Here is a 282,868-nt window from a genome sequence, read left to right as displayed (position 1 = left end):
GACGTCATATGCAATGTAAACAAAGAAACGCTATCATCAGGTAACGTTTTTTCATATCAAGGAATTATTAAAAATGAAATTGGTATTGCGCGTTCCTTCCTATTTTATACTAGACTGATAAAAATATATTTTACTCAAAGTTTCATACAGACGAGACCGGAAAAAGGAAGTATACTGTACATTTCTGCGCAGGTCCGGGATTTCAAAACATGACATAAAAAAAATTGAACGATTTTGAGTTCATTAGTACAATGAAAAATTCGGGAAATTTTCCCGAATTTTTTTTTTATTGAATTTTCTACTGTTATTGGGGACTTCGTCCCCATAATAATAATAATAATAATAATAATAATAATAATAATAATAATAATAATAATAATAATAATAATAATAATAAATTCTTTATTTAAAGAGGGTAACTCAATTAGAACTAGTCTAATTTTTTTTCATTGAGGCCCTCAAACAAAATACATGCATACAGTAAACATTCATACATTCATACATTAAAATACAATATATATATTTAAGAGATAACTGTATTGTATTTGAAGCTTTAAGGACGTCCATCGGTAGTTTTACTGTCGCAAATTTAGTTTACCCTTGGGTTGAGTCCAATATCGTAGCAGCTACGTAGCCGCTACGTAGCAGCTATCAATATCTATGTAACAACTAGTATTTAGCTACACGTTCAATAGTCAAAATCTACATAGCGCTACGTAGCAGCTACGATATTGAACGCATATTACTAGTATGTAGTCTACACAATTCAATCATTCAAATATACAAATGGTAATAAATGGCAATATTTGATATAGTTTTGTTAAAGGAAAACAAATTATTTGAATTGCATATATAATTGTCAAGAAAATGATTATAACAATCATTAATATAGATAATTAGAACTGTCATCACTCAAATACAGTGGCTAACTATTTTAATAACTTTTTTACAACTATAGCTGATAATTTAGTATCAAAATTACCACCAGTCCCAAAAGTGTTTGATATTAAAACAGACATATTTAAAAAAAAACTTTAACATTGTTGTAATGATTTGAATTTTAAATTAAAACCTGTGACTGAAGAATATTTTTATACTGGAATGATAATGTAAGATTTACAAAAAGCCTTTGACACTGTCGACCATCTTATATTGTGTAACAAACTACAAAAAATGGGTGTCAAATGTACTAAATGGTTTCAATCATATTTATGTAATAGACAACAAAAAGTTAGTATTAATGGTACTGAATCTGATTTAAGATATACTACATGTGGAGTACCACAAGGGAGTATTTTAGGACCACTTTTATTTCCATATTATGTTAATGACATGTCTATAAGTATTTTAAAGACTGCAAAATTTCATTATATGCAGATGATAGTACCATATTATACTCTCATAAGAACCCAGAAGTTATATCGGAGAAACTGGGTAAGGAACTTGAATTTTGTAGCAAATGGCTGATTGATAATAAATTATCACTTCATTTGGGGAAAACAGAAACTATTCTGTTTGGGACAAAACGTAAATTATCTAAAATTCGTAACTTTGATGTTACTTGTAATAATCACACAATTTCCTCGCAAAATTGTATGAAATAGGCTTAATATAGATAATTCTCAGCTTTCTGGAGAATTTTTTTAAAATAATATTATTCAAAAGATGAATTCAAGATTGAAGTTCCTATACAGACAGGCAAAATGTTTATCAGAACAATCAAGAAAGACTTTAGTAACAACTTAAATTCAATGTCATTTTGACTATGCCTGTTCTGCATGGTATGCTGGTGTCAGCAAAAAATATAAAGATAAGTTACAAGTATTACAAAACAAATGTGTAGGTGTTGACATGAATATCAATTATGTGGTCATTTTTATAAATTTCCTGTTACAAAAGTTTGAATTATTCGAAAAACTGAGGATTTTCTTATCCCAGGAATAGATTACCTTAGCCGTATTTGGCACAACGTTTTGGAATTTTGGATCCTCAATGCTCTTCAACTTTGTACTTCTTTGGCTTTACAACTATTTTGATCTGAGCGTCACCGATGAGTCTTATGTAGACGAAACGCGCGTCTGGCGTATTAAATTGTAATCCTGGTACCTTTGATAACTAATTAGATTTATAAAAAAAAAAAACACTGGATACAGATCAAAAGTTGACCATAATGTATTGAATAGTATTGGTTATGTTAATATTGAAAATCGTGTTAAACAATTGAGATTAAACCATGTACATAATATTTATTACCACCATTGTCCAAATTATATGTATTCAAATTTTACAAAGGTGAGACATTTACATCATCATTTTACACGAAATAGTGAATATAACTTCTGGGTTCCTCCAGTAAAAAGTCAATAAAAAGACACATTTTATTTTAATAGCTTACAAGATTGGAATATGTTGCCAATTAAGGTTAAAAAAATAAAGAAAATAAAGGATTTCAAAATTAGCGTCAAAGAGTACTTAACCAAAAGTTATAGTGCGGCTTCATCAGACTCCTTTTTATTAATTATATTTTTATATAAATTACTTTTTATATGAATTTTTATGTCATATTGATTTGTGTGTTATCTTTTTTTGTATGCCGAACACTATAAGCCGTTTACATGAAGGGACCCCATTGGAAACAAGCTTTAGAGCTTTCATGGGTTATCCCTGATAAAATATCAGCAAATTGTTTCATACACTTAAGGATACTGCACTCATAAAATGCCAATATATTTTACCATATTATGTGTTAGTATAATAAATATGCTTGATATTTTATTGAATAAAATATTATTATATTATTATTATTATAACAATGTTTCTTGAATAATTTCACATTTCGCCATTTTTTTTATTTCGAGTGGTAAATCATTCCATACGTTGGTTGCAGAATAATGAAGATTTTTTATAAAAACTTGTAATATGGAAGATAAAATAAAATCAGCAAAACACAAATTGGACTATGAAATTACATCTGATGAAGTAGAAGATGCCATCTTTGCACTTGAAATAGGCAAATCACCAGGAGCAGACGACCACTTCCCTGAATTATTTAAATTTTCCGGACCAAATTTCATAGAAGCCATGAGAGTATTGATCAACCTATCATGGAACAATGGAAAACTCCTTACTGAATGGAAAACTGCCAATGCCAAATTCCTTCGCAAACAGGGAAAGACCAACTACTATTCTCTGTCATCTTATAGACCAATCAGCATCACTAGTGTCATGTGTAAAATAACAGAGAGGATAATCCTATATTTAAACGACTTGCAGCCTTTATAGAGGGAATGCAGATTATTGATATAAATCAAGAAGGCTTTAGGAAAAACCACTCTACCTCCAACTGTCTACTGCGATTTATCCAAAACGTCATAGAGACATACAACAAGGGTCAAATAACTTTGGCATGTCTAATTGACCTGGAAAAAGCATATGACTCAATCTGGAGAGAAGGACTAATGGTAAAGCTACATAAACTAGGAATCCAAGGGAAAACATGGAAATAGCTTAAAAACTTTCTGAATAACAAAATGGCAAAATGCATATTTGATCGGTTCATAGGAAATGAATTTGAAACAAATATAGGACTACCACAGGGCTCTGTGCTAGCTCCTACTCTGTTCAACATCTATATAAACGAGTTTCTGAATGACATCAAAGGTGAAAACACAAAATTTGCAGATGACGGTACAATGTGGCAGTCCAGAAAGCCAGAGAAAATCGATGAACTGAAAGAGGAAATGGCACAAGACATCGGAAAAGCAATAGAATGGACCAGAGAATGAAGAGTTAACATCAGCCTTGATAAGGCAGAAGTGTTCATGTTCACCAAAAAGAAAATCAGTAGAGAGGATTAAACCATCAAATTAAATGGAAAAGACCTAAATTATAACCCAAACCCAAAGTTACTCGGAGTAATACTGGACGAGAAAATGACGTTTGGAAAACACCTAGAAACACTAGAAAAAAAGAGCACGTAGAAATCTGACCATACTACGAGAAGTAAGACAAATCAGTAATACGTTACTTTAAATTATTTTTATTGATATATTTTGGACTTTATTAGTTTTAAATTAATTGATTTTATGTAATTGTAGTTGATTTTATTTATTTTCTTTGAAATAAACAAAAATATAGCGATCTTTGTCGTTTGACCTGCGCCAAGAACTTTTGTAGACCTATGTCTAATTCATTTCTTGACGCATTTCCGAATATCTAAATACACGTAAAACATAAGTGTATGTTAAAAAAAAAACTTACCACCATACTTTTATGATAACATAAATTTATGTTAGCGATTCTTTCAATGATATCATCAGATCTTCTCAGTTGGTTTCTATAATTTTACATATATGAAAGAGTCTTCTCCCTTTGTCAATATGGCGACATGAATCGGTACAACTTCCAAGCAAGGACCGAAGCTCATAAACTCGGCAATCATGACTATAAGATGAATACCCAGAAACTGTTACAATTGTACTTTTGTCTGATAAGATCTGTTGTGGAATATAGCTGTCCAGCATGGCAAGTTGCTGAACAAAAAGACCTCCAAAAACTTGACAGGTTACAGAGGAAAGCGCCCACTCTGTGCCTAGATATGCCATCAACATAAGGCAGAGAAGCTTTAGAAATTGAGGCTGAAGTTCTACTCAAGACCAGCCATACGACTACACAGACCTGTCGCTCAAAGTGGATCCATCTTGCTAGCAGAGCTTGTAGCAATTGTAATGGTACTGAATTGTGTATACTGGAAAGACTACACAACACCATCACCACACTTAAGATCTTCTCTGACAGTCAAAGTGCAGTAGGACTCCTCACACTAAATTGGGCACCTAAATCCTATATTGATGTGATTCGAGACATCAGAGAACACATCGAGGACCTAAGAACTAAAGGGATGGAAATTTGCATCCTATGGACACCACGACACGCAAATATTCAAGGGAACGATGAAGCCGACTTATTGGCAAAGCAAGCAGCAGAAGAAGCAACACAACTCCTGCCAAAAAACAACATAATTACCCTTCAAGACGTTAAACAAGGTGCACACAAGAGTGCATGTCATGCTGAAATGGCAAAGACGATGGGAATTAAGCAACACAGGAAGAGACCTTTTTGAGATAACACCATAACATCCCAATCTTTTACTATCCAACCAAAAAATTCTTCAGCATCTTTATACAACTAAGAACTGGCTATACAACCCTTAACTACTATAAACAACGCACAGGGCAAAACACCACCGACTTATGCAGCTGTGAAACTAAGGAAACACAACAACACTACCTCACAGAGTGCCCCAACTACGAGAGTTATAGAGAAGAAATGTACCATCAAATTACAAAGGAAATTGGAATCCGCAAAATTAACACAGGCACCCTGCTAGGAAGACTAGACCAAGAAAACACAGAAGAATATAAACGGAAGTTAGAAATCATTTCGGCCTTTATTTCAAAAACAGGACGTTTCGACTTACCCAAACATCCGCAAACTCAATCGTAACAGCAAAAACAAAATTAAAGTACATGGAAGAAAATACATGAAGGAAGATACACATAGAGCGTAATATGCACCAATGAGAAGAGTTGTGCCATAAGGCCATAAGATTGAGGATTGAGGACTAGGCCATATATTTAAATATACCTTCAAAATTAGTTTATCAATTGTATTTGAAGTTATGATCCATCGACAAACATGGCCGCCATGGCTAAAAATAGAACATATGGGTTAAATGAAGTTTTTGGCTTATATCTTAAAAACTAAAGCATCTGACACGTGGTAAAAAATTAAATGTTCAATAGGTCAAGTTCTATCAGACCAAGGATGTGTATAACCGTATACAAATCCTTGCATGATCAGACGAATCGAACAACCCATTGTTGAGTTGCAGCCACTTTTATTTTATTAGGGCATTTTGCAGTTTTTGGTTATTATTTTGAATATTGTTGAACATAAAGATAAACTGTAAACAGCAAAAATGTTCAGCAAATTTGAAACCACAAAAAATGTACATGACCAAAAGTGCCAATTGACCCCTTAGTAGTTTCAGAGGAGAAGATTTTTAACAAATAAGCAAACATGAATACTTTTTAACTTCAACCGAATTTTCCTTAGGGTAAGTAGTTTATAAATTGTATCCGAAGTTTTGTTCCATTAACAAACATGGCCGCCTTAGCTAAACTTAGAGCAGTTTTCGCTTTTATCTCAAAAACTATTATGAGAAGTAAGGACAAAAGTGACACCGATCAAAATTTATCTGTACACTGAATAACCTGCGTATTCATTTCAATTTACATGGCATAGCTTAGATAATATTAAACAATTTTTAATCTACTATCCGAGTTTACTATACTGATTTTTGTGACAGTTTAATATAAATATACATGAAATGACATGTAATTACTCTTTGCTTTCAAGTCCTAGTTTACTGTTCATCTGCATCGGCCACTGATATCTATCTTTATAGTAGTATTTGTTTTTATCCCAAATACCACACCGTACATTTAACTTGTTCAACAAAATAACCACTACTGTAGATAGAAAACGTGTACTAAGCAATAATGTGAAAGGATGAAACTAAAATGAATAAAACAGTAATGGATCATCTGTTTTGAAAAGTGGCGGAGGTATATAAAAACAAAGGCTTGTCCCCGAACTACCTATGAGCGAGACTAGCCGCGTGGAGATATAGGACACCCGTATTCTTCATACATGCACCAAACTCCATTCGCATCGAGGCACAATCGTTAAATTTAAAGACTAGACTAGTAATATGTATCCTATTCAAAGATCTATAACCGCGAAGACATATCCCATCATCGTTCAACCAAGGATTCGAACATATATATCTCACTATACAAATTTTTGATTCAACTATTTCACGAGTGTGACTATGAGAATTGGACAGTGTTCATTTTGCTTTATATAAGTAGACACACACATCGCGTACAAACCAATTCACAACACGTTGCTGTGACACGTTTACTCCAAAGCCTTCAAGATTTGAATGACCTTCTCTGAAACTTTTTTTTTTGAGAATGCAAAAGATGCAATCATGGCTTTAAAGTACGACAAATCACCGAGGAAAAGAGCACTGAAGAAGTTCAGGCCAATAAATTATATGAATACTTTATTTTAACAATTTGGCTTGGTATTAAACATTCAAAATAATATTTCAGATACAGAACTTAAAACATCCTAGTAATATTGTATCATGGCAGTATACTTCAATTGCTATCTTCAACAATAACGTTGCTTAGTTTTCATTTTTTTGCGGTGAAACAGTATTAAAATTAAAAAATCAAATATAAAAGAGGAAAATTTCTTACCAAAGGGAAATAACTCAGTTTTAATAGTTATCAAAGGCACCAGGATTAAATTTTAATACGCCAGACGCGCGTTTCGTCTACATAAGACTCATCAGTGACGCTCAGATCAAAATAGTTGTTAAGCCAAACAAGTACAAAGTTGAAGAGCATTGAGGACCCAAAATTCCAAAAAGTTGTGCCAAATACGACTAAGGTAATCTATTCCTGGGATAAGAAAATCCTTAGTTTTTCGATTAATTCAAAGTTGTGTAACAGGAAATTTATAAAAATGACCATATAATTGATATTCATGTCAGCACCGAAGTGCTGACTACTGGGCTGGTGATAAACTGCATAATTTAGAAGGTTCAGCGTTTCGAAATTCCAAACCCTTCCAGAATCAATACAGCTGGATTATACCGTTTTAACGTGCATAAGTATTTGATAAAATGCAATTCCTAAATGTCTCACAAGAGCTTAAAAGAGCCCGTGTCGCTCACCATGGTCTATGTGCATATTAAACATAGGACACAGATGGAATTATAACAAAATTGTGTTTTGGTGATGTGTTTGTCGATATTACTTTACTAAACATTCTTGCTGCTTACAATTATCTCTATCTATAATGAACTTGGCCCAGTAGTTACACAGGAAAATATTCAAGATAATAACCAAAAGCAGCAAAATTTCCTTAAAATGACCAATTCAGGGGCAGCAACCAACAACGGGTCATCTGATTCATCTGAAAATATCAGGGCAGATAGATCATGACCTGATCAACATTTTTACACCATGTCAGATTAGCTCTTAATGCTTTGGTTTCAGAGATATGAGTCAAAAACTGCATTTTACCCTATGTACCATTTTTAGCCATGTCGGCCATCTTGGTTCGCAGGCGGGGTCATCAGACACATATTTTAAACAAGATATCCTAATGATAATTGTGGACAAGTTTGGTTAAATTTGTTCCTGTAGTTTCAGAGGAGAAGATTTTTGTAAAAGATTACAAAAATCTACTAAATTTTGTTAAAAATTGACTATAAAGGGCAATAACTCCTTAAGTGGTCAACTGATCATTTTGGTCATGTGGAGTTATTTGTAAATCTTACTTTGCTGAACATAATTGTTGTTTACAGTTTATCTCTATCTATAATAATATTCCAACTATAAATAAACAAAAACAATAAAATCCTTAACATTACCAATTCAGGGGCAGCAACCCAACAAAGGGATGTCCGATTCATCTGAAAATTTCAGGAGAGGTAGATCATAACCTGATCCACAATTTTATTCCATGTCAGATTTGCTCTTAATGCTTTGGTTTCAGAGATATAAGCCAAAATTTACCCCTATGTTATATTTTTAGCCATGGTGGCCATCTTGGTTGGTTGGCCGGGTCACCGGACACATTTTTCAAACTAGATACCCCAATGATGATTGTGGCCAAGTTTGGTTTACTTTGGCCCTGTAGTTTCAGAGGAGAAGATTTTTGTAAAAGTTAACGACGACAGACAACGACGACGGACGACGGACACCAAGTGATGACAAAAGCTCAATTGGCCCATCAGGCCAGGTGAGCTAAAAAGTGACTGTATTTTTTTATTTGTATACATGCATTTAAGTACATGTAGGGCTACATGTGATTTACATTAAATTTTAACAACATGATTAAATATGATTTAAATTTGTCATTTGTGAAAGGACTGCTGTGTATAAATAATTATGATAATAAAAAAATCGTTTTATGATTAATAATCAAAAGAGCATGTGCGTATACATATGAGTATTTTATTTCAGAATTTGCAATTTCGTCTAAGTTCAAAAATACTAACAAATATCTTTATCGATAAAAAAAAAATAAGGAGAAGTAATATGATTACCACAGTTCAAACGACTAAGCAACTATATAAATGTCATCGAGTGATCATCAGAAATGAGTAAAACTGATACTGTGTAATCAGTTATCAAAGATCCTGATATAACCAAGTGTGAAACAATTAAAACCCAACCAAAGGCTTGATTAAGGCAAAATCAAAATCTCGAACACATTTTACGAATGGATAAGAACATGAAAAATGAACAAGTTTCAATCCATTTTATATTTAGAAATTCTGTTTAAAGAGACAAAGCATCTCTATGAAGTCAGTTTCAGTTAGAGCACTTTTCATTTGAAATTTGAGTATTTTAAAAAAAGTACAATTTGTCTCTTTTTAAACAAGATGTTTGTATCTGCTTTGGATATCTATTTTATGAATAATTCTATTGATCTGCATTAGTTTAGAGCAGGGAATACTTTTGTTAAGATAAACATCCAAATATATCTTATGACATTGTAAGAAGATAGGGCCTGATATTGTCCTACCTCTATGATAAATTATTTTGTTAGTGAGTCCTCAGACGAAGCCCTTTCATGAAACTATTGTTGGTTTATCACTTTAAATAATAACACTAACGGTCCAAAACTTACTGCACCTGCTACGCATTTCTACAATAAATGTCTTTTCAGTGATGCTCAAGACCAGCATATTTGAGAGTCCAGTACTTTATACAAACCACCGAGAGCAGATCCAACAAACAAGGATCTAATTTGTAAAATCTTTGTGATAATGGAAAAGGGTGCTGACAAATCATTCGAATTCAAAATGATCACAAAATTTGCAATTGTTGTTTTTTTTTTTTTTTATCAAATATTCTATGAAATTTTATTTTATTAATTGTTAATACAGTATTTATATATATCATTTTTACACAAATATTATTAAAACAATTGGATACACAATCAACTTCAAATATGATATCGGATATGTTCCTTACATCGTAACTACAATCCCCTTCCCTTTCATTAATGTGACCTACCGAATTAGACCATTTACCGGATTTGTTATCACATAAGCAACACGACGGGTGCCGCATGGGGAGCAGGATCTGCTTACCCTTCCGGAGCACCTGAGATCACCCCTAGTTTTTTTGGTGGGGTTCGTGTTGTTTATTCTTTAGTTTTCTATGTTGTGTCGTGTGTGCTGTTGTTTGTTTGCCTTTTTCATTTTTAGCCATGGCGTTGTCAGTTAGTTTTAGATTTATGAGTTTGATTGTCCCTTTGGTATCTTTCGTCCCTCTTTTGGATCAGTTGATTTACACTATGCTATTTGGATATCGTAAAAATTATTAAGGTAACATAAATTTTTTGGTTGTTTAGTCTTTCAAAACACTTAAACATATTTGGTATTGTTTGAGAATGTCATAGGTGAGATTTTTCAACATGCAGCATATCCTACGAGTTTGAATGTCCCTCTGGTACTTTTCGCCCCTCTTCTATAGTACACTACAGATTTCATGCTATGAGTTAATATTTTTTGGTAAAGTGCCTCTGTTATAAACTTTCATGCGTTCCTGGAATGTACCAAGATACTTGAACCAAAATAAGAACAAAACCTCCAGTGTTAAAAAAATGATATTCATATGATTTAAAATGTCAACACAATGAGGGTAATTGTTACGTAAATCTTTGACGTTTTAGGTATTGGTACCAAAAGGAAGAGTTTAGCTCATATATTGTGTTATCTGGAAACACTTTATCAGTAATAATTACCCTTTTTGTATTAATAAAGATAAATGGTATTGTATGGTATATATATATTAATGTGCTAGGGTCGTCGAAATTGAAGATGAAAAATTAATTTCATAATAACATAATAACAACTTAATACACACAAAAAAAATTACACAATAACATAAACGGTTCCAATTTTTTCTGCACCAGATGCGCATTTCGACAATTAATGTCTCTTCAGTGATGCTCGAAGCCCAAATATTTGAAAATCTAAAGCTTATTAAAAATATGAAGCACTTTAAATTAAAATAGATCAAAAAGTAAAGCCAAAGCTGGACAAGGAATCATAGCTTTGCATGAGAGAGATACATTTTGTAATCTTAAATAATTTCCCGACTTACTACAAAACTATGTATGAAATTACTCTTAATCATACTATTTATCAATCATTTTGAGTACTAAGTCACACAATATCTTGTAGTCATCCTTTGTATTGTAAACATTGGCACTTAGTCGACAGTAGACTTTACCGTCCACGAAGGTAATACATGGAACTATACCATAGTTTATGATGATTTCTACAATACGTCTTTCGCCATCATCCTGTAAATATTAAAATGAATAATCCGTTCTTTGAAGAAAATATTGTCATTAAATCATAAAATATACATAGCTTCATATATGGTAATAATTTTTGGGACCGTAAACAATATTCAGGATAAAAGAAACCTTACACTCCATCTATGGAAATGCAGTAACTAAGAGATTGACCGCTGATCTTTATACATCTTCATCTTTTTCCATTTCGTGACGTGAACATGAGTGCGCATGTACTATACAGATATTTAAATGGAAAGTTAATATACCAAAAGTCTTAAATCTGTTTACATGTTTGCACATTGTATTCTCCATTTTGTACTTCTGTTTATCATTGCCTTTGTAGACGTTCAGACGTTTGTTTCCTTGATTACGTTTTGTTTTATTTGACAATGGTAGTTACACTAAATCAAATGCGAACGTTTTCATACAATTTCAAAAAAAGAAAGAAAAAAAATTAAAATATCGTTTTTACATGATTTAAATTTGAATTCTACGTACAATACTATTCATCGATGTTTGCTTTAATTCTGGTAGCCGAACCAATCTCATAAAAGGTGCTTCCATTGATTTTGGTATTTGCAGTTTTTCTGTCTTCCATGAGGAAGAGAGTAATTCTGTAGATGTGTTCAATAAATCATCAGTATAATCTCTTATTTTCTCCTGTAAAACAATCCAGTAATTTAAGGTATGTTGTTCGAATCATACAGTTTCGTATAAAAAAATATCTGTAGGTTCAAAGACTGTCAGTCGTTAAAACATCTCAAACCACAGATTCAGCTTATTGTTTGTTGAAATGTACAAGGCAAGAAATTGGCTCATCAAATTAAATAGAAATATTTTGTGCGCTTTTCTATAGTTTCTCTGTCGAAAAGAAATGGATAATTTTAGAAACTATTTTAAAAAGTAGTAGATCAAAACATTCTAACACAAATCGTTTGGCACGCAATTTGTGATTAAAAAACGTTTAATTGTCATTCGAAATATATTTGTACGATATTATTTAAAAGTATTGTTCTATTTTTTACGGCGGGCCAATTTTGTCAATAGGGATATCGCCAAAAATTTCCTGCCAAACTATCAAATTCAAAAAAATGAATGTGTTTATAAACTGAAGTAAATGATATCAAAGGAATAATCAAAATCGAAAACAAACTGAAAATGCTATTGCAGAAAAAGAAAAAAACCCGATCAAATGATGAACCTCCCGCTGTTATGTATTGTTTGATCTAATATAACATCCTTGATATAACATTAAAACGACAACATTACATGACAGGACTACAATACAAATTAATGGGAGAACATATAGGACAGAGAAACACATGAATAACTAATGACGCTCACATAAAAAAATATATCCTATAAATTTAGATGACCCAAAACTTAAATCTAACACATGGACTGGGTGATAAATTATCTTTACCATAACACACGAATACAATAGAAAAGAATAATATTAACAGCTACAAACTATAAGACATTTGACAAAATCCGGTGAGAATAACACATATAAATGTATTTATAAAGGTTACTCGGGAACACGTGTATGTGTTTACTTTAAGCACGTGTGTTCAAATCAAAACATGTTTATGTTTAATTTGATTGGGCAAATAGTAAGTTATTACCGGTTTAAGTTATATCAATCATGATAACTTCATGCTAGAATCTTATCGTTAAGTTATAGCATTACAGTCTAGAATTGTCATTCGAGGTTCGCCTATCCGACAGTACAGTTTTGTTTCCGACCCACCCTTTTAAGACTTCATAGGAATGTACATAGTATGTTATGTAGTAAATAGTTTATATGATACATGTATAAAATTGAAAAATGAAATTGAGAATGTGTCAAAGCGACAAACAACCCGACCATAGAGTAGACAACATGTATTACTGTAAAGATTTTCAAGTTTTCTCCAACTTATAGAATATTTTTCTATTGTAGATTGTGTTTATATGTGAAGGCAGCGGTCGATGACAGCAATTTGTGTTATCATTTGTAATAAAATTGGCTTTCTGTGCTGTCGGGTCGAGCTGATAACCAAATAACGGTGTTGACTTTTACTTTATAAATGCTTTATGTTCGTTGTATTGAATAAGAACATAGCATCAAAATTAAATACATGAATTTTGGATAGAAAAGTACAGAGACACGTTTTATAACAATACAAATTCACACTCAGCAAAACAGTCACAATAGGGAATAAGTCACTTTCGGTAATTAAAAGATCTGACGACGTACTGACAAATAACTTTCTTGGAGCAGTTTCTGCGTTAGGAGCACACTCCTGTTCATGAAGTCCGTATAGTTTAAACATGCACGAACATAAGGGCATTGAGGTATGTAAACACAATACGAAGGGACAAAGGGTATGTTACTGCTGAGAAATTGGAAATTGATAATTGGGAAGTTGAAATCGTCCCGTTTAATATAGATTTTTGTGTGAAATCGTCCCGTTTAATATAGATTTTTGTGTGAAATCGTCCATATGTGTCAATATTGAGGAAAATATCAAGGTATGAAGCAGTCCTTCTAGTATCAGTAGTATCCTTAATTTCAAGTTCACCCGGTAGGTCAGATTTGAGGATTGTGGTAGCCACAATGGGAACATATCCGTCGTCATCAGCATGACAGATGATCCATTACGGTCAACCAGCTCGTGCTGGCGTTCGAAAATTTCTAAAGAGGGAATTTCAACTTTATCGTTTAAAAATCTTGGTTAAAGCTTCCGTGTACGCAGGAACCTTCTATTAAGGAAATATAAGCACTTGAATATCGTTTCTACTCGGATATGTAAACTCCAAATGAAGGCGCTGCTGGAGTGCATAGAAATGGATAGTTCATAATTGGAGGCCTGAAATCATCTTTTTTTTTGTCTCAACCGACTCTCATAAAAATTGTGCCCATATGCAAGTCAAAATATGAATAAAGCATAAAAATTACCAAACTCCAAGAAAAATTCTAAACGGAAAGTCCCTCAACAGTTAAATGACAAAATCAAAAATTTAAACACACCAACCACATTAAAAGACTAACTTACGTAGCCTCCTAGATCTTTATAAAATTGTATTGCCTCCGGTACAACGCAATATGGACTATCATCACGTGTTCCTTGTTTGAAAAAATCATTTTGAAAAGTGGTTTTATAACCATGAGATGTGACAATTGGCCTAACCCAATCTTGATGTTCCTTCTTCACATACAATATCGCACAACCTCGAGGGGTATATAGCCACTTGTGAAGATTTCCTAAACAAATATAGTATTTTAATATAAAGGAATAGATCTATTTCTCAATGTCTAAGTATAATGTTGTATAATTATATATATATAAATATTAAGCAAATTTAAGTATATATAAATTCAGAGAGAAACTGAAAAGAGACACAACAGATGGCATAAAAGGAGAATTACACATTTATTTATATTTATAGATTTATATATTTAGTTATGGTAAGTTATTTTAGTTACACTATCACTATATTTCATATAATTATGTTTATTGCATTGAACTATTTCGATTATAACTATACCAAACTCTATTTAAGGTTTTAAGCATGACGCAATATTTTTCATGTGACGAAACTAATTGGAGATGTTATCATCTATTTTCAAAGTAAAAATTTGATTAAAATCCGGCTTGGTTGTATTTTAATATTTTCTTAAAGTACAAGGATATAAATTGACCTGAATCTAAATATGACACACATGCAATCTGAACTGATCTTGAATGTATGTCACCTGAAATCAACAAGTTACACTTATTGAAAAGTATTACGGAAATCAATTCTAATATGCCCTTGTACGCGTATCTTCCCACGAAGCGACAAAAAAAATATATATTCAGAACTTACGTGTCTTAATTGGATCAAAGAAAACCAAGTTTCAAAAAAAAAAACCAAGAATTTTTGTATGAAGATAATAATAGTTAGCCATATTTAAACACAACGCATCCTTTATTGCATAACTAGTAAGCTGACGGTAATTGGTAACTTACGGTTACTGATCTTCTCGACAAGTAATGTTTTTAAAGTTGATCATTCCATATTGTTTTTGCTTTGTTTACTTGCTTTGCAAACGCATGTTAATACTTTACCTGAATAAAAATCAGCATCAAGCTCCTTAAGATTAAGGGGAATTTGTCCGGGTGCATGGGCTCCGTCTATTAATGTCATTACTCCATATTCTTTACACAAAGGTATTAACTTTTCTAAAGGCATTCTAATGGCTGATTGACTAGTAATGTGATCTGTAAAAGAAAAAAAGTTTTGTCTGTTGTGAGATGTTTTTGGCGGGAGAAAATCATTAAGAAAGATGAGTTAGAAAGTTAAAGAATTTAATTAAACCTTTCGTGAACTACAAAATGTAAGTTATTTTAAAAAGCACTTTTGGTACATTATATATATTTATTAAGTGTTAATTTCGTTGCTCACTCAAGAAATTTAGTGCAGATCGATATCAATTATAATTATGTTTAATTGTATTCAGATATTCAAGCCAAAATGAATGAATTTGTCTTTGTCTTTCATCTGACCTAAAAAGATGAAGAACGGCATTAAAAGCGCTGCTCCTTTGCTTTCTCTGGTTGGTGTGTGTGTGTGTGTGTGTGTTGTGTGTACTTATTATTTTTTAAATGGATGGGTCCACCATATCCTTTCTTTTCCTATGAAAATGTACAATTTGAAAGAGGTGATGCCCGTTTGAATTTCAGTTGTTTCGATACTTCGACTATTTGCCCTATTACAGTCAGCACTGAATATTTCGAGAATAACCAACAAACCTAGGACAGCTACTTTCACATTAGGCTGCTTTTTAAAATATTCCCTATACATTTCAACTACGTCATCTTCACTATTAATTGGAAACTGTAGTGTTAGTAAGTCTGTGCGAACACCTAAAACAAATTTCAAATAAATCAGAATATATAGTGACAACATTAGTTTATCGATGTTCAAATCTTCTGTTAAAAAAAATGCCAACTCTTTATGTACAGATAAAGTCATACTTGTGATTGAGAAGACTTGTTATCTTTGGTTACATTTTAGTTTAGCTGCGAAAACGTAGCTCTATTGTCCTTTTTTTTTTTTGCCATAGATGGTCCGCAAATATCAAAAATCATCAAAAGGACCGTAAGAGCTACGTTTTCGCAGCTAATTTTAGTTATGAAAATAGGAAACATATTTCTAAATTTTAAATCTTTAGCACTCTCAACAAAGAAAGGATAGCCAAAACAATGCACACAGAAAACAATTGATATTTCCTTATCACGCAAAGTCGTTATAATTCTTGTCTCTCAAAAGAATATCGTCAAATAATTTTGATGTCATGTTGACATAAATATTGTCTGGCTGCATATAAATAAAATATGATGTAAGTAGTTTTTTCAAATTCATAAAACTAAGCTGATGCAATTGTTTGGTTCCGCAAAGTAATGGCCTTTAACGTTATTGAAGAATGTCATTCCAACCCATGTGGTTCACACGGCAATTTCATACCAAACGTGATCATAAGTTAAAATTGCAGTGATACGTAATACAAAATCCATTAATATTTTGTTAAACTATTGACAATAGTTCTGTATGAAACCATCAACCAAAATATTAATTCCATCATAAATGTTTCAGGCAAACTTAGGATATTGGAACTTTCAACAGATAAAACAATATTTGACTATCCTTTATTTCAGTTAATAAATACGTTCTATTTTACCTGCGATACAAGAGAACTGTGCAGTCGCCTCACATGTGTTTATGACAGCACGGTATGTATTGTCATTATACAAAATAATATCTTCTGGTTTCAGTTTCATTGACTTTAATACTGTATTGACACCTAAAACGATTGGTTTCATTTATAAAATTTTTGATATATTAGCTACTACGTGCATTACAGTTTTTCACCCTCAATGAAGTTATTTTAAAGTATTATTTTTTCCGTTCGTATGCGTAGTCTTTGTTTACATTTTATTTATTCATCTTCACAGTTAGGGTTTGTTTTGTGCCAGCATATTAGCAAAAATATTAATATAAACTGATCAAAATTAAACACACAAAGAACTGAATTTATACGAACATTGCTAAAAATCAATGCTCTATAATTTCGAACTTTATTTGGCCGATAAACCCTTCGTTTATTCGAGCGTCACTGATGAGTCTTGTGTAGACGAAACACGTGTCTAAAGCAACACAAAATATCAATCCTAGTATCTATGATGAGTCAATTAATAACCGCTGGGTCGATGCCACTTGTGGTGGAATTTGTATTACCCGATGACATCACCAGCCCAGTAGTCAGCACTTCTGTGTTGACATGAATTCTCATTGGTATGGTCATAATTATCGATTAATTGTTTACAAAAGTTTGAATTTTTGAAATATTTAGGCTTTTCTACCTCAGAAAAATATATTTTTAGCTGTGTTTGACACAATATCAAGACATTTTTGGTTCTCATTGATCTTCAATTTCGTACCTTATTTGGCCTTTGTAATATTGTTTTAGTCGAGCGTCACTGATGAGTCTTTTGTAGACGAAACGCGCGTGTGACGCAAATACAAAATTTCAATCCTGATTTAAAGATGAGTTTATTTACTACAATAAACATATTTGAAAAAACACTAATACTTTCCCTACATATTCGTTTCATTTTGAACCGAGTGATCGTCAGTGTTAGGCATACTCGAACCGGTGTTTCTGTTTCATTAAACATAAAAAGCCACAATAAAAAGAACCTTTGTTTTCTCTTATTTTTTTAATTGTAAACTGACATTGCGATAAGACGTGTCACGGTACTTGTCTATCCCAAATTCTTGTATTTGGTTTTGATGTTATATTTGTTATTCTCGTGGGATTTTGTCTGATGCTTGGTCCGTTTCTGTGTGTGTTACATTGTAGTGTTGTGTCGTTGTTCTCCTCTTATATTTATGCGTTTCCCTCAGTTTGTTACCCCGATTTTGTTTTTTGTCCATGGATTTAGGAGTTTGAACAGCGGTATACTACTGTTGCCTTTATCTAAATAATATGGAATTCTTTACTGAAAAATTAGGTATAATAATTTTCTAATGTAATGTATATGAACCTGATGTTGTGTTTTGGACAAAAACCAAATCGTCTGGGTCAGCCTGAACAAACTCTGCAATACAATGTCTGGCTTCGTCTTGTTTTATTCTTCTATTTCTTCGGAACCACAAATCTGGTGAACTGTCCATTTCATCTATAATTCTAAAACACGCGAAGATTTGAGACCACAAAAGAATACAGATTTTAAGTCATTTCTAATGTGCAAAAATCTTTGAAAAACTTTCATTCAGATGAGAATTTTCCGTTAATAATAACACCTTGCTCTTCGATTTATGTGACAAAACCACATTGTTTTTATTAGAAAGCATTTATTCAATTCAAAACTTGGTGTTTTGATAAATTAATGTTACAGTGTATATTTTATTTTATGCATAGAAATAAATGCGGGAATAAAATTTACATCAAATAGACATTCAAAGAAATAGCATTTTATTTAAAAATTTTGTATTCGTTTTGTAGATAAAATGTAACATCAAATGGAAAGTTTAATCATGAGAAATTAATTTTGCTTCTCAGATGTTTTGGTTATCTGTTTTTTTTCTTCTTCAGATTTTAAATAGAGAAATGTATGGCACAATCACGGTGGTGCGTTGTGGTAGGAACAAAACGTCTTTTCTGATAATTTCAACCTTGCATATATGTAACCATATAGGTTCTAAAATAGCAGTAATGATTTCACAATGAACGTCTAGAGTCCATGCAATTCCGTTTATTATCATCTCTATGTTTTTTTTAAACTATATCCGGATTTAATGTGCCAATGATTTCTAATATAACAATTGTGTTTATAATATGATTGTAATATGTAACTGCTGTCAAGACAACAGATATAAATCACGAGGTAATAAACCCCTTTCATTACATATAGAGACACACTAGGTAATACTTCTGGCTCGAGACTTACAAAAATGACTTGGTATGAAGAGGGGGGAAAATGTCAATATTATCAAGTTCATATTAAAAAAAAATCAAATGTTTAAATTACTTTCTTTGAGCTTCCTTTATCCGTCTGGGAACAACCCCGTAAGATCAATGGTTTATGAATGTTACTCCTTCCGTCAGAGGAAACTCCTTTTCCTTCATCTCCTTTCCAAATAAAGGCATCGCATCCATTTAGTTAAGATAAATCTGCAAATAATCATTCCATTATATTTTGATATACTTTCTTACACTTTACAGTCTCATATATCTTATCGCCTACCATAAATGAGTTTTCATTGCTTTATTACAATAGACTAGAGCACAAATACGTTTAAAATGTGCGTGTTCGACTTCAACATAATGTTTATTCAGCATTTATTGTGAACATTTATTTTTGCGATTATTTAGCAAATGACACAAATACGAGATAAAAAATTGCGATTCCAAGAAATGCTGAATACAAATACTGCTATAAAAATGTTTATTTGATTTTTAAAAAATATTATATAATCGCAAAATGGTTTCAATGTACAGTATACTACAAACTAGTAAATGTGTGAAATGGCCTGTACTCGACTGTACTGAGTTTTACTCGACCAGTCTGAATTGGTCTGACTTTTACTTGACATTTACTCGACCCCAGTTTGAATCATACTCAACTGTACTGAATCGAACTTGACCCTGATCTTTGCCATTGAAAATAGTTTGAACTATTACCCGACTAGTCTAAAACAGTCTTAACCCATTCTCGACCTGTACTCGACCTATTCCTCCAGTCTAAACCATACTTTACTAAAAGTCTGAACAATACTCGACCAGTCTGAACCATACTTTGAGCGTAATGGAGTATGTGTGTATGTATACGAAAATTTTGTTTAACCTTATTTAGAAATATATCTATTATAATAATTTGTGATAATTTTTTTTTTATATCCTACATTATTTATAAAAAGGGATCAGATTAAAGAAATTATAAAATTGTTCTTCTGATAAGTGTCGAAGTTGAAAGTATAACCTCTGATTGGGTCGAACTCATTTATAAGATCACACCTAGTCAGAGATATCTAATTTCAAACAACATTTATTCAAAATTGCAACATCCTGTTTAGCTTAAATAACCAGGCCTTTCGAATATACTAGATAAGTAGTGCACGGATTTAAGAAAATAGGGCTTTCTTTTTACCTGTAAAAACACACATGTACTGATGTAATTTTACCGTATTAAAGTGCTTTTTGTATTCCATCCCTTTAAAAGAAGGACAAAAGATACCAAAGGGACAGTCTAATTTGACAAAAAACTACTTAAATTTAATTGAAATAAAGTTTTACTGTTACTTTGGAACACATTTTCAATTTCAATTTGTACAAAATTCATTTGTTTTAATCATTTCCTAAATTGATAATATTCAGTTGATAGATTCAAAAATAGGTCTAGGTTAGTTAAGACTTGGTCAAGTACTGGTCGAGTACAAGTTCAGACTATTAAGTATGGTTCAGACTACAGTCGAGTATTATCAAATAAATTTCAGACCAATTCAGACTGGTTGAGTAAAACTATGTATAGTCAAGTATAGATATAGGCCAGTGGTAGTAAATAATGTTTGATTAAATAGCATGCTCGGATTTTTCATCTCCTGATTTAAAATGGTTTATTTTATGATAATTTTAGGAGAATTGATGATTAACTGAACAAACATCCTCATATAAGTTAAACCTTTTTACTAGCATTTACCTATTTGCATTTAAAATAAGGAATAGAAAATACCAATGAATAAACATACGCCATCAGTCTACAATAGACAGTATTGCATGGCTAAAAGGAAAAGACGACATGTCAACTATAAATTCGCAAAAATACCAAACAGAACGCATAAAATTAGACAGCATAACTAATGCACAAGTAAAGACAACCACCGACGATCTCTAGGTTCCTGATTTAGAACATGCGCATACACAAACGAGTTGAAGGGTTGAATAAATTTTTGTAGCGTTCATCCTCGCCTCTTCCAATATGTTTTAGCGAAAACAAAGGGATATGCAAGAAGATATTTGTCTAATATTGGCATCTACACAAAAACAGCTACTTCACAGATTCATGCAGGTAACGGAGGGTTGTTTAAAATATGAATTAACCTTAAACAACTTACCTGGCTTCAGATAAAATCTAATAAAGCAAGTGTACAGTTGTTCGACAGTAGATACTTACATTTATGTTATGTAAACAAAGCCCCGTGTGATATCTTACTGATTATACATTCTAACTACTAAAATTATCATTTCACACTATTTTCATTTGAATATTGTTTAAAAGGAGAAAGTAAAAGAGATATTACTTGGCCCCTGAAATTGCCAAATAAAACCCTGATAAAAGTATTCAGGACTGTCAAAACTATGTCAATAAACTCATCAACTAAAGCAGTATTAAAATTTTGTACGCCATGAGCACCAGTTTTGACTAATAATGATCCATCATTGATTCTTGATCGACAATTAAATTTATATTCAGATGTTCTCTCTATAAAACATTATCCCTTGGATCAATTTTTTGATTTACAGTTCAACACGAAGTTTGAAAATATGTGTTGAATAAATAAGTAAGGTTCATGTGAATCCTTTGGCTAAAATGGCTATGTTTTCCACTGAATATTTATAATGAGTACATACACACAAATCTTGTATCTGGAAACGTTTTAGGGCATAGAATGCCCTAGAAAAATAGAATTCAAATTCATTTTGTTTTAGAAACTAAATTGTAAGCCTGACTGTATTTTGCAGTACACCTTTTTTCGTTCCTACAAAAGGGTAGAAAACTAATATTGGAAAGAAGTTTAAAAATTTCTTAAGAGGTTATAATTGCAGTTGACTGTATTGATTGCCATGTTTTCTCGTTTGAATTGTTTTACATTGTCATTTCGGGGCCTTTATAGTTGATTATGCGGTATTGGCTTTGCTTATTGTTGAAGGCTGTACGGTGACCTATAGTTGATAATTTCTGTGTCATTTTGATCTCTTAATTATGGAGAGTTGTCTCATTGCCAATCATACCACATCTTCTTTATATATATGGGCAGAAGATATCTACCAATAATTGGTGATTTAAACTGTGTCACCGATTAAACCATATCAAGTGAAACTCAACTTTTTGTTAATTTTATCATCTTCTGCAGGGACGAAAAAAGTGCATAGCAAAATCTAGTTGGGTTTTTGACTTTGATTTGAATTTTATTAATCAAAAGGTTATGCTATTCCCTAAAAACTTTTCAAGGTACACAAATTTGATAGACAGACAGCCTGCACTCAGAGAAAATTTCCGAGTGAAAAAGCAAACATACTAGCCAAATGATCAATTAATTCTTTCTAATATGATTTCCTTTGATAGGAAAAGGTAGGCATTTCGATTGGTTTCTCAATTAACAAGACTATAATCCACACATATACGGTTGTACCGATTTAAAGTTCGAGGTCAATGACAAATAGTCTTACGAGGATGATCAAGGTAAATATTGCAAAATGTAATAAGAATTCATAATCATTGGCTAGTCGAATCTGGAGCATTACCCCTGATTAGGCGCTCCATAAATCAGCTCCCATAAATATTTACTACTGACAGATGTAAACTACATTATACTCTACTTCACAAATAATCGATCGAAAAGTACATTATGGCTTCCTCGGATGACAAGAAAGGTATGTGTATTATGTTTATATCAAGGTGTAAGCAATTCATGTCATTTAACTACACACATAGGTTATCTTAATTTATAAGACATTCATAATAATTTATAAGTTTAGAATCACCATATATACGTGCAGCAAATAACGAAGTCAAAATGTGATTTTACAAACGTCGTTGTTTACATTATGGTTAACATTGACCAATCCAATTATCATGCATAATTTTGTTTGATTCATTCATTTTAAGCAGGCGAAATCAGAATGCACGGAGTGCACACTGACAGATGGATTATAAGATGCATGGAGACTCATTCCATTAGCGAACACAGTCCATTATGTTTTATGTCTGACCAAACCAATCATCGCATTTAAATCACTATTTGTCTTGACGTTTATAAGACTACGTATTTCTTCAATTCAAATTATCTAGATGCGATCAATAAAGATAGTATAGGCAATAAGTTTTCAAAATTATTTAGTGTAAAGTTATGTTCTTTTCCCTTTCTCCAATTGAATGTTCCCGACAACCTGCATTCTTTTATGTTAACTTTTTATGTGGCTTTCCCAGAGTCTAGATGTATTCATAAGATTATACAGTTTGTGAAATGAACATGATATTATAACTAATAATAATGAAAGCCTGCTATCATAACAAATCTTTAAGGGTCTCCTTTCTTTCGACCTATTGACATTTTTATTTAGTTGCCTAATTTATTCGCTTTTTTTGGTGTTCAAAATTTGAGTAAATATCGTAAATATGTCATCTACACACGTATTTGTAAATAGAATATTTGAAGTAAACGTGTTAAACTGAATCTCTATGATCAATCTATATTTTAGTAAAAACAGAGTCAACTATGTTTAACCATTTTTAGACCTTCACATTTAACAAAGTTATATGTCACTTGTGTAGTAGTTATCCATGTACGACCAACGCTAATTAAGTGTCCGATATTCTGTAAAGAATAGATGTCCCACTTGAAATGAGGACGACGACTTCAGAATCATATTTTTGTATAAAGATATGTGTATCAATTCCAATAATTTTGTTTCATGCGATATATGTCGTGCACATTTTTTTATCACGTATTATTGCATCAGAAACCTTTACACACAATTATATTTGACATCTATTGACAAATTTATCTACATATTTTATATACAAGTATTAAAAGTGTGGCCAGTCTATTGCATCAGAAACCTTTACACACAATTATATTTGACATCTATTGACAAATTTATCTACATATTTTATATGATTTGATATGATTATGTACTTTTGTAAGTAGACAATTTGAAAGCAAAAATAAGAATATGGCATCGTATCTAAACATTTTACCCTTTCAGAGCACCTAATTTCACTCCAGGTTTTTAGTGGAGTTCGTGTTGTTTCTTATTTACATAACTGTTGATGTAAATGTCTTTTGGATTTGTGAGTCTATGTTTACTCCTTGATTTTGATTGTTATTTTCTTTTAACATTTAAATGCATATATTATAAAACTTTTTGATTTATTTAGTTGCAGATTTGTATAAAAACCCTGTAGTCAAATTACCTCATATCAACGAGCTAAAAGATATAGATGCAGAATTGAGATTGAAGTCATCAGACGAGGAAATTGAATTTGTACACGGTATCTGCACATTTCTTTATTTTGTTGTATATCATGGATTATATTTATGTCACCCCTTTGAAAAAGGGGGGGATATATTGTTATTCTACGAATGTTTTCTTCCACACTTTTTGTCCAGCCGAGTTCTCGGAGATGCCTTGACAGACATTTATAAAACTGCACCATAATGACAATCCCCATGTGCAGATGTGCACCTTGGGTTTGGAATTTTCAAGATGGCCGCCGTTACCATGGAAACGACAAAAATGTAAAAAATCGAAAAATGGTCCAAATTAAATGAAACTTTCAGAACTAATAACTCATCGATAGAAGGCGTGACATCCATCTTGAGAACTTTCAAAATCGCTACCGTTGTCATGGAAACGTGAAAAAAACGAAAATAAATCCTTAATTAATTCATAGAAAATAAACCGCTACAGATACGGCTAAAAAACCGAACTAGAAAACAGTAGTATAAACTGTAGAATTCATTGCCGTTGGAATTTTGAAGATAGCTGCTGTTACCATGGAGATAACGCTAAAAGTGCACATTGGACCCATATGGTAAAAAATGTCAAAGTAACATTTTCGTACAAATTTTAAGCTCATTCCCGTTTAGATGCTATTGTATTGTCATCTGTCTTTGAAATTTTCAAAATGGCCGCCGTTGCCATGGAAACAGCCTAAAAAAACAACTAAAAAACTAAAAAACTCGAAAATTTGAGACAAAATTCTGTGATTAAGACTATGTGCAAAACATCTTCTAGAATATGCTAGAAGAAAACTAATACATAATTTAAAGTGCTTCTATTCTATACGAAAATCGTGCTTTAAAGAGAAAACCGCCACTGAGAGAGATGGAGAAAACAGAGAGAGAGTACACATAAGTGACATTTCTGCACTTGCATTAAAGTACACATCCGTAAATCACACACCTGCTTTAATATACACATTAGCTGAAATCAATCGATGAACATGTAATTAAATTGTACACGATAAGATACATGTATTGTGTGTCACACGAGCTCTTGAAGAATAAAATTAACAGTTAGTACGTCGCTCCGTCAATATATACACATGTTGTCTGTCCGAGGTCCCCTCTAAAAAGAATATTAAAGTTAATAGTCCACGATAATATACTTCAATATCACGTGACACCACCTTTCTTCCTCGCGCGTGTGTCTAATTTCAGATTTAAAAGAGTTCCCCAACTATATATAGACATCAATCTTGTTATAAGAGAAGATAAAAAGAGGGGGGGGTGTCAAAGGCATGTATACTAGACGTGCCCTGTGAATTTGGTACATTCAAACTGGTTGCTGCTACTGTGACAATGTCCAGAACAGGGTGACATCCTCCGCTATTGCTTGCAATGGCAAATCTAGTTAGTTTTCTTTTTAACCTCTATTTTATTTGATAAAATAATTTCACGACTGATTGATCTTTGCGTTACCTACGATTTTAACACATGTGTTACAAGTGGAAATTGCTCACTGCGAATCATCGTTAGAGTGGCCATCGAATTGTGATTGATTTTACTGTTTGGAATCAATTCCTTAATCCTATGTAATGAACATGCAAATAGCAGAAAACATTTCATTTTTTTTATTAGATTTCACTATTATTAATTAAATTGCAATGATTTTTTTCTACCGTGATATCAGAATTGTACTTTTTCATATGCAGATTCGTAAATTATTTGAATCTTATGTTACCATACACAATGTACCTTCTTTTGAACGTTCAATTGAAATCTTCACAGCAATCATATATATTACTAAGCTATACATGATCATTGTAGAGCATTTGAAGGATGTGATCAAGGCATACCAGAGGGTAAATGAGTTAATTGAACCACAACTTCCTGTAAAATATCCCCGAACCCCCGGATTTAAAGCAGATGACGATGCATGGTAAGTGTTTTTGCTCCTGAATATTAGGATTGATCTCTCTGACTAACACACTGGATTCAAAACACTATACACCACTTCAATCAACTACAGTTTGGTTGTGTTGTTGCATTTTGATATAACAGTAAATCTTTTATAAGCTGTTCAGATATACAGTGCCTGTGGTACAGGGCTTCAAATATTTCAATCCTTTATGGGTTAATTTAAAATGCAAAAATAAGTAAGCAATGAACGTGGTTGTTAAATTTGGTATATTTTTTTATGCTTCTTTGTTAAATATTTGTTTGTTTTTGTTCTTATTGAGATTGTGACACGGTGATTACTGCTGGACCCATATTTTGACAATTATATGTCTGTTTTGTTCACGCATCGCTGTAAATATAATGGAATTTTATACGACTCTCGTACAAGTATGAGGTTTAGAGCTATAAAACAAGATTTAATCCCCCATTTTCTACATTTGAAAATGCCTGTACCAAGTCAGGAATGTGACAGTTGTTGTCCCTTCGTTTGATGTGTTTTATCATTCGGTTTTGCTATTTGATAAGAGACTGTCCATTTTGAATTTTACTCGGAGTTCATATAAAAAAAGAAGATGTGGTATGATTGCCAATGAGACAACTCTCCACAATTTTTTGTGATTTACTTTTCTCGGCATATTAAAGGTTATCAACTATTATATCATAGAGTTCACAACCAAATATATTACAGTAAGAATCAAATACCAAAAACATATTCAATATTCTTTGCCTGCGAAAAGACTTAAAAACCACGAAAAATATAAAATCATTTTCTTTGTAAAAGGAAGGCTACCTTTTAGACTTCTTATGGATAGTTAGAAGATAGTAAATAATAGAATTTTACAAAGGTATTGGAAATGTGAGGTTAAAGGAGCGTCAACAGGTAAACTGGCAGGTAAGACGATTGGTATCAAAGACAATGTAGCTGTTGCTGGAGTACCAATGATGAATGGATCGAAAATACTAGAAGGATACACACCGGAGTTTGACGCAACCATCATCACCAGAATACTTGATGAAGGTTCGTGGTATGGTATTCTTTATTGGAATAAAAATGTATTAACAAAATATACCTAACTCAAAGGAAATATTAAGAAAGGAATGTCCTTAAATCACTAGGATTTTCTTATCCCAGGCATAGATTACCTTAGCCGTATTTGGCACAATTTTTTGGAATTTTGGATTCTCAATGCTCTTCAACTTTGTACTTTTTTGGCTTTAATAATATTTTGATCTGAGCGTCACTGATGAGTCTTATGTAGACGAAACGCGCGTCTGGCATACTAAATTATAATCCTGGTACCTTTGATAACTACTTAAAAACTGACAAAATCAAACTTAAGACTATATCAAACAACAAAACGAATGGATTTGGTATAGACATTTTCGGAAGAATAGTGTGTTATAAAGTGGTTTTATAGCCAGCTAAATGTCAAAGTTGTTTATAGATTCGTTCTATTAACAAAATAGGGTGAGCAACCAAAACCAGAAATTATTCTTAATTGGGATCCAACAGCCTAAACTATGTAAACATACTTCACAAATAACAAAAAAACACAAGCTACTACAAATTCAAACAAATGAACATACAAGTATAACAAAGACACCAACAATAAAGTATCGTAGTTAGAGGTACATAAAGCATCAAACTTTATATCAGCAGTGTCTATACAAATTTTAAGTGAATTACACAGAAAAAAAATATGTGCTGTCAGCAACATCACATTTCCCCCACTAAAGCTATTTATTTTATAGATCTCAACCACCCAGTATGGGTTACATTCATATCTGACGATTACTTTGTAATTATGATTTTATTTTATATTTCATAATTGTTTTGAATTGTTATATTGGCATGATTACTGACTGCAGAATTTTTTCCTATAATAGATCTTTAAAAACAGAATAGTCATGTGATGTGAAAACTTAAATTATGTTTCCATATCGCGATAATTAGACGTTTCCATGATGCGATTGACGTCTGAATTGTGAAGATGTTTACATTGTCTCCCCACCTGATCTTGCTCTATTTTGATTTCATGAGATTCCTTCCAATTCTATTATTTAAATATATATATATTTCACTTGATTCGCGTATGAGCAATGGAACTGAGAGCAATAAACATTTATTGACTCTTACATGCAGATATAGCTATACGGCAAATGACAATGAGTTTGAAAATACTTTGAACAAACAACATTTAGAAAATGTTATGGTTTTTTCGGTGTTGTCACGATATAACACGTTTGGTTACTAATGTCTTATAAGGCATATCTAATAGAAATAGATAAATAGATAAAAATGTCAGTAGCATCTTTAGAAAGTTTAAACGAAAACAGTGTTGAATAAATGGTTGCAAATCAGCCTCAAAAACTGTAAGAAAGATTTGGATTATGTTGCTTCGGTGTTGAGAAAATTAAGAATTTGTTGACTTGATTGATCTGCTTACCCTGCCTATCAACTCAGATCACTCCTAGTTTCCGTTTGTGTTCTTGTTACTCAGTCTTAAGTTTTCTATGCTGTGTTTTGTCTACTGTTGTTTGAATTTTGGTCATTTTGCTTTTTTGCAATCGTCAGTTTATTTTCGAATTGGGAGTTTGAATGTTCCCTTGGTATCTTTTGCTTCACTTTGTAATAAATTGAGGTTATTGTATAAAGTAAATGCTTGAAAATATGTAAAATTATTTTACTACATTTTTTTTTTATTCTCAGTAAGTTAAACTCTTTACGACTAATTTGACTGAAGTGATCTTAAACTCACTATTTTGTATTTATCAGGTGGAATTATTGCTGGAAAAACAGTCTGTGAAGATATGTGTTTCAGTGGTAATAGTTGGACATCTTCCTCTGGACCTGTTAAAAATCCTTTTAACAACAGACTTTCCGCTGGTGGATCTAGTTCCGGCAGTGCTGCTCTGGTAAATAATTCTTACTTTTTTTCTAGCATACATCTTAAATGTACTAACTATGTTACCATTTACAGTTATCAAATGGCGATAAAGGAGGAATATTGATAATTTTGGAATTGTTTTTATCAGTGATGGACCGATTCCTAACTGTCATGCTTTTTCAGCACAACTTGGTTTATCAATATCTTTGAGTATGGTCATACTATTATAACAAGGATTGATTATAAAATAAATTTACATATATCATCGAGTTAAGCGTTGCCTCTTTATGGTGGAATGTACTTACCGGAGATATTACAAACAAGTTCTTGAATATTAACAAACACTGTAATTGTAACCCAGTAGTCAGTACTTATGTGTTGACTTGAGTTATCACTGATATTATATATATATATATGTTACCTCGATTTTGGTTTCTGTCTATGAATTTATGCGTTTTGAACAGCGGTATACTACTGTTGCCTTTATTTAAATGTTCATAATTATAAATTATCTGTTAACAATACTTTTAATTTTTGAAAAAAAATAAGGCTTTTCTACCTAAGGAATAGATTACCTTAGCTGTATTTAGCAAAACCTTTAGGAATTTTTTGTCCTTAATGCTCTTCAACTTTGTACTTTATTTGGCCTTTTAAACTTTTATTGATTCTAGCGTCACTGATGAGTATTTTGAAGACGAAACGCGCGTCTGGTGTAATTATAAAATTTTGATCCCGGTATCTATGATGAGTTTATTTGCTCAAACATAGCTAACATGTTTATGGATATTATTGTGAAAACTATGTAAATTTCCTTTAATTTCCTCTTTTGTGCATTCCCATATTGAAGTATTATTCATGAAAACCAATGTACTTATTATGTCCATAATAATATGAATGGCAACAGTTGCCTTCTGTACTCCACGGATTTTACTATTTCAGGCATAACCGTTATATGGAGGAAACTTCTAGTAGTATCTCCAATTAAGAACACTTTGTGTGGTGGTCAATCTTTTTGAAGCTATATTTTAATCAGATAGCAATACAACAACCGAAAATCAATTAAATTCCACCCATTTTCGAAATAAGATAACTGGCGTATATACAAAATTTAAATCCAGGTATCTATAATGTGTTTTTTTTTACAACCACTGGGTTGATTACACTACTGGTGGAGTTTTTATTTCGCTGATGGTATTACCAGCCAAATAGTCAGCACTTCTGTGCTGACATGAATGATCATATCGGTCATATTTATAAATCAACTTTTTACAAAACTTGATTTTGTTTTTATCTAAATACTAATGCTTTTCTACCTCAGATTATCTTAGCTGTAAAAGGCAAAACATTTAGGTATTTTGGTCCTCAATGCTCTCCAACTTCGTTCTTTATTTGACCTTTTTAACTTTTTTGAATAAAAACGTCACTGATGAGTCTTTTGTAGACGAATCGCGGGTCTGGCGTAAATACAAAATTTTTATCCTGGTATCTATGATGTGTTTATTTATGCCAATTCAAAATTAAACTGCAAGAGAGAAAAAAAATAATGATAAGGGTACATATGTTAGTTTACAAAATCTAATTGGATAATTTCAGTTATCACAACTGAACAAAATATAGAAATACAAAACCATATGAATGCAAGAAATCAAACAGAGATTCACCATTTGAATAACACTGTGAGTATAAAAGAGTGTGATTAAATGGTGTATTTCATAACGCTACACTCGCAAACTTACAAGGGTCAAAATTGAAAGTCACTGTGAAATCTGTCTAAATATGAGAAAATAAAGGGTGGCAGGTAGGTGAAACTTACATAATAACATTAACGGTATAAATTTTCCTGCACCAGATGCGCATTTCGACAATACATGTCTCTTCAGTGATGCTCGTGGCCAAAATATTTGAAATCCAAAGCTTATATAAAAGATGAAGAGCTATAATCCAAAAGGTCCAAAAAGTATAGCCAAATCCGTGAAAGGAATCAGAGCTTTGCATGAGAGAGATACATTCCTTAATTTATAATAATTTCTAACATTTTGTAACATCAAATTTTAATTACACAAAAAATCCGTATTTTCATGCCAGTACCGAAGTACTGGCTACTGGGCTGGTGATACCCTCGGGGACTAACAGTCCACCAGCAGAGGCATCGACCCAGTGGTATTAATAACATTAACGGTACCAATTTTTACATATATGAAGAGATAAATGAAAAATGAACAGATTGATGCCCGATTTATATAATTCCAAGACCGCTAGTCGGCACCAGAAGCGACGAAGCACTGCATCTATTTTGGGTGGGCAAATATCTACTTTTTGATATGGGACAAGCTCTGACGTCCCACGGCCCCAGCTTGTCTGGCAAAACAGCCGTTGGACGTCAGAGTAATCTCGGACTAGAAGGTAAGTATAGTTTTTTTTATTACTCTTTATACTACAGTTAGCTAGAAAAGAAATTGATTTGGCTATCGGAGGAGATCAAGGAGGATCCATTCGAATACCATCCAGTTGGTGTGGAACTGTTGGATTGAAACCCACTTTTGGGTTAGTACCATATACTGGAATAGCATCAATAGAAACAACAATCGATCATACTGGACCGATGGCAAGAACAGTCAAAGACTGCGCCTTACTTTTGGAGGTATAGTACTGTTTCAAGATCTAAATATGTACAAACATATACCGATGGTTACTTATGGTAATTCACGCAGTAGAGGGTAACTGTAATACTTAAGGTAACGTTTAAGAGGTAGGAATAAAGCACCGACACTTTATGTATCTCTAACAAATGTTAAATTCAAATGAAATTATATATATATATATATATAAATATTTGGTTTTTTTTATGTAATTCCCGACAGGTGTCCACAGGGAAACAAAATCTGATTACCCATTACCGAATCCTGCTTTTAGCCGCGTCGTTGACTCATGTTGCACAATATGTCGTTTTATGACTGTTGTTTTTCTTTTCGTCGTGTTTGTTTTCGTCATCGCGGTTTATTTTTCTATTTTATCAGACTTATGGTTTTTCATTGCCTCCTATGTATTTTCTACGTCTTTCTAGGTTATGAAAGTTTATATAGCACTTCCTTTTCTGTAGAAATCAAAGCATCCATGAAAATATCTATAACAAAAAGAATACATCAAAACAATTACCACTACATCACATGCTTCTTAAGAAAGTGAACATGAATAGTCTTCGGTTTTTATCTCTTATATCTAATTTTTATAGGTGATAGCTGGTTATGATGAAGGTCGTGACCCCAGACAGATACCGAATATTGAAATTCCATCATATTCCAAACTGGTAAGTTACCAATTGTTAACATTCAGTATCTTATTTTAATATGATGTAATTGATTCACATTTGGACTATTGTACACACGATGAACAGTATAATGTACACAGAATAATAAATGGTATATTGTTGAACTGCAAAAGACTAATCATAATTCTGTACATTTGACTATATTAACAGATATCATTCGCCCTAAAACATGTTAACCCTACCACTTTCTATATTTTGTTAGAAATGATACCGGTCATTTTTCATTTAAATTGATTCACATTTTGTCATGTCGGGTTTTTTTTAATAGCTGACTTTATAGTGAGTTTTGTTCAATATTGAAGGCCGTACGTCATAAGACATACATTTGTAAAAGGGATGAAATTAAGATTCCCGTCTTGCAATCTATTAAAAGTTCAGCTGAAAAGATAAATAAATATCAATATTGAAAATAAGAAGAGAAAAGAAAGTCTAACAAATATACCGTCCGAATTCAAAGGTTAATTAAATTACCTAAGAGCTTTTGTCGTTTACATGATATTTTTATTTACAATTGATGCATGAAATAATGCAACCGTAACCCGTTATACCTTTGCTCTAGTTTCAAAGATACAAGTCAAACATTGCATTTTCCCCTATGTTTTATTTTTTAGCCATGTCTGCTATGTTGGTTGGCAATCAGGGTCATCGGACACATTTTTAAAAACTTAATACTCCAATGCTTATTTTTGGCCAATTTTGGTTAAATTTGTCACCGTTGTTTCAGGAAAAGATTTTTGTAAGATTAAATGTAGAAATGATTTACAAAAAATATTAAAAATTTACTGCTGTTTACAAATGATCTCTATCTACAATAATATTCAAAATATTAAGCAAAAACAACAAAATTTCCATAAAATTACTAATTCGGGGGCAGCAAACTTACATCAGTTTGTCTAATTTGTCTGAAAAAAAAAGTAAAATCTCAAAAATACTGAACTCCGAGGAAAATTCAATCGGAAAGCCCCTAATCACATGGCAATATCAAATGACAAAACACATCATAAACGAATGGACAACAACTGTCATATTCCTGACTTGGTACAGACATTTTTAAACGTAGAAAATGGTGAATTGAACCTGGTTTTATAGAGCTAAATGTTTCCCTTGTACGACAGTCTCATCAAATTCCTTTATATTTACAACGATAGGTAAACAAAACAGACATAACAAATAAAATTGCAAAATATGAGTACAGCAGACATCACTGAGTTACAATTTTAAAAGAAATAATTTTACAAAAAAGCACAATAGCATCTATCAAATTAAAAACATTCATTGCTTCGCGTGTCTGACGTCAGAAAATTTATACGCCACATCGGAAGAAATTTTGTCGTTCAATGTTTATACAAAACAATTTTATAATTTCACATGGAAAATGTAGGCATACTGGGTAAAAAAATCAAAAGTATGTCACGCCTCCGGGTGCGGGAGTATCTAGCTGATTTGGAGACTTATTGGTGAACTTCTGCTGTTGTCTGTTCTATAGTCGGGTTGTTGTCTCTTTGACACATTCCCCCATTTCCATTCTCAATTTTATCAGAATTAATTTCAGAAATAAACCGAGATTTAGAATTGTCCAGAAGTTCTTTAGAATTTCTAAGAAACCACAAATGGTTAATACAACTACGCGATTAAAATAAGTTTGTCGTTTGTAGTTCAACGTATTTTCTAATTTATAAAAGAACTATAACATAATGACATATAATAGAACAATAACATAACGAGGGGATCTTTTTAAGTTTTGAGTCACGTTATAAGAACCAAAGAAACACAAAAAGTGGCATATACAAAACACACCAGCAAAAATGAAAGATAATGCATACACATTGACGGGATGTATAAGTACCGAGCCACGTTAAATGGATATAACAGAAAACAATCAAAACAGTAAACGTAATATTAATAATAGAACAAAGACAAATGAAAGAACAATATAACATGTTGTTAAAAATGACAAACAACTTCAGTGCGCACAATGTATACATCAAGACCATCATGTATGATTTGTGAAGTTGAAAATTTCAGGAGAGATAGAATTTGACATGATAAACAATTTTACCCTGATGCCTTATTTGCTCTAAATGCTTTGGTTTCAGAGATATAGCCAAAATCTACATTTTACCCCTATGTTCTTTTTTTTAGCCATGGCGGCCATATTGATTGGTTGGCCGGGTCATCGGACACATTTTTAAAACTAGATACCCCAATTATGATTGTAGCCAAGTTTGTTTGAATTTGGCTAAGTAGTTTCAGGGGAGAAGATTTTTGTAAAAGTTTACGACGAAGACGGACGACGACGATGACGGGCGACGGACGCAATGTGATGAGGAAAGCTCACTTGACACTTTGGCCATGTGAGCTAAAAAGGAGGAATTCGATAGAAATTGCAAAAAACCAATCGTTCGACTATATCAACCAACAGAACGATTAAAACGCAACTGTCATAATTCTGACTTTGCACAGATATTTACATTGTATTTCGCTTATGTTGCTATTATTGAAAATGCCACATATAAGTCCTTTAGTAATTTAAAAATTGTTTTGTTTGTTCCCCTTTTACATTCATATTATCATATTTTTTTTCAACTCATGGGATTCGATTAGTATTTTCTTTCTCTTTTTATCTAGATAAACTGGGAAATGCTGAATGTTTTGCTTCAAACACAATCAACAAATATACATTGCTAATATTTCATGCTTGATTTTTCATTTATTCTTTAAAGGTGGACGATGGAGTCAAAGGCTTAAAAATTGGTTTAGTAAAAGAAGGTTTCTCATTCAAACAAATGGAAGAAGATGTAGCCAAGTTAGTAAGGGAATCTGCAACTAAACTGACCGGGGCTGGTGCGACTGTGGAGGATACATCTATACCTATACACGATGATGGTAGACATAAATATAAATATTATTTATATAACTGTGACTTGGTTGGAGAGTTGTCTCATTGGCACTCACACCACATCTTATATATATTGCAAATCTGAAAATGCGATGTTGCGTTATGTTTAAAAAAATTTGCAAATGAAACTTCCACTATTTTATTATTAAATCCACAAGTTTTGTCCTAGAAGCAACTAAAGTTTTAATGAGTTCATGTATTCATGATAATAACGTGTTTTACATTTGATAATGTATATATTATAAAACGTATTCATAAGGTGCTAATCGAAGTGAAACATACCAAATGTTGATGCGCTACAATCATTTTTTTCTATTAGCGTTATCGGAAAGACTCAAAAACGAACATTTGCAAATAATCGCTTATCATAGGAACAATTTATCAAAAAATATCTCAGCACAATACACAGTAACATTAACATTCCATCAACTTTGCAAGATTTAGTATGGATAATTTTAGTTTTCAATTTGAAGATAAATTAGATTTAGTTTTATTTTATTATCCTACGCCAAAGTAAAATCACAAAAATAATGAACTCCGAGGAAAATTCAAAATGAAAAATCTCAAAAGCTCAAACACATCAAACGAATGGATAACAACTGTGTAAAATGTGCTTAAAACAGTACAGCAGTCGACATTAGAGTGTAGGGCTGAATGGTGTCTATGTATTGGCAAATTACGTACTTTAAGCTAATTTCCAATAACTGCGAGCGATCTTTCATATTGTATTTTTGAGCAATGTTTAATTGTCAGTTTATTTTGCTGTCTGTTGTACTTGTATAAAAAACTGTCTAATTTGGATTTTTCTGGTCCGTTTGTCTTTAAAAACCAATGTCGTCCTTTTCGAAAAGTCGTACAATAAACTCATCAAAGATAAAAAGCTTAACATTTTGAACACCAATCGAGTATTAAGTCTACTGTACAAAAGATTCATCAAGACTTGTTAATCGCGTCCTTCTCCATTCATACGTATGCAAGTTAGTCTACACCTGTCAATCTCCTCTACCTTTACAGTTTTGCTCTACCTTTACAGTTTTGCTCTACCTTTACAGTTTTGCTTTTCACTATGTTTGACGTTTGATTTTAGTAAACATATTTTCCTTCATCCCTGCGTATCTTTTCCTACTCCCTTTCTTTTCTTCTTCTTCTTATTTTTTTTTATCTTGGTTTGATGTGTAAAAACCATTCACACCCATATCACATTGCATAAAACAAAATTAAAAATCAAAGATGATATTCAACAGGTTTAGAAATCTGGACACCAGCAGCCTTTGAAGGAACATACAAGTGTATGGTGCAAGGAAATGGTAGGTATAGGTTTTGGAAAAATCAGGAAAATATATGTATGAAGCGCTTTTTCGATTGAACTTCACCATGAACGTGTCAAATCAAAACTCTTTTAAAAAACCCAAGGATGAATAAATACTTAAATACCTCCTGAGAAGCTACAAAATTAAAAATTATAAACATTATATGACAGTCATTAAGATCAAAGAATATGGGTGAAAGATACAAGAGGAACGGTCAAACACATAGATCGAATATAAACTGACAACGACATGGCACGGCTTGCAAAGACAAACAAATTATAGTAAAGAAGACACAACATAGATAACTTAAAATAAAAACTAAGCAACACGAACCCCACCAAAAAACTGGGGGTGATCTCAGTTCTCAGATAGCTGACGGGATATACTTTCTTGATATACAGAATAGCAATTGAAAATTAACTAAGCAAACAAAAGGTTTGAAAAACCGAAATGCGACTTATAAGAGGGTGTACATGGGGTTAGAATAGCGAATAATTGGCAAAAATGTAAAAAAAAATAAAGAAGCTTGAACCCAAAAAAATCAAGAATAGAGAATAATGGGCAAAAAGTATAATAATTAGAGAAAAATGGCCTTAAAAAGTAAAGAATACAGAAATGAAGGACCCTCCATCCAGACACTCTTCAGAGCCTTTAGGTTAGATGAGGATTCTTGGCACGATGACAATTAATATGCCTTCGCCTAGAAATTACAAAGCTAGACAAAAAAAAAGAAATCACTTTTTAGATTTCATGCATTCGAAGCACTTTTAATGTTTTACCTTCATCCGGAACTCTCAAAGCCGAAAATTTTAAAACCAAAGATGTATAGGAACCGAAGCAGTTGAAGAGCTATATGACCAGAACGAAACTTAAATAATAGCCGAACCTATCTGGCCAACTATTCCATTGGGTGTAGAACTCACCGATCAATTCTTAAGATATATCCAACAATTACGATTAGATTTTTAAACGAAAATAATAGCATGGTATCGTAGAGAATGGCAAATATATCCATACATTAATAAATTTGAGAGTACAAGCAGAAAAGATTTATAGGAAAAAAAGATCTAATGAAAAAAGCATAAAACTATGAAAAACATTAAACATCCAATCTACGCGAAATGATTAAAAGGAGGTGTACTCTGATTTCAATATTCCACTGTACTAATAATTGTTAATACTTCATTTTATCACACACAGGTGCTGGCTATCACTGGAAGGGACATTATCCAACGTCTATGCAGGAAGCGCATGCCAGGGGATTTGCCACGAGGCCACATGACATGTCATTTGCCCTCAAGCTGGTTGTTATAATAGCGGAGTATATCAGCAAAAATTACCAGAATAAATTTTATGCCAAAAGTTTGAATCTCACAAACGTACTCACGATGGCATACGATGAAGCTCTGAAAAAATACGATGTATTGATTATGCCAACATTGCCAATGAAACCACTTCCACTACCAACCGAAAAAGATGATTTGCACGGTTTGTATTAAACTAAACTCTTACTGACAAATCTGTCATTCTTATATTGGGAAAATGTGTCAGTATTAAACCACTATTCTAAATAAAGGGAAGATGTAAAAACCTGACTAAATATATCAATAATTAAAAGATCAAGCTACCTTAATATGGTGGATTTAATCTTGTTTTATAGCTAGCTAAACCTCTCACTTGTATGACATTTGCATAAAATTCCATTATATTGACAGCAAAGTGTGAACAAAACAAACAGACATGTAAAATTGTCAAAAACAGGAGTACAGCAGTCAACATTGTGTTATAATCTTAATCACTACAATCAGCAAACATGTCGATATTGATATCTGTTAGCATAATAAAAGATGTTTTCGAACGAAAAATTGGTATGGCCCTTTCTTGTGTACGTGATTAAAGAGAAGCGGTCATCGTTGCAAACATTTATGAAAGGTTCGACTTTAAAAAAAAAATTGATGATGATGATAATAAAAGAGACTGACAAAATCATTGAAAAATAATAACCCGAATAAACCAGTCGTTATATTTCACTCACTTCGATCGCTTCATTTGGAGAATAATGACCGTAAGGGGGCGCTGTAATCAGTATTCGAGTTAGGAAAAAAAACTAAAAAACGACGAAAATACAAGCACCAGTCAACATTACATTTAAAACTAAAGATTAAAACTGTTTTCCTATTATGATAGCCAAGTTTTATTTGAAGTTGTCTCATATACATCAATTATTAATTGATATTATTATTTAAAACAGAAATAATCCGTCTTACATTTGATATGATCAAGAATACAGCACCATTTGACTCAACTGGACACCCTGCTTTGTCAATAAATGCTGGATTTTCCGAAGGACTTCCGGTTGGAATGATGATTATTGGGAAGAAATTTGATGAAGCAACTGTTTTGAAAGTGGCAAGGGCATTCGAGAAAATAAGGGACGGAGAATAAATGAGACCAAATCTACAAAGCAATTAGTTTTCTTCTTCTTTGAGGACAAATATCACACATTCTATATAAATATATGACATCAGTTTTTAATATTGCTATATTCAGTTATCTGCTTTAATACAAGAAATTATGCTTTTTTGTTTTGTCATACAATGAATACGATACACACAATGACTGTAGATATGCATTGACACAAAGTAAACACGTCATCTCTGTACATAACTAGCTATTGTTATTTCATATTAATCACTAGCATACACATACATTTTAATATATTTGAAATAATGTTTCTAGTCTACAAATGAAATAATAAAAAAAATCTACAATATTTCCGATGTTTTACTCTTAATCTATGATAGTGGTTTTTTTCTTTTACTTTTTGTATTCATTTGTTGTACAAATTCCACCAATCACAAATAGTAGGAATCTAGATCGTCCAGCCTTAGTTCTTTTAAAATATCCTTCTGTACATTTGAATTCAAGGTAGACTGCACAGTTTTCGGTTACGTCGAGCACACAAATTATGACGAAAAAATATTCAACAGCTAAGTTTGAACTTATGTGGATTTGGCCATTTTTTAGCTTTTTTTCGGACATATCGCTACGTTCAAGTATTTATCATCCATGGGTTTTTTTTCATAGTTGATGTTTTTTTTCTGAAATTGTTTAGCATTTCACAGCAGTATAATACTTTTACTTTAACTATTCATTCCTTATTTTAATTAACTTTGTATTTACGTTGTGTCATAGATCAAATTTATTCGTTCCGTTAATAACTATGTTCCTTTGTGTTACTACGTTTTTTGATTGAGCTAAGCCATTCCAATTGATATTTTTGTCGAGCCTTCGACTTTAGTCGAAAAAACGAGACTAAGCGATCCTACATTCCGTCGTCGTCGGTGTCGTCGTCGTCGTCGGCGGCGTCCGCAAATATTCACTCTGTGGTTAAAGTTTTTGAAATTTTAATAACTTTCATAAACCATACTGGATTTCTACCAAACTTGGACAGAAGCTTGTTTATGATCATAAGATAGTATCCAGAAGTAAATTTTGTGAAAATAAAATTCCATTTTTTTCGTATATTACTTATAAATGGACTTAGTTTTTCTGCGGGAAAACATTACATACACTCTGTGATTAAAGTTTTTAAAATTTAAATAACTTTCTTAAGCTATCCTTGATTTCTACCAAACTTGGACAGAAGCTTATTTATGATCATAAGATAGTAGATATAGGAAGATGTGGTGTGAGTGCCAATGAGACAACTCTCCATACAAATAACAATTTAAAAAGTAAACCATTATAGGTTAAAGTACGGCCTTCAACACGGAGCCTTGGCTCACACCGAACAACAAGCTATAAAGGGCCCCAAAATTACTAGTGTAAAACCATTCAATAACTTTCTTAAACTATCCTTGGTTTGTACCAAACTTGGACAGAAGCTTTTTTATGATCATAAGATAGTATCCAGAAGTACATTTTGTAAAATGACAAATCCATTTTTTCCATATTTTACTTTAAATGGACTTTTTTCTGCCAGGAAACAACACATTCACTCTGTGGTTAAATTTTTAAAAATGTTGATAACTTTCTTATACTATTTTTTATTTGTACCAAACTAAGACAGAAGCTTGTTTATGATCAAAAGCTAGTATCTAGAAGGAAATTTTGTTAATATTGTGTACCTGTGTATCTGTATTTTACTTATAAATGGACTTAGTTTTTCTTCCAGTTAACATTACATCGAGTCTGCAGTTAAAGTTTTTAAAACATTAATTAGATTCATAAACTATCCAGGATTTTTTACCAAACTTGGACAGAAGCTTCCTACAATCCAAACATGGTATCAAGCGGAATATTTTTATTGATTTTTTCCCTCATTTTTGTTGATCCTGCAATTTACAGCAAAAGTAGGCGAGACACTGGGTTCCGCCAGAGACATATATACACAGAGTTAAAAAAAGATATTTCAATTTTAATGCCAAAAAATTGCATTTTTTCACCAAAGGAAGATGATTTGGAGCTTTTTCAACGATATTAACATTTTAAAAGTCATCTGGGGCCAAACCTAATCGATTTCTTTGGTTGATTTTTGTAACATATCAATAAGTAATAACTAATAGTGTAATAAATAAAATTTGTAATGAAAAAACAAATGTTTAATTTTTAGCTGACATTTTTGTACCCGCGAGCCTCCTTAATGACGCAAAGCTGTAAAGCTTGTGTCGAGTTATATAAAAAGGATTTCAGGATGGGATCAACAAAATAGAGTATAATTGACAATAAAATTAAAAATGGACAAAACAGATTAAGGATAGAAAATAATCAGATACCTAATAGTAGAGAATAGAGAATAACAAGCGCAAAAATCCAAAATACAGAAGTGTTGCATTAAAGTTACATAATACAGCACCTACGACCCCCCCCCCCCCCCCCCTTTTCATCAAAAGAATAGATGATCACTGAAATTGGTATCAACCGAAGAATGAAAAACAGTATGTTCCCGCTGATATTTGAGAGATACTAAAAAAATATCTAGATTTCCGTTTCCACTGAGAATAGACTTATGCTGGCTGTACTGTGTATCTGTAATTATATTATATTTGTTTTTCGTTCATTGTTTTGTCAATAAATCAGACTGTTAGTTTTCTCGAGTGATTTGTTTAACAATTGTAATTTCCGGCGGAGTCTTTTATAGATGACTGTGCGATATGGGTTTTGCTCATTGTTGAAGGTCGTACGTAAGTTGCATAATAGATGTTAACGTCTATGTCATTTGGTCTCCAGTGGACAGTTATTTTAGTGACAATCATACCACATCTTCTTATTTTATATGTATATGTATTCTCTTTTAACTACAGAAATAGTTTATAGTTGTGTGGACCTTATTACGCCTATACTTGTAACGCTTACGAATAGACACAAGCTTTAAAAAATCGTTTCTCCCTGTTGGCATCTTCCCCTCAACTCCATTTTTTAACTGCCACATTTGCGCTGTAATTAAGACGAACTGCCATTTACTTTGAATATACATTGTAAATGGTCTTCGAACTGAAAAGTCAAAAATTCAACTTATTACCTGTCTAATGATTTATGTAGGAAGGAACTAGCTTCGACGTTCTTTTTTTTTTTTTTTTTTTTTTTAAAGCTGAACATGACAGGCACATGCGCAACTCATCTCCAAGAGTCAAATTAAAGCTTGCATGCATATGGACCCGACAGAGGTCGATTTTTGTTTGGCATTCTTTGGCATTTCTACAGCATTACTTCAAATTCATCGTTTCTTTTTTATCAAATGTCAGTTTTGAAAATTTGACACTACATTGTATGAATTTATATTAATAGATATACAAGTATGGACACAGACGCAAATTGTCAGTGGGGTTAAAGGTCGTTACATATGTATTGAAAGCTAGACTGGAAATGTGTATTAACAAATTGAGTTGATGTGTACATGTCTTCATTCAAATGCATTGACTGATAGAAAAAGGAGGCTTCAACTTCCACCCCTCTCTATGAATTAGTTGTTTGAGTGTTTGAATATGGAGTTTGTTAATAAATAGCTGCACTGTAAGCGCATGATATGTCTTGATTCCTTTTAAACTTGCTTAAAGGTTGAACTATTTTGTTTTGTACAATTATTAGTCTATTTGTTTTCTCATTTCATTTGTTTTATATTTGTCATTTTAAGGTCTTTTATAGCTGACTGTGCTGTATGAACTTTTGTCATTGTTGAAGGCTATTTGGGGACCTGTAGTTGTTAATCTTGTTTTAAATTTTGGAATGCAGCTGAAGTCAACAAACAGACATAGACAATTCACCCAAGTTTTATAAAATGATGTGGAAGTGTTTATGTGAATAATTGAGATGGGAAATGAGGAAAGTGTCAAAGTGACAACAACCCAACCATAGAGTAGACAACAGCTGAAGGCCTCCAATGGGTTTTCAATGTAGCCAGAAACTCCTGCAATTATAGGTGTCCAAAAACTATAAAATCCCTTCTTTTTTTTAGCATATATAAAAATTCATAACACAGAAATGTATAATCTGAAATTTATTACAATCAAAAGGCACCTTAGGTCAATAGTGTAAACAATTCACCAAAGTTTAATTAAAGGTGATGGATGCATTTTTGTGTAATAATTGTTCAAAATTGGAAAATTCTCTCTTTTTTAAGGATAAAATCTCTCTTCATAACATGGAAATGAAAATTCTAAAATTTATAAAATCGATGTGGAGCTAATGTCAATAGATATAAACATTTCAACAAAGTTTCTTGAAAGTAGGGGGAAGTGTTTTCTAGTTATTGTCTGAAGTGTGGATGATGGACTGATAGACAACAGTATACTATAATATGTTGTGTGTGAGACATTGGTATACTAAAATGGTTTTGAATGAATAATGATTAGAAACTGTTTAATGCAGTTATTGAGGGAACGACAGTGAAGAAATTGCTGAGATCAATGCGTTTGAATCCTAAGAATTCAATTTTTGTTGAAATGAAACAAAGTTCAATTTTTGACCCTTTGGATCTTAATGTAGACCAATTTGAAAACGGGACAATCCTGTGCAATTGAATATTTCTGGCTATTGGCAATACTGTGCAATTGAAAATTTCTTGCTATTGCGCAATATTGTGCAATTAGATATTTCTTGCTATTGTGCAATACTGTGCAATTAAATATCTTGCTATTGCACAATACTGTGCAATTGGAGATTTCTTGCTAGTGTGCAATACTGTGCAATTGAACATTTCTTGCTATTGAACAATACTGCGCATTGCAGAATACTGCGCAATTGAAAATTTCTTGCTATTGCATAATACTTAGTATAATAATTTTTGACCCCGATTTGGACCAACTTGAAAACTGGGCCCATAATCAAAAATCTAAGTACATGTTCAGACTCACCATATCAAAGAACCCCAAGAATTCAATTTTTATTAAAATCAAGCTTATTTTAATTTTGGACCCTTTGGACTTTAATGTAGACCAATTAGAAAACAGGACCTAAAATTAAGAATTTGGACATGGTTAGATTTGGCACATCAAAGAATCACAATACCGTAATTCATTTTTTTGATGAAATCAAACAAAGTTTAATTTTGGCCCCTTATTCCTTGGGACCAAAACTCCAAAATTAATCCAAACCTTCCTTTTGTGGTCATAAACTTTTATAGATTTCTATTAACTTATACTAAAGTTATTGTTCAAAAACCAAGAAAAATGCTTATTTGGGGCCTGTTTTTGACCCCTAAATCCTACACTGTTGGAACTAAAATTACCAAAATCTATCCCAACCCTCCTTATGTGGCCATAGACCTTATGTTAAAATATCGTAGATTTCTGTTTACTAATACTTAAGTTATCTTGTGTGTAAATTTCATATATTTCTATTTTACTTTTACTGAAGTTAGAGTGCGAAAACCGAATGTCTTTGGATGAAGACGATGATGCCAACGTGATACCAATGTACAACCAAAAAGTTTTCAATTTTTGCGGTTGTATAAAAATGATCTCAAATCAAATTTTTAATGGAGTTTGCAACAGTAATTATTCAACTACTCATTTCAATATATCATAAAGTATTAAAGTGTAAATGTCATACAGTCATGGTGATGATGCCTCCGCTAGCATATAACATTATAAAGGTACATATATCAAGAACTGTAAAAGTGAAGCTGCTAAAAATTGAACTTTTGAATTTTGCATTGTATATTGTATATATAGCATTATTTTAAGTCGATTCAACTACTATTCTGGACAGAGAAAGATAACTCCAATTTTCAAAGAAGATTTCATAAAGCAATGGTTTTAGGTAATATTAATTCAACAACCATTCTGGACAAAGAAAGATAACTCCAATTTATTGTCTTGAATCTACAACCAGGTGCTCCGCAGGGCGCAGCTTTATACGACCGCAGAGGTCGAACCCTGAACAGTTGGGGCAAGTATGGACAAAACATTCAAGCATGATACAGCTCTGAATTTGGATTGTGATCAAATTTTTGACATTACATGGTTTTTTTTTACACAAAACAAATGCCAAGATTTTACAAATCAATTAAAGATTTCTTCTTCAAACTTTTTAAATCTAAAATTAAATAGTTGACACAGCATAGGTTTCTGACACAGAATGAATGTGGTCTAATGAACTTAAAAGGTTTTTTTTGCCTTTGAGCAATTCACTATGCTGTTGAATATTAATCCTCTCAAAAAAATGTTTGAAGAAATTTTCTTTTTATTTATGAAATCTGAAATGAGAAAAATTTAACCCCCCCCCTTTTTTTTCACATCCCTGTTTCCCTTTTTCAAAACTGATATCAATTCAAATTTCTAATGGAGTTTGCAACAATAACTACTCATTTAAATACATCATAAAATATTAAGATGTAAAAAAACTGCTTGTTATCACTGAATGGTAAAGATTATTTAAATTTATCAGTTGGTAGTAAAAAGTGTATATACATTGTATATTGTATATAACAAAGATTTAAGTTGATTCTGGACAAAGAAAGATAACTCCAATTAAAAAAAAATCTTGCTATTGCACAATATTTTGCAATTAGATATTTCTTGCTTACTATTCTGGACAAAGAAAGATAACTCTAATTAAAAAAAAATTTGCTATTTCACAATATTGTGCAATTAGATATTTCTTGCCATTGCACAATACTGTGCAATTGAAAAGACTTGCTATTGCACAATACTTAATATAATAATTTTAGATCCTGATTTGGACCAACTTGAAAACTGGGCCCATAATCAAAAATCTAAGTACATGTTTAGATTCAGCATATCAAAGAGGCCCAAGAATTCAATTTTTGTTAAAATCAAACTTAGTTTAATTTTGGACCCTTTGGACTTTAATGTAGAATTTGAAATTTGAAAACAGGACCAAAAATGAAGAATCTACATACACAGTTAGATTTGGCATATCAAAGAACCCCAAGGATTCAATTTTTGACGAAATCAAACAAAGTTTAATTTTGGACCCTTTGGACCTTAATGTAGACCAATTTGAAAACGGGACCAAAAGTTGAGAATCTACATATACAGTTAGATTCGGCATATCAAAGAACCCCAATTATTCAATTTTGATGAAATCAAACAAAGTTTAATTTTGGACCCTTTGGGCCCCTTTTTCCTAAACTGTTGGGACCAAAACTCCCAAAATCAATACCAACCTTCCTTTTATGGTCATAAGCCTTGTGTTTAAATTTCATAGATTTGTATTTACTTATACTAACGTTATGGTGCGAAAACCAAGAAAAATGCTTATTTGGGTCCCTTTTTGGCCCCTAATTCCTAAACTGTTGGGTCCTAAACTCCCAAAATCAATACCAACCTTCCTTTTGTGGTCATAAACATTGTGTTTAAATTTCATAGATTTCTATTTACTTAACCTAAGGTTATTGTGCAAAAACCAAGAAAAATGCTTATTTGGGCCCTTTATTGGCCCCTTATTCCTAAACTATTGAAACCAAAACTCCCAAAATCACTCCCAATCTTTCTTTTGTGGTCATAAACCTTGTGTCAAAATTTCATAGATTTCTATTAACTTAAACTAAAGTTATGGTGCGAAAACCAAGAAAATGCTTATTTGGGCCCTTTTTGGCCCCTAATTCCTAAAATGTTGTGACCAAAACTCCCAAAATCAATACCAACCTTCCTTTTATGGTCATAAACCTTGTGTTAAAATTTCATAGATTTCTATTCACTTTTACTACAGTTAGAGTGCGAAAACTAAAAGTATTCGGACGCCGGACGACGACGACGACGACGACGACGACGACGCCGACGCCGACGCCAACGTGATAGCAATATACGACGAAAATTTTTTCAAAATTTGCGGTCGTATAAAAATGTTTGTTTTTGGCCCTAAATTCCTCGACTGTTTGCCCAATAACCCACAAAATCATATAAAAATTTCAAATATGTACAATGAAATATAGTTTTAGAAATTGATAAGCCTAGATAGGCCTTATATTTTTTTCCCCACATAGTTGAAGGACCATATACACTCAGGACAGAGTCATAAGTAGGCAGTAGTCTACAGATGTATTAAAACAACCTAGCATCATATTGCTAGTACAAATATAGTGGGAGTAGCATTCTCGGGTAAATTTGTTCTTTTTTTTAATATAAATATGTTTGGTTCAAATCAAAATAGAATGCTTTTATCTCCCTAATACTTACATTGTAAATAGAGGTGGTACTACTTTGACAAATCCTTGTACATGAGAGTTTTCTGTCAAATCTTTATTTCACAAAGAATGAATTGCATAACAATGAACTGAGCTCAAAGCAAAGTACTTTAATAATACACTTAGACAAAGAGCTAAATCCAGTGATATACTTTGTACTACAGGTCCTTCATTAACATCCATTGACCAAAACCATATCTCAACAACATTCCATACTACATGGTTGGATTCGGAAGTCCTGAAAAAGACATGATTTTTTTTAACATATTTTAAGTATATATATACACAGGTTAAAACTTTCTTGTTGTATAATCATTCCGTATCTAGCAACTATCAATTTACTTAATGCACATATTGATATATGTTGAGTGTACCTCTGTTGGAAATAAGAACACACAAACCTCCACCTAGTTTTAGTCAATGGACAAAACATTCAAAACTATAAAATATTATAGATCTAAGACTTGTCAGTGTCTATTTACCATTGCCACTGAATCAGTGATATATGTATTGTACACATAATTATATACATGCAAGACTAAAATTATAAAGTACATACATGTTTGTATATAAGACTAAAACTGACATTCAGTCTTTACAACATCTTCATTCCCAGAGTCATTTTCAAATCTGACTTCATGGTAAAATAAGATTCCATATCTACAACCAATTAAAAGGAAAAATCCTTCTGATAGACTAGCATTTAAATCCAATTTCTGAAATGGAAGCTAGGTCACCTTGGAACTTAGAACTAAAAAAAATCGAACAATATATCTGATATATTTCAAATGCATGTACATGAAATAATATAAATCTCTAAAATTCACCATATTGTTCCCTTTTTCATCTTCTGTTAGATACTGTATATCCAGTGGCGGATCCAGAAATTTTCTTAAGTGGGGGCCCACTGACTGACCTAAGAGGGGGTTCGTCATGATTCAGTAATTCCCTATATAAGCAACCGAATTTTTTCTCAAAAAGCAGGACCCCCCCCCTAAATCTGCCTCTGATATCAACCTCTAGATGTCTTTCAATTACATTCAGTTTAGTGTGGGTTGATCTTTGATTGTTGTACATGTTACAACCAGATTCCCGGCAGGGGGCAACTTTGTAAGACCGCAGAGGTTCAAGCTTAGATTTTGAAATAAAGGGAAAATGTAACCTTTTCAATTTATAAAACAGGCTCAACATCATTTCTATACATATATAAACATATTCTAAATTGTGGACACACCTTCATTAAATATTCTACTTCAATTAGTGGAGGAGATCAAATTAAAAAGTTGCAATGGTTAAATACTCCAATCAGTCTTTCCTGCTAAAATCTCATGTGTAGAATGTGATAGACGGTTTTTGGGTCTATATATTGTCCTTGATATTGAGGTTATTTTGACACAGCAAAATATAAAGAAAATGTAAACTATGATCTGGAAATTGACTTCGTTTTCACAAAATAAGCCCACTTAAACTGAACTTTAAATGCAAAAGACCTCTAAATGGCTAACAGATATTGCTATATAAAAGAATAGTCCATGATTATACATGTACATGATATTAAAGAATTCATGAAATTTACACTGATTCTGTCAGTTGAATGGACTAGAATGAGATAAGTTATAAACATGTACATGATAGACATAAAGGTTTTTTCCAACAGTTGTGGTGTAAATCAAATTAGTTGTATTTTATGGTTGTTATATTTATGTACATGTATGTAAATCATTGGCTCTTCAACCAATGATATTTTACAATATCGATTATTTGTTTATTTTTCTATTGTTGGTATTTTTCAGCATACTAAAAATGTTTTAACACAACACGAGCGCAAGCTTGATAGGGTGTCCTCACACAGGGTTTCCGCTGGCGGTCGCCATTTTCCCAATTTGCGAAAAAATAATACTTGTGGCGGTAAAAATTCGTCGAATGCTTTCTGGCGTCACAATTTCAAATGACATAGGATAACATATGATCTGTCCATATACATGTATGAGGGTAGAAATGGGGGTATCTTATTGAAGTATTCTTGCCAAATGAAGATTAAACAGTAATTCTTAGACATGACCATAAAAGAGGGGGGATAGGACCTTTATCGGGACTCCGGGATCGGGTGTTTTTAAGCTCGGGATTATCCCCCCTCATAAAATGTACACTTTTTTCAAGACGATTAAAAAATCAGCTGAATTTGACAAATCACACTATTTGTTTTCCAAAAATAACCGTAATTGGATGGGGGTTCTGTGTATTCACATTATATATAATAGACTACTGACATATAGATACATAGTTGACTACGTATTGACGACAAACAATATTCCTACGACTTTTGCAATTTGGGAAATCTCAACTACTTGTCTTTAGAGATTTTCGCCGATTAAATATTTCATACATTTGTTCTTTGACATCTTAGTAATGTAAATGGACTATAAGTATGACTTTTGATCAAATTTAAAGGGAAATGACAAATTAGCGTTCAAGGGGTGCAAATGCTTTTTAAATTGGTAAGCGGGTTTTAATATATAGAGGGAAAGTGGAGTCATCTTTTTAGACTTTAGTTACATGTAAATATAACTTATGTAGACTTACCTTCTAATTCTATAGGCTATCAAAAAAAAACAAAAAAAAAACTCGGAACTATTTCTACAATTCACTTGGACTACTGATATGCAAACCTAAAAACAAAAACAAAAATATCATAAAATAGTGATTGAAAGAGTCATAACACTTTGAAAGGATAATTCAGACACGTGTTACACGGGGAGCATGTTTGTTTACAAATAATAATGTCACGTGATCGCGCACTGACCTCGCATGCTGCATCGCCCTTACAATTCACTAATACATGTACATAACCATTTTCATGCAAACATGCAACGTGAATGTGATTGGTTATCAAATTATACAAAAATAATGCATGAACCGTTGAAGAAGAAATTATTTCATCAAACAGATTGGATTTTTCATTTCGACACGAATAGGTCGAGTTGACATTCCTGTCATCGGACATAGTATTGAGATAAATGGGATAAAACGGACCGTCAAACAGGTCTAGAGAAGCACATCAGTAGAACCTTAACATAAATAAGTAATACTTACCAAAATTTCTCTAATTGATAACCTATCGAACTGAAATTTCACAAAAATACCGGTAAATAATTTTGTTCATTGTGATGCTGGTTAAATAAATATTCTTACTCCTATTGCTTCATGTAAAAAAATGTATAGAATTGAATTCGACTACAGTTCAGCATAAAAAAACGTGAATATGTAAAAGCCAGGTAATATGTTAATTATAAAGTGTGTATAAATTTCCGTAAACGAAGTTACCCGTATACTTCACCAAGAATTACATTTGAGCGCAAAGTTCTGTATATGTGTGATTTGGTTGGTTTATGTAACATTAATTTAGACTGGGATCCTGGCTAATCTTGACCTTACGACGCGCAGCTAGATTGGGCCGGATCCCAGGCTAATGTAACATCGTAGAACTCAGGATAACGGAATTTTTTGCGTTGCTATTAGATCATTGAGGCCATCTATTTTTATTGCGGGTTCCACATATTTAAATCGGAATTATAGAAAAAATGGAATGTTGTGAGCAGAATCAAAACAGAAATGATGAAAACTGCAACATTTCCAGCAAAATATAAATACGATGGAGGATCTGTGTATTCACATTATTTGTAAAACTCTCCTTATTCATGTGAAGCGTGTGCTTTACATCGAGGCTTATTCTTTACATCGAGGCTTATTATGCCAATCATCGACGCCACAGTACTTCAACCAATCAGACAATGTTTATTTGGGGCATTCGATCGATTTTAACTCAGATTTTGGAATATTTCAATCGAAATTATAGAAAAATGGAATGTTGTTAGTACATATAAAATAGAAAATGATGAATACTTTTGGCTAAAGATAATTTGGATGGGAGTTCTGTGTATTCTCATTATTTGCACAACTCTCCTTACTGATGCCATATTTTGGAATTTCCGTGACCTAAATGGTTCGCGAAAATTAATATTTTTATATATAGTATAGTAATTAAAAATAATCAAGTCTATTGTCACAAACATATATATTTATACTATGTCTTCGCAAGCATTTAAATATCCTGATTATGTTTAAACTTGAGTGTACATGTATTTCCATTTAAAGTTTAATAAACAAACAACTATAAGTGGAGCACATGCGCAGTATAGTAACTGTGTCGAAGATTAAACTAAGGTAAGCTATATATATAATATGGTCAATTGTACAGTTGAACAATATTTTGTCTAAAATGTTAGTGCATATGTTTATATGCTATGTGTTAGATGTACGCTTAGTGTATCAGGAATGGTGTTTGGGTACATCATTCGGGCACCCTTTTATAGCCAAAAAATCATATATGGTATAGCATACACATTATTACATTAAAGATCAATATTCGCAATAACAATTTAAACAAGGGACACTTTTAACTGTTTACAGTAAAGTGGTTTGAGCTTAAAATTAACTTAACCATTTTTATTTTCTTTGACCTGTGTCATATAAATTCTCTGTTTGTTCTAAAATATAACCTTTTTTTAAAAGAGAACTGAGTTAGGGCATAATGAAAAATAATAATTTATTATCTTTACATTGCGATTGCGTAATAACAAATTCATGCCAGTGAATTGTAAGAATTAGATAGACAACTCGTATATTAAACTTGTGCAAGTGCTATACGATTTCTTTTATATAACATATAATAAGGAAACGGTTTTAATACGGTGTTCAAGTACTATCATTAATCAGCAAAATAGCAACATTGTAAATACAAATGCGAAAACTATAAACAAAAAGTAAGCACCAAAATCTTGGCTAAATTCATATAATGTAATTAGAGCATAGAGCATCTCATTTTCTTTCCATAAATCAATTTGTATTCCTTAATATTAAGTATCGTACATCATTTCGAAAACTACGATTTTTTTTCAATAAAACCTTAAGTCTCGGTGAACATAAACATGATTGAAAAATGAATGGCAAAAAAAAAAAAAAAAAAAAAAAAAACCGACTATTTTTTTTTTCATAAATTCGTTTACTTTATCTCGATTGATTTGCATTTAATGTCTATGTCACGTTTAATCTTTTCTGCAATTTGAAATACTTTCTCGCCTTCTATAAAAAAATAAACAAACACGCACAATTTACATTTAGATATAAACATCAAGAAAAACATTCAAAGAACCAAATATTATAAGTCATATTCGTTAAACTGGTTACCATGGAAATCAACCGATACAAAACATAAAGTTAAAAATCTCACATGTTAGAAAAAAAAACCCGATATACCCTGACTCTGACACAAATCTTACCAATGTTGTTCTATTTCAGATAATATCTGTGAGGGAGGAAAAGACCTAAGCATTTCCAAAGATATAGTCCGAAAGAGCAATGGCATCAGGAACACAAGGTAATTTAATATAATACTATTTATCATAATGGTTAATTTATATAGGTACTTAGTAAAAATTACAAAGTTGCATGTGGAAAAAACGTATCGGAAGTAAATTTAAGATTGTTAAATAAAGTTTTTCTCAATGTGAATTTTTGACAAACGAAAATGCAAGGGTGAACATATCTAGATCTGAAAGTAGCTGATGTTGAATGATAATCTGTTCTCGTTTGTGTAAGAAAAAAACTTTTTTCGTATAACCCGGTGTAGAATACATATATTTTTGGTATTGTAAAAAAATCTACATATGGTTAAACTGTAATTAGGATGCAACAAATTTTCCACGAGCATTCTTCAAAGGTACTGAAATATTATTGTTATTAAATATATGTACAAATAAATGTTCTATATATAATAATAGCACATAGCATGAGAGGAGTCAGTGTTGTCTCCATGACTATAACACATTACTTACTATTTACTTGTAGATTTATATAAAAGCCCTGTTTGCCAAAAACCCCATCTGGATGAATTAAAGCAAATAGACGCTGATTTGAGATTAAAGTTATCCGATGAAGACCTCAAGGAAATGCATGGTATTTGAGTTTTCAGCCTAAGTTCTGATTATTAGAGAGTCAATCGAATTTAACAGAAATATAAATTAATTATAAAGCACGCGAAATAATTAGCATTTCACAACCAAAGAAAAGGTAAAAGGATTGCTGCAACTTGTACCTCCTTTCATTATAGGATTTTAACAAAAATATTAACAAAAATAAAGAGGTACAAGATAAATTGACAAAAGAGGAGGACCATAAAACATAACAAGATTTAAAGCATGATGACAACCAACATTACAAAAAGGTAAAGATGTGTTGGTTCTAATTTTTCGCAACGGAACGACAATTTACGGTTCTAATATGTCACACTGGACCACACATTTATTTTTTTACGGTTCTGATGTGGTACAACGGAACGGAAATTTAAGTTGTTGTGGTTCTGATGATGTGTCACAACGGAACACAAATTTAATATGTTGTAGTTCTGATCTGTCACAACGGAATGAAATGTTAAGGTGCTGTGGATGTGTCGCAAAGGAACGAAAATTTAATGTGCCGTGTTTGTAAAGTCTCACAAGAGAACGAGAAGTTAAGGTGTTGCGGTTTAAATGGGTTACAACGAAACGATTGAACGGTTCTGATGTGGTACAACGGAACGAAAATTTAAGTTGTTGTGGTTCTGATGATGTGTCACAACGGAACACAAATTTAATATGTTGTGGTTCTGATCTGTCACAACTGAATGAAATTTTAAGGTGCTGTGGATGTGTCGCAAAGGAACGAAAATTTAATGTGCCGTGTTTGTAAAGTCTCACAAGAGAACGAGAAGTTAAGGTGTTGTGGTTTAAATGGGTTACAACGAAACGAAAAGTTGTTGCCTGAATGCTTTTTGAGCCTAATGTCCGTTAGCAAAATATTCATGCACACCCAAGATTGGACCTAGCTTAATAATTTGTTAGACAGGTATGTCCTTGAGAGTAGGATTATCAAAATGAATGCGAGAAATGTATACCGCAAATGCAAGAAAATCCTAAAATGGTTGGGTGAAAAAATACACGACACTGGATCACCTACGGACCCCTCATTTTAGTTAAAGATACTTACGTGTTAAGAGTAGGCCAATCTATCAACACGTGGATTGAATTTTATGTAACAATTTTTTTAACTATATTAGAATTTGTTAAAAAAAAATGGTATCAATAATTGTAGACAATTTTCAAGGACTTATAAGTACTTTGCAAAGACTAAATGAGATTCCTTAACCACAACTTTCTGTCAAATACCCGAGGACTCCTGGGTACAGATCTGAAGACGATGCCTGGTAAGTGTACTACAACTTCCTGTTAAATACTTAAGAACTCCCGGGAACAAATCCGAAGACGATGCTTGGTAAGTGTACTACAACTTCCTGTTAAATACTCAAGAACTCCCGGGAACAAATCCGAAGACGATGCTTGGTAAGTGTACTACAACTTTCTGTCAAATACCCGAGGACTCCCGGGTACAGTTCCGAAGACGATGCTTGGTAAGTGTACTACAACTTCCTGTTAAATACCCGAGAACTCCCAGGAACAAATCCGAAGACGATACTTGGTAAGTGTACTACAACTTCCTGTTAAATACCCAAGAACTCCTGGGTACAGTTCCGAAGACGATGCTTGGTAAGTGTACTGTAAGTTTGGATTTAGATAAATTTAACTATCATTTTAGGTTCCTTTTTATCATAAAAATCCCCACGTTTTCGGGTGTCTATATATTCTTAGCTTTCACAGTTTAAGAGTTTATTTGGTGAAGGTAAATACGAAAAAGATACCGGGTATTCGGACGCACGAACCATATTTTACTTCAAATGCATCCTCACCTGGTTCTTTTTTTATTGAATTTTTGAAAGTAAACATATACATATACTTATGATATACATAAACAAATTTGACGGGTGGTGAGTATGAAGCAGAATTTCCTTATCCTTCCAGAGCACTTGTGATCACCCATGATATTTTGGCGATGTTCGTGCTGCTCAGTATTAAGTTTTGTATGTAGTGTTCACGCTTCTTTTTGTTTGCCTTGTTGGAATAAGTTTTTTTTTTTCAAGTTTCACGTTTTGAATGTTTCATCTTTATCATCTGCCTCTTTTTGAACAACAAGACATATTCAACAAGCACAAATATTTTCAATTTCAGGTATTGGAAATGTGACATCAAAGGTGCAGCGAAAGGTAAACTGGCAGGTAAGACGATTGGCATCAAAGACAATGTAGCTGTTGCTGGAGTACCAATGATGAATGGATCGAAAATACTAGAGGGATACACACCGGAGTTTGACGCAACCATCATCACCAGAATACTCTATGAAGGTACTCTTTCGAACTTCCTTGTCATTACCGATTTTGCATTTCAAAAATATATACATTAATATCCCAGTATCAATATCAGAAAGAAAAAGAAATCTGAGCTAAACTAAACTAAGATCGTTTATTTAGAAAATAATCAAGCATTGGCAAATGTAACATAAGGAGATGTGGTAAGATTGCTGACGAGACAAATATTCAGCAAACAAAGTGACGTAGATGTAAGCAATTAAAAGGATTGTCGTATTGCCTTCAACAATGAGCAAAACCTTGAAACTTAGAAAATAACAAGGACTTTCAAAACCTCGAAATTCCGTACTTTTGTATTGTTTATTCACATTGAACTTTAAATAGATAAGATAAAAAAAAATATGCCGGATATTTAACCTATTTGTGATCATATCATGCTCCGGATCCTTGAAACTACTCTTTTGAAATGGTCCGCCATCTTGGTTGTATCAAAATAATATGTCAATCATACCACTTTATCCAGAATTATATAAAAAAACGGGTGTGTGATCAGCAATTAAAAAGTCATCCATAAGTCACAAAAGTAATTACAAATACATTTTCAAAATAATTTTTAATTAATCATCAACCAGGAGGAAATATTGTTGGAAAGACTGTTTGTGAAGATATGTGTTACAGTGTACTAAGCTGTACAGCATCTACTGTTCCTGTAAAGAATCCAATCGACAGTAAGCTATCCGCCGGGGGATCCAGTTCCGGAAGTGCTGCTCTAGTGAGTTTATAATACCATTTACATCTTCCAAACAAATGTATTGGATTAATTTTTTAATGATTATTTTTTGGCATTTTTTTGAATAACGAAAGAAACATCGCTTTTTAAACAGATATTAACCTGTAAGTCATTCTATTAGTTACCAAACAACAATAATGAACAACTATCAGACGAAAATTATTTGCTTCAGGTATGAAACATAAGTTATTGCTTTTATTTGAGATATTTACTCTATTAAAAAATCTTTATAATTAAAAAAAAAAAATCATGTCCATGTAAAAGAGCGAACGTGTATTTTTTAATTTCTGCATAATAATTGACTAATTTCTAGCTCGGAAGAAAGGAGATTGATTTAGCTATAGGAGGTGACCAAGGAGGGTCTATACGTATTCCTTCGAGTTGCTGTGGGACCGTTGGATTAAAGCCTACATTCGGTTTGGTACCTTATACAGGAATAGCATCACTAGAATCGACATTGGATCATGTAGGACCGATGGCCAGGACAGTCACCGAATGCGCACTTCTCCTCGAAGTAATTTTACATTTTTTTTCAGTGTTTATTTATCTTTTAAATAAAGAAAATGCTTTCTATAAACTTACATATTTCCATAAGCACAAAATCTAGACTACTTTTATTCACAATTGGTATGAATTTATCTAATTCCAACAGATCAATATAATTACTTTTACGAATGTTTTAAAATGGCCAAACCGTTGATTTTCCTGATTGACTTGTTTTTCATTAGTAATTTTGAGGCCTATATATAGCTTGCTATTTGGTGTTTGCAAAGGCTCCGATTTTAAGGCCGTATTTGACCTATGATTGTAACTGAACCTATAGAGTTGTCTCATTGACACTCATACTACATCTTCTTTATAATCAATACTCAATATTGTAGAGAAACAAAACAAAACAACAAAAGCTGAGAAATGACAATAACAAAGATACAAATTTTAGATTAGAACTATCAAAATTTTGAGTACATGTAAACAGGTCACAGTGCTTAAAATAAAAAGTGTGTAATTTAGACTCCAAAACAAACATGGAGTGACACCCATGAAGCTCTGGAATGATTGATATGTCTGGCTTTGTACGTGACACCCTTCACGATATCTAGTCTTTGAAGGCAGTGATGTAGCAAGTTTGGGAGAAGTTGTTAATGAATATAAGAATAAGGAGATGCAGTATGATTTTCAATGAGGCAACTATCCACCAAAATTCAAATTACGGCCTTCAACAATGAAAAAGATCCATACCGTATAGTCGGCTATAAAAGGCACCAATAAGAAAAATATGAAACAATCCTATCAGCTTATTATGAGCCTTTTAATTTTGAAACTACCCCAATATTTTAAACCATAAGTACATTTAGGAGATATGCCCAAGGGACATTCACTATTGAATTCATTACGTTTTGCACATAAACATATCCGTCTTCAAATGGCAAAACTGTTAAAACTTTAATTCTGTTGAATATATTGTAGGTAATCGCTGGCTATGACGAAGGGCGTGATCCCAGACAAATTCTAAATATAACGATACCGCAGTATTCACAATTGGTAAGTCTTGAACGTAATAATCCTTTTTCCTAAAAAAAAAAAAAAAAAAAAAAAAAAAAAAATCATTAGTCAAAAGACGACCGTTTTCACAGTAGGTAAATTCTTCCATAACAAAACCTTTTTTGATAAATTTTAAAATTTTGGACACATCACCATTACGAGCCTATATAGTAAAGGCATTGACAAAGACGTCCAAGATAGTGAAATGTGGTAAACTTTTAAGATGCTTCCTTGTCTTCATTACTTAAAATATTTAAGATAGGAATGTCTTTATTTTGAGTTTCAAGAACAGTAGCGTCATAACTACATCATGCAGAAGTTAAATCACTAAAACACTTCCGTTGCTACAACTGTTATTTGAAAATGCAATATGAAGTTTTATGCGTTCAAATCCTTTTTCTGGATTGCCTCAATCTGTGACGCTCACACCAAAATATTTGAACGCCAAGGATATTCAAATGCACAAGATGTTTACGACAAAAATATCTACATACTCTAAAAATTATGAACAACTGCAAAGAGATTCAGAGTCCCCCCCTAAAAAAAACTCTATGCGGGAGGGTGGGGATACTTTTGTGTCTTAACAAAAGCGTTCAATAAGCATACTTAAAAAATAATGGCAAAAAGTCTAAATATAAGCAACACATCATATATATTAAAAAAAATTATTCCTGACACATGTGTATATGTAATAATACTATTGCATACTGGTATTTTTCCTTTGTGCACAAAACGTCAATTGTTAAACCCTTTTTCGTTTATTTTTTCTTCGAAAGATTGATGCTGGTATAGAAGGCTTTAAGATTGGTTTAGTTAAAGAAGGGTTTGAGTTCCAGGCAATGGAAGCAGATGTGGCTGAGATTGTCAAGGGAGCTGCAAATAAATTGAGAGGAGCTGGCGCTACAGTTAACGATACCAGTATACCTCTTCATAATGATGGTATGGTTAAAATGAAACAGTATTGTCAATGAAACCAGTATAAGAAATGTTTCAGCTCATTGTCCATTATAAAATCTTATTGTGCTGCGTACAAAATTGTTCAATTTACGAATTTGTTGCTGACGTAAGGTTAGTTTGCAACGTCCAATGGCTTCTTATCTTTTTTAAAATGTTGTTTTTATTTTCAATTTTGCTACATGTGGAATACAGAAAAATACTGCAATAGTTATATTTTCTATGTTATAATATTATATTACAGGAATAAAGATCTGGCACCCAATTGCACTGCAAGGACAATACAACTGTATGATAAAAGGAAATGGTATGGATTGGAATTGTCATTTTTTTAATCCAAAGTGATAATAACATAAATAAAATTGAGAATGGAACCATTATAAACATGTTTTGTTAATATGAATTTCTATCAACAACATGAATTTATGTTGGTATTACCATTTTTTTCCTTTTGAAGACCCCCTACCGTAACAATGCATCACATACATAATTATTAATAATCAATATTTGTCAATTCAATATATTTCACAACATAAGAAAATGCCTGTACCAAGTCAGGAATATGACAGTTGTTATCCATTCGTTTGATGTGTTTGAGCTTTTGATTTTGCCAATTTGAGGGACTTTCCGTTTTCAATTTCCTCAGAGTTCAGTATTTTTGTGATTTTACTTTTTTCTTCAGACTTCCCGAATTCAGAATGAGATAGGAAGTTTGTGGATAAAATGACACACGATTTTATTTATTAGCTTTTCGCTAATTGGAATGGCTGTAAAGTGATCGTCGTTTCTGTTCTTATGTTTACCAGTCCTCACCAATCCTTAACCATCCTCACATGTTATCCATACCCAAATCCGTTATATAAACACTTAAAAGAATTATTTGCATAACATTATTTCTAAAAAATGTGAGATTATTATGGCAAATACATTTTGAATTATTTGGAAAAGTGAGGCAATTTCAAAACCAATGAAAAAGTATGAACTTAAAACTTTTTCTAGAAAGAATGATAAATAAAGGCAATAGTAGTATACCGCTGTTCAAACTCATAAATCCATGGACAAAAAACAAAATCGGGGTAACAAACTAAAACTGAGGGAAACGCATTAAATATAAGAGCGAGAACAACGACACAACACTACAACACATATAATTGTGTGGAATATTTTAAATAATAATAACATATAAAAAAAAATAGTAACAAATTTGTTTTCGGAAATTTAAAAGTTATATTTGAAATTATTTTTCTTCCGTAATTTACACTGTACATATACATTTTTGGCATCTTAGAAAATGCATCCATCGGCAACTAATTCAATATTTATATTTAATGTTATCCGAACATACTCATCTTTCATTTTGAAACCACGTTGGATAAAGCATGACCATTTGATTTTTCTGAGGGAGCAGGATTTTTTAAAACGAATATCATGGTTCGGTATGAACTGACAATTCCTGCACACACAGGATGAACAAGAATATAATGCAAATTAACATGAAAGAGAGATTTGGGCACAAACAGATAATTAAATCTTTTCAGCGGTAAATGATGACAGATGAAAATGAAATGTCAATTTGCAAAAAAAAAACTCCTGGCCGCCTTTTCAGGAATATCAAATGGTCGTCTGCTCAAAATGTGCAAGTAACAAGGTTTAATAGTTACACTTAAAAGAAAGGGTTTACTTTGAACGTAAATTTACATTTTTCCAGTACGTAAACTACATCCCCATTTAGTATTTCTAGACATTGCAATGGTTGGTAAATAGGTCTGTATTTCATTGATGAAATTTGAGAATAAAAATACCTGATGAAAACGTAATATGTAAATTACAAATAGTGATTTGCTTAATTTTAATAATTTTAATAATTTCTTGAATTGTTTACTTAAATTTAGGTACAGGATATAACTGGAGAGGACATTATCCCACCTCTATGCAGGAGGCATTTGCTAGAGGTTTGTTCACACGCCCCTATGATTTGCCACACTCTCTTAAGAAAAGTTGCGTAATGGCGGAATATATCCAAAGAAATTACCAGAATAAATTTTACGCCAAGGCAATGAATCTTGTACAGGTTTTAACTAAAGCTTATGATGATGCATTGAAGGAATGCGATGTTTTGATCATGCCAACAGTACCTATTAAACCAACTGCTCTACCAACAGGAAACAATGACTTAAAAGGTTCGTAACGATAACTTAGAAGTTTTAACAATTTAGTACACATAACGTATTCTGGAAAAACAATCATCGCGAGTAACCATATCACATAACGTATACTAGAAAAACGATCAGCAACATATTAACGTTATGGATTTGTAAATTGAGATTTGATGATTTTGAGACAAATGTAAAAACATCTTCCGCCGACTTTTGTCTTCTCCATAATACAATATAAAATTACAATAATTGTATAATATAATGGACATGCATATAAAGCAAACAGTTTATGGAATATAATACTAGCTTTCATAGGTTAAAAGAGGAGAGAGACTAAAAAAGAGAAAAAGAAAGTTTGAAAAGTCATATAATTCTGTGATGATGACGTGTGTATTGATGATGACGATGATATTCCGTGCCAGTAACAATACCGCTCTATCAAGGCATAAGAAATCTGTTTGACTTTATTATGAAATTTTGAACATATTCGAAAATTTGAATATTTTGTTCGTTCGAAAGTTCCAATTGTCCGAAAATTAATAGTTTTGTATCTAAAACAAAGTTTTCGGATAGCCAGTTAAGATTATGGAATAAAAAAAAAAAGAAACTTAATTTATAAAGAGCAGATCTTTACAAGGATAACATTTTTCTTTGCAATACACAAGTTGATATATATGTTTTGTTAATGCAATTGCGAGTGTGTGTGTGTATGTGTGTGTGTTTCTTTTCCCCTTTTTATTATAATGTTATTATTCAAATAATATATATTCACAGTAGAAGAAAAAAAATGTAGTCATTTTTTTGTTGTATATATCAAACCCCTTAACACCATAGTCAGGTGGTCATGTAAAGGGATTGTAAAAGCCTGGGGCCGGTTTCACGAAGCTATCCTAAGACATGTCATAAGACATATCTTAGGACATGTCTTATGATCCTCTTATGACTATCCTAGGACATATCTCAGACCTCGTCTCGAAGCTGTCTTAGGATCATCTTAGCTAAGACATCCTAAACCTGTCGCAAGTTCTTTAAATTTTCAAATAAAAATATGATCTACGGAAAAAAATCATGTAAATGTAGTATGTCTTACCATAAATTATTCTAAACGTATTGATTAATATAATGACATAATTTGCAAAATAAATATAAAAAAATAAAAGTAATTTATATATAAATTATCTTTAAACAATACATCAATATAAATATGAAATTTTCAATGCAAAATTAAGAAAAAAGAATATAAAATTATGACATTGTTTTGGTACAAGTGAGTTGAATTCAATTTCGACTTTATTGATTATAAAAGGTTAAGAGATAAAATCGTGCAATTTTTATATCTATACATCGAATTTTCATTGTTGACAAATCCTGATAATCCGTCAATGTATATATGTTTTAAGCAGGAACAGGAGAATAGATAATTAGATAATAATAAAATATTTTTTTTCAAAATTAATATAAAAAATGAGTGTAATTTATATAAATAAACGTATAACTATCCTAAGACCATCATAAGACACCTCTCGCGTTGTCCTAACTTTATGACCAACTTTAAGAGATGTCCTAATTTAGGACCGCTTTGTGAAACCCACTTAGGACTAAGATATGTCGTAAGACCATCCTAAGACATGTCTTAGTCCTAAGACAGCTTCGTGAAACTGGGCCCTGACTACTGAAAAAAAAAGATAAAAAAGATTATGGAATAAGGTTTTTCTACATGATGTGTATTTTGGACAAACGTAGAAGTAATGGTGGACATCCTCAATATCTGACCCACAATGACAAGAAGGATCATTTATGATATTAGCTCTAAATAGGTCATTGTTTAAGAATGAAGCGGAACATCGCAATTGCGTTAAGATAATATTCAATTTCCGTGGGCCGTACAAATAAACGTTTCAATTATATATAATAGACTATCGTTTTTAAATTCTTTCTTGAATTTAGAAATAGAGTCGACACTGCGAATTTTTGGATCAAGTTTATTCCATTCACGTATTGTAGAGGGAATAAACGTTTCAGTAGTAAGGGAAAGTCTACAAAATAGAACAATAATATCATGACAATTCCGCAACGGATAGTTGGTTGTACAAGATTACATAGGTACTCTGGTGCATGTTTTTGGTTCATGTTATAAAATATCTGTAATTATCTTCTCCTCCTTCTGTAAAAAAGAGATTCCCAGCCAACCACAGAATATAAAGTTTCAGTTTTTGTAAATATTGGTAGACCGGCTACTATTCTTGCGGCCTCTAAATGCAAATTTTCTAATTTATGTGAGTAGCCTATTCCACAATTATCCCAAACTTCCGTGGCATATTTAAAAATGGGTCGAATAAAAACTAAGTATAGTTTTTCTAAATTGTTTCCAGATAATCGGTATTTAAGTTTACGTAAAACATTTAAGTGTTTCTTTACACTTGTAATTATGCTTTCTATATGATTGTTCCATTTTGCGTCACTACTGAAATTAACTCCCAGGTGCTTATGAGATGTACTTAAAGGTATATTTTTACCATTTAAGGAAAAGCTAAGTTCTGGTGTCTCAATATTTGAAAAAAATCATAATTTCGGTGTTATCTGGGTTAAATGACATAAGCCATTTAGAAGACCAAACATCCAGCTCTTTCAAGTAGCGATCGATAACAGATTTAATCTGTTCTCCATCGTTACCAAAATAACTGAATGATGTGTCGTCAGCAAATAGCCGACACAGTGAAGTATAAGCTTATCAGCAATATCATTAATATATAAGACAAAGAGAAGGGGGCCAAGAACTGATCCCTGGGGAACACCAGCTGAAAAATTACAAAAGGAAGAAGACGAGTTATGCAATACTACTCTCTGTTTTATGTCATGTTGATAATCTTGAAACCAATTCAATAAGTTTCCGCCAATACCATAAGCTTTCATTTTACATATAAGGCCCCTATACCAAACTTTGTCGAAAGCTTTAGAGAAGTCGCAGAATACAAAACAATTTATATCCTTTTTTTCCAAGGAGTTTAATATGCAATTATATATTTCTAAGATTTGATGGACAGTTGAATTTTAGGGAGAAATCCTGATTGATACTCTTAAATTAATTTATTAGCATGAAAATGATTGTATAAGTGCTTTAATACAACTCTTTCCATAACTTTTCCATTTATTCATATGAGAAAGACTTCATACATGAGCTTCTCCGGAAGAATGAAAAGAAGCTAGCAGTATCCTCTGACTTCACGAGCCGCTATATAAACGATGTTCTCCCACTAAATAGATTAAAATTTGGTTACCATCCAATAGGAAAGGTAACATCAGATACAGCTAAGCAGCTTAGAATGCTTCATTTCTTGACTTATATCTAGATTTTAAAAATGAGGGTCGGTTTAGAACAAATCTTAACGACAAAAGGGATAATTTCAGCTGCATAAATGTGAACTTTCAATTTCTATGCAGGAACAAGGGTTCAAAGTGAAATAATCCCTGTGAGAGTTTTACGGACACCATAACGAGTTGGTTCGTTGACTGTAATGAAATGATTGTGTCACAGTTATTTTGAATCAAAATCAAAGGATGACAACTTATGGAAATTGGAGTAACACCAAAAGGGGCATAATGGACAATTCGACAATGTACTAGTAAACATGGTTTTTCGTCACATATAGCGTTTGTCGTTTCGTGGACATATATGACATTAAAATTAACGCAGATGATGTCATCAGTTTAAATCAAAACTGTTTCAACAAAATGGAGGTATTTTTGTCCTTTTTCGGTTTGTAATCAATTTATAAAAGCAAATGCGACACCACAATCTTTTCATTCTCATCAAACCACTCTTCAAATATCTGGAAACCTATTTTAAATTTTTAAATGAAATTGTATTAAAAGTCATTTGGATTTATCTTTTCAGATAAAAGAAGCAAAGCGGCATGTACAATGAAAAATAATACGCCATTTAACGCAACAGGTCACCCGGCTTTATCGATCAATGCTGGTTTTTCCGAAGGGCTTCCTGTTGGGATGATGATTATTGGAAAGAAGTACGACGAAACAACAATTCTTAAAGTTGCAAGAGCATATGAAAAAATAAGAAACAATTAGTTTGATATTAGGTATAATGAAGAATATCTCAAATGTTTGTCTACGTACAATTTAGAAAACACTATATGATATGAAACTGGACGTACATGTGGAACTCATTAAACACGCTCATATCATACAATATGCACTTTAAACATGTCGAATGATCAAATACAATTGATTTCGTTAATAGAGAATCATTACATATATCAGTCACTACTTGACCACAGTTTTTATTTTATGTGTTATATATTTCAACAAACAAACACGCAACCACACGAAAGTTAAAGTAAATACGAAAGTCTGTTTGCCCAAACGAAACGAAACAAATCCACATTAGCCTTCCTGCAATGTCCTGTTAAATTAAAATTCTATGGACATTCAATTATTGACATCTTTATTTGCGCGCGGGTATAATTATATATAGATATATATCTTAATATTTATGTGTGTTTGTGAACTCAAAGTAGAGTTTGGTATATGTCAATAAAATATGTGATATGTGATAAATAATACAAAAACAATATTTTTTTTCGTAGCAACGAATGCTCACGATTATTAATATCAATATTGAGATATTTAAGGTAGTGTTCTAAAGTGAAGAAATACAATAAAAATAACCCTTTTAATCGTTCACTGGCCTCTAACAAATAAAGATTACGGTTTGTTTCATACAGCTGCATATGTCTGGAATCCGTACCTTTCATAGAAAGTTAACATCCCGCTGCAAATGTTTGCACCTATCCTAAGTCAGGAATCTGATGTACAGTAGTTGTCGTTTGTTTATGAAATGAATGTGACCTACCGAATTAGACTATTTACCGGATTTGTTATCACATAAGCAACACGACGGGTGCCGCATGTGGAGCAGGATCTGCTTACCCTTCCGGAGCACCTGAGATCACCCCTAGTTTTTTGGTGGGGTTCGTGTTGTTTATTCTTTAGTTTTCTATGTTGTGTCGTGTGTGCTGTTGTTTGTTTGTCTTTTTCATTTTTAGCCATGACGTTGTCAGTTTGTTTTAGATTTATTAGTTTGACTGTCCCTTTGGTATCTTTCGTCCCTCTTTTATACGTGTTTCTCGTTTCTCTTTTTTATATAGATTAGACCGTTGGTTTTCCCGTTTGAATGGTTTTATACTAGTAATTTTGGGGCCCTTTATAGCTTTTTGTTCGGTGTGAGCCAAGGCTCCGTGCATTGACATATAATGGTTTACTTTTATAAATTGTTATTTGGATGGAGAGTTGTCTCATTGGCACTCACACCACATCTTCCTATATCTATGATAAATTAGGATATCTTTATGAAATGTTGGAAAAAGTGCATAAAAATATTACATATTTTCTCGAATTAGGGTTAACCCCTGAGATCAATCCGGTTTTTGGTGCGGTTCGTGATGCTTAGTCTTTAGTGTGCTATGTTGTGTCGTGTGTACTATTATTTGTCTGTTTGTCTTTTTTTCTTTTTTAGCCATGGCGTTGTCAATTTATTTTCGATCTATGAGTTAGAATGTCCCTCTGGTATCTTTCGCCCCTCTTTTTTAATGTAGAATACCATTGAGAAATATCTTTTCTGATATCTTTCAAACAAATCTATATTTATATATATACATGCATCACAAAGATCGTGCGAAAACAAAAGATGAAATAAGCATAGATATAATAAATAATTTCTGGACCTAGGTCCAGTATAGACATGAAATTGTATGGTTTGATAGACATGAAATTACATGATTGTAAAACAGCAAATACCTTATAAAACATAAAACATACATACAACAATATTGAAGTTTATATAAACGAATTTTGAATGCTAGATATTATTCTCCAGCTAATTAAGAATTTATCTTATTGCACAATAATTTTCCTCTAGTTTATTTTTGATTTATGAGTTTGGTGTCGTTTGCCTCTCTTTTTCACAAATTTGCGATATTAATTTTGCTAGTTCTGCTGTTATATTTTTTTTAATAATAAAAATATTACGTTCATTGAAATCCAAAATATCACTGCCAACACACGTATATCAAAACAATTAGAAAAAGACATTATAAGAGAGACTGCTAGATACATAGATACAAAGTTCCACTTGATGATTGGCCTTCGGATAAACTACAGAAGTTATAGTAAAACAATGTAAAAATCTATATTTAACTACTAGGAATGACCTGCGTAATCGATGTAATGATATTGTTTTATTAATTTACAAGTTTTAACTACGAAAACTACAGTCTACTATGTAGACAAATGGCTAAAACGTTTTTATTGTTGTTTATATTTAATTAGATTTATTGCAATAACACGAAACATATCCTTTAGCTTTTGAAGTAAAATAAATAAATCAATAAATATGTCACATAAAATAAAAAATGAATAAACAAAATAAAAGGATATATTTTTTAACAAAACATTATTAAAAGTAATTTCTACAAAATACTACATGTATCTATTAAACGGGGGCTTTTGCCTCAAGGTGTTTATGACCTGTGTTCTTTTGTTCTTTTTACATGGGGCTAACTTGCACAGGTTTTTCCTCTGCTCTCCGTGTTATTTCTATCATTCATTGAAATTCATTTGTCGGTAAATAAATAGAATATTTATACATAAAAGCATATAACGTCTCACCACAACCTATCCATTGCATACCTATTCAATCATTAATGAAATATCTTTATCTTTGTCTAAAAAATAAATAGCTGATATATTAGTTTATTTTGCAGTAGCCAAAAGATGTGGCTACCAATTGTCAAACTTGAGAATAAAAACAAAAAGATCCTCAATTTTTAACATCATATTTTTTAGTATGAATAAATCCAATGATAAACAGAACACCGTAAACATTTGAAAATGTAGGCGATGTGTAATTAGTGATTAATTGATAAAGTATATCTAACAATCATTTTTTTGGTTAAAAATTTAGGGTTAACAATTTTGTGTAGATTTGTAAAACGTATATTTACGATAATAATTCATTATATTTGAAAGCATAAATATTTATAAATCCATCCGAATAATTCTTCTGATCTTAACAAGACATAAGTCAAACATCAATATTTTTATTTTGTTTTATTTTGTCTTTTATACTTGCGTTTAGTGTAAAACTGCAGAAGAGACCAACATAACCTTATTTCAAGATGTTGCCATTCAAAGATAGATAAGAGCCACAACATCAATGCAACATCTAAACCATAATTAGTTATCAAAGGTACCAGGATTATAATTTAGTACGCCATACGCGCGTTTCGTCTACATAAGACTCATCAGTGACGCTCATATCAAAATATTTATAAAGCCAAACAAGTACAAAGTTGAAGAGCATTGAGGATCCAAAATTCCAAAAAGTTGTGCCAAATACGGCTAAGGTAATCTATGCCTGGGATAAGAACATCCTTAGTTTTTCGAAAAATTCAAACTTTTGTAAACAGGGAATTTATAAAAATGACCACATTATTGATATTCATGTCAACACCGAAGTGTTGACTACTGGGCTGGTGATACCCTCGGGGACGAAACGTCCACCAGCAGGGGCATCGACCCAGTGGTGTAAATAGTTATCAAAGGTACCAGGATTATAATTTAGTACGCCAGACGCGCGTTTCGTCTACATAAGACTCATCAGTGACGATTTAAGTCTTATACACAGATGTATTCGGGTATGACTTTTGCTCATTTCAAGGATTTTTAAATAAATAAATTACATTATCCACTACAAAAAAGCCTAATGTTCTTGACATCATTTGTACTCGATGGTTCTAATGTTTTGTTTTATTCAATTTAAAATTTACTCTAAATGTCTTGACGTCTATATTGTAAAAACTCAACTAAAAAGTACACAATGAAAAATACCGAACTCCAAGGGAAATTCAAAGCGGAAAGACCTTTATCAAATGGCAAAATCAAATTCTCAAACACATCAAACAAATGGAAAACAACTGTCATATTTCTGATTTGGTACAGGCATATTTTTATGTAGAAAATGGTGTATTTAACCTGGTTTTATATCTAGCTAAACTTCTCACTTGTATGACAGTCGCAAAGTCCAATATTTTGACAATGTGTCAGGAAAACAAATAATTATAGTAGGTAAAATTATCAAAAATTGGAGTACAGCAGTCAACAAAGTGTCATAATCTTAATCGCCATAAAAACAAACAATTATTTCAGCAAAGAAAAACAAAATGACACAAAGACACTCCACTTATTAAATTCCTATTTCTTTCTTTGTTTTAGTATGTGTCTAAACCTATTTCAATAGAAATCATCAAATCAAAAAAAAAATCACATTTTCTGATTATAAAATTGATGGTATTTAAAATAATGCATTTAAAAATGCTAAATTTAAACTGGTTGTACATTGATTAGATCTAAATTTAATCCGTTTATAAATCATTCAACTTATTTCATAGAATTGCATACCTTAATTTCAAAATGTGGGCAAAAAATATAGTTATACAAAGACAAATGAAAGGGACACTATAACACGTTATTAAGATGAAAAGCAACCTCAGTACCTACAATCTATACTTCAAGACCATCGTGTAATAAATAAATTTGGTGTATTTACTGTCTTCTGATTGGTTAAAAGAATTAGCTTTATTTTCAATGTTATCAATTTTTAAGGCGACACGCCCACTCTAACGTTGTGTATTAATACGCAAACATCTTTGTACGTTGTTATTCGTATTAATATACATCTTTGAGCCTAATTTTTGATAGAAATTTATTTATAATGAATGGTTATAATTTATTCAAAATAAATAACAGCCATTCATTAATTAATTGTGGATTTCATACGAAATATTTGTTAGCAAGGTCTTGGTATCTTCCGAGGATCATTTTTAGAAAGAGGAAGAGTCGTTCTTTGACATAACCCTGGTTTTGTACTCAACCCTTATCGGAACCCTACTTAAATGTATGTATAAGCGATCAAAGAGATTGAAACATTCTCAACCCATTGTTGGTATGCACTGTAGATTTATTTCACCTTTACTAAATACGGAAACGGCAGTTCACCGATGTTCAAAACTCTCAAATCATTAGGAAGATGCAAATCAAGGTAAGAACAAAAACTGAGGCAATCGCTTTAACTTCAAAAGAAGCTATTATATCGGTTACGTATACTAGTACTTAATCTCTGTTAATGTGTAACCCATACATCAACAAAGGACGGAACCATACTCAAATTTTAATCATAAATAAATCATCTTATTCGACCAGTTCATTTCTATTTAACCGATCTTCAATGTGTAACTCATTATAACTTATTAAACAATACAGCCCTTCCCTTTGCTTAGTTTTCAGTGATGAACAAAATTTTATCATGACTCACGCTGATTATGTTGATGATGAAATGAAAAATAATAACATTTCCAGATGAATAATAATTGTGTATGAATTTTCTACGTAGAGACATCTATGTGCTAAAGCCCCTAATAAGAACATAGCACATAAGATGTTATACAATGCATATTAAAACTCTTAATACGAATACATTAATGCAACCTTTGAATTGTACTTCATATTCCTTATATACCTGTAATATATACTATCAAGTAATTAATTGATATTTAAAATAATGCCTTTCAATCTATTAAAACCATGATATTATCCACTGAAATACAAAATTATCTTAACTGTGTTGAATATGCTGTCACAAAACTTGTAAATAAAATTATTATCTATTAATTATATGTTATAAAATGGGATGAAGATAGGAAATAACAGGTAAAATCTAAAACATTTCGAAAAAGGTGCGATATCAACAATTTCGTTATCATTTAAAATCATTATTTAAAGAAGATATTTTACTATTTTTCTTTTTATAACTTGTGAAACATCATGATTTGTTATACAATTTATTTTACATGATGGTTTATCAAGATTCTTTTTATTTCATTAAATATACCGTACTAACTGTTTTTTTTTGTATAAAACATTTACAAAAATTATCGTGAACTGATTGAAATGTCTTTAGAAATTAAGAAAATGTTTTTCTTCTTTAATTAAACTATAAACAGTATTGTGAATAAACAAAATCAGATACTATTCACCAACTATGATATATTAATAAACTGTCCTTTTAGACTTTTCTGTCCTTTGGTCGGGTTGTTGTCTCTTTGACACATTCACCGTTTTCATTCTCAATTTTATGAGATGTTTGATATTGGTCAACGAGCCAATAACACTTAACAGGAATTTTATTTGACAATTCTAGATAGTTCAGAAATTAACTGGAAATTTATTGACGCCCATCTTAACCATACTCAACTGTGTTGTTTTGAACTCGGCAGTACTGTTTTGCATGCAGTCCTTACCTTGACTATACTACCTAGTCTGAACTAGTACTCGACCAGGCGGAAAGTCTAAACTCATTCTTGACCTGTATTTGAATTTTTGAAATACTAAGGCTTTTCTACCTCAGGCATAGATTACCTTAGCTGGATTTGGCAAAACTTTTAGGAATTTTGGTCCTCAATGCTCTTCAACTTCGTACTTTATTTGGCCTTTTTAACTTTTTTGGATTCGAGCGTCACTGATGAGTCTTTTGTAGACGAAACGCGCGTCTGGCGTATATACAAAATTTAGTCCTGGTATCTATGATGAGTTTATTAACTTATTTACATATATTTTCCCTGCTCTAAACCAGTTCTGGGCCTGTTTTTAATGTCTGAACTTTTATTGAGCAAAAGCCTGAACCATACTTAACAAACTTTTACGTCATACTCTACCGCCTCATTTTAAGACTTATACCTCGAATTTGACATAAGCGGTCATCTCAGTAGCAGAATCTATGACAAACGAGGTGATTTTAATTTTGAAATTATCAATTTCCCCCACCTTAGTAGCAATATACCAACTTCACCTGCATATGGGATATACATTTGCCAATTCATTCGGTTTTTAAGAGCTTACGACCCAGACTTTATAAAACCTCACCGGTGGTCTGAGTAGAACGTTGATGAACCAGGATTATGTCAAAGAAAGTCTCGTACTTTTTTCTAAGAAAGATCATCGGAAGATACCACGATTGGTTAATAAATAATACGTACCAACTTCACAAATAATAATTGATGGTCTTGAAGTAGAAAATTAAATAATTGATGATATCCCTATCCTTGTATATTTAATTATTAAAAAAGAGGGATGTATTAGTCATTGAAATATACAACATCATTACACAAAAAAAACACGTATAAACCTCAAAGACTAAAAATGTGTACCCCAAAAGAAGGTTTATACATCCGAACTTTCTTCATACTTGAGACACATACATATTCAAGTCCGTATGTCGACCTTGTTTGCAATACTTCTTTGGGTTTCTATCTTAACTACACATGTCCTTTCACGATACTTAGTCACAATCCAATGATCGAGTTTGTATGACATTGCTGTGTTGACACATTTTTTTCCATAATCGATAGATTAAACCGTTGAATATCATTCTTACATATTTTGAAATAAATTTGCAGTCGAAAATAAGCTAATTATATACAGAATAAAGGGATCAGTATTGATGATACAAAGTAAAATCACGAAATTGCTTCAAAAGCTCAAACACATCAAACGAACGGACAATGACTGTCATATTCCTGACTTGGTAGAAGCATTTGCTTAGTTAGAAAATGATGGATTAAACCTGGTTTTATAAACCAGTCACTTGTATAACAGTCGTTTTTTTAGTAATGTTTCTACCGTAATGTGGACTTCTTTTGTTATAATAATGTGATGTGTTATCTTAATGCATTATGAAGTAAGAAAATCAAGCATGAATGTTATATAATGCATGTTTATATTTTTCTTCTAGTGTTCTTAATCTTAATGTTAAGTTCCCTAGAATTGAATCAAACTATTTAGAATGATTTTATCATATTGTAAACATTGAACGAATATTTTTTTCATTTATTATAGTGATTGGTTATAGTGCTTAATCACATATTAAACAGTGGTAAAACTTTTTGTTATGACAAACTGAATGATACGGAATAGAGATGATTTAAATCGGACAGACATATGCAATGCAATATGCATCTGGGAAAAGTATGTTAACATCAATATATTATATCCCAGTATCCATCTACTCTCTAAATTATGGTATATATGAAAGGCAACAGCAACTTTCATATTTAGCAAATTGACCCTCCAAAAGTGCGCAGTAAAAAGTAGACTGTTAATACTAAAACTGTCAAAATAGCAAGAAGTGGGATAGTTTGGTGACTTATTTTGATACTTTATTTGTTACTTTTTTTTTTAAAGATTTCTGTCTATAGTCCATGACTTTTACTAAAACATTTGAGAGCAAAGTTGGCAGCTTAGTGACCATTCCTTCCTTTTTCTGTATACTTCATTTGTGTAGGGATACCTAGAATGCTTATTGTGTAAAAATTGTGTTTTATTTAAACTAAATCATAAAAAGCAAAACATATAATAATAGTTTTTAGCTTAGAGTTACAGTACAAAATCACTTGTCTACATATAAATGATGATTTGCATTCATATGCTATAAGTGCAGTGACGATTCAATACTTTATATTTGTTTGTGCTTCTTTGTTACATACTAGTATTTGTTTGTTTTATATTGATTAAGATTAAAACACAATGTTGACTGAACTACCCTTATTTTTGACATTTTTGCCTTTTATGTCTTTTTGTTTTGTTGAAACATCGTTGTGAATAAAATGAAATTTGCTTTGACTGTCATACAAGTGAGAGTTTAAGCTAGCTATAACACCAGGTCCAATCCACCAAGAAAAGCCATGTGCCAAGTCCGGAATATGACAATTGTTATCCATTCGTTTGATGTGTTTGAGCTTTTGATGTTTTGCCATTTGATTGCTTCTTTCCGTTTTGAATTTTCCTCGCAGTTCAGTACCTTTTTGTCGAGCCTTCGACTTTAGTCGAAAAGGCGAGACATAGCGATTCTACATTCCGTCGGCGTCGGCGACCACAAATATTCACTCTGTGGCTAAAGTTTTTGAAATTTTAATAACTTTCTTAAACTATACTTGATTTCTACCAAACTTGGACAGAAGCTTGTTTATGGTCATTAGATAGTATCCAGAAGTAAGTTTTGTAAAAATAAAATTCCATTTTTTTCGTATTTTACTTATAAATGGACTTAGTTTTTCTTCCGGGAAACATTACATTCACTCTGTGGTTAAAGGTTTTCTAATTTTAATAACTTTCTTAAACTATCCTGGGTTTGTACCAAACTTGGACAGAAGCCTGTTTATGCTTATAGGATAGTATCCAGAAGTAAATCTTGTAAAAAAAAATAATATTTTTTTTCCGTATTTTACTTTTAAATGGACTTTATGATCAAAAGCTAGTATCTAGAAGGAAATGTTGTTAAAATTTTGTATCTTTGTATCTGTATTTTACTTATAAATGGACTTAGATTTTCTTCCAGTTAACATTACATACAGTTAGTTTGCAGTTAAAGTTTTTAAAACATTTATTAGATTCATAAACTATCCTGGGTTTTTTTTTACCAGACTTGGACGGAAGCTTCTTACAATCATAAGATAGTATCAAGAGGAATATTTTCATTGATTTTTTTCATCTTTTTTGCATCTGCTTTTTTGTTGAGCCTGCAATTAACAGCAACAGCAGGCGAGACACTTGGTTCTGCGGAACCCTTACGATTCTTTTATTTTATATATCATTTGACTCGTAAAATAAGTACTTTCGAAATATCAATATATAAATGCGGAAATCTAACATGAAAAACACTTTTCTAATTGGATACTAGTATTTGATTACGATTATTATACATAAAACTGTGTTATCAATATGATTGAATTACAAATGTTGTACAAAAATTTAAAAGATGAATAGAGGTCAAAACATCAACATTTATCGAATGTTAGTACAAAATAGAAAACGCTAATTTTTGTAAGAAGTTAATGAATTGAACAGAAAATCAACGATCTCCCGAACAAAATTCCTTTAATGACCTTACAGACTGAATAGAAAAGAAAATAAATTACCCCCCCCCCCCCCCCCCAAAAAAAAACCCCACAAACAAACAAACAAACAAACAAACAAACAAATAAACAAACAAACAAACAAACTGATTACAAACAGTATGATATAACTAAAGAAAATTACTAACTATATACCCAAACATGGCCATGGACAAGCTCACGAATATATATATGAGGCCATAGGACGTTTAGGCCATTTGTTATACAATTATACAGTCGATACGATCGAAGCTTAGTTAGGTTTTATTAAAAAGTTTGAAATTAAACTCACTTATGGAGTGAAATATCAAAAAACAATTTCCAATAAGAATTAGATAAATAGATTTTTATTACAAATCAATGGTTTCTACATAACAAATAACCTTATGTATATATCATATTAAATCCCTTGACTATTTCTCCCTTCTGTTGAAAAATTACTTCCACCTCATAAGAACTGCCCCCTCGGAAAAGAACGAGTCCTCGGCGTGATGGAACACTTTTGGTCACTCTCCAAAATCTTCATAATGGTCTTTGAAAGTTCTTTTTTTTTCTTGTCCTCTAAATGTATCATTTTTTGCTTGTTCACGTAACAATTTCAATCTATTTAACCAATTGTGGTCTGTTTGGACGGTATAACGTAGTCCTTGATAAGCTGGTGGTCTGACATCTCTGTTGGGTCGAGTTACTGGTGAATCTGGTATATGCAGTGGTGGTCGTTGTCATTCTTGTGTAGGAAGTTGCAGTGGTAGTGGCATCGGTTGTGATGGTGCCTGTTCAAGTGACATATCAGTCAACGAAATGCCATCTTCCTTAACTGAAGTGTTCTTTCCACTAACATGGACGGTCACTACATTTTAACCATCGTCACAAATAGGGGTTGATTCTGCAGCATTAATATCGAGTGCAAAAACGCAGTCCTGTCCTACTTCAACGCTAGCGTAATCGTCACTAGTAGAAATGAGAGCTTGTTTCCCGGCACACTTGTAGCATTATGTCACTGTTACTCTTTGTGTCGTCTCAAACACTATCATATATTACTCCTGCTCCAATTCCTATTCTGACTCCGTTTCATCAGTCTGACGGATGCTTACTTAATGATAATGTCGTTCTGCTGTTGTGATTTAATGTTTATCATACACTTAGGTGGCAAGAATAGATCATCGTCTGTCGTTGACATTGACAAACATTGCATGTATAGCCAAATGTGTTGCTATTTGCATATGGCTTTCACTGATACAGCACCAAGTGATAACATGGAAGCGTCTGTATGCAGATTAAAAGGTTGGTTATATTGTGGAAAACCAAGCACTGGTGACTTCTGTGGTTGTGATTCCAAGTTGTAAAATGATTCCCTTGTGTATTCTACTCCTCTCTTTTATCTTGTTGTTCATCCCATACACGATTTTTTTTGTTGTTTGTAGTTAGCCTTGTACCTCTTAGAATTTGTGGTGCTGGCATTTAATCTGTCAAAGGCCTTGTAATCTTGCTAAAGTCTTTCACAAACTTTTTAAAGTAACCAACAAAGCCGTGAAATTATCTGACCTTTTCTTGTAATGTTGGTTTCGGTCGATTCTTTATTGTTTCTAACATGGATTGATCATGCTCTATATCATTCTTGCAAACTATCGTATAGCCGGTTATTTTCGATGGATTTAAATTTTTGCTTATTTTCATGAAATACTGGCCGTGACAATATTTCATTGTGAATAATGTCTATTATATAGTGTTGTCAAATCGTACACTTTTGCCTAACCGGTTACTCGGATAATCGTTCGACCGATGAACCGGTTAACCGGTTCTTAAAGTTGAACGAAGTGTGAAGGCCTTATTTATAGTACCCTACATATAGATATAAGAAGATGTGGTATGAGTTTACCTTATATACATTTGATGTTAGAGTTATACCTCTGTAGTTACTCAGAGTGTGTAGACCCACCTTTGTGTATGGGTATAATGATTCCTTTATGCCATTCATCTGGGATTATTTCTAGATCTGTAATTTTTATAAAAATATGCACAAGGGAGTTCAACAGGATGTCCCCACCATATTTAAGGAATTCGTGAGGAATGCCATCAGTACCACAGGCTTTTCCAGATTTGAGACTTTTCAAAGTCTGTGAAATTTTATTTTCGTCGAAAGTAACCGATAGGGGAGAATCTGATATTAATATATTTTCGTCAATATTTGTAATAAGGTTTTTAACATCTTATTGTATTATAAACTATATATACGTATTATAATGAAACATACATCTGTTAAAAAACGGGCACAGGACGTTTGCGCTTTTTTACCTGTAAAACGATAGGACATTTGCGCTTCAAATACTATGGACATTTGCGCTTTACATTTTGATTCACCTGTATTACATGACCGGACATTTGCGCTTTTTTCTTACAGTCGTCTACCTGTAATTTTAATCAGACGTTATCATTACTTTAATAAATTTAACTAATATTTGTCATTAGTACGACAAATGGTCTAGAATCCTTCCCTTGCCCACAAAAGTGAACAGTTCGACTCGACTCATCCTGCTGTTTTATATCTTTTTGAAGAGTATCATTGAAACAGTCTATGTCTCTGTGAATTAAATTAAGATTCGTAATATTGATGAACAGGCACCCCTGTCAAAAATTGAGAAAAGGGAAACTTTAATATGTATTTGAAATGTGGGCGAAATACTAAATATGTTCACTCCTTTGGCTTCAGATATCAAGCGAAAACTGACCTGTGATGACTGTGCGTGTTTTTATGTCTTTAGAATGTTTACTTTTAGTCCAGTGTATATAGACTTTTAAACACATATCAATGTGCTATGACATGTATGTTCTATATGAAATGTGTTTTAAAAAAAATATTACTTAAACTCTGCCAGGTCACACATGCCAGTTCCAAGACCGGTTTAAAAAGCAGGATCGTCATAAAAACCAAATATTGCAAAAGCGCAAATGTCCTATGTTAAAAGCGCAAATGTCCTTTTTTAAAAAGCGCAAATGTCCTATGATTTGAAGCGCAAGTGTCCTAAAAAAATAAGCGCAAATGTCCTATGAAAAAGCGCAAACGTCCCACGCCGTAAAAGAGCATGTATACTAATTATGTTTTCTTAAGATTTTGCCCCAAGCTGATAGACAAAATTAATTCTAATTAATTTTATGTTTTTTTTTTATCAATAATAGCAATCAATATACTGGACAATTGAACTGTCAAATTAATTACCACGACCACAATTTTTAAATAAAACATACCTATTTAATGATTTCAATACAAATTTATATCAAATCTAAAAAAAAAAAACAAAAAAAAAAACGGTTAACCGGTTAGCGTTTTTGGTATTCGGTATTTGGTCGTTCAATCGGTTAACCGTTGACAACACTACAGTTTTATAACATTATTTCACTGTTAAATTCTGTCCATAATAATATTTTTAAACAAATTATTACAAAATTTAAAACAATACACACACGCAAGTATAGAGCATGCACATTTTTAGATCTATAACTGAAATTATTTTGCAAAGCAAGTATATGTATTTTACATTTCAAACAAATATGTATTTGAACATAATCTAGTTTTAAATTTACATACAGTTAGATATATAAATATTAATAACATAGTAACAGAGATACATTATAAATGGTTAAAGAGGCACTAGCTGTCAAATTTATGTTCCATGATTTGGGTAAAATTATTCTATTTGATTTATAGCAATGTTAAACAGTTATCCAAATGATATCCAAATTATATAAAGTCTAAAATAATCAACTTACAATGCAGAGGCTCGATAATATGAAGCTTCGTTTCGTGTGCATTTTAGTCGAGACGCCATATAATTAACTATCGAGTTGAACTCCGTATACCTCCGATGGCCATATATAAGCAATAAAAACATACATATAGATAAAAATAGAACCTGGACTCGTCCATTTGGATTTTTGTCTAGGTCTGAATTATTTTCATATCATAGATTAAAAATATATGTTAATCATCGTTTTTACCTGTATAACTGAATGACTTTTATATGGATAGAATCAGTCAATTGAATAATTTACCATTGTTTCACTTTCAAAGTTGACATTCTTTCCCTTGAAATAATCCAGTACGCATGACTGATGCGTTATCCATCTCTAGCTAGAGGTTAAATTGAAGTTCACATGAATATGGATTCAATACGGTCGACTTATTCACATCAGAGACAAATATACACATGTGTATATATGTCTCTGTTCACATCCAAGTGAATGCCGATTTATCATCAATTTTTCTTAGCCTATTTTGACAAAATCGAACTATACTGGCTGCTTTAAAAGAAGGTTTATTTCGCCATTTCACTTTCATTAATGATTGAACAAAAAAAATCATATATTATTAAAAAATATATATATGACGTTACGCACCTCATTGGAAAATCGGTGTAGTTGGCAAGATGCAAGTCCAAAATATATAATTTTGTGATATCATATTCATAACTAATTATACGCATTTTAAAAAATAATGTTTTTTTAAAAATAAAAACGAAAAAATAATCGTTGAAACTATGTTTAATGCTGCATGCGACAAGCTTCATTTATAAAAAAAATGCTATTTTTAGGTTGTCCTTGGTAACATATTTCATTAATTGTAACCACGAAACTATGATTTTCGTCTAAACTATTTAATATTTTGAAAAATGTTTTTTTCCATTATTTAACAGAAAGGTTCCTTCAGTTTGTTTCGCATTTTTTTATGACGTTATGATGACGTCATAAAAAATAAAAGCGTTCCATACTACAAGGGCAAACCACGGGGAAAAAATTGGGGTTCCAGATTTGAGAATCAAAAAACATTTATCTAAAATGGAAAAAGTTTAGTTTTTGTATTTACTACATCAATGTTAATTTGCTTAATTTTATGAATTGAAAGACAAATATCCTGAAAAGTGATATATGGTAATTTTTGAGCGATTTCTCAAAGGCTTACAGTTGTCGCACCGCCTTTTTTAGACGTTAAGCTTATCAGTGCTCTAATAATGGTAGAATTTTATGCTTTTTTAAAATGTTATTTTTCTTAATTGTTCAAAAAACTAAAATACATAAATTTTCGATAAGTAGTTAAAAAGCGCCGTCGATTTTGCGGAGTCTTATAAGAATGTCGCACTTGCTTTTAAAAAAACAACGTTTCAGTCGAATTTTTGTTTGAACGTTACGAAATATTCGCGACGTTGTGTTACGCCAGAGACATATATACACATATATATGTCTCTGGTAACGCTTACATGTACGAACATCGCGCGTAACGTCTATATATTTCGCGCCGTAGCTAATGCCCTTTTGATACATTTAAGAATTGTCTAACATGATATTATACGGAATAAATATAAGTGATGTACTGACGATCACTTATACTTGTTTCAAATTGAATGTTCTAATAATATTCATAAATAGGTTGACGAATTTTTCACAGCAGCGCCTTTTGGAGGTATGGTAGTACTGAATTGTCCTTCTTTTACAATACCCCCATTTCATGAGACAAAATTTCATGACAAACTGTATATGAAATTTTGTCTCAATATACACTGCCTATGACCTCCCTTCGACAGAATAAAGTTTCATAGTACAAAATTATATTCATCTATGAAAAAATTGTCTATATATACAGTAAAAATTTCATTATGAAAATTTGTCCTTCGCTGGACATTTTTCATAGATGAGAACAATATTTCATGATACATATCCATGAAATATTGTCTTGGTGACAATATTTCATAGGAAAATATTTTGCTTTACATATATACGTGTACGTATAAAACTAGTTTTGAGATAGTTAAAGGACATGTCTCATTGTCTTGAAAATAGCCGGATTAGCATGACGTAAATTAGCAGATTCCAGTATTTTTATTATCTCCCCTGATAAATGGTGGAAGAAAAATAAATCGATCAACAGACTCAAGATTGAAAACAATGACATAATTTCCATTTCTTGCATCTTTATAGATCATCACGTTATAATACTTCACTATCTTTTAGAGATATTGAACCATCGATCTTAGATCTGAACTCTATAATACACTTGGAAATTGACAACCAGTGGGCCGATAATTTCTAGGTATTATAAAACTAAATTTATGTGATAGAAAGTGAAATTATTTTAAGTTTATGTAAATAGGTTGGGACTAGTTACCCAAATAGGTAACAATATAACCCGTTTGTCATTAAATAGCTCAAATAGGATTTAAATGAACAGTTCAGAAATTGATTTTTTTTGCAAGAGATCTTCCTAAATTTATATATATCATTCAGAAAAATTTGATGGTCTTAAAGGGAAACTTCGCAAAAAAATCAAAAATTGATATTATGTCCATTCTGTATAAAAATGCTCAAATTTATAGATATTAAAGTTTTATTCCGCTAAATAAGAGATCACCATCGATTTTAAATTTTGAGTATCAGATCTCTACTCTCCGCCATCTTGTCACCTTCTCCGATGAAAAATCCCGATATGTCAATAAACCACAAAGGAACAAAACTACAGTAAACGATGTAGTCGTAATTGCGTGTCGATATCTTGTCAATCGTACGGTTGTTTTATCTGACTGACTAACTTGATACGGAAAATGGTCTTATGTTTTTAAATAACCATATAGTCTGTTATTTTTAAACTGATAATATTGTAATTAGTTAAAAAGTCAAAGTTCAAATCATAAAATGATAAATAAGTGTTCCGTGGAAATTGTTTTCGAAAATCTAATTCGTTCATAATTCTTTCAAGTAATAAACTTTATTTAAATAAATTCGGATCTTCTCTCATCTGATCACCAGCATGGCTAAAGGTATTACTCCCAAAGGTATTGGAAGGGGTGTAAGGTGACACGTCCAGGTATTCAATCGATTTCCTGTCCGGCGGGCTTGCAAGTTCATGCATCGTTTCACTTCTGTAGGTATTGATCAGTGTACACGACCGTTACTTATAACTTTCCATTTTGAACTATCAGGTGCATGTATAATATACATTTTTGTCTTGCGTGTCCGAAAGTGATATAATATACTAGCCATTACTGAACTCATACGCTTGTTTATAAATAACATTTCTGGTGTAAAGAATATTATTTATAAATTAAAAAAAATACGAAAAAAAATAATTGAAGAAATACAAATCTATTTACATATTTTTCCAAGGGTTAATTTGGGAAAATGTAATATATACTCGTTGTCAATAGTTTAGGACAGATTAGAACATACCACAATTATTGATATAAAAAAATGTGCGCACTTGTCGACGATTCGTGTATACATACGCCTGGTAGAAAGTTACGGAACTATAGTCAGTAGCGCAATTTAAAATATGTATACATGTATACATTGAACATAAGAAAGAAACATACATTTTGTGTAAATTGTGGTAAAAGTTTTGTAAATAGACTAGTCCACGTCTGCCAACAGTATGTAATCAACGAATTCGATAGACTATTGTATACCAAAAGAAGAAGAAGAAAAAAGAAACAATTTGATTTAAATACAGGTCAATTTATAACTTGCTTTGGTTCATCGAAGTTAAGAATATAGTAAACTCACAGATTTATATATCAATTAGATTGTTCTCGAATAAAGGACGAAATTCGTCATCATCACAATTGTTCCAACATTCATGTAAAATATATGCAACTGGACGTACACTAATAATCCCCAAGGAATGTGAATATTTTCTAGGAAAACTATTGAGTATCAATTTCGGGATTTATTTTCTTTCTTGATATTCAATGACATCAATTTAAAGAATAAACTGCTTCTCGGATATTTGTCCGCTTTAGGGGTATTCTTGCAAGTTGAACAGACTTATAATAACATTCAAAAATAGGGAAAGATAACATTAAATTCGTTGTCTTTTAATTTTAAACATCGTTGATCAAATAGTTATTTAAGTATATATATACGTTGGGAGACGACGATTATTATAGTTGTCTCAGATTTTAATAAGGACGTTCCCGATTATGAATAAATTTGGTTGACGTTTATCACACTTGAAAAGAATATCTATTCGTAATTTTTCGATTCCATTACAAAAATATTTTTTTCTTTATTCGTACATATTATATTCCGCTTCGGTAGAGTTATCTTCAGATAGTTTCATATATTAATTAATACATGGCTTTCAAAAGTCTAAATGTAAGTGTTCTCGTACATTTTTTCACCTAATAAAGACAAATAAAAATGATTTAGTAAAGCTATTTCTAATTTCTAAGTCCCCCTTTTTTATGAGACATAAATCAAGGACAAGACTTGTATATCATTTCATTCTGACATATGAATTAAGTTTCCCGTCTTTAACCGAAAATTGTGTATTTCTTAGTAAATTAACTTATTTGAATTCAAATAAATAATAGCACCAAATATAATTAAATAATTCCACGGCGACCAATTTTTATTTGTCACCAACTTGAATATGTATTTTTAATGTGTGTATTAAATGCTACCACTGATCCGAATAGACAGTCACACCTGGCAAGGTGTGCCCTAGAGGCGTGGTTAAATACCGAAGTGCAAATAACAATTTACCTTTCAACAAGCCATCTACGAGTATTGCCACAGAACCGTGAATACACACATCGTATAAACCTAGCCATAGCAGAGATAGTAAAAGGTCAATAATAGTACACCAACATATTGTCTTTACAGATTATTGTACTTTAATTTGTTCACCTTATCAGTCCGAAAATGCATTTATTAAATATAAATTTATAACTTTTTGTGTTGTCTACAAAAATAATTCGAATATATACGTTTAACATAGATAATTTATCTCACGAATGAGAACAATTGAACGTCTGTGCGTTTTATCTTCTTATTATCGGATGGTTATTAGATAAAGCATAAGTCATCGGCGCGCTTACGATTACGTTAAAATATGATTAAAAACCAAGACTTTTAATGATTGAATTTTAAATCCCGGCATGCAAAAATCAGGAGAAAACGTCACGACCTACAGGAAGTAGTTGATATTTTTTCATTAATTATTGAATTTCTCCTTTATTACTGCACATATAGCGATAAAACTTTGTGAATATATATATTATGTCATAATGAACATATTTAAACCATAAGTAAAAAATCGTGAATTTTCCCTTTAATTTAATTTTTATGTATAATTTAGGTTAGTAAATCCCTTTACTGTCAGACATCAAACGGTCACTTTTGGTTGCCATTAGCGTCAAATTGATCAAAATTTTATCGTCATTCATCAAAATATCATAATTGTGATTCGTCAGAGGTCTCATATTAGGCCTAAAAAAAAATAATGTTGTGTTTCCGATCACCCCCATGAAATTTTTAAGGGACGGTAGGTAGGTTTTTTTTTTTTTTTGTTTTTTTTTGTTTTTTGTTTTTGTTTATTTTTTGTTTTTGTTTTTTTTTTATAATATTATGCTTCATTGCTGTCTCGGTTTTGTTTAAAGGCATGGACACTAGTTTGGGATTTAATAGAAAGAGATTGATTACCCACTTTAAAAAAATCTCCCCGAGATAACTTTTAGTTTATCCCTTTTAAAATCCCCCTGAAATAACTTTTAGTTTACCCCCTTTTAAAATACCCCCGAAAAAAAATTTAAGTCCAAACCTAAAAAAAATTTTGGGCAGCACTTCCCCAAGAAATAAGCTTTTTAAACCCAATTCCCCTATTTCCGGACCAAAAGTTTGGGATTGTCCGAGAAAGAAATTGAGAAGATGTGGGGCAGATTCATTTATAGGAACATGAACCAAACATCATCCCAAACCTACAGATAGACAAATATATCATATACACTGTACCTGGCAGGACACTTTCTTTTGGCAAAGCATCTGTGGCTTTTCATCAGAATGTCTAAAGCGTTGATTGGCTGACCAGTTTCAGATGGATTAATATCATGTTCATTTTGAAGAAGGGTCTGGCATGAAAATTTGATAAATTTAATTCCAAAAGATTGCATTGTTCCAACAGTTGTGTTATTGTCATCAATCCCCAGTCATTTTTGCCAAAATTTGTGTTGTGTATTTTTTTTTCATCGATGTTTATTGTTAGACATTGGATGAATTTCATTGCTAATGTCAAAAAAGGTGTTACTTTCTGTAAAATTTAGAAATGGTCACACTTTCCGCGTTGAACATTGAATAGGACGCGTTGTGTTGACATGTTCAAACACTGACAAACGAAAATAACTACTGCGCATGCTCCCGCATATATAATTAGATTCCACTTTCCAGTACATTCTAAAAATAAGCCTCGAGTTTAAAATTAGCGTTGTTTTCTTTTGGGGCGATAAAAAGATCGAGGGACTTAGAATTTTTTATTTTCTTTCAGAAAAAACGGTCGGTAGTATACAAATTTTTTTTTTTTCCCACATCAGCTTTAAAAACTTTTGAGTCGGGGGGTCTGAAGGACGGTCGGTCGGGTGACCGGAAACACAACATTTTTTTTTTAGGCCTTAGGGTAACAGGAATGACTGAATAACACTGTTATTATCCGAATAACACTTGAAATTTTAATATTAGCACATTATTGGTGACTTTTAAACATTGATTATTCCATAATAATACATTATCGATGTATTTAATAACTTAAAAATGATTTACAAAAAGCAGATAAGTTCACAAAGATCATTTTATTTTTTGTGTGTGCATACAACACTGTCCAACATGGTGGCTATTGTGATTTCCGTGGTCACCATGTTGGATGTACACACTAAATTTAAAAAGATCTTTATGAACTTACCTGCTTTCTGTAAATCATTTGTAAGTTATAAAATACATCGATAATATACTATTATTTAATAATCAATGTTTTAAAGTCACCAATGTGTATTAATATTAAAATTTCAAGTGTTATTCGGTCATTCGAGGTACCGCTTATATTATAATTGTTACTGTCATTTTTGGAAAAAATTTAACATGATTCGTTTAAATCAGTCGATTTTTTCATTGTCTTAGGAAGTTACATTTTATTGTCATGTACCAAAATTTACATCATTTGACAAGAATTTTTACCATTATTTTTCATGAAAGTACCCCCAGTATGACCCACAATAAATAAGTTACAGGATCACTATATTTACACTTTGAATTCCTCTTATTCATCCTGTTTACTACTGTAAATTGGGTTATTTTGGTTAATTTGTTGCCTTCGATGAAAGTGCCAAAATTAAACACACCAAAAATAAAGCAAACATTAAAAATTGAAACGCCAAAATCATGTACAACAATAAAGTAATGCTAATTGTTGGGAAAAATATTTTATTTTATTACATCTTCCGTATATTTGCTACAATTTTTTACATAGCCAAATTTGCAAATAAATACTTTATATATAATTTGACAACACTATATATGATATAAATTGTAAATTTTCTGAATTTGTTAAGAAAACACAAGTCAACATGAATTTTTATTCACACATGTCATAAATATGCCAGGCTATTGTTGATGTCGTTTTTGGTTATTAAAATATCAAATCTCCTTGTAATCCTTTATCTTCACTGAAACATTTTAACAGACAATACAAATACTGACCTAATTTTTCACCTGTAATCTTGGGATGATCGTGAGTTGAGTTATGGTCATCAGCTTTACCCCAGTGTTTTTTTTAGGTGTAAAAAAAAATGTCTTGTCATGCTTGTAGAAGAACATATTTAGATTTTGCCACATGTTTGCATATACAAAACTGGTCTATACAAGATGATTTACATTGTGTAGAGGAAGGGTGCAATGATAACAATATGTTCATCAATAAAAATAAAACAAAATATATGATTATTGGAACGAAGCAAAGAGCAATGCCTCATTACAATGAGAGTTGTTTAACTATTAACAATCAAGTGATACAATCTTCCACATGCGAAAGTCTTTTAGGCATTAAAATTGACCCTTCCCTAACATGCCGATGGACAAACCAAATTGAGGTGATCTGCTCAAAAATATCATCAAGACTATATCTACTATTAAAGATTAAAAAATTTCTAAATCTAGACTGCAGAAAATTATTTTATAATGGTTATATCTTGCCACTAATTGATTATTGTTGAATAGTGTGGAGTAGTTGTAGCAGTGAGGGTTCAAAAAGGATATTAAAATTACAAAAGAGGGCTGCTACATTTGTACATTAATACTAGAAACAGACCCATTCGCTCCTTCTGCACCCTTATTCAAACACTTAAACTGGATGACAGTTGAACAGAGAATAAAATATCATAAGTTAGTGATGACATTTAAGTGCATTAAATAATGCCCCATCATATCTTACTAACAAATTTCATTATCTTTCAGACAGAAATCCATACCCCTTGAGAAATGCTGTTCAAGGAAACCTCATACTCCCTAAACCAAAAACAGAATTGTTCAAAAAATCTTTTATGTATTCTGGACCATTCTTGTGGAATAATTTACCAATAACGTTAAGAAATATTACAAATGTCAGAGCTCCAGATCAGCTGCGTATTTGCGTGATCACGCAATACAAATAATAAAAAACCCAATGCAATTGCCCATTGCAGGGTTCAATAACCCAATTAATTCAAAGGAAAACCCAATTATATTCCAAAACCATGAGTTCTCAACCCTTTTATTGACTACCATTTGCGTTATTTACCCTTATCTGTTTACAGTCGTCGTGTAAACTATTATTATAATATTTATAATTGGAAATTTCCTGTCGTTCTAAAAATAGATCCCTGCATCAAGCAGCTGAAATGGGTCCCTGTTAGAGTTTTCCGTTGCTCAATAGGTACACATGTTTTTGAAAACATTTCGATCTTCTCGGTGTTCATCCAATTAGCGTGTGTCATGAAGTCATATTTATTTCGCATTGCTCGGGATTTATCATAACATACATTGAATTAAAACAAAAGTGAATGTCCGGTAAAAATATTGAATAGAGGCATGTTTTCTGCTTCTTTTGAAAAGCTTAGGGAAAGTTATGATGATAACAAGACTCAGCCAGTGTTTTTAGGAAGCGTCCATCGAACAAACAGGCGTGTGTGCGTACCTTAACGAGAACATTGCTAATAAAAGCAGGGTTTCCTCAAAAACGAAATCAGTTGGAAAAAGTGAAAGGCCAAATCAATTATGACATGATAAAGCATCAGAAACCAAAAGTTCTAATAAAAGAGAACTAAACCCAGATTTATGAAAATTGGAATAAAACAAAAACATTCAAGTATAATTAGAGTTTATATACTATTTTTTTCATTTTACGGTTAATTAATGAATACACACACAGGCACTGGTCTCAGAATTTATTATATAAAGGTATAAGACGAGTGCCTGTGAATACACATATATATCCGTTTTTTTACAGTTTATATGAGAAAATACAAAACTGGCAGAAGGTTTGAAACGGAACACAAATTAAACCTACAATTGCGTCTCAGTCAATAAACCAAATAAAACAGCTAGCAAATAACCCTAACCCTAACCCTAAACCAAATAAAACAGCTAAACAAAGAAAGAAACATTTTGAAGATGGAAAAAAAATCTGGGGTTGATATTGCCAAAATATTCAATATTGTGTTGATGAAAAAACCCAATACATTAAGGAGCTTGGTGATGAAAAACCCAATTTGATATTAACATGAGGGGTGAATTGGAATTGATAATGCAATCAAAAAACTTTATCACCCAATTATATAAGAAAATGGTGGGTAAAAAACCCAATTTGTGAATTCTTATCTGGAGCTCTGAAATGTTAATTCTTTCAAATACAAAATAACAGATCATTTATTGAAATCAACCTACATGTACATGTAGCTGTATCAATAATATTAAAAACTGATCATGTCATCATGTTTATTTTTTTCATCATATTTTATCAAGTTGTATTGCACATTATTATCATACTTGACTTTTTATACTAATGTATGCAATGTATATGTCTGCATTTTGTTTGATTTCTCATGATGAGGGCCTCAGGGAAGATTAGTTATATAGCTAACTGTGTAACCCTCTTAAAATAAAGTATTGTTGTTGTTGTTGTAGTTGTTGTCTATGTAAACTTTAACCCTGCCACATTTTTGCGCCTGTCCCAAGTCAGGAGCCTGGTTTAGTTTCTTGTGTACAATTTGGAAATTAGTATGGCGTTCATTATCACTGAACTAGTATATATTTGTTTAGGGGCCAGCTGCAGGACGCCTCCGGGTGCGGGAATGTATCGATACATTGAAGACCTGTTGGTGACCTTCTGCTGTTGGTTTTTATACGACCGCAAAATTTGAAAAATTTTTCGTCGTATATTGCTATCACGTTGGCGTCGTCGGCGTCGTCGTCGTCGTCGTCCTGCGTCCGAATACTTTTAGTTTTCGCACTCTAACTTTAGTAAAAGTGAATGGAAATCTATGAAATTTTAACACAAGGTTTATGACCACAAAAGGAAGATTGGTATTGATTTTGGGAGTTTTGGTCCCAACATTTTAGGAATTAGGGGCCAAAAAGGGCCCAAATAAGCATTTTCTTGGTTTTCGCACTATAACTTTAGTTTAAGTTAATAGAAATCTATGAAATTTTGACACAAGGTTTATGACCACAAAAGAACGGTTGGGATTGATTTTGGGAGTTTTGGTTTCAACAGTTTAGGAATTAGGGGCCAAAAAAGGGCCCAAATTAGCATTATTCTTGGTTTTCGCACAATAACTTTAGTTTAAGTAAATAGAAATCAATGAAATTTAAACACAATGTTAATGACTACAAAAGGAAGGTTGGTATTGATTTTGGGAGTTTAGGTCCCAACAGTTTAGGAATTAGGGGCCAAAAAGGGACCCAAATAAGCATTTTTCTTGGTTTTCGCACCATAACGTTAGTATAAGTAAATAGAAATCTATGAAATTTAAACACAAGGTTTATGACCATAAAAGGAAGGTTGGGTTTGATTTTGGGAGTTTTGGTCCTAACAGTTTAGGAATAAGGGGCCCAAAGGGTCCAAAATTGAACTTTGTGTGATTTCATCAAAAATTGAATAATTGGGGTTCTTTGATATGCCAAATCTAACTATGTATGTAGATTCTTAATTTTTGGTCCCGTTTTCAAATTGGTCTACATTAAGGTCCAAAGGGTCCAAAATTAAACTTAGTTTGATTTTAACAAAAATTGAATCCGTGGGGTTCTTTGTTATGCTGAATTTAAAAATGTACTTAGATTTTTAATTATTGGCCTAGTTTTCAAGTTGGTCCAAATGGGGGTCCAAAATTAAACTTTGTTTGATTTCATCAAAATTTGAATAAATGGGTTCTTTGATATGCCAAATCTAACTGTGTATGTAGATTCTTAATTTTTGGTCCAGTTTTCAAATTGGTCTACATTAAGGTCCAAAGGGTCCAAAATTAAACTAAGTTTGATTTTAACAAAAATTAGATTCTTGGGCTTATTTGATATGCTTTATCTAAATATGTACTTTGATTTTTGATTATGGGCCCAGTTTTCAAGTTGGTCCAAATCAGGATTCCATATCAAGTATTGTGCAATAGCAAGAAATTTTCAATTGCACAGTATTGCACAATAGCAAGAAATATCTAATTGCACAATATTGTGCAATAGCAATTAATTTTCAATTGGAGTTATCTTTCTTTGTATAGAATAGTAGTTGATAATATATGTTGGAAATTTGCCAGACATGACTATGATGTCATTTTATATTTTCATTTGCCAATAACTTTATGTAAATAACTTCATTGGGCCAATATAAAATGTTGCTGATGAAGCTTTTTTTCCTTATTTTATCTAAAATGTTTTTAGATAATGTATGTTGGACATTTGCCAGACATGACTATGATGTCATTTTCTATTTTTATTTGCCAATAACTTTATGTAAATAACTTCATTGGAAATTTGCCAATATAAAATGTTGCTGATGAAGTTTTTTTTATTGTTTTATACAATAAACAATGTATATTCACTTTTACTACCAACCAATCTTTACCATTCAGTGATAACAAGCACTTTATTTTACATTTTAATATTTTATGATGTATTTAAAAGAGTAGTTATTGTTGCAAACTCCATTAGAAATTTGAATTGATATCAGTTTTGGAAAAAGGGAAACGGGGATGTGAAAAAAGGAGGGGGGGTTTAATTTTTGTCATTTCAGATTTCATAAATAAAAAGAAAATTTCTTCAAACATTTTTTTGAGAGGATTAATATTCAGCAGCATAGTGAATTGCTCAAAGGCAAAAAAAACTTTTAAGTTCATTAAACCACATTCATTCTGTGTCAGAAACCTATGCTGTGTCAACTATTTAATTTTAGATTTAAAAAGTTTGAAGAAGAAATTTTTAATTGATTTGTAAAATCTTGACATTTGTTTTGTGTAAAAAAAAACCATGTAATGTCAAAAATTTGATCACAATCCAAATTCAGAGCTGTATCACGCTTGAATGTTTTGTCCATACTTGCCCCAACTGTTCAGGGTTCGACCTCTGCGGTCGTATAAAGCTGCGCCCTGCGGAGCACCTGGTTTTCTATGGTCTGGTTGTTGTCTCCATTCTCAATTTGAATTTTACATGTAGTATTCTTTTATATTAAATGGAACTGAAAAATTATACAGTACAATTAATGCACCTACATGTATATTATTGCTGTCACTGATGACCATGATGACTTTCCAATCTTAGCAATGTTTAATACTTCAATGTATGTATACCAAAATTATAAAATATGCCAGTACATGTATATATAAAAAAAAAATGTAAATGTAATTCTTTTTCTTAAGATTATAAATATTTGTAATGACTTTAAATTGAGAAAAAGAATTAATTCAAAGTTCATGTTATTAATAATTGATATTGCTTCTCTTTCAGAAAGAAGTATTGTTTTTAATGATGGACTTGCCAACATGACAAATGGATGATATGCCCATATCCTGTATTTGGGAAAGTATTCCTGATGATATTATACTCCACATATTTTCTTTCCTCCCAGCAGCATCATTACTACAGGCAGCTCAAGTTTGTAGGTAAGAAGAAAGAAAAGACAGACTGAGTAAAAATTGACTGAAACAATTAACTCCAGGTGCTGTATTGAAGACCCATTTGTTGCCTTTGGCTGTTTTCAGCTGTTTGGTCCAGTTGATGCCTCTTTGACTTATTCTAGTATAACAAAACAAAAATTAAATACTTGTCTTTTAAACATGTTGTTGTATTAAAAAGACCCCTGGCAAAACCAAACAAAGAAATCCTAGTCAGAACTTTATTAATATCTCTACTAAAAGCAGCAATCTAACAAAGATAATGTCAAAAACTTATTAATATCTCTACGTTGGCACCATTCTAACAAAGATAATATCAAAACTTTATTAATATCTCTACTTTGACAGCAATCTAACAAAGATCATATATACTTTATTAGATGTTGGTACAGAGTAAGCAGAGACGAGCTGCTGTGGAAGGATGTATTCTACAGACATTGGAAAATTGATAGAAATATACCCATGGCACCTGGCAAGTCGTCATGGTTACAGGAATATAAACGTCTTCAGTACCACACGCCTGCTGTAGAGAGTGAGGTGATTAGACAACACACAGATCAGGTTTTACATGTCAGCTTCTCACACAATGGAAAGATGTTTGCTACAAGTTCCAAAGATGGATTTATTAAGGTACCGGTATTTATATCCTTTTCAATGGTTAAATGAATAATATAAGTAATGAACAAATTTTTCTTTATTCCCAATCACAGAAAATACTTGAACAAAGGGTTAAAATAGATCAATTGTATTGATAATGTAAAAGGGAATCAGGGATCTCCATGGCCTGTTTAATGATGGCGCCCCACCATCGTTCAAATGTCTTGCGCCATCGTCAAATGACTCGCGCCATCGTTAAATTGTCTTCCGCCATCGTTCAAAACTTCATCGTTTTTTGTAGCCCGACGCCATTTTTTTATCAATTATAATCAAATGCATGTAATTGCATAACCCTTGGGCTTTTTATATTATAATGCAATACAGTTCTAACGCCTGAGGGATATCTGGATTAAGATCGCTAATCACTTCTACCTGAGCTTGTACAGGTAGATCAACAAACCAGACAGGAGAATACTATCTGAGGAAAGACGATCCATTTGTCGAATTAATCAACTAAGATTCAGCAAATGATTATGATAATTTAGATTAAATAAATAAATAAATAATCCAGTTGCAAATAAAACAGTTTAACAAGTCGAACAAGTGCTTTATTTTGACTTACGCAATCAGCATCCCCCTTTTTTAAGAAGTACAAAACAAGACGAAAAACAGTAAATATTATTTCATCACAAATAACTCGAGTACTGCTGTAACGATAATTTAGAATTACTTTAAAAGTTTAAAAGTAAAAACTTAAATATTTCCTGTAAAGAAATATCGTATCGTTATTCCGAATTCATTTCGTATATTACAATTAAATTGGTACATCCGCGTTTCCAGTTTCTATTCAGACTCGAAAGATGCATGTTGGACAGCATCAATTTACCAGGTAAAGTCATTAAAAACCTTTTCATTTGTCAACGTTTGCTTTACAAATCTCTTTAACCTTTTACATAACCCGTACGAATCGTTTTGTTGTTGCTGCAAATCAGCCATACTGGTAATGGGTTCTGAATTTGACAGTGTCCATGAAAAATAAGCTCCACATCATATGATTTTTAACCCCCATAACAATTACCAAAAATACAAGAAATCTACATGGGGACCTTCATGACAGCTTTTCGTCATTTTTGACTAAGGGGGGACCATGAAGACTTGGCATTTGAATGGTTAAACACGGAAATAAATGAAAATATTGATACTTCTAATTCTATAATGAAAATTCAAATAAATATAATTTAAATAAGCAATGAATTAGCATGTTCACCCTTCCTTGTATGGAGGTATAAAATACTTCCAATCGCACTACACTGTACAGTGTAGACACGGTTTGTAATGGTGAAAGTTCCTCCATTGTTCAATTTTCATCCATGGAGATCCCTGGGGAATGTAATATGTGTTACCCAATTTAAACCCCTGCTCAAAGGTTGGCATTAAAATTGGAAAAAATAACTTCACACAAAAATATCCACTTTTGTAAATAGTATTTTTAGTTTCAACATTTAATTAGTATATTAAAGAAAATTTCAGTTGGCTAAAATATATGCCTCATGTTGTTCTTTCATGCTTTTATATGGTGTTAAACTAGTTATCATTTTGAAGCTTGTACCATCATTAATCACTGAAGACAACATGTGCATCAACAAAATTTATATTGACCCTGTTGATGTTCTATTATAATTACCTCAATACATTTTATTATATAAATTACACATCGCTGAGAGGGCGATAGAGCAGATTGTTACCCTGAGAAAACATTGTCAACCGCAGCGAAGCCAAGGTTGACAATGCATTTTTTTGAGAGGTACCAATCTGCTCTATCCCCCTCTCAGCTATGTGTTATTTAATTTATTATACTGAATGTCCTATCATTATTGTCTTTTACAGATTTATTTTATTTTAAAAGTATTTTCTATGACATCACATACATAACATCGTTACGGGTATTAGAAAAAACAACAAAAGTTAATCAAGATGTTTTATTTTGACAGTCAAATAATAAAATCTGAGCAAAAATATAGAAATTAAGCATTAATATTGTATTTAATTACTTGATGTAAATTCAATTCATTGTCCTTTAAATTATCGATTTTTGTTTGGTCTGGACGAAAGAATAACATTCAAAAATTTGTCACCCTCCCGGCCATGTGATAGAGTAAATTAACATCCTCGTATTAGCCAATCAAAATATGGCATTTTAATGTGAAGTGTGATAAATTTATTTGGTTCATATATATATATATAATACTAAAGATATTTCAAAGTACAATTCTAAATATAACTGAATACTGATTTAAAAGAGTGACAATAGATACCAGAGGGACAGTCAAACTCATAGATCGAAAATAAACTGACAACGCAATGGCTAAAAACGAAAAAGACAAACAGACAAACAATAGTACACATGACACAACATAGAAAACCAAAGATTAAGCAACAAAAAACCCCACCAAAAACTAGTTAAGTATGAAGAAAGACAAATAGTTACAGACTTCTACAATATGTGTCTCTGGTTGTGAGTGGTTTTACTGGTATTAATCATACCACATCTTCTTTTTGTCCCCTTAAGTCTTTGAACTTAGTAAGCTGATATGATTTTGTTTGTGATAAACATCCTTCCATATTTTGTTTCTGTTAGTGGCTCAGAAAACTGTGTAGATGATGTTAAAATCTTTTTAAATTATGTTGATTTTTTTCCATTTTAGGTTTGGAATACAACATATCCAATATCCCTAAAGTATAAAGAGAATATGAAACGTTTTACTTGGAAGTATACACAGTTCTCACAGTTCAATGAGAGTGATACACTGCTACTAGTTTCTGGGGTTCATTTTGGTTCCAACAGTACATCAGGAGAAATAGCTGTGTTTTCGCTACAGGGTTTGTGATATTCATTATACGAGCCACAGTTTCACACTACTGTGGATTCATTTATTTTTGTGGGTATCAATTTTCGTGGATTGACGAAAAGTTGCATATCCATGAATATTTGATTTCGTGGTTTTGTCAATCTGTTCACACAAAGACATTGAAAATTTGTAATTCTTGAACATTTGAATTCTTGTTCAATTGTACCCACGAAACCAACGAAAATTGATATCCAACGAATAATAATGAATTCACAGTACTTTGCAGTTTTAAAATATTTTCAGAAGCATACACCAAAACGTATATATTGAATGGTTAAAACATTCTGTCATAACAATGGAAATTCAAGACATAATAATAATTTTGGGGTATAAATTATTCATATTTTGAAACAGCACCTTATACATGTTATACAATTATAAAGTACAACTTAGGTTAAATTTATATAAAACACAATTACAAATGTAGATGAAGCAACATCTCAAAAGAATTGATTTAAACCTTGTAATGTTATTTCACATTGATAAATACCATTTCTTAGGAACATTTCATTTATGTTCTGTTCTGTCTGATAAAAATATTTCAATGAAAAAATATTTATTAAATACTATTGATATTTGGTTTCCTTCATACATTCTATATGCTTGATTTGTGTTACTTAAGTCAGTTTCACAAAAAACACTTTTGACTAAGACCGATTGTGATATACATTCTATCAACCTTAGTCATAAGTTTTTTTGTGAAATCCCTAATGAATATTATATATTAGGAGTGTGATACATATTTATTTCCCAGCAAGTATTTCATTTAATGAGGGCAAAAACTGGTCGGTTTGACCACTGTCTGCTATGAGATGGAACTTTGAACTACTGTACGTGTGGATTCATTATTATATATTGGATACTGTGGATTCATTATTATTTGTTGGATACTGTGGATTCATTATTATTTGTTGTGTGGTTTTTGTGGGTACAAGTGAACCACGAATACAAATGTTCTACGAAGTACAAATTATCTCTAGACTTGTATGAAGACTTTGGTAAAACTACGAAATCAAATATCCACGAAAATACAATATTTCCTCAATCTTCAAAAATTGGTACCCACGAAAATATATGAATCCACAGAAGATGACATACATACGGTAGCATTATCACACACCCCTCTGATATGAAACACCCTCTCACATGAAATAATTTTTGCAGACTATAGACCAACAGTGCCATGTTTCTGTTCCTTAATGTGTTTGTATTGTATTTTAGGTAACTTTGAACTACAAGCTCGAGTTATCAACAAACCATATGATGTATTTGGTACTTGGTATAATGATAGTCATTTAGTATCTGGGAGCCTTCATTGGACAGGGCAATTACAGTCTTGTTCTGTTTTATGGTTAAATAAGGTAAGTTACATAGAGGAGATACTTATGTCTTAGAATAGAATTGCGTTAAGTTTACATTTATAGACTAGCATGTTCTGTTATTTAGTTATCAATATGGGAAAATGAATACAAAAATTTAATTATTCTTACTAAGATTATTGTCATACCTTTGTTTGAAATGGAACTATATTAGTAGTAGTGTGCTAGTTTACTTGTCTCCAGTGTTTAAGTTTGTGAGCTTAATCCCCAGCATAAATCAACAAAATATTGTATTTGCTGCTTTCTGTCAAGCATTTAGGAGAAATAGATAAGAAAGATTGTAATGCAGTGTTGTAAGACCTATAAGTTTGTGAAGAAATGTCTGGCAGACTGTAACCTTGTGAGCTAACACATTAAAATTTGACATAACATAAAATTGAGAATGAAAATTGGGAATGTGTCAAAAAAAAACCCAACCCAATCAAAAAGCAGGAAACAGCCGAAGGCCACCAATGTTTCTACAACACAGCAAAAAAATCCTGCACCTGGAGGCAAGCTTCAGCTGGCCACTAATCTAAATATATACTAGTTCAATGAAAATAGATGTAAAACTAAACTTCCAAACATATAAATGTACTGAAATTAAAACAACATACAAGACTAACAAAGGCAAGATGCTCTAATAGTTTGGACAGATGCAAAATTGTGGTGGGGTTAAACATGTTTTGTGAAATCTCAACCCTCCCCTATGTATCTTGCTAATTAATGTAGAGTAAACAAAGACATAGCTTTACACAACATGACATAACATAAAAGGTATTGGGAGGACGGACAAAAAAAAAGATTTAATTCCTTGCATGGTAGATACTTTAATTACATTAAAAGACAAATTTAAAGAATAAATTATCCAAAACTATTAAATTTGGACTAAAGAACCTTGATAAGTCACTTGTGTTATGCTCATTCATGAGTAAATGTGTTGTTCAGTCACTTTTTGAAAATTTGAATTCTTGTATTTATTCTTGAAAATATTTACTCTGGAATTATCAATATTCTGTAGATAACTTGCATTAATTTCAGGCTTTTCAAGACACAGAAAATGAACATGAATCAGTAGTGATGAGACTATATAAACTGAAAAATATTAATGCTAGTTCAGTTCGGACTGTTATGGTTGCTAGCTGTCGAGAGGTGATGGAAACAGACGTTAAAGGGAGCAAACGTGTACAGGATAAAGCTGATAGAGACAATCATGAAAGCTCTTCCAAAATTGCTAAGAAAAATAAAGAGAAATTTTTAGGAACTATTGAGTATAAACAAGAATATCGTGATGCTGAGAAAAGTCATAAGAAATTTCCTCAAAAGTCTGAAAACAGTAAGATGTCAAATCAGTGTGGTAGTAATCATAGTTCTTTTTCTGACGACGATGTGGTGAGACAACTAAGTGACAATGAACTGCCGAATTCAAATAATCAAACTCCCATTAGAGGTACCGAGGATATCTCTATGCCAGATGTAGATAAACTTGTTGAAAAAACAACTAAATGTGTCTCTTTGTCCTCAGAAACAATTGATACTTCCACAAGTGGTAATCCAGTGAACCCTACCAATGGTTCAATCCAAGATACATCTAATAGTAACAACTCGGCTCAGAATTCCAGTTCGAGTCAGTGTGGCTGTGGGAGTTCGTGTTCTTGTCATGGTGGCATGTACTTAGATGGAGCCACATTTGGTTCACCCCTCCAGTCACATTTCTTTCGAAGTAATGACCACAGAGTGGCATTAGATGATTGGAATCCTGGGTCTGCTCTTCACATGGGAGATACAAGTATAACTTACCCAAACTTCATAACTGCTGACTCAACTAGTCCACAGAAAGGGAACATTTTAGATAAATTCTTAATATTTACACAGGGTTCTAAGACATATACACCACATCAGATTGGAATCAAGAGAATAAAGCCACTAGAAAAGATTTTGGGAGATGAGAGACCACTTTTACCAGATATTGAATTCAATTCACCAGCATTGGAATCTATAGCATATGATAAACTTGATAAAGTTATAGACATGCATGGTCATATCATAGGATTAGCCTTATCTCCTGATCATAGGTAAATATACAATTCTACATAAAAACGGAGAAAAGCAGGGATCTCCATGACCTGTTTAATGATGACACCCAGCCATCGTTCAAATATCCTCCGCCATCGTCAAATGACCTGCGCCATGGTTAAATTGTCTTGCTCCATCATTCAAATTTATTTTGCCCGACGCCATTTTTTTTTAGCAATTATAATCAAATACATATAATTGCATAACCTTTTTTTTGTATTATAATCCAATACAGTTCTAAAGCCTGAGGGATATCCGGATAAAGATCACTAATCACTTGTTCCTGAGCTTGTACAGGTAGATAGACAACCTGACAGGAGAACACTTTCTGAAGATAGACGATTGATTTTTTCGAATTATTCAACTAAGTTTCAAGTTAAAAACCTTTTCATTTGTCAACGTTTGCCCTAAAAATCTCTTCAACCTTTTACATAACCTGTACGAATGGTTTTGTTGTTGCTGCAAATCAGCAATACCGGTAATGGGTTCATGACTTCTGAATTTGACAGTTTCCGTGAAAAATAAGCTCCATATGATTTTTAACCCCCATAACAATTACCAAAAATAGTAAGAAAACAACATGACAGCTTTTGGTCATACTCGACTAAGGGGGGACCATGAAGGCTTGGCATTTGAATGGTTACAAATGGCAATTAATGAAAGTATTGATACTAATGTAACACTATGCAGTGCTTTAATAATAACTTTAATATTCAATATAGTTTTTATATACAAAAGGACATATATACAAATGGACAGTGAAGTTATGATATGTATTAAAGTTTAACTTGCAGATATATAATTGTTTTACAACGTGACTTAGTACATGTATGTACACTACATGTTTTGGCTTTAAGGAAAACCTATACTTTTGGCAGGTGGTCATCGTGTAGTGGTCAGTTAATTGACATGTATTGATGTGTATTAAATGAACTTCAATGCTTAGCTATGGAAGCAAAAGTAATTACCACTGTTTATAACATATTTATATATCGCTTTTGGCTTTCTAAAAGTAAGCACCTGTCAAAGGTAGAAACAAACAACATTCTTTCTAAATTTAAGTCACGTTGGTAGAAGTATAAAAGGACTGTCTTATTCAGACAGTCCAGATTGTAACTTGATCAGAATTTAAAGAAACGTTTACCAGTTCAGCCATTGTTTGCCTTTATTGTGTACCTTGTCTTATTTGTTGGTTTGCTGACAAACTTGACTTTTCGAGAGTCTAACACTTCTGTAATGAAATAATTTAGATAAGCAATGTATCAGTTTATTCACAATTCATTACATGGAGGGATGAAATACTTTCAATCACGCTACACTGTACAGCGTAGACATGTTTGTGATGGTGAAAGTTCCTCCATCGTTCAATTTTCATTCATGGAGATCCCTGAAAAGAGTCAAATGAAAAACATGAAAAAGGTCAATGCAACAAAAAGTAACAGTAAATGTTAAGAAAAAAAGATAAAAAAATCTTATCACTGTTTTCAAAGTTATAATTATATTGATATAACTTTAAATGGTGAATAAATGATGTTTAAAAAAAAAACTATATTTTTTAAGGTTTTTATACGACCGAAAAAAATTGAAAATGTTTTGGTCGTATGTTGGCGTCGTCATCGTCCGAAGACATTTGGTTTTCGCACTTATAACTTTAGTAAAAGTAAATAGACATCTATGAAATTTAAACACAAGGTTTATGACCATAAAAGGAACGGTTGGGATTGATTTTGGGTGTTTTGGTCCCAACAGTTTAGGAATTAGGGGCCAAAAAGGGCCCAAATAAGCATTTTTCTTGGTTTTCGCACAATAACTTAAGTATAAGATAACTTAAGTATAAGTAAACAGAAATCTATGAAATTTTAACATAAGGTCTATGACCACAAAAGAAAGGTTGGGAATGATTTTGGGAGTTTTAGTCCCAACAGTTTTGGAATTAGGGGCCAAAAATAGGTCCCAAGTAAGAATTTTTCGTGGTTTTTGCACAATAACTTTAGTATAAGTTAATTGAAATCTATGAAATTTTAACACAAGGTTTATGACCACAAAAGGACCTTGGCCAAAGGGTCTAAAATTAAACTTTGTTTGATTTCATCAAAAAAATTAATTATTGGGGTTCTTTGATATATCAAATCTAACCGTGTATTCAGATTCTTAATTTTTGGTCCTGTTAAGGCTGTTTTCAAATTGGTCTACATTAAGGTCCAAAGGGTCTGATTTCAACAAAAATTGAATATATGGGGTTCTTCAATATGCTGAATCTAACCATGTACTTAGATTTTTAAATTAATATTTGGGCCCGGTCATCAAATTGGTCCACATTGAGGTCAAAAGGGTCTAAAATTGAACATTTATTTGATTTCATTAAAAATTGAAGTCTTGGGGTTCTATGATATTCTGAATCTAACCATGTATTTAGAATTTGGATATTGGACCATAATCATGATAATAGGTAAATGTCCAATTTAAAATTTTTAAGTTTTTAAGTTTAAGTTCTTAGACCACATTCATTCTGTGTCAGAAACCTATGTTGTGTCAACTATTTAATCACAATCCAAATTCAGAGCTGTATTAAGCTTAAATTTTGTGTTCATACTTGCCCCAACTGTTCAGGGTTCGACCTCTGCGGTCGTATAAAGCTGTGCCCTGCAGAGCATCTGATTTGTAAGTTGTAACATATTTGGCCTGAGACCACAATTAATTCCTCTCAGTTCTTTGTAAGGTTTTGTCGCATTAAAAAAAAATCCGATTTTTTTGTGTGTGTAATCTTCAAGTCCAAAATTATATGCAATTTTCAGAAAAATTGCATGTTTAGATCATACAAATTTGGCCAATACACATCCAAACCCCTATAGGCATGTCAAAAAAATAAAAGGTAAAATCACAAAAATACTGAACTCTAAGGAAAATTCAATCGTAAAGTCTCTAATCAAATAGGAAAATCAAATAACAAAACACATCAAATGAATAGACAACAACTGTCATATTCCTGACTTGGTACAAGAGATGTTCTGAAAAATGTAAATATTACCGTTTTGCATCTGGCCTAATCACTCTTTCCATATCAAATCAGTTAATATAAAACATCCAAAAGTTTATTTCAGCTCTCTTCTTGGATTTCCATCCCATAAAAACTAAGAAATGTATCATCAGGAAGGAAAATAAAAAAAATAAAGAAAAAATACACTTTTATTAAAGGGAACTATATTCGTGGACAACGAAAAGCGGGATCACTAATTGTGGTCTTTGGCCATTTAAGTGTTATCATCTGACCAAACAAAAGTAAATTTACTGAAAAACGCAAATGATAGATTGAAGCCAGTTAATTAATCAATAACTGTCTGTTACACGTACATTGTTTTAAAAACTTGACATTTTCAATGGAAAACATTTTGTTCATAATCTTTATTTGTTAAGTTGCAATAAACACAAACATTGAAGTTTCAATATACATATATATATATATATATATACATATTTATGTATGGCTCTGTGTGCTACTAAGTGAACTAATTCTGATTGATATTACAGGTACTTGTATGTGAACTGTCGACCTTGGCCAAAGGATTATGACATACAGAATCCCTTAGCTCCGCCTCCTATCGCCCAGGAGATTGACATCCATGTGATAGACTTACTAAGGCTGGCAGAAGTTGGTACCATGTATAGAGCACACAAAGCCTACACTCCCAATGATGAATGTTTCTTCATTTTCCTTGATGTCAGTCAGCAGTATGTTGCCAGGTAAAATTAGCTAAGAAAATATTGATTCACTTAACAAAATATTGCATTTCCGTTTTTTTGCCATACATGTAGTAGAATGCACATCTGTATTTAATAGGGAAGAGGTTCTTGTTAGTTGTCATCAGTTTAGGAATGCTACAAAGTGACAGATAAGATGCATTGTTCTACATATAGATGTCCTTCAAAAATGATTAAAATTCCTATTTTAAAAAGATATTTGATACTGTAAATTCAAAATATATTTCAAAAGGATTATGACAAACAGAATCCATTAGCTCAAGCTCATCTTTTCTTAATATAAATTTCAATTATAGAAATGTGCAAAATTCCTTTGTGTTTGATAATTTGATTTCCTGTTTGATTTATTTTTATTGGTCTCATTGTTTATTCTATATAATTATCTTTTCCAGTGGAGCTGAAGACAAGCATGGTTATATATGGGATCGCCACTATGGAGTCTGTCTAAGCAAGTTTCGCCATGAGGATGTGGTAAACTGTGTAGCATTCAGTCCAAGCGACTCAGAAATTTTAGTGACTGTTAGTGATGACTGCACTATTAAGATTTGGCGTTCACTGAACCGTGAAAAATCTATGAAATTCACTGGCTTGTTTAATCCTGGACTATATATGTGATATTTGTCATAATATAATACTATAGAAATACAGATGAACCTATGTCATATATTAAGAAAACATGGTGCTTAATATTTGTGATATTTTGCTATGATTTAGATTATTTAAATGTACAAAAAAAAAAGATCTTGTATGTTGATATTTGTTTTGTTTGTATAATAATGTATAATAATGTATATATATGATGAAGCTATAAATATTTGTCAAGTATACAGTTTCTATTTCTTTCTGTTTATCTATAAATGAATGAATTGGGAGTACCCGGTAGTTAGGAATTGTCAGCAGGCACAATGTGTTTACTCTACCATACAAATTTTCATTGATTGATTTATTATCTTTTTATACCTTGAACTCATTTATTCCCCAGCACCAGTTTTATAACACTTCATACCCCCTGCCCCCTTTTCCCCAACAAACACACACACTGCTATTTGTCATTTTTATACGACCGCAAAAATTTTAATTTGTTGTATATTGCTATCACGTTGGCATCGTCGTCGTCGTCGTCCGAATACTTTTAGTTTTCGCACTCTAACTTAAGTAAAAGTGAATAGAAATCTATGAAATTTTAACACAAGGTTTATGACCACAAAAGGAAGGTTGGATTGGTTTTGGGAGTTTTTATCCCAACATTTTAGGAATTAGGTGCCAAAAAGGGCCCAAATAAGCATTTTCTTGGTTTTCGCACTCTAACTTAAGTAAAAGTGAATAGAAATCTATGAAATTTTAACACAAGGTTTATGACCACAAAAGGAAGGTTGGGATTGGTTTTGGGAGTTTTTATCCCAACATTTTAGGAATTAGGTGCCAAAAAGGGCCCAAATAAGCATTTTCTTGGTTTTCGCACTATAACTTTAGTCTAAGTAAATAGAAATTTATGAAATTTTGACACAAGGTTTATGACCACAAAAGGAAGGTTGGGATTGATTTTGGGAGTTTTGGTTCCAACAGTTTAGGAATTAGGGGCCAAAAAAGGGCCCAAATAAGCATTATTCTTGGTTTTCGCACAATAACTTTAGTATAAGTATATAGAAATCAATGAAATTTAAACACAAGGTTTATGACCACAAAAGGAAGGTTGGGATTGATTTTGGGAGTAAAGGTCCAAACAGTTTAGGAAAAAGGGGCCAAAAAGGGGCCCAAATAAGCATTTTTCTTGGTTTTTGCACCATAACTTTAGTATAAGTAAATAGAAATCTATGAAATTTAAACACAAGGTTTATGACAATAAAAGGAAGGTTGGGATTGATTTTGGGAGTTTTGGTCCCAACAGTTTAGGAATAAGGGGCCCAAAAGGTCCAAAATTAAACTTTGTTTGATTTCATAAAAATTGAATAAATTGGGGTTCTTTGATATGCCGAATCTAACTGTGTATGTAGATTCTTAATTTTTGGTCCCGTTTTCAAATTGGTCTACATTAAGGTCCAAAGGGTCCAAAATTAAACTTTTTGTTTGATTTTGACAAAAATTGAATCCTTGGGGTTCTTTGATATGCTGAATCTAAAAATGTACTTAGAATTTTGATTATTGGCCCAGTTTTCAAGTTGGTCCAAATCGGGGTCCAAAATTAAACTTTGTTTGATTTCATCAAAAATTGAATAATTGGGGTTCTTTGATATGCCGATTCTAACTGTGTATGTAGATTCTTAATTTTTGGTCTCGTTTTCAAATTGGTCAACATAAAGGTCCAAAGGGTCCAAAATTAAACTTAGCTTGATTTTAACAAAAATTGAATTCTTGGGTTTCTTTGATATGCTGAATCTAAACATGTACTTAGATTGTTGATTATCGGCCCAGTTTTCAAGTTGGTCCAAATCAGGATCCAAAATTATTATATTAAGTATTGTGCAATAGCAAGAAATTTTCAATTGCAGAGTATTCAGCAATAGCAAGAAATCTTCAATTGCACAGTATTGTGCAATAGCAAGAAATTTTCAATTACACAGTATTGAGCAATAGCAAGAAATCTTCAATTGCACAGTATTGTGCAATAGCAAATATTTTCAATTGCACAGTATTGCGCAATAGCAAGAAATATCTAATTGCACAATATTGTGCAATAGCAAGAAATTTTCAATTGATTGGAGTTATCTTTCTTTGTCCAGAATAGTAGTTGAATCAACTTAAATCATTGTTTTATACAATATACAATGTATATTCACTTTTACTACCAACTGATAAATTAAAACAATTTTTACCATTCAGTGATAACAAGCACTTTTTTTACATTTTAATATTTTATGATGTATTTAAATGAGTAGTTATTGCTATTTCTTCAATTTTTTTGAGAGGATTAATATTCAACAGCAAAGTGAATTGCTCAAAGGCAAAACAAACATTTTAAGTTCATTAGACCACATTCATTCTGTGTCAGAAACCTATGCTGTGTCAACTATTTAATCACAGTCCAAATTAAGAGCTGAATCCAGCTTGAAAGTTGTGTCCATACTTGCCCCAACCGTTCAGGGTTCAACCTCTGCGGTCGTATAAAGCTGTGCCCTGTGGAGCATCTGGTTTTTAAATGCCCTTTAATACAAACTTTGTGGAGAATTCCTTGTGATGAATAAGAGTATTCACTTCATACCGACCAGTTTCAACAATTCCTCAATATTTTATAGCCTCTTAAATAAAATGTTGCCTAGCAACAACAATTTACCAATCAATAAGTATTGTTCAAAAACTTTATCAATTCATTTCTTTTTTTTATATATTTATTAATGCGTTTTTCACATAAAAGTTCTATTATAGACAAAAAATTCTTTCGCAACAAATTTCTTTTTTTTCTTTTTTAAAAAATCACACATGGCTTTCTAATTTTGACTCATTATAAGTCTTTGTGGATTTTATTGTAAAATTTAACCACAGATTTAAATGTTGAACAAAGTATCAAGTTTTTGTTGGCTTGTGATGCAGACTCTGGCAAATTTACAAAATCAAAAAACCATTCAGATAGACAACTTTTGACTTCGATGCATTTCTGTTAAAAAAAAACTTTGGTTTTAGTGTACATAATTTGTGCCTTTAGGTGCATCGTCACTTTAGGTCCAATGTTGAGTGAGTGGTTGGAAAACTATGATGCTATATTGCACAATTTATGCAGCAAATTGAATTCTCAAAACTGAAAATCAGCACTGCTGTCATTAGAGAATTGTGTACCTACAGAACAAATATTACTTCTAGTTTATCCTGCACGATGACAATCACTAAGACTCTTGCTGAACAGCAAGCGATCCCCTCTATCTGGTTAATGACACCATAAAGGCATGCCTAATTGACAATATTTTTCCAGTGAAGGACAAACTCGAAAGTGGTCTATTGGTACCAAAGAAAATTTATAAATCCACAGTATGTTTCAATGTATTCTAAATTATGAAAAAAATTAATGCAGGAAATGTAATGTTATTTTCCACAGAAATCACACTTAAAGCTGTTGAACGGTGCCTTTCATGTTTAATTTATTAATTATTTCTGTCATGTTTGTTGTATAAAATCATTGTTTTTGTTTAATTAAAATTTTTTATGTTAAAAAAAATTATATGTGAGTGTCTGAGAATCTTAGGTTATAAAGTTTTTGTATTCAAAACATTATCTTAAATTTTTTAAACACGTTTTTTGTTGATTAAACATCCACTCCAGGAGTGGGGGCAATATTGTTATCTAGTAATCTCCCTTTTGTCAGTTAATCTATTCCTCCATTTTACTTATAAACTACTGTAAAGAATGTCTTTATATTTACAGTGATGTCTTTTTATCTCTTTTCAAATCTTTTAGATACCTATCTCTGTTTACCCATACTTTTATATATACCCCCGCTTTAAAAAAGTGGGGGTATACTGTTTTGTGTCTGTCATTACATCCGTCAGTGCATCAGTCAGTGTGTTCGCCTGTCCCATGAATATTTTTCGTTGCATCTTTCTCAGGAACTACAAAACATGGATTTCTTAAATTTGATATCAGGATTCATATGCCTCAGCAATACTGTGTGATAAAATTTTGTGGCCATGGTCTACTGATGTTGAAATATATATATATACTTAGATTGTTTAGTTTTGATATTGATAGTTAGGTAAGCTCTAAAAAAGAGTACTTTAAAAAAATTAATATCCATATTTATATACATGTATTGATATCAAGTTTCAAGACAAAAGTTTAAGATTCTGCTGTAATGCATTATCGATCCTTAACAGGAAATCATTTATTACCAAGATATATCGCTATAATATCACTTCTGTAATTTATTTTCTGTATCCTGAATTGACTCCAAAATTACAATTGGGTGCAATAATTATTTCTTCCTGCTGAGTAGTGTAGATTCAATGCAAAATAAAGGAAACTTGCCATAGTTTATGCCATGTTAATTTTTGGGATAAAGAGTCATGAAATGCAATCGAAACCCTATGGTTATTACTTGATATCTATTAATACTTATAGATTATTACATGGCATTTTCCATATTGGCCCTGGTATCAGCCCTAGACTCCCATATCACACCAGAGGGCTTGATATGGGTCGTGGGCTGATACCAGGGACCATATGGAAAATGACATGAAATAATCTATTTATCACATATTTTCAAGCAAGAGAAAAAAGATAGCATATACCAAGTTATGTTTGATTTTTCAACAAAAATTCAAAAAAACATATAATGAACAAAATTTAAAAAATGTATCACAGTGAGTAAACAAAGTTTTGTGAAAAGTTTAACACCTTATTATCAATAAATATATTAATTCTCAGAATTGTAAATATTAAACGACTTAAAGTGTTACATTTCCAATTAATGCTGAGGAAGAATACACCATATCGCTACTATGGTTTGGAAATATGTTCCGCTTTAACTTTCGATGTCATACAACAATTACTTTTCCATTGTGGCGTCATATATTTTCTTAATGCTTTATGACATAAAAATTTTACTGGAACTTTTGTGATTTCCACTGTTGATTTTAACATTTTTTTCTACTGCAGCAGATTCATAACTTTCTAAATCTCTTTTCATTGTGTTCTCATTTTTCATTTTATGTATGAATTTACATGTATCTTCATTTGATCTGTGAGAAACCTCTCCTGATCGTCTAGCTGCTTCAGATGACAACTTGTTTACAAATAGTTTTTGATTGGCAGGTTACCCGAAGTTAAGCTCAGGGGCTCAATATGGATTTCGAGGGCTGATATCGATATTGGCCTCGAGGGCTAATAACCAACCTTGACTTCTGGCTAATATTGGCCTGGCCAATAATAGCCGGAAGTCAAGGTTGGTTATCAGCCCTCAGGGCCGATATCGATATCAGCCCTCGAAATCCATATCAAGCCCCCGAGTTTAACTTCCGGTAATCTGTCAATCAAAGGCTATTTGTAAACAAGTTGAACACAATGAAAAGAAATTTAAAAAGTTACAAATGTGCTGTAGAAGAAAAAAGTAGAAATCACAAAAGTTCCCGTAAAATTTTGACGTCATGAAGAATTTAGAAAATATATGACGCCACACTGGAATGAGTATCAATATAGGATTCTTCCTAAGCATTTTTTAACATTATAATTGTTGTAAGCTATTTGTTTTCTCCTGCTTGAAAATATGTGATAAATAGATTATAACATGTCATTTTCCATATGGTCCATGGTATCAGCCCACGACCCATATCAAGCCCTCGGGCTAAAGCCCTCTGGCTTGATATGGGAGTCTAGGGCTGATACCAGGGCCATATGGAAAATGCCATGTAATAATCTATAATTACAAGGTTTATCACTACCTTTGATAATTCAAACAAAATGTTGCATTGAAGTGATCCTATCCTATCCAGTCAAAGTCATGCAATTTATTGAATATATGTTATACTTTTATATTTAAGTTACAATATATGTATATTTGATTTCAATATTTTATTTGTATAAATCTGGTCATTTCACATGAAAACTAATTCGAATGTGAAACTTGAAATACTTGTACATTTAATACCATAATGGATAATAAATATGCTACTGTTTAAAAAAAATTGCCATGTTTTTCTTTTATTGCAAACAAGTGCAGGGATTAATATCACATTTTTTATAACTTTAATTTTTAATTATAATCATTTTATTTGTATTTGACATTTTTTTTAATTGTTTTAATTAATTTTCCATTTTTATCCATTAATCACCAATTACAATTATAATTGTATATACATTGTACTTGTAAGCTTTTATTGTAACTGTACACATCTCACAATAGCTCTGTTCTACGGCCTATTATTTTGGTCATTGAAAAAGGGTCAACGTCTGTCAAAGTACTCTTGCTGTATTATAATTACATTTGAAGTGTGTATTGTGGGTTCAATATTTTTCATGGACACTAATTTTCAAAGATTCTCTATTAAGGATAAACCATGAATTTATAGTTTTCCAAAAGACAAAATTTTGGTGGTCTTGTTGAAGGCAGATTTGTCAAAACCATAAAATCAAATATTAACAAAAATACTATTTGTCGTCAATCACTGAAATTTAGAACCCATGAAATGAAAGATGTCCACAGTATTTTATATCAATTACTTAATTAATGAGTTATTTAACTGTACATGTTTAATTTTATTTAAAATAAAAGAAATTTGGAAGTTGATTTTTATGATGTGGAAAGGAGGAGGTGTGACAAGAACCATTATTAAAAGATATAAAATTAACTGTCTTTACTATTGATTTATAATATCCTAGTCAGGTCAACAAATGGTAGGTTGACTAGTTATTATGTGACAGGACTCCTTTAATTTACCACAATCTGGCACCAGTGGCAGATCCAGAAGGGGGGTTCCAACCCCAGGATTCCCCCTTTTCTGTAGACGATCAATGCATTAAAATGGGGACATATGGTTGGAAGCCTCCCCTTTTTGAAAATGGCTGGATCCACCCCTGGGCACTGATCAAAAATTTACAATCTATTGTGGAGACTTCCATATTTAATAGGAACAGATAAGATTCAGTGATATAAATGTTCTTGATATATGACCACAACTCTTAAAACAACTTGACAGAAACCCAAGGAATTCACAAACTTAACCACAGAAAATGACCTTGTGATATCCTCAGATGTAACTGTGGAGTAACATCTGGCCAGAATACCTAAGATCTGCTTACCCTTCTTGACCACCTTAGATCAACAATGTTTTTGGTTGGTTTTGTATTACTAAAAAGTACTGTACCTGCACATGTAAAAGACATCTTATAGAGAGATATCTTTTCGTAAAATGTTTTTAAAAATAGTGATTTTACATTATAAAATTGAGAATGGAAATGGGGAATGTGCCAAAGAGACAACAACCCGACCATAGAAAAAAACAACAGCAGAAGGTCACCAACAGGTCTTCAATGTAGCGAGAAATTCCCGCACACGGAGGCGTCCTTCAACTGGCCCCTAAACAAATATATACTAGTTCAGTGATAATGAACGCCATACTACAAGAAACTAAAATTAAAATAATACAAGACTAACAAAGGCCAGAGGCTCCTAACTTGGGACAGGCGCAAAAATGCGGCGGGGTTAAACATGTTTGTGAGATCTCAACCCTCCCCCTATACCTCTAGCCAATGTAGAAAAGTAAACGCATAACAATACGCACATTAAAATTCAGTTCAAGAGTCTGATGTCAGAAGATGTAACCAAAGAAAATAAACAAAATGACAATAATACATAAATAACAAGACTACTAGCAGTTAACTGACATGCCAGCTCCAGACTTATGGTTATTATCTGTACCTGGAAGATAATTAACAATTCTGTATAGGACATCCTGTGGCAAAATATCTTTTTTCGACAAGGCTTAAGCTCTTAGTTAGATAATATTTGAATGTTTTCAAGATTCAGCTGTTCTGGCAAGTGCATGTATTACAGTTTAAAGCAAAGGCCAAAAGACAACCTTCTTATCGTGTGAATCAGTTTTTTGCGAAGACATGCACTAGCTGTTAAAATCTGTTAGTCATGATTCAAAGTTCGATGTATCACAATACAGTAAAACTCTAGATAGTAAATGAGGTAAAAATGTATTAGGTCATTTAACTAGAGGTTCTAAACAGGCTGTGTCACTCACCTTGGTCTATATGCATATCAAACAAAGGACACAAATGGTTTCATGACAAAATTGTGTTTGCTGAAGGTGATATGTTCGTAGATCTTACTTTACTGAACATTCTTGCTGCTTACAATTATCTCCATCAATATGACCTTGGCCCAGTAGTTTCAGATGAAAATATTTTGTAAAAATTAACAAAAATTTACCAAATTTATGAAAATTGTTAAAAATTGACTATAAAAAGCAATAACTCCTTAAGGGGTTAATTGACCAATTTGATTATGTTGATTTATTTGTAGATCTTGCTTTGCTGAACATTATTGCTGTTTACAGTTTATGTCTATATATAATAATATTCAAGATAACCCAAAATGGCAAAACTTCCTTATAATTACCAATTCAGGAGTAGCAACCCAATAACGTTTTGCCTGATTGGTCTGAAATTTCAGGGCAGAGAGATCTTGACCAAAAACTGCATGTTACCCCTATGTTATATTTTAAGCTATTTTAAGCTATGGAGGCCATCTTGGTTGGTTGCCCGGTTCATCGGACACATTTTTTAAACTAGATAATCTAATGATGATTGTTTGGTAAACTTTGGCCAAGTAGTTTCTGAGGAGAAGATTTTTGTAAAAGTTAACGACGACGACGACGGACGGCAAGTGACGAGAAAAGCTCATTTGTCCCTTTGGACAGGTGAGCTAAAAACGTGTTGGGAAGAAATTAGGTCACAGAATGTGTGACACAGGGGTTACAATCTGGCAACAGATATTTCTGAGAATAACAGACCTGGATGCTTCATATCTTGTATACAGAGGTGTTATGTTCAGAAGTACCGTAAACAACTAAAATCAAAGGTCCTTGTATGGAAATATTATAAGATGTACATTTCTATCAGACATGCTCTATTTGTCTCTGACATTATTTTCCTTGTTCACCAAGAGGGTTTCGTGATGAGACCACTTTAACAGATGCGTGAGGGGTGAACCGTTATTTAGAGGGACCAGTTTAGAGAAGTTTCACTTTATTGAAATCAATAGGTTAACTTTAATTTGCGATGCATGGAATGATTGTTTGATTGTTGTTCTTTTTGAAGATTATTGAAAAAGTCTGTTTCCTAAAATTATGGGGAATTTTGGCATGAGTAAGAATATTTTTCAACTGTTACAATTTGAAAATTGAACAGGGACGTTTATTGATCCGATGTAGACGATGCCTAAAATATAATAAAAACAACAGTTTTATATGTATAACTATAACATTTATACAACATATACAATATAGTTATATTTCATGATTAACAAATGCTATACAGTTGGGGACTGAAGATTTTGTGTAAATTATACATGTGTTATGTTTTAATAGGTTACAAATGTTCATGATATGTCCTGATACAAAAGTTCATATTTGAGTTTTAAGCACAGTTTGTAAGGACTGGTTTTTCTGTACTGGTATTCTCCAGACAACACTACAAAACTACCCATCAATCAACCAGAAGTAATTGTTTCTTATGTTCATCATGTTTCGCCAACAAAGAAGTATAACATTTGTATAGTACTATGTACTTTTTGGAGCTAGATAAAGTGTTTATTTTTACTGGACATAGGAATAGTGAGCTAGCTGCTGCCGCAGTGTTAACTTACTTCTTAAAAGCTTTATATTTTAGAAGGTGGAAGACCTGATTGCTTCATTCTATGTATATAGATGCCTTGTGTTAAGCCCCAGTCCCACTAGACCACGATCGCACCACGCTCACCGCTATCTAAAATAAATTCAGATCGTGGTGAGGTCGCGGTATGAGCGGCATGAAAATGTAATTTTTCGTTGCTTTCACGCTGATACTACGTCCTCTAACTATCCCGCTACGATTATATCACGTTCTCACCGCGCTTATTCTGCGACCTCACTACGCTTATCAAGATCTTTCTACGCTCATTACGTTCTCACTACGACCATTCCACGAGTTATCCGATTGCAACACGATCTTACCACGCTTCTACTGCGATCATAGCACGTTCTTACCACGATTATACAAATGGAAAGATTGAAGATTTGTTTCGTTTCTGTTCTCTTAACTTAAGTTTGTCTCAACTAAATTTAATGAAATATTTATGTAATTCTTAGCAGTGGCGTAGCTAGGTCATTTTTACGTGTACGCCCGAACCTTGGCAAGGGATCCGAGGACCCCAAACAGGTCCATGTCAAACAATTGCTGATAGTGGATTAGAGTTAGGGAGCTAAATCGCCGGAAGACAACGAGTTTTAGAGCGGAATGGATACCATTCCTGTTATTAAAAACTCATCAGTAGCAACATACTTAGATTCTAAAGGGTTTATTAGTTATGTTAAATTATTCATTTTGTTAATTTGAAATATAATGGAAATTGGATTTAGATAAAATATCAAAACCAGTAATTTTAAAATATGTTTAAAAAGAGCCGTGGGGTAAAGCACGCGACCAAAATAAAATAAAAAACTGTGTCCAAATTTCGTAAATGAACATGTAATAATAAATCTTCAGATATGTTCAGGTGCAATACTAAATATCGAAAAGGGTTCTATTGAACCCTGGTTCCCGTCTGGGATTTTTGGACCTCATTTTCACACTTCCTTGCCCAGTGTTAAGGGTTAAGTTGTGTTTTGGTCTGGTTTTTTTAAACTATAAGCAATGGGTCAACTTTATTTGTTGTATGGAATGATGGAAGGTGTATATGTCTGTCTGGTATGTATCATCCGAACTTGACCTCATTTTCATGGTTCATTAGTCAATGTTTAGCTTTAAAAGTTAAGCCTTTTTCCTATAAACTATAAGCATTAGGTCAACTATATTTAGTGTATTGAATGATTGTTAGGTGTACATTTGTTTCACGTTTGGTTTATATGACCTTGAATTTCAATTTCTTGGGTCATGTTAAGTTTATATGTGATATTAATTTGTAGTAAAACTTTATATTTAGGACTATAAACTTAAAATCAGTCAGTGGTCAATAAAGAAGGCGAGACATTTCAGAGTGTGGACTCTTGTTAATAAGATTGACATGTTACAATTTGCTACAGAAGTTCCATTAATCCTTGAGGAGCTCACAGGTTTTTTTTATCTCTTTCTCTTAAACCGGCTTTTATAAACACTACCAACCAGTAACAATTTATAAATTCGTATTTTAAAAAAAAGTGTTTTTCTTCCATTATTTTCCAAATAGGAAAAAAAAAGATAACCCCTTCAAATCCACAATGAGTGACCACATTAGTGGCAGTAATCGGCAGATACTTTATTGGTCAATTTGTTTTCAATGAATTATGACAGATGTCCAAGTCTGAACTTAATTTGGTGAAAAAAATGTCTTCGTTTTGGATCTGTCATAAATTCCTTACTTCACTTTAGTAAGCTTAAATTCTATCCCCTCCCTAGCCAGAATTCTGAATTAATTTTGAAATGCAGCAAAGAAAAAACAGCAACAGTGATTCATATTTAATATTTACAAAACAATGCTACATTGTGTTACAAAACACTGTAAGACTACAATATTATATGCTTGTTTAGCTAAATGCATCTCTTTTTTTTCAATTTTGGCTCAGCATTCATTCACAAAATATGTTGTTTGTTTCTATGGTGATCCATCACAACACTGGTGTTTGAGTATTTTTAGATACCACATGTTCCTGGAAATGTTTGGTACAATACAATATTCCATGTGCTTGTTTATAATTGTTCAAACTGCAAGTAAAAAAAAGAGAAGTTGAAAACATTCCCAATAACGATTACGCAGTTGACGTAAGCTTCTAAAGCTCTGAGCCTCATGTGTACAGCTAGGATTTATATTTTTTGAACGACTATTAATTTTTTGATATTGCTATACAACATTCTTAAACAGGCTAGATAATAATGGACCTCTGTGAATAAAAGGTAAAAATAACAGAAATGCCGAACTCAAAGAAAAATTCAAAACGGAAAGTCCCTTACCAAACGGCAAAATCAAAAGCTAAAACACATCATACAAATAGAGTCCAACGCTTTTGTAATTCATGAAAATATTCGAATTCTGATTTCTTGTATCTAACTCAATTCTAAACTGTTAACTTTATGGACTATATACATTTAAGCATACTCAAATGAATAATTTTCATAAAGGTAGAGATACAAAACGAAAGTTTGTATGCATAAATTAAAGTCCATAAAAGATTTGTTGTTGTTTTGGAGATGAGACCATCCTTTGGTATTTACCAAATGTTGCGACTCGCATTAATCTGTGCAAGACGTCTTAATTTAACATCTTATACATGTTACTTGGGCAAGGGTGTTACATTAGAGATCAGATATGAGTCCATGATTTTGAAAAAGGAGTGCCACCGCCCCCTTTTCCTTTGAGTTTAGATTAACCATAAATAAAGCTCCATAAATCCGTCTCTGAAGATCTTTCTTTACTCTTAATTTTTGTTTATAACAGTAGTATAGTTAACAACTATCTATGTTTGTTTCAATAAATTTTTCATTACTTTTAAGATATGGGATTTTCTTTAAATAGCGTATTGCCCTTTGATGTTAATATTTTGAAATACAAAAGATACTTAGTATAGTATATCCATTTCATATCAATACCTTTCATTATCAGCATAATACTTTTATCCTACTCAAACAGAAATGAAAAGGTAAAAATGCGTGACAATAATTTTTAGAAAATGATGACGAGCCGATTCTGCCATTTAGTACTACATGCTTATCGTGGTTATTTCTGTAATATAGAAGTTACTAATCTAATGCATTACACAAAGTGAATTGTTGATGTAACATATTAAAAAAAAATAATGGAATGTATATAACGTAGTCAGTAAGTCACATGATGAAAATGTTTGGCTTATTGGCCAGAAAATTTAGCCTCTTGTTATTCTATAATAATAAGTTATTCATCTGCTCGATCTGTGTATGCTCTCTGTATTTTTTCTTTCCGTTATTCTAATGTTGCCCTTGGTGAAGTTGAAATCATCCCTTCGTTAATTTTATGGACGCCATCACGAATTGGTTGACCGTTATGGAATGTGTACTTGTACGTTGTCTAAGAATGTATGACATTTGTCATCAGAAGGAGCGGAGCGTCAGACAATGTCAAACGTGAAGCAGTCATCGATTTCATTTAGGGAAAGGAATGGTTACCCGAAACATTGGGATAGCCATTTACCAATTGCAATGTCACTTTATTTTTCTTTATACTCTGTGCTCAGCCAATGTAAAAGTATAACTTACCTGTAACTTACCTGTAAATCCAGTTAAGAAAAAATATAAAATCGGCGCAAATGAAAAAATGAAATCGGCGCAAATGAAAGAATGAAAATTTTCAAAATCGGCGCAAATGTCATACGCCCGTTGCCCTTTTTATGCGTTATAATTCGGAGTAAAATCTTTCAGTACACTTATGATAAAGAAGCGATCACAATTTCTTATACGTAGAACTCAAAAATCCTAATGTTCAAATGATGTATTTACAAATATATTGTATGTGACTTACTTTAAAGACATTTTACAATCACTGCACTTAAAACATAATTTATGATATGGTTTATTTCCAGCTTCAATTCTTTCAGCTGCATACACCGACTTCTGGCATAAATCACACTTCTCGGCTCCACCCTGAAAAGATAACGTAAACAAATGCGTCATACCAAAGATTTTTTAATGTTCGTTTTTTTCAACCAAAGACATGAGATAACGAATGGACATTCAACACTTAGATACCGTCATGACCGTAGAGAAACTGATAAAAGTACGACGAACAAAAGACAATGTGCAAACCTAGTGAACCCAACCAAGAACTAGGGGGGTCTCTTAATAGATAGTGTTATATTTAAGGTAAATACCGGTAGACTTTTTTTCAGAATCCAATTCCTGATTGTAGGTTACATAATCCATAAATTGAATGAAAATTGATAATCTCCAGATCTGTAACATTTGTTTCAAAGTTAAAATTTTACCTTGGTTTTGAAAAATTACTGTATGGTAGAATTGAGTATTCAGTGACGATATTATGAAAAAAAAGTATACTATATATATATAGTTCTAGTAGTTCTAAAACTGAATTGTAAACAGGTATTAATCAACATGCGGGGGATGTATTTCCATAGAAACCATTTAATCTGTCAAAAGTTCAGTCTGTTTTTGTGCTGTTACATCGAAATTCCAAACAAATGTAGAAATAGCAATTAGTTGTATATTTGTTTGCACTTTGGCGTACACTAAACAAGAGGTTCGTTAGGGTTTTTTTCTACAGAAGTTTTCCACTAGACAATGTATTTATTATCAGTATCAATGGCTATATGTAATACTTAAAAATACCTTCTCTTCAAAAAAAGGAAATCAAAAATAGATATTTTACCCGTATTAACAAAATGAATGTAAATACAAATCCTGTCAACCGTCCCTGGCTGATGAACAATGTATAATATATTTGAACACTAAATTCATTTGATTAATTGATTATTGGTATTTAAATCCACTGTATATGCACACTTAGCTAAATCATGGGGCTACATTTTTTACTAATTTTATTCTGCGTGCATTTTTCTCACTTCTCAGACAATCACACAAACTTTAGATCTGATTAATTAAAATGGGCATACTGTAAAACATGGTATGGTACGATGGTATGGTATGTGCTATGGTATGGTGGTATGGTACGAATACCCCCATACCATGGTATGCACGAATGGTACCATGGTATGGTATGTTGGTATGGTACAAATTACTATACCATGGTATAGTTTGATGGTATGAAGAATGGTATGGTTTTTAGAAGTAGGAAATTTTGAAAAGTTAACTATTCCTTCATGCAACAAATTTCACATTTAAAATTATGTGGTATCTATTAACTAACATAATATTATATGAGGCGGGACAGTTTACTTTGAAAGTATGGTGTTTTCTTATTGATACAGGAGATGTTTTCACTTTTTTTTCACATTTAATTGTTGCATGAAGGAATAGTTAACACACAATATCAATCAAGGAATGTGTCTTCTTTTATTATGTGAAATTTTTCTTTAACAACTTTCTTTTATTTTTTTTATTAACTGCAAATTTGGAATATTTTGTTTACTTTATGTTATAATCATTAGATATACAATTCTATCTTGAAATTCAGTATAAACAAAAACAAAGGATATCATATCAAGATTATTTCTCTAAATAAACCGAATGATACCCATGTTATTGTAACATAATATTTATCTTAATGATCTTAACGTTATGGTTATCTGAGATGTTTATAATTAATTTTCTCTTGTTTTCTGTTCACAACTTTATTTGCGTGATGTTTTGTCTACTTCCACTTTCTTTTTAAGTAATATTTTCTTTTAAAAAATAAACCAGATACATAATGTTAGCAAATGAAAAAAAAATCATGTTTCAAATTGCCCTAATTAACTTTTCAAAATTTCCTACTTCAAAAAACCATACCATGCTTCATACCATCAAATATACTATGGTATAGTAATTAGTACCATACCATCACACCATACCATGGTATGGGGGTATTCGTACCATACCACCATACCACAACACATACCATACCATCGTACCATACCATGTTTTACAGTATGCCATTAAAATGACGACGTCCTAAAGTTTCTTGACTTCATTTAGTGAACCTTCAACGTTTCAAGTAGGCATATATACATATATTGTATACAAGATCCAATCTCATAATAGAAACACAAGGGTATGGCCGGGGTATCCGTCCATGATACAAAATCAGTACACGAACAGCAAAAACACACACAAAGCAATCGAACAGTGCTTTAATTTCGATTTTTCATCTTAAATTCACAGTGACCTTCAACACGGAGCAAAAACCCTCACCTCACTTCAGGATCAAGCAACAGTTTGAGCGAGATTCATTACTAGTAGTTAAGGGGTTTAATTGTTAAACAACAACTTCCTTCAATATATGAATTATTAACATTTTGTGTGCTCTTTTTAGTTTTGATGGACCCTTGCGCCTTAGTGGACGGATGATTATAAAAATAAACTTATACATCTTGTTTTAAAACAACATTAATTGTACACGGATGCGCCTGCAAAGAGCCTCGGTTGAAACGGTTGATGGGGAGTAATGCCCTGAAAGAATGTATAGATGAATGTGAATTGGGAAATCAATGTCGTCTTTATATTGCAAACAAAATTTGATTTTAGTGATTCATAAGTTTGAAATTCTCACCTGTATATCATTTTGAAAATGCATTCAAAGGTGCATTATTATGTAATATCTTATTTACATGTCTGTATTAACGCTGTACCGGTCCATAGAGTACACAGGCTCACACAGGTCACAGATGCAATAATTTAAACACTTACTTTGTGTAAGGATTAATACATGGCAGTTTGATTTTAATAGGGGACGATTCAGAATCATTTTTGAAAAGATTTATACATGCACAACAATCATGTATTGCAAGTTTGGAATGTTCGGTCGTGAATGATAATTGCAGTACATGTTTGAATTAAAATTCCAGCCCCTTGTAACTAACTAAATTATACAATTATTTATTCTCAATTAATAAATTCATGACGTTGATGTGTTGTAATCCAATTTTTGATAAAACCAATAATAGCACGATGTTTTCTGATAAACAAGCAATTTGAGACATACATATCATTCCAAGTTATATTTACTTGGAGAACGAAATATGAGTACCCTTACGGTATTCCAAAACAAATTTATCTTATAATTGGGTGTAGATTAGAAGAAAAAATCTTTTGTATCTATTTTCGTGGATCAAAGTTTAGTGTAGAAAACTTGCAAAACATTAATTGCCAAGTTCAATTTTTGAAAGAAGTTTTACCACTACCGATCTCCAAAGTACCGAATACCATTTTCAGATGACTTTGGTAAATTTATAAGCCTGTATTCTCAATTGAGTGATACATGTGATAGTTTAACTCTTTGTTTTGGACTACAGACTGACCCATTGCATGATCTATTGGTTTCTTGTTCTCTTCCTTACACATGTAATCTCAGCATGTAATAATCCATTGGACATGTTGGATAGACCAGATTAAAGCAAATAATGCAAATATAACTGAATTTTATGTTTAATATTACAAAATCAATATTTACTTATACTTATACATAATGTATAAATGGCCACATCTTTTTAAGTTTAAAATCGTGATCATCACATAAGTATTTTACCTCAGATTATTGTATGCTAGGCTATAAAACCAACAGGATGCCTTCCGCATGTTTAAGACGAATGTTGATTTCAACAAAGATAAAGATATTATATATAAATTCACTTCAATATTTTACATATAGATATTTCCGCCTTTGTAGACTTATATCTACATTTATAAATACATCTCAACATTCCGATAGTAAACAGTTTTTGAAAAGGTAACTTAATAATTTTTTTCAAAAAATCGAAACCGTAATACTCACAAATTTTGGAGGCATCTTCGTAGGACGGATGCTTGAACTTTAAGTGATGTAAAAGTTTGCACACGTCAGAAGAAAACATTTTGCACACGGTGCGTTGGTAATATGTTAGTTTGCTTATAAAAAGGGGGTATGTGCTAACTAACAGAGCTAATTAAAAAAAATTCAGAACTTCTCTTCTGTAAAAATTATGTCGATTTTGGAGTATAATTTACTAGGTACTAGTATAACCCCGTTTTAAAGTTTTTTCGTTATTTTATTGACAAAATATGTCTAATATTTTTTATAATGATGTCAAGTTAAAGCTGATCTGTAATATTGTATCAGATACAATCAAATTGGATACTGGATTCTACCGGACAAATCAGATTAAGTCTTTTTTTTTTTTTTTTTACATGATTTACAAATCCTATCCTACCATCCACTCATTATGAAACCAACTAACACTGCGTTGTTGCAAACAAAACCTTGACGACTATAAGAGAGTTACTGTATTGGACAGTCACACGGTCAGCTCTTTTCTTTGATTCCTGTAAAACAATAAATGAACCATATAGTTTTTCAAAGAAAATTTTCAATGCTGAAACCTGAAAACTACGGTAATGACCAACTAAATGTTATTTTTGAATAAATACTTATATTAATGTTATCATTAGAAGAGAAAGCCATGGGACGTCTAGGGGAAAACAAACAGTCATTTTGGGACCTTTTGTAGATTTTGATGTGGTATGGGTTTTGCTCACTATTGAAGACAGGCTAATGTGACAAATCTAAAGTTGCTTTTTAGTCGTTTGGCCTGTGGTGAAGAGTTTTCTCTTATTGTCAACCATACCAAATATTCTTATTTTCATATCAAGTTCAGTAACTAAGGCATTTATTAATAATAATACAATTATTGATGTTATCTCAGTAAATGAGGCTCAATGAACTGATAAAATTAGTCATAAAATGTTGAAAATATGCTTTGGAATAGTAGCAATACTCCTTCATATTATCTTAATTAAATAACTTTAAGTCAGTAAGTATGAATATCCCATTGCCTTGAAGAAGAAAAAAGGCTTCAACTCGTTTTCACTGCCCGCAAATTATCGCCTTATATATCAGGCCGACCATTTAATAAACTGGTCTGCCATTTCATCTAAAGCTTCGCAACGAAAAGTGTACAGTAGCGTAAGGGAACACAACAGGGTCCAGTTAAACGATTTCACTGTTGTTGTGAAAAGGGGCACGGTTTCAAGTTATTTCGGAACAAACTCATTTCCCCCTATTTTTTGGTCTTGGACTACTATACTATAACATCAATATATTATGTCCAAGCTTTCAGTTATAATAGGCAAATTTTTGATAACATACAGGAACATGATTGTTTAATCGATGATAATTCGTAAACGTTATTTTCATTTGAATATATGTTATGTTTAGTTTAAACTTAATGAATATAATCATCTCCGAATACCGTAAAAATTGAAATGAGTTTTCATGTGAATTTTTACCTAAAAATCAGCTTAGGTTATTAACCCGAGCAAAGAAAGAATATATTTACTGTATTTATATTGTCTGCTATGTAAGGTTTGACATATTTTGAAATGTTACAAAAATAACTTATAATTTACACTATCATGAATGGCTTTAGGACTACTTATTATTCAGCATTACAATCTTATCACATGATACATAAATACACTCTTTTGCTTGATAATTATTAATCTATATGAGAATCTCTTATTTCTATGATCATCAATCCATGCAGCTATTGACTTTGACAAAAAATTACACCCACGAATGTAAAAAAGGGGGATGTTCATGCAAAATAATGACATGTAGTATTAAACAAAATAAAAGGCAAAACTATTTATCATTTTTAAAGTGATATTCCTAAATTACTCCGACACTAAATCCGCCGGTGACCTATAGGTGAGTTCCTGTATCTGATACTATACCAAGGATTTCAACTTGTATAAAAGTCTTACTATACAAATCCTTGCTAATACAAAGAAGAAGAATGTATACAGAACTGAAGTTTGAAATAATCATGTAAACCCGACCCTTAAAAAAAAAAAAAAAAAATGCATTCGACTTCATCTTGTGTTTTTTTCCTCTTTCTTTCACAGTGTTTTCTCCTTTCTATACCTTCCAATTCCGGATTTGTATCGGAGTTTGTATCGGAGTTTAACACGTCACACATGCTTCTTCCGGTTAAAAAAGATTGAGCAATCTGGAAAACTTAGAAGTTTAATCGCGCAATCAGTTAAAACAACGGTATACTATATCTAATAATTTTGACAATATAAATCATGCCTAAAAAGGACAGGGGCAAAAAGAAGAAGAGTGAGTTGGACGAAGAAGACGGGGATTCAAAACTAGAAGAGAGAATGGCCGGTTTGGAAATGGACGAATCAGACGAAAAACCAAAGAAAAAGAAAGAAAAGGTGAAAAAATAGCTTTATATCACACCCATTTCCTTTTCATCATGCCTTCAGTTTCATAGTGATATGTTTAAGTGAATTTGGCATTTAATATGAAGCAGATGCCCTTGTCCGTGGATCCATGATGAAAAATAACATGGTTCTTAAGGAAAAAGAATCTTTCTGGCAAAACCAAACGGCCACAAATCTCTCTGCCCCATATCGATTTATCCCAAGTCTATCTAACTCCAATCCATACTAAATGATGAATAGTTAATATAAAAATTAGGCACTGGCTACAGTGACTACACTTGCCTACAGAAAGTAACAATAGGAAATAATAATTGTTACTTTTGAGACTTAATAGGGCTCTTCACGGTTAGTTCGGCCATATTGGATAGGGGGCAGATTTTCATAATAGAGGTAAAAATGGTGTGAAAAATACGGGAAAACATCATTAAAACAGAGCTGTTGCTTGGAAACACACATAGGATTTCCCACACTTTCATACCATTTCCACCTCCTTCCAAAAAATCTGCCCCCTATCCAATATGGCCGAACTAACCGTGAAGAGCCCTATTGCTGAACACTATTTCTTGACAGGGGCGGTATTTCATATGGAAATTGCAGGCATCGATGATTATTTTGATATCGTTTTTGGGTAAAAACCCCTAGTACTCAATAGTTAGAGATTACTCTGACATCAAATGGCTGTTTCGTTGTTAATGGTTTCGACTCATGGCATTGGATCCATACAAATACACCTTATCGCTATTTGTCCGCCATTACTGGATATCACACAGGTTCCCGTAAAATTATGACGTCATAATACAAAAAAGCTGACGCCACAATGAAAAAGTGATTGTTGTATGCGTCAAAAGTTCAAGCGGCAGGGTCAGCCGGGAATAGCGATAAGGTGTATGAGGCCTCAATATACATGTATGTACATTGTAGTAAGTACATGTATGTTTATAGTCAATGATGTGTACAAGTGATATACATTGTACAAAATGTAATTGTATATCATATATGTCATTAAAATTCAATATTTTTTGCAGGGCAAATCTTCCAAGTTAAAGAAGTTGGCAGAATTGATGGCAGAAGAAGAAAATGAGGAAGATAATGAGGAAGAAACTGAAGAAGAGGTACTGTAGTATCATCATGATTTTATATCAGGAATCAATTTGTAGAATTATATAATTGCTGGCAACTATTCAGTGATCGGGAAGGATGTGCGCCCTGCGCCTATAGCGCATATTGACAAGAAATGGCGCATACAGTGACAAATGTAAGCGCCCACGTGGCGCATGATATTTTTCACTTTGTTTCGAAATGTTTAGATTGAGGTTTAGATATCGTCAAATGAATTTCCGATAGTGTTCCGTGCCGCCATGTGTGTGTACACAACTGTGTAATGTTCCTCCAATAATAGGAGCACCTATATATTTTTGGGACGTCTCGGGTGTTTCCCTATCATAATAGAACCATGTGATTTAACGTCTCGGTGTTTTCCTATTGTAATAATAGAACCTTGCGGTCTAACTGATAACCCGAAAAACGTAATTAACCATCATTCATGATATATTTGTTTATAAACAACTTTGTATTTGTTAAATTTGGCTAATACAGACAAGATTTAACTCTAATAATAATCTCATTTAGTTTAGCTTGCTATTATTTTGATTGAAGAAGCCCAAGACATTTTAGGAATATAGTTTTTGTCTCCATAAAAGACGCCTTACTGTCCTTGTCATTTTTTGGTCTTTGGCTCGTTTTCACGTTTTGTAAACATGACTTCAGCGATTTGTTGTTATGTTCTATGAATTAATGGTACTCTATATGTTATTCTTGTCACCGTGATGAAGTTATAATAATACAAGAAGTGCAGAGGAAATGCCTGAAATGTCCTCTGATACGGAACGTCTAGAATAGGTATGGTATCGACGAAGACCCAAATTTAATGTACAAAAAAAAAACATGAACATGAACAAGGCAACAGTACCACTTTAAACATTGTAAATAAAGGCTGACTTAAATATTGTTGGGGTTGGAAGAAGTTATTGTATGTTCATTGAAATTGAAATTATAAAAGCACAGGAACAATATCCATGATTTTATTTAAAATCATAAAGGTAAGTATCAACACCTCTTTGCCAAAATATACTGATATCTTTTTTTACAGAAGTCAATTAAAATGGCCCACTCATTTGACAACATGGCCCATTATTTTTTAAAATGGCCCATTGAATTTATTTTTGAGGGGCCCTGGGCCCATAGTGAAAAAAACCTTCCAGATCACTGCTATTGGCTCGTCATCAAATTCAGAAACAAGATGGCATTACAAAACAGTCTATCAATGGGAAGAGCTCCAAAATGACATTATTTTATATGTCAACAATTTTCTAAAAGAGTTGTTGATCCTAACACTAGTTTAAGTTATACAGATGTTACAAACAAGAACTGTAGACAAACAGTAGATTCATTTTATAATACGGACCGTGCAATGGCTGTATAGCCAGTCAAGGTCGTTAAAAACATCTATTTGTAGATTCATTTATTTTTTTGGATACCCAAATTTTTGTGGATTGTGGAAGAGTTCCCTTTTTTAGATTACTACATGTATTTTGTTGTTTTTGCAAAGTCTGCAAACATTCCTTTAGAAACATTTGATCTTGTGAACATTTAAAATTTGTGGTTCCCCTGTACCAACGAAATCCATGAAAATTGGTATTCAACCAATATTAAGAATTCACAGTATCAGGGAAAAATAATTATAATACAATTTACCCTATAAGTTTTGCCCTACAAGACACTTTATACATATATATTGAAGTTGGAGACTAGAAATATGTCTGGATACCCTCATGTGTCCATATTTTTCTCAATTTTGTTTTTTCAATGCTTTTTTATTTTCCAGAATCTTACAAAAAATTTAAATTCTTAACTTCAATGTTATGGAAAGCACCCATGGCTTGATATAGATCTGTAATTAAATATAGGAAGATGTGGTGTGAGTGCCAATGAGACAACTCTCCATCCAAATAACAATTTAAAAAAAGTAAACCATTATAGGTCAATGTACGGACTTCAACACGGAGCCTTGGCTCACACCGAACAACAAGCTTTAAAGAGCCCCAAAATTACTAGTGTAAAACCATTCAAACAGGAAAAACAACGGTCTAATCTATATAAAATAAAAAACAGAGAAACGAGAAACACGTATAAATTACATAAACAAACAACAACTACTGTACATCAGATTAATTGTCTTTTACCTTCTGTAATAACTTCTTTACTTTTAACATATTTATAGTAACACATGTACATGTCATGTTGTATATGTTTCTTTGTTTAAATTTAGATTCAGTTTGTGACTGTCAAAAAAGAAAAAAGAACGTCGTCAAAGAAAACCTCCCCAGTAGAGGTTGACAGGGATGCAGCTTACCTAAGGGAACAGAATGAAGAAGAAAATGGAGAGGAAGAAGAGGGGGATACTAAAGGTAAAGGAGTAGGGGCATTAAGGGTTTGACAACTACTTCAAATTGACACAAAATGTTTGGAAATGCTTGAGGTAAAAAAAGAGAAAATAAAAACATAATCTTTGTTATCTGATGACGTTACAATTACGTCATTATTTAAAAAGGTGAAAAAAAAACAGAATTTATGCTGTTTTGTTTTTCATGGTTATTTCCATTGTGGAAACATCCTGCGCAGCCAAGAAACAACAAAACAATTTAAGAGAACCTTTACTATAACTATTGGCAAGTTTGGTCATGATTTGTTGCCATGTGGTAACTCGTTCAATGTGACATTTGTTTTTATTTCCTGAATATCTTATACCTTAGTCTTGTTGTAGCAAATTTAAGTATATACTATTAGTTACATAGTGTGCTAGTGACCTAATACGGTAAATATGGGGTCAGTAAATTCCATATGGGGTGAGAGCGAAGCTCGAATCCCCATATGGAATTTACTCATCCAATTATTACGTCACTAGCACAAATTTAATCATCCAATTATTACGTCACTAGCACACTATGTAACAAATTTATCTTACCGACTATCTTAACGTGTGAAATTAAGACTAGTGATTATCAAAATGAGCAAGTCTTCAATACTGTTAGCACTAAGAAAATACTTCCATTGATCCTACAAAAACAGATGCCAACAATAACGACTTGTAAGGTTTAAATGTGTTTTATGAATTTGTTTCAATCTTAATCATCCATTTCTTCGTCTGTTGGAACTTTTAAGATTTTTTCTCAGTCCCGTTTTGTTTTTTATAAAGGGACATAACACCATTACTAACCGTGTATGAAATAAGCCCCGCCCCCTTCTTACCTAATAAGGAATATAAAGGGACGTAACTCCACTACTAACCGTGTATGAGATAAGCCCCGCCTCCCTACTAACCTAATATCAAATATACACGGTTTGCACGCGGACGCTTTTAACCAATCATATTCCTGGAAATGTTTTGGAGGTAAGATAAATACCTATATTTATACATATTGAAATTGAAAGGTAGGAGTTATGCATCATCTGACAAAGTCTTGTTGAAATTCAACGTATTAGCATTTTATGTTTGAAATATCTTGAATATGAACAGTTTTGTGGTATCCTTGATAACAGTCACAACTCTATATTGCATCACAAGATTTTGTGAGGTAGATGACCTTAAAACAATTGTATTGACTTTTGATGTCCAAATGTAGGCAGATCAGACATATTTTGACATTATTTATTGACTGCTTTAGTTAAAGATTAATTGTAATTATCACATTCCAATGATATAATGTTTTAAGCCATTCGCCAATATGGGGTAAAGTGCTTTTGATAAAGTAAAGTATTTTTAAAATATGCTTCATTTGAATAAAAAAAAATGATACAGAAAAAATGTAATTTTTTGTTACCTTCGTTTTTATTGGCAGGCACAATGTTTATACTGCAACAATGCTAAGGAACATTTTTTATGATCTCTTAATGTTATTACAGAGGAAGAAGCAAAACCAAAGTTAAGCAAGAAAGAAATGAAGAAATTGAAGAAAAAGGTAATAAGATATTATTATTTTACCATCAAAAATTGAACTCTTGGAGGTTCTTTGATATGCTGAATTAAAGAATTGATTCAGATTTGAGATAGTGGGCCTTAAAAGGTAAATGTCCATTCTCAAATTTGTAAGACCCTAGACCACATTCATTCTGTGACAAATGTTTAAGGCTCTAGACCACATTCATTCTGCATGCCTCTACAATAACTTTTTTTTCAACTTGTCCAGTAGAACAAGTACATACCAAAACTTACTTGTCCGAATGAAATTGTTACTTTTCCAAAAAAAATTATTTAAAAATAACCTTTTTACATCTTAAGTTGATTAAAGAAACAAAAGGAATTTAAACAATAGAACAGAATTTGATGTATTTCTTTTGAAATACTTTTTCGAAAATATGAGTCAAGTACAACTGAATCTAGTCAAATAACAGACTCACTGTCATGTCACAGGACTTAGGTTCTAGTTTTCTCATCAATGCTAGTCAAATCAGACTCTGCACATGAGGCACCTTCTGATAGGCCTGTACACTCCTTGGATTTGTATTCTGTGGGTTTTTTTTTAAGTTGAAAAAAGTTTATTCATTGTCAAATGCAATCAATAAAAAGAAGAAGATAAGACAACTCTCTGCAAGAGACCAAAATGACACATAAATTAACAACTATAGGTCACCATATTGCAAGTTTTTTTTTCTTTCTACATATGATCAAATGATTTTGTGAATTTTATCATGTTTATGGTAAATAAAAAAAAATATTTTTGTGAAAAAAATACCTGTATGGTTGGTATTTATTATAAGGAACAGAATAAGGTAGCAAAATGAGGTACTGATTTGTCTTGGTCACGAAATGTCTCCTGCCTTGCCAAACTGTTTATCAATCATGTCTACTAAATATGTCTCCTACGGTGCCAAACTGTCTATTAAACTTGGAGCTAAACTGTCAAGGTGACCAACTGTCATGTAAAGTTACCTTATCTACAAAGCGCATCATTGATTCGGATCAGAAAGACTGGTTTCCAAGAATAGTTTACCTTTAACCTTTTAAAAAGTACCTGACAAAGAACCAGTTAAAAATTATCGATTTCAAGTAATGTTGAAGAAAAAGGTTTTGCATTTGAATAAACAGAATACAGAAACATGTCAAATAAATATTTGTTTTCTTGTTTTTTGTTTATAATTACTTTGTTCACCAAAGTTGAAGTAAATTTATTTTTTGCAGAATAATTGTACTTGTCCCGACGGGCAAGCTTGATACAGCTTTTACTTGTCCGACCTTTTTTCCCTCTGGTACCAGACAATCGGACAAGCGTTATTGTCGAGGCCTGTTCTGTGTCAAATATTAAAGCACAATCCAAATTCAGAGCTGTTTCAAGCTTGAATGTTGTTTCCATACTTGCTCTTACTGTTTAGAGTTCAACCTCTGTGGTCCTATCAAGCTGCATTGAATGATTGAAATTTTATTGCGAACCCAATTGAACCTTTCCATAGATTCACCTGATAACTACCTGTCCATTTAAACTTTTGGCAGTTCTATTGTCCCATTGAACAAAGACAACAGGTATTGTTCTCTGTATAGTTTATTCACTCAGACCTTTAATATTTCTTCTAAGAGAAATCAGGTGAATCTATGGAAAGGTTCAATTGGGTTCGCAATAATGGTATCTTTTGAAGCACTAAACATAGATTAATTTGAATTTTTCATTATTTTCACTTTTACTGAGGTTGCTGAAAAAAAAAGGTTTTTTAAAGAAAAGATGTTATTTCTACTGTTTAAGGGGAAGTGAGATTTGGTTACATATCTTAAGGATCTAATATACATTTATAAATAAGGTTGCATGTATTGTAATACAAGAAAATAATCATTTCAGATGGAATTTGAAGACCAGTTGAAAAGCTTAGGCTCAGAATCAACCCTAAATTTTACAGTGTCCCAAGCAGAAAAGTCATCTAAATCAGCAATTCTGGAAAATCAGCTTGATATTAAGGTAAGTAGTTATTTGCAAATTAAAGATACTGTTATATTTCAACCAGGATTCATAGGAAGATTCTGATTTTTGACAAAAAGAATTTGTCAGATTTATGGTTTTCACAATTTCAAAGAGTTGTCTTCCTTAGTTACCTTTAAAATTGATATTTCTCAATTTTCAGGGTGATACTCATCACCAAATCTTTTTAGATTTCAACACAATGTCATTGTACATAAGATAAAGGTCAAGTTTGATGTTGATGATTTGTAATTTTCTGTTTAAGAGATATTTTCCCCCTTAGTAACATTGTACCTTAAAAAATGGTATTTGTTGGTTATAATGAAAATACTGTTTGACAAATATGTTTTTGATTTTCACACAGTGTTATGAAACAAAGTCACATTCTATTTGAATTTTAGTTCTGTCTTTTGATGTTAAAGAGTTTTTCTACAAACAGGACATCTGTGATCACAAGATCACCTAATGCTAGTAATAGTTGCCCTAGTAATGTTTGATGCTATGTAAATATTGTTAATTGCCACTTCAGAACTCATCAAATAACTGTTACAAAATTTATTAAAAGAACAATATCATAGAAATATTACAATGACAAAGCTATAGATTCATGTGCAAATAAGCATTGAAGTCTCAGCATTTGTCAGAATCCAAGGAGAAGTTGTCCCAGAGAGAAGTAAAAACAGTTTAAATCATTTCCAGTTGAAAATTATTTTAAATGTAGATACATTTAGGCATGGTTGTTGGATGAAAATATGCTTCTAATTTTCTGTCCCGCTTTCATTTATTAGATGCTTTTTGTGTTTTTAATTTATGATTGTTTGCAGGGGTGTGGAAATATTTGCTGTGGGGACTTGTCCCTGGGCAAGTAAAACTGTAAAGTTCACTTGTCCGGAAAAAAGTTACTTGCCCTGATGGTCCCAATGAATATTGAAGTATTTCATTGTAGTTAATATATGATTCTTAGCACTGTTACAACTGCATCACAAACAAGTGAAATCCATTTGTTTATTATGTGTAAAAATTTAGTAAAGTAGGTCAACATCTATGGGACAAAAACCTTACAGCAAACCAACCAATGAAATAACATGTAAAGGTAATTTTTGCAGCAGTTTTGGAATAAAAATTGTAGCCAGTAGGTACATATAATGATATACTAGTTTAGAGGACAGTGAGTGAAGAAATGGAAATTAAATAATGGATAAACTATTGACTGTTTTGCAGTTTCTCTCAACTGATCAACACACTTGTTTTGTTTTTTTTGTTTTTTTTGTTTTTATAATTGTATTGATGGGCAATTAAACCGTCCCTTCCATTTACCACTCTGACAACAAATAATGTTGACCTTTGATCTTTAAATATAAAGACAAAAAAAATATTTATTTTCCGAATTTCCATCCTAGATAGCCAGGTGCAATCTGATATTCACGATGTCTAAAATTCTCGCTCCCGTATTTTTTTTTAATACTCCTTATCCTCCATTTGCGTTTTAGGGTTTTTACTCGACTCATTACTCTTTTTTTGTCTTGCTTGCCCGGTGTTTTATAAAGTATTTATCAATCTGAATCTCGATACAAAATCATATAAAATGACACTTCCGGTACATGATGGATAAAACCTAATCGACCATCCCGTGTCAATGGACAAAACCAATGCAATGTTACGCAACTCGGGTTCGCATACTTATTTTTATTTATTTTGTTAATCTATCTATTTTCGGTATTATGTAATATTTGTCGTCATGAACCATTGGTTTCTTTTACATAAATTGAACATCTTTATATATTTTGAACATGTTGACATTAGTTCTATATTTCTGTTGGATTTAAACTTTGTCTTTTATATTATTTTACTTGTCCACGAGCAACCCAGACAAAAATAATTACTTGTCCGGTTGTTCAAATGTACGAGTCAGGCGAGTCGGGCATAGCATTTCCACACCCCTGGTTTGTCCTGAGATTGTAACACAGTGATGACTGCTGTAACCATATTTTGACTATTTTCTCGATTATGTCTGTTATGTTCACGCATCGTTGTAAAAATAACTGAATTTGATGCTACTGGCTAAAAGTGACAGAAGATGAAAATAATGGAAGGATTTTAGAAAAGGAATCTTAAATAAAAGATGTGAGTTATGCTGTAAACTTAATTATATTTTAGGTTGAAAACTTTTCAATATCAGCCATGGGAAAAGACCTGTTTGTCAATGCTAATCTTTTCATCACAGCTGGGAGACGATATGGTTTGGTAGGGCCAAATGGGTGAGTTTATCATGTTTATGGAGAGATTAAATCTGAACAAAATAAGGTGTGCCAAGATTTTTTTTTCAACACCAATCTTTATAACTTGAATTGAGGTGTGTCCTTTGACATTGTATTTAGGGAAAGGTTCTTTCTGCTTCAATCATGAAAAATAGTCATTACAATATTTCCCCATTTAAACTAATTGAGTATGATTTAAAAAATATGGACTATATCAACTGACATGACTCACGAAAAATAAAAAAATCTCCTTTATTTTAAAAAGTTGATTGGTATGTTAAAATATTGTCATTCCTTAACTTTTTGGGTCCAGAAGTGAAACCCATGATTTGTATCTGTTTTGCTATGTTGGATATATTATTGCGAACCCTATGATAGTTTTCCATAGATTCACCTGCAAGTTACCTGTCGATTTAAACTTTTGTAAGTTCTATTGTCCCATCTAACAAATACAACAGGTATTGTTCTCTGTGTAGTTTATTCATCAGGACCTTTAAATTTCTTCTAGGAGAAATCTATCACTCATTGATTAATTTACCTGAACATAAAAAATAATCTTCTTTTTTAACCGGATTTTTGTGACAAAAATGTCGGTTATTGATTTGGGGATGTACGGCGGGCGGGCGGGCGGGCGGGCGGCAATCAAATGTTGTCCGTGCATTAACTCATGAACCGTTCAACCAAAGCTTTTAAAATTTTAATATGTTATTACTGACAACTATTCGAAGGTCAAGTTCAATAATGGCGATTTTGACTTTTACCGTTCATGAGTTATGGTTCTTGAAAGATTGAAAAATGGAGTTGTCCGTGCATTTACGCATGAACTGTTCTACCAAAGCTTCCCAAATTTTAATATGTTGTTACTTATGAAAGAATGGAGGTCAAGTTCAATAATGACGAATTTGACTTTTACCGTTCAGGAGTTATGGTTCTTGAAAGATTGAAAAATGGAGTTTCCAGTCGTGTCCGTGCATTTATGCATGAACTGTTCTACCAAAGCTTCCGAAATTTTAATATGCTGTTACTGATGACAAAATGGAGGTCAAGTTCAATAATGACGATTTTGACTTTTACCGTTCAGGAGTTATGGTTCTTGAAAGATTGAAAAATGGTGTTTCCAGTCGTGTCCGTGCATTTTCTCATGAACCATTCAACCAAAGCTTTTGAAATTTTAATATGTTGTTACGGATGACAAAATAGAGGTCAAGTTCAATAATGACGATTTTTACTTTTACCGTTCAGGAGTTATGGTTCTTGAAAGATCGTAAAATGGCGTTTCCATTCAGGTTGTTGCATTTACTCATGAACCATTCAATCTAAGCTTTTCAAATTTTAATATGTTGATACTGATGACAAAATGGAGGTCAAATTTGATATTGACGATTTTCACTTTCACCATTCATCAGTAATGGTTCTTGTGATATTGCCAGGACACAAATAAATGTTAATAAATCCGGTTTGCTGTCGTTGTGACAGCCTCTTGTTATTGAAATACTTCTATAAACTCACATAAACTGTATGCAATATTGTATTTATTCGATATATCATTAATATATTTTCAATCTGTTCAATATAAAATCTGGTTTAACAATAAAAAGTTTATTTCAGACTTATTTTTTAGTATTTTCCAATGAATTTGCATGTTTTTGTTGTTGTACATTTATAGACTTATGTTTGTGAAGACCTAGTTAATTTAAAAATAATAATATTCAAATTTTTATTTATCAAACACACAAAAATATTGAATATTTGATCAGAAATCAACTTTTGATTTTTGAATCAGTATTATATTGAACACATTAAAAACGAGTTATTGGTATTGAATAAATACAACACCACATGCAGTTTTGTGAGTCCTTACTTAGTATTGGTATTAGTATTTTTTCATCATTGACAGTTCAATTTTTTGTTCAGGTAAATTAATCAATGAGTGATATATTTCTCTTGGAAGAAATTTAAAGGTCCTGATGAATAAACTACACAGAGAACAATACCTGTTGTATTTGTTAGATGGGACAAAAGAACTGCCAAGAGTTTAAATCGACAGGTAACTTGCTGGTGAATCTATGGAAAACAATCATAGGGTTCGCAATAATAAACAGCCATGTCTGATGACCATGGTGAAGTGAAGTCTCAGATTTTTGTAGGACAAGTGCCACTATCCCTGCATAGTGCATATGAAGAAAGCCTTAAAATAAAATTTATGCCATAATCCAACTACATTTGTATCCTCTTTTTCTAGAGGCACATTAAATTCTTGTCTTTTGTTTTGTTGTAATGACCTTGCAAATTTTGCAGCAGAAAGTATAGCCAATGTCAGATCCCTGTAATCCAGGTCATAGTTTCATATTTTTTTGATTAACACAAAGAAACACCATCCCTATGGCATGAACACTTTCATGATACATATAAGATATTCTTATCAAAGGGAAATTTCTGTATTGCTATTCATAAGAATTTTATAACTTTTTTTCAGTCATGGAAAGACAACTCTTCTGAGACACATGGCAAACAGAGCTCTAACTATACCTGCAAATATTGATTTGTTGTACTGTGAACAAGGTAAAATATTGATTTACTGTACTGTGAACAAGGTAAAACATTGATTTGCTGTACTACTATGAACAAGGTAAAACTGATTTGCTTTACTGCGAACAAGGTAAAACATTGATTTACTGTACTGTGAACAAGGTAAAACATTAATTTACTGTACGGTGAACAAGGTAAAACATTGATTTTCTGTACTGTGAACAAGGTAAAACATTGATCTGTTGTACTGTGAACAAGGTAAAACATTGATTTGCTGTACTACTATGAACAAGGTAAAACTGATTTGCTTTACTGCGAACAAGGTAAAACATTGATTTACTGTACTGTGAACAAGGTAAAACATTAATTTACTGTACGGTGAACAAGGTAAAACATTGATTTTCTGTACTGTGAACAAGGTAAAACATTGATCTGTTGTACTGTGAACAAGGTAAAACATTGATTTACTGTACTGTGAACAAGGTAAAACATTGATCTGTTGTACTGTGGACAAGATAAAACATTGATTTGCTGTACTGTGAACAAGGTAAAACATTGATCTGTTGTACTTTGAACAAGGTAAAACATTGATTTACTGTACTGTGAACAAGGTAAAACATTGATCTGTTGTACTGTGAACAAGGTAAAACATTGATTTACTGTACTGTGAACAAGGTAAAACATTGATCTGTTGTACTGTGGACAATGAACAAGGTAAAACATTGATTTTCTGTACTGTGAACAAGGTAAAACATTGATCTGTTGTACTGTGAACAAGGTAAAACATTGATTTACTGTACTGTGAACAAGGTAAAACATTGATCTGTTGTACTGTGGACAAGATAAAACATTGATTTGCTGTACTGTGAACAAGGTAAAACATTGATCTGTTGTACTTTGAACAAGGTAAAACATTGATTTACTGTACTGTGAACAAGGTAAAACATTGATCTGTTGTACTGTGAACAAGATAAAACATTGATTTACTGTACTGTGAACAAGGTAAAACATTGATCTGTTGTACTGTGGACAAGATAAAACATTGATTTGCTGTACTGTGAACAAGGTAAAACATTGATTTGCTGTACTGTGAATAGGTAAAACATTGATTTACTGTATTGTGCACAAGGTAAAGCATTGATCTGTTGTACTGTGGACAAGATAAAACATTGATTTGCTGTAATGTGAATTAGGTAAAACATTGATTTGGTGTACTGTAAACAAGGTAAAACATTGATTTGCTGTACTGTGAACAAGGTAAAACATTGATCTGTTGTACTTTGAACAAGGTAAAACATTGATTTACTGTACTGTGAACAAGGTAAAACATTGATCTGTTGTACTGTGAACAAGGTAAAACATTGATTTACTGTATTGTGAACAAGGTAAAATTTTGATCTGTTGTACTGTAAACAAGGTAAAACATTGATTTACTGTACTATGAACAAGGTAAAACATTGATTTACTGTACTGTGAACAAGGTAAAACATTGATTTAGGGTACTGTGAACAAGGTAAAACATTGATCTGTTGTACTGTGAACAAGGTAAAACATTGATTTACTGTACTGTGAACAAGGTAAAACATTGATCTGTTGTACTGTAAACAAGGTAAAACATTGATTTGCTGTACTATGAACAAGGTAAAACATTGATTTACTGTACTGTGAACAAGGTAAAACATTGATTTAGGGTACTGTGAACAAGGTAAAACATTGATCTGTAGTACTGTGAACAAGGTAAAACATTGATTTACTGTATTGTGAACAAGGTAAAACATTGATTTGCTGTACTGTGAATAGGTAAAACATTGATTTACTGTACTGTGAACAAGGTAAAGCATTGATCTGTTGTACTGTGGACAAGATAAAACATTGATTTGCTGTAATGTGAATTAGGTAAAACATTGATTTGGTGTACTGTTAACAAGGTAAAACATTGATTTGCTGTACTGTAAACAAGGTAAAACATTGATTTGCTGTACTGTGAACAAGGTAAAACATTGATCTGTTGTACTTTGAACAAGGTAAAACATTGATTTACTGTACTGTGAACAAGGTAAAACATTGATCTGTTGTACTGTGAACAAGGTAAAACATTGATTTGCTGTACTGTGAACAAGGTAAAACATTGATTTACTGTACTGTGAACAAGGTAAAACATTGATTTAGGGTACTGTGAACAAGGTAAAACATTGATCTGTTGTACTGTGAACAAGGTAAAACATTGATTTACTGTATTGTGAACAAGGTAAAATTTTGATCTGTTGTACTGTAAACAAGGTAAAACATTGATTTACTGTACTATGAACAAGGTAAAACATTGATTTACTATACTGTGAACAAGGTAAAACATTGATTTAGGGTACTGTGAACAAGGTAAAACATTGATCTGTTGTACTGTGAACAAGGTAAAACATTGATTTACTGTACTGTGAACAAGGTAAAACATTGATCTGTTGTACTGTAAGCAAGGTAAAACATTGATTTGCTGTACTGTGAACAAGGTAAAACATTGATTGACTGTACTGTGAACAAGGTAAAACATTGATTTAGGGTACTGTGAACAAGGTAAAACATTGATCTGTTGTACTGTGAACAAGGTAAAACATTGATTTACTGTATTGTGAACAAGGTAAAATTTTGATCTGTTGTACTGTAAACAAGGTAAAACATTGATCTGTTGTACTGTGAACAAGGTAAAACATTGATTTACTGTATTGTGAACAAGGTAAAATTTTGATCTGTTGTACTGTAAACAAGGTAAAACATTGATTTACTGTACTATGAACAAGATAAAACATTGATTTACTGTACTGTGAACAAGGTAAAACATTGATTTACGGTACTGTGAACAAGGTAAAACATTGATCTGTTGTACTGTGAACAAGGTAAAACATTGATTTACTGTACTGTGAACAAGGTAAAACATTGATCTGTTGTACTGTAAACAAGGTAAAACATTGATTTACTGTACTATGAACAAGGTAAAACATTGATTTACTGTACTGTGAACAAGGTAAAACATTGATTTACTGTACTGTGAACAAGGTAAAACATTGATCTGTTGTACTGTGGACAAGATAAAACATTGATTTGATGTACTGTGAACAAGGTAAAACATTGATTTGCTGTATTGTGAATAAGGTAAAACATTGATTTACTGTACTGTGAACAAGGTAAAGCATTGATCTGTTGTACTGTGAACAAGATAAAACATTGATTTGATGTACTGTGAACAAGTTAAAACATTGATTTGCTGTACTGTGAACAAGGTTAAACATTGATTTGCTTTACTTTGAACAAGGTAAAACATTGATCTGTTGTACTGTAAACAAGGTAAAACGTTGATTTACTGTACTATGAACAAGGTAAAGCATTGATCTGTTGTACTGTGAACAAGGTAAAACATTGATTTGGTGTACTGTGAATAAGGTAAAACATTGATTTACTGTACTGTGAACAAGGTAAAACATTGATTAACTGTACTATAAATAGGTTAAAACATTGATTTGCTGTCCTGTGAACAAGGTTAAACATTGATTTGCTGTACTGTGAACAAGGTAAAACATTGATTTGCTTTACTGTGAACAAGGTAAAACATTGATTTGCTGTACTGTTAACAAGGTAAAACATTGATTTACTTTACTGTGAACAAGGTAAAACATTGATTTGCTTTACTGTGAACAAGGTAAATCATTGATTTGCTTTCCTGTGAACAAGGTAAAACATTGATTTACTTTACTGTGAACAAGGTAAAACATTGATTTGCTGTACTGTGAACAAGATAAAATAGTGATTTGCTGTAATGTGAATTAGGTAAAACATTGATTTGCTGTACTGTGAACAAGGTAAAACATTGATTTGCTTTACTGTGAACAAGGTAAAACATTGATTTGCTTTACTATGAACAAGGTAAAAATTGATTTGCTGTACTGTGAACAAGATAAAATAGTGATTTGCTGTAATGTAAATTAGGTAAAACATTAATTTACTGTACTGTGAATTAGGTAAACATTGATTTACTGTACTGTGACAGTGAAAAAGGTAAACATTGATTTGCTGTACTGTGAACAAGGTAAAACTGATTTGCTGTACTGTGAACAAGGTAAAACATTGATTTGCTGTACTATGAACAAGGTAAAACATTGATTTGCTTTACTATGAACAAGGTAAAAAATGATTTGCTGTACTGTGAACAAGGTAAAACATTGATTTGCTGTACTGTGAACAAGGTAAAACATTGATTTGCTTTACTATGAACAAGGTAAAAAATGATTTGCTGTACTGTGAACAAGGTTAAACTGATTTGGTGTACTGTAAACAAAATGAAATAGTGATTTGTTGTACAGAGAACAAGGTAAAACATTGATTTGCTTTACTGTGAACAAGGTAAAACATTGATTTACTTTACTTTGAACAAGGTAAAAGATTCAATAAGAAAGGTATTATATATTATATTGGATTATTATGTGTTCCTGAAAAATATAGATTGGTCCTTTTCTAATAAAATAATCTACCATTTGAAATTTAATAAATCTTTTATTTTCTTGAAAAATTACTATTGAGAGGTTTGCTTCACGAATTTTGAGTCACTATTCCATTTTTTGTTGGTGTATTACAGAGGTCCAGGCAGACGACACAAAGGCTATAACTGCTGTTTTAAATGCAGATAAAAAGAGGACAGCATTATTGGAGGAATTAAAAACCGTCACAGCAGAGGCAGAGAAAGGAAACACCAAAGTTGTGGACAGACTGCAAGAGGTTTGTAGATTTCTGTGAATGTCAGCTTCTACAGAATGACTTAAATGTTCAAATCTACTTTCTCATACAACCATGGTAGCAATTCACAGTTAGGAAAACAACTTTAAATTGACACTTATAATTTTTAACCACCAGAGTCCATTCCTTTCTAACAATTAAGACTTTATGTTTGTGTTTCGCATGTGTATATTTATGGAAAGAGCGTCTTCCATAGATTTGATTTCCGATAGTTAAAATGGTGAAATATAATCTTTTTTTGGTGTAACCATGGCAACAATCTCTGTTTACTTGATACAAAATATTGCAAAAGGAGGGGGGAAGCCACAAAAGTCTCAAAAATTTGGTCCAAATGAGAGTTTCAATCCATTAGGGTAATACCTTTCCTGAAACCATAGACATTCTTCATTTATCTATCAAGAGGTCCAAAAAAAATCATATGCATTTCTGCTCGTTTTTTCATAAAATTGAATTGGAAGGATTGAGGGTAAAACCTTTGTTGAAAAAACACTACAATAGGTGGTACAGATGGGACTGTTAAACAGAAAATGGCCTTTAAAGCATGCTATAAACAATATAAATGTTAATATAAACCAACTTGGAAGGCTACATTATTCTTCCACTATCTGAAAATCAATTTTATTGTACAAACACTTTCATATTAAAATAACCCACCAAAGCCAAAATGTGAAACTAAATTTCTAACTGTGTATTGCTACCTATGGTTATCATGGTTATGGTTTAGTATTTGTGAAAGTTATCGGTCATGATGTGGGGAGTATACTAGGGGGAAATAACTCTTTAAATCAGTTACGTATTTGTAATAAATATAGATTCTACCACTGAATCGAGTGTAATACGATATTTATTCACTCAAGACAGTTAAATTTATAAATTTAAAACGCGAGGCTTGCCCCAGCGTTTTAAATATTTAAAATTTAACTGTCGAGAGTGGATAAATATCGTATTACACGAAGATTTGGTGGGGGAATCTGTTTCTCAATGATTTTCTAACATTCTGCAGGCAAACTTATTCCTTCTTTTCGAATGATCTGCAAAAAGATGTGTTCTTTCTATGTGATGTCATCAGGCATGGTTGCCTTTTTTCATGCCGTCACAATAGGAAATTCAGAGGAAAGCAAGAAAATTTGACATCATAATAGAATTTTAACCAATGAAGTACTGAGATCAAACAAACCACACGTTGATTAAATTTTTTTTATACAATGGGTGCAGAAAGGGATAAATTGACGAAGAATTAGAGAAACAGTTATATTAATGCCTTTAAAGCATTCATGAAATATAAATGTTAAAACTAACTGTGTAATTAGAAGCTTTTACATAAATATAATTTTTTATTGATTACCTCCCTTACACTGCTTGTAAATTTTGTATTGTCTTAATATTAGTTTTAGCCATGACTGTGTATGTCATTTTATATTTTAAGACTTGTATGATGTATTTTACAGGGTTATCATGGTTGCAAACTTTATTAGAAAGGAGTAGGTCCGGTAAGACCCCTTTTTGGCCCCAAGATATAGCAGTTTTACAAAATTGTTAAAATGTAAACTTTTAGTTATTTATTGGACAGTAAAATGCTTCTTCTACATAAATATGGGCTGTTTTTGACAATACAATGCACATATATCGGGTACTAGCACCATTCAGTCATGCTAAATCACTGAAATCTTCACAATTCTAGCATTTTAGGTAAATTTTAGACGGTTTTCATGTAAAACGAAAGTGGCCGCATTCGTGTTCATCCTTAATATTAAAATGTAAGTTGTATTTGATGATAATACATAACATATATAAAGGTTGAGGATGAACACGGATGCGGCCACTTTCATTTTCGACAAAAACCATCTGAAAAGTGACATTTGTCGGCATATTTGGTAGATTTTTCATATTTCAGCTTGAATTGGATCGTTTTTAATGACAAAATCAGTTAAAATCTTTCACTTAAACTAATAGAATCAACTAAAATAGACAGTTAAGTGTTTAAAAAGTGGTAAAAATCTTTCTTCAGATGAACCTGAAATTTGAGGCCAAAATCGGTCCTTACCGGACCTACTCTATTGAATTGAGTAAATGAATTTATCTTGTGGGAATGATTTTTTTTTTGGAATAAGGAATGGGTGTACTATTTTTTTCTCATTTCAGATTTCAGAAATTAAAAAGAAAATTTCTACCAATATATTTTTTGGGTGGTTAATATTCAACAGGATAGTGTATTGCACAAAAGCAAAAAATGGGGTCAATTTTATTTAGGGGGGAGGGGTCAATTTGCAACAGCATAGTGTATTGCACAAAAGCAAAAAGTCGAATATAAATTCAAATCATATAACCATTTTTTAGTGGAAGAAGACGTCAAGTCTTCTGAAGACTTAAGGGGCTGACCTTTGGCATTGAGCCTCCGTATGCCGCATTCGTTTCGTGTATTACAATTTCATAACAACTTAAGATTCCTGACACCGATTTTTACACATGATTAGGCATCTGAATCATTTAATTTGTAAATTAGGATTGAAAAACAATCACTATCGTAAATATGACCCTTTTATTTATGTAAATTATCAGATTTCATCTCATCCACATGAACGTTATTTGTTTACTTGTCACAGGATGTTTTAACTGTAGATATTTGTATTACGCATGCGTGAATTTGGTATCGGGACAACTCGCCCTGTTTACAAGTTCGCCCTTGAAGTTACGAATTTGCAATCCTGCAGACAAGAAGATTTTGTTTTTTTGTAAATAAAAAGGATATATTTCTTATTAAATTGTTGTCTTAATTCATTGTTTTCCTTTGTCATGTGAATTAGATGCCCTTCTACTCCAAATGGTTTGAATCTATTTATAAAATTATTCAAGACTCAGTTGACAAGAGCAATACGTTGCTGTTTGGAGAATGTGATTAAAATCTAAGCTCATAGAAAAAGAAATATAATTGAAACTCAATGTACCTCCTTCTGAAGAATGTATTGCAATATAAATATAAATTCCTTTTGACAAGAGAAATCTGACTTTTGTCAGAAATATTTTTTTCACATGTGCAAAGGTAATCACGTGTGTCGGCCATATTGGTTTGTTTACAACTATGTGAAGAACCATGACCTAAACATAAATAGTCTCTGAAAGCGTAAACTTCAAGCAATACTATTTTATCAATCATGAATATTTTCATAAATTTAAATTTGATTATTTAAAGAAATAAAATTATAACAATTACGATTTTTGATAAGAGATTCTACACAGACATGCTTTAATCTATTTATAGCCAAATTAGTTTACCTGTGTGAAAATGTAAATAATTTGTTTACTAAACAAGTAAAGACAAACTATGGATGGAAGATAATAATTTACATAAATACTTCAGGACATTTAATTGATTTTAATAAATATAGGATTTAAAAACTGCAAGTGGAAACAAATTTATTCATTAGCTACATAATCAGCTGATAATTTTATTTCACAAACATCGTGGTGATGTTCTTGATAAAAATCACTCCATCAATCCTCCAGCCCTTTCACATATAAAAGCAATAGATCTACTCATTATTGTAGAATATTTAATGAATATACATTCATCGTCTTATTGAATATATCGGGTAATCAGATATTTTTAGCTGACAATCTGGGTATCCCATTGGCCGGAGTCTACTGTACTACCAAAAACATGATAAAGATAGTAAATAGTATTTTTTCACTAATTTATTGACAATTTATTGACATAATACTGGTTGTAACATATTTTATTTTTGTATTTAGGTTGGGACCCCCCACCCCACCCCCACCCCAATTATGAGTAGTGTCCCTTAAATGAGGGACTGTCCCTAAAACAAGGGGTCATTTTACTGTTGAAAAAAAATAAAGTACATTTTGAAGATTTTTATTAAACTCAAAAGTGGGAAAATTCATATTTGGAACAACTTTTCTAAATGAGGGGTCAAATTATTAAAAAAGATATAAGTTTAGAAACAACAGAAAATTCTTTTGACATGTTTTGACTATTCAGTACTTTATAGATGCATAGTTCTTGGGGTAAAGTTTCATCAAATAATATGAATATAAATGACTTTTTTGGTGCTCATTTTTTACAGTGGGTTATACTGATCTTCCAGTTAGGTTAATCTCATTTGGAGTGTTGTTCCCAACCTGTTAAAGGTCCATATTTGTGCATAATTTAAAATTGGAAATTTCAACAAGCATCTAATATTCTTACTCTGGAAAATAAACCCTGGTCTGCAAGCTTCATGTATATTTTTTCTACCGAATTAAAACTAGAATCATGCAAACAGACTTAAGAAAAAGGCATGTAAGTTAATCATACAAATATGACACTTTTTCTAGACAATCAAGATCATGCAAAATACATCGCTAAAAATTGTAACCTTTAAAAACAAATTTGTGCAGGAAAACCCCATATGGGAATTAGGAACTTTCAAAAGTTGGCGGGTATGTAACGAGCCTTACTTTTTCAAGCTCCATTTGTGGGCAATATGTTTTCTAGTCTGTCCGTCCGTCCTGCTTCTGGTTATAAAGTTTAGGGTCGAGGTAGTTTTTGATGAAGTTGAAATCCAATCAACTTGAAACTTAGTACACATGTGTTCCTTATGATATGATCTTCTTAATTTTACTGCCAAATTAAAGATTTTACCTAATTTTCATAGTCAACTGAACATAGAAAATGATTGTACGGATGGGAAATCCATGTACTTATGACCTTTTCTTGTTTGAAGAAAAAAAATACATTATAACGATAATGGAACAAAGCAGCCTGGGTTAGTGGGGCTGCTTTTATGGTAATTCAAGTTACCTTTTATTCACCTTCTTCCACTTCAGAGCTATCAGCTCTTTGATTAAGTTCTTTGACTACAGTAATTCTGTGGCAGAAACCTATTATGTGTCAAATATTTCATTACAATCCAAATTCTAACCTGTATCAAGCATGAATATTGTGTACATTGCATTCTACAAGTAAAGATTAAGACATTTTTATTTTTTATGCCCCACCTACGATAATAGAGGGGCATTATAGTTTCTGGTCTGTGCCTCCGTTCGTCTGTGCGCCCGTTCGTCCGTCTGTGCGTCCGTCCGTCTGTGCGTCCGTCCGTTCGCTTCAGGTTAAAGTTTTTGGTCAAGGTAGTTTTTGAAGAAGTTGAAGTTCAATCAACTTGAAACTTAGTACACATGTTCCCCATGATATGATCTTTCTAATTTTAATGCCAAAATATAGTTTTGACCCCAATTTTATGGTCCACTGAACATAGAAAATGATAGTGCGAAGTTCAGGTTAAAGTTTTTGGTCAAGGTAGTTTTTGATGAAGTTAAAGTTACATCAACTTGAAACTTAGTACACATGTTCCCTATGATATGATCTTTCTAATTTTAATTCCAAATTAAAGTTTTGACCCCAATTTCACAGTCCACTGAACATAGAAAATGATTGTGTGAGTGGGGCATCCGTGTACTATGGACACATTCTTGTTTTAGGTTCATGATGAATTAAGAGCTATTGGTGCAAGTAAAGATTAAGACATTTTAATTTATTTTAGGTACATGATGAATTAAGAGCTATTGGTGCCGATGCTGCTGAACCTAAAGCCAGGAGAATCTTGGCAGGTCTTGGTTTTACCATTCCTATGATGGAACGTCCCACAAAAAGTTTGTCAGGTGGATGGAGAATGAGAGTCTCATTGGCTAGGTAAGGACTTCGAATGTTCCATTATTTAATGTGATTATTGAGTCTATTAGGAGTATATGTTTAAAAAAGTCAAAAAAAGGTAACAAAAGGCAAAAAGTATTAACTTTGACAGAAGCAGAAAATCAAAAATTCTCATTTACTTGTATAAGCCTTAACACTGACAATTTTTATGCATTTTTAGATACTTTTTTGCAGATAGAATATTATTTTTATGATATGTTGACTCGCCTAATCTGATTAAGATTTGTTTTATGAACCACATTTTATTTTTTACTTTAGGGCATTGTTTCTGGAACCTACATTATTAATGTTGGATGAACCCACAAATCACTTAGATTTGAATGCTGTTATTTGGTTAGACAAGTAAGTAGTTTAAAACTTCTAGAGTTTTATAAACTCTCTTCTGTAGATGAATGAAATTTCAATCAATTATATTCAATCATATTTAAATGTTAATGAGGCTCTGTTAAGATACATGTACATGTGGGTTTCCAAAAGTAAAATCAGAAAAATACTGAACTCTGAGGAAAATTTTAACAGAAAAGTCCCTAATCAAATGACAAAATCAAAAGCTTAAACACATCGAATGAATGGATAACAACTGTCATATTCCTGACTTGGCATAATCTAAATGTTTAAATATTATTATACGCCTATAACAGTATGAATATAGTTCAGTAGCTCATCTTGCTTGATAGGCCAAAGACAACAATAAAACAAAAGTCAGCAAAACATTACAAAGACAACTAAATTTTCGGCAACATGAACCCCAAGAAAAACACGGGATCATCTCTAGTGCTCTGGAACGGTTTGCAGATCTTGCCCCTCTTATTCAGGAACTAATCATGTTGCTGACTTTCATTTTTTTTACGCATGGTCGATGTTTCTCTCGGGGCAATCCATCTTCCTCCACCAGTAATACTAATGACTGACTTCCACGGAATAGTCAAATAGTCCTGAAATGGTGTTGAACACCCAATCAATGAAATGAAATTAAACTGAACTCATCAAGAACCATGTCTTAAAGGTTCTGTACAGAGGATCTTTCTTATGGCGTCATTCAGATACAACATATGACCACCAAAGGCATTCTAAGATTTTTTATGATTTTTCTTGGTTCACTTGTACATATGAAACTAACGAAAAATAGGTATCCAACGAATAATAATGAATTGACTGTACTAATCAAATCTTGTTTTTACAGTTATTTACAGGGTTGGAAGAAAACATTACTGATAGTATCCCATGACCAGAGTTTCTTGGATAATGTCTGTTCAGATATTATACATTTAGATCAACAAAAACTATTCTACTACAGAGGCAATTATGGTAGGTCCTATATATAGGTAGGCAATTGTATGGTAGGTTCTATATTTAGGTGGGCAATTATATGGTAGGTTCTATATTTAGGTGGGCAATTATATGGTAGGTTCTATATTTAGGTGGGCAATTATATGGTAGGTTCTATATTTAGGTGGGCAATTATATGGTAGGTTCTATATTTAGTAACAAATAGTATTAATGTACATAATGTAACTAAGGTTTGTTCTACATGAACATGATGAAGAGAAAATAGTTCTAAAATTATTAAACTACATATTGTACTACACAGGCAGTTATGATTGTTTCTACATATAGGGAGGCAAAAATAGTAAAACATCTATTCTACAGAGGCAGTTATGATTGGTTCTACATATAGGGAGGCAAAAATTGTAAAACATCTCTTCTACAGAGGCAGTTATGATTGGTTCTACATATAGGGAGGCAAAAATAGTAAAACATCTCTTCTACAGTGGCAATACGATAGGTTCTACATATAGGGAGGCAAAAATAGTAAAACATCTCTTCTACAGAGGCAGTTATGATTGGTTCTACATATAGGGAGGCAAAAATAGTAAAACATCTCTTCTACAGTGGCAATTATGATAGGTTCTACATATAGGGAGGCAAAAATAGTACAACATCTCTTCTACAGAGGCAGTTATGATTGGTTCTATATATAGGGAGGCAAAAATAGTAAAACATCTCTTCTACAGTGGCAACTATGATAGGTTCTACATATAGGGAGGCAAAAATAGTAAAACATCTCTTCTACAGAGGCAGTTATGATTGGTTCTACATATAGGGAGGCAAAAATAGTAAAACATCTCTTCTACAGAGGCAGTTATGATTGGTTCTACATATAGGGAGGCAAAAATAGTAAAACATCTCTTCTACAGTGACAATTATGATTGGTTCTACATATAGGGAGGCAAAAATAGTAAAACATCTCTTCTACAGTGGCAGTTATGATTGGTTCTACATATAGGGAGGCAAAAATAGTAAAACATCTCTTCTACAGTGGCAATTATGATTGGTTCTACATATAGGGAGGCAAAAATAGTAAAACATCTCTTCTACAGAGGCAATTATGATAGGTTCTACATATAGGGAGGCACAAATAGTACAACATCTCTTCTACAGAGGCAGTTATGATTGGTTCTACATATAGGGAGGCAAAAATAGTAAAACATCTCTTCTACAGAGGCAATTATGATAGGTTCTACATATAGGGAGGCAAAAATAGTACAACATCTCTTCTACAGAGGCAGTTATGATTGGTTCTATATATAGGGAGGCAAAAATAGTAAAACATCTCTTCTACAGTGGCAACTATGATAGGTTCTACATATAGGGAGGCAAAAATAGTAAAACATCTCTTCTACAGAGGCAGTTATGATTGGTTCTACATATAGGGAGGCAAAAATAGTAAAACATCTCTTCTACAGAGGCAGTTATGATTGGTTCTACATATAGGGAGGCAAAAATAGTAAAACATCTCTTCTACAGTGACAATTATGATTGGTTCTACATATAGGGAGGCAAAAATAGTAAAACATCTCTTCTACAGTGGCAATTATGATTGTTTCTACATATAGGGAGGCAAAAATAGTAAAACATCTCTTCTACAGTGGCAATTATGATTGGTTCTACATATAGGGAGGCAAAAATAGTAAAACATCTCTTCTACAGAGGCAGTTATGATTGGTTCTACATATAGGGAGGCAAAAATAGTAAAACATCTCTTCTACAGTGGCAATTATGATAGGTTCTACATATAGGGAGGCAAAAATAGTACAACATCTCTTCTACAGAGGCAGTTATGATTGGTTCTATATATAGGGAGGCAAAAATAGTAAAACATCTCTTCTACAGTGGCAACTATGATAGGTTCTACATATAGGGAGGCAAAAATAGTAAAACATCTCTTCTACAGAGGCAGTTATGATTGGTTCTACATATAGGGAGGCAAAAATAGTAAAACATCTCTTCTACAGAGGCAGTTATGATTGGTTCTACATATAGGGAGGCAAAAATAGTAAAACATCTCTTCTACAGTGACAATTATGATTGGTTCTACATATAGGGAGGCAAAAATAGTAAAACATCTCTTCTACAGTGGCAGTTATGATTGGTTCTACATATAGGGAGGCAAAAATAGTAAAACATCTCTTCTACAGTGGCAATTATGATTGGTTCTACATATAGGGAGGCAAAAATAGTAAAACATCTCTTCTACAGAGGCAATTATGATAGGTTCTACATATAGGGAGGCAAAAATAGTACAACATCTCTTCTACAGAGGCAGTTATGATTGGTTCTACATATAGGGAGGCAAAAATAGTAAAACATCTCTTCTACAGAGGCAATTATGATAGGTTCTACATATAGGGAGGCAAAAATAGTACAACATCTCTTCTACAGAGGCAGTTATGATTGGTTCTATATATAGGGAGGCAAAAATAGTAAAACATCTCTTCTACAGTGGCAACTATGATAGGTTCTACATATAGGGAGGCAAAAATAGTAAAACATCTCTTCTACAGAGGCAGTTATGATTGGTTCTACATATAGGGAGGCAAAAATAGTAAAACATCTCTTCTACAGAGGCAGTTATGATTGGTTCTACATATAGGGAGGCAAAAATAGTAAAACATCTCTTCTACAGTGACAATTATGATTGGTTCTACATATAGGGAGGCAAAAATAGTAAAACATCTCTTCTACAGAGGCAGTTATGATTGGTTCTACGTATAGGGAGGCAAAAATAGTAAAACATCTCTTCTACAGAGACAGTTATGATTGGTTCTACGTATAGGGAGGCAAAAATAGTAAAACATCTCTTCTACAGTGACAATTATGATTGGTTCTACATATAGGGAGGCAAAAATAGTAAAACATCTCTTCTACAGTGGCAATTATGATTGTTTCTACATATAGGGAGGCAAAAATAGTAAAGATCTCTTCTACATGGGCAATTATGATTGGTTCTACATATAGGGAGGCAAAAATAGTAAAACATCTCTTCTACAGGGGCAGTTATGATTGGTTCTACATATAGGGAGGCAAAAATAGTAAAACATCTCTTCTACAGAGGCAATTATGATTGGTTCTACATATAGGGAGGCAACAATAGTAAAACATCTCTTCTACAGTGACAATTATGATTGGTTCTACATATAGGGAGGCAACAATAGTAAAACATCTCTTCTACAGTGGCAATTATGATTGGTTCTACATATAGAGAGGCAAAAATAGTAAAACATCTCTTCTACAGTGGCAATTATGATTGGTTCTACATATAGGGAGGCAAAAATAGTAAAACATCTCTTCTACAGAGGCAATTATGATTGGTTCTACATATAGGGAGGCAAAAATAGTAAAACATCTCTTCTACAGAGGCAGTTATGATTGGTTCTACATATAGGGAGGCAAAAATAGTAAAACATCTCTTCTACAGTGACAATTATGATTGGTTCTACATATAGGGAGGCAAAAATAGTAAAACATCTCTTCTACAGTGGCAATTATGATTGTTTCTACATATAGGGAGGCAAAAATAGTAAAGATCTCTTCTACATGGGCAATTATGATTGGTTCTACATATAGGGAGGCAAAAATAGTAAAACATCTCTTCTACAGGGGCAGTTATGATTGGTTCTACATATAGGGAGGCAAAAATAGTAAAACATCTCTTCTACAGAGGCAATTATGATTGGTTCTACATATAGGGAGGCAACAATAGTAAAACATCTCTTCTACAGTGACAATTATGATTGGTTCTACATATAGGGAGGCAACAATAGTAAAACATCTCTTCTACAGTGGCAATTATGATTGGTTCTACATATAGAGAGGCAAAAATAGTAAAACATCTCTTCTACAGTGGCAATTATGATTGGTTCTACATATAGGGAGGCAAAAATAGTAAAACATCTCTTCTACAGAGGCAATTATGATTGGTTCTACATATAGGGAGGCAAAAATAGTAAAACATCTCTTCTACAGAGGCAGTTATGATTGGTTCTACGTATAGGGAGGCAAAAATAGTAAAACATCTCTTCTACAGAGACAGTTATGATTGGTTCTACATATAGGGAGGCAAAAATAGTAAAACATCTCTTCTACAGTGGCAATTATGATAGGTTCTACATATAGGGAGGCAAAAATAGTACAACATCTCTTCTACAGTGGCAATTATGATTGGTTCTACATATAGGGAGGCAAAAATAGTAAAACATCTCTTCTACAGTGGCAATTATGATTGGTTCTACATATAGGGAGGCAACAATAGTAAAACATCTCTTCTACAGTGACAATTATGATTGGTTCTACATATAGGGAGGCAAAAATAGTAAAACATCTCTTCTACAGTGGCAACTATGATAGGTTCTACATATAGGGAGGCAAAAATAGTAAAACATCTCTTCTACAGAGGCAGTTAGGATTGGTTCTACATATAGGGAGGCAAAAATAGTAAAACATCTCTTCTACAGAGGCAGTTATGATTGGTTCTACATATAGGGAGGCAAAAATAGTAAAACATCTCTTCTACAGTGACAATTATGATTGGTTCTACATATAGGGAGGCAAAAATAGTAAAACATCTCTTCTACAGTGGCAGTTATGATTGGTTCTACATATAGGGAGGCAAAAATAGTAAAACATCTCTTCTACAGTGGCAATTATGATTGTTTCTACATATAGGGAGGCAAAAATAGTAAAACATCTCTTCTACAGAGGCAGTTATGATAGGTTCTACATATAGGGAGGCAAAAATAGTACAACATCTCTTCTACAGAGGCAGTTATGATTGGTTCTACATATAGGGAGGCAAAAATAGTAAAACATCTCTTCTACAGAGGCAATTATGATAGGTTCTACATATAGGGAGGCAAAAATAGTACAACATCTCTTCTACAGAGGCAGTTATGATTGGTTCTACATATAGGGAGGCAAAAATAGTAAAACATCTCTTCTACAGAGGCAGTTATGATTGGTTCTACATATAGGGAGGCAAAAATAGTAAAACATCTCTTCTACAGAGGCAGTTATGATAGGTTCTACATATAGGGAGGCAAAAATAGTACAACATCTCTTCTACAGAGGCAGTTATGATTGGTTCTACATATAGGGAGGCAAAAATAGTAAAACATCTCTTCTACAGAGGCAGTTATGATTGGTTCTACATATAGGGAGGCAAAAATAGTAAAACATCTCTTCTACAGTGACAATTATGATTGGTTCTACAACTAGGGAGGCAAAAATAGTAAAACATCTCTTCTACAGTGGCAATTATGATTGTTTCTACATATAGGGAGGCAAAAATAGTAAAACATCTCTTCTACAGTGGCAATTATGATTGGTTCTACATATAGGGAGGCAAAAATAGTAAAACATCTCTTCTACAGTGGCAATTATGATTGGTTCTACGTATAGGGAGGCAAAAATAGTAAAACATCTCTTCTACAGTGACAATTATGATTGGTTCTACATATAGGGAGGCAAAAATAGTAAAACATCTCTTCTACAGTGGCAATTATGATTGGTTCTACATATAGGGAGGCAAAAATAGTAAAACATCTCTTCTACAGTGGCAATTATGATTGGTTCTACATATAGGGAGGCAAAAATAGTAAAACATCTCATCTACAGTGGCAATTATGATTGGTTCTACATATAGGGAGGCAAAAATAGTAAAACATCTCTTCTACAGTGGCAATTATGATTGGTTCTACATATAGGGAGGCAAAAATAGTAAAACATCTCTTCTACAGTGGCAATTATGATTGGTTCTACATATAGGGAGGCAACAATAGTAAAACATCTCTTCTACAGTGGCAATTATGATTGGTTCTACATATAGGGAGGCAAAAATAGTAAAACATCTCTTCTACAGTGGCAATTATGATTGGTTCTACATATAGGGAGGCAACAATAGTAAAACATCTCTTCTACAGTGACAATTATGATTGGTTCTACATATAGGGAGGCAAAAATAGTAAAACATCTCTTCTACAGTGGCAACTATGATAGGTTCTACATATAGGGAGGCAAAAATAGTAAAACATCTCTTCTACAGAGGCAGTTAGGATTGGTTCTACATATAGGGAGGCAAAAATAGTAAAACATCTCTTCTACAGAGGCAGTTATGATTGGTTCTACATATAGGGAGGCAAAAATAGTAAAACATCTCTTCTACAGTGACAGTTATGATTGGTTCTACATATAGGGAGGCAAAAATAGTAAAACATCTCTTCTACAGTGGCAGTTATGATTGGTTCTACATATAGGGAGGCAAAAATAGTAAAACATCTCTTCTACAGTGGCAATTATGATTGTTTCTACATATAGGGAGGCAAAAATAGTAAAACATCTCTTCTACAGAGGCAATTATGATAGGTTCTACATATAGGGAGGCAAAAATAGTACAACATCTCTTCTACAGAGGCAGTTATGATTGGTTCTACATATAGGGAGGCAAAAATAGTAAAACATCTCTTCTACAGAGGCAGTTATGATAGGTTCTACATATAGGGAGGCAAAAATAGTACAACATCTCTTCTACAGAGGCAGTTATGATTGGTTCTACATATAGGGAGGCAAAAATAGTAAAACATCTCTTCTACAGAGGCAGTTATGATTGGTTCTACATATAGGGAGGCAAAAATAGTAAAACATCTCTTCTACAGTGACAATTATGATTGGTTCTACAACTAGGGAGGCAAAAATAGTAAAACATCTCTTCTACAGTGGCAATTATGATTGTTTCTACATATAGGGAGGCAAAAATAGTAAAACATCTCTTCTACAGTGGCAATTATGATTGGTTCTACATATAGGGAGGCAAAAATAGTAAAACATCTCTTCTACAGTGGCAATTATGATTGGTTCTACGTATAGGGAGGCAAAAATAGTAAAACATCTCTTCTACAGAGGCAATTATGATTGGTTCTACGTATAGGGAGGCAAAAATAGTAAAACATCTCTTCTACAGAGGCAGTTATGATTGGTTCTACGTATAGGGAGGCAAAAATAGTAAAACATCTCTTCTACAGTGACAATTATGATTGGTTCTACATATAGGGAGGCAAAAATAGTAAAACATCTCTTCTACAGTGGCAATTATGATTGTTTCTACATATAGGGAGGCAAAAATAGTAAAGATCTCTTCTACATGGGCAATTATGATTGGTTCTACATATAGGGAGGCAAAAATAGTAAAACATCTCTTCTACAGGGGCAGTTATGATTGGTTCTACATATAGGGAGGCAAAAATAGTAAAACATCTCTTCTACAGAGGCAATTATGATTGGTTCTACATATAGGGAGGCAAAAATAGTAAAACATCTCTTCTACAGTCGCAATTATGATTGGTTCTACATATAGGGAGGCAAAAATAGTAAAACATCTCTTCTACAGTGGCAATTATGATTGGTTCTACATATAGGGAGGCAAAAATAGTAAAACATCTCTTCTACAGTGGCAATTATGATTGGTTCTACATATAGGGAGGCAACAATAGTAAAACATCTCTTCTACAGTGGCAATTATGATTGGTTCTACATATAGGGAGGCAACAATAGTGAAACATCTCTTCTACAGTGGCAATTATGATTGGTTCTACATATAGGGAGGCAAAAATAGTAAAACATCTCATCTACAGTGGCAATTATGATTGGTTCTACATATAGGGAGGCAAAAATAGTAAAACATCTCTTCTACAGTGACAATTATGATTGGTTCTACATATAGGGAGGCAAAAATAGTAAAACATCTCTTCTACAGTGGCAATTATGATTGGTTCTACATATAGGGAGGCAAAAATAGTAAAACATCTCTTCTACAGTGGCAACTATGATAGGTTCTACATATAGGGAGGCAAAAATAGTAAAACATCTCTTCTACAGAGGCAGTTATGATTGGTTCTACATATAGGGAGGCAAAAATAGTAAAACATCTCTTCTACAGAGGCAGTTATGATTGGTTCTACATATAGGGAGGCAAAAATAGTAAAACATCTCTTCTACAGTGACAATTATGATTGGTTCTACATATAGGGAGGCAAAAATAGTAAAACATCTCTTCTACAGTGGCAGTTATGATTGGTTCTACATATAGGGAGGCAAAAATAGTAAACATCTCTTCTACAGTGGCAATTATGATTGTTTCTACATATAGGGAGGCAAAAATAGTAAAACATCTCTTCTACAGTGGCAATTATGATTGGTTCTACATATAGGGAGGCAAAAATAGTAAAACATCTCTTCTACAGTGGCAATTATGATTGGTTCTACATATAGGGAGGCAAAAATAGTAAAACATCTCTTCTACAGAGGCAATTATGATTGGTTCTACATATAGGGAGGCAAAAATAGTAAAACATCTCTTCTACAGAGGCAGTTATGATTGGTTCTACGTATAGGGAGGCAAAAATAGTAAAACATCTCTTCTACAGAGACAGTTATGATTGGTTCTACGTATAGGGAGGCAAAAATAGTAAAACATCTCTTCTACAGTGACAATTATGATTGGTTCTACATATAGGGAGGCAAAAATAGTAAAGATCTCTTCTACATGGGCAATTATGATTGGTTCTACATATAGGGAGGCAAAAATAGTAAAACATCTCTTCTACAGGGGCAGTTATGATTGGTTCTACATATAGGGAGGCAAAAATAGTAAAACATCTCTTCTACAGTCGCAATTATGATTGGTTCTACATATAGGGAGGCAAAAATAGTAAAACATCTCTTCTACAGTGGCAATTATGATTGGTTCTACATATAGGGAGGCAAAAATAGTAAAACATCTCTTCTACAGTGGCAATTATGATTGGTTCTACATATAGGGAGGCAACAATAGTAAAACATCTCTTCTACAGTGACAATTATGATTGGTTATACATATAGGGAGGCAACAATAGTAAAACATCTCTTCTACAGTGGCAATTATGATTGGTTCTACATATAGAGAGGCAAAAATAGTAAAACATCTCTTCTACAGTGGCAATTATGATTGGTTCTACATATAGGGAGGCAAAAATAGTAAAACATCTCTTCTACAGTGGCAATTATGATTGGTTCTACATATAGGGAGGCAAAAATAGTAAAACATCTCTTCTACAGTGGCAATTATGATTGGTTCTACATATAGGGAGGCAAAAATAGTAAAACATCTCATCTACAGTGGCAATTATGATTGGTTCTACATATAGGGAGGCAAAAATAGTAAAACATCTCTTCTACAGTGGCAATTATGATTGGTTCTACATATAGGGAGGCAACAATAGTAAAACATCTCTTCTACAGTGGCAATTATGATTGGTTCTACATATAGGGAGGCAACAATAGTAAAACATCTCTTCTACAGTGGCAATTATGATTGGTTCTACATATAGGGAGGCAACAATAGTAAAACATCTCTTCTACAGTGGCAATTATGATTGGTTCTACATATAGGGAGGCAACAATAGTAAAACATCTCTTCTACATGGGCAATTATGATTGGTTCTACATATAGGGAGGCAAAAATAGTAAAACATCTCTTCTACAGTGGCAATTATGATTGGTTCTACATATAGGGAGGCAACAATAGTAAAACATCTCTTCTACAGTGGCAATTATGATTGGTTCTACATATAGGGAGGCAAAAATAGTAAAACATCTCTTCTACAGTGGCAATTATGATTGGTTCTACATATAGGGAGGCAAAAATAGTAAAACATCTCTTCTACAGTGGCAATTATGATTGGTTCTACATATAGGGAGGCAAAAATAGTAAAACATCTCATCTACAGTGGCAATTATGATTGGTTCTACATATAGGGAGGCAAAAATAGTAAAACATCTCTTCTACAGTGGCAATTATGATTGGTTCTACATATAGGGAGGCAAAAATAGTAAAACATCTCTTCTACAGTGGCAATTATGATTGGTTCTACATATAGGGAGGCAAAAATAGTAAAACATCTCTTCTACAGTGGCAATTATGATTGGTTCTACATATAGGGAGGCAACAATAGTAAAACATCTCTTCTACAGTGACAATTATGATTGGTTCTACATATAGGGAGGCAAAAAATAGTAAAACATCTCTACTACAGAGGCAATTATGATTGCTTCTACATATAGGGAGGCAAAAATAGTAAAACTTCTCTTCTACAGAGGCAATTATGAAAGGTTTCACATAAAGAAAGTTCTTATAGTATTTCAAAGTCATTTGGTACACATTCTATATTACAGAGGCAATAATGTTAGGTTCTACATATTATGGGACATGTTGGTCATCTGTAAAGATGTACCTAATAGCTATAGGCATCATTTCTTTATAAATTCTTGCTTTATTAGACCAGTATGTACGGTTTAAAATGTTTAACTGTCTATTCATTTTTCTATCAAAGATTAAGGGTTTAAACATTCATGGTTTTCATCCAAACATTATATTAATTTACCTTACCCAAGCATCCAAATTTGAATTTCCACAGTTGTAGAACTTATTTCATTCATGTAGTATAGTTAGATAATTTTTTGTTCATCATGGTGGTGTGAATGGACTTGTTCTTGATTTTAAAATTAAGCTATATTTTAATTACATGTACTTCAATTTGAGAAAAAAAAATATTTCAATTTTTTTTAGCAACATTCAAGAAAATGTTGGTACAGAAAAGAAAAGAACAACTGAAGGCATATGAAAAGCAGGAAAAAATGTTGAGAGAAATGAAATCATCTGGAAAATCAACAAAACAAGCTGCAAGTATTGAATAGAATTGTATAAGGAATAGATTTATTTTTTAATAGAATTTTTATTTTAGATACAGTTTATTCCAAATTGATGTACAAGGTCAAAATTGGATGCTAAAACCATTTTTATGAAGACGCCTTAGCAGAGGGCCGTTTAGTTTTACCCTTGTCTGTTTGTCTGTACATCTGTATGTTCATCACTGCCTAAAGTTGGTTTCCATTCTTTAACTTTAGTTTGTCTATACCAAAAGTTATGAAACTTATACAAAAGGCTTAGTGTCACAAAACACATCTCAAATTTGAATTTTGATGGTGTCACTTTAACTGTTCTTAGAGTTACGCCCCTTTATAATACTGAATTTTCATTTCCATTTGTTAACTTAAGTTAGCCTCAAACAAATGTTTAAAAAACTAACACACAATACGTATTACCACAAATCTCAGATCAAGTACAAATTAGGGTAACATCATTTTACCATTCTTCAGTTATGTCTGATTCTATCTTTATAAAGTATGCAAGTGGGAGCATCGTCTATATCCCATGGACACATTCCCTATTTATTTGGTTTAATAAACTCAAAACATATTAGAAACATCTATTTTTTGTTGTGATTTGGATTTTAATGAAAAATGATTTTTAAGTTTTTTTATGCTATTTTTCGTTGTCTTTTGTACATCCACACCAGTTCTCTAACTTAAATATTCCTCAACCAAATGTTTTGAAACTTATACACAATAACTGTTACCACAAAACTCTGATCAAGTACAATTCTGGATAACAACACTTTTTTTTCTGTTCTTGAGTTATGTCCTTTTAAATCTCAAATGGAAGTGGGTGCATCGTATATGTCCCATGGACCCCTTCTCCATTTATTATTCTTTGATTCATAAGTTTTCTAACAAAGTTATGTTTCTTTTATTTAGGAAGCCAAGCAAAAAGAGGCTTTGACAAGGAAACAACAAAAAAACAAATCCAAATTACAGACTGCAGAGGAAGATAAAGGACCACAAGAACTATTGCCTCGACCTAAAGAATATACTGTCAAATTTGACTTCCCTAATCCAGCACCCCTCAGTCCACCTGTTTTAGGACTTATTGGTAAGTTGTTTTAACATACAGAATATAGTTCCCTGTTGTAGTAAATGAAAAGTTTGTGTGACATTGTTTGATTAAAAAAAGTTAATCCATTGCCTCTTAGTTAACATGTTTAAAGAACATCAGTTAAGAAATATACATATACAAATAAGATGATGCAGTATGGTAACCAATTAGACAACTCTCCATTTCCAGAAGTTGACAACAGTAGGTCACCATATAGTCTTTAACAATGAACAAAACCCATACAGCATAGTTCACCTATAAAACGTCCAAAATAGACAATTTTGAAACAATTCAAACAAGAAAACTGACAACCTGATTTATGTACAGATTAACACATTGAACAGATAAACAAATATAATATACAGCAACAAAAAACAACCACTGAATTACAGGTTCCTGACTTGGGACAGGCACGTACATAATGTGGTTGTGTGAGGGAAGAGTCAGGTGACATGTCACACGTATGTCATACATGTATACATGTTGAAATTAGTGTATTAGTCCATAGATGATATGTAGCAAGATATATCTTTCTTGGCTAAGCTCTGACTCAATGTTAAACACTTATGACAAGATCTTGAAATGAGACTACTTTAGCAGTTTCTAAAATTTTGCAAGAAGTATTAGTTTAAGTCCTAGTCTTATAATGCCAAAAAACAAATTTAACAATTTAAAAACCTGACAGGCTAAAGGATGATGACTTTGAATTCTAGTGCTTTACCATACCTTCATCTTTGTCTTTCATATTAAAATGATTTTTTTTCTGTTTCAGATGTAGATTTTAGTTATGACAAGTGTGATTTCCTATTTAAAAAGCTAAATTTTGGTATTGATATGAAGTCAAGAGGTGAGAGCCATTTAATACTGTTTGCACTCAACTTTTTAGCTCACCTGGCCGAAAGGCCAAGTGAGCTTTTCTCATCACTTGGCGTCCAGCGTCCGTCGTCGTCGTCCGTCGTCCTGCGTTAACTTTTACAAAAATCTTCTCCTCTGAAACTACTGGGCCAAATTTAACCAAACTTGGCCACAATCATCATTAGGGTATCTAGTTTAAAAAATGTGTCCGGTGACTTGGCCAACCAACCAAGATGGCCGCCATGGCTAAAAATAGAACATAGGGGTAAAATGCAGTTTTTGGCTTACAACTCAGCATTTAGAGCAAATCTGACGGGGTAATATTGTTCATCAGGTCAAGATCTATCTGCCCTGGAATTTTCAGATAAATCAGACATTTCGTTGTTGGTTTGCTGCCCCTGAAATGGTAATTTTCAGGAAATTTTGCTGTTTTTGGTTATTATCTTGAATATTATTATAGATAGAGATAAACTGTAAACAGCAATAATGTTCAGCAAAGTAAGATCTACAAATAAGTCAACATGACCAAAATGGTCAGTTGACCACTTTAGGAGTTATTGCCCTTTATAGTCAATTTTTAACCATTTTTCGTAAATCTTAGTAATCTTTTAGAAAAATCTTCTCCTCTGAAACTACTGGGCCAAATTTAACCAAACTTATGGGGGTAAAATGCAGTTTTTGGCTTATAACTCAAAAACCAAAGCATTAAGAGCAAATCTGACAGGAAGTAAAATTGTTGATCAGGTCACGATCTATCTGCCCTGGAATTTTCAGATGAATCGGATAATCAGTTGTTAGGTTGCTGCCCCTGAATTGGTAATTTTGAGGAAATTTTGCTGGTTTTTTTATTATCTTGAATATTATTATAGATAGAGATAAACTGTAAACAGCAATAATGTACAGCAAAGTAAGAACTAAAATTAGTCAGTATGACCAAAATAGTCAATTGACCCCCTAAGGAGTTATTGACCTTCATAGTCAATTTTTAACAATTTTCTTAAAATTTGAAGATTTTCAATAACATTTTCCACAGAAAGTACTGTTATAGATAGAGGTAATTGTAAGCAGCAAGAATGTTTAGTAAAGTAAGATCTACAAACACATCACCATCACCAAAACACAATTTTGTCATGAATCCATCTGTGTCCATTGTTTAATATTCACATAGACCAAGGTGAGCGACACAGGCTCTTTAGAGTCTCTAGTTATATTAATTAACATTCTTACATTATTATTTTCTGTTCTATTATCAGCATTCAAAAGATTTATTATGATTGTGACAATTGATATTTACAAGTTTTAAGTTTTAAAGTTGAATAGAATTAATGCTTATGTAAGTCATTCAAGGCATGAAATATATGAAATCTTAGTCAAATACAAATAATCTGTTGATTATTATAAGGTAGTTTTTCAATGAATAGTTTTATAGCATGTAAGCATATAAATTACAGAGCTTACATTGCATGAAGTATTTGGCTTTCCACAGGACTATACATATATCCTTGGGTAGCACTATAACATATTTGAATAAAACTTTTGTTATGTAGTTTATCCATGTTATGTTTGTGAATCAGTTACTAAACTAGAGATTTATTTTTTAAGTTGCCATAGTTGGACCTAATGGTGTTGGTAAAAGTACATTCCTGAAATTGTTAACGGGAGATATTGAACCAGTAAGTACTAAATCTCTTGTGTAACAAACAATCTTCTTGATGCCTTGCTATATGTAGAAGATAGTATATTTTTTAGCATAAATATCATGAGCTCTCTCTTGTATGCTTGGATCAAATTACTACAAACTTCAATCTGTTGTTCATATAAGTGATTGTACATTGGCTTTTGATCTGAAAATTTTCTGGTTTTTAATTCCAGAGTTATGGAACTTTTAACAGACATATTTGATGAAATATTATATATACTAGAACACACCCGTGATATCGCGGGTCCGTGACTGAATTAAAGTATATAACTATGCGCAAGCCTTATTTTAGTATTATAATGGTCATCTGATAAAGTCATGCCGATTATAAGATACAAAGTTCTCTCTGCTATCAAAGTCTTTCTGTTTGAACCCGTCGAACTGGAACTTATCAATTATTGGTAATATTAATTATTTAGAAAGCAAAAGTTCCTGGAATGGAATATTTTTAATCAACAGCATTGTCCTTTATTAGTTATAAATAAAGTTGAATTCTTTGATTCGCTGTTTTACGCCATGCCCGCTAACAAATTGAAAACTGTACCTATACGCCTTATTTTTATGCCCCACCTACGATAGTAGAGGGGCATTATGTTTTCTGGTCTGTGCGTCCGTCCGTCTGTCTGTTCGTCCGTCCGTCTGTTCGTTCGTCCGTCCGTCTGTCCCGCTTCAGGTTAAAGTTTTTGGTCAAGGTAGTTTTTGATGAAGTTTAAGTCCAATCGACTTCAAACTTAGTACACATGTCCCCTATGATATGATCTTTCTAATTTTAATGCCAAATTAGAGTTTTTAGGCAGTTAAGCTGCCTTATGCGAGCACCCTGGATTTGTGTGCTACCCAATAAATGCTGAAATACGTGCCATTGTTATTATCTAGCTGGATATTATGTTATTTATAACTTATTGGACATTTTTTTCATACTTTTCATTCTGGATTACAAAAAATATGACCAAAAAAACCTTAAATGATCGTCGATTTTCCCAAAAGTTTTGAAGTTGCACATTGGAAGTAGAGCACATTAGGAATCCTTATGTATTTTATTATCCCCTGAGCTTTTGGCTAAGATGTCAAAGAACAAATGTATGAAATATTTAATCGTCGAAAATCTCTAAAGACAAGTAGTTTAGATTTCCCAAATTGCAAAAGTCGTAGGAATATTGTTTGTCATCAATACGTAGTCAACTACGACAGTAGTCTATTAAAATAAGTTCGACTGGTCACGCTGTTGGCGGCAATTTTGAATTAGAATACGAAATTTCGTATCTTTTCAATTTGGACGCAGGGGTTCAAATTAGCGGTGGTCCGAGGTCTGCGACCTTCCATTTTCGCAGTCGGACTTTCTACTTGGTTACTAGCTATATATATATCTACGCCGACGGACCTTGAAAGAAAATAAAAAAATAACTTTCCAAACATTTTTACCAAAGTTTTCTAATAAACGATCTCAAACTTATTTTCATCATTACTATCCATGACAGCGATGTTCAATTTGTTCAACCGCTAGATTTATACAGAAAATCGCCGACAAATAATATGTAAATCCGAGTAAAATCGTATCTCACTTCATCTGTCAAAAACAACATTGAAAATAAAATGGCTGCCGTGGAAGACAATTACAATATCGGATCCGATTCCGGAAGCGGATAATGGTAATCCCGGGTTTGGCTATCATTTAAAAAAAAATCCAGACAGGTGACAAAATACATCTATGCATGGTAAATAAATATAAACACTAGAATTGAAAACCAAAAGATATATGTAAAAGAAAGAAAAAGCAGAAAACATTTTGTACACAAATTTTAATGTCAAAATCCAATACAATGTGACAGCTGGGAACAGTTTATCTAACAATATATATATATGTTTCTGGTAACAGTATAAATTTTCTTTATCAGTGATAAATGTTGGTAATGCATGTTAGATGCTTTTAAAGTTAAACATATTACTGCAATGATCTGCAATTTCAAGGGGTATTTTCTTCTTCTCAATTTTGATGGGCCAGTTAAATAGCTGGAAGTTTCTTATATAAAAAAAAAAGATGTGATGTGATTGCCAATGAGACAACTGTCCACAAAAGACCAAAATGACACAGACATTAACAACTATAGGTCATTGTACTACCTTCAACAATGAGCAAAGCCCATACCATTACCACATAGTCCGCTATAAAAGGCCCCAATAAGACAATGTGAAACAATTCAAACAAGAAAACTAATAGCCTTATTTATATAAAAAAAATAACTATGAAACAAATATGTTACACATAAACAAACGACAACCACTGAATTACAGGCTCCTGACTTGGGACAGGCACAAATAGTGCAACTATATATATGATACCTGAATGTAAGCAAATCTTATTATATATAGGTGGAGTCCATTGGGCCACTCTACCTCCTCCTGTTTGATAACTTTGAAACAGATGAGATCCCCACCCCTGGACCGTATACATTCATGTATGAAACTAAATCAATAATCAAATGAAATATAATGGAAGTCCCCAGGGTCATCCCACCCCCTCATGTTTTAGAACTTGGAAACAGTCGAGATCCCCACCCCTAAACCATATTTATTCATGTATGGGACAACATATAATTAATCAAATGAAATATAGGGGGAGTCCCTGGGGATCACCCCATCCCTCCTGTTTGATAACTTGGTAACTGTCGAGATCCCTATCCCTAAACCATATATCTTCATGTAGTGGACAATATAACAAATCAAATGAAATATGTAGAGGGAGTCCCTGGGGATCACCCCACCCCTCCTATTTGAGAACTTGAAAACGGTCGAGATCCCCACCCCTAAACCATATATATTTATGTATGGGACAATATAACAAATCAAATGAAATATGTAGAGGGAGTCCCTGGGGATCACCCCACCCCTCCTATTTGAGAACTTGGAAACGGTCGAGATCCCCACCCCTAAACCATATATATTTATGTATGGGACATATAACAAATCAAATGAAATATGTAGAGGGAGTCCCTGGGGATCACCCCACCCCTCCTATTTGAGAACTTGGAAACGGTCGAGATCCCCACCCCTAAACCATATATATTTATGTATGGGACGATATAACAAATCAAATGAAATATGTAGAGGGAGTCCCTGGGGATCATCCCACCCCTCCTATTTGAGAACTTGGAAACGGTCGAGATCCCCACCCCTAAACCATATATATTTATGTATGGGACAATATAACAAATCAAATGAAATATGTAGAGGGTGTCCCTGGGGATCACCCCACCCCTCCTATTTGAGAACTTGGAAACGGTCGAGATCCCCACCCCTAAACCATATATATTTATGTATGGGACGATATAACAAATCAAATGAAATATGTAGAGGAAGTCCCTGGGGATCATCCCACCCCTCCTATTTGAGAACTTGGAAACAGTCGAGATCCCCACCCCTAAACCATATATATTTATGTATGGGACAATATAACAAATCAAATGAAATATGTAGAGGGAGTCCCTGGGGATCATCCCACCCCTCCTATTTGAGAACTTGGAAACGGTCGAGATCCTCACCCCTAAACCATATATATTTATGTATGGGACAATATAACAAATCAAATGAAATATGTAGAGGGAGTCCCTAGGGATCACCCCACCCCTCCTATTTGAGAACTTGGAAACGGTCGAGATCCCCACCCCTAAACCATATATATTTATGTATGGGACAATATAACAAATCATATGAAATATAGGTGGAGTTCGTGGGGCCACTCTCCCCCTTCCGGTTAGAGAATTTGGAAACAGTTGAGATCACCAATCTTAAACCATATATATTCTTGTATGGGACAATATTACAAATCAAAGGAATAATGTGGGGGTCCCTAGGGTCACTGTTCATCCTCCTGTTTGAGAACTTGGAAACATTCGAGATCCTCAACCCTAAACCATATTTATTCATGTATGGGACAATATAACTATTCAAATAAAATACATAGGGGGTTCCCTGGGGGTCACCCCACCCCTCATGTTTGAGAACTTGATAACTGTCAAAATCCCCACCCCTAAACCATATGTATTCATGTATGGGACAATATAACAAATCATATGAAATATAGATGGAGTTTGTGGGGCCACTCTACCCCTTCCTGTTTGAGAATTTATAATGGTTGAAATCCACAATCTTAAACCATATATATTTATGTATGGGATAATATTACAAATCAAATAAATTACAAGGGGGTCCCTATGGTCACTGTACACCCTCCTGTTTGAGAACTTGGAAAAATTCGAGATCCTCACCCCTTAATCATATATACTCATGTATGGGACTATATAACAAATCAAATGAAATATAGGGGAAGTCCATGTGGTCACCATACCCCTCCTGTTTAAGAACTTGGAAACAGTTGGGATCCCCACCTCTAAATAAAATGAAATATAGGGAGAGTTCCTGTGGTCACCATACCCCTCCTGTTTAAGAACTTGGAAACAGTTGGGATCCCCACCTCTATATAAAATGAAATATAGGGAGAGTCCCTGCAGTCACCCCACCTTTAAATTAAACCATATATAATCATGTATGAGAACTGATCAAATGAAATATAGGGAGAGTCCTTAGGGTCACCCTACCCACTCCTGTTTGATAACTTAGTGTACTGTTGAACACAAACTCAGATTTCTTTCCAGGGAAGCAAGTCTATTCATACTTTTACAAGCTCGTACTAAAGTCAATTTGAACTTCTAACAGTCAACCAATACTAACGTTAACGAACTGCAATCATTGCAAACTTGTACCACTGCAGACTCATGACCATGAAAAAATATACTTGATATATGTGTTGCTTTTAAAAACTTTGACAAAATATGTATTATTTGCCTCAATGATTAATTCATTAAAGGAACATAAATGTACAATATATGATTGTTTAATGTTTGTTCTTTTTAAAAAATCTTTAAAAAACAAATTGAAGCAACAATATTTGTTTTTATGCCCCACCTACGATTTATGCCCCAACTACGATAGTAGAGGGGCATTATGTTTTCTGGTCTGTGCGTCCGTTCGTCCGTCTGTTTGTTCGTTCGTTCGTTCGTCCGTTCGTTCGTCCGTCTGTCCCGCTTCAGGTTAAAGTTTTTGGTCGAGGTAGTTTTTGATGAAGTTGAAGTCCAATCGACTTCAAACTTGGTACACATGTTCCCTATGATATGATGTTTCTAATTTTAATGCCAAATAAGAGATTTTACCCCAATTTCACGGTCCACTGAACATAGAAAATGTTAGTGCAAATTTCAGGTTAAAGTTTTTGGCTTCAGGTTAAAGTTTTTGGTCAAGGTAGTTTTTGATGAAGTTGAAGTCCAATCAACTTGAAACTTAGTATACATGTGCCCTATGATATGATCTTTCTAATTTAAATGCCAAATTAAAGTTTTGACCCCAATTTTACGGTTCACTGAACATAGAAAATGATAGTGCAAATTTCAGGTTAAAGTTTTTGGCTTCAGGTTAAAGTTTTTGGTCAAGGTAGTTTTTGATGAAGTTGAAGTCCAATCAACTTGAAACTTAGTATACATGTGCCCTATGATATGATCTTTCTAATTTAAATGCCAAATTAGAGTTTTGACCCCAATTTTACGGTTCACTGAACATAGAAAATGATAGTGCAAATTTCAGGTTAAAGTTTTTGGTCAAGGTAGTTTTTGATAAAGTAGAAGTCCAATCAACTTGAAACTTAGTATACATGTTCCCTTTGATAAGATCATTCTAATTTTAATGCCAAATTAGAGAATTTATTCCAATTTCACAGTCCTTTAAACATAGAAAATGATAGTGCGAGTGGGGCATCCGTGTACTGTGGACACATTCTTGTATTATATAAACTTCTGCCAAGTTTGCCTCTGCTTTTTTTTACTTAACTGCCTACAGCGCCTTTGGTGCTTTGATTACCCCAATTTCACGGTCCACTGAACATAGAAAATGATAGTGCAAATTTCAGGTTAAAGTTTTTGGCTTCAGGTTAAAGTTTTTGGTCAAGGTAGTTTTTGATGAAGTTGAAGTCCAATCAACTTGAAACTTAGTATACATGTGCCCTATGATATGATCTTTCTAATTTAAATGCCAAATTAGAGTTTTGACCCCAATTTTACGGTTCACTGAACATAGAAAATGATAGTGCAAATTTCAGGTTAAAGTTTTTGGCTTCAGGTTAAAGTTTTTGGTCAAGGTAGTTTTTGATGAAGTTGAAGTCCAATCAACTTGAAACTTAGTATACATGTGCCCTATGATATGATCTTTCTAATTTAAATGCCAAATTAGAGTTTTGACCCCAATTTTACGGTTCACTGAACATAGAAAATGATAGTGCAAATTTCAGGTTAAAGTTTTTGGCTTCAGGTTAAAGTTTTTGGTCAAGGTAGTTTTTGATGAAGTTGAAGTCCAATCAACTTGAAACTTAGTATACATGTGCCCTATGATATGATCTTTCTAATTTAAATGCCAAATTAGAGTTTTGACCCCAATTTTACGGTTCACTGAACATAGAAAATGATAGTGCAAATTTCAGGTTAAAGTTTTTGGTCAAGGTAGTTTTTGATAAAGTAGAAGTCCAATCAACTTGAAACTTAGTATACATGTTCCCTTTGATAAGATCATTCTAATTTTAATGCCAAATTAGAGAATTTATTCCAATTTCACAGTCCTTTAAACATAGAAAATGATAGTGCGAGTGGGGCATCCGTGTACTGTGGACACATTCTTGTTAGTCACAGATTTTAAGTATTTGTATTGTTATCTTAGAAAGTCTTACTGATTAAAATACTACAATAGGTAACAATTAGACAATTTAGTAGTGTCAACCCTGTGATTGTGACCCGTGTATATAGCATATTAATCCTGAATACACCGTTTGGTGGTGCGCCTGATATGCGGAACGTACAGATAAGGTAATAAATAAGTAACAGGTGAATATACTATTGATATCGGTATCGGACTCGACCGGGAACTTCTTAATTATTGGCAATATTAATTACGTGGAAAACAAAAGGGCCTGGAGTGGTGTAATTTTTAATCTACACCTTTGTACTATATTAGTTATATATAAAGTTGAATTCTTTGATTCATCGTTTTTACTTGATGACGGCTGACAAATTGGACCTCGTAATTTTAGTATTATAGATATTCAAAAGTATTTCCTGCAAAATTTTCTAAAAAGCCATTTTTTTGGCTTCATATTAAATTCCTTCTAATTATCTCAATTCCTTCTTGTTATGATTTCAATATGCTTATAGGGTTAATTTATGCTATCTTGTGACAGCGGCTTACTATTAGTATTTATGATATGGCTTTATAATGAAATCATATTTAACTTAATCATTACTTCTAAATGATATGAACAGAAAAAAGAGAAATAAAAGTAATCAAATTTCATGCTTATATATAACTAAACTTAAGATTTAGCTTATAGTTGTAGTTAAATTGCTTGTTTATTTTTATAGATGTTTATGTAGTGTTCATTCATTTATTTTTTAGACAACAGGAGAAATGAGGAAAAACCACAGACTGGTAAGTAATGCTATGCATTTTATACACTTGATTTTTCTTTTGTGAAGGTTGATAACAAACTTGGAAAGTACCGATTAGGTGAAAACAGGAAATGATGTCAATTGGGACACAAGAAATTACAAAAAAATGAGAATTGCTTACGTACATAGTGTAAACAGGATACGGGAATCTGACAAAACAGTAAGCGGGATCCGGGATCAGAACCCCCCAATGAGAACCCCTCTTTTCACAAAAAAGGAGCAAAAGATACCAGAGGGACAGTCAAACTCATAGAGTGAAAATAATCTGACAACGCCATGGCTAAAAATCTAAAAGACAAACAGACAAACAATAGTACAGATGACACAACATAGAAAACTAAAGACAAAGCAACGTTAACATGAATCCCACCAAAAACTGGGGGTGATCTCAGGTGCTTGGAAGGGTAAGCAGATATATTGATGGCTCAATTGCAGGGAACTGACATTACTAAATATATGTGATTTATCAGTGCATTTAAGCCGCTGTTATTAGAAAATCAAATTAAGCTAGCTTTCTGTAACCACTAATAATGACATACCACAGACCAATGTCTTATTTGGTGGCATCACCTTTGCTGTTCTTGAGTTATGTATGTTCCTTTGTAAATTGAAAAATTACATAATATACCAATACAAGTGAATACATCTGTGTCCATAATAAACACATTCTGAATTTATTTTAATTATTGGAGGTGGGTAAGTGCCCCTTTTTAACATTAATTCATGGAATAGCGGTATAAATCAACCCGTTCTTATTTTATGCATATGATTCAGCCTGATGAAAAAATTATATTTGACAACAATTGGTATTTGCACTATTGTAAGGTTAGGAGAGATATTGCCAGCAAACTATTACACCTTTGTTTTGCAATAAAGATTTGGATAAAAAATGTGTGTTCTAAGACTTTCTTTTCTTGGTGTCATCTTATAATAGTGGAACAATTAGAGTAATTTGAACATTTCTGCACAGTTTTTGATTAACTATCAATTAATGACACTTTTTGATAAAATATTTATTAATATTCAAATTTTGATAATGTACACTTATTGATTGATTATTATTCAAAATTTGCTGAGGTTCAAAGTATGGTGGGCTGTTTTTTACATTCTTCACTGAATAAATGGATGACCCCTTATTTTTTCAGAGAATTGGAAAATATAACCAACATTCAGCCGATCAGTTAAATTTAGACGAATCTGCAGTAGAATATTTACAGGTGAGTTACCGTATAGTGGCTTATTTTCGTGTGTGTAAATTTTGGCGATTTTCATTGAAAAAAAGTATACAAAATATTTGGCTGTTGTTATTTTGGCGGATTTAAATCTTTTATCAATACTTTTGCATGTGTACTTATAAATTGGCAGAATTTATTTTGGCGATTTCATTCTAACTGCGTAAATAAGCGAAAAATTACACCCCACAATATTATCCCGCTATACAGTATAAGATATAAAGCTATTACATGCATGATGATAGACCTTCAGTTAGACAACTTTCTGCTGGAGATAATGTTGACGTTAGCAAGTATATGTATCAACATGACCTTCAACAATGAACAAAAGCCATACCCCATAGTAAGCTATTAAAAAACCTGTCATGACAAATGTGAAAATAATTGAACTAGAAAACTAATGTCCTGATTCATTAAAAACACAGGGAAAAAAAACAAATTTGATATACATCAATTAATGACAACTGATTTACAGTTTCTAGACTTTGAGCATGCACACATTTAATGCGGCAGAATCAACATGTACATGTTTTCCATCTCCCAACCCAACCATAAACTATTACAGTGGTGAAACAGCCATACATAAGAACAATTTAAAAAAATCTGTTTAAAAGTGCTGGACTCGATCAGATCCACCAAAGCACATAAAAAAAACAACAAGCAAAAATACTGAACACACTTACAGTTACTGAAATCTAGTTCAAAGGCAGAAACAATAAATAAATAAATTGTGTGTGAAAGACTTAAATATCAATCAGTACACATCAAATGGATTTAGTGTAAGGATGTCATGAAGACAATCATGATCTGGTGGAATGTGAAAAATATTAGTAAAGACAGAATGTTCATCATAAATGTTCAAGGAATTGAAATCAAATAACATACACATTCAAAACTTTTGAACCTGACATAAATTGGGCCAAGTGTATAAAAGATAAAACTGCATTTGCTCATCATGTTAAGACATATGTAGTAGATATGTAGGTGGAGACAGTCTACTGTGGATTCACTCATTTTTGTTGGTACCAATTTTTTTTGTATTGAGGAAAAATATGTATTTTGTGGATATAATAGTTTGAGGCTTTACCAAAGTATGCATTCAAGCCTATAGAAAATGTGTGAGTCGTTAGACAATTCATCTTTACCCACTAAAACTTGCATCCAACTAATAATAATGAATCTATAATAATCTCATAATTAAAATATTCATTGATTTCAGAGATTGTTCAACATTCCATACCAGGATGCCAGGAAAATGTTGGGAAGATTTGGTCTAGCAAGTCATGCACATACAATCAAGATAAGAGATCTGTCTGGGGGTCAGAAATCTAGAGTGGCCTTAGCTGATTTACGAAGTAGACAACCTGATGTACTCATTCTGGTCAGTGGCATTTATAGATTTTAGAGACATATGATGTGTCAAATATTTAATCACATTCTGGAATCAGAGCTGAAACAAGCTTGAATGTTGTGTTCATTCTTGCCCCATCTGTTTATGGTTCAACCTCTGCAGTCGCATCAAGCTATGCCTTGAGGAGCATTTTATAGGTGAATGGATGCAGAGTGAAATTTTCTAATGAGCTCAAAAAGTTATTTCCCTTTGAAAATTTGCCATTCAGAAACATCGATTATGTCTTGTGACCTTGTTTTACATCAGAACAGAATGAAATCAATACATTTTAATAGAAAGCTTTCCATGCATTATTCAAAGCCTGGTAGAGATTATTTACGTGAAATTTGTGACTGTGTTCATTGGGAACCTGTGTCCATATTGTAAAGATGAGCATGTTGAGAGGAAAAGGATAGGTAGTACCAGTTTGTTTTTAATAGAAACCATAAAAATTTTGTGAGGTTGATAACTGATTAAATTTGATAAATTTTGCATGTCTGGTGTCTAGGATTGAAAAAGACAAAAGCAACAGCAATTGTCTTATAAAATCAAACAGTGAATATATGGTATTCAGAAATGAAAAATGTTTACAAACACTGATTTACTTTCCAAAATAGTCATTAAATTTAAAAGACCAATAAATTTATGTAAAATTTGACCGTTAGTATGATATAGCTGTGTTGTAAAGTATGATGTACATTTTTTGTATTTTAATGTCTTTTACTTGCTTTATTTCTATAAAAAAAAAAGTCCTGTGTTTTTTATAAAGTTGGGACATTTTTTAACTCAATTTGTACAATACTTTAAAATTTTCGACACTTTTTTTCACAGGATGAACCTACAAATAATCTGGATATAGAATCTAACGATGCTTTAGCTGATGCTATCAATGCATTTGAAGGAGGTAATATATACATATATATTTATACACTTTTTGTACTGATCTTACTGTATGTTTTATTCTACTGTCAGATGAAATGGAGGGAGCTCTAGAGTCAAGATAAAAAACAAAACAAAAAAAACCAGTTCAACTGTTCCACATTTTCATGTGTCTGTACCAAGTTGTCATATATCATTTTTTTTCATTCTAGGGTGATTATTTTAAATAATAGATCATTTATATCCCGAGATTAATTTGTTCACATCAATTCTAGATTAGAATAAAGAAAAAGTTTGACATATTGAATAGTTACTTATCCATTGTAGAAGACCATAATAATGTTGACTTTTAGATTAGAAGTCATGGTTTTGTGTGTTTGCATCTTTCAGTTGCTGTCACATTGAATTATAACCACATCTCTTTTATTCATAAGTATATGTATATAAATAAGTATATGTATATAAATAAGAAGATGGTATGATTGACAACTAGACAATTCTAACAGTGCTGTGAAAGAAATGGGATTAAGGCTCTAGGATCTGCACGAAAAAAGTTAAATAAAACTGATGTACTGTAATGCATTTATGTGGTTTTATAATTTTGAGTATTTATTGGATGTTACGTGAATATTGAATGCTTGTAGGTGTTGTCATAGTTAGTCACGACGAAAGACTGATTCGAGAGACAGATTGTCAATTATGGGTTGTAGAAGATCAGACATTAAATGAAATTGAAGGAGACTTTGATGAGTATAGAAGAGAACTATTAGAATCACTTGGAGAAGACATTCATATAGCACAACCACAGGATGTGGAAACAACAGACTGATCTACATATGTGGTGTTATATTGTGTATTATTTATTGATGATCTTAGGACAGGAGAGAAGGCTATCCATCTTCTAGTAAAAGTTCAACGATATTTTTGTTTTTCCTCAGCAGTTATTTTAAGTGCATTTTTATCAGGAAAACTTTAATTTATATCTTGTTCTAAATATAAAAAATATATATACAAGGGTCCAGATCTAGATGATGTTGCTTGACTGCTATAGTTTTCTCAATAGTTTGGATCAGTTTCAAAAACACCTTTACATAACAGTGGTAAACCTGTCTTGAAAAATATAATAAGATCTTATTCAACAATTGCTTTAAGTTATGCCTGTACGAATGTGGACTAAAACAAAGAATTTTGTTCTAGTAAACAAATTAAAAACCTATGATGTTTGTTTATTTATTACACTAAAAATTCCCTTGGCAATTAAGGTGTTTATTAGAAGAATCCCACATTTTCATCAGATAAATCTCTTGTTGATTCATACAGTCAAAAGTATACATTTTTTTAGGGGCCAGCTGAAGGACACCTACGGGTGCGGGAATTCTCGCTACATTGAAGACCCATTGGTGGCCTTCGGCTGTTGTCTGCTCTATGGTCGGGTTGTTGTCGCTTTGACACCTTCCCCATTTCCTTTCTCTATTTTATTTGCTTCTCAATTTATGCCATTTGTTTTATGATTGAAAACTTGCCTGGCACTGAAATTAACATGTTGGAGTATACTGCAATACAAACCATTTTAATTGTCGTTTGTCTTAAGCTTTATCAAAACATGTCACCTTTTCACAGCTTCAATATCTAGGGCTAGGGACTTGAGGGCAATTATCCAGAACTTCAAGTCTGTACTCCTCCAGGCCAGTGATTTTACAAACAGATGTATGACTTGCATCCATTCATAAACCTTAACAAACTATACAAATTATAGTTAGTTGTAAATCAAACTAACTTCTTTATGAAATGCAGGATTGCTATACAAGCCATAATCATACTCTTAGAATTATTTTTTTAACTCATAAACTTGAAAAAAATACAATTGATTGATCATGTGGTGTGAATTAACAATCAAATTTGAAGGTAGTTGGTCATCCCAACTTTTTGTTTCTGTTTGTGTTATAAAAAAAAAAAAAACTTCACTCATTCACTCATATGCTGAAAATAATGGTATAGACCAGGGCTCATGTCACCAGGAGACTGGGGCAAAGAAGTCGCTTTCCTTTCCATCTAAAGCTAAAACAAAGTTGCTTTCAAATTTCTTAGACACCTAGCTAAAATAATGGTATCTTATTACTACTGTACATTGTATTGTAAAACAGGGCAGAAGATACCAATGAAAATCATAAAGATTGAGTATTTCTATTGATTTTCTATTCATCCATCAGAGGTTTGATATCAGTGTACACAAATTCTTATTTACAGGTAGTCTGAAAATTCTTATTTACAAGGTAGTCTGAAAATTCTTATTAATCTTGTCTAATTCATTGATTCTCACAATGTTGGAACTCCACTTTATTTGGTTGGATGTTAGATTATCAACACGTTGAGTTTTATGTCATACTGATAACTTAGGATTATGAAACAGATGAAAGAAATATTGATAATTGTATTTCTATTAACAAAATTAAATAACTATTTTTTTCTAACATTTATAAATCTTCTTAAATATCTATGATATGATGATATGACCTGTGATTTTCAGTCTTGTATTTATATAAAATTACATCATCATAGACCAACAGGACTAGTAAAAATAATTGTATTCATGTAACAGAAATCTGTTCATTTTTTCTTCTTCTTTTTGCCTCCTTTCTTTCCACCCTTCTTTCCTTTTTTGCCTTTCTTTCCCTTTTTGCCTTTTCCTGACTTTTTCCTGGCCTTTTTCTCACCACCAGGAATACTGAAATCTGGAACTTCAAATACTTCACTGACTTCCTCAATTTCAGGCATATCACCCAGTTTAATATCATTTATAATGTTCCATATTTCAGATTCATGTTTTGTCAAGTCTATTGGTTTAATGCCTGTCACTGTCATTGCCTCTGGTTTAGCTCCAGCAATTAGTAAATGCTTCACAATTTCACTGTGGTTTCCTATGTAAGAAAAAGTTGATAATTGCAGAAAACAATATACATGTACTTACAAAATTATGGAAATAGTTTTATTTTTGTCTTTACAAAATGAAAATAATTAACTTTGCTAGAGAGAGTTGTAACCTTCGATTTATTATAACATTTATACAATTTTATGAACTGGAAATTAGCAGATGGAATATATTATTTAGTTATTTCAATAGTCCATTTGCCAATTCCTGTAATTGACCCTGTAATTAGAGATCCTTTTTTTGTTGTCACCCTTATGAGGGACATAAATTTGAATTGACTATGGAGAGCTAGGGGAAAGAGCAAATTTACCTGTGTGATGTGAGTAACCTTTAAGTTTTTCAAATCTTTTAATCACATTGATTTGTTGTTTAGCTATAATCTTTTGTCACCATAACCTATTTTTCATGAAAAAGAAGATAAACCACCTATACATCACTTTCAACTTTAATATCATGCTTTGCATTGGCAACAGCCATTTTTATCCGGTATAGAACCAGTCTACAATTGACAAAGGGAAGTAATTTGTTTAAAAAGTGTGTAATAACAGAATCAAATTGGTAATTGGCAAATGGACTATTGTAAAGGAGTATCTATAAATGGTGGCATTTTTCAGCTTTCTGGATCAAGGAAAGATAATCCCTAAACATAACATATCATTGCAATAGTAGTCTGTTGAAAAAAAAATACTGCAAGTTTAAGACGGCCCCTTACACAAGTTTCAACAGAATTCTTTGTATAATATGTTGATCAAGCTATATCTATTTATCTGTGTACTGAACAAGACTCAGCTGATGTAATTCGAAACTAACATATATGTTGGATATAATTAAAATTCTTATATATCAAACAAACAATCTTAAAAAATCAACATAATTTGGTGACAATATAGCCATGTGTGCAGCATGCATACCTTTATAAGATATAATCACAGGGTACATATTTAGAGGGGGGAAAATAGAGATGGTTTAACCTTACCTATCACTGCAGCATGAAGTGGTGTTACATTTAATCTTCCTTTCATATTAACATCACAACCATTCTCTATCAGTAATTTCACAACTGGTGTAAATCCTCCTGAAACAGAAATAAAGTCGTAAATTTTATGGTCGCTATTATGAATTGGTCAATCCCATCCTCAAGTGTGACTTTCTGAGTTAGTTGTTTGTACTTACATGAGCAACATAACAAGTGCTACATGTTGAGCAGATTCTGCTTACCCTTTTGAAGCACCTGAGATCACCCCTGTTGTTGTTTTTTTCAATCTTTAGTTTCTAGGTTATTTTGTCTGGTGGTCTTTTTTTTTTTTGCCATAGCCTTGTCACTTTATTTTCGACTGATCAGTTTGAAAGTCCCTTTTGGTATATTTCACCTGTCTTTTGTACTTTACAAGTACACCAAATAGTAGTATGATTTGTGAAATGAAGAAATAGTGTATATCGTAAATAAATTACCACAGATTTTGTTTATACACTTGATTCCCCAAGTTTTCTCTTGATAACCTTTTAATAGTCCAACAATATAAAAAAAAAAAATGACTGTCCCCTATTAGACTTATTGTGAATACACCTAAGGTCCTTATCGCTATTTGGAAATATGTGCCGCTTGACCCTAGAATATCTACAAGTTGAACTATTAACGTCATACAAAAATCACTTTTATATTGTGGTGTCAATTGTTTTTTAATGTGACATCAAAACCTTTGTGATGTCTTGTAATAGATGTATTTACACTGCATGCAAGTTTGTCTGCCATTACATAGGGGGTCTCATTGGGGGGTTATGATCCCGGATCTCGCTTACTGTTTTGTCAGATTCTCGTATCCTGCTTACACTATGTAAGTAAGCAATTCTCATTTTTTTTGTAATTTCCCATGTCCCATGTCCCGCTAGACTTCATTTCCCGTTTTCACGGCACAATAATTAGACTATAGACAATCCCGTGTCACGCTTAGACCCCAATAAGACCCACTACATAAATTCACACACGTTCATGTAAATTTTGACATCTCAATGAGTCAAAGCCAGAATTGATATCTTCAACAACACATACAGATACAGACAATTCAAAACATTTGAGTGATTGTTGTTGACGTCAAAAGGTTATTCAGGGCAGATATAACATGTATAAGGTCATTTGGAGAAAAAAAAACCAACAAAATACCAAAAGTGTACATGTTAATACATTTATAGCAGACAAATACTGAAATATCAATAAGGTGTATATATGTGACATGGGCGTTTTTCAATAAAAGCATACATTTCAGACCTAAAAAAAATGGAAGATCAACTTGTAAAAAATTTAATTTCAAGAGTTATTTTGAATACCTCTATAATAGACCTGTTTGTAAACAAAAAGTGCAATCTTAAATATTCTTTAAAATGATATTATTTTCATAATTTGTGTACTGTTTCGTAGGGGACTGTTGTCGTCCCCTACGAAACTTCTTCTAAACACACATATGTTTTGCAATTTTAAATGTTTCCTATAGACATTCCAGTTTGTTTACTTTATATACTAGAAAAATCTCATTTTTTTCTGAACTGGAAAACCATTTTTATCGATAAAGATTAGACAGTACTTCACATATGAAGGTTCAACTCATGTTACGCAGTGGACATTTTGATGCGTTTCGTAGTGGACAAAAAAGTTTCGTAGTTGACATCAAACCTATTATATGCTAATAAAAACATAATAAAAATTACATGAAACTAACCCTTGTTATTTGTTTTGCACGAATATAATTGAAAAAAGATTAAAAAAAGACTGCATGGTAGTGGTAGTGTCCACTACGAAACGTTTTTCTCTCATACTTGTTTCGTAAGGGACGTATTCGCATGTTTTATTTTTTTCCAACAATCCTTATATTGCAATAGTAACAAGACTGATTGTATTCATCAAAGCATTTATCAAGCTGTAGTCTGATGTTTTTTTCATAATATTAAAACCAGATGCTGAAGGAGATTTGACCCGTTTCGTAGTGGACATTTTGTTAGGGACACACCTGAAATTAAAAAACCTATATTGAAAGCTGTTTATCAAAATATGTTGGCTCTGAACATACTTTTGAATTATTAAAGAACTTATGTTAAGTAAAAAAAACATTTATTTCTTCATTTTTTTACCATATTTTAGAGTATGAATGTTGAACAGGCGGTCTAGGGACATGCCATTTTGGTTGTTTTGGACCATTCAGGAGTCAATATCTTATCAATCCCTCTAAAAATAAACTGTTTCTTTGCTTACAAATGTTAAATCTAATCAATGTACTGACTTCACAAAAAATTACTTGCAAAGATCAAACACATTTTTTTATAAAGTGGCTGGGACAAGAAAATACGTTTTTATTGAAAAACGCCCACATATATACATTTCAATATATTGATGATTTTATGTGTTGCGGGTTTGGAACGATAAGATACGAAGGTAGATAACAAAACTGATTATGTTAATAAAAGCTTATAAGTGTTGGCTTTATCGATATACCGGCACAAGCCTTTGATAGTGCACACGTCCCATCGCTGTCTTTCGAGTTTGAGTTTACTTTAAATTTAAGTAATTTCTTGACTGTTGAAAGATCACCACTTTCAGATGCCGCAATAAGACGACTTTCCATGTCTTTTCCTATGAAAATCTTCGACATAAGAACTCCACTCATTTTGTTTATTTTAAAATACAAAATGTAATGTAAAGAAGCTTGTTGTCAGGTTATTGTTTACATCAATCATGTATTTATGTCTTCCAAACTAGAGAGTTCTTTTAAAGTAGAAAAGAGTCGTCTCCCTTTCCGCGGATAGTGGACAGTGGCTACATTATTTTTTTTATATTTTTGTAGTCACTCGAGCTTTCGATTTTTGTCGAAAAAAATCGACATAGAGATCCTACATTCCGACGTCGTCGGCGGTGGCGTCCACAAATATTCACCCTGTGGTTGAATTTTTTTTTTAAATAACTAGTGACTTTCTGGCGGACCTATAATACATATTGTATCATATGTCTCTGTTTATCAACATAAGATAGTATCCAGAAGTAAATTTTGTAAATTATAAATAACTGTTTTTACCGTAATTTACCATAGGCACTCGTCTCAAAACCCCCCCCCCTTTATATATATAAAAGCCATATAGGGAAACAGTTCTGAGACGAGTGCCTGTGTAATTTACTTATACATTTTATAAAAGGACTAAGTTTTTCTGCCACGAAACATTACATTCACTCTGTGGTTAAAGTTTTTAAAATTTTAATAACTTTCTTAAACTATCATGAAATTGTACCAAACTTGGACAGAAGCTTGTATCTAGAAGGAAATTTTGTTAAAATTTTGTACCTGTTTTTTCTGTATTTTACTTATAAATGTTCTTAGTTTTCTTCCAGTTAAGCTAGGTTCACACTGCCGATCAGATCAACTCGATCAACCCCGATCAAGACAAATATCGTGATTGGGAGACTGGTCTGACTCAATCGACAAGCATGCTCGGGATAGTCTTCCTTGCTCTTTATCGATCGGACTTTCTACCCGAGAGTTTTTGACATGTCAAAAACATTCGAGTAAGGATCGAGAAGCAATTCAGTCGAGAAGTCATCGAGAATTCGTCGAGTAACGGTCGAATGATCGGGAAAGGATCGTGTAGAGATCGAGTTTGGTCGGAATACAAAAAAATTACCGATCAGTACTCGATCATTTCGACCTTTGCTCGACTAATGTCTGATCATTTTCCAGATTAACTTGATCAATGCCCGATCGCTTCCAGATCACTGCGACTTCTATATTTATTTTTATCCCAGAACAATTCGACCAATACCCGATCCCTTCGCGACCACATTCGACTACTCTTAGATCTCTACTCGGCCATACACGAGAACACATGACTGCTACACGATTCTCTAAAAGTGTGTGCTGATCTGATGAACTCTCATAACTCTGCTTCCGAAAAATATATTGTCAACATTGTTTTAACTGTACAAAAATTCCTCCATGTACAGTACATGTCTAAACTTTTGCACGTAGAGGTAACATTTTAAAAGAGAGACAAAAGACACCAAAGAACCAAGCAAACTCAAAGGTTGAAAACAAACCGACACAGTCATAGCAAAAAACGAAAAGAAGACAAACAGCAGTCCACATGCATAACATAGAAAACTAAAAACTTAGCTTAGTACACGTAACCCAACAAAACCTGAGAAGAACGAAGGTGTTACGGGAGGGAAGAAAATCCTGCAATTTTGGCAAAGGCGGATTTTTCAAATATGAAGGTAATTGTACAATAACATTCATTTTTAGACTGCTGATGACTAAGTTATCATTCAAAGTTGGTTTTTAAGAACATCAGGATTATAGTTTACCTGTTTTATGGATTAGTTTCTGTTTTGTCTGTCCGTATTTTCCGTTTGTCCAGAAATGGTTGTAGTATAAATTATTTGATATAAATTATTTTGTTCAAATCAAGAATATTTTATACCGTTTACAAATCCTTGTTTATGAAAATGCAATTCCTAGTTTTAATTGACAATTCAATTTCTGTTTAATTTTATATCATATATACTTTATATGTTTTGGTTTTATGGTGGTTTTTTGTGTGTGTTATTAATCCATTTTAGAACAGTTAAACTGTGATATAATATTTAAATATTTTTAAATAGTTATCTGAAAACAAGCGCGGACGTCAACGAAAACGTTTCATAATATTTCAACATTAACGCGGACGTCATCGAAAACATGTACCATATGAATTCATAAATGTGATATGAAACAGACGTTACGGTAATCGGTGATAGGTTTTCTTTGTCCTGTATATTTTATTTCCCAAATTACATAAATTAAGAAAATGTGTAACTACAAGAAATAGACAATTTAATAATTGATCTGGATTGGGTTTACCAAATAGAGAATGATTTGGAAAACATATGAATAGAGAAAAATGGGGGGAGGGATAGAGAAATAATAGGGAGAAAAAGTATGAAAATTAATTGCAGAGAATGAAGAATTTAGTAATATCAATTATATGCGATTAACAGAATAACCTTTATTCTGAATATAATGAAAATGTACTAGATATTATCGATTTGGGGGGGGGGGATTGAAAACTAATGGCAAAAAATAAAGAACAGAGTGAAATGGGTGTTTAAATATAAAGAATAGAGAAAAAAAATGTATAACATGTTAAAATGAAGCATGGTCAATCAATTATCAACACTTTACTTACATCTTTCAAATTACAAAAATGTATGTAACCTAAAGCCAATTTCCGTCGTATACCACAAACTACTTAAAACCTTTACTATAAATTCTTTCTTACATAAATTTATTATGTAACGAAAATTGGTTTTGAAATTTTGTCAAAACAACTTTAGGTCACATTGCAGTCATTTTTTTTCTTCATTCGAACTTTTTGACGTAATTTCACACAAAAATGAGACGAAAGCAAACTAAACACTCGCTGCAAATGCGTCTACATGCAGTTTGTCGTCGTCGTTTGTTAGTTGAAACGATGCATTTCTTTCTAACTTTAACATTAAATCAATTATCTAATTATCCAAACGTGTTCTCGCTTGTAAAAATTCAAAACAATGTATAAAGATACTCAAATTTAGGTATCACCCTGGGCTCCTTTTTTCCATTAAAATAACAGCTATGAAAGAAAATTTGAGTAATTTTAGACAATATTTTGAGTTATGACAAGCAAAAACATACCTCTTTTTAAAATCATCGCTATCTTCATACATTCATCTAATTAAGATGAAGAACTGTCAATAAAATTAAATATGCATAGAGGAGCGATGTCCTCTGTGGATTTCTACGGAGGCTTTTTTTCCCTGCGTAATAAGTTCAAATAACAACAAAATGCGCATGCGTTTTTAACAGTTCTAGCAGGGTCAGCAAACTCTGATTAAACGATGCATTTGTTTCTACTTCTGTAACGTTTAACAAACTATAACAAACGGCACACAACGTTTACCAAACTTTGGTTAGAAAGAAATGCACTCTTGATCTCTTGATAGATATATATGTAAAGTTGTAAACAGTTTCAGAAAAGGTATCACTACAGGGGATTGAAATTCTACTATTGGTAAAATTTTGGGGAAATATGTGACATCTTTGCCCTCTTTTGCAATATTGTTTAGCAAAAACATGCAGATTGTTGCCATAAAGCAAAAAGAAAATAAATATCTTTAACCCTTTAAATACTGGATATCAAATCTATGAAAAATACTGATAACATACTTATGCACAATATAGTACTGACTCCTCTGCACCAGGCACGAGGATGACATACCATTTATGTGCAACTTCTTACCATATCTTACCATATCATTAATGTCCCGATACACATTTTAATATGCACCCACCATGCCATATAGCACCGTCCCTTGGTGCCTTTTGCAGTTCAGCTAGATATATTTAGCCTACTCACAGTATTCTTTTTTGTTACTATCCAGAGGTGTGCCTGAGACAAAGGTTTTATATATATACTAATATGTGAAAACTGTTGTTTCTTATTTGTGTTTGTAACTATGTGTTGTTTATTATATTTGTAAAAGAATATTATATTACAATGATATTATATTATGCTCATTTTATGGAAATAAAGCTTCTTCTTCTTCTTCTTCTCCTTCTTCTTCCGGTACGCTTTATTTGTAAGATAGCAAGGACAAGGGGCTGGTAAAGTTTATGTATATTGGTGTCTATCATAAGTACTAATCCAGAGACAAATCTCATTTTGTGGTGTCATTTTCAAAAAAAGAGCAATAAAACTACCATTACATATCAGTGTCCACTATGAGGAAGTTTTTATAAGCATAGGGTTCCTCTTTGTTGAGTTAATGCAAGTTTTGCATACTGCCCATACAGTGGTCATCGTGTCAGCCACTGCCTCAACTAGATTTCTCGGCGCCCGTTGCTTTCTACAACATCTTCTATGCACTCTTCAATCTCCGTCATTACTATTAACCTGTCTCTTTGAGCTCTTACCACCTCTCCCAAAAAATCCAACTGCTTTATTTCTATGTAGATATTTTAAATGTATGATTTTACTCGGACCTTCTACTGAATATAACCAAATAAACGGAGAATGTTTCCAGCTAGCATACATAACATTTTAAAGGGTCATTACGCAACAACAGCCACCTAAATTCGCATTTGATCTGTGTTTTATGGTAATAAGCATTGTGTGTTGAGGCAAAATAAAGTTAGAGAACGGAAATAGTTATGTGCTCTACTGATGGAGATACGGCGATGCTTATCCATAAATTTCTTATTAAGGAGCTATATCGGTACAATTTAGCGATGTTACAATTTTTTCTTTAAAAAGTTGTTTTTTTATGTAATAAGGACACACTAAACCAATTTCATTTTTTAGGGGGAAAGTAGTATGAATTACAACAGTCATAAAAAACATAACTTTTTATTTGTTTGAAATGTCCTTCTGGGGGGATTCCCTGTTTTTCCGAACTAAAAACACCCGAAATTCCGCATATTGGACTTTCATCCTTTTTTAGGGTTAAATTAACTATTGATCATAATATATGTAAATCGAGATTTTGATCAAAAAGCATTTTTGTTTTTATAGTAAATTTTCAGTACCTACCCCCTGCTTGGAAGCATCAAATGAGGTACTGTCCACCAAAGGTTGTGGGAGGCTGTTCCATATCCGTATGCTTTCTTGAAAGAAGGAATGCCTGTATGTTGAAGTTCTGGCATACGGTACGATAAATCGTGTTGTGTGTCCTCTTGCTACGGATGATATAGTTTGTAGCTCTAGCGTTGGTATTGCTACGAGGCCATTTACTATCCTGTACATCATTACTGCTTTGCAGTTGGCCCTCCTCTCGGCTAGTGGTTGCCACTGTAGAGTTTTTAGCATTGATGTTACATTGGTGGTTTGTTGGTAGTTGTTCAATACAAACCGGGCTGATCTTCTTTGCACACTTTCTAATTTCTGTATGTTAAGGTTGGTGAACGGGTCCCAGACTGAGCATGCATACTCAAGCAATGGTCTTACTAGTGTTGTGTAGCATACAGCCGTTGTTTGTTGGGGACAGTGCTGAAGATTTCTTTGGATGAAGGCCCTGGTTGAATTAGCCTTTTTAACTATATACTCTCTATATGGGTGTTCCAATTAATAGTTTTGTGGATTGTGACGCCTAGATATTTTGCTGAGTCAACCAGTTCTAAATTGTGCCCATGAATGTTGTAGCTTGTTAGATGTGGTTTGTGCATGTTGGTAACGCATAGCAGTTGGCATTTGTTGCCGGGATGGAATTCTATTTGCCAATCAGATTCCCATCAGAGCAAGTTGTTCATGTCTTCTTGTAGTACCTGAGAGACTGCATCATTTTGGATCCTTCTGTACAGTACGCAGTCATCAGCAAATAGACGAACTGTTGATGACTGAACATAGTCTAGTAGGTCGTTGATGAACAGAAAGAACATGAGTGGTCCAAGTACGCTCCCCTGTGGTACCCCTGATTGGACTGGTGCAGTGTGATATGTTTTACCATCCACAACGACTCTCTGATTTCTGGAGCTGAGGAAGTTCCTTATCCATTGAAGTGTTGGCCCGCTTATACCATAGTACTCTGCTTTGTATAAAAGTCTCTCGTGAGGGACTTTATCGAATGCCTTGGAAAAATCAAGCAAGATAAGGTCAATTTGTTCACCGAGATCTATGTTTTAGACAGGTCCTGTATTGTAAGGATAAGTTGTGACTCGCAGGAACGGTTCTTTCTGAATCCATATTGAGCGTCGTTTAGGATGCCGTGGATATCAAGATGTTTTGCAATACTGTACTGGATATAATATGCTCTAAGATCTTGCATGTGACAACAGTCAATGAAACTGGACGGTAGTTACTTGCACTTGATTAATCTCCTTTCTTGAAAATTGGACCAAGGCAACAAAGGCTTCTTTCCATTCAGGGGATATGGTGCCTTGATTTATTGATACTTGAAAGAACATGGTAAATGTTTCTGCTATAAAATGTAGGTATGGAGCAATTAAGCTCTCTCATAAGATAAGATAAGAAAACTTTTTTTGACGAAATTTTGATTCGGCATAAGTACAAATAAGCAACACAAGCTCTCACTCTCAGTGACTGCTGTGGAAAGTAAACTTGGAATTGATAGTACAAATCTAAAACACAATAAGTACATTGTTCATACACTTGTATCGAAGATTGGCTATTTTTAAAGTTGAGTAACTATTCAGATTACGTTAATTACATTTTACATGTGCAGTACGTTGAATTAGTTTTGAAAATAATGCTATCCAGCTATACATGACAGTGTCAATGAAACAATGGCAATCGTATCCCCCAGAGCAATCTGCTCTTTGATTTCTTAAGCTTCAGATCCAGATTTCTTGTTTATAATTTCAGTATGTATTATTTTTTACTCTTAATTCCAAATTTAAACATGTTAAAGTATATATTTTAGTAAAAATTAAATATGGATCGCCGCAATGTGCCTAAAAACCTGAAAAGAATCACTGGCGTTGTTTGACAATAGTTCCAACTTTAGACTATGTTATAGAAATCTCAACTGAGAATATGTTATGGTAATCTCACCTGAGACTATGTTATGGTAATCTCACCTGAGACTATGTTATGGTAATCTCACCTGAGACTATGTTATAGTAATCTCACCTGAGACTATGTTATAGTAATCTCACCTGAGACTATGTTATGGTAATCTGACTATGTTATGGTAATCTCACCTGAGACTATGTTATAGTAATCTCACCTGAGACTATGTTATGGTAATCTCACCTGAGACTATGTTATGGTAATCTCACCTGAGACTATGTTATGTTAATCTCACCTGAGACTATGTTATGTTAATCTCACCTGAGACTATGTTATGGTATATGTAATGGTATATATTGAGCAAAATAGCAGCGGAAGTCTTAATACCTTTCTTAGACTTATCACATAAAGTTTTATTTAAAAATCGGTATATATGCATTACAAACATAAGCTCTGAAGAGCTTTTAAAAACCGACAGAGCAACCTGAATAAAGCAAAACATACATATTAAGCCATGCACACATAAATTAAACATATAAAGTAAGAGTTCATATCAGTATGTAAACATGCAGCACAAAAGTTCTTTAAAGCATCTTAAAGTAAACAAACACTGAAACATGCACTTATGAGATAACAACACAAATTTAAAGCAAAAATAAAATGGTTTGCACATTAAAAGCACATTTAGATTAGTTAAGTGACTGAAATTAGCACAGATTAGTTGAGTAACTGAAATTAGCACAAACAGCAGAAGCACTATTATAGTAAAGATAGCAAAATAAATTTGACATGCTGAAAATAAAGCATTAAATAAAAAAATAATGAACAGAAACTATCTGGTTTTGCAGGCAAAACATTGGCATGAGGTGCCAGACCAAGAATTTATTCAGTTTGGTACTCCTAACTACAGAATTATGGATCTTAACAGATGCTATTAGTAGTTTTACAATGATTATAAGAAAACAGTAGCACCATAGAGCAGGGTATAACACTGGGTCTTTGGTATTTAGTCAAGGTAGAGTCGTAGAGTAGGGTAGAGCACTAGGTCTTTGGTACTTTGCCAAGATAGAGCAGGATAGAGCACTAGGTCTTTGGTATTAAGCCAAGGTAGAGCCGTAGTGCACTAGATCTTTTCCGGGTATTTGGCTTATGTCTGAGAACCGTAGTGCACTAGGTCTTTGGTCGATTTGGCCATGGTCAGTTAGTACGAGAGAGAGTTAATCAGTCAATTTTCTATTGTTTATATTTTTTCGTTTGGGCTTGTATTACATTTTCCTTCGAGTTTATATGATCCGTTCATCCTATTTCGACTCTTCAAAATTCAAGAATCTATCCTAAATTGAGGTTAACTTTACTCTATAGGATGACCCACAGAAATTATTGAAACTTATTTCCAGTGGGGTCCTTCAATGATTTGTATAGAATACAAATCCTTGGGTGTTTATATATTCCTCTCAAGTGTGTTTGCAAAAAAAGCATTTAACAAAAAAAAGGAAGTGTTAACCTTTAGATTGGCAGTGCGAGCGTATATTTGTTCTGCATAATACTTACCCCCCTGGAAGAAACTATGGATACTAAAAGTCCTTGGGAACAAACATTACATAATATTATTTCCAACTTCATGAGATATTTTCCTGGAACCGGCTAAAACGTCGTAGGGTTACATACTATTTGTTTCTTAAAGAAAGAGTGGCATTTGATTTTTTACACCTAATAACATCTTAATTAATGTTCACCTCATATGACATTTACATGACATGTAGTACATACAAAGAGTGGAGTCTGAGGAATACAACAATATTTTTACATATTTAAACGATTTATATATTTATTCTAAACAAGGTTAGAATATACATCTTATAATATGAATGAATGAATGAATGGTCTTTATTCTCATAACCCAAAAAAAGAGTTATAGAGAAGATATTCCAATAATATATATAACATATATAAGATATAGCATGTGTGAAATACAAATTAATATGATAAATATTTACACTAAAGATAAATATATATAGTATATATTACTGCATGCCGAACTGTGTTACTAAACTAAATGGTCTGTTAGTCTGTACCAATGAAGAAAGTTTAGGTTAAACATGAAGTAAGCTACAAATTTTCAGTTGAAAATGCCTGAACTTCATTATTGGAAATTTGCTCCTTACATTTGAAGCTAGAACTAATTTTGGATATTATAGTATATATCCGTAGAATCATAATTAAATATTTCTAGAACTTTAGTTATCTAATAATCATGATAACTATTCCTAGAACTTTTATAATATAACAAATATTCCTGAAACTTTTATTATACATTTCATAGTATAACAACTTGAATTTTCCTGAAACTTTTATGATAGAGTGGGGCGCTCATATTCGCCGTGGACACAATTTCGCCGTTTTATGAGTTTGAGGTGTAAAAACTTCAAAGGATGGTTGAAATGGAAGAAATATGCCGGTAAATTATATTTTCATAACAAATATGATTATTTTTGAAAATGAGACTAAATTTCGGCATTTACCGCAAAGGACCGAAAAACGGACAACTATTTTCAGCCAATTTCCTGAATGAAAAAAACGATTTGAAAGAAGTATTTCTTAGTAATTCTTTGACGGGTTGCCCTAAACTTCATTTTTTTTTACACCTTTCAAATGTCTGCTATTCATCTGTAATGAAATTTATTTGATAAATATTGTTTAAAGCTGCAGTTATTTGGTTTAAATTAGATGTGTAAAAACGGCGAATATGTGTCCCCCGTTGACAAAACATTAGGAAATTTCAAACACCCTTTAATCCAACTTTTCAGATGATTTTTCTCAAAACAAACACGTTTTAAAGCTAAGAATAATTTGCATGTGAAGTTATCTTCATATAGAAATATCAGTATACTTCAAAAACATAAAGACCTGAACATAAACCGAAGAAAACCTGGAAAGATATGGCGAAAATGAGCACCCCACTCTATAACAAATATTCCTGGAACTTTTCTATTAAACGTTGTCCACAATATTTATTTCAAAGAACTTGAAGCATATAACAAAATATCCATTGCCATTTGGGAACTTTTTTGTGTTATATTTTATCCTTCGTGAAGGAAATTTTCTTATAGGATCTTATAGGATTGGATAAACTGAAATCATATAAGGAAACTTCCCAATCAAAGATCCATTCAATGGATCTTTTATTATATATGCTAAAATTTCTTTGGAACAAATATTTGCAGGACTTATTTTCTGTCCCACATTGACCTTTGAATTCTTCCAATCCAGGTTGTGTTACTAAAATTTTAAAGGCATAAGCAGAACTTAGTTTCAATATTATTAGGTTTTATCTTTTTATATAAGCTATTATTTTAGGGGCCAGCTGAAGGACACCTACGGGTGCGGGAATTCTCGCTACATTGAAGACCCATTGGTTGCCTTCGGCTGTTGTTTGCTCTATGGTCGGGTGGTTGTCGCTTTGACATATTCACCATTTCCTTTCTCAATTTTATTACTTGTTTATTTGTATTTGTATTTCCGAGTAGTCGATCGTAAAAGCCCGAGAAGTTACGATTGGTCGAATACGACGCTTTAGCAAATTATTTGAATTTATAAAAATACATCTATGATCTAAGTAATCTATGAGACTATTCTACAACGAACTTGGATGTTACATAATATGCACTGTTTCTAGTGAAGTCTGGTTATATCTGAAAAATGTCAAAGATTAAGAGAGAAAACGTTGAACCGATAAATGAGCAAGAGAGTCCTGCAACAAAGAAAGTGAAAGTAGAAACAGTTGATACAGCTTCTGAAAGTAATTGTATAGATGTGAATGGAGCTACCAGAATCAAATCAAAGGAAGGACACGTCTTATATAAGTATGAATAACACTTTGTTTTACTTAGGCAGCAACCATTTGATTTTCTGGGGGGGGGGGGGGGGGGGGGGGGGGCACACCTGTCAACCTGTGACGATGAAAATGCAGGTCATGACCTGCATTGAAGAATCAAATCTCAGGTCATAACACGTACGAACTTTTTCGAGCTGAATTTCAGTATTTATGGTACATTTTCTTATAATGTATATCAAAGATACCAAAACATCAATGCATGTTCACTTGGTTAAGTCATTTTAAATCTTATTTATTATTATTTCATCGCACTTTTAAAGATTTTTATAAATTTGTGTAACACAGTCTTATGTTCTTTACTTTTTGTCATTATCTAAAATTTATTTTTCAAATGTAATTTTAAAATGAGACTACTGGCTATGTAGCCTTTGAACATACCATGTAGAGGTATTACATCTACGAACATTCATCTCTCAATTGAAAAGGAAATTAGACTATGATAAAATATAGTAATACAGTTAAAAGAAATATAAATGTAAAAAATAATTTTCAACTTTAAAAAAAAAATTGTATAAAGGTATAAAACAATGTAAAAATAATGAAGTTATTTTTCAATATGTATTTGAATTTTATATTTTTATGATTTAATCTTTTTCACCCATAAAACGTAAATATAAGGAATAATTTTGAATGGTGACAAATAAGGGGAAGTAACTCTAGTTCAAATATGTTTGTAAACCAGTAGTGCAATTTATTTACGACCTAAAGCTAAGGTAATTGGTGTTAATTAACAGTGTGTTTGACACCAAAGCTGTCAAGTGAAGCCATGCACTAAATGGGTCACTTAATTTGACAGTTTACATAGCTAGATGAACTGCCTGTTCATGGAAGAATTACGAATTTTCCGGTATTTCAAAGGAATATTACTTATGAAAATTATTCTCAAGGCTAAGAAATACGTGTGAAATCAGGTCATTTTCGGAATTCCCGGGTCATTGAAATGACCCGGCGGGTGTCCCGGGTGATCCCTCAGAATTGTGAAAATCTCAGGTCACACCCGCAGAATACGGGTCAGTTGACAGGTATGGGGGGGGGGGCTATGGTTTTTTTTTCTGGACAAATTTTTTTTTCGACTGCGGCAAAAAACAATCAATTTTTTCGCGACAAGTCGAAAACAATTTTTTTCTTTCAATTTTAGCATTACATATAGTGGCATCTGAGGGTGAAACAAACAATTTTTTTTTTCTCAGAATCAAAAACAAATTATTTTTTTCTCCAAAAACTGGAAACAAACTTTTTTTTCCAAACCCCCCCCCCCAGAAAATCAAATGGTTGCTGCCTTATGGAGTTATCAATGGTTATTATCTTCTCATTTTTTTGAATGCATGCTTTGACAAATAATCATGATAAGGGGGTATCATTGTTGATTAATTTAATCGGTATATACATATTGTATATCTAAATGAAATCTCATTTTATAATACATAATTTATCACATTTCAAGAACAAGTACATGAGTATATGTAGATTTCACATTGCTGATGTATCAGTTTAAGGTTCATATGTCATGTATGTGACCCTATGGCTAAAATGGATGTTTTTTCACCTCAAAATTTACAGATAAATAAATTTCAAATATGTTTTTGTTTTCAGAAAAATAAAAACTTACCAGGATTTTGCAGTGCACTTTTTTCATTCCTCGAGAAGGTGCCAAAATAAACTTAAGCAGTCAGGGGACTTACTTAAACAAGTGATTTTCTAAATCACTGATTCAAGTAACATTATTTCCATAAAGGTTGGAAGTTAGAGTTGTCTTTCTTTAATAATCACTTATTTAAGTAGTACAAATTAAGGTGGTACCCAACACTTTCACTAAAATTAATTTGGCTCGTTTAATTTTTATAAAATTTTGTCAAAGTACTTACTTTGACCCTTTAACAAAAATATAAAAATTTCAAAAATTTTGAACCAACCGTTTTGTCAGAAAAATTACACTGGTTATATAGCAGTTTTTCAAACACATATTTTGATCATTGGGAAGCTTAATATTCCCATATGAACACAACGTCATTAAAACGTTCTGCTGATTTTACAGAGTTATCTCCCTGTAGTGTTAGGTACCACCTTAATCACTAGAAGAAGTGATTTAATTTTATTGTAGCTTTAAATATAGAATACTAATGATCCAGGGACTAATTATGTTTCTAAACTTATCAGAACCAACATCTGTGTTGTCTAGGATGACTAGGTCATTTCAGGTGATGACCTTGTACTGAATCTAGGATAATGACATAAAAATCACTTGTTTAAGTATCAGACCTCAATTTCCTTCCCAAAAATCATTTCTTTAAGTATCATTCTGTTAATAACCCCCACTAATTTCAACACCCCCAACAGTGAAATTTTTATCGCGAACAGTAGAATTTTATTACATAATCTGAAAGATGAAACCTTGAACTTCACAGGAAAAATACTCCCACTGCTGTGAAAAATCTTTGAAGAAAGTATCAGTTCATTATGTAAAGCCATTATTATAGCATTTTTTCAACTAAAATAGAATTTTCAGCTAAATGATAGCATCAAAGGCATAAACCTTGCTACTTAAAAGAAGCAAAAAGTTTATATTTTTAATTTTACTAATTAAAAGATATTATTTAAACTTATGTGTTTAAAATTTTGAAAAAACTACAAAATCTCAATTTGTGACAAAACCTCGAATTTGCTACTCAAATAAGTGATTTAAAAATCACTTATTTCAGTAAGTCCCCTGACTGTTAAGTTGGGAAACAAGTTTGAGAACTTCCCTCCATGTAATAATTAAAGTGAGCGGTATAGACAACTTTCGAGTTCGATGCATTTCCGTCAAAAACTCTGGTTTTAGTGAACGTCATTTGTGTGTTTAGGGGCTTCGTCTCTTCCATTCCAATGTTGAGCGAGTGGTTGGAAAACTATAATTCTATATTGTACGAATTATACGACAAATTGAATTCTCAAAATTGACAATCAGCATTGACGTCATTAGGGAATTGTCATTAAGTACCTACAGAACAACCATTATTTCTAGTTTATCCTGCACAATGACGATCACCAAGACGCTTGATGAACGTAAATAGTGCAGGGATACAGGCGACCCCCTCTATCTGGTAAATGACGTCATAAAGGCGCGTATAATTGACGAGTTTTTTCCGGTGACGGATGAACTCGAAAGTGGTCTATTGATTGACATGGACAATAGATGGACAATAGATACCTGGCAATAATTGGTGATTTAACTGTGTATCTGAGTGGACCATATCAAGGGAAACTCAAATGTTTGTTAATTTTATCATCTTCTGCAGGCTAGGGATGAAAAAAAGTGCATGGCAAAATCCAGTTAAGTTATGAAATTTCTAAGTCATACAATGCATTTGAATTCTATTTATCTAGGGCATGCTATGCCTTCAAATTTGTTCAGATGCACAGGTTTGTCTGTACTCAGAGTAAACTTTGAGGTGAAAATACAGCCATTTTAGACATAGGGGTCCACATGAACCTTGATACTATTAATTTTCTGTTTATATATCGGCTGCATCATATTATATCCACTCTCCTTTTATTTATATATATTTTTATCTTCCAGGTGTAGACAGTTGATATCAAATATAAAAAATTCTTTAGCTAAACAGAAGAAGGACAAATGTAAAGAAACATTGGATAATTGGAAGTAAGACAAATTTTTAATCTCCTTCTGTTATCATGGTTATCATCATGATCATGTTTATGAAATCGATTGTTATTTGTATCAGTGATATTAAGTTTTAGATTTTGAACATGAGTGCACTAGCAACATACCATGTTAAAATCTTAAATTGAACTATAATATAGTGGAAATATGTTTTCCTGTTTTTCTTGTGCAGACAACTTCAGTCTACTGCAGCATTTAGCATGTTTAGGTACAATCTGTTTTTATAGTATTTTACACATCAATAACTTTGTCAAACTTTACGGAAGCTTTGTTTTTTTTATGATAAAAAGACAGCAGTATAAAAATATACATGACATGCATGATATAGAGTGCAAAATTTTGAAAAGTATTTTTTGAAAAACATTCAAGTTTCAACCATTGAAATCAAAATGTTTCCTCTGTCATGTGTCTGTTTAAATAATTGTGCCTTTCATGAAGCTTTTCACATCTTTACCTTGGTTTTCATTTTTATGTGCCAAAGAACCTTTTTTACCTGACAAAATATAGCTGTATATACTTATTCAAACCAACAAAGTCAACAACAGTTACAAATGTAAACATAGCCTATGGGGGAAGAATTGTGTAACAACACATGGATCTGATTAGTTGTATTTTTTAAATTTTTTTATATATTGTTTTTATACTCCACCAAGGGGCATTGTGCATCTGTTCTTCCTTCCATTTGTCCGTCTGTCCTGAGCTTCAGGTTAAAGTTTTTGACATTTGGTCAAGGTAGTTTTTGATGATGTTGAAGTCCAATCAACCAGTGAAACTTAGTAAACATGTTAACTATGATTATTATCATATGATATTTCAAATTTTAATGCAAAGTTATAGATTTTTTCTCATTTTGACACTCCACTGATCATTGAAAATGATAGTGCAGATGGGGCATCCCTGTACTATTGATACATAGTGGGACATCAATCTGTGTCACACATTCTTGTTTTTTTTATCTCGCAAGTAATCCTTAGAAGCATGAAATGTCCACCAATTCCATATTGTAATAAACCCAGATAGAACAATAGCATTTACTAATTTAACTGTTAAACTATAAAAGATATGTTTTCTTAAAAGGGATGGGGCTTTTTTTGCAATAGAACTTTGAGCACCTGAATTTCATGAAGAAATTTTCATGTGTTTTTTATCAAACATACAAAAATGTTCATGAATTTTTAGCAGTCTTTTTTACATTGTTTCTTCATACAAATAATTGATACTTGAATCTTAAATAACTAATAAACTGAAGACCAACCGCTTCATTAATTTGCCTTTCTTTTCTGACATTTCTGTATGTAAATAATGAGGTTCTGTCAACAGATTAGGTTTCTCCAGTAAACTTAAATTCTGAATAGACAATAAAGTAATTTTACCACTACAAAATTAACATGGATTTTTCTCAAACATGAGAAACATTTTCAGAAATGTATATATCTATGTCAGGTAATACCTTACCTACAAATGAATTTTCAGGTATACTGGTAAAATCAGGTTGTCTGATATCCAATTAATCCTTGTCACTAGAAACTTATTCAATTGCAGGGTATTTAATTATGAATAACTGTATACCAAATAATTAACAGAACTTTTCAGTTGTACAAAAATAAAGCAACTATATATTGTTCCTTTATATCAAACTTGGATCTCCCTTTAAACATTTTAAGTGAAAAAACAAAACAAAGATAGGTTGATTGATACAGATGATGTTGTTATCAATGGCAGATCCAGAGGGGGCCTGCTTCAGTCATTCTTTAGTGATCCTTATATAATCAACCAAATTTTTCCCACAAAAAAGGGGGACAGGCCCCTTGAAAACCCCTCTAAATCCACCCCTGATTATTGCAACAATTACTCGTGTCACTTTTATGACAAGAAAACTGCAGATTTTTTAGGAAAAGTAATATAATCCAGCTTTACAATTTTTGATTTTTAGAAAAGATTTGGAAGAACTTGAGAAGCAGCTAATTATACCAAAAGTGACCATAGCAGTTGTTGGAGCTACTGGTGCAGGTAAATCTAGTCTGATCAATGCTGTGGTAGATCAGTTTAGTGTTTTACCAACATCAGGAACACAAGCATGTACCTCTGTGGTGGTAAAGATAGAAAACAATGAAGATGGGGAACAGTATGAAGCAGACATTGAATTTTTATCCAGGGAGGTATGTGATTATAGTGCATATACATTTGTACATGTATTTTACAAGTTCGTATATATGGGATTTTAAATTGACGTGTGTGTAACAGAGGTCTATGTATATAAACAAACAGTGTACAGTGTATGCCCTTATATTTTTACAGTTAGGTTTTTTTTTGCTTGTAAAAGTCTCTTGTGGAGAGTTAACTCATTGGCAATCATACCTACCACATCTTCTTTTTTATCCTTACATATAGATGAATGAACATGATTGCAATTGCTTCTACCTAAGTTTATACCTTTTTTGAGAGGGAACTATTTCATTCTGGAAAAAATATGCTAGTTTGAAAATTTCCTGACATGTCTTCTGATTTTCTCTTTCATTTGTCTATAAGGTTTCTTTTCCAACTGAATAAAAACATTAGTGATTAAAGTTGTACTCTAATGCATTCCATGAACTGAAAGTTCTACATACTGGAATGAAAATACGCTTACATAATACATAATACATTTATTACAACAGCTCATATGAACTATAGACTGTTAAAAAAAACCATATATATTAACATACAAGATACTTAAGGGGATACGATACAGTAGAGATCCCTCGTTGATTTTTTCTTAAAATTTTGATAGAAGGTCAATTTTAATGTGTACTTTTCAAATATGCAAAGAAAAAAGTACCTTCATGACTTACTTTTTTAGATAATTTGGTTCGAAATTTGCATATTTGGAAGAAAATCCCTGAAATTTCATAAATTATGACTTTTAAAGAAAGTAAGAATACTTTTGAACGAAAAGTCATAACTTAACCGGGTTTTTTGTAAAATATTCCCTTGATCCATGGCATCAACATGCTGAAATAAGTTTACGGTTAAATCAAATCATCATGTTCCGGATTTAGATTGCCATATCCGAAATAAAGAAATTGACCATATTTTTGCATCTTTTCGGAAGTGCAGAAAAAAATTGATCGTTGATTTTTTCCTGAAATTTTGGCGGAGTGTTCTTGAAACAGTACTTGATTGATTGCAAAAGAAAAAAATTGGGGTCCATGTGCTTGTTTTTTCAATAAAAGCCTTATACCTTAATTTTTTTACGACGTCTGTCAGTATGGCGCTAAATTACGTTAAATTAAGTTTTAATCACAACAACGTCGTGTAATCATTCCCGCCATACACGAGTTCACTGTCAAGTATATGCAGGTGTTTTTCAAAGCGTTGATATTTATCATAAAAATTTATAAGATGGGTAATCATAAAATAGAAAAACATTTGTGCTAAACATTTACGAAACGAAATTTGGACAGGAACCGTTTCATAATAAACAAGAGTGCACACGCTGAAATGTCTCGCCTTCTATACTAATCATTGATATTATGTTGATAGTCCTAGGTATAAAACTAAGCTTTATTACAACTGTCACATAAACTTAACATTAACCAAGATAACTAAACAAAGACCAATGAACCTTGAAAATGAGGTCAAGGTCAGATGAAACATGCCAGGCAGACATGTACAGCTTACAATGCTTCTATACAACATATATAGTTGACCCATTACTTATAGTTTAAGAAAAATAGACCAAAACACAAAAACTTCACACTATGCAATGAACCGTGAAAATGAGGTCACGGTCAAATAAAACCTGAGCAACTGACATAAAGATCATAAAATATATCCATACACCAAATATAGTTGACCTATGGCATATAGTATTAGATAAAAAGCCCAAAACTCAAAAACTTAACTTTGACCACTGAACCATGAAAATGAGGTCAAGGTCACATGACATTTGCCCGCTAGACATGTACACCTTACCATCATTCCATACAACAAATATAGTAGACCTATTGCATATAGTATGAGAAAAACAGACCAAAACACAAAAATTTAACTATAACCACTGAACCATGAAAATGAGGTCAAGGTCAGATGACACCTGCCAGTTGGACATGTACACCTTACAGTCCTTCCATACACCGAATATACTAGCCCTATTGCTTATAGTATCTGAGATATGGACTTGACCACCAAAACTTAACCTTGATCACTGATCCATGAAATGAGGTCGAGGTCAAGTGAAAACTGTCTGACAGACATGAGGACCTTGCAAGGTATGCACATACCAAATATAGTTATCCTTTTACTTATAATAAGAGAGAATTCAACATTACAAAAAATTTTAACTTTTTTTTCAAGTGGTCACTGAACCATAAAAATGAGGTCAAGGACATTGGACATGTGACTGACGGAAACTTCGTAACATGAAGCATCTATATACAAAGTATGAAGCATCCAGGTCTTCCACCTTCTGAAATATAAAGCTTTTAAGAAGTGAGCTAACACCGCCGCCGCCGCCGTAGCCGCCGGATCACTATCCCTATGTCGAGCTTTCTGCAACAAAAGTTGCAGGCTCGACAAAAAAAAAAAAGACTATAAAAAAGGATTCTAGCAGATTACTTTGTCAGATGTACGGTAAAAAAGAAAACCTGATAGAAGTATAAAAGTGCATCTCCGTCCGACATTAGTTCTAAATTGCTTCATGTACTGTAAGAGGATAGACAACATTATTGACATGACAAAATGTGAACCAACTATGAATTAAGTGAGGCGATACCATAAATTGACAACAGTATAACCTTCAACAATGACAAAACCGATACCGTATCGTCAACTTTACAAGGTCCCGACGTACTTTGATTTTATTATTTTTACATTCAAAAGATAATCATCTTTCAAATTTAAATTATAAGCAGTACTTCTTGTTTTATAATAAGAGCTGTTTTGTGCAATTTAACTCATGCCATTATTGCCTCAATCGACCGAAAATGAAGTTGTAATATAATATTTCATAGGAAGTACAGCAGCCGGTATAATAGAATAATATTGAACGATGTCTTTATCAATAGATAATTAAGTTACATAACCTTTTTACGGCGTATACGTATGAATATGGCGTACTTGTTTGTCTAGAAGTAGAGCTATATTGAAAACACTTTGTTCGTCTGTCCGATCGTCTAACTATACGACGAGTTTAAACGTATGTACACTTTCTGATCTGTCTATCTGCAATTAGTGTACATTTGCCGATACTTCAATTTTTATCTCTCAATACATTGAAGTACAATAGGGACATGCTTATACAAATAAGAAGACGTGGTATGATTACCAATGAGGCAAATCTCAATCAGAGACCAAATGGCTAAACGACTATAGGACATCGGACGGCCTTCAACAATGAGTAAAACCCATACCGCATAGTAAGCTATGAAAGGCCCCTACATGACAAATGCAAAACAACTCAAACGGGAAACTTACGGCCTGATGTAAGTACAAAACAATGAACAAAATACAAATATGATGAACAATACCAAAAGACACCATTTAATTACAAGCCCTTTTAACAGCATGTGAACGGGCGTTTTCTTGTTTTAGTCTATTTCATCCAGTTTCATATACAAAAAGAATACAACCAATTATACAAAATAACGTGTGACAATTCTGCATCTATTGGTAATATTTTGCTTAAATTCAAACCAAAAACGACACCAATATATTTTTTTGAAATCTTTATAACGGACTTTTATTGACAGTTTTTCTACATACACATACAATATTATATGTTTTTAAAATATCAATTAAAATCGGCAATTTTTTTTTTATGTACCAATTTCCAGAACAGGATGAGACACTCTCTTTATTTATTATTTTATTTACGAATAGGGGTGTTATACGACCTTGTCCACCAATGAGAGTCTCGCACATGCAGTCGGTTTTGTTATTTCATTGATAGTCTGTTAAAATTGGCCTTACAATGACAATTCTACGTAAAATTTGGAGGCTGCCAAATGCTAAACAAGAAAAGAAAAAAAGACACAAACTTAACTATTATGATTCTGATGTTTTTGAATTTAAGATAGTATTATTTACTTCGAATTCATTATCAATAAATGAAAATAACTGTTTTCGTCATGAAAAATATTGCAAAGCTGCACAACACGCCGTAGTAATGACTTTTGTGTATGGATTTCAACACCAGACCCGATTCGGCCACCCTACGCGCCATAGATTTTGTTAAATTTTTCTCATTAATCACGGGTTCATACGTTTTCTCATTTCTTTAAGTTTCATTAAAATAACATTTGGATGTCATAAATTGTGCAATTAAATATTTGCCGCTGGACGTTAAGCAGCTACCAATACTCATAATTAGCTATTGCAGATGTTTTGTTTCAAATTGCGTTATTGGTAAAAATGTTTTTCAGCATGTTACAGTTTGAGCAACGAATAGTAAGATAGACCCCAATTCCTTGCAAATTTTTTTCTCTACGTTGAGCAGATTCCGCTGGGCCGTGCAGTTTTGGCAGTTATTCAGTGCCAGACTAAAAAGCTCCATAATTCTTCCGTCTTTTCATGTTATACTGTAAGTACTCTCTTCTGTGTCTATCACCATTTCTTCAATTTCGTCAAGCAAAATTGTATTTGATTTATTTTTGTACATCTCAAGTATTTCCTTTAATCTCACTGCTTTTCGGTGGATTTCTCCGTCTTTTAGAAACGGTATGGCCACTTTTTTAGCAGGTGCTTTTTTGAAATTCGCGCAACCAAAATTAATGACGTCAGTGAATATTCCGCGAAATATGACTTCTTTTAAAGCGAAGTCGCGAAATGTTAACGTTCTTATTAGAAACATCGCGAAATTACAACGTTCTGGTTACGAACGTCGCGAAAACAACACGAACAGGTTTGAAAACGTTATTATCTGCCCCTGATACTGTATCGTATTCCCTTAATCTTTACACACAATATGATCTATAGCCAGAAATCTTACTTTTCAGCCATCTTAAAATACCCTTTACAAGCATAAAATGAAAAATCCAATGATATCATGTTTATTGCTTTTTGATAATCAGAAGAAGCTCTGCACTGATAAGCAGGATTCATTCCAATTGACATGTAGTTTTTAGCTCACCTGGCCCGAAGGGTCCAATGTGAGAATATGCCATCAGTTGGCGTCCGTTGTCTTTGTCATCATAAACAAGTTCTTACATTTTAGCCATCTTAAAATACCCCTCACATGCATAAAATGAAAAATCCATTGATTTATTGCTATTTGCAATTGATAATCAGAAGAAGCTCTGGACTGATATTCAGGATTCATTTCAATTTAAATGTAGATTTCTAAAGTCATCATGAAATAATTAAAACCATGGGACAAAGTTTCTAGACCTTAGTATAACTGTAAACATCAGTTGATTTTAGGAGGACAAACATTGTATGTATTAAAATTCAATAATTCAAGCACTAAATTACAATGCTGAATTCCTGAAATAGAAAAAAAAGGAGATGTGTGTTATAACTTAATTAACATGATAAAAATTAGTTTACATTAATCATGGAGGATCCAAAAAAGGGCGCAGCCCGAAGTGAAATAACTTTTAAGGGTTGACAATTTTGGATATTCACCTTTTCAACAGGACACAATTGTTTTATTATACCAAACTAACAGTGGAAGGGCATTTTGAACACTTACACTGTAAAGTCTATATTTTTAACATAATACACAGACTGACTTTTGAAAATACATTTTTGTGTTCAAAATACTCGAATTTACAACAAAAGTAGAATCTTTTTGTAAAATATTGATGGCCCTGAAAAGGACCGTTTATAAGAGATATCATCGGCTTCTGGCACTCGCAGCTATATTCATGTCCAATGTCTTATTTCCTAGTCGCTCGATGGGCTTCCGGTGTAACGTGAACGCTGCTATTTCGTTTTTTGTTTATTTACGCCTGTGACATCATTTTCCTGGGAGGTAACTCAAGTACAAATAAACAAACTGAAAAGGTTATTCACTGGTGAATAATAGGGTTATTCCCCGCTGGTGTAAGTTTTTAGGGTTATTCGTCCTTCCTTGCAATTGAATGAAAATTAAATGAATTATTCCATGTCACGTGATAACATTTCACCCAATAGAATTATTTGAAATATATGTAAGGTATAATAATATGCAATGTAAACTTGTGTATTTTATGTGATCATATCGCAATAACTGTAGTATTTCAAAATTTATTCTAAGAGTAATTTTCCAATTTTATTTATTAGCAAACTTTTCATCTTTTGATAGAGAAAATAAAGTATTATTCTGTTTTATAACTATGGAAATATTTGCAGGAATGGCAGAAAGAATATGATGTCCTAATCAAAGATATGACCAAGAATGATGGAACAATGAAGAATAATAGACCAGATGAACAATCAGAAGCTGGAGTGGCATTCTTAAAAATGAGAGCAGTTTATGGACAGTTCTCATCTCTCAGTGACTTAAACGGAGAAAACGACATCACTTCTCACCTGGGAACAATGAAACATTTTAAATCAAAAACGGTAAACTAAATAGTATATTATTGAAGTGTGTATAAACATGAAAGCAAGAAAAAAAACTAATATCGCTATTGCAAGTAATAGTGTTGAGTCGTGTGTACTATTGTTTGTCTGTTTGTCCTTTTCATTTTTAGCCATGGCGTTGTCAGTTTATTTTCGATTTATGAGTTTGACTGTCCGTCTGGTATCTGTCGTCCCTCTTTTTAAATAGCAGATGTCACCTAATCCCATTGCCACTAAGCAGCAGCCATTTCAAAAATTTAAGGAAATAATACATGTAAATGAGAAAATGCCTCATTTTAAAAATAGAATTCAAATGAATGTTAACTTTAGTCTTATGTTCTTTAATAATGACTAAAACTTATAATAGCTATTAAAGCTGGACATCCTCTTGAATCTTATTATAGAAATTATTTCATTGTTAGATTTCTGCCATAACATATGGTGTTTTTTCTATATGTTTTGTCACATTATAAATAATAATTGAACATGTTGAATACTGTAAATTAAGAAGTTATTGCAATGTTTTTATTAATGCAAAAAATATGGCAGGGTTAAAATCACAATAATTTAAACTTGCATTTTGAATTTTTATACGAATTAAACAGGATTTTTCTCATTATCGCAAAGACAAAAAATCACATCTTAGTTTAAAATGATAAAATCGTATGATAAATGCATGCAATAATTTCTGAATTTACAGAAATCTGTTATAAGGTATTTTTTACACTCACATATATATATCAATACACCCTAATCATTTCAGCTTCAAGAATTCAGATGTAATATAGAAAAGTATATTATTAGTACTGACGAAGAAGGACAACACTTATGGCCGATCATAAAGTCAGTGACGATACGAATTCCCAATTTTTTTACTGGGTGTACGTTAGTAGACTTGCCGGGTGTAGGTGATGCTAATGCAGCTAGAGATAGGATAGCACAAAAAGTAAGTTAAACATTTATTTAATCTTCAAAATTATCTGCTATTTACAACAGATTTAGTTAACATGCCAGTATTGGGTCTGTGCTAACAGATTAGTAATCAGAAGCAATGAGATTAAAGATGTATTAAGGGGAAGGTTCTCAAAGGGCTAGATTATCATGATTATGCCCTAGTACTGTAATGTTTTTTTAAATCATGCCAAAATACCAACACTCACATAGTAAAAGATGTAATATAACTTTAATTTATGCCATAACAACTTTTTGGCACCTCTAATTGTGTCTTATTTTTGTAGTAAAGTTAGTAAATGTCCGTATTATCCCACACATTTACCTTCATCCCTGATCCTAAAATATTTTGTTTTAATAATATGAATTGAAATAAAAAAAACAACTAATTAAACGATTAGAAAAAAATAAGGCCCATTTTCAGAATACTGTTCATGCTTATTATATGATCAAAATCTTGAAAATATTTTCTTTTATCGGTTGCTATTTGCAATATAAATATACTTTCTATCACATCACATTTTATGACTAATATTATATTGTTAGCATTTAGAAAACTGTTCAAACATACTGGTTGTGGCCGAGGTGCACCGGGCCTTTAGTAGTAAAATAGCCAAAGAGTTAATGGGAGAGAGTTTCCGTCGACAATTATTTATGGATGGGAACTATTCCAGTGATAATATAGCATTTGTATGTACAAAGAATGACAACTTGAACTGTAAAGAATTAACGAGGTATATTATCTTTAACACTTATCATTTAAGGAAGATGGGGTGTCTAAATTATAATCTATAGAATTTTTTTATTATTTGCCAAAATGTAGTTTATATCATACTTATTAAAAAACAATAATAAAAAGAATGGGTCACAAGGCTTATTTTCACGCTACAGGTTGGGCAAAATTAACAGATTTTGTATAGATTATGAATTGAAAACCCAATTTTTCTGCCATAAAACGAAAACTACACCATAGAATTTTGAGATAAATATGTAAATTCCTAACACATTCTATTGTAAAAGTAACTTTATCTGAATTATCTGCCCTTATGTGGCAAAGTTGGAAAATTGAATCAAACAAAAGTATTCTGTTTTCTGTAAAATTCAACCATAAATATGATAAATTTGTCATTTTCTTTTTGAAATGAAAATTCTTGCACATGAATTACCTACTACTCTCACAATTTGCACATTTTATTAAAGAACTAGACCTATGTTTTATGGTATATCAAAATCCAAGATGGAGGAAGACACCCTATCTACCTTAAATCTGTTGCCTATTATCCGGATTATGATATTGGTATTTTGCATTTATCTTTCTGTTTGTCAAACAAATATTGCTATCACTTCAAGGTATTGCTGAAAAAATGACTTCATATTAGGTCAGAGTATAGAGCTACAGATTGAGCTTGTTAAGCCTGTTTGAACCATGCATGAGAAAAGTGTGTTTAACTTCAATTGGCTAGGATTGTCTGTTATTGTGCAGATGGATGGAGGTTCTCTCAGAGCACTCTAGCTTCCTCCACCAATAAAAGAATGACAGCCAATATGTAGAACTGAAAGTGGTGTTACAACATCATTTATAAACTATATTTGGTGTATGGATGATTGTTAGGTATACATCTCTGTCTGTCGATAATGATCTGACCTTGACCTTATTTTCATGTTCATTGGTCGATTTTAAGTTTTCTTAGTTTGGTCTATTTCTCCAATACTATATTCAACAGGTCAACTGTATTTGTTGTATGATTTCAGGTATGGTGCTCATATCTGTCTGGTAGGAGTAATCTGACTTCATTTTCAGGGTTCATTGGTCAATGTTAATTTTTATTAAAGTTTTTTTTTGCTCCTTGTTGAAGGCTCACTGTGACTTTAAGATGAAGAACTGCAATACAAGTGCTGTACCTTTGCTTTATGTGTGTTTTTTTGCTCTGTGTGTACTGATTTTGTGTCATGAATTGAAACCATATCCTTTGTTTTTCTATCACTAAAAAAATTCTGCAAGTAATCAATCATAACTAATCACAATGAAGAAAAAAATAACTAGCAAGATGAAACATTTTTAAATATTGTTTAAGATTTTGTTGGTTTGTTATACAGTAAGTCTACATATGTTATTGAAATTTTATAATTATAATTTAGATTAAAAACTACATGTTTAAACCATTATTTATATCACTTATTGTCATTTTAGGGAATTGAAACTGGATAAAAATGCAGAAATGATGTCTCTGAAGAATGAATCAGATAAATTAAGGAAAGCTCTAAATACCACAGTAAGTATGAAGCCATGACAGATCATGTTAAATTGCTAAAGGGGGTTCGCGGGTCTAAATCATTTTTTGGGGAAGACGGCTTCAAGCCGTCAATCCCCTATGGGGTTGATAATAGTGACATTCCCTCACATCATTCATTTTGTTTTTATAGTGTGGAAAACCCCCCAACAAATCTTAGTAAGATTGAAGAGAAGGAGACCCAGAAAAGAATAGTTTGACTTTAAACACTTTTTTACACATTTTCCTTCTGTTTTTCACGAATTATCGTATCTTGAGCTCTCCTTTACACTGTTTATGTTTCTTTTACAATCCGGAAAAATCAGTATGACGAGATATTCTAAATATATCCAACCTACATTGTATTTTATAGTGACATCATTCTTGGAATGCCACACTACGCAGAAGCAGGGATATCCTTCACTGGTTATTTAAATCATTCTCAGAGATCGTGCACTAATTACACATTGGTATTTGTTAAATTTAAACATTATAATGTTTGCTGTAGATGATTCAAACATCAATGTGCAATACTTTAATTTGTAGGTAAACAACTTTCAAAGTAAACAACGATCGTGGGGATACATGAGATAGGGGAGAGAAACGATTTTATTCATTTTTTTTCTGTAAAAATTCTGTTTTGAGAATCTTCCTCCAATTCAGGAGCACCTCAATTGTTGAGTAATTATCCACTAAAATAAAAGTTAATGTAAACACTTAAAATGTGACATTTCATTGGAATATTAGTCTTCCATTAAAACTAAATATTTTTGTACCAACATAATCATTGTAATGGGGAAAAAAAAAAAAAAAAAAAAAAATGTTGCATTTTGTAGTTTTAACCTATTTATTCATGAAATTTACAAATGTTTCAAATTTAGGATTTGGAAACAAGCTTCACACAGTTTACATCAATCATATTGTTTTTTATTAGTACCTGTTTCCCTGTGATGAGAGTTGTAACTGGGAACTTTATCAATGGAAAGTTAAAACTGAATAGATTTTTCAGTCCAAACTTTCTTAAGAAAAAACTTAAAAAATCTAAGAGTACTGTCACAGAAAATGGAAAATGGCCCTAGCCCGCAGTTCAGTGGTGCACAATTAAGATTTCAAAAAATATTGTAGTTGTTGTGAAATGACAGAATTCAGTTGAAATTTAGATAATAAACTATCAACTTTAATCATATGTTTAGATTTAGAAGATGCATATCTCTTCCATTGGTCCAAATTGAATCCTAAACTAAGGAAACGAAATTACATTAAACAACAATTGATTTCAATATCGTCAACCTTTCTACATGTTCTAGCTGTCCTTTTTTTTATTCTTTATATGAAGACTATCAAAAGATACCCCCCTTTCCAAAAAAAAAATTAAAATAGAAACAAGGGCCGTCTTTCCCCTCAAAGCTATTCAGCTCTTTGATTTTCCTTAACATAAGATTTTGCTATATTTTTCTATAAATGAACTTTATCTCATACTTACAGTGTCTTGACTGTTAGTGTTGCTATTCACCAATTGCAACTCATTCAAAATTTTGACCCAATTGCAATTTGTTTTATTAAATCAAATTGTTCAACTGGTCAAAAATTTGAACAAACTGTTCAGCCAAAATGTGAAAGTGCAAAGTGATAAAATAAATCATACTTACAATCCTATAAGTCTGTAACTCCACTGTATTGATGTAATTCCTAAATCAGTCTATCAATCTGTATAGTTATATTACAGCCATTACCATACTAAAGGTGAACTGTTTTATTTTGAATTGCTATAAAAATGTCAAAACTAAGCTTTTATAGAGTTTTTCTTTCGAAAAGTATTCTATATTTATAAGTATCACACATTATGTGAATAAAAACATTTCATATTCAGTAAAATATTTATGAAATAACAATATGCTTCCTTGGGGAGATAACCTAAAATACTATTCTTTTGAATAAAGAGTTTTTGAAACCAAAAAGCGATTATCTCCCCTTCCTACAAACATATTGCAATTTCAAATATTTTACTGAATATGAAATGTTTTTATTCACATAGTGTGTGATTCTTATAAATATAGAATACTTTTCGAAAGAAAAACTCTATAAAAGCTTAGTTTTGACATTTTTATAGCAATTCAAAATAAAACAGTTCACCTTTAGTATCATAATGGCAATAATATAACTATACAGATTGATAGACTGATTTAGGTAATACATCAATACAGTGGAGTTACAGACTTATAGGATTGTAAGTATGATTTATTTTATCACTTTGCACTTTCACATTTTGGCTGAACAGTTTGTTCAAATTTTTGACCAGTTGAACAATTTGATTTAATAAAACAAATTGCAATTGGGTCAAAATTTTGAATGAGTTGCAATTGGTGAATAGCAACACTAACAGTCAAGTCACTGTAATAGAAAAATGAAATAAAAAAATGGGGTCACCGTTCATTTACGCTCACAATCTGCCTTCGAAAGAAGCATACATTTTTGTAAAAGTAGTTTTTTTCTGTTGAACTAATAGGAGAAAAAGAGGTAATATCGAAATAAAAAAAGAACTAAATTACAGATATCGCTAAAATTTTACAGTAATTAGGTTTAAGTACAGCTTATTTGAAAATAATAATAAAAAATATAGGTCACCGATGATTTAAAAAAAATATTTCAATTTTAATGCCAAAAAATGGCATTTTTGCACCAAAGGGAGATAATTTGGGGCTTTTTCAATGATACATACATTTTAAAAGTTATCTGGGGCCAAAACGAATTGATTAACTTGAATGATTTTTATACGACCACAAAAATTGAAAAAAAAAGACTTTTGGTTTTCGCATTTAAACTTTAGTATAAGTGAATAGAAATCTATGAAATTTAAACAAAAGGTTTATGACCATAAAAGGAAGGTTGGGATTGATTTTGGAAGTTTTGGTCCCAACAGTTTGGGAATTAGGGACCAAAAAGAGCTCAAATAAGCATTTTCTTGAAGGTTGGGATTGATTTTGGGAGTTTTGTTCCAAACAGTTGAGGAATTAGGGGCCAAAAAAAGGGCCCAAATAAGCATTATTGTTGGTTTTTGCACAATAACTTTAGTATAAGTAAATAGAAATCAATGAAATTTTGACACAAGGTTTATGAACACAAAAGGAAGGTTGGGATTGATTTTGGGAGTTGATGTCCTAACAGTTTAGGAATTAAGGGCCAAAAAGGGGCCCAAATAAGCATTTTTCTTGGTTTTCACACCATAACTTTAGTTTTAGTGAAAGGAAATCTATGAAATTTTGACACAAGGTTTATGACCACTAAAGTAAGGTTGGGATTGATTTTGGGAGTTTTGTTCCAAACAGTTTTGGAATTAGGGGCCAAAAAAGGGCCCAATTAAGCATTATTCTTTGTTTTCGCACAATAACTTTAGTATAAGTAAATAGAAATCAATGAAATTTAAACACAAGGTTTATGAACACAAAAGGAAGGTTGGGATTGATTTTGGGAGTTGATGTCCCAACAGTTTATGAATTAGGGGCCAAAATTGGGCCCAAATAAGCATTTTTCTTGGTTTTCGCACCATAACTTAAGTATAAGTAAATAGAAAACTATGAAATTTAAACACAAGGTTTATGACCATAAAAGGAAGGTTGGGATTGTTTTTGGGAGTTTTGGTCCCAACAGTTTAGGAATAAGGGGTCCAAAGGGTCCAAAATTAAACTTTGTTTGAATTCATCAGAAATTGAATAATTGGGGTTCTTTGATATTCCGAATCTAACTATGCATGTAGATTCTTAATTTTTGGTCCCATTTTCAAATTGGTCTACATTAAGGTCCAAAGGGTCCAAAATTAAACTAAGTTTGATTTTAACAAAAATTGAATTCTTGGGGTTCTTTGATATGCTGAATCTAAACATGTACTTAGATTTTTAGTTATTGGCCCAGTTTTCAAGTTGGTCCAAATCAGGTTCTAAAATTAAACTTTGTTTGATTTTCAGCAAAAATTGAATCCTTGGGGTTCTTTGATATGCTGAATCTAAACATGTACTTATAATTTTTATTATGGGCCCAGTTTTCAAGTTGGTCCAAATTGTGGTCCAAAATTGAAACTGTTTGATTTCAACAAAAATTGTATATAAGGGGTTCTTTGATATATGCTTAATCTAACCATGTATTTTGATTTTTGATGTTTGGGCCCGGTTATCAGATTGGTCCACATTGAGGTCTTAAGGGTCCAAAATTGAACTTTATTTGATTTCATCATAAATTGAATTCTTGGGGTTCTTTGATATGCTGAATCTAACCATGTATTTAGATTTTGGATATTGGACCATAATAGGCAATGTCCAATTTAAAATTTAAAGTTTTTAAGTTTAAGTTCTTAGACCCCATTCATTATGTGTCAGAAACCTGTGTTGTGTCAACTATTTAATCACAATCCAAATTCAGAGCTATATCAAGCTTGAATGTTGTGTCCATACTTGCCCCAATGTTCAGGGTTCGAACTCTGCGGTCGTATAAAGCTGCGCCCTGCGGAGCATCTGGTTGTACCATATGATAAAGTAAGAACTATTAAGGTGGTACCTAACACTTTAACTAAAATTAATTTGGCTCGTTTAATTTTCTTAAAATTTTGACAAAGTATTTACTTTGACCCTTTGACAAAAATATAAAAATTTCAAAAAATTTGAACCAACCGTTTAATCAGAAAAATTACACTGGTTATATAGCAGTTTGACAAACACTTATTTTGATCATTGAGAAACTTAATATTCCCATATGAACACAACATCATTAAAACGTTCTGCTGATTTTACAGAGTTATCTCCCTGTAGTGTTAGGTACCACCTTAAGGAGGCTCGAGGGTATAAAAATTTCAGAAAAAAAAATAAAAATTTGTTTTTTATTTCAAATTTTATTTGTTACCTTTTGTAGTTGTTACTTATCATATGGTACAAAAATCATTCTTAACAAACAATTTGTGTTGCCCCAGATGACTTTTAAAATGTATACATTATTGAAAAAGTTCCAAATTATCTCCCTTTGGTGGAAAAATGCCATTTTTGGGCTTTAAAATTGAAATATCTTTTTTAACTCATCGGTGACCTATATTTTTTAATATAATTTCCATATAAGCTGTACTTAAACAAAATTTTTGTAAAATTTGAGCGATTTCTGTAATAAATTTCTTTCTTTTTTTTCGATATTACCTTTATTTCTTATTACTTCAACAGAAAAAAAACACCTTTACAAAAATGTATGCTTCTTTCGAAGGCAGATTGTGAGCGCAAATGAACGGTGACCCCACTTTTTTATTTTATTTTTTTATTAACTATAAGATAAGGTTCATTTATAGAAAAATATAGAGGAATCCTATATAAATGATTTAGACCGGCGAACCCCCTTAAAGTAATAAATAAAGTTGTAATGAAAAAAATGTTAATTTTTTCTGAAATTTTTATACCCTGGAGCCTCCTTAAGTGATGTCCATAAAGCCTTATGAATTTTAAATTACCATTTGAATGTCACTTTTATAAGATCATTCTTCCAATGGTTTTAACAATATGTATATAGGATGATTGGCCATGATGTGTAATTCAAAATAGTTTTGTTCAATTATGGAGTTTCAACTTTGTTAAATTTTATAGGATTTATGAAAAAAATAAGTATACCAAATATTAACATTTGTTTAAAATTCCTTGTTCTAGGATCTTATACAAAATTATAATATAATAATATGACAAAAAAAGGTATTTGAAAGATCCTCCTTCCATCTAGTACTATGTGACAAGCTCTGGATAGATAGTCTTTTGACAGCATTGATTTGTCAAGCTAGGGATAAATAGTCTTTTGTCTAAGTTTTGACAGCATTGATTTGCCAAGCTTGGGATAGATAGTCTTTTGACAGCATTGATTTGCCAAGCTTGGGATAGATAGTCTTTTGACAGCATTGATTTGCCAAGCTTGGGATAGATAGTCTTTTGACAGCATTGATTTGCCAAGCTTGGGATAGATAGTCTTTTGACAGCATTTTTTGACAGCATTGATTTGCCAAGCTTGGGATAGATAGTCTTTTAACAGTATTGATTTGCCAAGCTTGGGATAGATAGTCTTTTGACAGCATTGATTTGTCAAGCTCTGGATAGATAGTCTTTTGACAGCATTGATTTGCCAAGCTCTGGATAGATAGTCTTTTGACAACATTGATTTGCCAAGCTCTGGATAGATAGTCTTTTGACAGCATTGATTTGTCAAGCTCTGGATAGATAGTCTTTTGACAGCATTGATTTGTCAAGCTTGGGATAGATAGTCTTTTGACAGCATTGATTTGTCAAGCTTGGGATAGATAGTCTTTTGACAGCATTGATTTGCCAAGCTTGGGATAGATAGTCTTTTGACAGCATTGATTTGTCACGCTCTGGATAGATAGTCTTTTGACAGCATTGATTTGCCAAGCTCTGGATAGATAGTCTTTTGACAGCATTGATTTTGAAAACAAAATACTTCATGATAGGTCTTATTCTTTTCACTAAGGAGATGTAGATGTATCTAGAAGGTTTTTACTGGAATGAAAGTTTTACAAAACTAGTTATTAGGATTGAGTCATTCTGCTTTTATAAGACAGGCCAGGTTTATCAATTGAAAATGTTTAAGGAGATGGGGGTACAATTGCCAATGAGACAACTATTCAAATGTTTTCAAATGACAATTACAATTTTTAATGTTGAATATATATCATGTATTTAGGTTCATTTATTGCAATCCATCTGCTTGTAGTGGGAGCAAGATTCAGTCATTGAATTTCAATATTTTAGAATAATAAATCATTGGAATTGACTTGAAAATAGATGTTTCTATGAGAAAAAAAATAAGTGCCAGGAGAGATTTAGAAAACAGGATTTGACACCATTTAATTAAAGAGTTTATGAGGGCCTCAAGCAGCTCAGACCCCTCGACTTATAGGCAACATTGCTTTAACATGATCTCCTGTTCTTAAACAATCTATTGACATCACTGCGCTCATGCATAATATATATGTCTTCTAACTTTTGAAAGGTTCCTGAAAATGAGAGATTTCAAATAGAAAAACACTTGAGCCAAACACAGCAGGCTATGAAAGTTGTATGTGGAAGAGCACGATCAGAAAAAGCAAGGAAGCAACTGAAAGAAGATTACAAGTCAGGACTCAGGGTAATGTGCAGAATGATTTAAAAATTTTGATAAGTGAACTTTTTGAAGTCATACATTATTTTCAAATTGACTGTTGTACACTTAGATGTCAATATATATAACTTTGATATTCTAAGTCAGAAATATTTAAAACAATATTGTCGTATGTTATGAAGACAAAATATGTATTTGAATTTTCTGATTTTTTGTAAAATAATGATATAGAAATGAAATTAATAAACACGTTCTATAGTTGTTCTGCTGGCTATTTCGTATCTAAGGGAAAGTATAATATTATTAATTAAGTAGAAATTAATGAAATAGGGATATTAGGTAGGTTAAGGTCAAGTAACAGTAAATGGGCTGTTACAGGTTTTTGGTGAAATTTTGTATACTACTTTGACTTGTTGAACTATAATTGAAAATGGAGAATATAATTCTTTTACCTCTTTAAGTGAAAAAAAATAATCTTGAATTTGTTCTAAAATCATCAAATCTATATTTCAAATCCATAGATTTTTTAAGTTTCTGCTTTAATGATGTAACATATATATTTTTTTCTTTTTTTGAAAATATTATTATGCATTTAAAATTAAATGAAGGTAAACATGGTAAATTTGAGTAAAACAAATTTATAGAATCTATATAATTCAATCAGCTAATTTTGGGCTAAATCAATACATTGACTGCTGGGAGAAGGATATCATCTAAGACTAACAGTCAAACCACCGTTTTACATACCCGTAGCCAGGGGGGGTTGAAATCAAATAAGCACTGTTAAAGTCAACAGTTTGTTCAAATTGTGACTGTTAAAGTTGAGTTCATGAGTCCAACGAACTTGGAAATTCCTGGCTACGGGCCTGATTTATATCATCAAAGTCTAACAGTCCAGTTTCCAGCAAAACCAAACCATTGACAATATATTAGAGAACAATGTAATTGATTGACAATTATTTTACCAGGACATGAAGAGGTTTGCCAAACAAGGAATAGACGAAGACGATGAAGATGATGATGACAACGACGATGATGACAACAATGATGATAATCTTCGAGTTTTCTGTGTCAGTTCAAATGACTATCAATGTTTAAAAGAAGTAAATGAGCCACCAACGGTATGTAAACTTTTACTTGTGTTGCTGAAGGCGGAAGCAGGTCTAGTGACCTCTTGACTCCATCCGTCTGGCTGTTACTACATCTAGACATCTGTCCTTCAGAAAAATAGTATTGTTCCCACTATCGGAATCAGTAGTTTGGGCTTGAGAATGGCAATAATCAATTGAGATTTTGTTCAATCGACTGTCATGATTACTTCCTGACTTTTAACATATCAACTTCCTGTCTGTTTCTGGTTTACATTTTACATGGCCAGTCAAACAAATTGTAAAGAAAAAAATCAGTAGATGACAAAAACAATGTTAAACATCCTATAATGAAAGACATTTGCAATTTCTTTCTTTATAAATGTGGTAAAAGAATTGACTCTACAGATTGATAGTATGTTATTAAAAATAAATACTTTTTATGAAATACTTCTTTTCACTTCCAGTACTTGTTATATTACTCAAGAGCATACATCAAATATTTGATACAGCTATGTATTTGAAATTTACTGTTTGAGTGATACTTTTGAAATTTAGATATTAAAGTGCCATTTTTAATAATAAATGTTGTTGTTTTAGGAGAAAATATGTTCAATCTGAATCTGGATTCTAATTGAGGAATCCTCTGTTTTAATTGCTAAATAAGATATGAAAAGTAACGAAAGATCAAGCATGAACAAATAAAACTCTGCAATGATATCGAATATCTGCATTGCATTTGGACATTTACAATGTGGCTGAATGCATAATTTCATATACAAAAAGAGTAAAGCCAGAGTTTTTTAATTTGTTGGTTTACAGATCCGCAGACCCTATTTTTCCAATTTGAAGAATAAAAACAAAATTGACATTTCATGCTTTTTTATTCCCGCCGACCCTAACAAATAAAGTATCCTTGAAAAATAAATAAAATATTCTTTTTTTATGAAATGAAATAAACACTAATAGAATTGATAAAACTTTATGTTGTGAAAAAATAACTTCAAAAATAATCCCTATTCTGTATGATTACGTATCTAAAAATAGACAAATCAATTAAAACTGACCTTCAAATGTCGTTTCAGCAAATAAATTAGTGGAACGAAACTTGTGGTAAAACCCATTACACAATAAGTTCGTTTCCCGTGTTTGTCATCATTCCGTAAGATGCATTATCTCGTAGAAAAATTGAAAATGGACTTGTCCTACGGTGGAAGACGTCAAGTTAAAGTACTAAATATGAACAAATCATTTGCAATGTTTTTGTACAATAGAGAATAAAAAACAATTGTCGAATTGGATATAAAAAACGGGAATGCATGACAACTGATGAACTAGATATCCTCGTTTTTTCCAGTGGATGAGTCCATTACATTTTTGACACGACTATTGAAACTTATTTTCGTACGACGTGTTTGCAATTTTTTCTTTACCATTCGTGCTTGAAGATCATTATTCACCAAGTTTCCTGAAATTGATAAAAAGCTACGTGGATATGTTTTTTCTTGTTTGTGAAATGAGAATTTAGTTTCGTCTTTGTCTGTGGATACAACCCCCCTTTTTTATATGACCGCACAAATTGTTTGCTTTCGTATAATGCTACCATGTCGTCGTCGTATTTGGGGGTTATGGTCCCAATAGTTTAGGAATTAGGGGCCAAAAAGGGGGCCCAAAATAAGCATTTTTGTAGTTTTCACACAATAACTTTTGTGTGTATGAATCTCTCTGAAATTATACCACAAGTTTGCATACCATGGAGGGATGGTTAGTATTGCCTTTGGGGGGTTATGGATCAAAATGTTTTTGAATTAGGGTTAAAAAAGGGGAAAAACTCGGTGAAGACAATTTATAAGCAGTGGAAGGGAGGTGATTAAAAAATATTTAACATACAATGTTAGGTGCATTCGGATTTTGAAAATTATGTATAAAGAAATGTCAGGTTTTAAACTAATTGCCAAAAAAAAAGAGGGGTGGTAGGAGTTTTCCATTTTTTCCCCAAATTTCTCAAATTCCTAATTTTTGAAAAGTTTCAAGAAGAAATCTTTAATTGCACAATATTGCGCAATAGATTTGTAAGATCTTGACATTTGTTTTGTGTCAAAAACTTATATTATGTCAAAATTTTTATCACAATCCAAATTCAGAGCTGTATCTAACTTAAATGATGTGTCCATACTTTCCCCAACTGTTCAGGGTTCGACCTCTGTGGTGGTATAAAGCTGCGATGCAAGGTTGTCGGCTCTCTGGACATTCCCTAAATCCTACGTTTGATTGTTGAGGTTATGAGCTGCGGTCCTTGCTTTGAAGTTGGTGATGTTTAGGACAGCTGAGCAATAGTATTTATCCAACTAAAATTTAAGAAAGTTTACAAAATAGCATACTAAACATATTGTTAGAAAGGTGAAATATATTTTTTTGCATATTTTTTTTGTCTTGAAAGAATTTTTTCTTCTTTTTTATCCAACCGACGGACCCGACTTTTTCATGGGAAAAATCCGTAAACCAACAAATTAAAAAATTCCTGGCCTAAGCTATAATGCAATTATAACCTATAGTTGATTGGTATTGTTAACCATTAGTAATAGATAATCGGTTGGTAACTGCAGACCTGGGGTAAATTACATGCCAAAGTAATTAATTACATTTAAATTACATTGCTTTTTAAGGTGGTATGGGAGTCTAAATTAAAAATGATAGAATTTGTTCATACTTTGCCAAAGCGTAGTATCTATTGATATATGTTCAAAAATATCATAAAATTGATAGGTCACCGTGCATTTTCTTAAGCTACAGGTTGTGACAAAATGACACATTTTGTATGGATTATACAAGGAAAATCACCATTATGTGATTAGAAGCTAAACTAAATGATAGAATTGTAAAATAGAATACGAGAAGATAGCTTTTCTAAAATGCTTTCAGAATATCAAAAGAAAAAATAGGGTCACTGTGCTTTTTTTTTGGCTAAAATACAAAATAGAAAAATTCCATGTAGATTCCTTCAGAAAATGTACTATTTCAGAGTTACCTCCCCTTAAAATGCCAATTTTTAAATATTAAAATTCAAGCAGAACTAATCAACACTTGTACAAATATTAATATCTATAAGTTATAAACTTATAAATTTGTTCTTTTTAATGCAAATTCACATTAATTATCTGCATTCCTGCATCAAATTTTGCTAACTTGATTGAAAATCTGGACCTTAGATTCTCTGTTTTTTACAATCCAAGATGGCGAAATAAAAAAATATTAAACTAACTGATTATCCAAAACAAGTTTGTAGCTCTATAATGGTAAGTTTTAGTAAGAAATATTTATAATCGTTTTAGATTGTTGTCTCTTTGACTTATTCCCCCTTTCCATTCTCTATTCTATTCTATATATGTAAGGTACATCAATTTGATGGCTTATTTAACCTCTGCACCCAGAGCAATGATTATCATATGTAATTATATGCAAGATAACAATAGTTTGTAAAATTAAACACAAAAATGTATAACTGGTAAGCAATTTTTCTTTCAGGTTTTTGTCAATGTAGAAGATACAGAAATTCCCAAATTACGGAAATGGATTAAAGAGATGGGAGAAAGAAAGAAACAGGCTGCTACAGAACAGTTGATGTTTAATCTAGCTTTCTTTTTAAATGATATAAAAAATTACCTGACAGAAAATGATGATGAGGTAAAAGGCTTGATAGGTCACTTAAAATATGTAATGAGTGATTGATTGATGTTTAATGCAACATAGAGAAGGTTAGTTTTTATTAGTGGAGGGAGGCAGTCTTCCCAGAGAGAACCACTGACTTTAAGTAGAAAAACTGACAATCCTAGTCAATAAAGATTGGAGTCCAGTGCACCTGCCACATGTGGGATTTAATCTAACAACCTCAGAGTTGGCAGACTACTGTAACATCAGTTCATCTACTAGGACCACTCTACCATTGAGGCCCCCTTTAGAAATGTAGAATAAAAACATTTCATTTGCACAAAAAAAACAGTTTATATTCCTGTCGGACACACAAACATTTGTTTCTGTTTCAAATTTTTATTCACGACCATGTTTACAACAAAATTAAACTAATTGAAATAAACATTATCCCAAATAATCCAGAATCTGTTGAAACCATGAAACCAATTCAAGATGGCCTACATCTGCAACAGTTTGTTATTGAAAATCCTATGAAACCAAACAGCAGAGTTTTATGAAACTTGTACGGGTAGATGATAAGAATGAAATAAATAAATGTGCATTACCACAAGAATTTTTAACAATTGACTTTTATAGGAGTGATTAGTGTTTGAAATTAGGAATCTGGTGAAATTTTGTTAGCCAAGTGACAATGTGGAGTCGTGCTCTCAAAGGTTGTTTATTTTGTATATATTTTTTTTTAGTTTAAAGATGACTCTGAGATTGTGAAATCTGAAGTTGAAAAAGCTTGTAAAGAATTACAACAGGAACTACAGAACACTTCTGTAAAACTCTTTTATGAGTTAAGAAAAGAGATATCAAAGACTGAGAATAATTTGTCAAAGGGTGTTAAAAGTGCTGAGGAATTAGCTGTGGCAGTGTGTAAAAGTTGGGTAAGATATTTACACTAAATTATAGATTGATGATTCATTTATCTTGCATCAGCACAAAACACTCTTTTCCAATGTGTGAAGCATTAAAATTGTAAGTAAAACTGCATAAAAAACCCTGAAGAATGACAGCTGTTTAACAATCACGTCCTGTGTGCATTCATTATTCTGTCTCAGTTTAATTTAACTTGGTTCACATGTCTTTATAGTAGAAAATTATCTGAACAGCTGACTATTAACAACAAATTCCTATAATTGGACTGGAATGAAGATGTATTTAATTGTGTTTTGCCATACTTTGTTTCCACTTGATGATGTCTTCCAAACACCATATGTAAGGGGTTAAACATTAACATTTGAATCAACTTGCCCCTTGAAGTCACTAAGTAATTATACACATTCTAAAGGGAAAAGCACTGATCCAGATTTTATACTTCCATAAGAGTTATTTGATATTTTGACCTAGATTGGGACTGATACGTTTTTCATATGCAGAAAATGGGTATAAAGAATACCAAACATGGGCATAATGTGTTTTTATGACCTCACAACTAAAAGTTGGTTTAGTTGATTAAAAACCAATAACTTTATCATAGGAAATTTCATCATGATTGAAACATTGTTGTACAATGTGTGATACACAAAGAATTGACAATAGAATGTTCTCATCCAGGGTCTTCTTCACTTTCATGTAATTGGTTTCAGGGTTCACAACAAGGAACCAAAGATTTCGAAAGCACAATGATAATTTCTTACCCCGGAAATTGAAATATATATCATATGTATATCAATCAATACTGTTATCATGTTAAATCAATTAAACAAACCAGTTTTGACAAGTAATAATAATATGTAATTAAGATAATTGGGAAGGCATACTTAGAACAGTAATCAGAATACACAGTGTCAAGTTTACAAGGGGTATTTTTACAAAGACTTTGAGGGGAGAAAAATAAGACTTTGAATTTTGGGCAGAATGGTGAGGAAACTAGATATAGGAAGATGTGGTGTGAGTGCCAATGAGACAACTCTCCATACAAATAACAATTTAAAAAGTAAACCATTATAGGTTAAAGTACGGCCTTCAACACGGAGCCTTGGCTCACACCGAACAACAAGCTATAAAGGGCCCCAAAATTACTAGTGTAAAACCATTCAAACGGGAAAACCAACGGTCTAGTTTATTTATGGTTTGTTTTACCCAGGCTTTACTGTATTATAATTCAACAGTAAAAATAGCAGACATGTATGAAACACAAAAACAGCTAACAGAAAGACTGAAAGTAACAATCTAAGAGTACTCCTGATAACTGGAAGCTAGTTCTAAACAAATAACAAATAAACAAATCATGAACATTTGAATTCTCAAACTAAAATATCAATCTGAGCACATCACATGTATTGAATATTATAAGGTATCAGTAACAGTCTGAGAAAAGCATGACTTCTTGTGCAATTCCAAAATATAAGTATCCATAAGATGCTGAGCTAAAAGTGTCCATAACTATGTAGCAATACATATTCAATAGTGCAGAAAAAAAATTGAGAAGAATGTAGCCTGTGTCTATGATCATTTCTTAACCCTTATATTTCAGGATGAATTGTACAAATGGCAGACATACAAGGCTGTAGTCAACAGAGATGGTGTTTATAAAACAAGTTCTGTTGGAGAAATCAATTTTAACAATGACTTAGTCTCTCCATTGATCATAAGTATTCTAATACAGTGGACAGATTTCTTTAAGTAAGTATAATAAATGACTTCTTAAAAAAGTTATAAATATGCAAAATGCAGTAAATTTTCTGTGATAGTATATAAATCTGCTTTTAGGTAGTACAGAGATTAGAGAAAAGAGATTATGGCTCCATTTAAGATTATAACCCTTTTAATAGAATAGAAATAAAGTATTAATAAATTTTAATAAATTCCACAAATTGGAATAAAATTATTTTCATGCCTGAAAACTGGTATAAATAATGAATTTATAAGGTTTTTATTAAATGACAATTTTTTTTCTAATTTCAGTGAAGATTTGTGGAAGATACTAAATAATTACAATGAAATCATTCTGGAAAAAAACATAAGAGTATATATAAGCAAACTTTCTGACAAAGTGAAAGATTGTATACCATCACCACAGCTTGAAAGGCTCAAGGAAAGAATCAATGTCTATGCTTGGCAAAAGGTACTGTTTCAATTTATACAGGAAAAGTTATAATAGTTTTACGCTGTCTCCGAAAAATGTATAATGAAGGATTCTTATCAGATAGACCTTAAACATCATTTTAACTGATTAAATTTATATTATGTCTTACATATGATAGTTAGGGCCCTAGGCACATTGTGTTTATCTGTCCCATATCAGGTTTAAGTTTTTTGTCAAGGTAGTGACTTTTTTATGTGAATTTTAAAATTATATGCAAAATTAAGGTTTAAATCCCAAATTTAAGGATCACTAACCATGGGAATGTGATATTGTGAAATGAGTACATTTTCAAGTTAATGTACTCATTTCACAATATCACATTCACTGATTTAGGTTAAGGTAGTTTACAATGAAATTGTGGTCACACCAACTTGAAAAGTGATACACATTTTCATTATGATTAATAAATATCAAATTTTATGTAAAATTTGAGTTCTGTCCACAATTTCATGCATACAGTGGGAGCATTGCATAGTATCATATGGACATAGATTCTTGTATGTGTAAGCTTCTTGTGTCTACTTATTGAAAGAAAAAAAATCAAATGATATATTCGTCATCACAACTTGTGTTCCTAGAAAAACCTTCATCATGACCCAAAGTTTCTAAATCTAAAATTATAAAAATTTTGTGGGCATCAATAGATCGGCCAAAACTGTCTAGGGTTTTAATGATGGTGTTGAAACTTAGTTTTAAGCCTACAATTCGTTGTTGACTGATATCCACCACCACCAGTGTTGACCTAATGGTCTATCTAATGAGGTATAATAATCATCATAATCCTGTAGAATTTTCTCTTGTAACATTGAAACCGTTTGTTGAATTTCTTCATTATTTTTTTTTTATAGAAATATCATTATTTTTATTTACAGTTACGTAATAGAATTGATGAGCTCAAAGACTTTGTGGACTGCAATCAGAGACAGATTCATAGATTGTCTGCACCAAAAATTCAGGTAGAATTACTCAATTTGGTGGTCATTGCAATCCTTTGATTTATCCACAACTCCATAAATCAATATTAAATTGCTAGAATAGGAAAAAATATGCAAAAACTCTGTTAAGCAAAAATGATAAAAAAAATATGGGGCATCTTGTATTAATTCTATGCAAAAACGCCAGGTTAATGAAACAGGCCCCTTGAACCTCTAATTTCTTTAAATAAAAAAGAAAGTTTAAATGGGAATTCTTTAAATTTTTGCTGAAATTTCAACTAAAATATGCTTTGTTTTTATCTAACAAAATCATTATTCACTGTTATACATACATACCAGGTATTACAGGCTTCTTGGAGCCTCTTGCTTTCTGTACTTTTGCTTTTTTGTTTACTTGTAGTCAAGATTGAAATACATTTATGATGAGTGCAGTGCTGACAAGGGAAAAGATGTTATACGAAGAATGAAAATGAAATTGGAAAAAGAGATAGACGCACAGAGAAAAGACATGTTCCAAGAAGTGTCAAATGAGATTGTAGCAGAACTAGAAGCTCTGATGGTATGGTTATTTATGTCTTTTATAACACATTAATAAGCAGAACTACAAGCTCTGATGGTATGGTTATTTATGTCTTTGAAAGCACATTAATAAGCAGAACTAGAAGCTCTAATGGTATGGTTATTTATGTCTTTTATAACACATTAATAAGCAGAACTAGAAGCTCTGATGGTATGGTTATTTATGTCTTTTATAACACATTAATAAGCAGAACTAGAAGCTCTGATGGTATGGTTATTTATGTCTTTGAAAGCACATTAATAAGCAGAACTAGAAGCTCTGATGGTATGGTTATTTATGTCCTATATAACACATTAATAAGCAGAACTAGAAGCTCTGATTGTATGGTTATTTATGTCTTTGAAAGCACATTATCTAGCAGAACTAGAAGCTCTAATGGTATGGTTATTTATGTCTTTTATAACACATTAATAAGCAGAACTGCAAGCTCTAATGGTATGGTTATTTATGTCTTTTATAACACATTAATAAGCAGAACTACAAGCTCTGATGGTATGGTTATTTATGTCTTTGAAAGCACATTAATAAGCAGAACTAGAAGCTCTAATGGTATGGTTATTTATGTCTTTTATAACACATTAATAAGCAGAACTAGAAGCTCTGATGGTATGGTTATTTATGTCTTTTATAACACATTAATAAGCAGAACTAGAAGCTCTGATGGTATGGTTATTTATGTCTTTTATAACACATTAATAAGCAGAACTAGAAGCTCTGATGGTATGGTTATTTATGTCTTTTATAACACATTAATAAGCAGAACTAGAAGCTCTGATGGTATGGTTATTTATGTCTTTGAAAGCACATTATCTAGCAGAACTAGAAGCTCTAATGGTATGGTTATTTATGTCTTTTATAACACATTAATAAGCAGAACTGCAAGCTCTAATGGTATGGTTATTTATGTCTTTTATAACACATTAATAAGCAGAACTAGAAGCTCTAATGGTATGGTTATTTATGTCTTTTATAACACATTAATAAGCAGAACTAGAAGCTCTGATGGTATGGTTATTTATGTCTTTGAAAGCACATTAATAAGCAGAACTAGAAGCTCTAATGGTATGGTTATTTATGTCTTTTATAACACATTAATAAGCAGAACTGCAAGCTCCAATGGTATGGTTATTTATGTCTTTTATAACACATTAAGAAGCAGAACTAGAAGCTCTGATGGTATGGTTATTTATATTTTTAGTAATACATTAATGGAATACTGCCATTGACCATTGCTTTAAATACTGTTATGTTTCCTGGACATTTAGTGTCCTGCTTGTGTATGGCTGAAGGTTACAACAAATATGGAGTTGCATTTTAACAAAATTTAGAAGTGTAGGCGAGTTACTGTAAATCCAGAAATTATTGCGTCCATTTATTATTGAGATTTTGTCATTTAAACTAAAATGCGATTTTAATTTTTGCACTATTGGGAAAAGTCCTGTTAAACTCATACGAAAATATTTCAAGTGCGAGTTTGAATTATTGCAATTTTAACCCTGTCACATTTTTTGCAATAATAATAACAACGCAATTATTTCTGAATTTACAGTATTTGTTTTAGTGTTTAAGCTAGCTCAGACATATGTTTTGGTGTTTAACCTAGCTCAGACATACGTTTTGGTGTTTAACCTAGCTCAGACATACGTTTTGGTGTTTAACCTAGCTCAGACATATGTTTTGGTGTTTAACCTAGCTCAGACATACGTTTTGGTGTTTAACCTAGCTCAGACATACGTTTTGGTGTTTAACCTAGCTCAGACATACGTTTTGGTGTTTAACCTAGCTCAGACATACGTTTTGGTGTTTAACCTAGCTCAGACATACGTTTTGATTCTTAAAAATCATACAGTAAAACCTGTATAAACCGGCTGACTATGGGACTATAAAGAATGGCCGATTTAATAGTAGGTTGGCTTGTTCAGATTTCCATATTAGCATGAAGTAAAAGTTTCGTCTGAATGTAAACTGATAACTTGTAATAACAAATACCATAATAATCTGTTTATTAAAAAAATATTGTGACATGAACATTGAAAGTTGTCTCTGCCTTTTTACATTTTTACTACGCAGAATGGTGTCTTCATTTTAAATTATGAACTTTTTACATATCCTTGTATGTCATTGCTCAAAGTGATCTTTGTCCTTTGTTTACCTAAGCCATGTTTTCCTATCATTCAAATATTTATACTCACACCATGATAACTCATCTCCACCTTCGGCAGATTAGGCCAATATTTGTGATTAAAATGCTGCACCATATACCAGTAGATAAAAGTCATTCCTATTCTGACTACATCATTCTTGACCAATGGTAATGCAGACGAATGATATCTATACTCATGCAATGAAAACAGTTACCTGCTAAAGATTTCATATCAATAAGATAGTAATTACAGTGGCCAAAACATATCATATATATTTAATGAAATTAAGCAAAAATCTACTGCAGCGTTGGAGGGTGCCTTAGCATGACACATACTATTTAAATTTTTTTTTATTAAAGTTACAAACAAATTTATGTCATACTAATATACCGGTATGTAGAAACTATGTAGGTTACTTTGTTTCAGCATTGAAAAAAAATGCCAATTAATTTTTTTTCTATAATTGCAGAAAGTTATAAAAGAAGATATTTTAAGTGTATGTACCAAACTGGTCAGGTCTATAAAGACGACCTTTGAACCTTTGTGGACACACAAAGACACACAAGACCTTCGAAATACAATATTTGATGGTGGGTAATTCAGTTGTTATAAAATTCTTAAAGGTGCACTTGCTACGAGATATATAAAAAATTGAATATATTATTTTGTTTGCTCAATCAATAATGAAATGCAAATAGTATATAATAATTTGATTTTAGCAGCCAGTATGGTTCAATTTTTCTCAAAATAAGCTAAAATACATTGATTATGAATTATTCACTTGCAAGTGAATAATTAGACCTCATTGAATCCGTGTAAAATTCAATTTAATCCCTTAGCTTGAGGTGTATAACACATGCATTGTATGTGTAAAGTTCTTTCAAGGAAACATTGAAAGTGAAACAAAGGTAATTCATTTGATTGACTGATATGATCCACAAAAAAATTATTCTTATACAGGTAAAAACGATGATAAATATTTATTTTTCATCTATATGAAATTAAATAGACCTAGAATAATCCAACAGCAAGAGTTTGCTTAATCTATTTATATCTAGATTTATGTTTACATTGCTTATATGGTCATCAGATGACTTTAGAGGTCAACTCAGTAATTTAAAATAAGATGGTGTCTAGACTAAAATACACATGAAACGCAGCAACATATTTTCATGCCAGTGCCCTGTTAAAATTGTTTATTTTAGACTTTTTAGCTCACCTGGCCTAAAAGGCCATGTGAGCTTTTCTCATCACTTGGCGTCCGTCGTCGTCGTCTGTCGTCGTTAACAATTTTTCAAACATCTTCTCCTCTGAAACTACTGAATGGATTTGAATGAAACTTAAAATGATTGTTCCTTAGATTATCCTGCACAAAGTGTGTGCTTCGATTTTTGATCCGTCAAAAAACATGGCCGCCGTTACTTAAAATAGAACATAGGGGTCAAATGCAGTTTTTGGCTTATATCTCAAAAAACGAAAGCATTTAGAGCAAATCTGACATGGGGGTAAAAATGTTCATTAGGTCAAGATCAAAGTTAACTTTTTTAGTTTTGGTCTATTTTTTTAATACTTTATGCATTAGGTCAACTATATTTGGTGTATGAAAATATTTTATGATCTATATGTCGGTTACGCAGGTTTTATTTGAACTTGACCTCATTTTCACAGTCCATTGCTAAGTTTTAAGTGTTTGTGTTTTGGTCTCATTTTCTTTATTTATAAACAGTAAGTCATATATATTTGTAATATTGAAGAATTGTTAGCTGTACATGTTTGCCTGGCATGGTTCAATATGTTCAATAAGGCATTGTTTACCAGGTGAGCCTCTTGTTTAAAATAGTTTGGATAAATGTTTGTTATTGTTATAAATCAAATATGAGAATTTGATTGAAATAGGTGAACATGAATTTGAAAGCTAGTGCCCCTTTAATGTTTAAGATACTGCATAATTTTCAACACCTAGTTTTCCAAAAGTTGATGAACTGCTTGAAATTTTGGTACATATTGTTTAAGTAAATGACATAATCAGTACATGGTTAGAAATTTATTTCCAGACAATATATTTTGAGACATAAAAAAGTCTTTAACAAAAAAAAAAAAATTGTTGAATAAATATTTTGTGGTCACTTATACAAAGGTCAGGATTACTGCAGCAATTTTTACAATGAAATGTGAACATTGCTTACAGTCATGTAGGTTTTACTTAACATCAATACCAACATACCTCTCAGTGTGGTGATCTTCCTACAAAAAAGATTAATAAAAAGTTTGTTCAATGTAAAGATGGTTTGGTACCAGGCTCACTATATGGTCTTAGGTTTCCAAACTTCATTAAAATTGGAGTCGATTGCACCTATCATTTGCATTTTGAATTGACAACCTCAGTGTTGACTTGTTAATGATTGCTGTAGAATAACAATATAGACTATTCCCCCCTTTTTTAATACAAATCAAACCGTTAAATCAGATTTTATGTGTTTTTATGAAAGCTATGTACAAAAACTGTCTTGAGCCCAAAAAACTATACTTTTGATTTCAGCCTACCTGTTTTAGTTTGTCAGAGGTGCCTAAAACATTAAACAACATTTTTGGTTAAGTGCTGTGGAAATACAATGATGATTTAAGGATCTGTCTGACACCTACTTCCTGTTAACAGAAACTTAAAAATTTTCAATATTTTGAATGAACTTAACAGTTTTTGTCACACTTTCTCAAGTAACACAGAACACTATCAACTTGGTAGTGATGAGACGTGTAAGCCATCAAACTACTTTATGGTTTTCTATACTTTGAATAAAATGTTGGGATATGCTAAGCATGAAAATGCCTTCATTCTTATTTTTATACAACTGCAAAAAATGAAATTTTTTGGTCGTATATTGGTATCACGTTGGCGTCGTCATCTTCATCGTCGTCCAAAGACATTTGGTTTCGCACTCTAACTTTAATAAAAGTAAATAGAAATCTATGAAACTTAAACACAAGGTTTATGACCATAAATGGAAGGTTGGGATTGATTTTGGGTGTTTTGGTCCCAACAGTTTAGGAATTAGGGGCCCAAATAAGCATTTTTCTTGGTTTTCCCACAATAACTTAGGTATGAGTAAACGGAAATCTATGAAATTTTAAAATAAGGTCTATGACCACAAAAGGAAGGTTGGGATTGATTTTGGGAGTTTTAGTCCCAACAGTTTAGGAATTAGGGGCCAAAAACTGGGCCCAAATAAGCATTTTTCTTGGTTTTCCCACAATAACTTAAGTATAAGTTAATAGAAATCTATGAAATTTTAACACAAGGTTTATGACCTCAAAAGGAAGGTTTGGATTGATTTTGGGAGTTTTGGTCCCAACGAATTGGGGGCCAAAAGGGTCCAAAATTAAACTTTGTTTGATTTCATTAAAAAATGAATTATTGGGGTTCTTTGATATGCCAAGTCTAACCATATACATGTATTCAGATTCTTATTTTTTGGTCCTGTTTTCAAATTGGTCTACATTAAGGTCCAAAGGTTCCAAAATTAAACTTAGCTTGATTTTAACAAAAATTGAATTCTTGGGGTTCTTTGATATGCTAAATCTAAGCATGTACTTAGATTTTTGATTATGGGCCCAGTTTTCAAGTTGGTCCAAATCAGGGTCCAAAATTATTATATTTAGTATTGTGCGATAGCAAGAAATTTTCAATTGCACAGGATTGCGCAATAGCAAGAAATCTTCAATTGCACAGTATTGTGCAATAGCAAGAAATTTTCAATTGCACAGTATTGCACAATAGAAAGAAATCTTCAATTGCACAAATAGCAAGAAATATCTAATTGCACAATATTGCGCAATAGCAAGAAATTTTCAATTGCACAGTTTTGCACAATAGCAAAAAATATTCAATTGCACAGTATTGTCCCGTTTTCAAATTGGTCTACATTAAGGTCCAAAGGGTAAAAAATTAAACTTTGTTTGATTTCAACAAAAAATGAATATATGGGGTTCTTCAATTTGCTGAATCTAACCATGTATTTAGATTTTTAATATTTGGGCCTGGTTATCAAATAGGTCCACATTGAGGTCTAAAGGGTTTAAAATTGAACATTATTTGATTTCATCAAAAATTGAATTCTTGAGGTTCTATGATATGCTGAATCCAACCATGTATTTAGATTTTGGATTTTGGACCATAATAGGCAAATGTCCAATTTAAATTTTTTAAGTTTTTAAGTTTAAGTTCTTAGACCACATTCCTTCTGTGTCAGAAACCTATGTTGTGTCAACTATTTAATCACAATCCAAATTCAAAGCTGTGTCAAGCTTAAATGTTGTGTCCATAACTTGCCCCAACTGTTCAGGGTTCAACCTCTGTGGTCGTATAAAGCTGTGCCCTGCGTAGCATGTGGTTGTAAGCTTATCTGTTATTTCTGAACATAGAACTCATTGTGTTAACTTTGTATTTGTTGATAGATGTAGATGAAGCTGATCAAGAACTAAAAGCTTTATATAACACTTTTGGTATTAAGCTAGATTTTGGATCAGAAACAAGGTCATCACCAACAGCAGGTAAATAATAAATCATTGTGAGCCAAGATACTTATCAGTTTAGAGATGTAAAGTTTTTAATTTACCATAAAAGTCTGGTCACACCAACTTGAAACATAGTGCACATAAAAAAGAAGGTGTGGTATGGTTGCCAATGAGACAACTCTCCATATGAGACCAAATGACACAACAGTAAACAATATTAGGATGTAGACATTTAAATTATATTCCAAATTTCAATTTTTGCTCTGATTAAAGAGTTCACTTAACATAAGAATTGTTTTTTCTCATCAGATACGAGAGTTTCAAAATGGAAGACATAGTGATGCTGATTTGGTAGCAGTGATTTCTAGGGATAGAAGACTTGGCTGGTACACACTTTGTATAAAAATGCCTTATGTAAAGAAATTTCCATCTGTCAGATGAACATAGTCATTAACCTTTTTTTCATAGATAAAAAATGGAAATATGGTATATTCATGTCCTCTGTATTTCTTTTATACATGTTATAGGTAAGCCTAAAACTTGCTTCAGTCCAGAGGATCTTGATAAAGCTATTAAACAATCGTTAGCTGACTACTCTAAGCAGCATGATGTTGAAGAAAGATTGAAGCAGTACTGTAACTTCCATGGTATGGAATTCCTTGGTAGAACACCAGGCAATGGTAATTGTTTCTTTGAAGCTATTTCTTCACAGCTAGACAGACTTCAGTTACCAAGGAAATCTCCAGAACTTCTGAGGCAAGAAGTAACAACTTATTTAAAGGAAAACCCTACTTACACAGTGAGTTATCTATCCTTCTCTAATTTTCATGCTATTTTCACATTTCCTGTGAGAAAAATATTTCTAATATCTAGTGAAAAATTTGTTCTCTGCAAATGATTGGTCGAAATTTTATTGTGACATTAAATTTTCTTTGTTTCTTCTGAATTTTCCTATTGTGATGTCATGAAAAAAGGCGACCATGCCTGATGATGTCACATAAAAAGTACACAACTTTCTTCAAATCTTTGAAAAAAAAGGATAAAAATCATTAGAGAAACAGATTCCACCACTATAACTCTTGTGTTATGATATTTCTTCACTCTCCACGGTTAAATTTTAACTATTTAAAAAGCTCTGCAAAGCCTCGCGCTTTAAATATTTAAAATATTTAACTGTCTCGAGTGGAGAAATATCGTAACACACTTGTTGCAGTTGTGGAATCTATATTTCTAATCTTATTCAATTGTTGTTGTCTTGGTTATTTCTTAACTTTTCATTTCTAGTCATAATGAGCTTATGATACAAGTTCTTATTGTAATATATATATATATATATATATATATATATAGTAGTTAGGGACTCTTTGTTAATGTGACAAGGATGTATTCATAATATATAAATAGTTTAGTTAATCAAATAATTAAGCAATCTTTTACCCAATAGTTATACATTCAATATAACCTGTATTTATCAATACTTATTGATGAAAGCATTTTTCCTGGGAAAATTTATAGGCCAACGGGGAGCTGGTCAACCTGAGAGATTTTGTTGAGTTAGAAGGAGATTTTATGGAGTATTGTGAATCCATGTCAAAGAACATGGAGTGGGCAGATCATGTGATAGTTGTTACCATGGCGAGAATGTTGGAGCAAAATATTATCATAGTAACCAGTTCTCCTGATACAGATAAAGATGACAGTTTAGTTTGGGTGAATGGTGGAGAAAAGTGTAATGAGAAACGTCCATTGTTAGTAGGGCATTACTGGGAAACTCACTACCAAAGTCTTCAGCCAAAAGGTACTTTAAAAATGTTATAAATATTCATGAAACTGTTATATAATACCACATGCTCTAAAGATGACCATTAATAGTTTTACGCTGTGTATAATAGGTACCTGAATTTGTGATCTCACAGAACTCTATGAAATTTTGTTTTCAACTAGTTAATGAGGAACTGTAAAAGTACATTAATAAAGGCAACAGTAGTATACTGCTGTTCTAAAATCATAAATCGATTGAGAGAAAACAAATCTGAGTTACAAACTAAAACTGAGGTTAACACATCAACTTTAAGAGGAAAACAACGAAACAACAAAAACAGTGCAGTGCATCAAAAAACCAAAACCACAATGCAACAGACACAGAATCTCACTATAAGATAACAACTGCCATTTTCCTGACTTGGTACAGGACATATTAAAAAAATGGTGGGTTGAACCTGGTTTTGTGATTAGCCAAACCTCACACTTTTATGGCAATATTAAATATAACACTAAAATGACAACATTACATGACAGGGCTACAGTACAGAAATACAAGAACATTCAGGACAAAGATATACACAAACATTACAACATGACATTTCGAAATGCTTATAGTTATCAAAGGTACCAGGCTTATTATCTAATACACCATACATGCTTTTTGTCTACATAACACTCCTCATGCAAAGCTCTGATTTCTTTCACGGATTTGGCTATACTTTTTGGACCTTTTGGATAATAGCTCTTCATCTTTTATATAAGCTTTGGATTTCAAATATTTTGGCCACGAGCATCACTGAAGAGACATGTATTGTCGAAATGCGCATCTGGTGCAAGAAAATTGGTACCGTTAATTTTATCACCAGTGACACTTAGATAAAAAAAAAAGTAAAGTAAGCCAAACAAGTACATAGTTGAAGAGCATTGATGTCCCAAAATTCCAAAAAGTTGTGCCAAATAAGGCATAAACATATTTTATACTATCTACCTACAACCGTAACAAATCATCTGATAAGATGAAAGGGTCAGAAACCGACGACAAGTTCTTATTGGTATCGTAATGGCAATGTATAAATGAATGGAGAAACTAGAGAGTAAATTGTATGATTTACACAAAAAAAGTCAAAAAACTTTATAAAGTGGAAAATTAAGTGGCAACGTTATATAAATTTTAAGACAATTGGTAGAACTGTTTTTTTGAGAAAAGACAATTTAAAGTCAAATTATTCAATATGTTTTGCAATAATTACTTGCATCACTATATCTAAATACATTAAATGTCTCCTTAAAAAAATGTTTTTCATTAGAATGAAAATAGAAGTGTATCGTCGAAATTTTGAAGCGCAAATCTATTTCAACTTTACTTATTTTCCTTTCTGCTGTCTTTTTCTATTAAAACCAAATTATTTTTTACCTCAAAGGAAAAGGGGGACTTCCGTGGCCTGTGTGCAAGTGATTTAAGTAGTTTATCTACAGTATCACTAGCATATCAACACTGAGGGTGTGAGTATGAACCCAACACTAGTTTTAGACTCCAATCTTCATAAAATAGGTCTGCCAATTAAAACTGGTGTCTACAATATAGCCAGAATTGCTGAAAGTGATGTTTAACACCAACAATAAATGAATAAATTGCTCAAAGCAAAATATTTTTGCCACATCTGGGACTATTATACTAATGTTAGTATAATAGTCCCAAGCCTCATACATGGATGTTCTTTATATTGATGTATAGAAAAGAATAACTTATTTTCAAGCCCCATTTATGGGCATTATGTTTTCTTGTCTGTGCGTTCGTTCATCTGTCTATTCGTCCGTCCATTGGTGTGTTTGTTCCTTGATCCATTCGTTAATTCGTCCCTTCTTCGTTCGTCCCGCTTCAGGTTAAAGTTTTTGGTCGAGGTAGTTTTTGATGAAGTTGAAGTCCAATCAACTTGATACTTAGTAAACATGTTTCCTATGATATGATCTTTCTTATTTTAATGCCAAAGAAAACGATAGTGTGGATGGGGCATCTGTGTACTGGGGACACATTCTTGTTCTTGTATTTTTACAAAAGGGCCAAGTGAGCTTTTCTCATCACCTGTCGTCGGGCGTCGTCCATCATTAACTTTTACAAAAATCTTCTCCTCTGAAACTACTGGGCCAAATTAAACCAAACTTGGCCACAATTATCATTTGGGTATCTTGTATAAAAAATGTGTCCGTTGACCCGGCCAACCAACCAACCAAGATGGCCGCCATGGCTAAAAATAGAACATAGGGATGAAATGTAGATTTTGGCTTATATCTCTGAAACCAGAGCATTTAGAGCAAATCTGACATAAGGTAAAATTGTTTATCAGGTCAAGATCTATCTGCCCTGAAATTTTCAAATGAATCGGAGAACCTGTTGTTGGGTTGCTGCCCCTAAATTCGTAATTTTAAGGAAATTTTGCTGTTTTTATACACCTTTCAAAATTTTGATGGGACATATTATGGTATACAAATGTCTGGTGTCCGTCCGTCGTCTGTCCGTCTGTCCGTCTGTCAGTCTGTCCATCTGTCTGTCTGGCTGTCTGGCGTAAACATGTCGCACCGTAACTTGAGAACGACTTATCTAAATTTCATGAAACTTAAGATAGTTGTTTCTTATGATGGTCAAATGATCTGTATACTTTTTGGTGTAAATAAGATTTAAACTTTTTGAGTTACGGCACTTTGTAACTAAAACAGGGGTGTGTTTTTTATTTCACATGTCGCACCGTATCTCAAAAACAATTCTTGATTATTGCTTCAAACTTTACACACTTCTATGTTATATTAATCTTAATATCTGTATACTTTTGGTGATGATTCAAAATTACTTTTTATACGACCGCAAAAATTTTAATTTTTCGTCGTATATTGCTATCACGTTGGCGTCGTCGTCTTGCATCATCGTCGTCGTCGTCGTCCGAATACTTTTAGTTTTCGCACTCTAACTTTAGTAAAAGTGAATAGAAATCAATGAAATTTTAACACAAGGTTCATGACCACAAAAGGAAGGTTGGGATTGATTTTGGGAGTTTTGGTCCCAACACTTTAGGAATTAGGGGCCAAAAAGGGCCCAAATAAGCATTTTCTTGGTTTTTGCACTATAACTTTAGTTTAAGTGAATAGAAATCTATGAAATTTTGACACTAGGTTTATGATCACAAGAGGAAAGTTGGGATTGATTTTTGGAGTTTTGGTCCCAACATTTTAGGAATTAGGGGCCAAAAAGGGCCCAAATAAGCATTTTCTTGGTTTTTATACGACCGCAAAATTTGAAAAATTTTTCGTCGTATATTGCTAACACGTTGGCGTCGGCGTCGTCGTCGGCGTCGTCGGCGTCGTCGGCGTCGTCCGGCGTCCGAATACTTTTAGTTTTCGCACTCTAACTTTAGTAAAAGTGAATGGAAATCTATGAAATTTTAACACAAGGTTTATGACCACAAAAGGAAGGTTGGTATTGATTTTGGGAGTTTTGGTCCCAACATTTTAGGAATTAGGGGCCAAAAAGGGCCCAAATAAGCATTTTCTTGGTTTTCGCACTATAACTTTTGTTTAAGTTAATAGAAATCTATGAAATTTTGACACAAGGTTTATGACCACAAAACAACGGTTGGGATTGATTTTGGGAGTTTAGGTTTCAACAGTTTAGGAATTAGGGGCCAAAAACGGGCCCAAATAAGCATTATTCTTGGTTTTCGCACAATAACTTTAGTTTAAGTAAATAGAAATCAATGAAATTTAAACACAATGTTAATGACTACAAAAGGAAGGTTGGTATTGATTTTGGGAGTTTAGGTCCCAACAGTTTAGGAATTAGGGGCCAAAAAGGGACCCAAATAAGCATTTTTCTTGGTTTTCGCACCATAACGTTAGTATAAGTAAATAGAAATCTATGAAATTTAAACACAAGGTTTATGACCATAAAAGGAAGGTTGGTATTGATTTTGGGAGTTTTGGTCCCAACAGAATAAGGGGCCCAAAGGGTCCAAAATTAAACTTTGTTTGATTTCATCAAAATTGAATAATTGGGGTTCTTTGATATGCCGAATCTAACTGTCATGACTGTGTATGTAGATTCTTAACTTTTGGTCCCCTTTTCAAATTGGTCTACATTAAGGTCCAAAGGGTCCAAAATTAAACTTAGTTTGATTTTGACAAAAAATGAATCAGTTAGGTTCTTTGATATGCTGAATCTAAAAATGTACTTAGATTCTTGATTATTGGCCCAGTTTTCAAGTTGGTCCAAATCGGGGTCCAAAATTAAACTTTGTTTGATTTCATCAAAAATTGAATAAATGGGGTTCTTTGATATACCAAATCTAACTGTGTATGTAGATTCTTCATTTTTGGTCCTGTTTTCAAATTGGTCTACACTAAAGTCCAAAGGGTCCAAAATTAAACTTAGTCTGATTTCAACAAAAATTGAAATCTTGGGGTTCTTTGATATGCTGAATCCAAAAATGTACTTAGATTTTTTATTATGGGCCCAGTTTTCAAGTTGGTCCAAATCAGGATCTAAAATTATTATATTAAGTGTTGTGCAATAGCAAGTCTTTTCAATTGCACAGTATTGCGCAATGGCAAGAAATATCTAATTGCACAATATTGTGAAATAGCAAATTTTTTTTTAATTAGAGTTATCTTTCTTTGTCCAGAATAGTAAGCAAGAAATATCTAATTGCAAAATATTGTGCAATAGCAAGATTTTTTTTTAATTGGAGTTATCTTTCTTTGTCCAGAATCAACTTAAATCTTTGTTATATACAATATCCAATGTATATTCACTTTTTACTACCAACTGATAAATTATAATACATAACATTCAGTGATAACTAGCAGTTTTTTTTTACATCTTAATATTTTATGATGTATTTAAATGAGTAGTTATTGTTGCAAACTCCATTAGAAATTTTAATTGAGATTAGTTTTGGAATAAGGGAAAGGGGGATGTGATTAAAAAAATTGGGTTCAATTTTTCTCATTTGAAATTTCATAAATAAAAAAGAAAATTTCTTCAAACATTTTTATGCCCCACCTACGATAGTAGGGGGGCATTATGTTTTCTGGTCTGTGCGTCCGTCCGTCCGTCTGTCCATTCATTCGTCCGTCCGTTCGTCCGTCCGTCTGTCCCGCTTCAGGTTAAAGTTTTCGGTCAAGGTAGTTTTTGATGAAGTTTAAGTCCAATCGACTTCAAACTTAGTACACATGTCCCCTATGATATGATCTTTCTAATTTTAATGCCAAATTAGAGTTTTTACCCCAATTTCACGGTCCACTGAACATGGAAAATGATAGTGCGAGTGGGGCATTCGTGTACTGAGGACACATTCTTGTTTTGAGAGGATTAATATTCAACAGCATAGTGAATTGCTCTAAGAGAAAACAAAAATTTTAAGTTCATTAGAACACATTCATTCTGTGTCAGAAACCTATGCTGTGTCAACTATTTAATCACAATCCAAATTTAGAGCTGAATCCAGCTTGAATGTTGTGTCCATACTTGCCCCAACCGTTCAGGGTTCAACCTCTGCGGTCGTATAAAGCTACGCCCTGCGGAGCATCTGGTTGCACTATAACTTTAGTTTAAGTGAATAGAAATCTATGAAATTTTGACACAAGGTTTATGACCATAAAGGGAAGGTTGGGATTGATTTTGGGAGTTTTGGTCCCAACACTTTAGGAATTAGGGGCCAAAAAGGGCCCAAATAAGCATTTTCTTGGTTTTTATACGACTGCAAAATTTGAAAAATTTTTCGTCGTATATTGCTATCACATTGGCGTCGTCGTCGTCCGAATACTTTTAGTTTTCGCACTCTAACTTTAGTAAAAGTGAATGGAAATCTATGAAATTTTAACACAAGGTTTATGACCACAAAAGGAAGGTTGGTATTGATTTTGGGAGTTTTGGTCCCAACATATTAGGAATTAGGGGCCAAAAAGGGCCCAAATAAGCATTTTCTTGGTTTTCGCACTATAACTTTAGTTTAAGTTAATAGAAATCTATGAAATTTTGACACAAGGTTTATGACCACAAAAGAACGGATGGGATTGATTTTGGGAGTTTTGGTTTCAACAGTTTAGGAATTAGGGGCCAAAAAAGGGACCCAAATAAGCATTATTCTTGGTTTTCGCACAATAACTTTAGTTTAAGTAAATAGAAATCTATGAAATTTAAACACAAGGTTTATGACCATAAAAGGAAGGTTGGTATTGATTTTGGGAGTTTTGGTCCCAACAGAATAAGGGGCCCAAAGGGTCCAAAATTAAACTTTGTTTGATTTCATCAAAATTGAGTAATTGGGGTTCTTTGATATGCCGAATCTAACTGTCATGACTGTGTATGTAGATTCTTAACTTTTGGTCCCGTTTTCAAATTGGTCTACATTAAGGTCCAAAGGGTCCAAAATTAAACTTAGTTTGATTTTGACAAAAAATGAATCAGTTAGGTTCTTTGATATGCTGAATCTAAAAATGTACTTAGATTCTTGATTATTGGCCCAGTTTTCAAGTTGGTCCAAATCGGGGTCCAAAATTAAACTTTGTTTGATTTCATCAAAAATTGAATAAATGGGGTTGTTTGATATACCAAATCTAACTGTGTATGTAGATTCTTCATTTTTGGTCCTGTTTTCAAATTGGTCTACACTAAAGTCCAAAGGGTCCAAAATTAAACTTAGTCTGATTTTAACAAAAATTGAAATCTTGGGGTTCTTTGATATGCTGAATCCAAAAATGTACTTAGATTTTTTATTATGGGCCCAGTTTTCAAGTTGGTCCAAATCAGGATCTAAAATTATTATATTAAGTATTGTGCAATAGCAAGTCTTTTCAATTGCACAGTATTGCGCAATGGCAAGAAATATCTAATTGCACAATATTGTGAAATAGCAATTTTTTTTTAATTAGAGTTATCTTTCTTTGTCAAGAATAGTAAGCAAGAAATATCTAATTGCAAAATATTGTGCAATAGCAAGATTTTTTTTTAATTGGAGTTATCTTTCTTTGTCCAGAATCAACTTAAATCTTTGTTATATACAATATACCTTGTATATTCACTTTTTACTACCAACTGATAAATTAAAATAATCTTTACCATTCAGTGATAACAAGCAGTTTTTTTACATCTTAATATTTTATGATGTATTTAAATGAGTAGTTATTGTTGCAAACTCCATTAGAAATTTTAATTGAGATTAGTTTTGGAATAAGGGAAAGGGGGAAGTGATTAAAAAAATTGGGTTCAATTTTTCTCATTTGAAATTTCATAAATAAAAAAGAAAATTTCTTCAAACATTTTTTTGAGAGGATTAATATTCAACAGCATAGTGAATTGCTCTAAGAGAAAACAAAAATTTTAAGTTCATTAGAACACATTCATTCTGTGTCAGAAACCTATGCTGTGTCAACTATTTAATCACAATCCAAATTTAGAGCTGAATCCAGCTTGAATGTTGTGTCCATACTTGCCCCAACCGTTTAGGGTTCAACCTCTGCGGTCCTATAAAGCTACGCCCTGCGGAGCATCTGGTTGCACTATAACTTTAGTTTAAGTGAATAGAAATCTATGAAATTTTGACACTAGGTTTATGATCACAAGAGGAAAGTTGGGATTGATTTTTGGAGTTTTGGTCCCAACATTTTAGGAATTAGGGGCCAAAAAGGGCCCAAATAAGCATTTTCTTGGTTTTTGCACTATAACTTTAGTTTAAGTGAATAGAAATCTATGAAATTTTGACACAAGGTTTATGACCATAAAGGGAAGGTTGGGTTTGATTTTGGGAGTTTTGGTCCCAACAGTTTAGGAATAAGGGGCCCAAAGGGTCCCAAAATTGAACTTTGTTTGATTTCATCAAAAATTGAATAATTGGAGTTCTTTGATATGCCGAATCTAACTGTGTATGTAGATTCTTAATTTTTGGTCCCGTTTTCAAATTGGTCTACATTAAGTTCCAAAGGGTCCAAAATTAAACTTAGTTTGATTTTAACAAAAATTGAATCCTTGGGGTACTTTGATATGCTGAATCTAAAAATGTACTCAGATTTTTGATTATTGGCCCAGTTTTCAAGTTGGTCCAAATTGGGGTCCAAAATTAAACTTTGTTTGATTTCATCAAAAATTGAATAATTGGGGTTCTTTGATATGCCAAATCTAACTGTGTATGTAGATTCTTCATTTTTGGTCCTGTTTTCAAATTGGTCTACATTTAAGTCCAAAGGGTCCAAAATTAAACTAAGTTTGATTTTAACAAAAATTGAATTCTTGGGCATTTTTGATATGCTGAATCTAAACATGTACTTAGATTTTTGATTATGGGCCCAGTTTTCAAGTTGGTTCAAATCAGGATCCAAAATTATTATATTAAATTTTGTGCAATAGCAAGAAATTTTCAATTGCACAGTATTCACCAATAGCAAGAAATCTTCAATTGCACAGTATTGTGCAATAAGAAGAAATTTTCAATTGCACAGTATTGCGCAATAGCAAGAAATCTTCAATTACTCAGTATTGCACAATAGCAAGAAATATCTAATTGCAATTTCAATTGGAGTTATCTTTCTTTGTCCAGAATAGTAGTTGAATCAACTTAAATCATTGTTTTATACAATATACAATGTATATTCACTTTTTCTACCAACTGATAAATTAAAACAATATTTACCATTCAGTGATAACAAGCACTTTATTTTACATTTTAATACTTTATGATGTATTTAAATGAGTAGTTATTGTTGCAAACTCCATTAGAAATTTGAATTGAGATCAGTTTTGGAAAAAGGGATAGGGGGATGTGAAAACAAATGAGGGTAGGGGGTTAAATTTTTCACATTTCAGATTTCATAAATAAAAAGAAAATTTCTTCAAACATTTTTTTGAGAGGATTAATATTCAACAGCATAGTGAATTGCTCAAAGGCAAAAAAAATATTTTAAGTCCATTAGACCACATTCATTCTGTGTCAGAAACCTATGCTGTGTCAACTATTTAATCACAATCCAAATTTAGAGCTGAATCCAGCTTGAATGTTGTGTCCATACTTGCCCCAACCGTTCAGGGTTCAACCTCTGCGGTCGTGTAAAGCTGCGCCCTGCGGAGCATCTGGTTTGAGTTATTGAGTATTTTGTAAAAAAGGGGGAGGGGTTTTTTACATGTCGTGCCTTATCTCAAAAACGATTTATGATTATTGCTTAAAACTTTACACACTTCTTTGTTATACTTATCTCAAGATCTGTATACTTTTTGGTGATGACTCAAAATTTTATTTTTGAGTTATTGAGTATTTTGTAAAAAAGAGGAGTTGTTTTTTTTACATGTCACGCCGTATCTCAAAAACAATTTATGATTATTGCTTGAAACTGTACACACTCCTTTGTTATATTAATCTAAAGATCTGTATACTTTTTGGTTTGATTCAAAATTTTATTTAAGAGATATTTAGTTTTTTGTAAAAAAAAAAACAGGGTGGGGGGGTTTCACATGTCCCGCCGTGTCTCAAACATAATAAATGGTTATTGCTTAAAAGGAGTAATTGCCCTTTATAGGTGTAATACCACCATTGATTTTTCCCTATTAGTCTTTGTTAAATTGGCACTTTCAAAAAAATTGTACAGTATTTACCTTTCTTTCAACCAAAGAAATACTTTGCATGTATAAAGTTTAATCCTTTCCAGTGCTACAGTGAAAATTTCACACTACATTTCATTGCATATAAGAAAGTAACCATCACTGGAAGTAAACAACCCAATTTTTACACTGTTATTTACTGGTTACCTGCTTTGGTAACTATGAAACCTTAACGTTCCAAAATATTTTATCAGACCATCAAATAAAAAAAGAATGATGCTTTCAGACACCCAACATACATGTTTATGACTCAGAAATATTTAAGTGCATTGAAATGCAGGGTTAATTTTCTACAACTGTCAAATTCAAGGGAATATTTTTTTAGGCCTACTTTCGTATACAACCAGATGTGACGTACCATGATTTGGTGGTATTACAATTTTATCAATTTTTTAAGCAATTTTTTTTATCTTCTAAAAAAATCTTCTCCGCTGAAACTACTGAGACATATTTATCCAAACTTGTCCACAATCTCATTAGGGTATCTAGTTTAAAAATTGTGTCCTATGATCCCGCATGCGAACCAAGATGGCTGACATGGCTAAAAATAGTACATAGGGTAAAATGCAGTTTTTGGCTCATATCTCTGAAACCCAAGCATTTAGAGCAAATCTGCTTTGGATAAAATTGTTCATTAGGTCAAGATCTATCTGCTGTAAAATTGTCAGACCAATCGGGCAACTTATTGTTGGGTTGCTGCCCCTAAATTGGTAATTTTAAGAAAATTTTGCAGCTTTTGGTTATTATCTTGAATATTATAGATAAACTGTAAACAGCAATAGTGTAAAGCAAAGTAAGAGCTACAAATAAGTCAACATGACCAAATTTTTACAAAATATTTTCCACTGTCACATTAAAGGCCAATTTCATTATAGATAGAGATACATGTAATTGTAAGCAGCAAGATCGGTCAGTAAAGTAAGATCTACAAACAAAGATTGTTCAGTAAAGTAAGATCTACAAACACATCACCAAAACACAATTTTGTCATGAATCCATCTGTGTCCTTTGTTTAATATGCACATATACCAAGGTGAGCGACACAGGCTCTTTAGAGCCTCTAGTTTTGTTTTTCATATTTAACTTAATGAGTCATAAAATATAATTTACAGAATCACTGAAGACATCCGGAAACACAGAAAAAGAAATGATTGACCACACAAATTATCAAAATACCTCTCAGTGTAATGATCTTCCTACAAGAAAGATTAATAAAAAGTTTGTACACTGTAAAGATGGTTTGGTACCAGGCTCACACTATATGGTCTTAGGTCTGTATGGAGTTAAAAAAAGAATGATATTTGATGGTGAACATTTTGTAGAACCTGCAGCTTATAATGATGGTAAGTTTGATATTACCATGAGACAAGGTTGGGAAATTTAAGAAAAACAGTCCACAAGATAAACCAGTAAGGGGCTGTTTTATAATTGATTTTTGTTGGGACCAAGTGGGTGGTCAGACAGCCTAAAGTTTCACATGAGTAATTGTTGTTTGTTAACAATATTTTGGCAAATGTATACAGATAAAGATTTGCATTACTATTATTCAAGCTACAAGTTTTGCAAAATTGCCCAAATTTGCAGTTTGTTCATGAAAAACACTGTGTTGTGAAATAAAAGATATCTATGCAATAGAATTATGAAATAAAATATGTTTTATGATACCTTTTCTTTAAAAAAAAAAGTAAAAAGTAAAAATGCTGTCACTGAAAAAAAATAATATGAGGCTAAGTTGACAAACAGATTCTATAAATACAAATATCTTGGATAGTGCTGCGCAATTAATAACTTATTTTCCCTTGTACAAATAAACATTCTTACACATAAATTGCAGACGTGTCTCAAAATTTTCTGATTCAAGCAAGAACTAGGAACAATTGTGTACTGCTATTGTACTATCCAAAATGGGGGTATACAGTGAACTTACCTTGAAAAAATAGTTTTTTAATTTTAATTTGCTTTCATTATTGCTGTAATGATTATTGCAAGGTACAGATCCAAATTTAGAATTAATGCTATTTGTTTTCTATAAATTTATATCTTTTGCCTCTAATTTTATTGTTGGGTCACTGTATTATAAAATGGTAATTCTACATCTATAGCCTTTTAGACATATTTTTATGTATTGTATATTTTTTTAATTTATTTTAGGAGCCAACAAAAGTTAAGAGGAAGGATTAAAATTAATAGAGGATAACTTAACATGAAAAGACTCCTGAGACCAGATTCAACATTTTATAAATTGGCAAAATAATAGGGTGTCTTTAGAGATGATTATTGTTGTATGTTCAAGTTATTTTTCTATTGATATGAAAATAGTAAAGTATTATGGTGTAAAAGGAATTTTCCAATATTTTGGTCCCTTTCCTTCTTATGTTATGGTTCAATGTCTTCCTCCTTGTACACCAGTCACTGTAAACGAATTATTTTAAACATGTTATTACACTAAGATCCATGAAATTGTTAATGATATTTACAGCTGAAATTAAGAAAACTTTTATTTTCATAAATACAGAAAATACATTGTATATTGAAACATAGTCAATTGGCCGTGTGCTGGCTTTTTTGTTTTTACAAAAATGAATGTCTGAAATATACTGAACCGCAAAAGAAACGTCGCAGTAATTTAAGGCAAACCTAATGAAAGAAAAAATGCTACATTTTTTTATTGAATGGGCATATAAATACTCTTGTTATCTATCAAATTCACATCATTTCACCATCATATTACAGATTTAATTAATTCAGATCACCAGTCAGTAGCGTGTGTGTCCGCTATTAGCATTGAGTACGTGGATGGTCATTTGTACTGTGTTGCATTGTGATAATCACATAGACGTTGGATGTTGCGTACATTGCAGTTAAATGCATTTGCAACGAATTGAGGTCTCTGTCCAGCATTCAAACGTCATATTGCCTGTTCTCTTTGCCATGGATTAAGGCATGGCATCAGTACTGCATCAAACAGATTGTGATGACGCAAAAACTTCCCACCTTTTGAATACCCTTATAGAGGCACAGATTCAATGTGCATCTCATCATCATGAAATTTGACTGTGACTCATTATCATGAAATTTGACTGCGACTCATCATCATGAAATTTGACTGCGAAACGTGTCCCATGGACACAGAGAAACCACTATTAGAACGCCTGAATTAATAAACGCAGTCAGCCGTAACGGAGATTTAAACATAATCCTAGCATCATTCGAAGGTAATTTACCTAAACCAAAAATAAATGAAATTTTTTTTCAATGCATTTGAAAATTTGAGTTTTTTCGAAAAATACGACGTTTCTTTTGCGGTTCAGTAAATATATTTTACAATTTATCGACTTGAATAAGAATTCAGACCTCGGGTACAAAATTACCTTAATTCATATAAAAAAAGTAACTCACTCTGGCTATTTTATGCTTTCAGTTACTTATATTAGGCTTTACCATGGAGTTGATACAAATTTGATGAAGTCTGAAACAGTTTTTTGAAGGCAATATTCTTCAGAGGCTTCAAAGAAGTAATAATTGAGTATAGGGAAGGTGGTCAAAATGTGTCATTGTAGATAGTAGGATAGGAGGCATCATTTTGGAGGAAAGAGTAAACATAAAATCTAAGTTCATTGTTGTTATTATACATGTTGTTAGATTTATCAAACCAGTAAGCTTTGAAATTGTAAATAATGTTACTATTGTTGTCGAGCCTGCAACTTTTGTTGCAGAAAGCTCGACATAGGGATAGTGATCCGGCGGCGGCGGCTACGGCGGCAGCTACGGCGGCGGCGTTAGCTCACTTCTTAAAAGCTTTATATTTTAGAAGGTAGAAGACCTGGATACTTCATACTTTGTATATAGATGCTTCATGTAAAGAAGTTTCCGTCAGTCACATGTCCAATGTCCTTGACCTCATTTTCATGGTTCAGTGACCACTTGAAAAAAAAGTTCAAATTTTTTGTAATGTTGAATTCTCTCTTATTATAAGTAATAGGATAACTATATTTGATATGTGCGTACCTTGCAAGGTCCACATGTCTGTCAGACAGTTTTCACTTGACCTCGACCTCATTTCATGGATCAGTGAACAAGGTTAAGTTTTGGTGGTCAAGTCCATATCTCAGATACTATAAGCAATAGGGCTAGTATATTCGGTGTATGGAAGGACTGTAAGGTGTACATGTCTAACTGGCAGGTGTCATCTGACCTTGACCTCATTTTCATGGTTCAGTGGTTATAGTTAAATTTTTGTGTTTTGGTCTGTTTTTCTCATACTATATGCAATAGGTCTACTTTATTTGTTGTATGGAATGATTGTAAGGTGTACATATCTAGCGGGCAGATGTCATGTGACCCTGACCTCATTTTCATGGTTCAGTGGTCAAAGTTAAGTGTTTGAGTTTTGGGCTTTTTATCAAATACTATATGCCATAGGTCAACTATATTTTGTGTATGGAAATATATTATGATCTTTATGTCAGTCACGCAGGTTTTATTTGACCCTGACCTCATTTTCACGGTTCATTGCACAGTTTTAAGTTTTTGTGTTTTGGTCTATTTTTCTTAAACTATAAGTAATGGGTCAACTATATATGTTGTATAGAAGCATTGTTAGCTGTACATGTCTGCCTGGCATGTTTCATCTGACCTTGACCTCATTTTCAAGGTTCATTGGTCTTTGTTTAGTTATCTTGGTTAATGTTAAGTTTATGTGACAGTTGTAATAAAGCTTAGCTTTATACCTAGGACTATCAACATAATATCAATGATTAGTATAGAAGGCGAGACATTTCAGCGTGTGCACTCTTGTGTATATAAATCTAAGAAGCTATGAATACTGTTTGATAGATGATTTTTATTGACCTAGTTTTATAAATATTTTTAGAGTTTATGGACAAAATATGCCAGTACCATGGTTTATGTGCAATATTCATAACTTACATTGTTTTTGAATAACATTGTTCAAACACTATATGTACACACATATATCAAAACAAAATGATGCAATTGAAATTTGTTTTTGAAAAGAAATGAATTAAAATGGGAAGGCTTTTTATAATATTAATGTGCAACCTTCAACAGAACAAATGACCAAAGAATAAGCCTCAACAGAAGTTTCTTATCATCTTATTGGGCTAAATTAGAAATGAATCAATGTGTATAAATTTTTAGCTCACCTGGCCCACAGGGCCAAGTGAGCTTTTCTCATCACTTGGCGTCCGGGGTCCGGCATCGTCCGTTGTCGTTAACTTTTACAAAAATCTTCTCCTCTGAAACTACTAGGCCAAATTGAACCAAACTTGGCCACAATCATCATTGGGGTATTTAGTTTAAAAAATGTGTGGCGTGACCCGGTCACCCAACCAAGATGGCCACCACGGCTAAAAATAGAACATAGGGGTAAAATGCAGTTTTTGGCTTATAACTCAAAAACCAAAGCATTTAGAGGAAATCTGGTAAAAATGTTTATCAGGTCAAGATCTATCTGCCCTGAAATTTTCAGATGAATCGGTCAACCCGTTGTTGGGTTGCTGCCCCTGAATTGGTAATTTTGAGGAAATTTTGCTGTTTTTGGTTATTATCTTGAATATTATTATAGATAGAGATAAACTGTAAACAGCAATAATGTTCATCAAAGTAAGATTTACAAATAAGTCAACATGACCTAAATGGTCAGTTGACCCCTTTTAGGAGTTATTGCCTTTTATAGTCAATTTTTAACCATTTTTCGTAAATCTTAATGATCTTTTACAAAAATCTTCTCCTCTGAAACTACTGGGCCAAATTAATTCAAACTTGGCCACAATCATCTTTGAGGTACCTTGTTTGAAAAATGTGTCCGATGACCTGGCCATCCAACCAAGATGGCCACCACGGCTAAAAATAGAACAGGGGTAAAATGTAGTTTTTTGCTTATAACTCTGAAACCAAATCATTTAGAGGAAATCTGACAAGGAGTTAAATTGTTAATCAAGTCAATATATATCTGCCCTGAACTATTCAAATAAATTGGAAAACCGGTTGTTGGGTTGCTGCCCTCCAATTGGTAATTTTTAAAGAAATTTTGCTGTTTTTGGTTATTATCTTGAATACTATTATAGATAGCGATAAACTGTAAACAGCGATAATGTTCATCAAAGTAAGATCTACAAATAAGTCAACATGACCTAAATGGTCAATTGACCCCTTAAGGAGTTATTGCCCTTTATAGTCAATTTTTAACAATTTTCATTAATTTGGTAAATTTATGTAAATTTTTACCAAATATTTTTCTCTGTTACTAATGGGCAAAGTTCATTATAGATATAATTGTAAGAAGCAAGAATGTTCAGTAAAGTAAGAACTTCAAACACATCACCATCACCAAAATACAATTTTGTCATGAATCCATTTGTGTCCTTTGTTTAATATGCAAATAGACCAAAGTGAGCGACACAGGCTCTTTAGAGCCTCTAGTTCTTTTTATTATACATTTCAGCTAAATTATGTGTTAGCGAGTTGCAGTTGGAATTTGTCTCTTTATATTATCCTAGTGATGAGATTGTTAGTATGAAGCAATTGCACTGTTATAAAAATATTCTTTTACAATTTTTGACTTAAGAATGTAGTTGCAATGTTAAGCACACAAGTAATTAATTATAAACATTATATAGAGTTACTTAGTACTTGAACATTACATGTACTGAAAGGAACATTTAATATATTTTGTGAGATGAATGGATAATTTGTAAAATTAATTATTGATTTTTTTAATTAATATAAAATGATATCGGTTAGGTGTAACATTAAATTAAGTTATATCCTTTGGAAGTCAGATCTTCATTAGTTACTACAGAAAAATATATAAAAATTAAATAAACAGTAACTCTTTGTTTGAAAACAAAGCAATAACATATTGCCCAATGGAACAATATTTGCATATAACTTGTCACTGTGATAGAACTGTTCATATCCAGGCCAAACATTTAAGGAGATGGGATAGGACCTCGGGACTCTTGGATCGGGTGTTTTTGAGCTCTGGATTTCAGGATTGACCCTTTTGGGATCTGGGAATTTTTTTTTCAAATTTCAGGATGTAGGGATTTAAATTTTTAAAGTTTGAGACCTCAGGTTTTCGTGTTTTTAAGCCCAGGATTTCGGGATCAGGATCCCTCCTACCCCCTCTTTAAGCTCTCTTTCCTGATAAATATATTGTTAAAAGAATATATCAATTTCTTTAAACTTACAGTAAATTAAGGGAAAATGATGGTAAACATTATTTTACACTGCACTTGGTTCATACTGAAACAATTTTACTATCAATGAGTTTAAATATTTTACAATTTATCAGTTTGAAAAGAGATCAATTCAATCTGCAACTTTGTTAAATTTTACCCTTTTTGTATAGTGACAGGACAAAGACTTTAAAAAATGAAATGTAATTGGCAAAGAAACAGGCAGCTAAAAAATCTTGTATGTTTTACAATAATGTGTTCATTTTTCTTCAATTTGACAACTTAGCCTCTAGTGATGAATTTTTAAACACTGCTTAAACTGTATTTGCTTTCAAAATTATATAAATAAAATTGTTGTTAATGGCGTCACCAGAAAAGTAGCATTATTATGTGATAAAAGAACCTAGTAATACACTGGAAGTGAAATTTATTGAGTAATATGAAATGCAAAACATTGCGAATAAAGACCATGATTCCCTAAACATAACGATGTTTGAATTTAGACTGATACAGTACTGAAATTGTACAAATACTCTTTTCACTATTATTCAATTTATTATATATATTTGATAGTCATAAGAGATCTCTCATTTAGTTTTATATTTTTTTATAAGAATGTAATACATGTTTTTAGTATTTATATAATTAAGATTTTTAACATTTTACTTATTAGAAATAAATAATCAGAACACTGTTTTTTTAATTTTATATAAGCAATCTATGATTTCCAATCCCACAACTATTCACAAGAGACCAAATGATACAGGTGTAAGCATTGATTGGTCAACAAACTGTTTTCAACAATGAGAAAAACTAATACCACACAGCAATCCTTTTTTTTTCTTACTTCCTATTCACAAAACTCTTCTGTTAAAAGTTATTTTGAGAATTTTTAATGAAAGGTATATTTAATCACACAGGTGACTTGAATATTATTAAAAAGTTGTGGTGTTAATAAACTCATCATAGATATCAGGATCAAAATTTTTTCATGAGGCAGACACCTACTTCGTCTACAAAAGATTTATTAGTGACGCTGGAATAAAAAATGTTTAAAAAGCAAAATAAAGTACGAAGTTGAAGAGCATTGTAAGCTACTTACTTACTTACTTATTTATCCTCTTCAAGGCCACAACAAACTGCCTCCACTTCTCTCTGTCCTTAGCCATATTTTGGGCTTGGCCTAGGTGTAGCCCATTGCTTCTAGTTCTGTTGTAACAGTTCTTCGCCAGGTGATTCTAGGTTTCCCTTTTCCTTATTAAGCTACTGCTCACTAATTATTAAAAGTGATAAGACATCACATCATAGGGAAGTCCTCACGCAATAGTATTGATGACCTCTTTTCAAATGGTTGCTTCATACACCCTCATCGGTTTCACATTGGTGTGTATTTACCCATCCACTGACATATTTAAGGAAGCTTCGAACATCGGCAATTCAATTTTCTTCAAAAATAGCATGATTTCAAATCATCTTCCAGCATATACTTTGATATCATTTTTTGGTAGGACTTTCTTCTCATAGTAGGGAGTCTAAATAAGGAGTATATTACTTTAAAACTTTCCCATCAATATATTATATACAACAATATTAGAACGTATTTGGATCTATTTTAATGTTATATATTGCTGTTGAAGAATATGGATAATTCAATACATGCTTACGTTTGTTAAAAAATTCAGTGAAGGATATTCTTAACAAAATTAAAATAATGTTTGACTGAAATCAGACAGTAGCTAGCTTTTTCATTGGTTGTAGTATTGACATTTCATTTTGTCCAATAATTACTCTAAATTGGCAGATCTCTCTTAAAACTTCATATTTAAAAAGTAAAAACACAAAAATACTGAACTCCGAGGAAAATTCAAAAAGGAAAATCAAAAATCAAAAGGCATAATCAAAAGTCCAAACACATCAAACGAATGGATAACAACTGTCATATTCCTGACTTGGTACAGGCATTCTCTAATGTAGAAAATGGTGGATTGAACCTGGTTTTATAGCTAGCTAAACCTCTCACTTGTATGACAGTCGTATCAAATTCCATTACATTGTCAACGATGATTGAACAAAACAAACATACTCAAAGAGTAAAAAATGTCAAAAATAGGGGTACAGCAGTCAATATTGTGTTATCATCTTAATATCACTAAAAGTATATCACTTTTAAGCCTCTTATATATGCATTTGTTATTCGAGTATGTGATCGGTCTAAATACATGAATGGTTAAAACTTAAAGTACACATATGAATCTGTCACTATCAAATGCATTTTAATCTTAAACGGTAATTTTGATCTTGAATTCATCTGAACAAATATTTTATTAAATATAATTTGACTGAATTAGATTCTGTTAAGCAGCCTTTCAGACAATTCGGTATTTTTTTGCTATCTACAGGTGAATAACAGGTACTGTATCTTTTTTTAATTGAAAGCAAGCTAATTGTATGTGCTGTCCTGAATTTACCGCATTGGACAAGTCTGAAAATTGACAAAAAAAACAAAAAACAAACGATAATCACTTAATAATCTATTAATAAGGGACTTTCCGTTTTGGATTTTCCTCGGAGTTCAGTATTTTTGTGATTATACTTTTTGTGCAGTCTTTTTTAAGTGCCTCAAATCAAATTGAAATTTTTAGATCGAAATATTATTACTATCAGGGGCGTAGCTTTATGTATTCATTCAACTGTAGGCACTGATCGGCCGGGGGTTCAGAGAGGGGGTGAAGCCCCTGACGGAAAAATAAAGGCAACAGTAGTATACCGCTGTTCAAAAGTCATAAATTGATTGAGAGAAAACAAATCTAGGTTACAAACTTAACCTGAGGGAAACACATCAAATATAAGAGGAAATTTTAAAACAACGGAACAACAGAAACACTGAAGTGCAACAAAAAACCAAACGACAATGCAACATACACAGAAACGAACTATACGATAAAAATAGCCATTTTCCTGACTTGGTTCAGGACATTTTAAGAAAATGGTGGGTTGAACCTGGTTTTGTGGCTAGCCAAATCTCCCGCTTTTTATTGAAATGTTAAATAATAGTACTAAATGACAATATTACATAACAGGACTACAATACAGATAAATGGAAGAACATTCAGGACAGAAAAATACTCAAATAAACAATACAATAGAACATTACGACATGCTGATTGTTATCAAAGGAATCAAGCTGATAATTTAATATGCCAGCCGCGTCTACATATGACGTTGGAAAACGGTTTTCAGCATTTTAGTTGCAATATTTTGTGTACAAAAATATTAAATTTGCTGTTTTTTACCATGATTTTTTTTTTATAGAATACATGAAGAAAAGTTCGAAAAATTATATCAGTAATTTAATAATAACATCTGACTGGTGAATTAACGTAGTACAATCGGAAAATTAAAAAAAGATCTATTGCCCAATGTAGATCAGTGTAGCCCTTTAAAAAAGTAGTACACCTTGTTTGGTATTTTTAAAGGTTCACATTTTTCTGCCCTACCTTCGATAGTAGAGGGGCATTATATTTTCTGGTCTGTGCGTCCGTCCGTTCGTTCGTCTGTTTGTTTGTCTGTTCGTGCGTGAAGGACGTCCGTTCGTCCTTCCGTGCGTCCGTCTGTCCCGCTTCAGGTTAAAGTTTTTGGTCAAAGTATAGTTTTTGGTGAAGCTGAAATCCGATCAACTTGAAACTTAGTACACTTGTTGCTTATGATATGATCTTTCAAATTAAAAGCCAAATTAGACCTTTGACCTCAATTCCACGGTCCACTGAACATAGAAAATGAAAGTGGGAGTGTCAGGTTAAAGTTTTTGGTCAAGATAGTTTTTGATAAAGTTGAAGTCCAATCAACTTGAAAACTAGTACACATGTTCCCTATGCTATGATCTTTCTAATTTTAATGGCAAATTATATTTTTTTTACCAAATTTCACGGTCCATTGAACATGGGAAATGAAAGTGCGAGTGGGGCATCCGTGTACTTTGGACACATACTTGTTTTTACGAGTTTTACATTGAAACGGTTTTTGTCATGCATTTAGCTTGAAATTCAGTTTATATATATATATATAATATATTTGAGATCAATTAAGATAGATCGAGGTTACTGAAAATATTTAATTAAAAGTAAACTTTGAGTTAATAAAACATTCAAAAGCTAGCTTAATTGGGGTATAACTGTAAAACTTGCGTTCATATCTTGATCACTATAAATAAAAGCAACTATATGAACAACGATAAATTAAAATGGCATAAATACACTTTAAAGATAAGCATCATCAGCAAAATTGAAAGACAAGAAAACTAAAGATAACCATAGCACAATTACATTATAGCGGGCCAAAAACTATTACCAAAAATGGACAACGAAGGTTAGAAACAGGATTATAATTTAGTACGCCAGACGCTCGTTTTGTCCACACAAGACTCATCAGTGACGCTCGTATCAAAATCTTTATAAAGCCAAACTAGTACAAAGTTGAAGAGCATGATCCAAGAATTCAAAAAGTTGTGCCAAATACGGCTAAGGTAATCTATGCCTGGGATAAGAAAATGCTTAGTTTTTCGAAAAATTCAAAGTTTTGTAAACAGGAAATTTATAAAAATTACCACATTATTGATATTCATGTCAACACCGAAGTGTTGACTACTGGGCTGGTGATACCCTCGGGGACGAAACGTCCACCAGCAGTGGCATCGACCCAGTGGTGTAAATAGTTATCAAAGGTACCAGGATTATAATTTAGTACGCCACACGCGCGTTTCGTCTACATAAGACTCATCAGTGACGCTCATATCAAAATATTTATAAAGCCAAACTAGAACAAAGTTGAAGAGCATTGAGGATCCAAAATTTCAAAAAGTTGAAATAGATATATAGATTTGATTGTACTTATTGAAAATTTGCATATTTCGAACGGAATAGCATGTCCTCATTTTACGGTGATGTTGTTTACCGAGCTCCTAAACTTAAATACGATCCGTATAAACTTAACGATTCGCAAATAAACTTACTCTAAAAGGTTACCAATTCAAAACTGTAATTCGATATATATTTGATCATTGCTTTTGTTAGCTCACCTGGCACGAAGGGCCAATTGTGCTTTTCCCATCACTTGGCGTCCATCGTATTCGTCTGTCGTTGTTAACTTTTTCAAAAATCTTAGCCTTTGAAACGACTTGGTCAAATTTAACCAAACATTGCCACAATCGTCATTAAGGTATTTAGTTTAAAAAATGTGTTCGGTTACTTCGCCTACCATGGCTAAAAATAGAATATAGGAGTAAAATGCAGTTTTTGGCTTATATTTCTGAAACTAAAGCATTTAGAGAAAATCTGCTAAACAGTTCAAATGTTCATTAGATAAAGATATATCTGCCCTGACAATTTTATACCAATGAGGCAACCCGTTGTTGGGTTGCTGCCCCTGAATTGGCATTTTTATCGTCAGATTTACGATCATCAATGGTGTTAATCGGGCAGTAAAAATGTCACATAAAAATGCTACAAATGTACTTTGATATAGAATTAATTTTTATACACAAAAAAAGAAGATCAATATGATATTTTTCGTACGAGAATTGAAAAACTCCATCATCGCAAATTGGAAAAAACTAAATTTTCATGAAAAAGAAAAGTTCAATTTTTAAAAAGTTTAAATGGTTAAAATCATGTCCGATACATTCTCTAAATTAGATGCTCGTGTAAATGTAATCAAACCTAAATGAGGATCGCTCCATATCTTGTTGATATTACTGACTTGGTACAGGGGCCAAAATGCGGCAGGGTTTATGAGATCTCAACCATCCTCATCAAAAAAAGTAAAATCACAAAACTACTGAACTCCGAGGAAAATACAAAACGGAAAGTCCCTAATCAAATTGCTAAATCAAATGATAAAACACATCAAACGAATGGACAACAACTGTCATATTCATGACTTGGTAGAGGCATTTTCCAAGGTAGAAAACGGCGTATTGAACCCAGTTTTACAGCGCTTAACCTCCCACTTGTATGAAGTCGCACCAAGTTCCATCATATTGACAACGATGCGTGAACAAAATAGATATAATAGGTAAAATTGTAAAAATAGGGGTACAGCAGTCATCACTGTGTCACCAGCCATTTCCTTTGAAATTGTGACTAAGGATTATGTACCCTTGATTCAATGCTAAACATATGGAAATTTTATAGAAAATCCACAGCCTTTATCCTGGTACTCTCATATTTAGCAATTTGATGACTGATAGATATGGGATTATTGCATGCAGTGGTAGCATTGCTTGCCTTAAAACAAGTTTATTAATGTAGTTATTGGTTAAAACAAATAAAAATATGGACCAAATCAAGTACACCTTTTAGGGTGCGCTCGACTTTAGTGACTCAGCACGAGGTATTTTGGAATTTTATACAGGTTGGTTAGAACTTTTTGTAAAAAATAAACACTAGCACATCATAGAAAAGCATGTGAGTGATCTGTGTTTCAAATTTTATAACAAAAATCTCTGTATTAAAGGCTGTGGATTTTCTATAAAAAATCTTGGTTTATTTGCCACAAAGTACTCGTTTTCTATTAAATGCAATGAAACAGTGAATAATAATGCTTTGTATCAAGTTTCTCCTTTGTATGTGTACAAAACGGCATATCTCTATTATTCATCAAATCAGTAGTTTTGATACATTTGAAGTTTGAAAAGTTCGTACAAAAATGGCTACAGAAGGGGTCATAAACCTTAAATAAGACGGATGCCACATGATAAAGATGAACTGCTTACCTTCCAAAGTATATGAGTTCATCCCCTGTTTTTGTGGGGTTTGCGAAGCTCATAATTCAAGTTTCAATTTAGCGTTTTGTTGACATGTCAGCCTTTGTTGTTTTTCGTTGTTTTTCGTCTTTTGCCATATTGAAATGAGTGATTTTTGTCGAGCCTGCAACTTTTGTTGCAAAAAGCTCGACATAGGGATAGTGATCCGGCGACGACGGTGGCGGCGGCGGCGGCTAACTTCTTAAAAGCTTTATATTTCAAAAGGTAGAAGACCTGGATGCTTCATACTTTGTATATAGATGCCTCATGTTACGAACTTTTCGTCAGTCACATGTCCAATGTTCTTGACCTCATTTTCATGGTTCAGTGACTACTTGAAAAAAAGTTTGGATTTTTTGTAATGTTAAATTCTCTCTTATTATAAGTAATTGGATAACTATATTTGGTATGTGCGTACCTTGTAAGGTCCTCATGCCCGTCAGACAGTTTTCACTTGACCTCGACCTCATTTCATGGATCAGTGTACAAGATTAAGTTTTGGTGGTCAAGTCCATATCTCGGATACTATAAGCAATAGGTCTAGTATTTTCGGTGTATGGAAGGACTGTATGGTGTACATGTCCAACTGGCAAGTGTCATCTGACCTTGACCTCATGTTCATGGTTCAGTGGTTATAGTTAGGTTTGTGTGTTTTGGTCTGTTTTTCCTATACTATATGCGATAGGTCTACTGTATTTAGTGTATGAAATGATTATACGGTGTACATGTCTAAATGACAGGTGTCATCTGACCTTGACCTCATTTTCATGGTTCAGTGGTCAAAGTTAAGTTTTTTAAGTTTTGGTCTATTTTGCTAATACTTTATGCATTAGGTCAACTATATTTGGTGTATGGAAATATTGTATGATCTATAGCCTCGGTCACACCTTACCGGATAGCACGAACGAACGCCTAACGGATAACTTTTTTTCAATCCGTTCATGTCCGTTCTGGCCTGAATAAGAGCTGTTGATTATGAAGACGTGCCTATACTCTAAGATCGATTATGAATAATAAGAATTCATGAACCTTAAGAAATCTGACAAACCAATAATTGGCATTTCTGACGCGAAACTTTCAATTGTCATTTATCCGTTTCAGATCCGTTAATCATCCGTTTTATCCGTTATACGTCCGGTAGGAATCCGTTTCTCATCCGTTCAACATCCGTGTTATCCGTTAAACGTCCGGTTGAAGTCCGTTAGTGAATTTATCTTCCAGACCTCCAACGGATGTATAGCGGACACGTAGCGGATACAAAACGGAAACGAAACGGACGAGTACCGTACAAAACGGACGCCTAACGGACGTTCAACGTACATTTTATCCGTTGGACGTCCGTTCAAAGTTTTGAACATGCTCAAAATTTTCAACCGGACAGAACGGACGTCGACAGATAAAACGTACGCTTAACGGACATGCAACGGATATGGACGGACGTCTAACGGATAAGAACGGAAGTCTTACGGACATAAACGGATTGAAAAAAAGTTATCCGTTAGACGTCCGTTTGAGCTATCTGATAAGGTGTGACCAAGGCTTAAATGTCTGTTACGCAGGTTTTATTTGACCTTGACCTCATGACCACGGTCCATTGCTAAGTGTTAAGTATTTGTGTTTTGGTCTGTTTTTCTTAATTTATAAGCAATAAGCCAACTATATTTGTTGTATTGAAGAATTGTTAGCTGAAATGTCTGCCTGGCATGGTTCATCTGACCTTGACCTCATTTTCATGGTTCATTGATCAATATTCGTTTTCTGGGATAATGTTGAGTTTATGTGACAGTTGTAATAAAGCTTTATATTTAGGTCTATTAACATAATATCAATGATTATTAAAGAAGGCGAGACATTTCAGCGTGTGCACTCTTGTTTTTTTACTTTTGAGTTTTGAATGTCACTTTTGTATCTTCCATCGTTTTTCCTTGGTAACATTTTTGTTTAAAAGTTTAATTTTATATTATATAAATAAAAGACCTAGTTTCTACCGGCAGAGTGATACCTAGAAGGATTTCTGCTATACCTTTAATGACTTTTAGTCATATTATGCTCAAGTCTTTTGAACCATTCGCTTTAAAATTTTTGTATGGAGGCAGTTTGGATGAAACAAAACAGAAGATATTATTTCATGAAAATTAGTATTCATGAAATATACTATCAATGTAACACCAATAGGTACAAACAATTAACAGATGCTTTATTTGTATCGTCAAGGACACTCCTGATGATAGTCTGGGCAACAATCATTAAAGATTTCACATGCCTTATCACACCAACATGAACCGCTTAATCCTACTCCACATTTCCCACGACAGGATCCAGATATAGGTTCTGTTGAGAAAAAAAATATAACTCTACAGCAAAGAAAGTGTCATGAACGATACGAAACACATATCAAAATAATTCTGGACTTTTTTTTTTAAAAGCAAATATTTAAGCAACAAATCAGATAAACAAAAAATAATGCGTTACAAAACAAGTTGTTGCAAAAAATTGGAATAAACAATAGTTTGAGGAATTTAATTTGGTCTAAATTGTCATTGACTTACCTACTTTTCAAAATAATCACAAATAATTCTAATTTTGCGTGCGATATTAATTTTAAGAAACAAGAACTTATTATAGAATAAAAAAGAAGGGAGAAAGGCAAACGACATTACTAAATAAAATACGAAAGCACAAATAGCCTTCCTTATCATAGTACACTACACATGCAAACTGGTCAAATAACGGTCTACAAAACAGAATATCTCTAGAAGCTTAATCATTAACAACACAAACAATAGGTTGTTAAAGTCTAACTTTGAGGTTAAGGAAACCGAATGAAAGTTTCGCTTTTTTGTCCACATATAGAAATCGTTTAGGCGAGTTAAATCATTATAGGGTTTTCTCATTTAGACGGACAGTATTGTAAATTGACTCATTAAAAGTTGCGATATATTTTTCCATTACTAGTATTTCAAAACCCTTTCATGGTTTTCACTATCAAAAATTGTTTAGCCACTCTTGATTCGAGAAGAAACATATCTAATAATTGTATTCTAAAGTTTGTTTGTTACCTTAGCGAAATACAATTAATCCATAGTTACCGTATTTACTGATTTCTATATAGGTACATCAATTTCAATGTAAAAACAGATATTGCCACTCGTAGATGAAACGTCATGAACAAATCGAAATAATGAGTTGAAACCAGCAACCCTTAAACATCTATACATTGATTCCGGTTTTACAATGGTTCATGTATTTAAAGGACAGAACGTGTAAAAAACATTGACAGTTCCGTATGATGGCAAGTTCATATGAATAAAAGAACAAGCCAACAAGCAAAGGAGCGCAGAATGTTCCCATTGGAATTTCGATAGTAGTTGAAAAATCTGTGCTCATAACGTATCAAATATGTTGTCCATCAGGAAATCAAGCATCTTGATAATATCAAAATAAGTAGATGTGATATTATTACCAATGAGACAACTACTAGTATACACAAAAGATCCAATAAAGTGGATGTAAGCAATTACAGGCAACAATACGGCATTCAACAATAAGAAAAAACTTACTGTACAGTCGGCAAAAAAGGGCCAGATTATCGTTTGTTTGCACTAGAGTGATTTTTTACAGTGTTTGAAGGATCTTCATTATTTCATATACTTCGCTAAATTGTACATCTCAATGATCATACTGTTAACATAGATAATTCAATAGAACAACTTTACAACGAATATACATGCTTTGCAAGTCAGAATATGGTTAAAAGAAAGTTCCGGAAAAGTTTTTTTTATGAAAATTTAAAAACAAAATCTACATCATGCTTTAGAAACTTTTTTTCTTGTCTATTCTTCACACACTCCTGACAATGATAACACATGCTTTCTAAAAGAATTTCACAGGACCATTGTGGCAAAATATCGGAGCGAAAGTAATATATTTCTGTTGAACGAACAAAGATATTAGTTATCTGAAACAATAAAAATCGTTATAAATAAAGGCTATAAAAAATAGTAGTATACTGCTGATCAAAATTCATGAATGTATTAAAAACAAGAATGTGTCCAAAGTACACGAATGCCCCACTCGCACTATCATTTTCCATGTTCAATGGACCGTGAAATTGGATAAAAAATATAATTAGGCATTAAAATTAGAAAGATAATATCATAGGGAACATGTGTACTAAGTTTCAAGTTGATTGGACTTCAACTTCATCAAAAACTACCTTGACCAAAAACTTTAACCTGAAACCTGCACTTTCATTTTCTATGTTCAGTGGACCGTGAAATTGGGGTCAAAAGTTTAATTTGGCTTTAAAATTAGAAAGATCATATCATGAGGAACATGTGTACTAAGTTTCAAGTTGATTGGACTTCAACTTCATCAAAAACTTCCTTGACCAAAAACTTTAACCTGAAGCGGGACAGACGGACGAACGAACGAACGGACAGACAGACAGACAGACAGACAGACGGAAGAACGGACGCACAGACAAGAAAACATAATGCCCCTCTACTAGGTGGGGCATATAAATCCTTGTACATTTGATAACTATTTACCTCACACCACTGGGTCGATGCCAGTGCTGGTGGACGTTTCGTCCCCGAGGGTATCACCAGCCCAGTAGTCAGCACTTCATGTTGACATGAATATCTATTATATGGTAATTTACGAATTTACTGTTTACAAAATTATGAATTTTTCATAATACGTAGGATTTTCTTATTCCAGCCATAGATTACCGTAGCTGTATTTCGCCTACCGTTTTAAAATTTTTGGTCCTCCATGCTCTTTAACTTTGTATTTTATAACTATTTTTATCTTAGCGTCACTGATGAGTCCTATTGAGACGAAATGCGCGTCTGGCGTATTAAATCATAAGCCTTGTACCTTTGAAAACTAAGAGAAAACAATTCCGGGTTAAAATTTAAAACCGAGTGTGCAAAACACATTAACTATAACAGGTGCAAACATACATAGAAGCGACTTATTCATATCAAGTTACATAAATTGCATTAGTAATACATTTTCGTTTCCAAATATTAACGAACTAAGTGTGATTGTTAATTGAACTTTCAATAAATTGTTAACAAAGTAAAATAAGAACAGGAAAACAGAAAACCTTCTTTGCAACCCGTATTCATTACAATTAAAACAAGTATTTAAGGATTATGTACCCTTCTGTTGATTCAATGCTAAACATATGGAAATTTTATAGAAAATCCACAGCCTTTATCCTTGTACTATCATATTTGGCATTTTGATGATTAATATATATAGGATTATTGCATGCAGTGCTAGCATTGATTTCCTTAAAACAAGTTTATTAATTTAGTTATTGGTTAAAACAAATAAAAATATGGACCAAATCAAGTACACCATTTAGGATGCGCTCGACTTAAGTGACTTTGCACGAGGTATTTTGGAATTTACAGGTTGGTTGGAACTTTTTGTAAAAAATAAATACTAGAACATCATAGAAAAGTGAGTAATCTATGTTTCAAATTTTATAACAAAAATCTCTGTATTAAAGGCTGTGGATTTTCTATAAAAATCTTGGTTTATTTACCTCAAAGTACTCTTTTTCTATTAAATGCAATGAAACAGTAAATAATAATGCTTTGCATCAAGTTTCCCCCTAGTATATGCACAAAATGGCCTGTCTCAATTATTCATTATATCTGTAGTTTTGATACAATTGATGTTTGAAAAATTTGTACAAAAATGGCCACAGAAGGGGCCATAAACCTTAAACATTTCATAATTAAGTTTCATAATTGCATAAATCGGTATTACCGAAACAACATTTTTTATGATGGCAGCATCCACGTGCAATAGTCAGTACTACTTCTTTAGACGAACACTTTTTTCTACATTTTCCATTCAAAGCAGAACATCGTTTACCATGCGCTTAAAAAAAAAGATAAATTTAAGAGGCCGCATGTTATCATTATGCTCATGTTATTTTAGGTACTAATTGCATGTAAGCGTCTTGTGATATACGATTTTACACATGTGTGTTTTGAGGTATCCAAGATATATCCCTGTCTTCATGGCCCTCCAGCTCCTCCACTTATTGGTATAGATAAATTAGCGGAAGAGGGGTTCAAGGGTTGAGCACGGCTTTTAAAACCAAAAAATCAATCAATTAATTAATCAATCAGAAAAAGTGATTTAAGTAAGCGTTACTTTAAACAATTGTCATATTAGAGGGAGGTTTGTGTAGCTATACAGCCAGGTTTGAGCCACTATTATTTTTGTACAGTCTTAAATGTGTCAGTTATGTTGATTGAAAGCGTTTGATGTTGGTCCGTTGTTACTTGTAAGAAACTTGTCCCTTTTTGAATTTGCCTTGGATTTTGGCATTTTTGTTATACTTTTATATTGCTGGTTTCACTCTCTGCAGTATTAATTATGCAGGATAAACTAACCTAACTTTAGCAACCCTTTATTCAATATTTAGAAAGCTTTAGATTGTCGTTTAGATGTGAACTATTGTTTAATTGTTATTATGAATAATTTTTTAAACGATAAACGATTTGATTTTATGACACCAATTCCGTTCAAGGCCGTAGCTAGGCATCTTATTTTAGTGAGGCAAAATAATTGAGCTGAGCGAAGCGAGGCGAAATTTTTTTTGGAGGGTATGAAATGAATGGTGCAAAATCCTGCATTCTAGGCATTTTTAGAGAGTTTGATAATGTTTTGAATTTGGACACTTTTTATATAAATTTTTCATTTTTTAAGACTTTTATTAACACCAAATTTTTAACAACTTTATTTAAATTTATATGAAAGATAATCATCAAAATATCACTGATTTGAGTCTGCTGCCAGAATATAGAACAAACATCGATTCAGTAGAGTTTTCCAAATTTTTCTATGGCTGGTTCAGTCAAATCGTTTCAGAATCATAATTTTGTCTGCTGATATCCTAATCGCGATGAACATGGAGCATGGCAAGACCGCACAATCTCGCGCCACTCATGCATGGTCAAGTTTTCCGTAGTTTCAGGGCAGTCTATGTTTCTAAAGGTAGCACATTATCATCAACACAATGATCAATGTCTTCTTCCAATTCCTTCTCCGAGAAGGAATTGGAAGAAGACGCCCGTTACAAAACACTGCATGCATGTGTCGCCCTACCTTCTTCCTCGCCAACTAACTAGTAATTGCTCTTTTTTACGCATTTTATGTATAATCATATCTCAGTCTTGGTTGATCAAGAGTTTAACAACACTTTTGCTACAACTATAAAAAGTTAAAGAATATGTCAAATGTTTTATCGGTATCGTCGTAAATATGATTTAAGGTGCTTACTGAAGGAGACATTTTCGGAGTACATGAGATTACTCCCAGGTTTTGGTGGGGTTTGCTTTACTCGGTCTAAAGTTTTATATGCTGTGTTTAGAATACTGTTGTCGTTTTTAATTTTTTGCCATGACGTTTGTCATCAACCTATGATTTTGAATATGTACTTGGTATCTTACGCCTCTCTTCAAGTGTTTCGACTCCCTTTTTTAAATCACATCATTTCACAGATAATTACATATGTAAAAACATCTTATTTTAAACCTCACCTTGTGAAAGGAAAAGCAGAACAAACAGCATTGCCAAAGTGTTGTAATACATGTCTCTAGTCAGTCGAGTTTCAGGTGAGTAAAATGATATTCGTGTTACAGATCGAGGGTTATTGATTTTTTTAATCACTTTTATGTTCTTTGTATTCTTATAATTAGATATGTTTGAGTAAAACAAGGGGGAAAGAAATCAGTATAGTATTAGAATGAAATAAATATTGAATAAGAAGCCATTCAATTTTCCAAACAATAACACTCATTATATTGTTGCATCCGTATAATCAATACCATGTTATAGGTGTTAAGTGTGCAACATTTGTTGTTTTCTGATCGTTATGAAAAGTGCGTTTAGGGCCACGCAAATCAACATATGATAGTTTGATTAAAAACTCATTACGTATAACATTCCTACGTCTACTTCAAAACCTCAAATCCAATATGATTTAGATTTTAATGAAATAAGGACATGACAGTGCTTATAACAAGTTTTTATGCAATAATTTTCATAATACACAGTTGAAGCAACACAAATACTACTAAACTTACACAACGCTCGCTAATATGTCAAATATGCAGATATGCCATTTCCTTACTTTTATTTTAACAGTTGGTAATTCCTGCCATTTTTTCACCATATTAGCTAGCCTGATGTCCTTGGTGCTTCTATGTAGAGGGTGTGAGGCTTGAGTTTACTATTTTTAGTATGCTTTCTTCACCTCCAAACATGTGGATAAAATTGAGAATGGAAATGGGGAAAATATGTCTAAGAGACAACAACCCGACCATAGAGCAGATGTTTAGCATGAGGATAAATATTTATTGATTTGGAGTCGCCAAAAATATATCCGAATAGAATGATTAGGATTGTTATCTTGTGAAAAAGCTTGTTTGAATTTCTATTCAGCATATCAGTCTTATATGAAGCTGGTGTGTGAGTATTTCGTAAACAGGTCGAAATTGTAATATTTGTTGCTATACATAAGACGCAAATCAATAGTACATTTATACAAGACATTCAAACTAATTCCAGATGTGTGACAAGTGTTTTTAAACATTTGCAGCATCTGATTTTATAGATTTTACATGAAATCTCAAAAATGGTATTTTCAACCAGAGGTACCAAAGATGTATGCTATTTTTTAAAAACTTTTAAAGTTGGTTGCTTTGAAATAAATTTTACGTTTTTGTTAATATCCATGCTTTGGGATGGTTACACTTTCAATTTAGACATGGGAAACATTTAAATAGATAATAGTAATCAACACTGATTAATTCTTAACAAAAGAGGAAATAAACCATACAACTACGTCATACTTTGTAAAATCTGAATTAAAATAAAATAAGCATGTTCGGATTTGAGCGTTCCTGATGAATCTGAATCCAGAAAGCTCTTTGTTCGTCACCGTAAACTGATTGGTTTGGTCGTTAAAGTTTTGTTGACTTTTCTGTAAGACAACAAAGACATTCTTCCAATGTCTGTAGAACTCTTATTCGTTTATTTATTTTTAAAGAACATTCCTTTTGATTTTCAAATATGTTAGCCTCGATCATCACTGATAGGACAGTGTCGACTTTCAATCAGTTGTATAAGAATTGGTATTATTAATGCCATTAATCTGAAGATTCAACACTTCTTTGTTGTGTTGGTACGTACACCACTGTCCGCTCTAAAAAAAAAAAAAAAGGGAGGATGGGGGTTGTCGCCGACAAAATAATTCAACCCTGCCATATTTTATGTGCCAAACCCAAATCTTGAGCCTATAATTCACTGATAGTATTTTGTTGCTTTGTATTAAAATTGTGTTTGTTCATTGTTTTTGTACATGAATAAGGTTCTTGTTTTAGTCAGTTTTTGGTTTTGTGCCAACGTTAAGTGTTAAAACAGTATGATTTTGATGCCTCTCAAAAGTTGTAATAACTCCTTTGAAATTTATATAGTAAGTTTTTACTATTTTCTCCACGAAGGTGCATAGAACAGAATATACATATATGCATATTATCAAACATATATATCTATATATCTTTTTAAAATGATATCACTTATCATTGTTGAAAAGGAGAAATAATGTTTTTTTTCGGAGCTTCATTGTATACCTATTCTAATCATCTGCATGAATTGTTTTTTTCAGCATATTCATCAGATTATCTCTAGACACAGTACCCTAACCCTTCGTCTATGTCATTGAAAATATTTAATAAAACCGGAAATATTGTACTTGAACCAAAACATGTAATCAATATTTTACATTAATTCTTAATACCTATAAAATATGTTGACTTTAGAAGTAGATTTTCATTTTTTTTTTAATAATTTTAAAGAACAGTATTAAAGTAAAATCATAAGTAACGTATATTTGGTTTTGTACAAATTTGCAGTTTAGAATCAAATGGTAATGGATAATTATTGATGCGTAAAAGCTTACATGCATGGCTAACTGCTGAAAAATAATAGAGAAAACGATTATTACCATGTGTTCGAATGGGTTAGCTAGTTTCTTAAAAAAAAAAATCCTAATACAGTGGAAGCACTATCTACATATATGGTACCAAAATAAAAGTGGTCAACATATCACAAAGATTAAATTATCCAGTAAAAAGAGCATTTTCATATAAATATATATCTTTAAAAAGAATAGAAACACTCTGTTATTCGGACGTTCAATAATTATTCCTTCTTGATGATATCTGATTTTATTGCATAGACAACATATTTGTGTACTTATTATGTTTCTTGTACACTCCTTTGATTGATATAGATAAAAGATATTTTACATTATTTTTTTTAAATTAACTTTGCTACATTCTAACTCTTATTTGTTTTTATAAGTCTTTGGTTTATGTGCCAAGGTTAGGTGTTTGATAAATATGGAATAAGATGTCTCCAAATTTTTGGCATAACCCCTTAATTATGTTTACTTAGCTTTTCACATTTGTTTTCCTGGAATATGCCTTGAATAGAATTTAAAAGACATACGTATTTTGTTAAACCAATTTATATTTGTAGCTTTATTTAACTGAAATCATGTATCATTATTAAGGAGAAATGAATGCTTTCTTTAGATGTATTGTCTACCTGTAGAATCATTACAACATCAGATATTTTCATTCCAGCATAGTCATCCGATTATTTCTATGTCTTCGCAATATGTTATTTAAAATACTTGAAAAGCATAAATTTTGTAGTTGAATGGAAACAATAAATCAATATCATACAATTATTCTTTTTAATACCTAAATACGTCGACCTTATATGTAGATTTGCAATTTAAATTTTTTAATGACAGTATAAAATTAAGGATTTTTTTAGTATTCAAAAGTCATGTATATTTGGTTTGTATAAATTACAGTTTAGAATCTAATGATTATGGAATATAATGCGCAATGTCACGGTCATAGTTATAAAATAACCTTTGACAAAACTTTACGATTTTTCAAGATGCTTAGGATTTTTAATCCTAAGAAGGATTACCTAGATATAGGAAGATGTGGTGTGAGTGCCTATGAGACAACTCTCCATCCAAATAACAATTTATAAAAGTAAACCATTATAGGTCAGTGTATGGCCTTCAACACGGAGCATTGGCTCACACCGAACAACAAGTTAAAAAGGGCCCCAAAATTACTAGTGTAGAACCATTCAAACGGGAAAACCAACGGTCTAATCTATATTAAAAACGAGAAACGAGAAAAAAGTATAAATTACATAAACAAACGCCAACTACTGTACATCAGATTCCTGACTTAGGACTAGTCTGTTTTTGTAAAAAAAACTTTCTGAATTTGCGTCAACTATACTCTTTTAAAATCGTATGTGCTTCATATGACCTTCTCTATTATTTTTTAAGCGTCACTGATGAGTCTTTTGTAGATGAAACGCCAATATGGCATATGTATGGTATCGATGATGAGTTTATATATACCATGTATACCTAAATGATAAATAATGACAGAAAAAAGAAATTATCACCATGTGTTAAAAGCGGTCAACTTCTTTCTTTTTCTGAAATGTTCAATTAATTGAAACATTTGTATACAGTATAATTATATACTCGAAAGAGTCACTTAATAACAAGTATTCAATCTTTCAATTGATAACAATATCTGAAAATTATTTGCGATAGTTATTTTTAGCATATTTTGACTTTGGAGCATTTTGTAAAAAAAATTAGTTTTACCTCAGAAATTTTTTAAACCGGGTTTTTAATATTTGTTACAAACTTCAATATATACTTCCAAACTTCAGATATTTTCATCTAGAATGATCCGTTTATAACCATTTAAGATTGAATGATAAGGTATCTGATCCTTTGATACAACTATCCAGAACGACAAGAGGGTACAGTGCGGCCTTAAACAAAGAGTGAAACTGATATCGTATAGGTAGTTTCTTTATAATCTAGTGCAAATGTTTGTTTATAATATATATAATTATATGCAAATAACATACAAATGAGAGGTTTAGCATATTTTTGAAATTTCCTTGTAGTTCGATATTTTTAGAATTTAACCTGTTTCTGATGTAATTGAGAATGGGAAAGACCAAAGAGAATAAAACTGTCAATGGAAAAACCAATGGGTTCCTTAACGCATCACGAAAATCCCACACTCTGAGATGAGTTTTAGCTTTACCCTAAACAAATTGAATATTGTATACACATTCAAAGAAATAAACACAACACTTAAACTCCGAACATGTGATTGAACCAACATTAAACCCACATATGTTCAAAAGTCGATTGTGAAATAAACATCCTTCAAATTAAAAGAAAACTAAAATTAAATAGGACAGATCAGTTTGAAACATATATAGATTTCTTTAATCTCTATACTACTCCGGTGACAAGTTGAGACTATTTAATTTGAAATTAATGAGGTTCAACATCGACATCACTAATTATAATTCTGCCTTGGTTCAGGTAAATTTTTTTGTAAATGGGTTGCACAAGCTTAAGTTTACTCAACTTTTCGAAAAGATGAATTGCATCAATCTTCTTTCTATGAATTGATAGTATGAAAGGTAAAAAGAAAACTCATCTAAGAAAACAGGGTCATCATCTAATACACCACCACGAGTTTCGTATACATAAGACCCACCAGTGATGCTCCCATTAAAGCAGTTGGATGGCCATATCCATTAGACTGAAAAACCAAAGTTCCAATATCTAACGAAGACCATTTATACTTAAGGTGTAATACCACCATTGACTTTTCCCTATTAGTCTTTGTTAAATTGGCACTTTTAAAACAATCGTAAAGTATTTACCTTTATTTCAACCAAAGAAATACTTTGCATGTGTAAAGTTCAATCCTTTCCAGTGATACAGTGAAAATTTCACACTACATTTCATTGCATATAAGAAAGTAACCACCGCCGAGGGTAGACAACCCAATTTTTACACTGTTATTTACTGGTTACCTGCTTTGGTAACTATGTAACCTTAACGTTCCAAAATATTTTATAAGACCATCAAATAAAAAAAGAATGATGCTTTCAGACACCCAACATACATATTTACGACTCAGAAAAATTTAAGTGCATTGAAATGCAGGGTTAATTTTCTACAACTGTCAAATTCAAGGGAATATTTTTTTTTGGCCTACTTTCGTATGCAACCGGATGTGACGTACCATGATTTGGTGGTATTACACCTAAAGGTAGAAAACACAAATGTTTCGAACAGGAAATTTACTGACAATGATCCCATTTCTGATACTTTATGGCAGCACAGATGGAAATAAACGTTCACCATCATAGGCATCGGTTCAGTGTTTTTAAAAATTTATCTAGAAGATATATATCTTATACCTCTATGTTTACTGAAATACTAGCTCTTTTTGTGTTTAAAAGAATAAAAACTATCAACATACATGTACCACGAAACTATAATTATTCTTTGAAAAAAGGAAGAAAAATATACAGCGGATCTTTATAAAAAAACATTATGTTTTGATGAAATTTTCTGAATGTAAATCACTATTTATTTTTCATTTTTTATTTCATATGTGTTTCGTTGGTTGGGCGTATCCTTTGACAGATATACACAAAAGCTGGTCGACATGTACAAACGTTTTACACAGACAATTTGCGATTTCTTTTTTTTATGCAATTTGCTGTTGGATACTAAAATTATATGTATTTTGGTGCCTCTCAATTACTAGTTCTAGTTTATCCTATTAATTTTTTGGTTTTTAACATTTCTGTCCTCAAGGGTGATTTTCACAGAATTATTTACAAGCCATGCGTATTTTGCTCATCAATTCACTTATTTATTTTTTTTAATGGGTGTCACTTCACGTTATTGAAAAGGAACACTAAACGCGTTTTTTTTTTATAGTTGTAACCTACTGTAGCATATATTCTAGTTCCAGCAAATTCATCAGATTATTTCTAGACACAATAATGGTAGCCTTTGCCGTATATACTAGTTAAAATACATAAAACAACATTCATTTTGTACCTACGTAAACACAAAAAGTCAATATTTTACAACAATAATTGTAGGTTTGCATAACATCGGAAATCACTTTTTATCAATAGTATTGCAGAAATGATGTTTCTATTATACTAAAGTCTTGTGTAGTTGGATCTATCAAACTTTCAGCTTAAATTCAAAGAAATATGGATTGTTATACATTCAAACTGACATACATAGATTATTGCTGAATAATAATTGAAAGAAAAATTATTTCAGAGTGGTGAAATTACTACGAAACGCGCGTCTGGCGTACTAAATTATTCACAAATCATCAAACTTATAAGATTGTCAAGTAGTGAAATCATGCACTCGACACAGTCAATTCAAAACTTATATACTATTTCATTTCATTACATTTGCATCAATTTAACTACTTGTTAGGGGAATAACCCTTCCACATGTTCATCTTTATCATATTATCGACTATTGTATTAACTAAGATGAATGCGATTTGCAAGTTAAGCAATGCAGAAATTTGCAGACAAAATATGTAGGACTTTAATGTTATTCTTCAAGGTTAACACCAGGCCATTTGTGAGTACTTCCGTCTGGCATGAAACTACGGACATTGTTTGATTAACATTTGCTGTTATAATTGTTTGGAAATAATTAAAAATTTCAGAAAGACAATAATAACTTAGAACAAAATGCCTCTAAAAAGAATATTGTACACAGGTAAACGGACGTAATTTTGTTGTAAGGTATAGTTCGAAAACAGAAGTGAAAATTCATAGTCAAATCAAACACTTATATCAAAGCTGGTATATATATATATATATTAAAAATAGAGAGGCGAGATATGCAATTAAATACGTAAATCTTAGATAACACAAAAGTATTACAAATTGTATCAACAGGTCAAATTAACATGAACGTACAATTTGTGCGTACTCGGAGTTACTGACAGCTAGTTTGAAGCCAAAAACAATGAATGATATTTAAAAAAAACATGCATCACACTGTTGTAAATAGTTATCAGGTACCAGGTCTATAGTTCAACACGCCAGACGCGCGTTTCTTCTACATAAGACTCAGCAGTGACAGCGATTAAATCGAAATAGTTAGATAAACAAACAAGTACAAAGCTGAAGAGTATTGAGGACTAAATATTCCAACCTATGGCAATATAAGGTCATAATACAAACCATAACAGCAGTACAGTCATTCAAGGTCAGATTGTGTTGTTTTAGTTTTTGTAGTTGGAAATATAAAGTCGATATATCATTACTACATTTGTTTGATTCATTTTCTTTTTTAATTTCAGAAACAAATTTTGTTTAGCTTTCCCACACCCTCTCACATGTATCCTTTTCTGTAAAGATATAAGACGACTTCATTAACCCATAACAAACCTTTTCCAGAATAAGCATCACATCAGTTGCATAAATAGATTTGTGAAACTGTGTTGCAAAAACGGTTGTAAAAAAAATGCAGCAAACTCACTACATTTTACCAACGTTTTAATATTGACTCTATGAATAAAACATACACTGGGGTTACTGATTTAAATTTTCTAGCACCAAAAGAAAATCATAAGTAAATACATAAGGAAATGTCTGTACCGAGTCCGGAATATGACCACTATTTTCCACTCGTTTGATGTGTTTAAGTTTTTAATTTTTCTATTTGAAAAGGACTTTCCGTTTCGAATTTTCATTGAAGTTCGGTCTTTGTTTATTAACTTATTATACAATAAAGGCATTCTGTAAATCATGTATTGTAAAAAAGTGACACAGGTTTAAATACTTTTAAGCAGTAAAGAAGCAACGATCCCACTCAATTTTTTTCGTAATAATTTTTTTCTTTTTAAATCTAATGAATTGATGTCAAGGTTTTGAGTTGTGATCATTCATTCCAATGGTTTAAATTTTTGGTCCTCAATGCTCTTCAACTTTGTATTTGTTTGGCTTTTTAACTGTTTTGATCTGAGCGTCACTGATGAGTCTTATGTAGACGAAACGCGCGTCTGGCGTATTAAATTATAATCCTGGTACCTTTGATAACCAAGTAAGCAAGATAGTCAATAGATACTTAATTGAATATAGGAAGATATGGTATGAGTGCCAATGAGACAACAAATTGCCTCTATTCCTGTTCAATTTTTTTTCAATATTCAAATGCACACAAAAAGTTATTAATATTAGGCTAGCGACAATAAATATGAAGAGATATACATGTACAAACAATGTACTAAAAATATTCTTTTGGGCGATCCATTGTATAACGCTTTAACGATAAGACCGAATTTCAACTCTAAACTTGAACAATATTTAACAATAAAAATATATGAACTTAAATGAGAGTAGTATTAAAACGATAAAAATTTAGAAGTATCAATATATCAACTCTTCACTGCGAGACAGGAATCAATAAACTGAACTAAATATGGAAGTAATAGAAAACAAAATGTATAGAAATGGCCACTTACTTACATGCAATAAATCAGTCAGGACTGCATATAGTGACATAACACTACTTCTGAATCCTGTAACGTATATAGTATAATGCATCTCCATATAAATGATTCTTTTTATGATTTCATCAAATTATGTATTTTTTATCGATTTTATTTATATTCAAAGTTTTGATACTGAGCAGGGTACGATTTGCTGTTTTTGTAGATATTATGTCACAACGAATAATCAGAATAGATAATTATAAATGATACACAATTAAGTTAGACAATACAGTTTACACTGTTTAATTCTAAAAACCATCTGAATTTTAATGTCATATATAGGATTTATTATTCTTCATAAAAAATAATTCCCGCTAGTGACGTTCCATTTTATTAATATAAAGTTTATTATTGATATGTTATAATTTAATACTCGAAAAATAACAGACACCAAAGACCTGTCATCAATCCAAATTATAGAAATGAACAAACTAATACAATTAAGGAAGTTCGCTACTAAAAATAACAAGCTTTTCATAACACTATGATATATTGATAGGGGAGGAATAAATGAACCAAAAGAGCAAAATATATAGATTTTTCAAGATTTTATTTGAACACGCAGACACAGATACATGTGTAACATGAGGTCATACATAATAGCATTATATACACATGACGAAGTAATTATGTGGTATCAATGACATAGATATAGCATAAAGACATATAACAATAACATACAACTATGTTGTTTTTTTTAACATTTTCAGAACATATTGGCAATGTTTTTGATAAATACAGAAAGTCGTTTATACAGTTGTACATTACATATTGAAAGAAGACCTTCCATTTTTTATAATTAGGATTCACTGTGTAGTAGCTTGGTAGAAACTTTTTCCTTAATACAATAATATTTTGATAAGAACATTTAAATAACAAATGAAATTCATCACCAATATTACTCTTACACAAAGTACATATTCTATCATGCCTTGGGATATTTTGCCATCTGCCTGTTTCGATAGGCAGACGCAGATTTGAACACCTAACGTGTGTGATCCAAAGCCTGCAATATTCAGGAAGTTTTAGAAGGTATGTTTCTAAAGTAAAATCTTTTTAAAATATTGAGTAAATTTATCCTCGTGATGAGTTTTCAATATCACTAAGTCACTGTTGTACAAATTGATCACAAAGTATTTGTTTTAAGTACATTTTATCACAGTAGCCTGTTTGATTGGCAAAAATATATCCAATTCCAGTATCGTTTAATATTGCTTCTAAACAATTTACCTATTTGAAGGTGTATTTAGATTTAGGCTTTAAACCAAGCATCAGTCTATACAATAAACTGCATAGTTTTGATGCATTATTTACAATTTTACACCAATATATAATCATTCTAATTTTCACCTTTATTTCAAGAGGAAATCTAGCCAATTCTCCGTAAACCATAAAATTAGGCGTAGTGTTTCAAACTTTCAGCGCCCTTTTGCAGAATTTCAAGTGAGTTTTTTCGATAATTTTCAGGTTTTCAAAGCCCCAAACCATACAGTAAGACAGGTTCTATCATAGAATCAAAGAGTTTAAATTGTAGATCAATAGGTAAAGATTCATTCCGTATAATTTTGTAAATATAAAACAGTGCCTTTTGGGCTTGATCTACAAGTTTCTTTTTGGTATCTAAAAATGTACCATTATATTTGAAAATGACACCCAAATACGAAAATGTATCAACAATTTCAAGTAAATCATTGTGCAGTGTAAATTTCAGATTTTGTTTAGTTCTCCTCTTGCTGAATACAATAACTTTAGTTTTCTTAACATTCACCTTCAGTTTCCAATTTTCGCAGTACAACTGGAAAATATCTAAGGAATTTTGCAAGCCTTCTCTAGTTTCTGAAAAGATTACTGTATCATCATCAGCATACAGAATTACGAACAATTCCAAAAATATATGAAGTTCGTTTTCAAATTTTTTCTTTAAAGTTCTAAAGGAATACCATCTAAATTTCTAAAATATTGTTTCAAATCGTTCAAGAAAATAGAAAATAAAAAAGGAGACAAGTTTTCCCCTTGCCTAACACCAATCAGACATGGAAAACATTCTGATTGTTCACCATCATATTGAACACAAGATTTAATACCTTGATACATATTAAAGATAACTTTGAAACATTTCCCCTTGATTTCACTAAGATGTAGTTTTTGCCATAATCCAGTTCTTAAAACAGTGGCAAAAGCTTTTCTAAAGTCAATAAATGTACAAAAAAGTATTTTTCCAAATGAAAAATATAATTTCTACAAGTGCATGTAACACAAACATATTATCTGTTCTTGCATATCCTTTCTAAAACCAGCTTGATTTTCTGATATAAGCGAAATTTCATTCCCAAAAAAATTAAGTCTAGTATTAATAATGGAAGTAAATAATTTTCCCAAACAGCTGATAAGTGTAATAGCTCTAAAATTATCAGGCTCTGTAGGATTGCCTTTATTTTTGAACACAGGTTTAATAATGCAACTTGTCCAAGAGTCTGGAATAATTCCAGTATCTAATACAATATTAAATAATTTACAATACAATGATATAAAAACAGGTGGTTAATTTTTCAAACATTCATTAAGTATTTTATCAGAACCAGGAGCCTTGTTATTTATTTTAATTTTCATCGCTTCTAAGACCTCCAGTTCAGTAATACTTCCATACAGCAAGATTGCAATAAAGATATTGTTACGTTAAAAAAAAAAATAAAAAAAAAATACTTCCATTCAATATTTCATCATAAATGGGATTACTATATATCTGATTAATGTCAAGATCAGGTGCATATATATCTTCTTCATGTCAAGATCAGGTGCATATATATCTTCTTCTTCATATCTATTGGTGGAGATTCTTTTTTAGTATAAGACATTTTTTTTTAGTGTTTTCCAAAATCTTTTTGTGTCATGCTTGACAATGTTCTCAGCTCATTTGATCATTTGTGTTTATATTTGTGATAGTTAACTTGTAGAATTTTTTTATATTCTCGAGCTGTGTGATTTAATACGGTTTTGTTTGCATTTGCTTTTACTTTATTATATGTACTCTTGCTTTTATGAAATGCATCTCGTTTGCTTCGACATTCTTTGTTGAACCATGGTTTGTTTTCATGGTCGGGGTTGTGTATTTTCTTTTTTGATTTACCAAATACAATCTCAGCCGTGTCTAAAAGTACACGACCTAGGTCATTTACTAGACCGTTAACACTTTCACTGGTGGCTGTGTCAATTTCAATACTATTCAAAATATCATTTAACTGTTGTAATGAGCTACTTGTATCGTTTGTCAACACCTGAGTGAAATCGTCTGTTTTTGTACTGCCCCACCTGCTGATGTAAGTATTACTGTTTATTGTTTGATGTGAATTGTTTAATGAATTGCTCGAGGGAAACGAAAATGAGAAATATAATCTATTGTGAACATCAGAAAACATAGGATTGAAATCAACAATACCGAAATCTGATGTTATATCAAACATACATGGAGACATAATTAAATAATATACTAAACTTGCATCTTTACAAGTTGTACAACCAATAGGTTTATCAACAAATAATCTGCCATTACAAATATAAATACCACTTCTTTTACAAAGTTCTATTAACATATTAATTAACATATTTATTTACTCTACCACGATCTTTACTCTACCTCTCAAGAGGGATATTTTTATCTTTAAGATGAAGGTATGAAAAAATATCATCATTATCATAAAAATCATTGACATCTAAAATTTCTAATAAGTTTTCGTCAGGAATAATGTAATCTGAAACAGTTGAAGTTCTGGCGTTAAAATCAACAATTATTGCAATATTGTTTGTATCAGTTGAGTATTTAATTAATTCATCTTCAATTTCCAAAAATGACTCTTCAGAAGTATATCGTGTATTTTCGGGAGGTATATGAATACAACCTAGTTAAATGTTTTCTCGCAAGTTTAAAATTTCTACCCACTAAACAAATTCAGATTCAGAATTTATGAAATTTAAAAATTTCGACAGGTGTTTTCTATAAACAACAACATTAACACCTGATTTCTTTCAATTTTTTTTTTATGTTTTGCATAAAAAGTATAATCGTGTGGTAATTTCAAGTCATCTAAATCATCAGTTTTAGTTTCAGTAAATATAATAATGTCATAACTCTTTATTAATGTAGCAAAATCTGGATTCAGCAATTTAGAATTATTACCACAAACGTTAAGATAGGTAAATTTTAAGTTGTCAACTGTCCAATTTATATATAGTTCAATGTGCTTGTTTTCTTAAAATATGCCATTGAAATTTTGGCGGCAAAATGTCCTCTTGACTTTTCATATCTTTATCATTGACAAGTTTATGTTCTCAAAAACCATTAAAAAATTAATAACAAAAATATATAAGACTTTACAGATGACATACTACATGTAAAAGATTTATAAAAAGAAAAATGGGGGTCAATTGGCAATTTTTGTTAAGGTTGTTCAAATGTATAAAACCAGATATTCCGAAAATCTGACAAATATTCCAAAACATGACAAGCAAACATCCTTAAGATATGGCATGAGATATCCACTGCTGAAGTTCGAAAAGAGCCGAGAGATACGATGGGAACATTCAATTGAGATATGTCTATGTTCATATTGTTCAATATTTGTTTTATACCTGTGTTCATAACAACATAAAACTGTATTGTGTGAAACGCTTAACTGAAACCATGTTGTCTAAACAGTACTGCACAAACGGCAGTGCAGAAGTCTGAAAATCCATTGAAAGACTAAAGGTAACTATAAATATATTTTTCAGACTTTCCAGGTGATTTTAAGATCCGAATGACCGTTTAAGACTTTAAGTCATTTACTTGTGAGGTCCAAAAACACTACGTAAAAAACTGAATATTAAGAACACTAATTATGCCAAAATAACCGAATGCGATCTCATGTGCTACGAGAGGGTAACAGATTTTGGTCAACAGGTTGCACCCACGATGATGCCCATGGCAAGTAATGTCACAATAAAAATAAATAGATTGTGGCTAATAATAGAAATAGTAATAATAAAAAATGTTTTGTTTGTATAAAATCACAATCTTCTCCATTTATGATATTGAACATCGTACAAATAATATGTTTAGCGAAGAGAAAACCATTGCTACTTCAAAGTCAGTAAAATATAGTCAATCATCTTCTTATGGCTTACATAACATATTCTCGGAATAAGAGTAGGTTTTCAATTTTTCTTTAATTATATACCAATGTTCTATGTGACATTATTGTAGGTTTTTTTTTCATCTTTCACAAACTAAAATGTGTTGAATTTGAAATCATACGTTTTTTTCATTTTCCATAATTTACACTGAACGCAACATCAAATAAGAATTGCATTTTTTGAAAGAGGGTAGTTTCACTATCAATGATATAAAAATTAAATTATAATCCTGGTACCTTTCATATCTATCTAAACCACTGGGTCGATGCCACTGCTGGTGGACGTTTTGTCCCCGAGGGTATCACCAGCCCAGTAGTCAGCACTTCGGTGTTGACATAAATATCAATTATATGGTCATTTTTATAAATTTCCTGTTTACAAAACTTTGATTTTTTCGAAAAACTAAGGATTTTCTTACCCCCAGGAGTAGATTACCTTAGTCGTATTTGGCATAACTTTTTGGAATTTTGGGTCCTCAATGCTCTTCAACTTTGTATTTGTTTGGCTTTTTTAACTGTTTTGATCTGAGCGTCACTGATGAGTCTTATGTTGACGAAACGCGCGTCTGGCGTATTAAATTATAATCCTGGTACCTTTGATAACTATTTACACCACTGGGTCGATGCCACTGCCGGTGGACGTTTCGTCCCCGCGGGTATCACTAGCCCAGTAGTCAGCACTTCGGTGTTGACATGAATATCAATTATATGGTCATTTTTATAAATTTCCTATTTACAAAACTTTGATTTTTTTCGAAAAACTAAGGATTTTCTTACCCTCAGGAGTAGATTACCTTAGCCGTATTTGGCATAACTTTTTGGAATTTTGGGTCCTCAATGCTCTTCAACTTTGTATTTGTTTAGCTTTTAAACTGTTTTGATCTGAGCGTCACTGATGAGTCTTATGTTGACGAAACGCGCGTCTGGCGTATTGAATTATAATCCTGATACCTTTGATAAATATATAAAAGAAATATGTGCAACTTAAAAGACTTCAATATTATAGAATTGAGAATGGAAACGGGCAATACGTCAATCAACCCGATCAATGATACAGACCAGCAAGTTGTCTTCAACGCAGCGAGAAGAGTTTACTTTATATAACAAGTAAAAAAAAAATTGCGAACTTCGAGGAAAATTCGAAACGGAAATTCCGTTATCAAATGGTAAAATCAAAAGCTCAAACACATCAAACGAATAGAGAACAACTGCCATACTGCTGACAGTACAGGCCTTTTCTTATGTAGAAAATCGGGGATTAAACATGGCTAGCAAAATTTCTCACTTGTATGGCAGTCGCATAAAATTCAATTGTATGGACAATGATGTGTGAACAAAACAAATAGACATAATAGGTAAAAAAAAGTCAAATAGTTATCAAAGGTACCAGGATTATAATTTAGTACGCCAGACGCCCGTTTCGTCTACATAAGACTCATCAGTGAAGGACCGATTTTGGCCTCAAATATCAGGTTCATCTGACGAAAGATTTTGACCACTTTTTATACACTTAAGTGTCTATTTTATCTGAATTAATTAGTTTATGTGAAAGATTTTAACAGATTTAGTCATTAAAAACGATCCGATTCAATCTCAAATTTGAAAAATCTACCAAATATGCCGAAAAATGTCACTTTTCAGATGATTTTTGGTAAAAATGAAAGTGGCCGCATCCGTGTTCATCCTCAACCTTTATATATGTTTTGTATTATCATCAAATACAACTTACATTTCAATATTAAGGATGAACACGAATGCGGCCACTTTCGTTTTACATGAAAACCGTCTAAAATTTAACTAAAATGCTAGAATTATGAAGATTTCAGTAATTTAGCATGACTTAATGGTGCAAGTACCGGATATATGTGCATTGTATTGTCAAAAACAGCCCATATATATGTAGCAGAGGCATTCTACTGTCCAATAAATAACTAAAAATTCACATTTTAACAATTTTGTAAAACTGCTATATTTTGGGGCCAAAAAGGGGTCTTACTGAACCTACTCCTTTATAAAAATGACCATATTCTTGATATTCATGTCAACACCTAAATGTTGACTACTGGGCTGATGATACCCTCGGGGACGAAACGTCCACCAGCAGTGGCATCGACCCAGTCAAAAACTCATGTACAGCACTCAATTCTGTGTTATAATTTTAATCACAATAAAAACAATCAATTATGTAGTAAAGAAACACAAAGAAGCATATAGACAAAGCACATTAGCAAAAACGAAAGACAGGAATACAAATATTTACCAAAGCAAAATATTGTAACACAATGACGGCTTGTTCAAGTACAGAGCCTTTTCACAAGTAACAAAGAAACACAAAAAGGCATATAGACAAAGCACATTAGCAAACTTAAAAACAAATAATTTTTTTTATCATACCACAATATCACAATGACACTATGTATAAGTACAGAGCCACGTCCAATGGATATTACCAAAAATAGACTAAAAGTTAAAAGTAATATTCATGACAACAAATAAAAGAATACTATAACACGTTATCAAGATGATAAACAACGTCAGTACTCATAATCTATACTTCAAGACATCGTGTATTATTTGTGAAGTTGACACAGAATATTTATCAACAAGGATCGGTTCCTTCCGATGAATATACCCATGGTTCATTAACTTTTACTCAGACACTAGTGACGTTTTACAAAGTCGGAGTAGCAGGTGCAAGCTCTTCGATATCGAATAAGTTGGGAAATATATATCCCATATGCAGGTGAAGTTGGTATATCGCCACTTAGGTGGACGAATTTGATAATTTCAAAATAAAAACCGCCTTGTTTGTCATAGATTTTGGTAATGGGATGACTGTATGTCAAATTCAAGGTATAAGTCTAAAAACTGTTACATTTGTTATGCAATTATTTTTTTTTATATAGACATAACAACTTTAAAAAAAAAAGCAACAAGGAAGACATGTCAACAACCAGTCATTTATGGAATTATAATTACATCTGTTAAATACCATGATAAAATCACATTGCGTTTCAATGTATACTTTTTAAATTTCGATACAATCTGAAGGTCAAATAGATACATATGAGATACTACCATTTTCTTATTTTACCTGTTCCGCAGTGTTTATTTCTGTAATTATTTAAAAATAATTCGAAATTATAAAATTGCAATTTTGTATATAGTTTTCCCCATTGAACCCCAAAAACGCCTCATTTCAAAAGAGTCATTTATAAAATTGTCTTGTAAATCAGACAGCAACTTATTGTTCGAATAAAATTTTTGGAAAGTATTTTTTTTATGTAAATTTTTTACCTCAGTGACGAAGGCATGTACGCAGGGTATCATAAAATAACATGCAAAAATACAAAAATCATTGTAATTCTACCTCTTTTAAAGACAAACTTTTCTAACACTTGTTATTTGTATTAGTATGGATATCAGTTTAATAGATTGAATGTTTATAAAACAGAAATTGAAGCTATAACATTTTGTTTATACAAAAAAAATAAAAATTTGTAGCGCATGGTATGTATGGTTCAAATCAAAATTCAATTCGATTATTCAATCTGTTCGAAATTTGTGCACAATCTTGCATAATAACCGATTTTTTTTTATCTCATTTTACAAACGTGGCCCATTAATCTTTTACTTATTTTGATTTCAAAATATTAGTTCAGTCCAATTATATGTTATTTAAAAACCAATTTCTTGTTTTTAATTTATATCATTGTTTAAAGTTAAAAAAACATACTTTTCGTAATGTTAAATCAGATTTCTGTCCGTATTTTTGTTGAAATGATATAGTTGTTGACATTATTTATTGAAAGTAATTTTGAAAGAAATCATACAAAGACCCTTCAGCCGAAGTCGTATTAAGACAGTAATTGCTAAAATGTGAAAAACTAAATATTAAAAATTCTTCGTCTGTTTACCAACAATAAACTCGGCATTTAAATAGACGAAATTATATAACAAAGAAAAAGGCAAATAAGTTTTTACACAAACAGTTGACAAACGACTAAAAGAAATGAATTGGAGATATCGCACGGAGATATCATATATAAAATAAAATAATTCGGATACTTATTTGTCACATAACGTTCCTGTATAAGCCTTTTACAAATGATCACTAGCGCAGTAGTCAAGACTTCGGTGCTGACATGAATATCAATAATGTGGTCATTTTTATGAATTTCCTGTTTACAAAACTTTGAATTTTTCGAATAACTAAGGATTTTCTTATCCCAGGAATAGATTACCTTAGCCGTATTTGGCACAACTGTTTGGAATTTTGGATCCTCAATGCTCTTCAACTTTGTACTTGTTTGGCTTTATAAATATTTTTGATATGAGCGTCACTGATGAGTCTTATGTAGAAGAAACGCGCGTCTGGCGTGCTAAATTATAATTCTGGTGCTTACGAGATAACAGTATGAAGAAAAGACTCAGCAAGCTACTCAGCCACCACTTAAGTTAGATTCGAAGAGAACAAACTTTTCTTATGCAATGTGCTTGGCGGAAGAAAACGAATGCCATATTGATTTCGTAGTTCTGTTGTCTATTCTTTTGCGGGGTCCATGGATTTAATACTTTGGTTGGCAAAACCAAAGAAGTAAAAACAGAGCTCATGCTTAGATATTTAACCCATTTTACTGATCTTGATCGATTTTAAATTAAAAGATAAAGAATTCAATAAAGACATCACCAAAACTTAACTTTACTAATGATCCATGTTTAAAAGAGATCGAGGTTTGTAGCCCTTTTCACAAAAATCTTAAGTGTAAAATTAATCTTGCGATAAAAATATTTAGTTGAATTGTTAAGGAATATTTTAGACTTAAGATTTTTTGTGAAAAGGCCTACTGGGCTTTTCTTCATACTTTTAGCTCGAAAGCAATCAAACCACATCTTTTTTTTTAGCACACCTGGCCCAAATGTCCAAGTGAGCTTTTCTCATCACTTGGCGTCCGTCGTCCGTCGTCGTCGTCCATCGTCGTTAACTTTTACAAAAATCTTCTCCTCTGAAACTACTGAGTTAAATTTAACCATACTTGGCCACAATCATCATTGGGGTATCTAGTTTTAAAAATGTGTCCGGTAACCCGCCAAACCAACCAAGATGGTCGCTCTGTCTAAAAATAGAACATAGGGGTAAAATGTATATTTTGGCTTATAACTCTGAAACCAAAGCATTTAGAGCAAATCTGACATGAGTACAATTGTTAATCAAGTCAACATCTATCTGCCCTGAAATTTATTTTCAGATGAATCGGAAAACTGGTTGTTGGGTTGCTGTCCCTGAATTGGTAATTTTAGGGAAATTTTGCCGTTTTCGGTTATTATCTTGAATATTATTATAGATAAAGATAAACTGTAAACAGCAATAATGTTCAGCAAAGTAAGATCTACAAATAAGTCAACATGACCAAAATGGTCAGTTAACCCTTAAAGGAGTTACTGCCCTTTATAGTCAATGTTTAACAATTTTCATTAATTTGGTAAATTTAAGTAAGTTTTTACAAAATATTTTCCTCTGTAACTAAAGGGCTATGTTCATTACAGATAGAGAAAATTATAAGTAGCAAGAATGTTCAGTAAAGTAAGCTTTACAAACACATCACCAAAACACAGTTTTGTCATGAATCCGTCTGTGTCCTTTAACATGCACATAGACCAAGGTGAGCGACATAGGCTCTTAAGAGCCTCTAGTTTTATATAGGATTGCTAATATGGTGGCGGCATAAATTATAAGAATAAAGTTTTATATTTCAAATGATAAAACAAAGGGATTACATTGTATAAAGATGCATTATTTAATGAAGTCTCCGTCGGTCCTTGATCTAATTTTCAAGGTAAAGCGTCTGACATTGAAAATTCTCCTTACTACGCGTAATATTATTGGATGTCTATATTTGGTGTAAGGGATTCTTGCAGGGTATTTTTGTCTGTCACAATAGGTAAACCTGACCTCAATCTCTTTTAAACATGGATCATTATTAAAGTTAAGTTTGGGTGATGTCTTTAGTAAATTATTTATCTTTCAACTTAAATGCAATCATACTCAGTAAAATCGGTTATTTATTTCAGCATGTACTCTCTTGTTACTTTTTTGGTTTTGCAAAACAAAGTATTAAATCCATGGACCCCGCAAAAGAATAGACAACAAAACTACGAAATCAGTATGATTCCTTAAAACAATGCACGTTGAAATCTGGTTGAGATTTAATATCAAGGACATATGGCCTGATAATTCATTACGAAAGGCATCTTTGGGTTTCTTAAATGAAACATTGTAGAAGTACTTTACGTTTAAAATGTATGACTGGATTTGGTGGTACATAGTTTAACGTTTAAAAAGTTATTTCATTTAGTTATCAGTAGGATATTAAGCCTATCTATCTTCTATTCAATCTGTCAGAGGTAGATTCAATATTAAAGCAAGGATACCTCCTTTAATACATTTACCAAGTCATGAATGTGACATTTGTTTCCCAGTCGCTAAATGTGTTTGAACTTATGATTTTGATATTTGATAAGAGAATTTCCGCTTTTAATTTTCTTTGGCGTTTTTTGTTGTTGTTGTTATTTTATTTTTCACAAAGTGTGATGCTCAAGATTATCACGTTGGTTATTTGTGTCATTCAACATGTTAAAATTATTCTTAAATAATTTGTATTCTACTCAAGTTTATTCATAGTTCAAAAGATTCATTCCGTTTGGTTTAATCGAAAACATTGCCACTTTCAATTAACATATTGTTTCCTTAAAGTCGATTTTTAGGAAGGATTTTGAATTGTAGTTTTAAGAATTATATTTTGAATCAATTTTTTTTACAATTTTACAGCAAACGTGTTAAAATTATTATTATTATTTTTGTTTTGTTTTTCAGATGGGCAGTTTTTTAAGCAGTTTTCCGCTAAACTTTATTTAAATAATTCTTACATGACTTTTTTACATAACTAATCGTTACTATTTTGAAAATAAACAAATAGTTTTCACTGTTGTAGTTTGTGCCTTTTAAGTTCCCAGTGTATGATTAAATTCTAATTCTAATGTTTAAGTACTGGGTTCTGTAAATAATGACATAGCAAGAAGAATACTTATACATATAGATGAAAATACTCTTTATAAATTGATTGCATCCATGCTTGTGTTGTAATGTATCTCTTTTATTGTAATGACAATATTTCAATG

General features: G+C 32.2%; 8 protein-coding genes and 1 long non-coding RNA gene across 15 annotated transcripts; 5 read left to right on the top strand and 4 right to left on the bottom strand.

The window, feature by feature from the left end:
• Positions 1-10,152: 10,152 nt before the first annotated feature.
• LOC139510117 (uncharacterized) lies at positions 10,153-21,669 on the bottom strand. The gene is made up of 9 exons (XM_071296418.1): positions 21,604-21,669; positions 19,521-19,663; positions 18,534-18,676; positions 17,168-17,290; positions 16,239-16,352; positions 15,555-15,707; positions 14,499-14,707; positions 11,959-12,120; positions 10,153-11,463 (listed from the first exon to the last, which is right to left on the bottom strand). Exons 3-9 carry the CDS (start codon positions 18,661-18,663, stop codon positions 11,296-11,298), a joined length of 1,059 nt encoding a protein of 352 aa, XP_071152519.1. The 5' UTR covers positions 18,664-18,676; positions 19,521-19,663; positions 21,604-21,669; the 3' UTR covers positions 10,153-11,295.
• Positions 21,670-22,898: 1,229 nt separating this feature from the next.
• LOC139510114 (amidase-like) lies at positions 22,899-39,874 on the top strand. Its single transcript, XM_071296413.1, has 11 exons — positions 22,899-23,143; positions 24,651-24,764; positions 26,545-26,656; positions 27,522-27,694; positions 29,453-29,592; positions 32,005-32,205; positions 32,797-32,871; positions 35,616-35,778; positions 37,036-37,098; positions 38,302-38,589; positions 39,353-39,874. Exons 1-11 carry the CDS (start codon positions 23,119-23,121, stop codon positions 39,544-39,546), a joined length of 1,548 nt encoding a protein of 515 aa, XP_071152514.1. The 5' UTR covers positions 22,899-23,118; the 3' UTR covers positions 39,547-39,874.
• A 12,047-nt stretch (positions 39,875-51,921) lies between these two features.
• On the top strand, positions 51,922-65,940 carry LOC139510115 (amidase-like). Of its 4 annotated transcripts, XM_071296414.1 has the most exons (12): positions 51,922-51,976; positions 53,111-53,189; positions 53,660-53,767; positions 54,941-55,052; positions 55,912-56,084; positions 56,681-56,820; positions 57,152-57,352; positions 58,306-58,380; positions 59,157-59,319; positions 59,579-59,641; positions 61,227-61,514; positions 65,386-65,940. In XM_071296414.1, exons 5-12 carry the CDS (start codon positions 56,006-56,008, stop codon positions 65,574-65,576), a joined length of 1,200 nt encoding a protein of 399 aa, XP_071152515.1. In that variant the 5' UTR covers positions 51,922-51,976; positions 53,111-53,189; positions 53,660-53,767; positions 54,941-55,052; positions 55,912-56,005; the 3' UTR covers positions 65,577-65,940. The 4 variants fall into 4 exon arrangements, with proteins under 4 accessions (XP_071152515.1, XP_071152517.1, XP_071152516.1 ...); XM_071296416.1 differs by lacking the exons at positions 51,922-51,976; positions 53,111-53,189; positions 53,660-53,767; positions 54,941-55,052 and adding an exon at positions 55,171-55,188; XM_071296415.1 differs by lacking the exons at positions 51,922-51,976; positions 53,111-53,189; positions 53,660-53,767; positions 54,941-55,052 and adding an exon at positions 55,178-55,256.
• Positions 65,941-81,380: 15,440 nt separating this feature from the next.
• Positions 81,381-103,984, top strand: LOC139511424 (F-box/WD repeat-containing protein 5-like). The gene is made up of 8 exons (XM_071298141.1): positions 81,381-81,593; positions 92,294-92,448; positions 92,841-93,090; positions 95,763-95,937; positions 97,188-97,327; positions 98,366-99,399; positions 102,929-103,141; positions 103,552-103,984. Exons 2-8 carry the CDS (start codon positions 92,336-92,338, stop codon positions 103,772-103,774), a joined length of 2,148 nt encoding a protein of 715 aa, XP_071154242.1. The 5' UTR covers positions 81,381-81,593; positions 92,294-92,335; the 3' UTR covers positions 103,775-103,984.
• Positions 103,985-115,269: 11,285 nt separating this feature from the next.
• Positions 115,270-121,332, bottom strand: LOC139511423 (uncharacterized). The gene is made up of 3 exons (XM_071298140.1): positions 121,239-121,332; positions 117,315-117,436; positions 115,270-115,528 (listed from the first exon to the last, which is right to left on the bottom strand). The coding sequence occupies exons 1-3, from the start codon at positions 121,251-121,253 to the stop codon at positions 115,432-115,434; spliced, it is 234 nt and encodes a 77-aa protein (XP_071154241.1). The 5' UTR covers positions 121,254-121,332; the 3' UTR covers positions 115,270-115,431.
• A 2,080-nt stretch (positions 121,333-123,412) lies between these two features.
• LOC139511421 (ATP-binding cassette sub-family F member 1-like) lies at positions 123,413-173,906 on the top strand. The gene is made up of 20 exons (XM_071298136.1): positions 123,413-123,664; positions 124,699-124,785; positions 127,002-127,140; positions 128,636-128,691; positions 130,561-130,677; positions 132,835-132,935; positions 135,412-135,497; positions 140,086-140,225; positions 145,781-145,929; positions 146,209-146,292; positions 147,134-147,258; positions 157,889-158,001; positions 158,917-159,091; positions 159,867-159,941; positions 161,552-161,622; positions 169,137-169,169; positions 170,335-170,406; positions 171,641-171,802; positions 172,643-172,715; positions 173,335-173,906. Exons 1-20 carry the CDS (start codon positions 123,530-123,532, stop codon positions 173,517-173,519), a joined length of 2,178 nt encoding a protein of 725 aa, XP_071154237.1. The 5' UTR covers positions 123,413-123,529; the 3' UTR covers positions 173,520-173,906.
• A 1,244-nt stretch (positions 173,907-175,150) lies between these two features.
• LOC139511422 (ankyrin repeat domain-containing protein 54-like) lies at positions 175,151-182,436 on the bottom strand. 2 transcript variants are annotated; one of them, XM_071298139.1, is made up of 3 exons: positions 182,309-182,436; positions 176,596-176,694; positions 175,151-175,608 (listed from the first exon to the last, which is right to left on the bottom strand). In XM_071298139.1, the coding sequence occupies exons 1-3, from the start codon at positions 182,334-182,336 to the stop codon at positions 175,298-175,300; spliced, it is 438 nt and encodes a 145-aa protein (XP_071154240.1). In that variant the 5' UTR covers positions 182,337-182,436; the 3' UTR covers positions 175,151-175,297. The 2 variants fall into 2 exon arrangements, with proteins under 2 accessions (XP_071154240.1, XP_071154239.1); XM_071298138.1 differs by lacking the exon at positions 182,309-182,436 and adding an exon at positions 179,104-179,353.
• A 7,221-nt stretch (positions 182,437-189,657) lies between these two features.
• On the top strand, positions 189,658-243,255 carry LOC139511420 (nuclear GTPase SLIP-GC-like). Of its 3 annotated transcripts, none has more exons than XM_071298134.1 (21): positions 189,658-190,000; positions 193,592-193,675; positions 195,630-195,855; positions 202,007-202,219; positions 202,983-203,165; positions 203,717-203,904; positions 205,362-205,443; positions 212,461-212,595; positions 213,537-213,689; positions 217,182-217,340; positions 218,051-218,239; positions 219,832-219,980; positions 220,263-220,422; positions 221,316-221,399; positions 221,779-221,937; positions 224,572-224,692; positions 228,555-228,650; positions 229,142-229,413; positions 230,130-230,412; positions 241,128-241,358; positions 242,167-243,255. In XM_071298134.1, exons 1-21 carry the CDS (start codon positions 189,837-189,839, stop codon positions 242,181-242,183), a joined length of 3,348 nt encoding a protein of 1,115 aa, XP_071154235.1. In that variant the 5' UTR covers positions 189,658-189,836; the 3' UTR covers positions 242,184-243,255. The 3 variants fall into 3 exon arrangements, 2 of the variants coding, with proteins under 2 accessions (XP_071154235.1, XP_071154236.1); XM_071298135.1 differs by having other exon boundaries at positions 189,679-190,000; positions 241,251-241,358; positions 242,167-242,319; XR_011662021.1 differs by lacking the exons at positions 241,128-241,358; positions 242,167-243,255 and adding an exon at positions 231,245-231,508 and having other exon boundaries at positions 189,673-190,000; positions 230,130-231,061.
• A 12,894-nt stretch (positions 243,256-256,149) lies between these two features.
• Positions 256,150-261,673, bottom strand: LOC139510475 (uncharacterized). The gene is made up of 3 exons (XR_011661887.1): positions 261,588-261,673; positions 259,804-259,917; positions 256,150-256,347 (listed from the first exon to the last, which is right to left on the bottom strand). It is a non-coding gene; the product is annotated as an uncharacterized lncRNA (long non-coding RNA).
• Positions 261,674-282,868: the final 21,195 nt, after the last annotated feature.

This window comes from Mytilus edulis, chromosome 2 (assembly GCF_963676685.1).
Source record: "Mytilus edulis chromosome 2, xbMytEdul2.2, whole genome shotgun sequence".
Taxonomy (NCBI): Eukaryota; Metazoa; Mollusca; class Bivalvia; order Mytilida; family Mytilidae; genus Mytilus; species Mytilus edulis.
Note: the sequence above shows the minus strand (reverse complement) of the source record. Positions and strands in the feature narration are given on the sequence as shown.

Excerpts from the sequence above, each read along its gene's own strand:
- LOC139511423 (XM_071298140.1), bottom strand. Across the intron at positions 115,529-117,314 it reads GATTGTAAAATGTCTTTAAA|TTTGAACAATTATAAACAAG; the intron begins GTAAGTCACATA and ends TTTTACTTGCAG.
- LOC139511422 (XM_071298138.1), bottom strand. The coding sequence starts at position 179,275 with ATGAGTGGAGTTCTTATGTCGAAGATTTTCATAGGAAAAGACATGGAA. Across the intron at positions 176,695-179,103 it reads ACTATCAAAGGCTTGTGCCG|GAGGATTTACACCAGTTGTG; the intron begins GTATATCGATAA and ends TTTCTGTTTCAG. Across the intron at positions 175,609-176,595 it reads ACTTCATGCTGCAGTGATAG|GAAACCACAGTGAAATTGTG; the intron begins GTAAGGTTAAAC and ends TTTCTTACATAG.
- LOC139511420 (XM_071298134.1), top strand. The coding sequence starts at position 189,837 with ATGTCAAAGATTAAGAGAGAAAACGTTGAACCGATAAATGAGCAAGAG. Across the intron at positions 205,444-212,460 it reads GGAAAGCTCTAAATACCACA|GTTCCTGAAAATGAGAGATT; the intron begins GTAAGTATGAAG and ends AACTTTTGAAAG. Across the intron at positions 218,240-219,831 it reads TGGCAGTGTGTAAAAGTTGG|GATGAATTGTACAAATGGCA; the intron begins GTAAGATATTTA and ends CTTATATTTCAG.
- LOC139510117 (XM_071296418.1), bottom strand. The coding sequence starts at position 18,663 with ATGGACAGTTCACCAGATTTGTGGTTCCGAAGAAATAGAAGAATAAAA. Across the intron at positions 12,121-14,498 it reads ATAAAGATCTAGGAGGCTAC|GAGAAAATAAGAGATTATAC; the intron begins GTAAGTTAGTCT and ends ATTGTTTTACAG. Across the intron at positions 11,464-11,958 it reads AAACATCGATGAATAGTATT|GATGATGGCGAAAGACGTAT; the intron begins GTACGTAGAATT and ends TAATATTTACAG.
- LOC139511424 (XM_071298141.1), top strand. The coding sequence starts at position 92,336 with ATGGATGATATGCCCATATCCTGTATTTGGGAAAGTATTCCTGATGAT. Across the intron at positions 95,938-97,187 it reads AGCTGTGTTTTCGCTACAGG|GTAACTTTGAACTACAAGCT; the intron begins GTTTGTGATATT and ends ATTGTATTTTAG. Across the intron at positions 103,142-103,551 it reads AGTCAGCAGTATGTTGCCAG|TGGAGCTGAAGACAAGCATG; the intron begins GTAAAATTAGCT and ends TATCTTTTCCAG.
- LOC139510114 (XM_071296413.1), top strand. The coding sequence starts at position 23,119 with ATGGCTTCCTCGGATGACAAGAAAG. Across the intron at positions 24,765-26,544 it reads GGAAATTGAATTTGTACACG|AGCATTTGAAGGATGTGATC; the intron begins GTATCTGCACAT and ends TGATCATTGTAG. Across the intron at positions 27,695-29,452 it reads CACCAGAATACTTGATGAAG|GTGGAATTATTGCTGGAAAA; the intron begins GTTCGTGGTATG and ends TGTATTTATCAG.
- LOC139510115 (XM_071296414.1), top strand. The coding sequence starts at position 56,006 with ATGATGAATGGATCGAAAATACTAGAGGGATACACACCGGAGTTTGAC. Across the intron at positions 56,821-57,151 it reads GTTCCGGAAGTGCTGCTCTA|CTCGGAAGAAAGGAGATTGA; the intron begins GTGAGTTTATAA and ends ACTAATTTCTAG. Across the intron at positions 57,353-58,305 it reads AATGCGCACTTCTCCTCGAA|GTAATCGCTGGCTATGACGA; the intron begins GTAATTTTACAT and ends AATATATTGTAG.
- LOC139511421 (XM_071298136.1), top strand. The coding sequence starts at position 123,530 with ATGCCTAAAAAGGACAGGGGCAAAAAGAAGAAGAGTGAGTTGGACGAA. Across the intron at positions 135,498-140,085 it reads TTTGTTGTACTGTGAACAAG|AGGTCCAGGCAGACGACACA; the intron begins GTAAAATATTGA and ends GGTGTATTACAG. Across the intron at positions 170,407-171,640 it reads CTGCAGTAGAATATTTACAG|AGATTGTTCAACATTCCATA; the intron begins GTGAGTTACCGT and ends CATTGATTTCAG.